Source organism: Phaenicophaeus curvirostris, chromosome 16 (genome assembly GCF_032191515.1).
Source record: "Phaenicophaeus curvirostris isolate KB17595 chromosome 16, BPBGC_Pcur_1.0, whole genome shotgun sequence".
NCBI lineage: Eukaryota > Metazoa > Chordata > Aves > Cuculiformes > Cuculidae > Phaenicophaeus > Phaenicophaeus curvirostris.
In genome coordinates, this window is record NC_091407.1 from 4,288,966 (window position 1) to 4,497,500 (window position 208,535).

Sequence of the window (208,535 nt, forward strand, 5' to 3'; positions counted from 1 at the left end):
CCCAATCCTCACATGTCCCCATCCCCAGGTGTTCCTGATCCCCACATGTCCCCCCATCCCCAGGTGTCTCCACAGCCCTAGGGTTTCCCCATCTCCTGGTGTCCCCAATCCCCAGGTGTCTCCATCCCTAGGGCGTCCTCATCCCTAGCATGTCCCCATACCCAGGGTGTCCCCAACCCCCACGTGTCCCTGGCTTGGGCCCATTCCCAAGTGTCCCCAACCCCAGGTGTCCTCATCCCTAGCTTGTCCCCAACCCCAGGTGTCCCCATCCCCCAAGTGTCCCCATCTCCCAGATGCTCCTACCAACAGATGTCCCCATCCTCCAGGTGTCCCCACCCCCAGGTGTCCCTTCACAGGTTTAATTTGGGGTGCCTGTGACTGGCCTCGCTGCTGTGAGCTGATGATGTCTGGAAACTTGTTCCCACACTAAGCAAAGGTGTGATCCCACACATGGCCCTTCTGAGCTGCTGCATCCAGACCCTCGCGTTCTTCAACCTACACGTCACTACTACTAACCTGGAGCAGAGCACTGACTTCTGTAATAACATCCACTGAGTAAAACCAGCTCTAGCATGGTATCTTAGTCCTAATCCTCCAAATCCAAGCTATATTCAAGCTTATCAGCGTCAACACTTACAGGATCAGAGCTCTACCTAAGCTCAAGTTAGGTTAGGTTTTCATTTGCACTTCAATCACAACACAGCCCCAGTCCTCTGGCTTTCCAGCCAAAGCACTTACTGAATTCTTCATGCAATAGCCAGGATGCTGCACGACTTGATGAACCCTCCCAGGGTAGGGGCTGGGAGGAGGTAGGGGGCTGGTTTTAAAGCCTCTGTTTAGCTTTCCATTAAGACTTACTGATTTTCTTAATTTTCTGTTCTCCTGGTTGCTAGGCAATCCGTGTCTCTCTCTCCTGCATGCTGGAAGCCAGGGCTGCAGACAGAAATTTATATCTTGTAATAAAATCAAATATAACAAAGCCTGTTGTCAATGATGAGAAGGGAGTGTTTCATACAGGACAGGCAGAGCAGGGGAACAGGGCCAGCAAGGGCTGATCAACAGTGATCCTCAGCATTTAAATCCCATTAGAATTTCTACTCCAAACTTCACATCAGGAAAGAAACAGCCCACGCGGGTAGAGGGGACGTGGAGAGAGAGGGAGAGAAGTTGGAACTAAATCAGCCAGAATTGAAGATAAACTTGTGCTCAGTGAAAAATCGAAGGCTTGATTCAATCTCATGTATACTAGGCTATCTCAAGCCTCAAGCTCTTCCAGGGGAGGCTTCGGCTGAACATTAGGAAAAAAATTTTCACAGAAAGGGTCATTGGGCACTGGCAGAGGCTGCCCAGGGAGGGGGTTGAGTCACCTTCCCTGGAGGGGTTTAAGGGATGGTTGGACTCGATGATCTGATGGGTCTTTTCCAACCTGGTGATTCTATGATTCTATCTCCATAGATCTACTCCTGATTTATTCGAGGTTAACAGGTGGGATATTGCTCCAGTGTCAGCACGGTTGATCCAGGACAGGCAGCAAGGCTCTCCTGATGGACCTAGCCTCCTGAGAATCGTGACTCCTGGTGTAGAGCTGGGACAGGTTCAGAGTTTACCGTCCTACATAGGATAAAGGGTGAAGGTTGCCCCAGCAGGGCTGGCGGAGGCTCCCAGGTGGTTGGCAGGCGTTGCTGCTCAGGCTTGGCCATGTTAGACTGTTCCCTGTGCCCATAGGAGCTGATACCTCATCAGAGATTTTCTCCACGTGTTGGCTGCGGGTATGACCTGCCAGGAAACACTTAATGAATTTGCTCCTACTTGTCACAAAGTCTCTGGCCAAACTCTATGGAGACCGATTGTCACTGTCAATACCCCACCCTCATCCAGATGCTTTCTGTCTCTTCTCAGTGACTTGTTAAGTCTGGTATAAATTTATAAACATACATATATAGATACTTACATATTTATGTGTAAATCTGTGTGTGTTTGTACACACGCACACTTTTAACTTAGTCTTTTCTACATCGCAAGGTTGTTGCCTTAGAAACGGACATTATTAATGTGATCTCCTGAGGTGCAAAGCACAGGGGCAGCAAGGGCAGCCTCTGGAAATGCCAGACTCTGAGGTCAGGGCACAGGATGCTCAGAAATTCCTGGAAACCTTTTAATCATCTTTGTGGTGACGCATTGAAAATGCGCAGACATCACTATACCTTCTCTTTGCCCCTCCATATTAGCTCCTTTCACCTGGACTGCCTTGTTCTGTTATGAAAAGCTGTTTACACTGTTTTTTAGTTAATTTAGCAGCCTCAGCCCTGAAATGGCCAAATCAATGTCACAATCACGCAAACGAAAGGGCGTTAAACTCGACCCTTTGTGTGAACCGAGAGAACATTGACGGTGTAACATGGAGAAACGTTACAGATTTCTGCATGAACAGCAAACCCTAACTGAAATATCAATAATTCATGCCACTGCAACTGCATTCAAGCAAAACTCTCTGGAGCAGTAGCTATGCCAGGCTGGATCCTTAGGCTTTCTCAGCACTATAGAGAAGGCAGCTCTTGCTGCTGGAGGTTTGTGTGAACGAGCCATACCACTGGCCACTCACACCCATGCTAAAGCATCTGCTTTCCGCTGCAATATGGTTTCCTGTTCAAAAGAAAAAAAAAAAAAGAAGAAAGAAACTGAAATCCTAGAGGTTGTTCTTTGAGAAATTATATAACTTATTTTCTGGGTTATTCAGTTAAATCAAGAGTAGCTACAGCAGGGAGGGAGAAATGCCACAGAGCAGAGAGCTCAGACCAGGGCAATTAAAAACTCTTGAACTGAAAATCCAATACTAATGCCAACTTTCTCAATTTTCTTTATGGACCTATGGGATTTTTCTCCTGTAGAAGAGAAAAAGGCACACTCACTGCATCTGCGTGGTTAGGATGTGTTTATCAAGTTGAAAAGGATGATGCAAGAGACAATTATGCAAGGGTACACAAATAAGAGACTGAAGTCCTATGCCTGCAAAGCTGCTCTGCACCTGCACTGACCCGCAAAGAAGAAAAGGTGTCATGCAGCTCTAAAAGTGCCTCACTGTGGAGTAATTTGCAAATCAGGCTTTCATTACATTTGCATAGTGGTTAATTCTGCTGCAAAGCCCAGTGTTACCAGTGTGAAAAAAAGGGGATTCCTTTACTTCCATCATTTGACAGCTGTGCAGGTAACATCACACAAAAGGTCCTCTGCAGGAGTGGGGAAATGGGGCAAGTGAGGACAAGGAGGTGGTGCAGAGCAAAATCTCTCTGACTTAAACACAATTTTTTTTTCAGGCTTCTGCAACACTCTGGAGCTGAGAACTTCTCTCTCACAGCCACAAAAAGGAAAGTAGCTCAAACCACTTTTCTGAGCCTGCCCACCACGTGCTCAGGACATCCTTTCTGTTTCTTCGCCTGCGCTCTGGCCGGGCTCAGTGCAGCTGGTGTGGGAATCGATATATGGTCACACAGGCTGCTTAGTCACTCTGACAGGGTGCTTGGGAGCCAAGAGACATCCCAGTGAGTGAGGGAGCAATTGCTAGCCTGAAAATATTGGATATTTGTATGTCTGCAGCAGTCCCATTGCTGCTGCACCAAACACATTTTATGTGATGTAAAATATGACGTGGAGGGGGGAGCTGGGCCAATTGGCTCCATGGCAGCTACCATGCACTTGATTGGAGCTATGCTGATTTCTTACAGCCTAACGATAGACTCTTTTCTGCTCTTAGAGAAGATGGAATTAGACCACTGAAGTCAATAATTCACCTATGCCAGTGTTAGACCACTGCTTTTAGCATTATTCCTGATTGATACTAATTAAAAGACTTGGGTCTGGGGAAGATCTATATGGAGAAAGCCACGTATACGTGAAGACATTCATGTGTCAGGGTACCAGCTTCTCCAAGAAAAGTCAAAGAGATTATTCAGACCAGGCCATCATCAATTCAGCCTGAGTCAGAGACAGCAGCAGGACAGGTTCGAGGCACAAACCGCAGGGCGAGCACTTATCATGGAAATTGCTTTTGCTCAATTCCAATAATTTAATCTCATCTTGGCTCAAATAGTCATCCTTCCAGGAACAGCTTGAAGACATTTGAGTGGGAGATTGGACTGCATGATGTCTCATTGCAGGGTGGAGATGAAAGCAGCCCAGCCAACTGCTGCCTCCTCTAGGGGTCCTAGGAATTGGTGGCTTCTCTGGTCAGGGGCTCCGCACAAACAAGATCATGGAGACGCTACAGGCACGGGCATAGGACAGACAGCAAGGGGCTAAAGCCTAGCACATCTCTTCTGGTTTGGAAGTCTCTGCAGCAAAGCCCACATCCCTCAGAAGGAAGACAAACCATTTTAAAACGGACACAGAGAAGAAGAGTAAAAAAGGTGCAGTTATAGGTCCCAGCAGTTGGTTTCGTATCACGGGCTGCTGCCCTCAGCTGCTGGTCTGGTTCAGACATCTGAGACTACATCACTTTCAGTAACATTGCTCAGCTCTGATTTGAATAAAGCATTAGATAGCAACAAAGCTGTGGGTTTTCTCTAGAAAGAGATTAGAAATGATGGCCTGAAGGAAGATACTGAGCAGCTGGGGATGGTAATTGAGCCTCCCCCAATTAACTTGGTCCACAGAAAGTTGAGGACCATGTCCTACCTTTCCTCTGGCTGCTGCTGGGATTGTTCGGATGTCACTGCATGCCTCCTAAAAGCTCCCACAATGTCAAGATACAGAGCATGCTGCTCACTGATTTGTTTATTTCAATATGCTTTGCCAAAGAAAAATCAGCAAAGAATTAATTAACAGCAATTATTTCTAGCAACAACAGAGTAGCCCTGCTCCAAAAGCCATGACAACAACATCACAAGACCCCTGTGGCCTAAAAGCCTTTATAAACAGGTGCAAAAATAAACAATTTTATAGCAGGCTATAAAAAGAGCCCAAGCCAGGTTGGGGAATGGCGAGGGAACAGCCATTTCAGTGGCTGAGTTGAAGCAGCCACCCAGGTGCCTATTGTGAAGGAGCTTTAATAAACAAACCAGTGCAAGAGCACCAACCTGAGTCAAAGAACCAGCAGGAACAGGTTATTGCTGCAATAGAGGGTTTACTATAGCCGTCACTCTGTGTTATTAGGGCTGCTAAAGTGATTTACTGTCTAAGTCAGTCCAACTGATTGGAGCTGCAATGTAAAGCACTAGCCAGCTCGGGTTTCAGTGATAAACCTCACCTCCTCCTGCCCATTACTTGCTAAAGTAAGCTGAAATAAAGCCATCAATCCAGACATCTCTCTGCTCTTTCCAGGTGGCACCACCACACCTACAAGCATCCTGCTGCTCATGCTGAAAGGATGGAGGTACACGTTACATCCACACTCCTTTTTCACCCACCTGGTTCTTTTTCAGCAGCCAGTATACTCAGCATTTCTGTTCCTTTGACCTGAACTCATACATCTCCTATTGCCAAATCCCTGTAGTGACTTTGTTCTGGTCTGTCCCATTTATACTGGTGTCTGTGCACAGAGTCAACATCTGGTTTGTGGCATCGGCGGTGCTCTCCCATACAGACACCTGCCTGGCACGGGGCTGCACGGTCCCAGTACACATATACCTCTAGAACAGGCACAAATTTGAATGCATAGAGAGAGTGACACAGGTTTTTGCTGCCTTAGCAACTGCTCTGAGCATGCACACACACGCCAGAGATGTGCCAAACAACAGGCACACCCTGGAACGCGTGTTCCGTACGGGCTGGGTCACAGCAATGGGTGGTGAAGATCAGGGGTTAAAGACAGGCTCCTAAATCCATGAGTCGAAGTCAGCACGGTGTGACTCCCACTAAAGAGCAAAAGCTAAGGGAGGCAAGTGCTGTGATGAAAGCAATCAGCCTCATTATCCCCCTGGGATTTCCTGTTGTTACTTATTCATTGGTATTTGCTTGGACATGGAAGCTCATTTATCACTGGTGGTTTCTCCTGCTTGGTTGGCCATCCTGATATACCAGCAATTTTCTCAGAACTGATTTGGTCCACAGGTTCTGTGCAATTCCTGAGTGGCAGTGGGATATTTTTTCCCATTTGGATCTGCCTGCCTAAAAACTGACTTTCTCAGTGTGGTGGAATCCTTTTGACCACCCAGCAAGGCACGCTACCATGGGGCTGTCAGAGCAACCCAGAGAGAAAAGCAGCAGATGGCTCCTCTAAGCAGGCTGCAGCACACAGCATCACATCAAATCCTCAGGACAATCCTGATGTCCCAGATTCTGTAGTGCTACCATTCTCCTGCCTTATCCACCAAGGTGCCTCCAAACCCTGCTGAAACCCAGAAAATTACAGAGAAATGTAAATTGAGCAAACAAAACTGGAACCGACTCCCTTGCAGTGCACCTCCTCCATGTGACTGCCTTCCCACATGCAATCCACGATTAGCATCTTCACAAGCAAGATCAGAAGCAGGTGTGTGAGCAAGTTCTTGCTGAGCAGAGCTTGCCAGCAGTGAGGAAACCTGAAATCCTCCAGCTCCAGGAGCTGTCAGTTTGCTCCTAGAAGGTTACTAAAATAGTTAAAGGACTCAGTTGCCCAAAGGAGCTGCAGAAGCAGCCCCCAGTAACTGCTTTTTAAAGCCATTAAGATGAAGTAAAAAGCCTGTGTCATCCTGAGTAGTCTCCTTGATTTTCTGTAAGGACCTGAACAGAACAGCATCCACAGTTCTGGGTGGTTTAAGGTATTACTCATTGCCAGGACACACAGCGGGACACACCGACAGATGGACCACAACAGCCCTTCCCCTCCAGTGGGAGCTGGGAAAAGACTTAAGCCTGCATGGGAGCTGGGAAGAGGCTGCTGGGTGCAGAAAGCTACGCAGCCCACTGGAGGGGGGGGAAAGTGTGGGACAGTAAGGGTTTGATGCACCTGAGCTGTTTTACACCTTCAGAGATAACCAGGTTCTTTGTTGGGCTATATGGTAAATACCAGGCTTGTCTGGTGTGTTTTTCACCCAGCCAAGCCCAGCAGGAATCAGCAAGCACAAGATTGATGCACCTGCTAATGGAAGTCCCAAGATCTCCTGGAATAATAGGAATAAACAATCCAACGGGGAAATAGTTTGTGCAGGGCTAGACAGCAAGCACAATGACCAGAACCTCTAGGAAGAGCCATAAAAACCCGTCCCTGCATCATCATCAATCCCAGGAAACACAAAATGCATCAAGGTCTCTCAAGTCCTCTACACACAGACATTGGACTTCTAGGTGACTTTCTACGAAGCTCCTATTTTGAGCAGCGATCAATTATGCATTTCAAGCCATATGGCACCTTAATTCCAGAAGGAAGGCATTTTGTCTTGAAATCTGTAAGCTAGAAAATCTGCTGCGTCCTGACGGAAATGCAGCACTGCTAACTATTCACAGAAGCAGAATCATTAAGAAAAAGAAAAGAGAATCAGGGTAAGATTAATCAGAGATCCAATTTCCATTTAAATACTCTGGAAGGGGAAATAGACCCCTGCATGTGCCTTTACAAATAGTCTTTTCATAACTAACATGAGTTAGAGCTTTGACTTTTGTGGGAAACCTGGTACAAGATGCAACATTCCCAATTTAGCACAAGGATCTCTTCCAGAAGGGATCTCCTCCAGGCAGAAAAGTGAAGTCCTCTGGGGTCACTGGATATGCTACCAGAAATGACCACACTTTTGCATACTAGCATAAGCATCATTCCCTTTCCAGGAAACACAGATGAGAAATGTAGAAACATACTGCTCTCCAGTGGAACCAGAACACCCAAGGCACTTTTCAGAGCCTGCAGCAACAAGCAATGCCACAGATGCTTTTCGTATAGGAAGGAGGATGCTCCTTCTCTCATACTCCGGTTTAGTTCCAACAGCTTAGTGGAAATGGCATTGCCTCCCAGTGCTCTCCAGGCCTGCTTGGACTGAGATAACAATGGGATGAAAATCAAGGTGCTGGGACCCATCTAGCTCCCTCTCACTGTTAGTGCTGGTTAAGCCGAACCTGCAGAAGTGGCAGTTAAGAGAAAGCTATTTTGATTGCTGCCACAAAGAGCAATTAATCACCAGCAAAGGCCAGCAACTCTGTGGTGTCCAAAGGAAACCAAGTCGGTGACTACTCACCGTCCCACCTGCAAGGACTTCTGTGGCCTTGAAGCAGGCAGGACAAATTGGGGAGAATGCTTTGGAAGAGGACCAAGCTTGAAATGCACATTGCCTGCCTGCCTGTAACTGTGCACACCCCCAAACATCCACTTTACGAATGCTGACAGATGCGACCCTTCTGCTACACCAAGTATCCCACTTTCAGGTGACAAGCTTTCCTTAGCATAGAGTTATGGGCTCACTGTGCTCCTACAAAGTACTTTGTACCCTGATCCACTTCGAGCACAAGCACAGGAGGCTCTCATTGTATTTTCTATGAAAGAATGCCTGGAGCTTTGGAAATGCTTATTAAACCCTTTCTTCCTTGTTCTGCAGGTCATTGCGGTTGCTTAGAGAGATACACCTAGAGCTCAAGGTCTCCCAGGAAGACATAACATCGGTTGGCTTGCAGCAATATTCTCTCTGTAAATAACCGCAGTGATCAAGGTTAAACTCTTAGTGGTTGAATGGATTCTAATCTGAACAAAGAAAGGTGGAATGTGTGGGCAAGGCTCTCCTAAGTGCCAACACGCAAAGATTTGCTGACCTGGAGCCTCTGGGGACTCCCTGGGACAGGATCCCAAGCAGCAGGGAGCCTAGCACGATGGTATGACCCCCTAACTTATTGGTATCTATCATTGTGTTAACAGCTTACATAGATCTTCATTCCAACACAGTCAATGCTTCCTCCTGCTTCGGGCTACCCCTTCCACACCTGTAAAATTACAGCCAGGCAGGCAGTTTGTACACCAACCCCAGCCAAAGAGTTTCACAACTGTTTGCACTTCAGCTCCCAGGGTCTGTCAGCAGGTGGTGCTTCATGGCAGCACTAGGTGGGCCACTCACTCAAAAAATAATTCACTTGTGCAGGACTTACCTTGCTCCCGGTGCCACGGGCAGCAAAGACGCCCATCAACTCCCAACAGCTCCATAAAGGAATTGGTGCCTTCGACAAACCACCCTCCCCATAGCACACATGCTTCAGTGCAGCCTTTCCAGAATACAGCTTTTCCCAACTTTTCAGGCTTCTGGAAAGGCTCCCTCTTGGTATGGAAACAGGAAAGATAACTAAAACTTGCAGCTTTCCTTTGGCTTATACACTGCTACCATTTTAAAGAAGCATTAACCAGGATTCCACAGGCAAGGTTAATATAAAAAGGCTTATATGGAGAGGCTTTAATTAATGAACTTTATGTTGGTGGGAATAAATCAAGAGCATTCTGGGACTTATCCCAGATGACTCTGGTGTTGCAGGGACTTGTCCCAAAGAGCAAGTTGGGGAATTGTTTGATCCCAGGCTCGGCATTGATTAATGGATTGTTTGCATTTGTATTAGAAGACCTCAATCAAGATCAACTGATGGCCCTCTCCAGCTCTGAGCTCACATTACAGCTCCACTCAATGTACTCTCTTCCCTGGCTACCGCCTTGCAGCCAGAAAATATGTGCCTCTGCCACTTCCCCTAGTGAGAATCCTATTAGGATGGCAATTATTACTTCTGCAGTGATTTTGTGAAGGATGAAGAATGCTCTGCCCATTTTGGTGGCACAGCAGCACAGGCAGTCTGCTTCAGAATGCCACAAATTTTTTTGAAACTGCTTTTTCTCCCACTATCCCTCCTGCAGCAAGTCCAAACTTGGGGCCTCAGTCACTCTAAACAAAACCAGAGTCCACATTGGCCTCTCCCTCAGTGTATAATTACAGACAGTTCATTTAAACAGCAACTATCTCTCCAGCTCAGCAGTCAAAATTCAACCACTCCAGACCTCAAAAACGTAACGTCTGTTACTCTGTAACCTGGAGGACAGAATTGGTGCCAACTGTCTCATGAAGAAACATGCACTTAATTCATGAAGTAATTGTTTGGCCAGTGACAGGGCAGAGTAACATCCCAAAGATGGAAATACCACTGAAAACAGCCTGGATCACTCTACCACCACTTGTGGCTTCTTTCACACCTACCAGGGATTCACATCACCTCGCAATATTCAGGGAGCACAGAAGCATGAAATTTGATTTCTTTCTTCTGAAGATGTTGGAGATTATTTTAATAATTCTTACTCAGTATCACTCAAAGAAAGTTCTTGTTCAATGGTTTAACATAAAGCCTTTTAATATCTGTTTCAGCAATAAAATCTCTGCTTTCTCTTCTATAAATATACTAATCTCACCAAAGGATATAATTTAAACAGTAGAATGAGGAAGAATAAAAATATGCAGCAGCAAGCAAACATACTTTTCAAACAGGGACTTGCTCTGAACTATCTGCAGTCTGTTCAACCAGATTAGAGCCAGGCAACAATTTAAATCTAGCTCCAACAATCAATATGAAGATCAGAAAATGTTCTTTTAACCTTTCCTGGATCTCTCTGCGAACAGATGTGCAGCAGAAAGAGGCAGAAGCCAAAGGAATGACAGCAGACAGCAGGTAAGGTGAGACGCATCAAAACAGAGGACATAAACCCAAGGAGAATGTGTAGAACTGCCCTGGCAAGCTGTGTGTATCAATCTGTGCAGGCCCTGACCCTAAAGCTTGCAGTCTGAGAGCCAGAGACACAGACAAATGATTCGCTGGGTTTAAAACAGAAAGAAAAAAAAAAAGCACCAGCAAGGGGGACAGGGCAGGAAGTAAAGTGGAAAATAGAAAAATACACCCAGAAGAGTTACAAACTTATTGTCTGCTTAAAAGAAATATGTAAGGGGTTAATAGGCCAGATTATTTTGGCTCAAACTCAATACTAATTAAGACAGACTCCTTCGTGTTAGTATACGCGAGAAATGGCACTAGCTCTGATAATTCATGGTAAGTTCTACAAACACCAGTCAGAGACCTTAATGACACACTCAGACCTCACTGCACATCTGCCATACAGCCAGCTGCACCACCTTCTCAGTGCACAGGTTGCAGCCGCGTGTTTTGGAATAAAATACTCACATTTTTTAGGCAGCTCAATCTTGCTCTACCCTGTTTTTCAACAAAACACATGTGTTTTTAAAAGAATAAAATTGTCCAAACACATTTATATGTACATTTCACTCTTAATTACAAGACAAGTAATTACCATTCCTGTATCCACACCGATTTCACCATAAAGATATTAAAAAAAACATATGGCACCTCTGCTTGGAGAAATGAATATATTCATGAAGAAAGATGCCCTTAAATGACAAAATAAAGTTAGGTGAACACTGTTGGCATGGTAAAAAAAAAAAAAAAGAATCACTACCTGACTGGTGTTTGGAACTAGAGACACTCTCCGAACAATGATGAAAGTTTAAAGACTGAAAGGAAACCCCACCTCAGCATCCAAGTGTCTTCTATAGGAGGGTGAGAGATCACCCCAAAGATGGGGATTAATACCAGCATTTAATAAAAAATGACCTGCAAGTACCACAGCAGCTTTATTTCTCCCTGATAAGTCGTTGCCTTAAGCAGAGTAGTAATGACCGCATAAGATGAATCTATAGACCAAGATCTACTTCACTGCTCTTCCAGAGGCAGGGAGAACACTTCAGGCACTAATTTTCCCTGGGAGAAAATACGTTCCTATGGATCTTCAAGAGCAGGCTAGAGAAATTAGAAGAAAAAAGTTAACAAATACTTGAGAAAAGCAGGGAAAGGCAGTATTTTTGTTAATTTGAAAAAAAAAAAAAATCTTATTTTAGGAAGATCAAAGTTTAGAAAAAGCTTCCTTCAGGAAACACTTGCCATTGCAATACAAACAGAATGTACAATAGGTACTACATCAGTTAGTCTTTCCATACATGAGGAATGAAGTTGTCTGTCTTCATTACAACTTTTCAGGCTTTCCTTCTGATTTCTCATCTATCAGATCTTTAAATCCCAACTTTTCCAGTGGTTCGTTAGCCATAAGTTGCCTAAGTTAAAAACAACAAAACAACAAAAAAACAGGATGTGAAATACAGTCTATAACCAAGAGAACGGCAACATTTTCAATTTCATTTAGTATTATTTACTCTAAAGAAATCCAAGACATGCATTCAGAGTGACTGCCACTTGACAAAGTTTTTGGGGAAAGCAAGATCTAGGTTTAAAAGACATTTTCCAATTAAATATGGGGTTTTTTTTGAAATTGAATATCAAATAAGCATTTCCTCAGAAAATGACCTGGATTCGCAGTTATCTTTCATTAACAGACAGCCTAAGAGCTGCCTAAAATTCTACCTGAGCCATTTACCAGATTTCTAAGTAAATGTGGTTTAGAGCAGCACTCGTGCTGCCACTATACTTTGCTGTAGTGATGTTCAAACAGTTTTTGATTAGCAGCCTTCTCACCAGCCCATGCAGTGTATGCAAGCGTCCTTGTGTTTAAGTGCACTTAATAACACTTTCTGTGCATTTCCCAATGAGCTCCCTGACTCACCACTGAACAAAAATGAATGGAAGCAACCCTAGAAGATCAACCACCAACACTTTTTTCACTTGAATCGAGGAACAAGTTAAAACTTTTAACCCGTAATCACAGGTGGGAAAAAAAGTAAAGCTTTGCATTGAGAAAGATGGTTCTGCACAGTGGAAGCTGGCCAAGTCTCGCCCTTGTACTTGACAGAATCATAGAATTGTTTAAAACTGGCTGGATAGCCAGGCCCACAGAGCTGCAGTGAATGGAGTTCAATCCAGCTGGTGGCCAGTCTAAGTTTTGCTGCAGCTGGTTTGTATGTTTAATTATCTTGTCATATATCTTGCACATGACCGATGGAGATTACTCCCTCCTGTCACCCAGGCCTGATAAAGGATGCTTGCTTTCTAAAACTCCAAAACGAGTCTTAAAAGTTTCTTTTGCCAGCATTTTCCGTATCAGAAGCTGCACAGGACACGTGAAGCTGGCGAAGGGGCTGGAGAGCAAGTCATATGAGGAATGGCTGAGGGAGCTGGGGGTGTTTAGCCTGGAGAAGAGGAGGCTGAGGGGAGACCTCATTGCTCTCTACAACTACCTGAAAGGAGGCTGTGGAGAGGAGGGAGGTGGGCTCTTCTCCCAAGTGACAGGGGACAGGACGAGAGGGAATGGCCTCAAGCTCCACCAGGGGAAGTTCAGACTGGATATCAGGAAAAAAATTTTCACAGAGAGGGTCATGGGGCACTCGCAGAGGCTGCGCAGGGAGGGGGTTGAGTCCCCATCCCTGGAGGGGTTTATAAGACAGGTAGAAGAGGAGCTGACAGACGTGGTTTAGCGGCAGATGGGAATGGTTGGAGTGGATGATCCTTCCCAACCTAGTGACTCTATGACCTGCTCCCCGCGGGGTCCCGTCCCTCCCCGCCCCACTCGCCTCTCCATGCGGCACTCCAGGTAGGCCATGGCGCTCGGCCGGCAGGCTCCGCTCTCGTAACCGCTGTGGCGGAGGCACTCCATGAACCGCTCCTTGAAGGCGCTGCACTCCCCTGCAAGAGAGAGCGGGGCCGCGCTACCGCCGGGCTCGGCCGGCGGCCCCGGGCCCGAGGAAGGCAGGCGGGGCGGCCCGCGGGCCCGCACCGAAGTGATCCAGCGGGAAGGCGCCCTTGTCCGGCGGCCGCGGCTTGAAGCTCTTGCTGCCGAAGTTCATAGCGGTGGACATGGCGGGGCCGGGATGGCCCGGGCGATGGGACAGGCCGGGATGGGCCCCGCTCCGCACCGGCCGCCGCGGACAACGCCGAGCGCCGAGCCCGGAGCGAGCGCCGAGCGCATCGAGCGCGGCACGTGACCGCCGGCGCAAGGGGCGGGACCGCGTCGACGCCGCAGAGTGACGTCACTGCCGCTGGGCCCGGCCCCCAGCGCGTCGCCGTGGAGACGCCGACGCCGCCCGCCATCTTGGCCCGGGGTGGAGGGGGCGGAGGGGGCTGTTCCTCCGGGTTCCGGGGTCCGTCCGTCTCTTGTGGAATAAACCGTTTTCTGCTCCCCAAAAACCTTGTTGTTTTCCTAATTCACCAAATCACAGCATCACTGAACGGTTTGGGTTGGAAGGAAGGGATGAATTAGCTTAAGCAATCATAGAATCATAGAATAATCAGGTTGGAAGAGACCCACTGGATCATCGAGTCCAACCATTCCTATCAAACACTAACCCATGCCCCTCAGCGCCTTGTCCACCCATCCCTTAAACCCCTCCAGGGAAGGTGACTCAACCCCCTCCCTGGGCAGCCTCTGCCAGGGACCAATGACCCTTTCTGTGAAAAATTTTTTCCTAATGTCCAGCCTGAACCTCCCCTGGTGGAGCTTGAGGCCATTCCCTCTCGTCCTGTCCCCTGTCACTTGGGAGAAGAGCCCAGCTCCCTCCTCTCCACACCCTCCTCTCAGGTAGTTATAGAGAGCAATGAGGATAAGAATAATAAGAGTAATAAGAATGAAATCTTGGCCAGCTTGCAGTTAGAAAGAATAGGGCTATAACAGAAGTTGAGATTGTTTACTAGCTGAAACAAGGAACAAATCAAGTAAAGGTCCTTGCCCATGGCAGGGAGGTTGGAACTGGATGGTCTTTAAGGTCCCTTCCAATCCAAACTATTCTATGATTCTGTTGAAAGGACAAAGGACAGACCTGAGCTCACCAGGAGGACACAGTGAGGGAGAAAATCCAGCCAAATTTTGGAAGAGCCACCCCTGTGCAGCTGCAGTGACACAGCCTCCACCATCACCCACTCATGGTGGCAGCGATGTGATGGCTCATCCCTCATTAGTCCTCATGGTTTAGCACTGTGCACAAACCTGATGGGCAGCACTGAGTTATTTTATGCCTCCTACAAGCAGTGGATGAGCAGATGGCTTCCCACTCTGCCAATGAAGCCAGTGAAACCAAGCAGTATTTGGCAGACGCTTGGGAAATGGTGAACTTCTGGATCCTCAAGACAGATAACCAAGGCAAACACCCCTTTTGCCCGCAGGTTTACCGCATACTCTCTGCAAAGGCTCTGATCCCATCCTGAAGGGAGTATAAGAAATGGTGTTAATCTAACCCACCCAAGCGTTAACTGTAGGCTATGCTGTTGGAGCCTTCTTGCTTCTCTGCCTGTACCTGCAATTGGTTTAAGATGGTCTTTCATCTGTTTAATGTTGTTTTTCTTTTAATTAAATGACTGAGATAAGTAAAAAAAATTTGAGGCTGGGAAAAAAAAGAAACAGCTGCAATTTTTAAGGACAGCCATTATGGAAATATTACCTGCAGCCCCATTTAAAGTGCATTTTGTTTATGCTTTGATTGCTTTCTTATTAGAGTTTGAAATTGTAAATGGAAAATTACACCATGTTCTATTACATAAGCAATTAGTTTACACAGCCTGAAATAAAGGTTTTATTTATTATTATGTTTTCAGGGCTGTGAACAATAGATGTTTTTATTATACGTTAAATAGCACTTTTCCACTTGACTTCGTTATAACACCTAATAGTAAAAGGGAGATACTCCTCTTTCATAAATACATGCAGGAAACTGGCTCCCAGATCTCAGAGGACTGAGCAGCAGAGAAGAAGCTTTGGTTTATCTGGACAAATTTAACTGAAGCATCAAGGCACTCGATTTTAGCAAGTGGCCCATATTATGTTCCTTAGTTTCTGGCACAGTGATTGTCTTGCTGATTCCCCATGTGATGAAGGAAGAAATCAAAGGAAAAAGTATACAGGGATCTCACAGTGGAATTATTCCCAGACAGCAACAATGCTATACAAAGGATATAGCAACTTGCTGTATCATACTACATCCACATGTTCTGATTATCTATTAATTAATTAATTCAGTGTCTTTCTTTGGAGTCTTAAATTTTGTAGTTGCCCAAATTCAGGTCAAGTATAGTAGCAAGTTTTTGGCTATGCTTACTTAATGTTTTTATTGCAAATATCAATTGTGTCTTCTAGAGTTTCCTTTAAAGGGATAGTTTGTCTTAGACTCTAATACACGTGCTTTAGCAGTTTAGTATGTGTTTTTCCCAAGGAGATCAAATGAAACCCCCGTTAGATAATCAGCGTGAAGAAAAAAAATCTCATTTGCAGATTAAGCCAATCAGTTCCAAAAGAATTCAATAAAAACAGTGCCACAAAGAACAGTGCCACGAACAGAGAATTGAATGGTTTTCATATATTATCTTTCAAAGAAGTGAGAGGATCTCATGGCACCAGGGAAATCTGAAACAGCTGTTTTAGTAAAAAGGTGCCCGTTGTACAACAGAAATCAGATAATTGGTAAAGCATTCGGTGTTTTACAGAATCTCTAGTCTGGAATCCTTTCCAAAAATTAGGCTGAAATTAGAAGGCTCCTCAAATGAAGGAAAATCTTGGATCTTCCCCTTTCAAGTTACGCAGCTTGATAAATTAAAAAAACCCACCTTTGCTTGATTAAGAGCTGTTAGTCATTAATTACGGAGTAACATAACATTTAAAAATACTCGTTTACAGCGTTGTCAGTTCACACTGAAAACTTATTCCACTACTTGTGCTTATCTGTCAGTTATACAAATGTGCCTTCAGAAGGAGTTTTTCCATGCTAAGGATTACTTTTGGAAGCACTAAACTGAATAATACACCAGAGCAGAACCTTTACTCCTTTTTATGGGCAGGGTAAAGTTTAGGACTTTCACCATTTTCTCTTTCTCACCATGCTGGATCTTTTAAGACCCTAGTGATCCAAACCATCAGGTAGTTAATTTGGAAATAATTTATTGACAAGCTGCGAAAGGCTTTGAGTAAAATATGAGGGGATTTTGTAGCTTGACTTGAGATAACTGCAAGAAATTAATCAGTTGAACAAGACCAAGCACATTCACATGCTGGAATTTGTGCCCTTGAGACTGCTGTTCCCAGCCCAGGCACAGAACACACCTCAGAGAAACATCCTTCCAGGATCACTCATTCCTACGCCTCACCCTCGCGCAGCAAGCTCGCCGCCAGCTCTTACATAAGGTGTCTTGCTACATCACTGCCACGGGCTGTTATAAACCATTTTTCTACCTTTTAATTCAGGTTCCTAGACAAGCAAAAATGCAGAATATTGCCAGAATAGTCTGGAGGACGGGGATTTCTGTTGTGGATGATTAATGAAATATTATTTTTTTGCACTTACAGGGAAATCATAGTTTCATGCCAGTAAGGTCAGGGCCTTAATATGTTATGTGCTTTACAGAGATGTACAGAATGATAGCTCATTTTCTGTCATGACTGAGCCAAAGCCTCAGCAAATTAGAGGGGAATGTTGTAGAAATAGCAACACTGCACTGAAAGCAAAACTTTTTCTTATGTTGCTAGTTGCAGTTCTGGTGTATCTAAATCCACATCTCTCTGCATCAAGATGGGGGGTCCAAAAGTAAGATGTTGGAACACTGGTTCTGTAGATACCTACCAACTAATCGCCCTTTGTTATATGCCTCAAATTACCCTTGGATTAATATAATTTTGGCTTGAGATAGACAAGATACAGACCCAGAAACAAAAGATTCCTGGAGCTATGTTGTAGCATTTGATCTATTCAATTGCATTTTGAAAATAAATTCTTCATAACCTGACCTTCCCAATACCAACTTCACAGGTCAGGCTGCCTTGGCTTGTGGATGTTAAGTGCAGTGCTCGGAAGATCATGGTTCTGGCTACAGTCACAATGGATTTTCTGCTAATATTTTTATAGAGATACATATTATGAAGTATATTATGAGCACCAAATCCCAGAATCTCCCATGTATTTTGTCACTGAGTGGGACTCATGAAGGAATGATTTCTATTCAGCCTAAGAACAAGGCTTTTAAAAGCAACAACTTTCCTGAGAATGGTTCCTTGCTGAAAGGGATAAATGCTTAACATGAGTGGGAAATACTGTCCGCTTAGGCTCTGCACGGTGACAATGCACTAATCCCATGCACAGATTTTTTTATTTTCTTCTTCCAGAGACCAGACCCATTGTATACAATCCTTCAGCTCAGAGTACGGGAAAAAACCAAGAATCTTTAATTAAAAATACACAATAAAATAATGCTTTTTAAAAGCTTCAGGACTTTTTCAGAGTAGATGGGCAATACACACTGGTTTGAAAGATAAATGAAATAAATTCAGTACAAGTTATTTGTATCAGAATGAGCATAGTGAACACTCGAGATATTGTTCACTACTCTGTAGTGATCCTATAGAAACAACAATTTGCAGGATGGGAAGAAGCAGGTGTAATCCAATAAAACAATATAGCAATTATGAAAAATGGAAAGAGATTAAAGTCGGAAGGCTTTAGATTTCTTTTTGCATTGGCATTTGTCAAGGTGAGCAAAATCCATTAGCAAGGAGCAACCTGAGTTTTAACACATCTGAGTCTTTAAAAATGTTAATGTTTAATAGGGTGTGCTCATGCTTTATATATCCCTGATAACAATGAACGGGCTGATAGGCATCTCTTGAGGTTGTAAATCAGTTGCAGAGCCTTGCAAGGCACACAAGCTCTTAGTGTTCACTCTCATGGTTTATTATGTTATCAGAACTCATTGACTGAATTATGGCCTTATAACAGCTCTTTCTCTGCATTATCCTACTGTTACTGTGGCGTTATTAACCTATGTCCCATTAGCAGATTATGTGTCCTTCTCCAGATGAGCACACAGGAGTTAGATGACTCTGTGGCTGTTTAATGTACAAGCTCATTTTCTAGGAGGAACCGATTATTTCCCTGAGCTATGCCCACAAAGTCTGCTTACCTGAAGAAGGCTGGTAGAAGGACAAAGACACATGAGTAGGAGAAACATTTTCTCCCTCGTCCTGTGAACAGAAACAGGAAAATTCCCTCCACTAGTACCCAACTGCACCCATGTAGGAATTTTTCCTCACTCTTACTGTATCCTATAAAGTCTCAAGAGACCCTGTGGTCACAACATTGCTCAGAGAAGAATGTGGAAGAGCAGGATATTCTTGGAAATGTCTAAGAGGCTGCAGACCAAGTCCTTCATAGTTGTGCATCAAATCTTGAGGTGGACATGATCATCCATTGCCCTCCATTTTTTGCCTCTTCTGCACAGGGTAATTCCTGTCCCCCTGTGAAAAACTCTGCTCCTGAGGACAAACCTTGGAGCACAGGCAGATGTCCAGACACCTTTTTCATGTCAGTCTCGTTACAGTTCATTGATTCCCCTGGCCTTTAGCTAATGTACTTTTATTGTTATTAATAAATAATCATCATTTTTCCACCAGTGGAGCCTACACCCGGGAGCCTTGGAGGATTCTAGCAAAAATATTATTAAAACTAAAGGTTTCTAAAGGGTTGAACAGCAGCACAGCTCAGAAAACTGACAGAATCTGCAGCTGGGGAGCAAAACATCCAGCGTGAGAATATGCGACAGGGCATCAAATTGGCTCCTTCCCCCAGAGCCACCATTTAATACTGTGGCCCCTTGTTCATGATCACTTCTGCTTTGTTCTCATCCCCCAAGGATGCAAAGGGTGCAGGTGGCTCTTGGGGAGCTGTTACCCAGGCACGCGGGCTCTTGCAGGACCCTGCCCTGGCATGGCCCATGACTCACTGCACCTGGAGTGCCGAAGCCGCTGCTCTGTGCTCCTCCTGGCAGGCACCCGCTCTGCAATAGCTGCCCAGGCAGCATCCATCCTCTGTCTTCTGCCTGTCCAGCTGCAGAGCCTGACCCTGGCTCCTCCCAGGTTACAAAGATACAGGATCTCTTTCCCAATCTAGGCAGAAGCATTGCCTAGAGGCAATGGTTTCTCCTAGTGGATTCCATGTGTCTGCTCATAAACAGGCAGGAGAGATGGGAAGGAGTCATCAACAAACTTAGAAACAGAGATGAACATCCAGGCACACAATTCTCTGGACAGTGAACTGCAAAATAGTGAGTCAAGTGGTTTCAGGGGCATTTTGGCAATGCTGGTAGAGGATTTTGGGGACAAAAATCAATAACAGCATCAGCAATGAAAACACTGTGTTGCTTAAGGAGGTGGTTTTAAAGGGGTAGCAGGAAAGCAAAGAGAATCAGAGCTGTCACCTGCAAGTGGACCTACTCCTGTCTGCAGTCCTGAATTAGCACATCTTCATGCCACCACCATTCCAGCTCCTCCTTGGTCAGCCTTGTCTTCCCTGAGGACTTCCTCACCAGGTGCACCTTAGGCCATGTGCTGGTGTGGGCTTTCCCTCCTTTGTCCTGCTTCCTCCATTGCATCACTAGTGGTCCAGCTGAGGCCAATGACCCGGTGCTGTCCCTTAATTCTGCCCCTGAAATCACACAGACAGTCCATTACACAGATTTTCACTGGGAAACAAACACCTTGCCCCAGTGTTGTAGATGAAATAGGAGCTCTAGCTTAAGCTAATCCAGGTTCCAGAATAAAATAGGGTGCTTTATATAGCAGGAAAATCTGGTCTAAATGGAAGTAAACAAGACCTCAGAATCTTTTTGTCTATGTAAAGCCAGAAGGTGTGTTTAAGCAGTAACAGAATGGCTATAAAAGGGATGCCAAGATGCTTATACCACACTTTGATGTGGACATGGCCATACAGAGTTTGCTGCAGTACGTGGGGTTTAGCTCACTGCTTTATTTGTCAGCAGGGTTGGTCACACTCCTTTGCTTTTGCACCAGCTTGAAGAAGTCTGTTTGCAATTTGCCTCCTGGGCCACGACCTCTTCCTGTGATTGGAAACTTGAATGTGGTGGACCTGAAAAAGCCCTTCCAGTCGCTGACAGAGGTAGGGTCTGAGCGAGCAGGCAGAAGGAAAACATACAGTTCCTGAAGTGAGAAATGCAACTAGGGAAATGGGGATGTGATTGTATTTGCATTGTGTAGAGGGCAGAAATGATTACAGGTATGCTTGAGGGTGCCAGCCTGGAAAAGCAACTATTTTTCACGGTACTGGGCGGTTTTATGATACAAATGTGACATGAAGGCACCAGACTAATTTCCTATAATCTGCCAAGCAGCTTGTTTTAGGCTTTCAGGCTTGCCATATCCAATACTTGTGTTGCTGAGAAAAAATATGGTTGATGCCAAGAAGTACTAATGCAAAGAAATGACCAAAGGAAGGGTGGGAGGCAGCTGTGATTCCCCGCCCCTGGCTGGAGGAAAGAAGCGGTGTTAATGTTATCTCCCAAGACGTAAGACCAGCGTTTGATGAAAACAAATTCAATTTGTCTGCTGTAAAACAGGAGCTGCTTCTAATCTGAAATTGAATTTTTGGTATGCATCTAATGCATAGCACGTGGTAACCCCGACACATCGGAAACAAGAAGACATTTGGAGCGGATGGCTTGCAGTATGATTAAACAAAGTCTAAAATATCCGAGTGAATGATTGGATTGTCAAAGCCACCCTTCTGTGTAAAAGATGATTCACGTTTAATTTGCTGGAAAAGCCTAGAGCTCCTGTGACATTATCTACAAGAACATGCTTCTTAGTGGGATTCAAGTTTCTGGTGGCCAGCAAATAATTTTGTGATGACTGCAACACTACCCACCTTGCCATAATTAGAGACAAGTGCTGTCCTGAATGAAAGAGTTATTGTCTAGCTTTGTTTTGGTAGTGTTTGTGGCTTTAGCCTCAAAGATGTGTGCACGCCCGCTTGCCTCAGGTCAACAGCATTCAAATAAACAGGCCTGCCTGCTACCACATTTTCTAGCCAGCCTCCAAATGGTATTGCTATGCTGGCCTGTTACTGCAGAACTCCGCAGGAATGAAAAGGCATTTTATTGACTTCTCCTCTGATAGGAGTGGTGATAGCAGACACCTTGTTGTGCAAACAGGGTGCAAGCAGAGATGCTGGCAATTGATAGCTCTTGCTCATTAGTTACATTACAGCAGCACCTGGAGATTTCAGGCAGGGTTGGGAGGGTCCTTTTGGACTAGAAACTACCTAGGATGGCTACTTCTAGCGTCTAGGTCCAGGTCTGGTTTTGAATGAATGTATTTATTCACCTTGATAGCTCTCCAAGATATATGGCAATGTCTTCACTGTGCATTTTGGACCCAAGAAAGCTGTGGTACTGTCTGGATACGAGACCATCAAGGATGCCCTTTTAAATCATGCTGAAGAGTTTGGCGAGAGAGCAGAAATACCCATTTTTAGGAAAATGACACAAGGAAATGGTAAGTGAACTTTTGGCTGGTTAATTTTTGAACTTTGTCTGTTATATTCCCACAACAGAGTGTCATCCTCTTACAGATTGTTGTTTTTCTGTATAATACTGCGCTGAGCAGATTGCATATCAGTGTTTCAGAAGGTCTTACAAACGTCTAACCATGGGTAACTTAAGGATGTTATACCTTTATTTTAGGCATAGCATTCAGCCATGGAGAGCTATGGAAAACTATGAGAAGATTCACCTTGTCTACACTGCGAGATTTTGGAATGGGGAAGAGAACCATTGAGTTCCGAATCCTGGAGGAAGTGAATTCCCTCATTAAATACTTTGAATCCCATCACGGTGAGTGCCAAGAATTTCATCCAGAGACAGAAAATGTGTCTAGCAGAACAATAAAGATTAATGGAAGTTTAACACTAAATGGTATCTCATGGTTAAAGTTCAGCATGTGCTGAAGTAGGTTATTGAACTGAGACCTTAGAACATTGACACCCAGTTCCCTGCTCTGTGTTCTGGGTGGTGAATGAGTTTTTGACTGTGGGAGCTCAGGACTAAATTTCCATAGGAAACCAGGCTGAAATGGGCATAATCACATTGTCATGTGTTTTCATTTCTTGAAATACAGGGAAGCCATTTGATACAAAGATGATACTCAACAATGCTGTATCCAACGTCATCTGCTCTATATTGTTTGGAGAGAGGTTTGAATATGATGATCCTGTATTTCTAAATTTGCTGAAGCTGTTAAATGAAAATGTCAAGCTGTTGGGCTCCCCTATGGTGCTGGTAAGAACTTGATTTTATGTTTTAGCTGCTGGTTTTTTAGGGGATATCCTTGTTGCCCTTGTTTGTCTTCCTGGCCTCCTACATCTTGCTTCTCGAGGTGCAAACAAGAATATTATCAGCCAGCCTGTACTAAACACAGTATCCTCTGTATCCTCAGTGTACAGATTCCCAGGCCCCTGGGCTTAGTGACTTTGTTAGTAAAAGAAAAAAACTAGAAGTCTTTACAAAAGGAACCATTTTACCCCATTTGAAGAGCAGAAGCACAATATGTCTCTCACATCAGAGATCAGCCCTGAAATGCCATCACAAGTCTTCCTTCTTGTATTACACCTTCAGTAACTCTTAGTTCTGCCTCTCCTAGAACTGTATTTGACAAACTTCTTTTTCTTTTATTTTGGCCACTGAAACTCAATCTTAGCAAACTAAAAGCTGACATAAGCCCATTCCTTCCTGACATAAAGCTGCTGCTTTGAATGCCAGTGGAGTCATCTTTCTGAGGTGTAACTCCAGACTCACTAAACCCAAAAAGCACCACCCAAGCACAGGTCAGAGTTACACACTGTGTACTAGGCGTTCTCTTAGGACGAGACAGGTGTTTGTTTAATTGTCTGGCAGGGCAGACAATTCAGGGGGTGTCCTTGAAGATGTGCACAGCTCTCATGGGATGATGGGGGTGAGAAACCTCCTTTCTCCTGAGAGCATGTGTGTCTGACACACTGCAAAGCTGTGTTCAGTCTGGCTCCTAGGAGCAGTATAGTTGGGTTAGCTCGGTGCTGTGCCTAAGCTAATTGGCTTGGAAAGCACCATGTTGACACAGCAACGTTGCCTGTCTGCGGAAGTGGACAGTTCAAGTCCCTCCTGCTGCCATAGGATGTGACACCCCTGAGGCTTTTCCCTGGAATAAGTACAATGCTCACATTCCTGTTTTTTATATCTGAGACCCTCTGTCCCACCACTTACACAGCTGGAAGCCCTGAAAGAAGATTAGGCTGATGAGTCTCTCAAAAGTCATGGCAAGGACTCATGCAGAGGTGTAACAGAGAGTACACTCTATTTCTGCAGCAATTCAAAGCTGAGCGGACTGTACAAGAAAATGTGAGGGAATTACAGCCTGAAATGTCAGGGCATGGGATAAGGGACCAGCAGTGTGAATTGAGATACCAGTATGTGTTCCAAATGCCAATTAACAGCAAGACTTCTCTTGCTTCACAGTTATATAATTTCTACCCATCCCTTGGATTTCTCTCTGGAGCTTCCAAGACTGTGCTACAAAACGTCAGTGAACTGAATGCTTTTCTCCAGAAGCTCTTCCAGGAACACAAAGAAGAGTTTAATGAAAATAACTTAACAGGCTTTGTTGATGCCTATCTGATGAAGCAACAACAGGTACTTTAAAGCTAAGTCTCAGAGTCTTCCTGTTCTCTTAGCTCTGACTTACTATTGGGACTCACCATTTGTCAGGGACTGAGAGTGAGTGTAAACACATTTCAGTGAGTGAGTGGAACAATTTCAGTGAGCAGAATATATCAAAGATCATACTCACAGTGAGCTGTGCTGTACTCGCTCCATAGCTCCACTGAAACTGCTGGTTAAAGGGATGTAGTTGTCAAGATGTCCCACGTGGGTGAAATAAGTTACCACACAGCATATGCAAGGAGGAGATCATCCCAAACCTTCCTGCAAGAAAAGCACAGTAATAAACTTCAGGGCAGTAACTAAATTCCAGCTAACCTAATATCTGGACCTGGGAATTGCGTATATGCTCAGGACCAGACAAATTCCATACAGCATAGGCCCTAATGCTAAAATAATCAACGTTTAGTGTCCCAGAGCATGTAAAGTCACCAAAAAGCTAAAATGCAAATAAAAATGTTGCAACACAGTCACACACCGGTATCACTTGCTGTAAAACTTATGGCCATTATCTGTATGTTTTGAAGGAGTCCAAGAAACCCCACACTATGTTTGATAATGGAAACCTGTTGTTTTCAACCCTGGACCTCTTTGCTGCTGGAGCTGAGACTACTTCTACAACCGTGCGCTGGGGTCTTCTTTTGATGATGAAATACCCAGAAATTCAGAGTAAGGCTGAGAAGTCCTCTTGTACAATATACTGTTGCATGCTTAAGGCTTTGGTTGTGGAAAGGAGTAGAACTCATTCAGTGTTGTCTAATTATTCTGAGTACTCTGAGAGAGATAACAACCGTTGACTTTACAATGGAATTTTATTCAGGTGGGTTGCAATAAACCAGCCCAGCCAAGTGGGAGAGGCTAAGGGCCAGTCTACAGTTAGATTGGATTTTTGTTCTCCTGCAGGCTGTGGGCTTACATCACTAAAGGTCTGCTCAGGAGCTGATTCTGATCTGGTTTCTGTTGAAGACTATGGGGTAATAAAGGTGTGCGATCAGAATCAGGCATGGGGTGTACTGTAGTGACTCCATTCAAGCTTCCTTGACTCAACAACAAACCTGAAAGAACCACACCCTTACTTGCCCACTTCTTCACTTCCCAAATACCCCTCAAAGTTTTCTCTTTTCTTTCTCTTGGCCAAACTGGAGGCCATTTTAGCTACAAGATAAGAGCTTCTTTATCCTTTCCTCTCTCCAAGGAAAGATTCAGGATGAAATGAACCATGCCATTGAACCAGGAGAGCTGCCTAAGTTGGAGGACCGGAAAAAAATGCCTTATACAGATGCAGTGATACACGAAATACAGAGGTTTGCCAATATTGTCCCAATGGGTGTATCACGATCAACTCCTACTGATGTAAATTTCCGAGGCTATGTGATTCCTAAGGTGAGTTTTGAGGCTAGCAGCTTACACTGCACAGATTCCTTACAGTTTTGTTGAAAGCAGATAAGAAAAAAAGTATAAAAATCTAAATGGCTTAATCTATCACATGATTCTTTGTCTTGGATCCAGGACAGCTGTTATAAACATGCACTGGACTGTAGTCTGTTACAGCTGTTTGAATCCAGAATAACCAGAGAGTTTAATTAAATCACACTCATTTGAATCTGTTATGCCAAATGTAGAACCGCTACTTCAGCATCTATCTATGAAGATCCAAAAGAAGGGAATATTTTGTGGCCCCAAAAGAAAGCAGCAGCTACTAGTGACAGGCAGAGCCACAGAGGGACAGGGACGCTTCCCCCAGTTCTGTTTGTCGTGGCTTGGTCTTTTTTGCCTCTTCACATTAGAAAAAAGAGAGCAACCTGGCTCAACTAGGAATGTGATCTACTCCAAACATCTCCTGTGAGTTTCTTTGGTCCATTACAGGGTACAGAGATTATTCCACTGCTGACCTCTGCTCTGAATGACAAGTTGCACTGGAAAACCCCAGACCAGTTCAACCCTTCTCACTTCCTGGATGCTGATGGGAACTTCATTAAACGAGAGGCATTTATTCCATTCTCCATAGGTGAGGGGTAATGTGTGTACCACCTGATGCTAGGCTAATGACACAGTTCCCACTAATTGAGGAAAGCATGAATGTCAGGGACACAGAATATAGGATAAGGGATTTCTGGTCATTGTCCTGTCTACCATTGCTGTAGATAACCATCTCTTCCTTGGAAGATCTGAGACACTGGTTTACCCATAGTCACTGAACGGTCTTGCACACCTACAGGCTTTCTCTTGTTTAAGCCCAAATCAGTAGCACCTTTAATCTACAGTGAAAAGGAGGGAAGGAAAAATTTCCTACCTTAGCAGCTTGCTCCTACAGACTGTACATCCAGCTTAGAAGGTCTCAGACATCAACACAAACAGTTACGGTGCTCATCATTTACTTCTCTTCTGCTTGTTTTCAGGACGAAGGGCATGCATTGGAGAAGGACTGGCCAGAATGGAGCTCTTCCTTTTCTTTGCAGGCTTGCTCCGCAAATTTGTTTTCCACCCCCCTCCAGGAGTGGATAAGTCAGACCTAGATCTCACTGCTGATGTTGGCTTTACCTTGAGCCCCATGCCTCACCTGGTTTGTGCTGCGCCCTACGAATGATCAAACAAAATAGAGTTAGTGTAGTAAACTCTTCAAGCTTGAAAATGAGTCTAGTGTCGGCTGAAAAACTGTCTGCACCTAAGCTTTAGGGGAAGGAATACCCTTGGCACTGCTCTTTTTCCCTCATCCACGTCATTCTTTAAAATGGCTCTTGCATTGTCTGTATCACGCAAACCCTTCAGTCACCCCTAAGTGCTGTGCTCAGAAACAGTGCGATTCATTCCTGGCACAGCACATCAGAGATACAGTTTTCAGTGCTGTTTGAAAGGATGAAATGTCTTCAAGCCTTCTCTAAGGATGTAACCCATCAGAGGCTCTTCCCTGAGAGCCTCCATGGGGAATTTCTCAGCCTGAAGTCCAAGCTCTATAGCAGAGCTGATTAGCAATGGCCCAGATGGAGACAACAGACACTTAACGGATCTAGAAATCTCCCCAAGATGGTTGTTCAGCTGAGCCTCAGACTGAGCTTCCATTGTGCAATACAATCTGCCTTATCTTTATTACAGAGTCCCAGACACGAGGGTGTAACATGGGCTGATGCCAAGAGCCAGGCAGGGGACAGTTATCAGAAAACATCTGAGTGGTTTGGGAAGTAGGTTGATTCCAACTCCCACTAGGCACTTTATGCTGAGGAGCCTATTTATTTAGCACTTTTCTGCTTCTGCTAAGAAACACGTTTCTACCATTCCCTCACCTTTTCTCGTTTTGTGCTGGCTTTGGCACTCCAACCCCTTACTGGGCCAGCTTAGATCCCTAAACTGATAGAAAATGACCAAACACAAACCTGAAAGTGAATAGTTTCATCATCATGGCTAAAACTGGACATAAGCCCGGGGCAGTGTAAGGGGGATGCAGCCTGGGCATCAGAGAGCTGAGAGAGGCTCAGTCCCCTTCTCCACTTGCACCTTAGAAGCCGTAGTTGCTCTCTAGATCTTCTCTACCATCCACAGAGAGAGAGGCGGGCTCCTTGGATGGTTCAACTGCCATAAGGTTTGAATTGCTCCCTCTCTGCATTGACTGCAGGGTGAATCATCATCCCCAGGCTGCTAATTCAAACTTCAGTCTTGTGTATCAGGTGTGTCGGGATGAATAGGGACAACATTTTCCATTTGACTGAAAATGGGGTTTAAACTCTTTAGACAAGGTTGGTATCTTCAGCTGTACACCAGAAACACAGCCCCTGGCATTTCAAGTTGTCTTCCTCTCCAGATTCCTTAGGTCAGGGATAGGCAGCAAGGTCTCCAGGCAGAGTAACACATCAGCCTGCACTGCTGAGCAAATATCACTGCCACAGGCTCTCACAGAAGTTGTATGTGCTCAGTATACAGCAGGAGCAGGACCATTGCAATAAGAACTGCAAGCAAAATTTTGGTGCTTGCAGACATGCTTTGGCCACTTAGGTAGGAACTGAAGTTACAAATTCAGAGGTGATAACGCTCACGTTCTACCAGAATTGATCCTGTATCACTATCAAGTCTAATTGGATTTTGAACATAGTCACTGTGAAAATAGATGCAAAACTGGTAATAGAGTCTGGAAGGAGAAGCAAGTTAGAACTCATGACCAAGTCACTCACCGGTACCATTAACTTGTCATATAGGGGTCTTTGTAGAAAACTGGTGACACCCCAGAGACTGCGGCTAAAGCAGCTCTTTGATTACTACAATTAATGACTTATTTCATGTGACAGCCATTAGGAGTAGGAACAACGAGCTGTACCTGCAAGGCTACACCCATGGAGAGAAGCGTGTATGTGTGTGAAATCTGAATGGTGGCAGAGAAACAACAGAAGAGGCTTCTTCTGGTGCAGTGAAACAGGTACAAAACAAGATACAGGTTAGGGAGCAGTGAGTCACTGAAGATGTTTTTGTCTTGGTTTGAAGGCAGGAAAGGCAGGATGAAAAGAGGAAAGGGAGAAACAGAAAGTTACAGAGACTGAGGGGGCAGTTATGGTAAATCTATAACATAAAACTACAGCTGCTGTCTTCTAAAGCAGATCTGTGCTACAAATGGAAGGAAAGGAAGGAAGAAGAGAACATGAAGGGGTGACAAAGTTGGGCAGTCAAGACTAGTAGGGCGGTTTGGTCAGGACACTGACTCTTTACACTGACTTTACTTCATGCACCTAAAGGCAGCATGCTAATAGCTGTACTGCACCTTCTACTTGCACATGCCTTGTACCACAGGGCCAGCTCCAGCTTCTGGCTACATCTCAAGGAGTCTGCTTGACAAGCTATGTACAAGAAAGCTTTCGCTGCTACATTTTCTTACATCTGTTTTGCTGTTGCTGTACTTGCAGTCTAATTACTAGAAACCTAATAAATAAATATTTTACTCTGTTGCTGTTGATCTATCTGGTGCTGCAGGATGAAGTTGATTTGGAGTCAAACTGATAAAGTTGGACTGCACCGCCTTTAACACACCCACACGAGAGAGGTGAGCTCAGGGATCCCTCGGCAATGTGCAGCCAGAACATGTTTAACAATAAAAAGAGTGAGCAATACTCATAGATATGAACAGCTTAAAGGAAATGATTGAATTTGTAACTCCACAAAATCACGACTGAAAAGGTCTTTTTAATACTTAAATAATTGTCCCCTTCAAAAGGATCTCCTATCAAAATCATATGCACAGTTCATGTGTTGATGCAGTTTAATTATATACGAAACCTGGGACCTTGGAGCTTTGTTACCAAGTCTCCACATGGAATTGTATCCTTGCTGACTTACAGGAACAATTTCAGAACTCATTATTTGATGAATTAAGGAGTCCTTACAGATTCCTGAAGTGCTTAAGACATCACGCAAGGCTTTTTCTTGCATTGGTCCCAGGGAAACAGACAAGCAGTTGAGATGGTATTATGCTCTGGATACCACACTCCCAACAGGATATACTGACTTCAGGAGATTTTGGGACATGAGGGAAGAAAAATGAGGATGGAGAAGGAAAAACACTTCATGTGCAACCTCATTGTATTTGTTTGCTGTGAAGGGGAGATGGAGAAGTAGGAAGAGTAAGGCCATGCAATGTCCAGAGAAGACGAGTCATCTACTTCCATCAATCTTTTCTCATCACAGAGGCATAATGGAAAATTAAAGTAAATGGCAGTAAGTTTAAGCTAATAAAAGGAAACAGACTTTTATGCGTGCTACAGCCTTTCGACACTGGAGAAAGGATGCAATTCCAGTTACTTCAACATAAAAACTAGACTCTAGACAAGATCAAGAAAAAATATTTTCTTGGCTGGGTAATACATTAACTTACAGTGCCCTTGGAGTTCCTGTTGTGCCTGGATCTGGCTGCTATCTGGGACATGGCTCTAGACAACTCTCTGATGTGGCCTCCTACAGCAATTCCTGTAGCTCTTGTCCTCGCTTAAAAGGAACTCATCACAGTAAAAGCCATCAGGAATTGTCTGAGGCTGCAGGCCTAGATGCACTGCTGGTCGAAAATGGGACTGGCAGGGAAGGCACAGAGATTTGGAGGGATTTAAGCTAATTTAGAGGAAGCAGGAGTCTTGCTTTACTTGCTTCTCCCCAGGCTGTCTGATGGGCAGCACAGCAGCTGCGCTTAGGGGTCGGTGGACGATGCCACCAGCGGGTTTGCACACAGTGGAGTGCCATGTGGGCAGGAGGGGCCGAGGACAACCCGGCTGCGAGCACCCTAAGGGGCCCCAGGAATGCACCCGGAGCGGTCTCAGTGCCTGGCAGGTGTTTTGTGCTCGGCTCTGTGTGCTCAGGCAGGGCAGCACGTAGCAGCTCCAGAGCAAAACACGTACCAGACACATTATTGAGACAGGAATTTCTTGTCATCGCAAGAGCTTGACTTCCCTTTGTCACTTTAATGCATTGCGCTCAGAACCTGGTTTAAAAAAACCCAACGCACTCCCTCCGACCCCCGTCCCAGCCCTGGCTTTTCAGAAATAATTTGTCTCTTTCTTGAAAGGCCTTTTTATGATTTCAGCGGCTCCCAGGGCAAGGATGAAATACCAGGAGATCCGCAGCAACACGTAACTTCTGCACTACAGGGTGCTGCCGGTCAAACAAAACCCTGCAGGAACAAACATTTTGCATGGGGTGCAGAGCATGTGCCATTGCAAGTTCTCATCGCCATGCCCACGTTCTGCACCTTGTGCCAGCCCTCCTCCTTCTTGCCTGTCTTTACAACCTCTGCCTCTTTGCTCACTTGGCCAGGCAGGGTTGAGTCATCCTAGGCATGCTCTGGGGGAAACCGTTGCCTCCAGCCCATTTCTTGGAAACTAATAAAAAACTAATCCCCAAAATGTTGCAACACACTTGCTTCTTCTGCTTCTGGTTGGCTGTCGGGCTGTAACATCTCCACACCACGCAGGCAGCTCCGGCGCGCGACCAAGCAGCCGTTTCCTTTGGGACTGTGGAACCACAGCTCTGCCCTTCTCCACATTAGGTTCATTTACTTCCCCACCTCCTCTGCATTTGCAAGGCTGAAGACCCATATTTGCTGAGTAATAGCCTTTATATGGTCTAACCTTTGGTTAAATGTACCTTCAGCCTTGTGTTTCCTGATCATGTAGACAGATCTTTCTTGCCTGAACATCGTATTCCATTGTTTGTTTGTTCCCAATATCCTCCTGAGAGCCACTATTCAACCAGGTAAATCTCAATTCCTCCTGTACAGAATTTAAACGTTTATGAGAGATGCAAGCTCCAGGTGTTTCATATCTTTGACTTAAAATAATTCTGTTCTCCTCTCTCCTTTCCCAGCCTGCCACGTCAGCTGGCTTCATTAACTTCATTAACTTCTTCCCTCTGTCTCTTAGAAGCTGCTCTTGCAAAATGAAGAATTGTCCCAGAAGTTTCAAATCTAATTTTGTCTTTCCATTCCACTCATGAATCCAGTCATGATCACTTGATCCAGGCTAATTTTCCATGACTAGCTATTACATGTCCTCTACTTCAGACACAAAGTCTGAAATCACATCCCTTCTGGGCAGTTCAGAGCTGACTTTATGAAGAGGTTTATGGGCTGCAACCCCCAGGGATACACGGGCTTTGCCATTATTAACAACCTTTGATCTCCACTTGACATCAAGAAAGCTAAAATCTCCCATAACAATAGTATTCTTCTCTCTAGTAACACTGAGAACTCAAACCCTACCCAAATCTGAATATGGAGGTTTCTAGTAGGATTAAAAAAACCCAACCTCTTAATTTCCCCGTGTCAGCAGAGTGTTTGAGGGTCATAGTACTACTAAGAAAGGACTTTGCGGTCTCAGGGGGAGGCGGAGGTTATAGAGGAATGCCAAGCACCTTTTCCCATGTATATGTTCTTGCACACACATGCATGGGTTTGTAATTTGAAACTCTCTTTACTTCTGGACAGGCTTTGCAAACTGCTTAGACCACATTCTCTGAGGTGTTTAAAGAGGGTGGAGTATGCAGTATTTATTTAGGTACTCTACAAACCTTAATAAGAATCGAGTGCTTGTAGCAATCGCAGAGAGCAAACAGAAAGCCAGCTGGCAGAAACTGAATAGTGCCACTGCATTTTTATTGCTCCTAACTCCCCAAAAACCAGATTATTACTAAAAAAATGTCTTTTTTAATTTCATTTATCTCTGATCCTACATTAATTTGTCTGCTCTGTGCAGCAGTGTTACTAGCTGTGCTCTATTTTTCAACTGGCTATAAAAAATCAGCTTTTAAATTTCCTCCTGGTCCAACTCCTCTTCCGATCATTGGTAACCTGCACTTGGTGGATCTTAGAAGGCAAGATAAAACAATAATGAAGGTAGGACAAAAACCCCCAAACCCAGACCCTCGTGCATTTTAAAGCTGCCTGGGATGTATCAGTGAGAACTTTTTTGTCTTTTTTAATTCAAACTGAATTGTAAAGGTGTACAAATTGCTTTATAATATTTTCTCTAGGCTTCTTCTAGCCAATGTCTCTGTTGATGTAGTGTCATTTATGAGCGATCAACTATTATAAAAAGACAGCTGGGTGATACGGGATTTCTTCATGTAATTGTGATGATGTACATGAAGTATATAATGCTTGTGGGATTTTAAATATTAATTTGACAGCTCGGACACCTAGAAATCTTTTTAAACAGTTAGGACATAACTAAAATGAATGAATGAAAATGCTTCCATCCTTTCCACTACAGAGAGCTGGTAAGGGGAATTCAACAACGCAGTGACCTAAAAACTGCCTCAGAGAGGGCCAAATCCAGATGCTCTATTGCAAAACATCCACTTCCCTCTTGACAAATTTGATACGTGTTAAAATCTAGACAGCAGTACAAGAAAGGGATAGAAAAGTTGCACTAAGGAACCAGAATGAATAGCCTGAAAGCTCTTCTATTAACCTGTAATTAAGACAACTTACCCTGCTTATGGTGGTAAACTGTTCTTCAGTGCAAGACGAGGCTGGCACAGCCCAGGGTGTGTGGGTCAGGCTGCTGAGTGCTCCCTCCTCGCCTCAGCAGACAGCACCCTTGGGGATCAACCCGCGCCAGGGTCAGGGAGAGAGAGTGAGCAAACAGACAGTGGCAGTTCATGACCAGGAGTCGCTGCAGCTCCTGTAACACTGGTGCTCGGCAAACACTGGTGCGTCTCTGGGAGCAGCCAAGCGGTGGCTTCAGTGCTGCCGGGGGTGAGGCTCCCAGCACCTGGGGTTGTTATGGGCAATAGCAGGACTGGGGTCAGTTTACCCAGTGGGGCTGGGCAGATGCTGCTGCAGCCTCTGAATGGCGGGTTGGAATTATCTCTGCATGCTTTTATCACCTGCGAGGCTCTATTTGGTATTACCTGTGTTTTCTTTTACTTTGGGATCACTCCAGAGGGGTTATCCCTCCATCTCACCCCATAGAGAGCAAAAAACGGTGACTGCATTGAGCCACAGGCACCACTACTTGTTGGCTGGGCACCCTGATGGGGTGTGGGGGGATCTCCCCTCTCTTCTTTGAAAGCCGCCAGCGGACCTGGCACGGGCAGAGGCTGCGCGCATACACCATGTGTTTGCTTAGGCAGAAGATTTGGACTGTGGCTCCCTGTCCAGCTCCAGCCAGGTCTGAGAAGCAGGGCATGGAGTTACAACTTGTGGTCAACCAGGGCAAACTAAACGCCTGACATGGGGCAAACAGCTCCTCTGGTGTAGCAGCAGGGATGGAGTAATTCTTGGTATGAGAGGAGCATCATACCAAAGCTTTCCTCTGTGATAGCACCATTATTTGCACTAAAGTGTTTTCTCTGTTTCTGTCTCTCTCTGGTGTGCCGCTTATATTGCCATTTGAGATCCAGCCTTTAACTGTAGGTGTTTTGGTTGTTCTTCATTTATTTTCCCCTTAACAGCAAAACCAGATTAGTTATGCACTAAGGGGGGCGGGGGCTTTTTCATGTCAAGAAGCCTAAAATCCATATGATGCTAGTCAGGCATCCATACAAAACGCCTTGTGCTTCAATGTGATGAGCTCCAGCTCACAGGCACCATTCTACACGTAGCAGCTCTGCAGCCATTCCTGACAGGGCACCAGGATGTAATGTTTCCTTTCAGAAAGCAACGGGCACTTTCCTCCCTTTCTGACCATCACAGCTCGCCTCTCTTTCAGCTTGCGGAAAAATACGGCCCCATCTTCACCCTCCACTTTGGGTTCCAGAAAGTTGTGGTCCTGACCGGGTACGAAGTTGTGCGGGACGCGCTTGTGAACTACACAGAGGAGTTTGTAGACAGACCATCCATCCCAATATTTGACCAAATTCAGAACGGAAACGGTACTAGAGCAATGAGCGGGGGCGGGTGGGAGGGACGACGCCGTCGCTTGGTGCCAGCCTCACTGCGCACCCCCGGAGCCCAGCTTTTAAACATCCCCCTTGGACCCTGCTGAAGCCAAGCTGACAGAAAATATTTGGTTTTCCTCACTTGCATGCAATGCCTCCTGGCTTTTCATCATTTTTGCTAAAGCACTTGCAGCCGATCCATATCCTAAATGTTTGAGGGTGAGGAGTGGGATTTTTAAAGGCACCACGGTAATTCTGGGGTTAATTTCCGTAAGATGCCTATGAGAGTGGCTGGCCAATGCTAACAACTTTACAAACCTTCCCCACGGTTTCAAGCGACTTTGGACTAACTGTTTTGGCTGTTTGGAGCTGTAGAGTTTTTCCCTTTTTCCCACTGCCAGGTGCTACAATTCTGGGCATCGCCAGTCCCCAGCTCCTTTCCCCCTCAAGAGGCTCTTGGGTGGATCAATGTGAAACAAGTGCAGGCAGAAGCATAAGCTCAAGTTGGAAATTCACCCCCACAAACAACCGCATAGTTTTTCCAAGGCAACTCTCCATCCCATAGTATTTCAGAAGACTTTTGGCTTCGTTTTTCCATCCTCTGCTTCAGCCTAGGCTTTAGCTTTGAGCATCCAAAAGGGCGGCTTTATATGCTGGTCACAGGCTGAAGTTGTGATTACAATTAGAAATTAAATTACCCAGCCATAATATCAATAGATTAATTTATCGCTACATAAGGAAAAGGAACAGATGACGAGAAAAGCATTTTTCTGAGCTAATTGACATGTAAAATACCCATGCAAGAGACTGTCAGTATTACACTATAAGTCCTTTCACACCTACCTTATCATCCCAAGTCTGAGCCACTTAGAGGTGACCCAAAGCTGTAATTTCACAGGGTCTGTTAAGTAACAAGGGTCACAAATTTTCCCAGGAAATGTTTTTTTCTTCAGAAAACACCAATCTGTTGACTCCAAAGCTGTATGCAAAAAAAAAAAAAAAAAAAAAGAATTATCCAGATGAAACTGCATGAATTAAAGAACCATCAAAATGTACTTTAGAAATTTGCTTTGACACTTTTAAAGCAAGAAGTTTTGCTTTCCAAATTAAAACTACACTGCTTTAAAACAGTGTTTACTCTAGAAAAAGCAAATACATTTAAAAACCTTGCAGCTACGATGAACATGCCAAGTGCTGGAATCCAGCTCTTAATTGACAACCTGAGATAGTCTTTGGATTATTGACACGCTCTGATGGGATAAAATACCCATCTCTGCTTTGTGGTGTTAGTGATCATCAAGGAATGAGCTCAGTAACCTCTGCAAAATCACAGTATCTCAATAAAACAAACAGTTCAATACTCACCAGGGTTATGAAGACTGAATTATCCCATCCCACATAGGTAAAATATCCTATGACTGGAATAGGACAAAGGCAGAAGCTTCAAAGATACAAGCTTTTTGCTTGAGGCTTTAGACTTGCAACCAAACTGGGTCAGAAAGATTGCATGATTGACTTAGACCCACATCTCTCCCCAGCTCTGCAGTCAACCAAAGCTGGACTGAAAGCTATACACGTTTATCTTGCACTTGGGAGAGGGCTGGGGCAAACTGCCATGGGTGGGAGCTTGTTTGTCCCAAACTACAGGCTCAGTGAGACTGGGAAAACGGAGCTGAGAGGACACAGGGATGGGGCACACAGCAATGGGAAACCCTTATCCCCAAACCCGTGGGAAACTAGGCAGCAGAAACACTTGTGGAGATCCCTCCTCTTTCATTTTATTTCATGTGATGGGGCTCCTCTGTGCATGAGCCCAGCGGCGATTTCTCACGGCTCCTCAGGTTTGTTCTTCTCTATTGGGGAGCTATGGAGAACAACTCGGAGATTCACTGTATCCAGCATGCGCAACCTCGGCATGGGGAAAAAAATGATAGAAGGGAGAATTTTTGAGGAGCTTCACTTCCTTATTGAGATGATCAAATCCTTCAAAGGTGAGCTGGAGACCGTCACGATGCTGCACAGCCTCATATGCATCACTGCTGCTGCACCATCCAGTTAACATTTCCATCCTCCTCCCATGGTAGGGGAACCTTTTAAACTGACATCCTTCAACTGCGCTCCAATCAACATCACCTTCATCATGCTGTTCGGGGACAGGTTTGACTATAAGGACCCAACATTTCTCACTCTCTTAAGACTCATAGATGAAGTCATGATTCTTCTGGGATCTCCATATTTGAATGTAAGTAACCTGTCCCACAGATTAACCTTTTTTTTTTTACATTTGTGAGCCACACAAACCCTAGGATTTAGTTCAGCAGCGTTCAAATGAAAATCCCTGGGATGCTAAGGTATTACTGTTACCATACAGAACTCACCTGATATGTCGTGCATACAGAAGAAACTATTCAGTATGTTGATACTTCTGCAGACTTAATGTTTCTCTGTTTTTTTTTTAATTCCTCACTAGTATTTCAATTTTTACCCATTCCTTGGATTTCTTTTCAAAACCCACAAGATCATGCTTGGGAAAATAGAAGATGTGCGTGCCATTTTAAGGCAATACATGAAGGCGAGCAGAGAGGATATCAATGAGAACAGTGTGAGGAGCTACATTGATGCACTGATATTCAAGCAACAAGAGGTATTCAACTGCTTAGTTCTGTCTGTTTGCAGTGTCTCCTCTGAATTTTCTAGCTAAAACAGTTGCTGAGTCTTGATTTCAGTCATGTAATGTAAACCTGTTGAAATCAATGCTGCTATTCTAGTGGTATGAAAATCAGAGTCCAGTCTCTTACAGTTGGTGTAATTGACAGCAGGGATTTTTCTATCAAAATTAAGATAGGAAAGCCACTGCCTCAGTCCGCTCCTGAAACAGCAGCACTAATAATGTGAGATCAGCTGCATGTTCCTAGTAGAAAATGCATGAATTCACATGAAAGCTGACTCTGCCTTTCTTTTTACAACAACAAATCAATTAATCATTGATAGTGTTGCTCCAAGATGAATGATACACTTAACGTACTTGAATGATAAATCACCTGTACAAGTCCAAGCCCTGCCTGCATCTTACTTTAGTAGAGACTTTGCAGTTTCACACATCAGTTGATTTCATTCAACACAAAATATTTGGACTCTGAGTTCTTTTTCTTTCTAACTGGATCTGTGCCAACCTTAGGCACTAAGTATTCTACCCAGCTAAGTGAAGGAAGGGTCAGTACAGTCCCAAAGCCCAGCAGAAATGGTCTGAAAGGTCCTTTTGAGCATCACTGAGGATCCAATCCTGCCCTCGGGCAAGGAGGAGGCCCTTAGAGCTGGGATTAGTTGAATCTCCTTCTGCACAAGGAAGAGACCAGGCTTTTTCCAAATCTATGAGTCTGAGTCCATGAACTCCAAACCTTCCATGTTTGGTGAATGCTGTGCATTCAAGATCAGGTCTATGATATCAACCAGTTCACAAACACAAGATCATAGTCAACAGTGTCATATGTCACGCAGGATTTCCCAAGCTTGCTGAATACTGGCAGTTTCAGGACCTTTCTTCCCACTTGTTCTTTTCAAGGAGAAGAACAAGAAAGACAGCCTCTTCCATGATGATAACTTAATAGCATCCCTACTCGACCTGGTCATGGCGGGAACAGAAACCTTAGCCACAACACTCCAATGGGCCATCCTGTTGATGATGAAATACCCGGAGATTCAAAGTAAGCTCCTTTCATCTAACCTTCCTCTTTGGCAAAGTTGATACGAGGAGGGGAGAGTCCTGGCCTCAGATCCACAGAAACTCTTTTGCCTTAAGAGCTGAATCCCATCTGTTTATTATTATGAACTCCTGGTATAATTAGATGCTGATGAAAGTCACAATAAAATAGTCCCTGTGCCTTACTGGGAGAGAGGATGAATGGAGAGCAAAGTGTGATGCTGGGGAACAACCTATCTGCGTACTAGAAATAGAGCAGGAAAATACGGGTTGGTGCTTTAAGAATCCCCTTCCCTCAGACCCTGGGAAAATATACTTTTCCCAAAACCAATCTGAGGAAGGAACTGGCTTCCTTGCTGGGATCCAACTGTGTTTGTCCCTTCCAGAAAAGGTGCAGGAGGAGATTGGGAGAACTGTCAAAGCTGGAAGCTGGGCCACATACGAGGATCGGAAGAACATGCCATTTACAAACGCAGTGCTACACGAAGTGCAGAGGTTTATCACCCTCCTGCCCCACGTCCCCCGCTGCACGGCTGTTGATACCCACTTCAGGGGCTACTTCCTTCCCAAGGTAGGCAACTGCTCCATCCCAGGAACACACTATCTCATTTTTGCCAGCGCCATGAAAGACTTTAGAGGGAATTACAGGACTGAAGCCCAAATTAAAGCATCCAAAATCACCCCCAAAGAGTTTCTTCCTCTCCAGTGACTGCCGAGTCCACAGAGGCTGGTTCTGTAGGACTCAATCCAGTACCTCTCATGCTCAGGACTTCCTCACTGCACAAGTGACCCTGGTTTACCTCCTTTATGCCATCTGCACCATGTAGCATCTGCCAGGGAATTACAGGATCTGGCCCTCTGCTTGAGGTTTTCACAGCACCATGTGGGGATTGGCTTCAATCCTTGGCACTGCTGGGAAAATCTCACTGACTTCTCTCTCTACTGGCTGATGGGATAAAACCCTCAGGGTCTCCACCAACCCCACATGGAGCAAATATCCTGGGACACTAAAGTATATTCCAAAAAAAAGAACCAAACCAGAGCATTTCTGTGATCTTCTCGTATACTTTTCTTCCAGGGTATAATTGTAATCCCGTCACTCACCTCAGTGCTGCTGGACAAGACACAATGGGAAACACCACATCAGTTTAACCCCAACCACTTCCTTGATGCTGAAGGGAATTTTGTAAAGAGAGACGCTTTCCTACCCTTCTCCACAGGTAACTAAAGGGCTAGTCTGCACAGAGCTGGGTCTACAGCAGGACCATTTTATTGCAATATACACTAATTGGGTCTTTGTGATTAAGTACTGCCCTGAACTCAGTCAATAAACAACCAGGTAACCGAATGGAGTCAATTATGCCACATCCAGGGAAAAGGCTGCTCTCTGAGCACACCTCTCCCACCTTCTGGCTTGGTTCCCAAAGATTCAACAAGAGAGAAGACAGAGAGATATATTGCATTCAAAAGAAGGTAGGAAAATGCCTCAAAGCTCTCAGGAGTAGATGGATAGCCAGACAGGAGAGGTGGGGCTGCCAGCATAGCTAAGCACGGGGCTTTGTGAGCTCTCCTAGAAGTGAGGGTACAATCCTGGGAAATGCTGAGGAGATGGGAGGGTGCATCATATATGCATAATAACCCTGAAACATGGCTAGGAGTTGCTACTGCAGGTAGCTGTGTGACAAGAGACCAGGCAGACACACCGTGCCGGTGTGACTGGGGCAGTTACCTTTAGCAATTTGGCCTTCTCTGCTCCCAAATGCTCCGGTGCATTTCAAGGTTTCACTACTGCTTCCATTGCAACACCTCAAATGCCAATGTGTCCCATGGCGAACATTCTACTTTGATCTTTCCATCAAGTAAACACAATATTTTCATCTGCAGGGCGAAGGAACTGCATTGGAGAAAGCCTCGCCAAGATGGAGCTGTTTGTCTTCTTCGTAGGGTTGCTGCAGACGTTCACTTTTCAACCCCAGCCTGGAGTTTCAGAGGCTGACTTGGACCTTACCGTCCCCCAAACAACTTTCACGTTAAGGCCTCAGCCTCAAGCAACCTGTGCTATCCCGCGTGAATAAAAACAGCCTTGCTGAAGAGCAATCCAGCAACTGGGGAAGCTGCTTGGATATAACTTAACCATCCTAGGACTTGCCACCTCCCATCCTACCACATCACGCTCTTTCACCCCAGAATTGCACTGTGGGTCACACATATGAGCCGTCTGTAGGTGCCTTCCAAACTTTTCCAGGCTCCCTCATTATCCATAACTTCTAGTAATCCTACCAGGCTAGGCAGCCAAATCAAACACAGAGTGAAACACCAGATCAATTAATGTCGTTGGAGGATGAAGTTACTTCTGCCTTAGAACCGTGTTCTAAAAAAGGCCCCAGAGCCTGCAAAGCTGTTTAGATAAGCAAGTGCTGTTACCACCAAGTTCAACACTTCTTCCCAGCCTGAATGAAACAAGATCTACATTTCATAGTTGGCAGTCTGAATCATAAAGCCACATGAGAGTTGTACCAGTAACTGATCATGAAAGACTCAATGATACAGAAAAATAAACCAGGCTCATTTCTAGTTTTATGCATCGCTGTCTTTCCTGACCTTGTTAACTAGGAACAAACACCGTTCCTCTCTTCAGACCTCCTGGGTAACGTTAAGAGCCAACATCAGCAGTTAATCTAGGATTTGGGGGAGTCTGGCCATTGGAACCAGCCATGCAATTTCCTTGCAGATGGTGTCTTATTTCACAGTGCTTGTATTACATGCACACATCCAAAGAGAATTGGGATCAGGGATTAGACGAGACCTAGGTTTGGTTGTTTTCCTTTCTTCTGTAGCTTTATCTGGCTGGTTTCCCTGTCTGTAGCACTCTTATCTGCCATCATATTCCGCAATCTTATTCCAGTTGATGGGCTGACAATTTTTCATTCACTTATCTGCCTGCAAATTGTCGCTTGTCCATATGCATTTTGTTATCATGTGCTTTATCAAATTGTTTCCCCTTTCATGGGAACCCAATAAAGTTTTAATCCCATGTCTTCATTATATTTTATATGCCCACCACCCAACTTTGCATTACACAGCAATGCAAATGCCCTGAAAGGCGGATCCTGAGCTCAGAACGGTAATGAATATTTTAAGCTTTACTTATGTCTCAGGGGTGAGTGGTTCTGCATACCTTTATCCTACTAAATAACAGCTCAACAGGAGGCCCTCCGTATCTGCAGAGTGGTTTCTCCAGGGCAAAGAGCTTTCTCTTTGTGCTCAGCTATGGGCTACCAGTCAGTCCTGAGGACAGCCTTGTTTTTTCACTTTCATGTCTTCAACCCTCGGTTGCAGAGAGGCTGAATGGAAGGTTTCCACCACAGCTTCACTGATGCTGGTGCTGTCCCACCAAAAAAAAACCAAAAACCCCTTACCTTTAGAGAGGCCAGGGCTGTTCCTGCTTTAGTTTCCTCTAAAAGTAACATGAGCTAAAAAGACAGATCATAGAACCATAGAATCATAGAATAACCAGGTTGGAAGAGACCCACCGGATCACTGAGTCCAACCATTCCTATCAAACGCTAAACCATGCCCCTTAGCACCTCATCCACCCGTGCTTTAAACACCTCCAGGGAAGGTGACTCAACCCCCTCCCTGGGCAGCCTGTTCCAGTGCCCAATGACCCTTTCTGTGAAGAATTTTTTCCTAATGTCCAGCCTAAACCTCCCCTGGCGGAGCTTGAGGCCATAATATAGATAGATATAATCTATCATAATATAGATAGGGCAACAACCTCATGTTCCTTGGAACAAAACAGGGCTGGGTTCAAATCTGCATGAATTCACTGATGGATCCCCAGCCCTGACCTCTTACCATGGGCTCTCAGGGTCTTGACCTTGAGGGAGAGAGGTGGATCCCTTTCTACGCTGCGTAGCAGCTTTCAGAACCTGCTCTATTTGGACATCCCCTCCCGCACTGGCACAGCCCAGCAGGCACAGCAGAGCTGGCAGCAGCGCACAGAAATCCAACAGACCGTGCAATACCTGCGGCTCAACAAGAGCCACAAGCTACCAGGTGCGAACAGCCACGGGAAACAGGTTTCTTTGATTCCTTTGAGAAGCGCATTCTACTTGTGCCTGTGTTAGCAGACGGATGGAAGCACATTAAATTAGACAGCTGAATAGATCTCCACAAAAGAAACTGCCTGCCTCCCATATATTTGTTCAGCCAAACAATGGCAGAACATTGATTACGGCTCAGCTACATATTTATCTAGCAGAAAACATTGGCTCTCAGGGGTGGAAATGCCATTTGCACATTCCTCAGTGGCCCTGAGGGTCTCCCCTCTAGCTGCAAAACATGTTTGTGCCTTGCAACACGCTGGCCTGAATTGAAAGCAAACATCTTGGGGCAGGACAGGTGGCTTGTTTTTTGAATTAAGATCTGAACAAATCCAACTCACGCTTGGGTGTGTGGCTCGTGCCACGTGCAGCTGGGCAGGGCAGCATGTCCTGTAGCCCAGACTGGCACTTCATGATGCTGGGACCAGAGGATTCTGCGTTCAGAGGGCGATGATGAGGTTCAAGGACTGCAAAGTTTTGTAAAACGAGACCAGCCTTGTATCAGCAGATACTGGACAGAGCAAGAAGCGTTGTGCAGAATTTAATTTCTATTTTCTTATTGCCACGAGATGGCACCACGATTCCTCCAACAGCCCAGCCCTGCAGTCCCTACTGGGTCCTTACAGCTCAGGGCTGTGTGAAAAGGACCCTGCTGAGCCCTGGGGCTTTCTGCACCCTTTCCAACTGCATTCACCTGCAAGCAAGGCCAGCAGCAAGGTCATACACACTCTTAACCATCAACCTGGAAGAATCAAGTATGCAAGGAACAGAAGTCCTCTCCTCCTCATCCTCTCCTCCTCATCCTACAGCAGACAAGGAGCAAAGGGGCTCAAACATTTTGTAGGACGATGGCTTAACCCACCTCCCATTTCAGTCCTTTCAGCTCCTCCACTCAGCGTTTCAGACCAAGGAGGAAGGCAGCTGCTGTAAGAGAATCCTGCTACCTTCTCTGATGACCTATCAGATGGGTCTCCATCTCTAGCCATTTCAGAGGAAGAAGAGAAGAGATGGGAACGTGAGGAAAATGGAGAGCCCTGACAAATCTCACAGAAAGCTGGGAGGAGTAAGGAAAGGGAATATGAACGGGTTTTCTGTCACTTTACCTGGACCTGCCCAGATTCTGTGCTGCTTAAGGAAAGAGCATTTTAGAAGCATCTTTGCAATGTTTGCATGCTTGCTTATCTGAACACAGTGCTCTGAAAAGAAGTTGTACTTACGTAGCTGAGCTACTTTTGTCAAAATGTAGGAGGGGGAGTGTATTCACTTGTCTGGGGAGACCCTGTACCCAGAAAGGGCCAAAGACTCACAAGGATCTGTGCTAAGGTTCCTCAGAGCAAGGAGAAACTAATAAATCCAAGGTTTGTCTTCTGGGATTCAAAACCAGAAGTCTCAATAGTTCCAGAAGAGCATCCATCAGACACAGAAAAAGCAGGTATCTGGGAATGATTTATCCCATGTGCAGCAGGGAATGAGAAAAGAGCAGGGATTAAGCAATGATCAACATATGTATTTAATTTTGCTCTCCAATATTGCTTCTTGAGAAGCATTGCTCCCCCAGAAGCTCAGAACTAGAATAACTTTCTTATGTTGTATACCTGATGTGCAAAGCAGTGTCTGTCCTGTCATTTTCAGCCATGCATCTGGCTGGAATTTTCCAGGTAAACTTACCCACCAGCCCTCCTTTGCTTATTAGAAAAATATTTGTTCAACAGTTATTTTTATCACGTAGCCACTACTTGCAAGGCTTTGAGTGAGAAGGCTACTTCTGTCTCCTGCACAGAGATCTGTTTTCTCCTTGGTGTGTCTGCTAGTCTCTGCACAAAACATTTATGTGGATTTTTTCTCAGTTCAGAGCCTTATTAGCGTAGCACAGCACAGGCACACTGTGGATGGGGTCTCATGGTGAATCCAACCTCCGCGGTTATGTCCAGCTCAGATTCTTTGACCCCAGGTGGAGGCTTAAAAGTAAATTTCTGGATCAAGCCTGTGAAGAAGATGAAGAGCTCCATCGTGGCAAGACTTTCTCCGATGCAGTTTCTTCGCCCTGTAATACCAAGAGCGTGGCTAGTGGTGGAGTGATTGGGTAAGTGGCAACTCAATCCAACACCTCCTCCTTCCTACGTGGTAGCAATAGCTACCAATGAGTGACAGTACAGGCCTCAGAAATGCAAAATAGCGGGGTGTGATATTCATCACCCATCACTGTTGGCTTTCTACAGGCATTTGAACAGGGCTGTTTCACCCTGAGCCTGCAAAGAATTGGTCTGGGACACGCTATAAACCATCCTTCTCGAGGCAGAGGGAAGGTTAAACTGTTGCTTGAAGGTATTAAGTATTTTGTAGATCCTGGTGGTGTTTTTAAAAGACGGGACCCAATGTGCTTCCCACTGTTGTCTGAGGGGCTGTTTGCAAATCATCAAAACTCAGGGTGGGTATTTCAAAACTATCCCCACCACTGATACCTGTGCTGTTCATGGCAGAGCCTCAGATCCTACTACTTGGCTAATATCTTCTGAGAAGCTCAGTGCCCTGTGTAGGATTTCATTACCCGTGGAGAAGGGCAGGAATGCTTTCTTCTTCACAAAGTTCCCATCTGCGTCAAGGAAATGGTTGGGGTTGAACTCATCTGGTGTCTCCCATTGTGTTTTATCCAGCAGCACAGAGGAGAGCAGAGGAATCACTGTTGTTCCCTGCAGCACAAACATGCTTCGCTTTAGCGTGTGGACGTAGCAAGTTTCTGCCTTTGCCCATTCAGCCACGTAACTGTTTCTCCCTCTGGGTTGTTCTAGAAGCAAAGTTTTGCCTCTGAAGAACTAATTTCTGGGCTTGTTCATGACTATGTGACCCTTCGTGTGGGTACCCAGTTCACTGGAATTATGACTAATATGTGATTAAACAACAATGGTTGTTGGCTGTTCCCTAATTATGAAGCAGAAGAAAGACACGGGCCAGGCATCCTTCCTGCCCAGCTGCTCTCTGCTTGCCTCAAGCAGGCAATGAGAAAATGTCGTAATACTTCAGGGCTGGAGCTGCTCTACAGGGCAAGAGAGTGAAGAGAACAAGGAACAGTCTGCAGATCACAAAGACTGAATTATGGGAAATGGGAGGTTGAGTGCATAACCCTGAAGTCACACTGACATCGGTCTGGACTCTGAGGAGATGGGGAATTTGGGAACTGGTCCTTCCCTACCAAAAGCCCCGTGATTTAAGCTCCTTCACTCCTTGTGCCATTGTGCTCACTGGCGTACGGCATCCCCTCTTCCTCTGGAGAGCAGCACGTACCTTGGGGATGAAGTAGCCTTTAAAGTGGGTATCAGCAGAGGTGCACCGGGGAACGTGTGGCAGGAGAGTGACAAATCTCTGCACCTCATGGATCACCGCATTGGTAAACGGCATTTTTTTCCGGTCCTCGAATGTAGGCAAGCAGCCAGGGCCGAGAACTTGCTCAATCTCTGCGTGTACCTTTTCTGCAGAGCAAAGGAAAGGCATGAAATGAGTTTCCGTTAATGGTAAACCACCTCAAATCCCAGCCTGTAATGGCAGTTGGTTGGACCACCCCAAGGCAAGAGGCAAGAACAAATTTTATAGAATCATAGAATCACTAAGTTGGAAAGGACCCACGGATCATCGAGTCCAACCATTCCCATCAATCACTAAACCATGCCCCTCAGCACCTCATCCACCTGTCTTTTAAACACCTCCAGGGAAGGTGACTCAACCACCTCCCTGGGCAGCCTCTTCAGTGCCCAATGACCCTTTCCTTGAAATATTTTTGTCCTAAGTAGCAATGTATAACGCTTGGAATGAGGTAGATAGGCTCCAGGTGCTCAGATTTTGGATGCATGTGAGTCTACAACGAAGCTTTTACAGGTGAGAAGCACTTATGAAGTCACTGCAGAGTACTGGAGTACCCTACGTAAGAGAAGCAAAACTGTAAAGGCATCTTACTTTGAACATCAGGGTACTTCATCAGCAGAAGGATGGCCCACTGCAATGTTGTAGACGTTGTCTCAGTGCCAGCCATGAGCAGGTCAAGTGCAGAGGCCAATACGTTTGCATCATTAAAAAGTGTATTGCTTTTATTTTGCTCCTTCAGGGAAGTTAAAGGAAAGAAACCACTGCTGTTAGCATGGAGAGACAGAACTAGGACAGCTAACATAGTCTTCAGAGACATTCCAGTGTGAATTACAGGTGCAGAGGTGCACTGCATCGACATTTTAGTATAGAAATGCTTCAGTTTTCAGCAAAAATATTTTTACACTTGAGATTTCCCTCCCCTTCCTCCCTAATGAACTAATTGGACACGTTCATTGATTTTACAACATCACATGGCATTTATCTGCCTTAGGTAGTCATTATCTGGACTTCCATCCCCTAACTGTGGTTCCTAAGGAGCTGGAAAATCGATGAGAGATGCAGGACCACACCTTCTCAAGCCAGGGACCTGGGATTTGTGTGTTAGAAAAATGACTTTCTCTCTACCTCTCTCTCTCCAGCAAGGAAGGGACTGTAGCTGACACCTGAGGACAAGTTTTAGACTTGGGATACCTTCTAGATAATTATTTCTTGCTTTTCCTTCTGTATGCAGTATTTAACATATTAAAATAGGAGGTTGTTTATGCAAAATTTAGATATTTTCATATATACCATAACAGAGCACATTCATTACACAAGCAACATGGACAATATAAAAGATACCACACTAGGAATTGTAATTTTTTTAAAATACCTCTTGTTTGAATACCAATGCATCGATGTAGCTCTTCAGGTTGTTTCCCTTAATACTTTCTTTGCTTTCCTTGATGCACTTCTTTAAGATCACACACACCTCTTCTACTTTTTTCAGTATCATCTTGTGAGGTTTGAGGAGAAATCCAAGGAATGGGTAGAAATTAAATAACTAAAAACAAAAAAAGGAAAAAAATAGATAGAAAAAAAAATAAACTCCCCATTACCCAGTAAAACTTCAGCATCATAATGGAGAAATCATTTCAACGAGGAACCAAATGAAACATGATTGAAGCCTCTGTTTTTTTGGTAACTACAAAAATTTAGTGTATAAAAATGCTTCTTCTTACTAAAAATTCTCTACACAAATGAATGGGGCCTATCAGACTTGTCTAGACAGAGCCTATAAACATGAATTAAAAAAAAATACAATTAAGGGAACGTGACAGTAAACTCATGAAACAATTAAATTACATTTGTAAAGAGGTAATAAAGCAAAAATACAAAGCATTACGCATTACAAATACAAAACTCCAAATGTTTAGCAAGTCAAAACACTTATTTTTTTAAATTGTTAGATCATAATCTTTAACTTTCACATGAATTATAAATCAATTACACTCAGCTCTCTACACTGTATTTTATGTGCAGGGGGTTACTTATACCATTTTTCAATGTTATAAACAAACTGCCTGCAGAATAAGATTCACAAAACTTGCTTTTATTACATGGTTTTCACTTTTGCTGTTTTCTGCAAAAACTAAACCTGCCGTAGAGATTAAAAGAAAAGTGATGTTGGACCATTTTAAATGAAACTACTCTAAATAGTTCTCCTTTGGGGAATAAGTTCATCAGCATCTTTTTTCTTTTTTTTTTTCTTTAAACAAGTTTTGGTTGTTTGCTTCCATATTACCTTAAGTAACTAATACTCTATTCCTCGTGATGGAGGATTAAGTTCTGAAAAACTCTTGGCTCAGATGAGAGACCCTTAGTTGGAAACCTCTTTTTATGCAGCTTGGATGAGCAGGTATTGATTTAATGCCATGACAGGAGGTATGAGAGGTCCATATATCAAGTCTGCAGCTCTGTACTTTGTATTACTACCCTGTAACTTCACTAGTTTCTTCATCTGTAGCAAGAGATCCAAACCTCATAACCCCCAAATAGACCTACAATTGAGACACACTCCAAGAATATCTTCCTGCAGTTATCGTGAAACACCGAAGACAGAAGGTTGCCCAGATCCCAGTTCAATACTAGGGTCTGTTCCCTCATGAGACACTACAACTTGCCATAAATTGTGCAGTTTGCTAAATAAAGTGACTAAAAATTATAACATAAATGTCAGCATCTGTAACACTTCTGTGGATTTCCACTGACGTTCCTGGACACTGCCCATCCCAAGTCCCACACTGCTGGAAGCCTCAGTTATTGCACTTTCTGGCTGCAGAAGAATCAAACAAATCCCTTCTGCCAGCACAGTCACATCAGCATCTCAGCCCGGTGCCACCACGTGATGTTGGGCCTCCTTCACAGGAGAATTTCATGAAGGAGGAAAAACCTGAATGAAAATTCTTATCCATGCCTGTGGCAGGGGGGTTGGATTATCTGATCTTTAATGGTCTTTAATATTATGTTTTAGTAACCAATTTTCCAAACCCATCCAGCAATAGTGAATAGGGTTGACTGACCCACTCTGATGAGATATGAGAGAACATCAGCACAGAGAGGAACTTACATGCAAGAACGGAGAGCCAAGAAGATGCATAACTTCATCTATGAGTCTTAACAGAGTGAGAAATGTTGGGTCTTCATAATCAAACCTGTTCCCAAAGAGAATAGCGAAGGTGATGTTGGTGGGAGCCATATTCAAAAATCGTAATTGGAAAGGTCCACCTAGAAATGAACAAAATAAGAACTGTATTGGTCATTTCTGAATCAACCCAGAGGTCTTCACAGTGGCTTCATAAAGTAGCATGAAACACCCAATGCTGTCTTCAGCTCACCTTTGAAAGATTTGATCAACTCAATGAGAAACTGAAGCTCCTCAAGCATCCTTTCTTCTCCAAGATGCTTCCCCATGCCGAGATCCCGCATGGTGGCTAGGGTGAACTGCCGTGTCCTCTTCCAGAGCTCTTGAGAAGAAAAGAACACACCTACGGAGGGATTGTATGCTCCGTTTGCTGAGGCAATATGGGAATTTCTAAGAAACACCAAAAGCACAACCAGGGAAGCGCAGGTACTTTGCATGGGAGAGGACTGGGGACCTATGACTTAGAAAAGCAGCACTCCAGGTAGGTTAAGAAAGGCAGAAGGCAATATTTTAAACAGCGTGGTGCTATTCACACCAAAGCTCTGGGTTTGGCTTGTTTATAGCATTGTCTCCTTGTGGCCATACTCAGTAAAAAGCTCCATGCATGGTATTTGTCTCAAGTTGACTTGTTTCTCCTTAGAAAAATTACCCAGCTGCTTTAGGGAGCAAAGCTTGGAGCAGATAACACCGCTCCATCCCTGTCATGAACAGGACAAATGATCATAGAATCATAGAATCATAGAATAACCAGGTTGGAAGAGACCCACCGGATCATCGAGTCCAACCATTCCTATCAAACACTAACCCATGTCCCTTAGCACCCCGTCCACCCGTGCCTTAAACCCCTCCAGGGAAGGGGACTCAACCCCCTCCCTGGGCAGCCTCTGCCAGGGACCAATGACCCTTTCTGTGAAGAATTTTTTCCTAATGTCCAGAATGATTTCACTGAACAACTGGCATTTTAGAGGATGAACTCTATACTGTGCAGGGGAACAAGGAGTGGTGGCAGGAGGCACCGTTGCTTACGGCCGGGGAACACCTCGCAGCTGGATAACCCACCAGCCAAAAAAAGTGCTCAGCCAAGAAGGCACAGAGGTACTTGGCTACAATTCAGAAGTCCTCCTTTCCCAGGAGGACTTACAGGGCTGAACATAGTCTACATCTTCATACAGTAGTATGAAAAAAAGGCAGCGTAGTGTACCCTTCCTCACACTGGGCCTCATTCTTAAAAACAAGATTAACTCCCCATACGCATACTCCATATGCATGATATACACATATTAGGTCATCAGATCTTTTCCTTTTAGCCCTGGATTATTCTCTTCATTGTTTTTCAATGTTGAGACTCGGGCAATGTATTACTTTTTAACATGCAATTCAGAAACATGCCAAAAATCTGTTTACAGAAGTCATGGTTTGAGGTACAAACAGCCTGTGTTATTGCACTCTTGCCAATTCTTGCAGCCTTTGTCATGAGTCATGCGTGATCCATGCTTTGTCTGAACTCCCAGTAACTGCAGAAAAGAGATTGCATAAGGACCTCAGCCTTCATGTTGTGAAAAATAATTTCCTTCCCTCTGCGCTGCAAAAAACCGCCCTTGAAATGTGACTTGAGTGCCACTAAAAGCAAAAAAAAATCTGATAAGGCAAATAAGATCATTCTGGAAGCATTTTTCTTTAGAAAACAAACAAATGTCCCCAAGCCCCACAAAATGTAGCCCTCGGCAATAAGGATGCAGCTCAAGACTCTTAAATATCATTGCGATTGAAACAACACATTTGAGAAATAGCGTAACAAGCACATCCTTATCTTTTCAACCCGTCAGTACCGTTTCCGTGTTGGATGTGGTAGAATATGGGTATAGCTGGTCTGTCTGAAAACACATCCGAGTTCAGAAGGGCATCCTTTACTGCCTCGTAGCCAGTCAGCACCACTGCCTTCTGAAAACCCAAATGGATGGTGAACAGGGGGCCGTATTTCTCTGAAATCTAGGAAGAGAGAGAAATCACAGCATCGAGGTCATCAGTGGAAGCAGTTTGTCCTGCTGGAGTGGCTCAAGAGGTGTCTTTCCTCCTCCTTTCCTCCTCCGTGGCCAGAAGGGGTGGAGATATGTCAGAGAGAAGGCCCTGAGATGCTTGGTCTTGCCAGAAGCAGGAATGACAATCCAAATAGTTTCCCACCTCCCAAGCTCAGGGTGTTGAGCCCGCTATGAGCTGCCTGGTGCAGGAGGATGAAACACTCCAACTGTGACTCCAACAAAGAGTTTTGTCTTGTGTAAGTAAAAGTAATTCGCTCTTTCAGATGATTTCTCCTGAATCTCCTCTGCAGGCTATGCTATATTAATTCCTGTTCTCATGAAAATACGGCAACCTAAATAAGAAATTCAGGCCATTCTGGCAACCACAAGTAAGTTTCAGTGTGAGTGCGCAGACACTCAAATATTTTCTTTAAAATTTCACAACACAAGGAAGATGCCAAAATTTAGGGCCACCAGTCTGATCTGATGCGGATACTCAGTTTTCAATGTGTGAGTAGTTCTCATGTAAGCACTGCTCATATTTAACATTACCCTCTGTGGAGTTGGGATTTAACAGTTTCCTTGGTCATCCTGAAACCTTCAAAACATCACAGTTTTTAAAAAATACATTTGGCATTGAAAATCATCTCAGAACTGTCACCAGAGGAGAATTTTGGATAGATACATGCTGACATTCAACACCATAGAAACAAAGAACCCTTATTCTCACCTTCATTAGTGACTTGTCTTGTCTTCTGAGGTCCAGCAAATGCAGGTTGCCAATAATCGGAAGAGGAAAAGGACCAGGAGGCAAATTTAAAGCTGATTGCTTAAAAACTTTTAAAGCATAGAGTGCAGCTGATAAAAGGAACGCACACACCCCACAGATGAAGAGGGGTGTGAAGCCAACCATATTTTGATGGAGCTTGCCCTTCTAGAAAGCCACTGAGACATCTTTTTTAGAATGCTCACATCATTGCTTTATATTTATTCAGAGTAAATGACGTGAGAGTTTTTACTGCACTTTGAACAATCTTCTCTTCCACCCCCAGTTCTCCACAAAATCTGGAATTAATGCCTGCAAACAGCAAAGTCCATGGACATCTTGGTGCAGGCTTGCAAGCTCCATGCCAAGAGCAGAGGGCATTTCCAAAGCCTTGCTCAGGTCCTTCTCCCTGCAATAGTTTCCCAGTGCCTGGGAGTCCTGTATCTGCTTTTTTATTAGGCATTGATCACAAAATTTTTCTTTAGATTTCCACAGCTGGTGGACAGCTTCTTCTTTCACCTTCTTGTGTCGCTGCAGTGAAGCGTTTTCTTCCAGCGAAGGGAAAGACTGGGACTCCAAAGTCATAATGCAGTCTCATGTCTCCCTCTTTCATGAGTGGATCTTTTAGTGAGGGACATTTCTTCCTATTCCCTGTACAGCGTTAACTGGTACCACTTTCACTCTATACACAACCAAAGCGATATAAAAATCATATCTTGGAGAACTGGATTATTGAATCAATGTGAATCTGGAAGGCTTTACGAAAGACCTGAAGTTCCCACTGATTTCTGGCAGCATCTAACAGAGTGAGACCTGTCAAAGAGATTAGTGGAAACACACATCACTTGCAGTGATCCTACAAATAGGAAAAGAGCATTTGACCTCTTTCTTTTTAGTCCTTTTAGATCACAAGGATTTTGTACAGCTCCGTGCTGTGATATGACAAGGTATCAGCCTTGAGGATGCTTTGAGATTGATTCCAAGGTGCAGCAAGGTTCACGCTTTCACTGGACACAACACACATGAAGACTTGGACTTTCTCATCCATCTCAGACCACAGACGGACTGGAGAGGACGTGACCTCAGCCCATACCCAGTCCTCTCTCAAACCGCGCACCACCCTGGAACCATCCATCCCTCCATCCCAAACCCACTCGTGTTACAGAGAACAGCATCTGTGGTAAAAGCAGGAGACTGGGAGTCTGGTTATGTTCGCTTGTGTCCTTGCTTGGACAATGACTTGTCTATGTGGCTTTGAGGAGTGCCCCGGGATGGCCCTAGAGTGTGTGTTAGGGCTGGGCTGTGAATGTAGCCCTTGTGCCAGGAGCCCTGCTCCCCTAGGGCTGCCTCAGCTCCTACCCTTTCACCAGAGTCATTTCTGGGAGGTCTTTTAGGCTCCCTGCAGAAAGGAGCTAAGAGGGACACGGCGTAGGAACAGCATCACCTCATATCAAAAGCGAGAGGCAGAGAGATGTCACTCTGACACCAAATATGTCAAATATTTCTGATTCCCAAAGAGAAGGGAGCAATCAGCCTGCACATCCAGCCCTCTGCCCTCAGCCTGCCCAGGGCAGGAAGGGTTACTCATTACCTGCCGGGTGAAGCAACCCATGAAAGAGGCAAAGCTGGGCAAAGATAACAGCAACTTAAATGGCCCACAAACACATTTTCACCTAAGAGATTCAAGTTAAAAATTAAAACAAAAATCAATCTTTATCTAGGAGTAAATGATCTCTGAAAAGAACTCTAAATCTCCCCAGTCGGGGCAGGGTCGTGTCACAAGTCACAGGAGAAATTACAGAAAGGGAAACACAGAAAAGCCCTTCTACAGAGTGCCCTGGGACTGAAGCACCTATGGATTTGTTGTTAGGAAAGAAATTCATTCCTTGGCTATGTATAATTACTGGAGGTTGATCTCTTCCAAATCCTCCTGGACAAAGAGCCAGCATTTTTCAGGTGGATAAATCTGTCCTCCCAAGCATCATGTCATTCACCAGCACGTACAGCGATACTCCTCTCTCTTCTCATGAAGGGTTCAGCTCCTGCAACTCTCTTTTCTCTCTGAAAAAAACTCTGCTCTGCTCCCTGATGGTACCCGTGGGCAGCCCTGCTCTGCCTGCTCGGCATTTACCTGCTCAGAAAGCTCTGCACATCTGAGCGTCTACCTGGGTGGCAAAGTCACATCGCTGTCCCCAGTGCTGTGGGAGCAGCCACCTCTGCTGCCCATATTGCCCCGTACCAGCTTGGGACACATCTTTATGCAACTGCTGCCTTCCTGGCATCAACAGAGCCTGAGGCCAGCAGTTCTTCCAAAGCAAACATGAAATCACGGGCAGGCAAAGCCTCCCAACTCCACAGTCCCGTATCGCTACACACCAAATAAAAACCACCCTTGCCAAGATGAAACGGTCAGGTCTCCAGGCTGCATTTTTCAGGTTGCAGCATTGAAAACAGTCTTCCCTCTCTGCACGAGTGGGCTTTTCCTCCCTATCCCCACGCAGTCCCTTCAAGCAAGCCCTGGAGTGCCAGGGGAGCCGTGGGACCAGCCGCAGGACTCGCAGGGAGGGCAGATCAGCCAGGAGGGAGCCAGCAGCCCTCCAGCATGGGTGGCCTCAGCAGCACTTTCTGTGCTCCGCAGCCACAGCTTAGAGGCTGCCATAGGAAAAAGTAAGCCCTTCTCCATTTATTTTTCTTGCAAACTGTTTTAAATGTTGCCCTGAACAGCCCTTTGAAGCAGCACGAGCTGCCTCGGACCTTTCTCTTCAGCTAATTAACACGTGCCGACAGCCGTGACAGCCTGGCGCAGCGAAGCCAGGGCAGCCCCAAGCAAGCTCTGGCCCAAAACCCATCGCCCAAACCCTTCTGTGCCTTGCACAGCCAAAATGCTGTTGACCCTGAAAGCAGCAAGTGCCTTTAAGTCATTAATCCATGCGTGAGCTTTGCCTTCCAGTTTGGAGCTGCCTATCGTGAACTTGTGCCTCATAACAGACCTCAGGGGCACCAGCTCTTACTGGGTTTGGAGAGGTTTGGGGTTTTCTGTACAGAGCTGCAAGCCAGGGATTTGTCAGAGGAAGGTTAAAGTGCTCAAATGGTGTTAAGTGGAATACAAGCTTCTCAGATCTGTGTAGACTGGCTCTTAAAAAGCCCCATCATATTTCTGCTGCACTCTCAGCTCCTGGGGTCCATCACTCACTTCAGGGATGCTGGCTGTTCTTCATCGGCAGCACTTTACCCTTCACTTGAACGTGCAGTGCACTCCCAGCAAAGGAATTCCCATTATCCCTGGTTTATAGAAGGAAAATCCAAATGGAAAAGCGAGAGAACTAGTTCAAAGGCCATATGAGACAGTGATAGAAATAAGAGCAGAATCACAGTCATCGCTAATGGGCAAACCAAAAAGGGCAACACAGTAACCGTGCCCCTAGCAGACAGTAAAATTATTCAATCTATCACAATTCAGATATTTTATCACCCATGGAGCACTTGAAATATGACTTGCAGTTGCAAAATCCCGCCTGTGGTTTCCAACCTGTAATCTCAGAAGTGGCAGCTCTGAGAAACAAGCTCATCTCCATTCGGTTAAGGGCTGTTTTAAATGAACCCAGACCCTCCTGGAAGCATTTTAGGGATTTGCAAATTGTGGGGTTTGGAAATGCTAACAGTGCCCTGCATCTCCAGCCAAAGGGGGAATCACTCTCCTTTTGAGGTTACAGATTAATATTTAATCCAACCTGTAATTTTAAGTTAAAATGTAGCAGTGTTATCTGAGCAGGTTAACAGCATGGACAGTTATCAACCTGCAGTAAGTGACCCACTTTGAAGGAGCATTACAGCACTAGCCAGCTTCATTTCCCTCTCGGTAGTGATTCTTCAGGAACCAGGCAATAAATCCTTACAGGTTTGCTCCATAACCCGTTAGCCAGTAAAAGTCTAGTTAGGTCAGAAACATATGGTCTTGAACTAGTAAAAAATTCATCACTGGTGGGTACAATGTTATTAACCTCACAAAATGTGGATGTATTTCAGAAGCTGCTGGCCGAGCACTGGAAATTGTGGCACCTTCAGTCTTCATCAGTGAAACTTTTGCTCTCCTAAGCCAGCAAAATAGGAAAAGGCAACAGTTTTTCTTATAAAATTGCTTTATCCTTGTTATTCTATCAACTATGAGGGCGAAGATGACACAAAGGGTATTTTCTGAACAGTTTCCCCAGTCACTGAAACTGTCTTAGAGCTCCAACGCCTCAGGGAAACAGGCGATGATGGCAAGTGAAGTTAGAAATAGTCAGCGCACCTCATGCACTGCAGCTTCCTAACTATGATAACGTAAATCTCCTTGATAAGTATAATCATCTAAATTGCTGTGAAGTGTTTATCAGTATTCTCCTTTTTATAAAGAAGAGTACACTGCAATCTCAAAAAATATCGCAAGAAGAAATTTCAAGGTCTTTATCTCAGCTCTTGACAAACTTCCCAGCCAAAGCTGAGCACATTTATGCAGGTTAGCTGGGTGGTTATCCCATAGCTGTGACCCACGGGGTGTCAGTCCTACATCACCACCATTTCCCCACTCTCTGGGCAGGTGAACAACCCACAGGTATCACCACTTGGTTCCAGAGCCAACTTACTGCTGAGCAGTCCTTGCACAGCATCAAGGATGTTTCTGCTCCTCCAGCGCCCCAGCAGCGAGTGCTGGGGGTGCACAAGGGGCTGGTAGGGGACACAGCTGGGACAGCTGACCCCAACTGACCAGAGGGATGTTCCACACCACAGGGCATCATGCTCAGCATATAAAGCTGGGGGAAAAGGAGAAAAGGGGGGGGGACATTAGGAGCGATGGCATTTGTCTTCCCAAGTAACTTCCCTACTCCTCCTGGCCACAATATTTCTGATACAAACCAGCTACACCTTATACCCTACTCATACAAAGCCATGTGCAAGAACGGTATGAATTTAACCCTAACTGGAAGAATTTAACCATAATTTGCAGCGTTGTGGCCCTGTAATGAGCACAGGGAAGCATCTTTAAAAGGAGATCGCTTTCTAACTGCTTCTTAAAAAAACCTTCAGCATGTACTGTCTTTGGCACGACTCGGCTGCATTTCTAAATCCAGATTTTCCCATGAAGTTTACTCTGACTGTTAGGTTGGGTTGCATCCACATGCTATTTTTATTTTTTTGATCATCAAGCCTGTTTACAGCATAGAGGAACAATATGGGAACAGAAATAAAGCTGGGATAAACCCAAAGGAATGAGACATTAATGGTATTGCCAGCATCTCTGGCTTGAAGAGCAGGAGGCCCTGCAGCTGTGCAGCACCTCAGCGAGACTCAATTCACTACTCCCTTCTGGTTATGCATTTCAAACCTCAGTTGCGTTTGATTTACCCGTCACCTGCAAGCTTAATAGCAAACAGTTAAAATGCCTGCATGTCCTTAAGCTGCCAGCTTCATATCTGCAGTATGTTAGAAGAGAGAATATTTTGTACAATACGAAGGCTGAGGGAATAACTGTGACAACAGTATCACTTTTGGCTTGCTTAAATACAGTAATCAAAGTATTTTGCAGCGTCGTCTACAGCTACTGAATACTTTTCTGTCTCAAAATAGACACAAGCCTACTCCCACCTTCTGCCATGAGCTTTTTGGTCACTCTGAGGTTTGGTGGTTCAGTCCAGTTTCCTTTGCTGTATTCAGGGAACGCAGCCCATCTGGTTCCTGAGGTTTTGATCCAAGCGCTACCAGTTTATTCTGTGAAGCACAGAGTCGAAAGGACACAAAATATTAGCAGAGAAGGTCTGAAAAAGGAAATATTTTCTATATTTGCATTTACATTTTTAATATAGCCATGTTGTCTAGAGGCCACATTTGGGGAATGGAAACCAGGAGCCTGGTTTCTATTTTCAGCACAGCCACTGATTGCTCTGTGTTGCTGGCAAATCTTTTAATCTCTTTCCTTCTGTTTTTTCCCTTCTGTAATAAAGGGATGATCAGACCTCCCCAGCTATGCCTTGTGTGGCAGCATCCTCTGATGAAACATGGCAAGGACAAAACATTAATAATCATTCCATATAGAAAAGTCAAGGAGTCACAGGTATGTAAGTACAGTTTAGCTATTCGGTGCTCCTTTATGTATGCACCATGCCTTGAAGTTAATAGAAGTTATATATTAATATGGAATGGAAAAGTAGGCCCTTCAGGGCACAAAAATAACCATATCCAGAGCACCACTGAATAAATCCAGTATCAGGGTGAAATCCCTCCGAATACTGAACAAATTGAAAAGCAAGGAGATATTAAAGAGGAAAAACAAAGTCATTCAGCCCTCCTCCCAGCTGGCATCCAACTCCCCTCAATGTCAGGTACTGAGAGGGGACACTACAAGGGATCCCACAAACAGTCAAGTGTTCCCAGTCCTCCATTTCTTTACTACTTTGGCACCTCTACCCCTTTGCCAGATCTTCTCAGCCCCCTGCCTGCTTTATGCCGACCACTGCACCTCTGGCCAGATGTTTCTCTCTCCTCACACCCACTGTCCCCATCACTCGTGTGAATGCTCTGCCCATGAACCATCTCTGACGCTGCTGTCAGGGCCAGGGGCTGATCAGAGCCCTGCTGTTCCCTACCACGTAAGCCACATTTGCTCATTTTATTGACATGAGAAGCAGCACTGGCAGATTTTGGGGAGGATTTGAAGCATCTTGGTGATGAGCAGCCTGCAGCAGAGATGTTCCTGCTGGACCGCAGGAGGGTGTGTGCTTAGAGCCTTATGTATCCTCCTGTCTATTCCTTCAGTCCAGTTATTAAAATAATTTTAAAAAAAAACCCCAATGTTGCATCATGCTGTGTGACAGTCAAGTTCCTTATTCCTTGCACAGCCTCTTGGATCACTCCGAAATAACATGCATATGCTTTGGGGGCAGAGACTAGCATTTATTTTAAGAGGTGCTTTAGGATCAAGACATTCACCACTAGCTCGTCACATTTGCTATTCAGGATTATTGGACCACAAGTGACCTTTCAGATTCTTAAGACTTGGATTACGAAGGGCTTTATATACTAAGCCTAATGACTTGAATTATAGCCTTAGCATCCTGACAATCAGAACAGGACCATAAGCATTTTATTTTCTTCTATCCAACAAAACAGCTTGGGCTGGATTTTGAATCTATTTCAAGGGTATGTCAAGCCAGGGGCCATTATAATGATCTAGTTGAATTGCAAGAAAGATAAGATGACCTAGGTAAAGGTCACATCTGAAGGAAATGGCAGGATTTTCTAGATAAGCCTGCCGAGACATCTGTTTTCCTTCCTCTGAGATAATTATTTTATCATTTCCAAATATTAAAAAAATCACTCTGAAATGCTACAGCACATTTTAATCTGTGGGGGTTCAGTAGCAGGATGTGGTATTTTGTCATTCCCAAATCTCTGTAGCAAAAAGTTTTGTGGGACCAATCACTATCTTTCAGTAACTGGCTGAACTGGAAAATACCTTTCAGCTCTCAAGAAAATACAAGGATCAGTGATTTATATGGCATCAAGGCATGCATGCTGTAGTTGCCGTTCTCAATCAGCATTTACACCGTTCAATGTTGCTGTGAAATTTCCTTCCCATCTCAAATATCTGCAGCTTGCATTGTCCATCACCCGCTTCCAGTTGCCCTTTGCCAGGACTGAGTCCACAGAGCATCCTCCAGAGCATTCCTGCAGACAATTCAAAACACCAGCGGCTTGCGGCTGTAGAGCGGGTCAAAAGTTTAATTTGACCATTAAAACAATTTTGTGAGCTACACAAGACTCGCAATCGCAGCCACGATGCAAATAAAAGGTGACTGATACCTTCTGCTGGCTGGAGCGCTGGTCGATTAACGAGGAAGAGGAACATCAGAAAAAGCGTGCAAGATGTGCTGCTTGCAGAAGGACCGTATTTGTCACATTCCCTTCATTCTTCTCTTGGAGTAGGAACTTTCTGTATCACTCATGCAGGAAACAGCATAAACCAAGCTCACCTGCCACGCTTTCAGCCTCTAACAGGACCTCCTCAAAAAGAAACCCAAACAAAAGTGAACTGGGATGCTCTGTCTGCTCTGCATTAAAGGGTAACTCAACAAGAGGCAGCATTTTCTCATTAAACAATGTCAAAGATACACTCTTGATCTCCCTGCGGTCAATTTTTTCCCCTCTCTTTGTCCAAAGACAGCTGAAATAATAAAAATAAAACTTAGAAAACAAAGGGGGAACTCCTGGGTTTTTTTAGAGAGCCAATGAATATTTTCTAGGGCTGAACCAATCTCTGGAAATAATTCTCAAGTTCACTGTAGGCTCCTTTCCACAGACTGTGTTCTACAGTTGGCAGTCCTGACTGCTCACAAAAAAAAAATAAAAATATTACAATATAATAAAGCCCAGAGAGCTATTTTATGCCATGCAGCTGCACAGGTGATAATTTCAACATCATAGACTAAGAATCCAAAAGAACCCAGATAGCTATAACTGGCCTGTTTTGAAATAGAAATTAACTTCTGCATTTCTTAACCTTGATGAGCTGTTTTCCTCCTCTTCTTTGCTAATTCACTCAGTGGAACTTTCCTGTTTATCGGTTAAAGTAGGTTATAATCTGCTCAGGAGCTTGTACAGGAAGGAAAGGAGGATGCTGGTGCAATATTCATAATGCAACTGCCTGTTCATTGCAGATTTTCCATCTCTGACATAAAACAGTGCATTAAAAATATTGGAAGTAGAAATATCTAAAGGTTTTTCTTCTTTTTTGATAATAAAAATATCTGACTATAGACTGAGTTCTGATTGAAGTGTGTGCTCTGTACAAATTATGAGACCGTAATTTCTTCGAGCATGTCTCAGCATGACCCTGACTTCACCATGTTTACTCTTCAAACTGCTGTAGCTGCCTCTACAATGGGTGATGGTCTCATTAGCAACTCAGTAATTTGGCCACTAAGTGATCATTTATATGAAGGAACAGCCTAGAGAGCAATCCTCCTGAAGGCGATCCTGTCTGGAAACTTGAATTAAGGAGCAAAGGGAGGTAAATGCATGGTCTGAAAGCACAGACACACATCTCCCTACCCAAACAAGAGGCAGATGCGTTATCAGAGCACTGATAACCTTTTCTTTGAAGGTTCCTTTTAGTCATCTAAGGCAGTTTAAAAAGTGCTTAAATAATCTTTGCCGTCTCCCCAGTTTCTAAGAGCCACATGCAGTCTGGGGTGATGCTCAGACTGGCATCGCTACACGTCCAGGGGTAAGGTCTGAATTTGCTTGGTGGGCCATCTGCCCAAGGAGGAGCTGATGGGGATGGAAATCCAGAGCTATCTTGGGAAGTAATTTGGGATGAATTTTAAGGATAATTCAGTTCTTAAAGACTACGATACATCAAGGCTTTTAAATCCCAAATGTCTTCTGCTATCCCAGCACCACAAAGCAGTTTTGCACAAACGACTGATAGTGGAAGCAGATTGTTGGGTGCAGAGAGAGGGTGCGGGTAGAGCCAAGGGGCTAGAGGGGAAGCGTGCTGATGAACGCTCCTGCTTACAACAGGCACTGGAAGCCCCAAAAAATGTTTAAGGGTTTCCCAGTTACAGCTGTACTGACCTGAGAGGCTCCATCGGCTCCAGAGAGATGATGGGTACAGGCAGAGCTGTGCAGTCAGATCGGAAAGAATTATCACCTTCTGCAGTCCTCGCAGCTGCCACAGAAACAGGAGAATTCTGCTTGGGCACGGGCTGCAGATTCATCACAGTGTCCCATGTTGAGCGTGGTCAGGATGCTAAGGCAGGAGGATTCTAAGGAAAACTTGAACATTACTATTATCCCTGATTAATTCCTTAACTGAAATCAAAGCAGGCGTTTCCTTCCTGGGACTGGAAATGAGTTGCAGGCAGGCAAGGTGGGGTGAAAACCGTTTGTACTTCTGGGGTGCGTTTCAATTTCCTCCACAATAACTTCAACGGCTTCTCCACGATGCGTTTTATTGCACTAAGCAGCAGAACGTGGCTAAGGGGTTGCAGGAATTCATGGCGTGCTCTGAAACGTCACCGGTGCAGCAAACAGGTTTGATGCTGCCCAGAGCGTGCTTAGACACTGGAATTTCACCCAGACTTCACCTGTTTAACACCAGTAGCTTGGACATGGGGTGCTGCTTACAATCCGCCCTGGTATTTTCAGCTGTGAGCACTAACCACAAGTAAGAATTCAGAGAAGTTCCATATTTATTCTTTCCGGCATATCATAGCGCCCCATTAAACAAAGACAAGATTTCCTTCTGTAACAGGGATGCTATTTGTTATTTTTAACCTTCTGGCAGCCAGGACTTGTGCCAGGTGGCAGTTTGCCTTAACCAGGCAGCTTCAGGAGGCTGCATTCCTGCCTGCCATCCTTGCCCTCTTGTATATTTGATGCCCATACATGGATTCTTGGCCGTCTGGCGCCGTGTCTATCTGCAAGGATATATTTCTGACAGCTCACGGAAATACCTCTCCTATTTAACAAGGTAAATCAGGGTGCTGGTCAGTCATTTCCAATATCCTGCAAGAGCTTCTGCATCTAATAAAAGGTACCATCTTGAAATCCATCAGGTCTGTTTACACGTATCTATGCTACCAGAGAAACATTATCGCTGTAGCTTCGTCTTTCAATATATCAAAATAGCTTTTAAACAGTTTGTTTAGTCAAATTCAGCCCACAGAAAGCTGCAACTCTCAGCAGCCTGAGACTGAAACAGGGTAGCAAGGCTGAGGAAGGCATTAAGCTGTGGGCTGAGCATCCTGAGCAGCTGAGATCCCGCAGCCTCGCGTCTCCAAGTGCTCCGCAGAAAAACGCCGCTGCTCACTTGGCAAATTCCGTAAGCAGCATCCCTATTCTGGATTCAGGCAATTTCATGGAGCTTAAGAAAGCCTGGCTGATACAAAGGATGCTGCCAAAGCCTGTTGTACCTCTAGATCAGTACAGAGCAACAGGCAGTGTCAACATCCTCCTCTGAGCTCAAAACAGCAAACTTATTTTCCACAGTGCCGTAGCGAGGTCTAGATATTTATAAGCAAATGAGCATGACGGCTCCTGTGCCCCATGGCTTACAAATTTATAAAACACATGTGGGATTGTGAGGAGAACAGATGTAAGTTGTCACAGCAAAAGGCTACGTGATATTTCAATTAGCAGCAAATCTCCTTTAAAAAATGTGAATAATTAAATCTAATAGGAAATGCAATTCCACCTTCCTGTGCACAGAAGGGTAACTGGCAACAAACTCTAGCTATGTGCTCAGATAATTTGGGGGTTTTTGGCTTGCTTGTTTCTAACACAACCCCCTTCATTCAGTCTCCAGGCTAGAGGCACAGAGAGGCAGACTTTGAATCCTTCCGGCCATTTATATGCAAGTGGCATTTCTGGACCTTTAAGTATTTGAATTTGAAACTTATTTAACTTCCTTACGTAGGTGTTTTCGTGGGTTTTGTTGGGGAATGCCAGAAATTTTCTGCATGTAGAGGCGGGGGGAAAATATCAATAAGAGCAACTGTATGAGCATTCTGTTTGTAACCGAAGGGCCCCCTTTCTCAACAGCACAAGCTTCTTATTCAGCTTTGCTTTGAAAAAGAAAGATAAACCACTATTTCGCTTTACCCTTCCCCCACCATTTACTCATTAGCTTTACTTAGTTTAGTATTTCTTGCTCCTTGTAGGGAATAAAAATCCTATTTAAAAAACATAAATATTTTTGACCATATTAAGTTGTTCACTATGTATGTTCTTATGAAGAATTTAAAATAGAATGTAATTATAAATCACTACTAAAATGAACTTGTCCTGCATAGGCAAGGACATTTAATTGTGTCCTTGTATGACTGGAATCACTGTAAACAACTAATATTCCTATTTGCAGGGACAGAAATAACTAGCTCATTCAGCTGTACAGAAAGGAAGACATAAAAGGAAACCAAAGGCTAAACCAGAATAAGCCACTGGAAAGTTTTATGTCAACAAAAGCTGATTTAAATTAAGTAACATCAATTTAGTATTTTGACTGTAAATGAATCAGAACTTTAAAACATGTTTTCAAGGGAACATTTGTGATGAAACATCTATGACTAGTTCCTATACCAAATGAACAGGAAAGTTCCTACTTACTCCTGTGCAGGAACAAATCCACACAGCAATGTCATTTCTCTACCCTCAGTACTTACGTTGTAGACCTAAAGTTTGAAAATTTGAATAGCAACAAAACTGCAACAAAGACTTATCACTTATATACGATGGAAAATACAGAAGTGATGACATTATTAGAGGCTGCATCACACTACACGTGGATGAAGGAGTAAAATTAAAATCACATAATTTCCATTCTTATGTTTTCTAATTTTCTGAGTGCTTGACTTTGCAACTTAAATCTCATTTACGATAGTTTTTCTGACACTGATTTGCAGAAATTCTAGTAGATCTAAACATTCATAACTTTGCCTTATTTGGTGGCAAAAGTTAAAAAAAAACCCAACGAAACAAAAAAAACCCTCCAAGCTCAAACCAACAAGGTGCATTTCTAAGCTATTTGAAATGATGGGAGACAAGTCAAGAGTCACCTTGCTTTAAAAGTCAACAGAAACACAGGAGAGCTGTTCTCCAGTGAGAAGAAATAAGGAAATTAACTACACATTCAACAACCACGTTATACTCCTTCCAAATAAGAACAAAGAATTCATTTACCCAGTAACTTTAAAATGGTGATAACAAATTAAAATTGTGGACAGACAGCAGAGAACCAAGAAGATATACGACCCACAGCAAGGATCAGCCAAATTAAAGGGAACTTTTTACAATGTCAAATTTTGAGTAATTAGTACTTCCATCAGAGGCACAGTTCCAGCTTTAAGCAATTCTAAGTAATTAACATTCCTTTATTTTGCCTAGAAGACCTGACTTCAGCACTCTCTTAGGATACAAATTCTTCTAGCCAGAGCTACACAATACAGATTAACTCAACTAGAAGACAATTAGGGTAGGCAGATGAAGATGCAATTTGTCAGTCTGTACACACTGTTACTTCCAGCCTTGGATGAAATGTTTGTTAACGCAGCAGACTGATTTAAATAGAGGCAGAGACACGATTTCGTCCTATTTGTTTCCATATGACTGCCTAAGCTACAAGCAACGTTGAAATACGAAAATTCTGTGTGACCAAATGATAAAACAAAGTGAATGAAGTGCCAGATTGCATCTCCCTGTACAGCTTTGACCAGCTACAGGAAATCAATAACTGATTATACACTTAATAATTTAAAATATATCATTTAAAATACATGATGGAGGAAATCTTGCTATACTTACTCATCACACAATGTAAATCCCTAGATTAAAATGCCAAGCTGAGCAGGACGCAGAAGCTGGCGTGGTGGCTAGCACATGGAAAAGTCAGAATTTGATTGCCAGAGATGTTATCGCACTGGTACGCTGTGTTGGGTGAGCTGTCTGGGTCCTCACAATCTTGTTTTTACAATAAGCCTAACAATACATATCTTTAAAACTGTGTGTGATTTTTGTGATGGCTGTTTTGAAGACAACTTGTTTGCCAACCAGCTGAAGATTCTTTAAGAAGCAAAGCAAAAAAGTTAAATGCAATCAAGCATGCTTTCCTATTTGCACTACAGCATCAAGTATAAGGCAACACTTAAAATTCTTCATACCAAGCTTTGAAACCCACGTAGCATAGAGTAACAACACAAAGCAGAAGTCACACAAGCCTTTTACTCAGTTTCCAGACACCACTGACCATTGCACAGTACTAACCAAGAGACATGTGGCAGAAAACACTGTACTTCACTTTCTCTGTCAAACACAACTGCAAAAAAAATAAATCACCTTAGTTCTTAGTTTCTGAATTTTCCATAAATGCAAGAAGAGGAGGCCAGAGACTAGCCCTTCACCCAGGAATTGGTAGCACTAAAGGGAAAGTTGGAACTGCAAGTGAGGAAGAAGCAAGCAGAGCAGGACCTCACTCACAGCTATTACTGGTGAGAGGCCCTAGCTGTTCTTTTCAAAAGTTATTGTTCATGTGGACTCCAGATTGCAGGCCTCATGCTTTTAATATTAATTGATATAAAAAGAAATATGGTATTCCTGATCTACAAAGCCTCCCTTGTCCCAGATGTGCCAACATTTGCGTATGGCTAGAGCCAAGGTACCAGGAAAAGCAAACCTTGCCAACTCTGTCAAAATCATCCATGGTTCACATCTTTTTGCCCAGACGTTAACTTTACAATCCTTTTTACAAGTCTCTTCCAAAACACGGCTGCAATGTGCTTTTCAGCTACGAGGTATTTTAAGTGCACAGCGAGGACCTACGTTTCTGTCTGAACGAGAAATCAAAAGTGGCACTTTTCACAGGTCTAAGGGAGAACACAAAGTCTTCTGCAACACCTAAAATGCAATCATAAAGTCACAAAAAAACATTGAAAACTTCACCACTAAGAAATTTTTTTTTTTCCTGATGGAAATAAAAAAGTATCAGCTTCTGCTTGGAGTAGTTTTTCTCAGCTCCATAGTCTCAGACATGAATATAAGGTCTAAAGCCTTTTATTAGTTCACTTCAGTATCTTTTCTTTTTGTTACAGACCCTTTCTACCAACCTTTGCCCTGGAAGCTTCGTTTTATACAGCTTTGGGCCTCAGAAAAGCTTTGAAACTGCACGCATCCTCTGTAGCCCCCATCCAACAGTGACCCCAAGGTACAGGAGCAGCACTTGAGCTGCTGCTGAACCAACAGCTCAGTGGAGAGGCTGCTGCTGTGTTAAACTCCATCACAGTAATTGTGTTAGAGCAGGTCATGCTGGTCTCTAGTGGCTTTTGGCTGAAAACATCATCTTCAAGAAGTCAGAAAGCGTAAGTTATTTGTTACTAGTAATACATTTCATATTTTTGAAGATTTGTAGTAATCCATGACTGAGAAGGCTGCCAAATCCATTCAAATGCTTCTTATTGAAAAATTAGGTCTGCATATCCATAGATCCTCCCCTCCTTCACCCCCTCAAATTAAACCCAAGATTCTCAAAGACAGCCAATCTTCTAAAACACTACACATTCCATATAGTTGTCATTAATAAAGTATGAATTGTATGGAAGTATGTTTGCAGAAACATTAAAGAATCAGGTCGAGAACACTGTCTGCACACAAGTGTTATTAAATAAGCCAATCATCCAACTCTTGAGTAATGAATGTCCTTGTTTTTTGCTTGGAAGCCTCATTTTCAGCACGTTCACAGGAGACAAACGTGCCATGTCAAAGCAAATGAACACAAATTAACTCTTTGGACACCAATTACAAGAGAAAGATGAAAATGCAACATTGGCAGGCTGGATACAAAATGTTGCAGCACAGCACTTCTCATTGTAGGGTAAGTTTAGGTACAGCCAGATGATTTCACTACATATGGTCAAAGGATTTGATCTGTTCCCATCTGCGTGTGCATTATCTGAATATCTAAACAATTGCCATAGAGCATTTGAAAACTTTACAATATAAAAGGAAAACTAACAAAGCTGATCGTATCTCCAGATCACTGTGTGAAGCACTAATAAGCAACTGTGTTATACAACTCATGTTCAACAGACTGAAAATGATTTTTCCCAAATCCAAATGACATACTTCCAAAGCTGAAAGTGATAGATTACAGCTGGCTGAGCAAGGACTGTACTGTAGGCTCATTTTAAAAGCTGCCACTGCAAAAGACCCTCCAGGCTTTTTGTTGGTTCCTCTGCTCTTCTTATTAAAAACTGCAACGCGCTTCTTATTTAACAGTAATTACAGAGGGAAGTGGAGAAAAATTAACAAGAAAGAGAGGTTCATTTTTCTAAAGATATGCAGTAAGATTACTCTTAATAGCATGTCTATGGACCAAATACTTTATTTTTACTTCATCACCTCAACACATGATAAATACTTGCAATTGGAAACAACTATGAGAATAAAATCTGAAAATTTATTAGGATTCTTACAAGAAAACATGTCTTTACAACTAATTTATAATCTCTGTATATGGCATCCTATTCTTCTCTCCACCAGACAACCATTAAGACATAAAAATACTCTCAGGACAGCAGCTGCAGAACTTGTCGTATGCGCTCGCACTTCTCCAACAGGTTTGGATCTTCTGCATCGGAACCATCAAATTCCTTCATAAAAGCTTCAGCTTTCTGCACAGTTATGTCTCGTGCATTGCCTTGAAGCCCTTGCAGATAATCCAGTAAAATTGTGAAATACTTATCTGGAACCTTTAAAGAAAAAAAAAACAAGGAAGAAAAAAACCCTGTTTTATTTTTGTCTCCTTCAATGCTCATTCACAGTCATGTCATACCATCACCTTAAGGACAATCAGGAGAACTGCATGGGCTTTTCTGTTCGCCAGTGCCCACCTCTGAGTGGAAGCATTTCTTGCCAAGGTTCCAGCTTGGCAGTTTGAGCTGCCTGGTTCCATGGACCATGGGGAGAGGACTGTCATGTGCTCAGATGGGCAAAGCAGCTGAGAGGAAATTCTAAGCAGATGTGGAAATGCTGATCAGCAATGGCAAACACACCCTGACAGCGAGCTCAAGGACGCGAGGGTTGTTGGTAGAAAAAATAACACTAGCCAAATCCTACTTTTGGAAACGTGTAGGCAAACCTTACTAAATTCAGTGAGAAACGCATTCATACGTCCGAGGAAAGAATTTTGCTGGAATTACCCTCACCCCTATCCAAAATTAGCTGTTTGCGAAGATGAGATACCACCCACCATCAAGCACTTTGACAGGATGATCATACAAAGGAACAGAATTAAATTTGAAAAACAAATTGAATTCAGACATATGGAAATAATTTTAAATCATTCTGACTAAAACCGATAGGGTCTACTAACATCTAAAATTAAAAGCAGTTTAGTCATCTACAGTTGCATTACCTTCATTTCACTCCCTTTCTAATTAACTAGTCATAGTTAATACTAATCATAATTTTAGCTTATCTGGTACAACACACAATTTAAATTATCATTACATTAAATATTCTTGGCAATAACCTAGCAAAGACTTCTGAATTATTTATTCAGCATTTCAAATCCATGTATTTGCAAAAGTATTAGGTGAACAGATCTACACTGGAGCGTATCTTAACTCTACACTGTGTATCAGTGGAGCAGTTTTCAGCCAATAAGAGAATATTTTTGCTGTGAATAAGAGATGTTAAAATGACCTAATTCTACAAATATTTTTCTCCATGTTTAACTTGACACATATAACTTTAAAAGGCATACTCAACATGAGTCTAGTTAAACACATGCGTAAGTATTTAAAGGACTGGAGACTAATTATTCAAGGGCTGTTTCAATTCTGTTGAGTATCAACATTTCAGAGACGACAGAGCTTCAACAGATACTTAATTTACAACTTATTTCTTCATCGACATTTGGCAGAGTAACTTTGATCACTAAAAACTTCTATCACTCCAAAAGAAGAGGAAGAAAGAATATTCCAACACTGCCTTCATCAATCAGGGATATTACAAAGTAATAAATCAAAACTAAAGTCTGCATCCAGCCTCATAACTTATATGCTATGGAAAACCATCTAATTCTTCACACAAACACTCTGGCCTTAAAGAAACAATACAGATAAAAAAAATATTAATTTTACAGTGACTAACACTGAAATAGATGATACATGAAGTGTTGCTATAATATATGAATCAAACACATTTAAACATAAGGGAAATGTCTATATTTTTGAAATCATTTTACTCACAGTAAACTAGTACCAATAACAGACAAAACCATTCAGACACAAACAATTCAAGCATGATAATGTTCCTTTAATGCAGATGCTCAGCACCTGGCTTTTAAAGCTCAGTAGCATTTCTATGTTTCAAACCTTAGCCAAATTATCTACATAATTTACGCCTTTTTTACTCAGATCTCATACTACAGTCATACCTCACTGTGGAATTATAGTTATTATTGTATTATTTAAGCAAAGTGCTTGAAGGGGTAATGAAAAGCCCGCTCTAAACTTAGAAATACTAACTGTGCAGCCAGGCATACGGCTGCCTGAAGCCTAGAAAACATTTAACATGTGGCCCTAAGGTTAAATGCTCAAGTGTTCAAAAAGTCTCATTTTTTTCTTTAAGACAGCTTTTAGGTTTATTTCAGTAAGAGCTTACCACACAGCATCACGTAGGGAAGATAATACCCTATTTCCTCCTAACTTACACCTCCACCAGAGCCATAGCAAAGCTGGGAACACAGAGAGTGACAGCGAAAAGTTAATGAAATCCAAATTTTAATTCTTCAAATACAGTAGTATAAGAGCTGGAATTTCAGGGTCTCTTGGAGAGGCTTTAGAGCTGGAATTTCAGGGTCTCTTGGAGAGGCTTTACAAGAAGGATCTTCTAAGATCAGCTTTTGGACTGGATTCAAATGGGATATCGTGATCTCCTACCACGGCTCTGGCAAGTGGAAGTGATGCTTATGGGATTTCATTACTATTCTTTTGTTAAACTGTTCCGACGTTCTTCTTGTTTCTTTTTCTCTCTCCCACACTAACCTTGCTTCTGTTCTAACCAGCTAATATGCACCACAGCTGAGGGAGGAAACACTACAAACTAGTAGCAGGAAAAGAACAGTTGCCACTTTTAAATTATAGCGTGTAACTCGAGAGTTTTCAGACGTTTTAGACTTGCAGATGCTCCCATATTTTGCAAAACAAATACAGACACATCTGCACAGAGAACCTCAGCTTTCTGCTGCCCAGAGGGCTCTCCTCAGTCACTCTCTGAGGAAGGTGCAGAAACCCCTGTGGGGCCCTGCGGTGCGGGAGCTGGAGGCACTGATAGAGTCACTTGCTAAAAATGCTGTGCCAGATGACAAAGATCAACAAATGATCTAGTGTTTGTTTTATACTGGATCCTAAAGAAGTATATACACTGTAGATATACAGGCTGGGCTTGGAAGCCGTCAGCCAGCCACCAGATGGATTTTGAAGAGAATTAAAATACCCCTTATGTTGCAAAGGGCTTTAAAACCTCAGCTTATTTCTTACAGAAAAAAGATCTATCAGTGCAGGAACTCAATTCACTCCTTTGCATGGCTTTCAGTAGGCATCCAAGTGACACCATGAGATTCTAGATGCGGCTTAGGAAGGAAAGAAATTCATGTCGCCTTTTGTACTTCAGTCACGCTTGGATATCCAATAGATTTTGTCCTGTAATGGTCAGGAAGTTGTATCTGGGTATAAACAACAATATTCAGAAGAAGCTGACCTGCCCTCCCTACAGTCCTGATGCAGAAAGAGACTTCATCATACATTTAATTACAACCACTTAGGCAGTTCTACTGACTTTACTGAATCTGGATGCAGATGTTAATCATTACCTCAAGCTCATACTCAATGCATCTCTGATTATTAAGCTATAAAATATGTGAATTTAAATAAAACATACTACTTGCATCAGATTTTTAAAAATAGGAAGTTTCATTTCAGTGCTGAGCAATAAAGAGTTAAGCTGTATTTTGCTACATAAAACAAAAGCTACTTAGAGTTAATGATTTCCCAATATATTTCAACACAAAACCCAAAGAAAAAGGTAAAAAAATATAAACATAATTCTGCCTGTAAGCCAATTTCTAGGTAGCTTTAAAGAGCACACATTGATTTTGAAAGATTGAGAAAAACTTTTAAAGGAGAAACTTGAAAATACACGACAGTGCAAACAACCTAGATACCTATAATAAAACTTGTATTCTGCAATTGATCTTTTTTAAAAAGTATTACACTGTGTGAACATATTTGTCTTTGTGAAACTCTGCTTTTAATTATCTGGTTCTCTACAAGTATTTTTAATCACGAAGGTAACACCCTATGTCAGGTGATCGGCTTAAGAGCTGCTGAGTAATTTGGGTCAGGAAGATTGGTATGCTGAAATGTTGAAGTACACACAAAAAAATCAGCAAAAGCTAACTGAGTGTTAACTAAAAGAATCAAAAAGTCAGGCACCATGCAAGTGGCCAGATATTTGTTCTGTTACACAACAAAACGAATGACCTGAAACCACCATTTGATACAACGATGCTCAGATGCTTACTGGAAATTCAATCTATGTTGTTTTCTATGTTATGAAAAAAATGGATTTCAGTAACGATGCAAGCCCAGCTTCTGGTTGTACTTTATGCCTTTTGTGATCAACATCAGGCTTCAATTATATTTTAATGAGAAGGTTATTTTAACATCTTGACAATATGGCTGTACATCTTATATGGAGCCAGAGATATCTGAAGCCATGAGAACTGTGGTTTACAGTACTGGGTCCCACATTCAGAAATTAAAATTGAAGATATGACTCAAATTCTCAGTAAGCCCCAGATTTATATAAAACATGAATCTGCACTATTTATGCTTCACATATATCAAGTATTAAAATCTAGCATACTCTAGAGAATGATCACCAAGCAAATAAAGAGATCAACTCCAAGTAATTAAAATTATTGCAAATTTTGATTGAAAACAAAATAATTTCTATTTAAGTTATTACAAATATTAGAAAAACGAATGGATAGTACTAGCAACTTTGGTTAATAAAGAATAGCTACAAGTAATGTATAAGACGATATCATCTTTGTTCTGATAAAAAGCAGGGTTAAAAAAAAGCAGGGTTAACACAAACCTTCTCTTTATCATACATGTGCAAAAGAAGCCAGGTTTGTCTTGTCTTTTGAAACTTCCATTCTTCTGGGTTTTCAGACCAGCTGTAGTAAATAAAAAAAAATAAAACAATTGCTTAAATGATATACTGTGTGATCAAAATATTCATCATACATAAAATATTTCCTACAATTACTCCAAGTGACTTTGTGTGCATGATATGGATCTTCATGACATTGTGTGAAACAGATACTACCTCACGTTTTGTACGAGTGGCAAAAAGGAACACGGGGGCAGCTACCTGGCTTCTGTGCAAAAAGTCAAAAGATTCTAGGAAGACATTACAGCCAAGAATGTGATAAGTTTTTATCAGAAAACACTGATTCCTCGAAGTTAAAAATCAAATCCCACTCCTCAGCTTTGGCCAGTCCTTTATGAGAGGTTATTGTCCTCATTTGATCCATGACAACTAAGCGCACCGAGTCCTTATCCAGAGAATTCGGAGGGGTGGAGTGGACAAGGAATAAAGTTTGCATTTCAGAAAGTTGATATTTCACAATAAACTAAAATTCATATGAAATTAAGCAGCCTGTGAAGGACTGGAAGGAAGGACTCATGCTACAACAGCCACCTCAACAGTTGCTGAAGCCCATCACAAATGACTGCTCTACAGCCAAGAAAGTTCATTTTTCAGGAGCATATGTTTTAAGGCCAAACATGTGACTTAAATATTGATGTTTACGGGACAGAGAATGCTTTTTATGTCTTGCTTTCCCCAGAAATTCTGATTCCAATACTTAGCTCAAAACTTCAGGCTGTTTCAATACTGTTAAAGGTGAGCAGATTAAAAAATCATTACTATCTCCAAATGTTCTTTGACTTATTAACAAACACATTATAAATATGTAAAATTTTAGCTGAGTCAAACCAGAACATTTATGTACATCTACAACATGATTTTAAAGCTGGTATATTGTGTTTCAGATGAAGAAAGACACATTTATTTCTATAAACAAATAAGCAACCTAGCAAATATCACTATAAAATGAAGACAGCGTTTTAAAAGCTTGTGCTTGAAAACTAGCATCTTAACATATACAAAATTTGTTAGGATACGGAAATATCATTTAAAGATCCAGAAGAAAATATATGAGGAGAAAATTTTTACACTTATTTGATCTTTCTCTAAAGAAAAACAAGTTTCCAGAGGGTAGCATGCAAGAGGTCTTTAATGTTCCAGCTTGTTTTACACAGCAACATAGAGCTCAGAAAAGCCAGCTGGGTATGAGAATTAGTATTGTTTAAACACTGTCAAGTCTAATAAAGCAAAAGAGTCCTCATATTCGGTGAATGCTGCACCAGCAAATACATTGCTTGGTCAATTCACTGAAATAGAATAAAAACAAGTTCACAAATTTGTACAGAAGAATTTCATGGAAGCTTCTGCAGAGAACCCAAAAGGAAAAAACAAACGTTGTCTTGACTTTCAAATGCAGGATAAAGAAAAAGCAGCAACAACTCTTCAGGGTTCTCACTAGCTAAATTCAATAAAAATGTCTGCAACCAACATATAAGCTAAAAATAAGACAAATAACAATAGACCAGGAAGGTCAGAGAAAACACTAATAACATCATAGATTACATGCTCAAAATTGAATCCACAAATGAATGGATTTAGAAGTCTCCTGTGGGCAACGCCAATAAAGAGGCAAAAGTTTCCAGAACAAATACTGCACAACAGCAGGAGCCTAAAAGCTGACAACCAGAAGTTATAGAATCAAATTTTAAAATATTATTGTGGGAAAACCACCCTTCTTCCATCAATGTCTGTTGGAACTACAACCTGTGCTGCAAGGAGCCAAGAGGGAATGAAGCAAAAAGGGCTTTTCTTGCGGATGCGCTTTGTGGGGACAAGCTACTTGCTCATCGGCACCCAATTTCTATTTGCCAGACACACACAGTAGCTCCCAACCAAGAAATGAGAACTTCTGCACAAAATTAATTAATTTCCATTAGTCCTTCAAAAAATAAGACAATAATGGTGCCTGTTGCTAAACGAAGGCCGTTCTTCTATGAAGTTCATCCTTCTGAGCAATTGCATGGAAGATGTTACAGGAAATTATGTTTATTTGCACAGCACAAAGAAGAAAGTAAGTTTAGAATTCTTTTTTTATGTTAAAAAAGCCTGGAAACAGTTACAATGTTTGCAAGGTGACAGGAACAAGCTGAATGACAGATTCATGACCACATCCTGGGAAAACAGTCCCTCCTCTAAGGAAAACTTTTAACACATTTTAACACTTATTTCTTTAAACTATACCATGTATTTATACATTTGTGTTCATATTCATTGGTTAGACAGACCACATAGGACTGTTCCTCACACTTTCACCTGAGAACCGTTAGGCATTAATTGGAAAATTCTGCCCAATTTCACTAATCTCCTATAAAGCTATAGAATGTTAAAATATCTTTATTACCTAGTTGATAAACAACAGAGACCAACAAACGAGTGCACTATAAGGTTAATTGGTCTTATTAGCCCATTACCAAAACCATATGCTCTCTTCTACACATTAAGGCATCTAAGATACCACACCGACTTTCACTCTAGTGAATTCTCTTGTAGAAACAAACAAAAGTTTCAGCTAGTCTTCCTGAAAGGTTTCACTCTATATACACCACAATAATTAATAAAACCAACAAATACTTTAACGTAATCAAATGCAGAAACTACGTTTGAGCCCATTATAGCACCAGAGCCTCACAAAGTGTTTCTATTGGTTTGCAGTCTGTCCTGTTAGAATCAAATGCTAAATGTGTCCAGTAAAACAGCAGCATTTTCCTGAACAGACTATGGGGTATTCACATTTTCACAAAAAATGCTCTTAAAGTTTTCAACTGGAACTCTACCTGTAGTTGCATCAATTCCTATTTCTCCTCCTTCAGGAAAATGGACCCTCTCTTGACCTTAATTCCTATCAAACTGTAAGCAAAACACTCACGATAATGGATTCATAATCTTTAAGACAGACAATGTGACAGTTGCTCCCTGTAATTGGATGCCCTCAACAGTTATTAAAACAAAACTTTTCCCAGATTCCTACGATGGCTTTTTTCCTACACCTACGAGCTTTCAAAGCTATGGAAAGTATCACTCCATGACAAAGTGAGAGGGGTATCTCCTTTTTTCAGAATGATGTAATAAGTACATTTTTAGAAATGCTCAACTTTTAAACTACAAAAGTTAAAGCTTTGTAACATGAGAGGTCTCATTTTGCTGTTTATATGCAGATAAGCCCCCTTGACATACTACAGCAGTAGAAACGGCTTTTCTTTTGACTGATTAAATATACAGACTAAGACCAAATACATTAGGGTTTAAAAAAAACCTTTCCATAGACAATCACAACCTCTTTCACAGTTTGAATTAATTTGGTAGACTTTAAAAGTATCTATGTCCAGATCTAATATAAACTATGGAATCGGATGGAAAATATACATGTGTAAAACATGTATTTTTTCAGTATGCCTCAGGCTAATTTTCAATATACTGTACAAACACTAATTGCTTTCTTTAGAGAGTTAATGTTTTAATCTTTCTTATGATCTCTAGCTCATTGAAAAAATACATTGGTTGACTTAAGTTAAAGAGAACATTTATGTTTGTGCAAATGATCTTCCTAAACAGCTTTGAAATTGAAGATACAGAGGAAATCAATCAAACAAATCAAGCAGCTTATGGAATTTTACATTTGGGCTTTTGGTTTTTAGCATGAGAGCCTCACGTTCAAAAGCTGCCTAAGATTCTCACTGGTCTTATCTCATGAATTACTTTTAGTCTCTATGTGAAAGTAATCTCACAGAAATCTGTTCCCCAAACATGGGTATTTGGGCAGCATAAGCAGGTGAACAGAAGACAACTGGTAGCGTGCAGGGCAGAGCACTCCCTGGGATGTCCTAGTAGAAAGAGAGGGGGCAGGGAAAGTAGTCAAATTGCTTCCAGAAACACAGTAAGAGAAAAAACATCATTGTTACAAATTGGATTCAGGAAGACAACACAATGCATCTGCTCAGGCTACTGGCCAGGACAAAACACGACGAAGCCGTCGAACTTATTAAACAATCTATGTGCAGAAAAGCACTGTGCTGAGAACCAACCACTTTACTCACTCAACTTGAGAAGAATTTTGGGTAGAAGTCTCGAGAAAGCAGCCAGAGAGACAGACAGACACGACTGCCGATAACCTTCCAGAAGATGAAAGCACTGCTGCCTGCCAAATGCAAGGACACCTAGACATCCCTTCATCTACTGCTTCAATTTTGTGCCGTTGACAGCCCAGCATACCTTGGATACACCTTCCAGCCTGGATATCTATCCAAGGTAAAGCAGATTGCCACTAAATTTAGATTTCTCCAGCATACAGCCCAGGCTTAGTATCAGGGGATTAATTTGAAAGGTTCCTCCACCTCTGTGGCCAGAGCGCAGCTTCCTCTTGCTCTCTTGTGATTTACTCAAGGACCCTTATGTCTTACTCTCTCAGGCTTCACTGAATCCCAAAAGGAGGGAGAGAGCGATGGATCTGGTCCATTACACCACATTCAAGGCTACACTGAAAAGATCTACTGAAAACATTAAGCCTACTACAATGCTCTACAAAAATCGTCACATTCTTCCTACTTTATTTATCTAGGTACTCTTCTGTATTGACAGACTCAATCATTCATCATCCTGTGGCTTATCTTTAAGAATCACCTATGTTCATCTACGTGCTCCTCAAGGAAGGGTGAATAGAAGTTAGAGCCCATGATTAAGCCCTGCAGGAATCAAGTTAAGAGCATTATTCCCCAAGCACTCTGTGTACAGCTCAAAAGGCACCATTTCTGCATTCACTGCCGCATCCGTAAATACGGATAACAGGTGCTTCCTCAATAAAGAAGAGGAACCATACTCTAAGAAGTTCCCTCAAAGATATTTAAAGCCTTGCTGACACACTGGACCCTCAGGTGATTAGCTGTAATATTTCACAATGCTACACACACAACAGCAGTGACTTTAAAATACCATGCACTTACGTTTAAGGCAGCTCACTGACTTTCCAAGGCCCAGATTTGGAAACTCGGAACGTTGTTTGCAGGTCAATTCAGCAGTGAGTGTAATGCCACATATGGCCCACGGCTGAGCACGGGAACCCAGCACCCCGGAGAGGCTCCCTGGAACCGCTGGCAGCAGCGTGGACGGAGCAGAAATCTGACATAAGCTCACTCTCGTGGGAGAAAAGCCATTTTATGGATGGAGGCTTTATATGGATATATAAAAAAATATATGGATATGGATGGAGGTTTTATATATGCCCTATAGAGCATATGGTGAAGCTGGAATAATAACTTCTTGTCCAGTTATAACACATACAGTTATTTAAAGGGAAATGTAAAAGTGTTTATTTTTATTGGGGGTATTCAGAATGTCTTCCATTTCTCTCAGGAGCATTTAAAACAAATTTACTTTTTAAAAGATTCTTAATGTCTGCTTTGTCAACCCCTGCGTGCCCAGAAAGCTGCCTTGCAGGACTCTTCAGTGCTCAGTGCAAGATAAGAGGAAATATTTAAAGTGCGTGCGACGCTGATTTTCCTCATCTGGAAAAAATATCCAAAGTTTAAATTCTAAATATATTTTCAAAGACTTGACCGAAATGACAATAGTTAAAATCTTATACACACTGATCTGTGGCAGGACTCAAGATAGAGACATAGAGAGAGTCACAGCCTCTAATTTGAACTGTGTTTTTCTTGTGTTATGGATGATTCTGTTTATCTCCCAACTACAATTCCTGGAGAAAGTTAATATGTTTATATAATATTCTCAAATCCAGTTTGAAAGCTAATTAAATTATGACTCAGATAAAAGTTTTCCTTATTTTCCTGGAAGAAAAGAAAAGACACTAATGGAGTTCTTTTGCCAGAAGAAAACTTTTTAAAATTGTCAACAGATTTTTAGAAACAGTGCCACATTTTTGGTTGAAAATCCTGGCACCATTTCTCAATCTGTGGTTTAAAACCAATTTTTAATATATTCTTACATCTGGTTCAGACGCAGCTTAATGACTAAAGACTTGTGAAAAGGCGAGGGGAGGAAGTTTTTTTATTGTTGTTCTTTTTTTTTTTTAATGCAGGAATCACACATGCAGGATAAAATAAATGTACTTTTTAGTGTCCCATTTTTGTCTGATGTCCAGTATAAGAACAGATTGTATCAGATTGATTCTGCACAGCCAACTACCCAGGTCACAGAATTTTCTTAGTAATTATTTATAAAGCAAAAGGAAAGGGCTTTTGTGCCTCAAAGCAAAGCTTTGATTAAATCTGCAAAAACAGTTTATCACAGCATATCTTTTATTATACGTACCTTTTATCACTTGCCATTATTTATAACATTCCATACTATGTTTGCATCCTGAAGCTTTAGCCAAGCTACAAATCCCCTTCCTTCCCACTACAGGCACTGTTCAAACACCACATGAGATGTGCTCTTGAAGAGCTTAGAGTATAAACAAGTGTGACAAATGCTAAAGGGGAAAGGAAAGTTGACCCAGATAATTGCAACAATGCCTCAAAATCATAGAGCAGGTTATCAGTAGAGCTCATATCTCTTATATACGAGACAGTAAAGTATCTTACTGTGATTCAACTTAGCAACTTTTCATGGACACCAACCTACCTGGAAATGCCAAGAGCATTGCTCTGGGAAAAAAAACCTTCACTATTTTTAGTTTAAATTCTTTTTCTATTACAGTCATTTAGTTTCTGGTATTAGCCTACCTGCAGCAAAATTGCATTTTGATCTGAAAATATATATATATCACTAATAATACGTTGAGAACTTTCTGTTGTTTTCAGTAATAACAAATAGGTCAGCAGTAGGCTTGAAAGCCTACTATATAATAATATTAAAATATTATTTAAACTAAATGTGCTTTTTATTTTACATACATTCATAAAAGGAAGACAAAGTGGGAGTTGAATTATGACAGAAGAAGACTGAAAAATAGAATTTGAGCCCTTCGCAGTCCATCTGTTCTGCTCCTGCAAGGAATATGCAACTAAGTGCTATCCCAATGCTGTGCTGAAGTCCCATCTCCTCTCCAGATGTTCATCTTTTCTTGCACCTAATTCTGGTCACACTGGTGCCCAAACCAGAAATAAGGGGAAGAGAAAATGAAAACAACTGTTATGCCTCCCTCCCATGAAGAACATCCTGGGGGGTACGAGAAGATAAAGAAGGCCCCTTAGTCACTATGAAAATCATGTAAGAAGCCAGCTGCAAGTCAACTTATTTTCAAAAGTTGGCAAGAATCCATTTATATAAACGCTTTCTGATGATCAGACGAGGGATATGCTACCAGACCCAGATAAAACAAATAAGATCACTTCTCTTATGCCTTACCATTTGACCACATGTCCAACTATGGCACGGAATACTCCTGCCAAGGTATGGATTCAAGCTGAGTTGCAACCAGTAGCTAATTTTCATTGCTTTTTTTTTAAATTTTAAACCAGCTTTTAAAACTTTTAAAGGTCTTCCAAGCATCTCAAAGAAGAAAAGAATAATAGAAGAGATTAAACAATTAAGAATAAATGCAAAAGTTAATTTCTGAAATTAACCATTGCATTTTAAAAGGATTTTAAGAGTATGTAGATTGAAATCAGGCTGAAATCACTGTTTTTGACTCTGTAATTCCATGTTGTTGGAAGAAGACTAGGTTCTAGGGTGGTTCTTAGCTAGAGCAAACAACCACTGGATTCTACTGCTCACCAGAATAAGCAATGCAAGTCCTTTCAAGCTAGATCTATGAGATTCAATTCTATTATTCAGTGTCACAAAACTGCACCAGCAGCACCAAGTCATGAGGATACAGCCAGTGGAGCATTAATGTAACCTAATCTTGCTCTGGGTGTCAATTCAAAAAAATTCTAGACTTTCAGCAGTGCTGGGCTATACCGACACTAGCCACTCGTAGAATATTTCAGTCTTAATGAAAGAATTATACAAGCTACAAAAAGTTCCTAGGAAAAGGCAAATATTTACTAACGTAATAAAAAAAGTCTGTATAATTTCAAGGCCTATCTCAAAGCTAGCAATGATAGAAGAATCCAACTTTCAGCTTTTAATAAGAAAACAGCAGAAATGTATGAAAGTGTCATGGTTGTCTGCATAGCAATGTTGAAAGAAAATGCTGGAAGAGACATTAACATCACATGAAAACTTATCAGTGAAAGCTGGGCCTCTGATCAGCAACACTGCTGAAAACTTGCTGCTTTTTCATAACCAGATGTTTTTAATTTCACGTCAGGTTGGGTGTTTCTGTACTGTTTCTATCTTCATAAAGACCTAATGGACTTCTACAGCCAACAGGATCACAAGTGCTCTTCCGCAGCTCCAAACTCCAGAGTAACATTTGTCTATAATATGAAAAAGCAATGCTCTCTCATTACGCTAATGAGATGTCCATGTGCCAAACGGCTGCCTGCACATCCTTCCTTCTTTTCTAGATCTCAGAATCCAGGACACCAAGCCCCAGTTGCAGGAAGCCTGACTTGCCTTCTTTTCTCCATACAAGATTCAAATCCTGCTCCTGCTGACTTCCCAACAGGGCTTCCCTGCACCTTGAGGAACAGGAGCTGCTTAAACCATGAAGCATGGTCTCAGTGACCTTAAGGGGCACAGGAGGTGCAACCTACCCTCTGCAATCCGGATGATGGCCAGGCTGGGTGCCAGCAGCATCTATGAAGAAGTATCTTCCATGTCCTCTCCTTGCTTGACAAGCAGAGTTACTGACACTGATGAACCGGCTCTTGGTCCCACCTGATGTTCTGTCCAGGGGCTCTGGCTGAAGCCTCCAGGAAAGGAAAAATCTCTCCCTCAAAGGGAAATTGAACCTTGAGCCTATGCTGTAGGACTGGCCCCTCAGCACTTCTACGGTGCAGGTCTGTTCTGGTGAGGATATTCTGTGGACAAATGGAAGATGTCCTGGATTGCCGAATTCTTCCCTAGCCCCTTTACTTACCGACTACTCTTAGGACAGTAATTAAAAACAGATAATTATCTATTTGGATGCCAACCCTAGATGCACTGTTATAGAAATTACATCTGCAGGCTTTGTTGTCATTAATGAAAACCAAGTATCTTTATTGCTGGCTAATTAGACGTAGCTCATCTGTGTTACAGGAAGCCCTGCACAGCCATCTTCAAATAACCCATCACCGAGACTGCTTTCACAGAGCATCTGAGAGGACACTGCATTTGGGGTTCTTCTGGACCAACAGCAAAAACATATACAGAAGCTTTCAAAGAAATGATCCATCAACCATCTTTGCCATTTTTTACATCCTAATTTGGACATCCCATGGCTGCATCCATCAGGAAGCACGGCAGAGGCAGAAGAGAGCGAGTTGCAGACCTCTGGCTATTTCAATCTCCTATGTTGTCACACTACAGTGCGATTTACTCTTGTTTTTACAAAAAAAAAAAAAGGACAAGCCAATGAAAACATCAAGATCAACCTAAAAGTGTACAGCAGTTGACAGCTCACTCTCTTTTTCTTGATTCAGCTGATCTCTCACTGCATAATAAAATCTGCCAGAGCACTACTGTATTCAGGACAGACTCAGATGCTCCTCTTCTAATACCCTGTGATGTGCATTGCGCTACTAAGATTTTAAGTAATCTATGCTTAGAGAACTAATCTGCCAATTACTCCTTCCTGCAGATGGCTCTCATTCCAATTCAATTTTATTCATATCAAACTAATTACTAATACCTTTTTGCGCATCATCATATTAATAAATGTGCGAAGCATGAGACGAGTTTTATTAAGGAGCCAGCTTTATTATTTAAAAAATATTGCTTGTTATTCTAACTCTGCCTGGAAAGCCGTGATGGCTCCCTGCAGCTAATTGATTAATAATCATTGCTAACTGTGTTTTAAATTTCAGTTTGGCTTTGGCTGACAAGACTAAAGGATTCCCTAGAGCTACAAAACTACTCTCCACCATTTTGAGTATTTGGGCATTGGAGGAAAGAGCTCTGCTCCGTACTCTTTGAAAAAACCCTCACAGCAAATAGCATCCTACACAAATAAAGCGAATAATCCCTGCAATCTGCTTTTACTTTAAAAACATCAGCAGTTACTTTGTTGTACTACCTATATGGTAAATGGGCAATTTAAATTATTCTGGTTTTATTTGACCTGATAAAAGTTTTCCTGGAGAAAAATGGAAAAAGTCAAAGTGACTGTGCAAAGTTTTGAGCCCTGACCACATCTGTGAGCAATGGAAGGTCAGCAATGTCTAGGTACTGTCAGGATACAGTCCTGAAGCAGACTGGCCTGTTATTAGACACTTCTGCTTATGAAACTCCCTAATATATCTTAAAAGGTTTCTAAAACTCATTTTCGATGAAATAATATATTAAAGCTGCTTAATTATTTAATTAGATGCAACCTCTTTTGTATAATACTATGGACAGATGGAAGCTGGACCTCAATGAGAAACATCTAATGACTACATTTAATAAACTGTTAAGAAAATTCATTTATACTGCATTTTATTTTACTGGAAATTAGAGTCATTAAGAAAGGATGCATTAAATTTTGTTAACTAGGTTTGGAAATAAAGATGTTATTTTACAGGAAGGAGAATTAGGCAAAGGAACCTTAACTATTTTTACCCCAATGCTTATGGACCTAGCACACGTAATCTACTTATGGACCTAGCACACGTAATCTAGTTTTCTGCATCTAAGGAATCTTTTTACAATACAACTGTTAATTACTGCTAATACAATTTATAGGTGTGAAAACAGATGTGAAAATTTATGACTAATCTTAAAAATCCTACTGAAAAAAATTCTAGATAAATAAAACCAAACTAAACTTTGAAAAAAAATCAGTTCGCCAAGAATGCATGGGAAGCCTTCTCAGGCACGTGAGAACTATTGATTTGAAGAGGCACCACTCTCATTTGATACAAGACCATACGCAAGAGAAAAATCTTACCTATGTGACTGAGAATGAAAGTGCTATCACGTCCACCTGGCTAACATGGGAGTTTTTGTTCCTACTTTTATCAGCAGCAATAACGTGGAATAAAGCTGCTCTGTACTGCAGCAGCGTTGCTGTGAACAACCACAACTTCAAGGAGACCTCAACCACGGAAACTGAAACCTCTCCCAGACTAGCTAGAAGGGTTTGGAATACCAATCCATAGATCACGTGCCCTCCCAGAGATTCGTATAGATACTAATGGCTTTTAGGAATGTCTTGAGACACCACTACAGAACAAAATCCGTGCAAGCTCCTCTTTCAAAACAAGGTATTGAGAAAAAACCTACAGGTCTGTTAAGACCAGTTGTTGGTACAGGGCCAAAAAAAACAGAGCCTGGGCTCAGATGAGAATAAAGTTATGTCTAGTTTCCCTCGTGTCACTTGCTTGAAAGGAGACCTTTGGATAGTACAAGGACTCTGGTGAGTCACAAACCTCACCATTGTTTAATTTAACCATTTGAAAAATAAGGTAATATGATAATTTCTCAAAAGCTGTCATAACAGGAGTGAATAAATTAGTGTCAAAATATTTTTCACTTATTTCGTGAAAATACAGTCATGATATGCTATCAGAAAAGGTATTATGGAAAAGCAAATTACCATTACTATGACAGGGAGAAGATACATAAAATATTTTTTAAAAAACAAAAATCCCTTTAAAGATGGGGATGCGTAGTCAATAACATACTTTTCAGCTGATCCTGTAAATGATAATGTCAGATGAAAGGATTTGTGAATTCATGTTAATGATGCTATTAAATACAGTATTTCCCTATGAGAATGTTTGAACCAAATGCCCAAGTAAATATTTTGACAGCTTTGTTTCACACTGAAAAAATGGTAGAAGCACAAAAAGACAGAAGGCTTCAAAGTAAATTACTCTGCAGCTTTTACTGAAATATGCTTTGAGATGTGTACTTGTGACCTTCCATAAAATTAATTCAAAGATTTAGAAAGACAAATTATTTGATTTGGAGCCTTAAAGCAGGATTAGAGTTTCCTAATCCATTTCTCCCTTTTTGTTAAATTTAGTGACCATTTATGGTTATGGAAATTACAAGAAGAAATCTCATTCCTCTGCCATAAACTAAATAGGATGATGAACAGATTTAGAAAGATGGAACAGCTACTGACTCTAACCAAGAAAAGATTAGCATGGACATGAGCTTCCCTTGCTTCCTCCTCATAAGTCATAATTAGCGCTAAGCAAAGTGGTAAGAATGCTACTCACAGAAAGGAGTTCATCCAGAAAAATATTAATAGCTAAACTGTAAGAGGTTTGGGTCAAAGTAGTCTTAGGCTGGCTGCTTTTCCAAAGCTCAGTTGAATGAGTTACATCATAAGCATTTATTAATTTAGCTGGAAAATCACGCAACCACTGATGTTTCTGAAACTTCCCACTTCTGAACGAGTTGAAAATATCACAGAAATATCTGTAACATCTGAGAACTTCCACATAACCAAGCCTAGAAGTCTTGGAACCCGACATTTCAGAATCTTCAAAGCAATCACCTGTTTTGTCTCTAGAAACTAGAGTTGCTTACCCAGCAAGCAAGAAGTGGTAAAATACATCTAAAACTATTTGTAAGTACTGACAGTCTTCACAACTTGATACACCATAATGGAGAGGACTTGCTAGACATGACAGAAATTATATATAAAAAAAAAGTAATTCTGTCCCTCTGGAGCATTTCCAGGGTAGTATTACAGATGCCCAGAATATATTACTACAGTTCACTCTCTTCCCAGAAATTCTTTGTAAAAACAGCTGAGATTGGCTCTGGTCTACTTAAAGTTGGTTTTTGTTCTTACTTTTGGTTGCTATTTTTAGAATTACATAGTAAACAATACTATTATTTGTCTGCATTAGCTTTAACTATCAAGTTTATCTTCAGTAACAGGTAAAGCAGCCTCAGTGCCCGCTCTGTTGCTGGAAGTGGTATAACTTATAAACCAGCCTTGTGCAGTGCCTGAGCTCGTTTGCCAAGAGCCATGACTTCTTAATTCAGGTTCATCTGGGTGTTAACCTGGTTATTCAGCTTCCAGACCTGAGTATTTGTACACAGCACTGAGCCATGCCAGCACCTTCCTATGTTCAGTGCTGGTGCAGGCATCTCTTTTATCATTTGCATTGCAAAGCTAGACTCACGTGGAAGAGCTGCACGCCAGAACTGTTGCCTTCCTTTTTTTATTTGTGAGCCTCCTTCAGGCAAAGCCTGGATCACTCAGCTTTGATTGCTGTAATATTTGTAGGTGGAAAAAGAGACAAGATATACGTAAGAAACCTGCATAAACTCAATAAATTAAAAGATGCTAACGCACTTCTTGCAGAGCAGTGGAATTGTTGTATTAAAACCATAAAAAGCAGCTAGCCCACCAAGAAGTTAATAAAGGTTTAAAAGCAGTTCCTGCTTTTAAAGCACAATACATCCTGTGGATGTCATGCAGCGGTTAGAAAAACACTGGCAGGGCTCCAACACAGTTCTGCGTATCACTTGCCACCAAGACACAGAAAAGTGAATCCAGAAGTCAACGAGCATATCAGAGGGACTGAAAATCATCAAGTCGGGCTGCCGTCAGACGTCTTGATCAAACAGGCAAAAGCTGCATGGTGCTATTACCCAGAGTGTAATGTGACATTCACAGAGTCCTAAATGTATAGTTTGAATAATCAGATGATAATGAGAACGCTAACATCTGGAAATGTATATCATAAATCCAGCTCTGAAATGGCAGGGGATCTGACTTGCTGTAGCCAGGCTGAAGTAGGATGAGAAGCGCTGTCCCTTTTACAGTCAGTAAAAAAAAATAGTTATAGCTGTAACTGGCATGTGTGGGTCAACACTGCCATTAACATAAAGCTGAATAATAGCTTGAGGGGAGGAAAAAAAAGAAAAGGTTTTTAGTGTGCAGCAAATTAAATGTGAAATTGCAGTGAGCTATGGCTCAAAGATGAATCCAACGTTGTTGCCCATAAACCAAGCCCAGAATGACAAGGAACAGGAAGGAACCATAAACTCTCGGTGCCTTCTGTGTGAAGTTGGAATGCAGCTCCAGTAAAACAGCATGTTTGCTTCCAAGTTTCACATTTGCAGAACGATCACAAACACAGAAGTTCAAAGAAGAGCAATAGAGCACATCAGTGCCTGGAAAGACCAGCAAAAGATGAAGGATTACGGATGTGCTGCTTCACCAAACCAGCAGTGAGACGAAGAAAACCGATAAAGCCGTATGAAGGATGTGAACACCTGGACAGGGAGAAGTTATTTACAAAATGTGGGGCAATGCAACGATTTAGAAAACCTTCCTCAATAACAGGTCCAACACAGCAGGACAATTTTTCTGCTTCATATATGTTAAGAGCAAACCTTGCCTTCTACAGGAGATAATCTGCTTGACCACATTACAGAATAGCCCTAAGCAGCACCAAATCTGTAAAGTGAATCTGTCCTCTCCATCTACCCCTCCCCCCCAAGAACAACTGCAGGCGTACTGGCAGCCTAAAAATAGGTAAGGTGTGGGCATTGCAACAGAGCACTTTGTAGAGGTTCTGAGTAATGCCGGGGCTGCTAGGGAACTGCAAACAAACCAACGTGACTTCATCAGATGCCATAGGGTACTGAAGTTACACAAGGGAGTGCAGGATAATGATAAGGTAACTCCACTTAATGATACGAGACTCCTTTTCTCTGCCATCAACAGAGACAGTGGCTTCCTTTAAAGTGAGGAAGCTCTGTGCAACTATCAGCATCGGCTCGCAAATGCTCGGTTTTACAGATGTGCTGATTGAGGTCAAGGACAGGAATCTCACCTAGAGGCAGGTCAGGCCCTGGTAGAAATGAAAAGTTAAGCAAGATATAAAGTCAGAGAAGTGCTAAACCAAATCCACTGATCTCTAGAGTATTAGGAAAACTGCAAGCCTTTGAAATCAGATAGTAGCAAGTGCCTGCCCAAGTTCACATAAAACATAGCCACAAAACAACGCCAAATGCAAATTTACCCTCTGACTCTCTGGATTCATGAGGCTTCTTATGGAACTAATGCATGTGACAAAATGACTGAAAGCATGTATAAACAGATTCATTACATCCATAGTTAATGCTTGCCCCAGAACCTTTAAAAAATACCCCTATGCATATTAAAGCAAAACTAGCCTCCATCACTATTCCACTAACATTTGAGGAAAAGCTTTGAAGACACCTTTAAGCCCCAAGCCATTGAAGGTCCCAAATGTGTTAGGATGAATGGTTTTGTGATTTCCTGAAGGGCCACCTTCATTTCACCTGTTTGGCAGCATTCTTCAACGTTGCTGCCTTCTTTACTGCCCAGGACAAGCTTCCACTGGTTCCTTCAAAAGTCAGAAACTTCCTAGATGCTAACACTGTATGAACACTAAGCTATCTATTAACGCCCTTCTCCAGGTGGCCTCTGCTCCAGAAGGAGTAAATATCAACTGATATACTTTATATATAAACCATATACAAACAAATAAACACATTAAAAAAATATACAGATGCTTACAGCAACACCCCTGGGCATTCTGTGTTCTTTGAAAGGAAGAACAATGTTTCAGCTTAACATCTCCCATGCTTGGCACTGTATGTAACAAAGTTTGACTGAGGACTGGGATCTGTTTCCATTCTGCAAACACAGCAGATAAACAACAGCCCTGGGTCATACACTGCTTTCAGCAGTATTGCCACTGCACTCAGCAAAAACCACCTTGTGTTCTGCAGAGTCAGATTATTTCCCCTTCAGTAGGAAATTCAGTGTCTCCATTTGTGTTTCTGTGCCTTTCCTTTGTGTTATTCTTATGAGCATCTTTTTCTCTTTAAAGAGGTCTCTGACATTGTCTGAATCTCATTTAAACTTAAATTAGGGATAAGGAAAGTAAGATTGATAATGAAAACTGAAAAGACAGTGTCTTGAGAGACATTCTGGTGACATATATTCCTAGTATGACATAAATTATTTTAGAAATAAAAGAAGTTTACTCAAGCAGCTTATGTTTTAAATTTTAACATGATAAATAATATTGCAAGGTTTAGGTAGTTCATGGCAATATCCAGATAATGGCATTATCTATTACTTCTACTTCAGATGATACCAGTCTTGTAATTCCACAGACTTTTAGTGACATCTTTCAGATCTCTGTCTATTCCTTTGATGGGTGGTACAGAAAACCATGTGTGCATATCCATAAAGAAATGAACATTCTAAGACAAGCACAAGAACAGAAATGTTTCTAGGACAGAGCGGCTTGCCAAGACAAACAAGTTCTGCTAACATTTTAACATGACAGAAGGTCAGTTAGGTTATAATTAAGTCTAATTACCATTCTCATGAATTGCAACATCTTTTCACTTGAAGGCACTTAATGCTTAGAAAAAGATAATTTTTTATTTTATAGTTTCCAAGAATCAAAGCAATGAGACATTCTAATCTTGACTTAAACCTGAATCAACACTTGCTATCATAAAGAAAAAAAGCTCTGTCATCATTAAAAGGAAGAGATTTGTGCAGTTTGTTCAACCACTAATACGTCCTCACTCCTGCTCTTCCCTACTCCTCTGCAGTAATTTTACAGGGTTTTTTCTCTTATGTTCAGTAACATCCAGGTTTCTTCTTCATTATTGCATATTTTCTTTTTTCCTTCTCCTAGTTTTATAACCTTCTGCTTCTTTTTTTTTTTTTTTTTGCTTTAACAGCCTATTTTTAATCCTCTATGTGTTTTCAGGTCTTCCTCTCTCCCTCCCCAGCAAGCCTTAAGAATCCAACAGTAGCAGACTTTCTCCTGTTTCTCCAGGCATATTGTGATTAGACAGAACTATGTTGGGAAACGTAGTGAAGAATCCTAGTGAAGAATCCCACAAACCAGAAAAAATTATTCTGCACCCTAGGGGAAATACTAACTTTTAAAATACGTATGACCTACAAAATAAAGTTTAATTTTCCCTTGCATGTCAAAAGCCTAGATGTGTAACAAAAAAAGAAATCTTTTATTAAGTGCTTTTTAAAATTATCAAATTTTCACTAGAAAAAAAATCAGTGTTTTCCTGTCATAGGCAAAGGACTCGTATGGCGTGCTCTCATACTGCGAACAGTCTCTGAATAAATAAAAATGACAGCTTTAGTTATCACATGGTACTTCAAGTTCCACTCGTCCTACAGGAGATTCCAATTAGAGAATTAAGATGCCACTTCACTTAGCAAACTCTATGTCATGCGAGGCTTTTATTGTAGGTGGGGCAAAACATAAATCTACCCTTTTGTTTACTTCCAATTATATTAATCTCACATCTATAAGATTATCTTATCCTCCCACATATTCATGCCTGTAGCCCAACAAAAATACTTAGACTGAAATCCTTGATCCACTGAAGTTGCTGGAGTTTTACAATGAACTTGAAGAGCTTGGTTTCCCTTCCACAGCTAATATATTACTTTTGCGATGACTTTAAATAAATGTCTTCCTTTTTCCAGTCTTGGTCGGTTGAAAAAAAATTCTGAGGTGTAAAAGGATTAAGCTGTTCTTCTGTAAATTATAACAGCGTAAGACAGTCCTGGGACATTTGGGCCTTAAGAGCTGCCTACGGTTGTGTTTGCTTGGCAGTTCAGCTCTTATGGCTATTCCTGTTAAATCTACAAAATCCAAATTGGCTGTTACTGAAATATCCCTCACAACCTATTGCCATACATATAGACCTTGGACTCTGTGTATTACAAGGCTAAACAACATCGAGGTTTACTATTTCAAGCTAATTTGGTACAGGTTAAGCAAAACTCTAGAGTCAAGTTAGTTCAAATACAGTTTCATATTCTCTCACCCAACGAGGCAAAAATCCATTCAGATGACAGTGGAATATCAACCAAAAACCCACAGCTTGTTCCTTTGGTTTCTAAATCTGAAATCCATTATCTAGAGATCCACCGCTTACTAGCACACATACCAGAGTACAGTCTGAGCAGATGGTTCAAAGCTAACTGTCAATCCCTTTGCAGTTCAAAACAGCAGGGAACTATTCCAGCTGTTTTCCAGATCAAGAATATTATTGTCATTTTGCTATCGCTGCATGCTGAGGGTTATGTAACAAAAATGCACATCCCTCTGCCTGGAATGCAATTAATTTCCTCCCTCTCCATTGAGAGCAGTAAGTAACAACTCAGACAGTCTGGATGCTTCAGTTTTCAGCATGGACAGACCGGCAACCCTGGAATTATTCCACCGGTAACCCACTATTTGTTCACGCCAGTCTTCTGGAGGTCTTACAGGCAGGGTATATTTTGCAGTTTTGAAAAAAATACTCACCGTAGTCCTGCTGATACATGACCTCTTACTGTCTGTAGGGTCTGCTTTGCTCTAGTTTTTTAGTTTAACCATAGGCTTTGCTTCATGTTGGAATTTTAAGTATTCTAAATAAGTGCACTAACTAGATGAAGTAATTGCTTCCCATCTGAAATCAGGCACTGTACTTACTGTATACTTAGGTATGCGAAAATAAGGCATTGTACGCTATAAACTTTAAATTAGTGGCATAATCCCATCTTAATTTACAAATATCCACAAACCATGCAGGTGATTAAATTCAGACTCCATAATGCTTAACCACTTCATGCACTTTGCTTAGAGCAGTGCAGTCAAGAAACAAACCTAATTTCCTCAACGCAATCTTTTCTACAATGTGCCTTTCATCTCCCTAAGTGCAGCTAACCCAATGATATTTGTATATCAATTATAAGATCTTCAGGATGGGAGCTGTCTTTCTATAAAATGTTTGCACCATTCTTACTATCTCTCAGTTGTTCCTGTGATATAAATACCATGGGGCGATCAACGGTATGCAAGGGTGTCAACCAAGATGAAACATTAACTCAGAACTTAACCACAGCAATTTCCTTTAATGTGTTATTACTTGGTTCAGCTTGCTGTGGATTTCTGGCACAGTTTACAGCTTACTTCTGTAGGGATTACCTGCAGTGGTTTTACTATTCTTACCTGGTTAAATAGGCCAGAGCCAGCTCAGATCCTGACTGCTTCTTGGGCTCCACCTTTTTAATAGAGATTCCAGCTTCCCTCATCAGCTGTCTCTCCTTCTTCTTACGCTCTTTTTTTAATTTTCTTTCCAGTTTCCTCCTTTCCTCTGAGCTAAGTTCTTCCTCTTCTTTTGCTGCCTGAAATAACATTTAAATCAAGTGTTTATATTTCTGTAGGGAAGTGGACACAACATGCATGAATGCAATTGAAGGGCACGGGAAACAGTTAAAATGAGACGCTTCCAGCTTCATAATTTTACTGTTCACTCTACTACCATCACTTCTCTGCTCAATTCACAGATCTGTAAGTACTGCATTTGCAGAAATCTCTAGAACTGCCCTCCACAGATGTTTATACTGTTCTTTTTGTTGGCATTCAGGCAAAGGATGGTTGAACAAGGCAATACCTGAACACAATCTTATCTGCCAAAAAGACCTGCTGAGAACTAAACAGTTGTTCAACAGCAATTCACGTATCATCTAAGTTTACTCTGATTCATCTTTTCAACTTTCTGTTTTCAAAGACCAAGAAAGGGCAAGAAAGCAGAATTTAGAATAATGCATTCTTTGTTTAAACTATTCTTTAGCTACTTCTATGCAAAAGCCAGCATTCACGTGGAAGCACGTGTAAAAAAGCAGCATAAGTTGCATTTGTAGAGAAGACATTTTATATCTCATGCTGAGAATAAAACAATATTTACGGTGAAGTTGGGTACGTAATTGCTATTCAGGAAACAACGATTTCATTTGAAAAGCCACCCTGGTACTTACTAAAATAACAATCCAGCCACACAAAGCCCAGGAAAACACTGAGGGTGGTCATTTATAAAGTGTTTGTAAAAGATTACTACAGCAGCTGTCCAACAGACGACATGCTATAGTTAATCTTCTTTTAAAAATAATGTAATGAATTTGTTTACTTTTCTGTGAGCCATGAAGCTTTCAAATAAAGTGACTGTGGCACATCATTAGAGCTGGTCTGATAAAGAGGCCTCTGCTTTTTCATACTTACAGTAAATGCATATCTCTGTACCTTCCCTTCCCCCCACATTCCTCGCATTATCAAAAAGCTTTTTATCCCTCTCCCCAACCGCTCCATTAAAAACAAAACAAGTTGCTCCCTCCCTGTAGGTCCCAACGTAAATACCGAGCCCTAACAACATTTGTTTCCAGCACCGCAATTGATGCACCGTGAGCCTTCTGAAACAAGAGCATTGTTCTCCCTGCAGTGCTGGCACCGTCCCGGGCGTCGAAGAGCCAGGATTTACAGCTGGAGGTACCTTCTTCTAGCACACAACACCATCCAAGGAGAATCAGACTCATCAGGCTTCTGTCTGGGTCTCCCAGCACACGTCCTGCAACAGCACTCACAAATTTACAGCTGAAACTACTTTTCTAGTTGCAGCTATACTTTTACCCATCCATGTCAACCTGATTAATCTAGTAGCACATACCACAGTCTGCCCTTGACTGTTTTTTAATTTGAAAGCCTCATGTTTTATGTTGCATCATAAAATACCTACATTTGGTGGTATATTCTCCACGGAAGCTGAAGGGAGCTTTAATCATAGAATCATAGAATAACCAGGTTGGAAGAGACCCACCGGATCATCGAGTCCAACCATTCCTATCAAACACTAAACCTAATGCAATTTTAAAAAACCCAACATAAACAAACCCTATCTTCCTTAAAACCTGGGGCTTGAAAGAAAACAAACCCCAACGTTCCACTGGAATTTAAAACCTAGCTGTATTTATTTGAAGTTGGACGATCTCTGTTATGTTACTCTACTGATGCATCTCTCCTTTCTTTAAATCAACAGCCTCATTTTTTAATTCTGCTTTCCCTGTGCCATTAGTGTGACTGTCTTTCTGAAAGATGCCTCCAAAGTTTGTGAGCCATTCAGACTAAGAATTTTGCTATGCCATTATTTAAATTGAAAAAACCTAGCAAACAGGACTGCATTGTTTTGAGGTCATAAATATTCCATGTTGCCTCCTTCTATATTTATAAAGTGACATCACAATTTGTAGTGCTACAATTTAGGCTTAACTACAACATTGTGAAATCCATATTTGAGCATGCGAGACACTTGTTTATTGATGTGATAAATTTAAACCACATGCATACAGAAAAACACAACACTTGCTTATTTGCAAAGCCTGCTGAGAGCTACCACACCACCTTGGATCACGGGCTCATTAGATCTCAATCTAAACAAGGTCAGGCTAGGTCAGTACACTTGAATGAATGACATTCAGAGGAGAGCTGGGGGGTTTTCATGATTAAGGAGGTGGGAGTCTTCCACTTGGATACTTTCCAGAAGGCCTGAAAAGGCGCTAAAAAGGATATTGCCACTGGATGCCATATTTTGAATGTCAGACATACCCCCAAATCTTTAGCACGCTTATAAAAACCCACGTAATCTTGCAAGGCTATAGAAGATGCGAGCTCAGACATCGTCAAGTTAAATTCCCAGAGTTCCTTTCACACCACGTCCCTCTGCCAGTCCCTAAATAGTCTAAGACATCTCATTCTAAATATCTGGAGCCTTCAGCAGTGACAGTTTTAGGTACCAGTCCAAGTTTTCTACTATTCTTTGTATTCTGGAAGTACAGCACAAAACGTTTCGTAAGTGTTCTTTAGAAATTAGTTTATCCATCATAAAAGGGGAGTCATCTCAAACTGAAGCATTTAACAGCATAAAGCAAGCCTGCTAAGCAATTAGGAACTGAGAAAAATAACAACAAATTAAACTGGAAAAGGCAGAAAGAGGTATTCAGGGCAGGATTTCTTGAAGATACCTGATCCTTTTTTTCTGCAGCAAGAGTGGCAAAACCAAACTAGTGTAGGTTTTCAGAGACTGCATCTGCATAAAAGCTGATACTGCCAGGGGACGATGGGCTGTGATAGCTGGGAAACCAGTACCAAGATGGTATTAACAACACACTAGTTGTACTGTGTTGCAGCAGAGCAGTAAGTACATTCTTTAATCTGTTTCAAGATTTTTAGTCCCTACATTTGCATCCCCAGTTGTCTGCTACTGGCACAGAATAAGGTCACTTATTACAAATTTGCCTTTGGGACTCACCTGTGTAGGTTTGAACTTTCCACCTGTTCAGGGATTCGGCTTTGCTGCCAAACCTATAGCAGTAACCACAGTCATAGAATCATAGAATCATATCATAGAATAATCAGGTTGGAAGAGACCCACCGGATCATCGAGTCCAACCGTTCCTATCAAGCCACAACACCAAATTTACTCTTTATTAATATCACTGAATCAATTTCTATCCTTTTCCATCAACACAGCAACACACGTGTGCACATCGGTAAAGCAAGCAACGTCAAAAATTCAGAGGAATCTCTTATAACTTGACTAACAGTGACAAACGTATAAAGAGGGCATCAAAATTTTGAACTCCAAAGAGAAAGATGAGGAAATGGGTGACATGGTTTGTTTCACCTTGTATCACCTTGTTTATTCATTAAGTTCATGTTTTTTCATAATATAGAGAAATGTCGAAAGGGGCTTTGTACACTGACCAAGGACTGATGAGGAGCTACCCAAACATGCCTCATGCGTGATATCAGCATGCTAAACGTTCTGTTCCTTTCTCACACAATACATATCAACCCAGATAAATAACTGGCCATCTGCCAGTATAAAAACAAAACGCAGAATCTTTAAGCACAGTTCAAAACCAACAAAGAAGAAAGGCTGGCAAACCCTCAGATGCAAGGTTCATAAAAGAAAGATTGACAAATGATTTACTATCTGAGGCTTGCCAAAGAACTGTGCTGCAACTACAGCTACAGAATTTGCATAAAATAGTTCATGGTCATATTGAATTTAAATAACTATTTTCTGTCATGTAGTGCACTATGAAAAGAAGTAGCATGACCAAAGAGGGCATGTGAAATTTCATTACCATGCAGAAAGCAAGTTTTAAATCAACAGTAACATTCGTAGCAGTATACCTCCTTGCATCATGTCTGCAGCACTTACAGAAGTAATGGGGGGAGGTTTATTTAAATATTGTTCACAGAAAAAACCCTAAATCTTTTAATAAAAGATACATGTTTAAAAATCTCAACTCCTCTCATCAAAAACACTGAGAATAACATCCAATAAGTTGATTTGGAATGGTTTCTGTAGATGCAACCAGGGCAGAAAAGCCTCAAACAAGTTCTGAAGGAAGCCAGATTTAAATAAGAACAAGCTTTTCATCTCTCTGATCCAGGAAAGGATTCTTTTTGTGTTCGTGTAAATGTATTTTTTTTAAAAAGGCGTCCTTGTGTACACAGCTATATCTCACAAGCAAAGCGATCAAGTGGCACCCTAAATTTGTTGCCCTAGTTTAAAATAGATGCACCCTTATTAGCTTGAAACCTGACTTAATTTACAATTATGGAATCTTTACATGTTTAAGATTTATAATCAGTTCTGGAAAGCACATAAAATGTCATCATTAGGAACTGCTGAATAAGAAGTAATTAAACAATTTACTAAATTAAATGAAAGCATTTATAGGCACACAGAACAATATGATTCACAGAACCTAGTCTGCTGAATTCTGCATTATAGACTGTTTGCATCTATAAAATACATACTCTAGCAGATCAAGTTCTAAAGGCATAAACTCATACCATATTTTATTTCTCATTTTTCTCCACCAGTATCACGGTCCTGAATACAACAGAAATATTTAAGACACCACCACGTCTGCAGGCTTGGGGAATGTCGTTTTGCTTCACTTGCAACTCCAGCGCTGCCAGGAATTTTCACATATTTGTCAAAGGATTTTGCTTACTCTCTTACCCTTAATTAAACCATGCTAACCAATCAGAAGAAGAAGGAATTAAAAAAAGAAAAAAGAAGGAAACCCCTTGGAAATCATTTGTATCCACATCCCTGTGGCTTATCCCTTTTAACTCCTCCCTAAAAACACACCAAGGAATTTTAATAGAAGGAGCACGAGGCTGTCGCAGCACTCGGCGCTTTCATCGCCACCGAAGTCGTCCCCTTTAGGGATGGCTGGCAATTTCTCCCAAAGTTTAAAAAGGGTTTGGGCTGCGAGAGGAGACAGAAGCAGAGCGTAGGCTGTTTTGAAATCCTTGCTGGAGAATTAAAAAAAAATATATAAAAAAAATAAAAAACAAGCCAACCCCAAACCACGAGCTCGATCTCCTCCAATGAAAGAGGTACCACAGGGTGTAGGCAGGTTGCCAGGCGAGCTCGGCAGCGTGACCACACTGCATTGAGTTTCTTTAATGAAAGCCAGGAAAGAACACATTACACAGTGTTTCTTCTGAGAGCCAGCTAGCCTCCAGTGATTGAAATCAATAAAAACAGTCGGCAAGGGGCCCAGTGGGGGAAGAGAGAAATCTCCACTACAGCATTCAGTTTGCTTTCCACTTTCTCCCTCCCCCACTAAAGTTAAACTCCGAAGATCACCAAGACGAGCTACTTCGCTTCCAGCCCCGGGAAGACGCTGGTGGGGATTTAAAGGAAGCGAGCGCTTTCCTTCACCTCCTTTTGCCTTCGTTCTCCCCCCCAGCATGAAGGAAATGGAAGGCTTGTTTGGAATCTGAATCCTGCCTGGACAAACTTCATCGGACAAGTGCATCGTTCTGCGTTCCAGGAAAGGGATGGATTTTACGGTCAGAGAACGCTAAAAAGGTGAGCGGGGAAAGAAAAAGCAGGAATCTGATTCACCCAGAGCTCACGTCCAGGCTAGGATGTCCGTCACGGCAGAGGGGACCTCCGGGGCTGCAGGAAGGACCGTGAGCAAGTGCCTGAGATCGGCACGATCCGCATCGTAAAGCAGCTGGAACATTAGGGAACACGTGACCAACACGCCGACGACCCAGGTAAGCAGAACCCACTTCTAGCAATTCTCTGCACCGCGCCTGAAACCTCCTCGCCGCAGCCCCCTGAACTGCCCCGCGTCCCCCCTCGTTAACCTCGGGTGAGTTAGCACTAAGCTTGTCCTGCCTGTAAATGGTGTTGGGTCACTAATCCTCACTAAACTATAAAATCCATACAAAAGCCCTTTGTTTACCATTTTTTTTGCGCTGAATTTGCTGGTTGACAAGGTAGGACGGGGCTATTGCATAACCCTGGCCCCTCCAGAAGGAGCTCGGGAGTAAGAAAACACGACTGACCCCGCACGCTGGAGCTGACTCTGATCTGAGAGAGTGCCAGTAATGAATTTCTAATATGGTCCATATTTATCTATTGTATTTATGTATTTTAATCACCATAGCAGCCACATACAGTACATACTTGCACCGAGTTCCATGTGCTGCTCTGTACCATGAATTCCAGCAATGTGCATGCGAGGAGGGGGGGGCCGGACACGATTGTTTTGTTGAAAAGAACTTTGCAATTACTTGTTAAAGGGGATTTCTGGCACAGGTTTACCCAGCACATCTAAGTCCTGCCATTACCCTAACATATGCAGTTATTATACAGATACCCCTATGAAAATGGGAAAGACAGACCCTAGCTTTAGATCACAATGTCCTTCTCAGGTTTTTTAGCCAATTTCAGATGATTTATCTACATTTCAGTGAGACACCAAGGGTGACATCAAAGCCTGCCTTTTGCAAGGCAAGCAAAACCAATGATAGCTTCATCTCTATTCCAGCACCGGCAGGAATTCACTGGGACAGACAATAAATAGGTGCCTACAGAGCAAAAGCAACCACGCTTGCCCCCTCTGTGCCCCATCTTTAGATGTTGACAGCAACACACACGCTCCCTGCCAGAGCGAACTAGGGAAGGATTGGATGCCTCCGCTTTCACTTAGGACCCCCCAAGGGGATGTGTCAGCATCTCATTATCCCAGACCTGCAGGGTACAAACACAGTCTGGATGACTCCAAGGGCAGAGAGAAGAGGCTGCCTAGCATCTGCTCCAGCTCAGCACCACCAGACTGAATGCAAGAATTCAGTACAGCAAGTGCATACTTATTTCTGCAGGTGCAAATGTTGCTCTTTCTTTGGCAAATGCACCCTATTAAGCGTGATTTTATTATTTTTCTCATCACATGGAAGTGGAAATAGCCCATACACTTAAAGAGAGAACACACTGGAGAACACCCCCGTGACTAAAAGTAAGGGACTATTACTTCTGGGTATATTTAAGCATTTTTAAAGCATGAACTGTTCTGATCAAGCTAGGAAAATAACTCAGCCTATATTTAAATAGTAATAAGTGTTTCCACCAGTTCTGTCCATCCAGTTTTGGACTCTTCGTACAGAACAGATGCAAAATGATAGCTGAAGATTAAAGAACAATAATTTACAATAAAAACAAGCAGAGTTGTGATTCATAATCAAAGATGGCTCTGTCTGAGGTTTTTGGGCATATCCACAGACCCAAGATTCACCTCATTTTCCAGTTTTCAAAATCTGTTCCATGTTTTGCCTCCCCCCTGCACAGATCCTTTGCAGAAATGACAGCACCTTCACAGCTCAGGAATCACAGCAATCACGCCCACACCAACCGACAAGCCTGTTTTGCACCGCTCTTGGAGCTAAATTTATCCTTAATGCAGAAGAACTCAGTGAAGTCTTTACTTAAAACTTCAAACAAGGAAAGTTTAGGTGAGACTTAGGCAATGCATTTGTACCCACATTCTCAAGCTCAAATGATCTTTCTCCTCATTATTCTCAGAAAATATAAATATCATCTCTAAAGCAGGATATTTTTGTTCATAGTGATGTATTTTTCAGAAGCTAAGTGGTACAAGTTTCCAAAAATTTACTGTTAATGGAATGTGTTCTTTTTTTCTGTATTGTGTGTTAGAAAATAAATGATGTGTTTTCTTATTCAGAAAACATTTTGACCAACTACAGATTTTCTAGCAGTCACGCCGCAAGGCCAGGCTTGTCAAAGCTTTTCAGTCATGCCAATGTCATTAAAGCAGATTCCCTGAACAGTGACCCAGTCCTTCCGACTCTTCCTTTAGAGTATGGAGATCTGGAAGAATCCCATGTTGCTTTGCTGAGCTGGATACAACAAAATAGAACCAATGGGAATCTATTTCTCACATTTCTACGAGCCTTTATAATCTGGTATCATCAGCAGTAATTTATACACAACAGCGAATCACATCTTCACCACAGTCACGAGCTCCCATTAGTTCATGCCAAGTGTCCTTAGAGCAATGTCTTGGCAAAAGGCTTTTTAAAAACAGTTTATAAGGTTTTGTAACAGTCAGCAAAGCAGACAAAACGCTTTTCAAGGTGGAAGGACAAACATTTTGTTTTACTCTCACCTGTCTAAATCTTTATAATGGGAAAGATCTGTGATTCTACAAAATAAGTTGAATGGCTATTCAAAAAATGTAGAAATTCAACAATAGAAGGGCCAATATCAGGGTCTGCTGAACACCTGGATAGGCCATCTGGGGCGAAACATAACACTGGTGTCTGCACTGGTGGAAAAAGAGCGCTGCCACCCCTTTCAAATAAACATGATCTGACACTTCCTGAATACTGTAAAGCTTCAAGGCATCTCCTTTCTTATTTACATCAGTGGTTCATGTTCACAGTACTGAATTCATTCAGCTGAGTGTATTTAGTTTGCTCAGTCTCAAACTGGCAGCTTTTCTGTAACGTGCCCATTCTGACTCAAAACCAGAATGTAATTAAACAAACAATTGGAGAAGGTACATTTTTGCCCATCTATGGGAAAGATTAGTGAAGCAGAAGACTAAATTGTAAATGCAAAATAATGGGTTATCAAACCCTGGGAAAGGCAGCTGTCCTCGTGATTCAAACAAAAATCCTTACATTTTACTGAAGACGAAAATTTTTCTTAAAAAAATCCCCATCGAAGCCCCTAGAAACCTCACACCTCTTTACCAACGAGGTGTCATTAGCTTCAGCTCCAGAGTCCAACAGGATGTGTAGCTAGAAGGACTTAATGTCCTCGTACATATCCTCTACTTTCAAACTCTCTTACGTTCTCCATTCAATTAGAAGAATAGTACCTCAACAAATTCCTATTAATTAATTTCTCATTTAACAAAATGACTGTCACTGTACTTATCTCTGCTGAGATAGTTCTTTAAAAAATAGTTAACTATTCCAGAATGTATTTCATACACCCAGCGTTCACCTGCACGGGCCCATGTTTGCAGGATCGTGCAATTTTCAATTTGTGATGAAGACCCAAAAGGAGACACTCAAGAAAATAGAGTAGGCAGACACATTTTAGTGTTCATCTCATAATTCAACAGCCCCAAAATAGACACTCACAGCAACATCCACAACATAAGCAGCCCCTTAACTGTCCTGCATATTCATACCACAGCAACTGAGAATAAGGATGTCAATAGCTTCTACTCATGTCTTGCCATTTGATTATATTTACAGTAACAATAATGGTTGAGGAGATAAAGAACTGTGCCCTAAGTTTGGTTATGAAAAGAGAGACATCTTAACACAAAATAAGGAATGGATGTGATGGATATTAGAGATTTTTGCGTTTGACTATGTCCTGGGATAACCAGAGAAGGGTGACAAACTGTGACAATTACTTCCTGTGAAACGATTATTCTTGTAAATATATATGATTTCCATTAGACCTTTGAACACATGTATGCCAAATCTGAATCTTTTTAAAGAAACAAGTAGTATAAAGCCTTACTAGTATCTCATGCATAGTTCAGTTTCCACTAAACAATCTGGTTTTAGAAGTTCTGCTAGAGGAGAAAGGTCAAGGAATACTGATTCCAATCACAGTCACGAATCACACAATCTAGCTTTCCTCCAGGTCTGCTTGCTGCTCTCCTAGTCACAGTGATCAAGTGCAAGTACTGCTGTCTCATTAAGCAGAACTGGTAGGAAGACGTAAATTGAATATATTATTTGTCAGTTTGAAATGGTCTCCTGGAAGCCCTTAAAAAAATCCCATCTGTAATTTCAGCGTTTTGAAAGTCTTCAAAACTAAAGTGTAATCCATTCCCAAATTCTATTTATTTAGGAACGCTTTACATGCTTTCTGTTCTTGTGAGCTCCCTGATAACTATATGTCTACAATACTCACTCTTAAGCTCTCCAAATTTATCACAGTCCTGGAACACTGAAGTGACATCTGTTTTTTATAGCGTCAGGTGTGCCCTCATTACGCTTTTGTGAGGCAGAGCAGAAAATTGAAAAACAATTGTGATTTAAGACCCTAAATTAAAACCTGTTGACTATTTAGTAAAAAAGCTCCATAAAATCTCTTTGCATTTCAATAGACCACACTGAAGAATATCATTGTAAAAGCAGCACAAAACAAGGTGTTGGTGGTGTTTGCGGTGTTTGCTTCTTATGGAATTAAGTCATCTAGCAAGTTATCCTAAAATAAAAGTGTATTAATCCACATTTCAATAATAAGTACCCTAGACATATTTATAGCATAAATACTACAATTTATGTGGATTGAATTTATAAAACATTTTAGTTTCAAAATAACGCTTTGCATGCAGAAGTTATATTTTACATCTTTGATGAAACAAGCATAAACACAACAGAAAATGGCAGTGGCCCACATAATTCTGAAGTTAATTATAAGACAGAATTGATAATTATAGACATAATAACATCTGAAATACATGAAAGCATGGATCAACCCACTAACAGGAAGATTAAATTTATCACATACCTGCTCTGATATCATGTAATTTTGCAGGGATCAAAAGAAAGGAAAGTTTTAAGGCAGGAACAGCAAGCAACTTCTTCTGGGCACACAGGACAGCACAGCAAAAAGTACTGGACATGGTCACTAGAAAGCGTAGACTGTCAAAGGTAAATGTTTGAGTTGTTAGCGAAAGAAGAGTCAACATTTCCGCAGCACATATGGGGTAATGGCTAGAGTGGGAATAGACTGCAAAGCTTTGGAAGTGAAGTAGCTTATGCTTACAGAAAAAAAAGGAGAGAAAAGGAAGAGAATAATTGCAAGTGGAAGGGCCACCTCAAGGGAAATTGTTGTCTTCAAGAATTTTGTTTTAAAAATTAAACTAGTTTGGAGTAAAGCCAAGATGTCAGAATGTCTTTTCTGAATGGCTGCAGAGAAGCTTCACATTCCTTTTTACTTGTGAACAAAACAACATACTTGAAAACAGAAAAATCAAACTAAGATAAAAATTAATATCAAATAAATATTCTACCTTAACACAAGACATTCTAGTACTATGAATGTGAAATGAGAAAGTAAATATCATACTCCTCTGTTGAAGAATAAAAGTCAAGATGTTTCCTAAAACATTTAAAATACAATTGCAATCTCCAAAAAAAAAAAAAAAATCATGCTTGATAAAGATTTTCTCCTTTTTTTACTTTACTTTTTTAAACTTTCTTTAGAAATTAGTACCTTCCCCTGGAATACTGGGAGTTAAAATCATCCTAGAAGGTCATAAGGTAGAAATGGAGAGATGTCCACTTGCCAGAGGTGCAGGTGGCATGGTTACTGAAATGTGAAGTCAAGGAGAACAGAGAATACTCGAAAAGTCAGAGAAGCCAGGGATGTCAATACCTAGTTTTCTGTCCACACAGTGAACACAAAAGTCTGTACTTCCTGCAAGGATTCTTCCAGATTCCCTGAATGAACTCTTCATTTACTTAACGCTTTCACAAAATCTGCCATTGATACTTAAAACCTTCTATTAAATGACTCAAAAAATTCAAAGCAGTTTTGAAGCACTGACTTATCTCCCACTGCACATGACCAACCAGGCATCCAGTAACAATAAGAGCTGTAAATTTACAATAAATTCCAACTTTCAAGTTATAAACAGCAACATGATTCATACTTTTCCTGGCTTTGAAAATGTTTACAACATACTTTTTTTTTGTACCTCTACACCCAGCTCTTGCTATGATTAGACTTGTGATACAACTGGAAATGAAAGATAATAATCTGATTCATCAAGCGCTCCTGACAGCTTCCACGTCAGGAACTGTGGTGCATGTTGGCAGTTTTAAGGCAAACTTTGCAACTTGCCCACAGTAACATGAATTTAAACCAACTGTGGAACTGCTCAGGTTAATAATCCCTAAATTTCAGGCATGTGTTCAGCACAACAACTGATCACAGAACTCCATCTTCTCCTTTCATATGGTACGTATTCATTTTTGCATTCATAAAATAAAAAATGCCCATAGCCCCTAAGGCCTCCAGCTGGACAAACATTCCCAAACTATTTGGTTTGTATACATTTGTGCACATCAGCCATTCTGCACGTTTGTGCGTTTGTCCTACTTAGCCACAATTAGCATGACCCACTGCGGCAAACAGAGCCAACGGGCATCGCTTCCCGCATCCCACCCCGCACCCTCACGTGGAACCTCCAGCTCAGCAAATACAGCAGCAAAGCCTAAAGCCTCATTGTGCTTGGCAAAACATAGAGGAGAAAGAGACTTCTCCAGCAAGGTAGAAACACTGCTCCAAGATCAATGACAAGAAGAACCTTAAAGAGTCAGCCACGATGCTGCTCCATCCCCAGCTCCTCTCTCCTTCTATGGTTGGACTCGATGATCTGGTGGGTCTCTTCCAACCTGGTTATTCTATGATTCTAGGTTTGTCACAGTAACATTTACATAATTTGATTAAGTACTTGATACCTTAAATCCACCACACCTTATGAATAGCAGGAATAGAAAATCTGAACTAAATAGATGAAACCACCTGAGCATCACTAGAGTTTTCCACACACAGAACCACAGGAAGGCCACGAAAGGTGACCCTGGTGCAGAATGAAGACAGACCTGGCCCCGCAGCTTCCACACGATGTAAAGCTGAGGAGTCCTGCAGGAGAGAAACACAGCGAGCAGAACTCTCAAGTTTTGTAATGCAGTTTGCATAACATCTTTCAACTCCCAGCTGGTGCTTATTTAAGGGATTCTGAGAGTTCAGAGAGGTACCAGACTGTGTTTTAACTACTGTAATTGACATAAGTTACAGATCTGGTCTATGCTTTCTAATGTTCAGATGTATGATTCAACTGTCGTTGCAGTCTGGCCTTCCAAATTTCATGTGTTTTTAAGTATCAGCAGAGGCTTCTACTACTAAACTGCTAGGCAAGGCTTGGCCAAGGGTGAGATGTTGTGGTTATCAAGTCTTACACATTCATTTATCTAATGACTAATCCAAAATGCAATTTCATCATTCTTTGAAGATTCTTGCTGCTCTAAAAAATGCAACAGAAATTATTCTAATGACTATGCCAAAGAAGAAGGGTGATATATACTGGAGAATTCAAATGGCATGCAAAATGGAGAGAAAAATCTAAACTCTGCATACATGATGCCCTCATTGGCAAAATGTTCTGAAGTTGACTGTATGAAATCACACAGCAATTGCTGCTGAGAAAAATCAGCAACCTTTAACTCCAGCAAACAAAAGGAGTTGCTTTAAGTAAGCTTAATGAATAGAAAAATATATCAGGGTTTTTTGTTGTTGTTCTTCCAGCTTTGTTTTTCTACATTCTTGGATATATACACATAATAATTCAGTTCATCCTGACAAATACTCTATAACCAACTATCAATCACATCAACTTTTTATATGTTGAGAGAAGTCAGACGCTGAGTGATAAAACAAGTTCAGTCAGAGGGCATATGTTAAGCAGCTGTGAGTCCATTTAAGCTGTCTATATGCCTAAAAGCTTAATGTCATTACACAGAGCTCTAAATTCTTCGTTTCTCGCCTTATGCTAGAATATCCACATTATATATGATAGAAATTATTAACTTACTGGAAGAAACATAGCCACACAGTGACTGCAGCAGCATAAACAATATGCTTATAAATTAGATGTAGTGTATTTTGCTTACAGTGAAAGATTACACAATCAAATAAGTTCTGTTTAGGCTCTAAAGAAATCTTTACTTATGAATAAAAGAATCTCAGGTAATAGTTTCAGGAACAATTTAAACCTGCCTGAGTTAGTACTGCTGCCAAAAGACACACTTTCCATTTTTTCCCACCTCTTCCTCGGGTTTGCACAAGTGTTTGTACAGTCCTGTAAATTCATTTGATTTAAAATTACCTCTCTAACCCCCCCCCCCCCAAAAAAAAGGTTAGTTTAAAACCAGATCAGTTCCTTAATTGATTCACTGTGAATATTTCTGTCAGCAAAAAGAGGAGGTGATAGGAAGGTGGAAGCAAGTGGCTGTGCAGCTTGTGTGATCCCAGTCTTTGCAGCCTCTGGCTGAAGACACCATTCCTTAAAATAAATACAAGTGTAAAATACGTAATGCAATAAATATAAGCATAAAATATGTAATGTTGCTAAGTGAATCCTACCTTTTAAGTACACGGATGATGAACTTCAGCTTGCCAACTCTCGAATTATCACTAACCTTTCGGTATTTGCTGCCTTTTAGGAGTTCCATGCATTGCATGGTTTGGGGCTTTCAATTATGTCCTTTTAATTTCAAAATGACAGTAGAGGCCTAGAAAAGGCAAGAAACATAATTTTTGCTCCTGAGGGCCTGAGCTCAGGCCATTCCCATGAAGCATTAGGGTAGTTAGTCACCAAGAGTCTGGTTCTATTATCTAGACAACATCTCCAACGCCTTCAGACAGAAGCTGCAAAAAAAAAGCCAAAGGAGACAGCAGGGAGTGGGAAACATTTTAGTAAAAAGGAACAAGAAACTGAAGGAAGTCAGAAGAATTACATTTATATGCAGAATGGAAGAGAAGGAGAACTGAAAGTGCCAAGCGCGGGAGTAAGTGCACGGGAAAGCAGGAAGGAGGACCCTGTGCGACCAACGGCGTAGCACAAGGAGCAAAGCAAGCTCGACCGACGTGCTAAACCTCGTGAAACACCACAATGGGAGAGTGCAATGGTAGAAAGGGAAACAGAGGCAAGAGTAAACATGTGAGAAAAGCAGAGGTCATAAACAACTTGAACACATAAGTAATGACTGGAATAGCGATTGCTCTTCTAGGTTTAGAGATGGTCAGAAGGAAAAATGGCATCTCTGCAAACAAAGCACAGGACAGAAATGCCTCCAAACAGAGAAAGGCTCTCCCTGGTCGCTGCTTAGACAGGGATGCTTAACCTTGACTACATAATCTGAGATGTCATCCAGAAGGCAACTGACTATTTCTCAGCTAAGCCAACCAGAAAGCAAACAATGAGGTGGTATTTTTAAATGTATGATTTTCAATTTGTGATTTAGCCCAAGACTACACATAGAGTATGCTTCACATTTTTATTATTCAAAATGTGTCAGGCAAAAAACCAGCCTATTAGGAATCCGAGAAACCCATTCTCCTTCTACACAAAGGATGAGCATTTGCAATAGGACCATAACAACATGAACCAAATACCTTCACTAGGTACACTGGATAATTCTGAAAATATGTTTCTCTTGCAGCCACAAGTAAATTTTAAAAAATCAATAGATAACGAGTATAGCGATTTATAAATTTTTGTAACGTACAGAACTCACATCTTCACAATACTGGAAGTATTAGTGTGAAAAAGAAGTCCCTCTCTGTTCTTTGTCTTCTTAGATGATCTATTTGTTCAATCATCTTCTCCCTTCAGATGATGTTCCCTGGCTGCTAGAACTGTTATTCCTTGAATCACAGTGTTTAACTGCTCAGCATATAAACTGACTTCCTGCCCATCAAAAACTCTGAAGCACAGCCAGGAAACGACCAGCCAGGGAAATAGATACACTCCAATCAGGTCTTCTAGCCTTTTCAAGTCATAACTACAGTGAGAAGATGGTGGTCAGCTTCGTGCACTTTAAAACAACCAAGAAAATCCCCTTCACTTACTCCCCTTACCACCCATCAGTGGTCAATCAACACATCAGAAGCAATTTTTTTGCTTTTGTTGCAAAAATGTATGGGTTTGCTTGCTAATTCTGGCATGGGTAATGGTAGCAGCAAATTCTTAAACTGCTCCAGGAGCTTAACAGATGCTGACCCAGTTCAAAATAAATTTTCATTTTGATTATTTAGCTAATTAAATAAACATATGCTACCATCTAATAATAACCCATACCTGTAACTTTATTAAGCTATCTAATCTAATGCAGAAAATAAGTTATCTTCACATACTACACATGCAAATATAGGACAAGATGTGCCCAAGGCAGCTGAGGAGAACAACACGCGTTGTGCCTCCCTCTGTCCTACCCTTTCCCCTTGGAGTTGTATCAGGTCTGAAGATATCATTCAGTTCAACAATTACTCAAAGCAAGCCGCTGTACCCTTTTAAAGGTTAAATTCCAGCAACCTTTTAAAAAGGCTCGTGACTACGTAAACAGAACACATAAAATTCACTAAAGTTTGTAACCTCCCAGTGGATCACGCTGTGATAGCTACAAAACCAGCAGGACAGGGGAGAGCGATCATAACTATCAACTGACAAGTGGAAATCTTGTTGCAAAAACTTCAATTTGGGCTGCTTTTAACTCTTAGTCAAAGAAAACATGCAAAAATATTTTTTACATGCCTGTATGTCTATGAGTACGCTCATGTTATCAGCTACCTTGTAGAAAAAATTAGACTAAAAATGCAGAAAACCGCACTTTTTAATGCGAAGGCAGACAACAGTAAGAATTATCAAAGTTGCAAAGATGTCTGTCTGACTAATTTTCATCAGAAGGGTCTTTTATTTTGACCAACGTACTTGGGGTCATTGGTACAGAAGTAATGACACAGAGAAGTGTTCAGGTACAAAATGTCTAATGCTTCAAATATTAGGTTAATTTGTTTTCTAAACCTGAACCAATATTTGATCAGTCAAACAAATATTTGAAATGCATCTGGCTACTTATGTATTTATAAAGAGAACAGATTTATTTAAAAATACTTCTTCCCCTTCGGCCACCACAGAACAAAATCTAGATTGAGCTTGCAAGATAATAAGGTTTTTTTACCTGGATTCAAATTTTACCCTTCCTAACAGATTATTGCTGTAAGGACACTGGTGGAAATGGAGAATACTTCAGGAAATCATAGAATCATAGAATAACCAGGTTGGAAGAGACCCTCCGGAGAACAGATACCTTGTAAGAACTGATACAGCCAAACACCCTTCATCTACTACTTACATAAGCAGAGCTAGCTTAGGTACCTTTTTACCCTTGAACTGGGTATTAAGCATACGCTGGATTTTGTGATGCTTTCTGCTGTAAAAGTAACATCTGGAGGAATCATGATGTCTTCCAGTCATGTCCATACATAAAATCTGTCCTTTCATTTCAAAGAAATGCTCAGCCTTTATTTTCCTTTTAATCCTTTCCATGCCCATCTACAATATATTTTACACACATTTCAGGGTGTCTCTACCTGTGCTGCTGGCTTCATGTCCATATCCAGCAGAGCAGGGACCACTGAGGGTGGGAGGTTCTCCATGGTTAGGACCTGGAACACAGCTCCCAGTACATGATGTAGCACAAGGCTTCTTGGTGTCTCTCATTAAGAGCAGTACTGTTTGGTTTTGGGAGCATCAACTATCACCACACTGGTTGACTTGATGCTAGCGTTTTGCATGATGTCTGCATCATCTGGGAAGCTCTTGGTATGAGATGTCAGTAGGATCACTAGCTTAGGCTTTCCACTTTTGTCAGCTGAAGGAAGAGACCTCTCTCCAGTCACTCAAGACCAGTGCTTCTTCCCTCTCAGCCTCTGAGCGAAGTAAATTGAGGAGGAGGAAGAAGTAAAAATACATGTAGGAAAAACTAGTCGTCATAATTCAGTTTTGAATGCTCATACAGCTTACATGGCTGACAAAAAGTCACTCCCAGTTGTGAGTAATTATGAACTGTAACTCAACAAATAAAAAGTGTTTGTAGGCAAAACCGCAATCAGATCTTCCCTTGCAGTCTGTAAAACTGTCTAGTAAGGTCTGAACTTCTATGTTTGCTCACATTATACCTGAAGGCATCTCAGTTTAAATGGTTTCCTCCTTCCTTCCTGATTAAAGATAACATATGGAACCAGAAAGAATGAGTCTCTGCAGAGCTGTGGAATCACCGCACGTTCAGCACTGAGCCACTACAGAACTCTCTAACAGGAACGTTATTGAAATGCTGTTATCTAATGCAGATACCAAACTAAACTAAACTTGCTGTGCTGTGCTTAAAAACTTCAACAAATGAAACAAAAGAATTCATGCCCTCTACTAAGAGGTTCTCTGAAGGGCACTTGCACCCTGAGAGCCAGCTTATCACATACTGTTCCAGTCTGCAAGTTCAGAAAGGAAAGGAAACATTAGCATTTTTCTGCTTTATGAAAGAAAGGGAAAACAAAAATCTTTGAATACAACTCTTTCTCAGCACAGGATTCATTCTACCAAGTCACCACAAATGCAGCATCTAGACCAATCCAGCTACCAGTGAGGGCACGGGAGGAGGACACGTATTCAGTTTACTTTGATAGAGAAGCTGGCTGGAACTACTTGTATGAACTCATAACATACTGTGAGCACGGTGCTATTGCAGAAGTGCTTGAAATAAAAGCTGACAACAAAGATTCCTGTTATTTTGCTTGATTCAATCCTCCCGCCATTTACACTGAAAGATTTGTCTTCATTCATAGAACGAAAAGCACTATGTAGAGTAAGTTAACACAAGAAAAGCATGTCACAAGAAAAAACTCTTAATTTCATTTAATTTAAAAGGAGACAGAAGTGGGCTGATATGATATACTATCATGGCTCTGCTTTGTTTATCAACAAAATACCATGTACTACTGCCTGTAATTCAATTTTAGGAGTATATTATCTAGCAGTTTTATAATCAAGTCCAACTTTACTACTGGAGATTACAAACTTGGACAAGTATAACATTCAACATTATCAAATGGGAGGCATCAGAGTTATGATTTCTAGGCACAATTAGTAATTGGATTGGAAGGCGAAGTTCAAGAAAACAGTAATACTCTTGTGTATTAACAGAGGGCCTGTTCTGCTTCGTAGTGCACTACCCAAGGCCATTTCCTTCCTTAATATTAAAATTCTAATCAGCCTTCATTTCATCTACAGGAATTTATGACCTCGTCCAAGTTCTGTGTACAGCTTTGGAAACAAACAGAGCTGGAATATGAGACCCAGCATGTTACAAATTCTTAATTCAACTATAAAAATCTGTACATGCACAAGTGGAGAATGTTTAGAACATGCTGAGTTCCACACTGTGCAGCACAGTGAATTATTGCTATGAGCACTGCAAACGTCTTACTCGCTAAATACAACTGTATTAATTGCAGATTTGATGTTAAGATCCTAGATGTCAAACACCGAGGAAGCTGGGCTGACTGTGGATGAAATGAAAATTGATAACTATAAACACAAAAAGGAATTCTTTACAGATTTCTCTCCAGCAGGGCTTTCCAGACAGCGGGGCACTCACTATGAGCAACATGCCTGTTTTTTCTAAGGGGCTTGTAAGCACTGCCAGAAAACCTGAGCACATTCTCCTAAGTGCTGCTACTGTTAAAGTCAGTGCCTTTAGCAGAGGCTGTGTTTGAGGACTTAATCACAGAATCACCAGGTTGGAAGAGACCCACCGGATCATCGAGTCCAACCATTCCTATCAAACACTAACCCATGTCCCTTAGCCCCTCGTCCACCCGTGCCTTAAACCCCTCCAGGGAAGGGGACTCAACCCCCTCCCTAGGCAGCCTCTGCCAGTGCCCAATGATCCTTTCTGTGAAGAATTTTTTCCTAATGTCCAGCCTAAACCTCCCCTGGCGGAGCTTGAGGCCATAATTGATGAATACCGAAATATGAGCTGTTGCTTCTAAACCCAGAAAACAGTTAACTCACTGAATCTTTAGCTGGCTTTTCTTCCACTCCCAAAGAGACACTTCTTACTTGAGTAGTGTATCTCAAATTTAAGTGAACAGCAAAGAAAAGGAAGTCTGGAAAACAGAACAAAAGCACATTCGCTCTGCAAGGTAAATCAAGGACATGGCTAGAAGGGCAGAATTATAAATCTAAATGCTTAAATCTCCAAACAAAATATTGAAACATCAAGCTCAGACTTCAAAGAGTAATAACAAAACCTGAAGATGACACATCTGAAGGTATGTGTCTAGTCTTCATGCCTCCACACAGCTCGAGAGCAGGTATTTATGTCAAAACAAATGGGTGGGTTGCCGAGAACCAACAAAGAGCACCAACCACTCCACTTCCTCCTCATTGCAAAATCCCATTCTTTTCTATCATAACAACGTGTTTGACCCACCTCCAGCTTCATCATCCACGAGCACTACAGTGCTCACGGTCCTTTCTTCTACCTCCCTTGCATCCTTAGCTCTAGTAATGCCCATCCCTGATCAAAGACACAAAGATCACTCTCTCCTCGCCAGCGAGCCAGGACACACACACGTTCCCTTCTTGGCAGCTGCCTGGCCAGCAACAGTGCCAATTTGGCCCAACATCCCCATCTGCCAGGTCAGAGAAAGCACTCTTCGAGCTATAAGCTCTGCAGGTCTGTCTTGAAGAGACACGAGAAATGTTAAGCCTTATGTGTGCATACATCAGATCAGCCTACAAGGCTGGGACATCACACAAAATATAAAATGAGATGGGCTAAATCTTATGGAGCATATACAACTTCCAGCAACCATCACCAAAAAAGAATGGATGGTGAAGTACAATAAATTGCTCCACCACTGCTAAGAAATTCAGCTGATGTCCTTGGGCCACAGCACTGCTTTCAGACACCAAAACCAGCTTTTAATCTGGAATAGTTGTGCTGGTTTACACCAAACTCAGAACCACTACACTACATTATCCTGGGTGAGAAAGGAAACAGAAGGAGGAAGAAAAACATAACTCAGCCCATGCAGTTTGGCAGCAAGCAGAATTGCCTAAATCCATCAAATAAAACTGCATCTTAATCACAAGGCTATTTTCACTGTTGGAAGGCAACTTCCTCAATACCTTTCCACTCCAAAAGATAGGCTTGACAATCAGAAGCAACTCTGCAGACACCCTGAGACTGATCTGCCTGCATGTTATCTGATAGAAAATCTTGCAGCATCCTGTACACGCTGTGCTAGCAAGTGCTGCTGGGGCTACTTAAGATTTCAGAGGGCAGAAGCAGTTCACTGATTGAAAGTTTGCTCTAAAACTTTGGGGAAGTATCCCAGCCCTCAATTTTTCTGTTTAGTCTCTCTGAGCATTTATAAATAAATAAATAAGAAAATTTACAAAACAGAAGTGAAAGTAAAGAATGTCATTAGATTATGAAGCTTATAAACTTAATTGCAAAGGATTTCTACAAATTAAAGCTTGTAAATACATCTTCATTTCTGGAATGAGAAATGACAAAAAACTCATAGGGCACACTGACAATTTAGAGTGACTTTCAGTGATGGGGTAAACATGCAGATCCTCTGGGGTGACTTGATTTCTTTTTTTCTGCTATTTCTCACTTGTTTTAATAAAAGGGGTTCGTGGTTTTGTTTTTAAAACAGGCTACAGCCATGGCAAAGACTGCTTTTTCATGTTTGATTTAAACTTACATTTTTAAAGCATGCCATCAAACACCTTCAGAAAGGATGTGGCATGGCATTTATTCTGCCCACTTACTCTGGATTAAGTTACTCTTAAAAAAATAATTTAAAAAACTCAACAAATAATCCCCTGCTCATCTGATAAGCACGTAAACGTCGATAGGAGACCAGATGCCAAAAAGAACAGGTAGTTGAGAGGAGCAGACACACTGTGCAGATGAACCTAGAACTGAAAACTTTACTGCCGTGTTAAACTTGTTTTGTCAGAGAAACTAAGATTTTTATAACACAACAAGTTACATGCAAAGGCACTAAACCCTGACACTAATACCTGCAGGGACCCTTTTTTTGTGGAGAACAGCCACACATGGCTACAACACAGTAGCGAAGGCAGCAAGTGTTAAAAATAGCACCTGAGTGGCTACATATCTCAGTCGTGCACATCAGTGTGTACTGTAATCTAGCATAAAAATATTAACTGAGAAGCAGATTGAGTTAGGCTTGTCAGCCCTAATATTTTCCGGTGATTTGAACAAGGTCAGAGAATGAGATAAGGATCTTCACAAATCCAGTTGGCTTTACTTCAAATCCAAAAGCTCGTTTCTAAGCTGCACAAGGACAGGAGCCCACATAAAATCAAGTTTTGAATGCAAAGCCAACCCAGTTCTGCTCATCATCCTCCATCCTAAAACCTGTCTGCAACAAATTTTTTGGGCACTCGCTGTCCCTCACTGAAATACTGTACAACATGCAATTATTTGTCTAAGATAATACTTCTCCATCAGAGCTACTCTCATCTTAGGGGCAATCTATCATATTTTATTTTAAGAAAAAACATTTTTGTATTTTATTTAAGTTCATGCTAATGAAGTACTTTCATTGGCACTCATGAGTTAAAAATTACTTCAGCTTTCTTTGCATTTTTTTTCTTTTTATATCAAGTTGGCAAGTACTCCCACTGTACCAGTGCAAATCAGCTTAATTTGCTTAGAAGCTAAAACTTGGAGCGAACAACAGTATTTTCAAAACAAATACATCAAGTTAAAGCGAGGGCGGTTGTGGTTCATCTGAAGCATATGGCTGCAGATTTAAAATCTAAGCTGAGGAAACAGAGGTTATGACACCCTGCAGCTGGGACAAGTACTGTAGTGTTAAATCAAGACCACTTGGCCCGTTCAGGCAGTTGCTTGTGTGGAAGTGAAAGAACCCATGAGAGTATCAAAAAAAAAAAAAATTAAAAAAAAAAAAAAGCAGGGTTTTGGTGTCCCAGCCAAACCCCTTTCCTTCGCTACCAGGGACTAAGTTTCTTTAGAGCAAATGACTGTGGAAAGTTGCTGCTAAGCAGTTGCTACTGATTTATTTACATCCAGTCACACAGAACAGGAATTAAACACTTTGCAAAATACATAGGCAAGTTAATTACAAAAGGTCCTTCCATGCTATGCAGATGCCAAGTGACTGAGCTTGCCACTCAGTAGGTTGGTTTGCCGACACACGACTTGTGTGAGTTGATTCACCATAAGATACTTTCATCACCACAGATACTTTTATCAACCCAAAGACAGGTACAGTTGGCCAGGCAAAGTACCTGAGAGCTTTAGGACGACAGCAGGGCTCAGGCAGTAGCAGGGGCATAGGCAGATTTAAGTTTTCATTCAGTCTGGGAAGCTCAGGTCAGAAAAAGGATCAGGTCTGGAAATGCTGCTTTCCAGTCTCCTGTTCAGTGCATTTTAAGATTTATTTATTCATTCAGTAAGCATTGATAAAAGGAGTTAATGTTTTCATTTATAACAGAGGAAAAAGGTTTGTTTTCTAAATGTTGTGAGGTGGCTGAAGTAGAGGGGTCATTCACAGCCTCCCCGCACACCAGAATAACTGTGCCTGTAGCCTGGTTGGGATTTTTTTTGAAGTAGGGAGGAAGCATGAAACAGCAGTGCTGATTGGAGTCTTTGACTATCTGGATGCCAATGTCATGCTGTGTAAACATGTGGATCCATTAGACAATTGTTGGAAACAGGGAATTCTAAATTTGATCTAGTGATAGGACTCACGCTGTTTGGCAAAAAAAAAAAAAAAGTGTGGGGTTGCGAAACCACACAAGGAAAACTTTTCAGACTTGTTAAAAAAACGTACAATGTGAACAATGATATATTGGACAGCCCACAGATCTCAGCCTCTGGAGTAACAGACAGAAAACAAGACCTGAACTCTTTGCTCTCAAACTGTTAAGTCAGCTTATGAAAGGTATTCCAGCCTGAAAGGATAAAAACATTTTCATAGAGAAAAATTTATATTCACACGCAGAATACAAAAGATTTTCCTCACTAGATGACAATTTGCAACAATGATTTATACCTTCTTCCACATCTCTGGTGCACGCTACTGCCTGAACAAATCAATTCCAGTGAAGCCTGAGCTCTACGGCAGCGATGCTGGCCCGGGAAGGGAGTGGTAGTTAACTGCCTTCCTTTGGTTTGTGCTGGCAACACAACCGTTTATACTTTATAGTACTTAATGGTCTAAAACAAATGCTGAAATTAACCCCTTCATTAGCTGTACAGCAGCTGCTGCTCATCTCTTGCATTTTTCTTAATTATAGCACTGCAGAAGTTTATACTGTGATTTAGCATTATATAAGATTAATACTATATACATTTATTAAAATATAAAACACAGGTCTCATTAATAAAATTATAAATTACAAGACATTTGAAAATGTACTCCCTTCTTTAAGCTATCTAGAAATACTATGCTCATTCTGTCCATGCTATGATTTCATTTCAAACTGATTAACTAGCTTTTTATTTCACTCAAGCTGCTTACATTAAAAGACAGAAACCACTGGGTTAAGCTCCCAGCAAAACTGCAAACCCACTTTAAGGTTGTCACTACAGAACTTGTTATTCATCTCCACAGGCTTATAGATGCGAAAAGCAGTGTGTATAGCTCAGCACTTCAGTTATGATTCATGTTGTGATTTAATCATTCGTGAAACAATGTTTACTACATAAAAGAAAATGCCCTTCAACAACAAGGATCAGAAAGCAAGAAAATCAAATCAATCCAGAAGAGCTACTGAGTCACTGAGGAAGAAGGCAATGAGATACACATTACCTTTGTGAATCCAGAGAAGGTCATAGAAGCTGCTTTTTGGTGACTGCTGCATGACCACTGTGGGCAGAACATTCCTCCAACCCATCCCTAAGAGCTCCGTGAGCAGGAGACAGTGGTCCTTGTAATGCAGGTCTCAGTATTGCACCTTTTTGTGCATATCAAGAAGTTTGTGGAAGTTAGTCAGCTAAATTAGACAACAATTCGCATGCTTAATTCTAGTCATACCCATACATGCATGGATATAAGGTCGCAAGCCACAAATAAGGCACTGCATTAGTCAGGAGAATCCATCTCCTATAGCCTGTCCCCACACAGCTGGAGCTCCAGGAGCTCCAGAACATATTACAGCTGTTCCACAGGTGGGACATCAGCAATGAGACATATCAACCAGCCCTTTTCACATCCATCAATTTATTTCAATCCGCCTTCCCACCTAACACAGAGGAAAAGAGTTCTCCATATCCATTTTCTGCTCTAATGCATGGTCTTATTGGGTCCTGGAACACAACTTTGATTTTCATGGAAATATAAACAGGAGATCCACTGCTTCTTTGCATGAATTTCTGGCACGCTCATTTTTGTGTTAGAGCAGAGAGGCAAGCCCCTACAGCGCGGCTTTAAGACCACTGGAGTTGGTGTCAGGCAATTTCCACCTGTGTCACACATCACAAAGACACATTAGCCATGGAAATCCCTTTTCTCTTAGGAACAAGACCACATAATAACAACAGTTTGTGCTTCTATTTACTGTTCTCCATCAAATTATGAAGCTAGAATTACAAGCAAAATACTGGTTGCACTGTTTATTTTTCTTGGGTCCTGAAACACCAGCCACAATGGGAAACAGAGGAGAAGGAGAAGCCAAGCAGAGCAGGGGAGCTGGGAGCTCTGACTGTAACTCCTGGTATTGAAGACCAGAACCAGCGCTAACAGTAGAGAAAAGGCAAGGAAGAAAAACGTGCACCAGCAAGAAATCAGATCTTTCACAGATTGTTATTGCACCTCTCAATAAACTTTAATATAAAAAGAATGAAGTGGCACGGGCTGCTATCCTAAACCATTTCTTCCCAAATACAGTATTCTGCTTACCTCAAAATTCAGTCATAATTAAGTACCTCTGAACTAGTTAATCTTTACTTTTAGGAGAAAACTCATCTATTTTGAAAAGCTATCTTGCTCTCCAAGTATTACTGTTCCATCACTTATATAAGGTAAAACACTTAAACCTCTTTAACCTACATATATATAGTTGCTTTATTTTTTTACTGCAAGACATAGGGATATTAGTGCTTTACTTAATTTTTCTTCTCCTTTAGATAAGTTACAACTGCATATTGAAATACTGGTTATAAATTTTGAGAGGTCAAGATATATTACACTTTTTATATTTTAATAAAATATACTTGTTCTCTGTATTTTTTCTCCAGTGTGCAAAGGAGCAAATAAATACCCAGTAACCAAGGGGAATTAGTGTAACACAGTATGCCAAACCACTAGTTTTACAATAACAAACCAAGCCAACATTTATCATAGTATCATGTTACATGACAAATATTTTGGTATCGGGACTGTTATGTGTCAGTTTTAACCCACCAAGCACGACATTTTCAATGAGAAGGAAGTTACGTTTCTATTTTTAGATCAATCTACAGCTTTTGTTCAAGATCCTCAGTTCACCTCACAAATGTAAATAAAACCACTACCACCACCGTGATACATTCATTCTATCAATTTCTCAGCCAAAATCAAGTCAGTACCCACAGCAATTCAACACCAAACTTCACAACAATGAAGTCACAGATTTTCTAGCCACTACATGAAAACATTGTGTATTGTAAATGCTACACATGGTACAGTGCGATGTAAGAAAAAAAAAAGTTATCTGTATTTATCAAAATCAGTTAAATTTTCATTTCTTTCAACCACCTATAAAAAAAATGTTTCACCTTTTTTTCTTTTCTTTTTCTCCCAGTGGCTCAATCTCAGACTGACGTTCTCCTGGGCTGCAACTCATGTAAGTACAGCTATAGCAATATAGCACGACTGTTATTGTACATGTTTATTTTAGCAATGTACAACAGTGAAAGTATTTAACAAATTTGGGACTTCTAGACCTGCTATTAACTTCTGTGAAAAGGTACTGGAAAGATTTACTGAGTCCCTACTGAAGGGTTAGCAAAGGCAAGCAATATTTACTCCCAGATCATCCTCTTCCCAAAGGAGGATACCAAAGCAGCTACTTAAGTAGTCTCAAAAGAAGGTCCATCCAACTTACTACATCTTTATAATTTGCGAAATCTGGACTTCATGGAAGTGTCCCATGATCTTGAGGCACTGCAGGGCTCCTTGCCAGCCAGAGGAACCTCCGGCACCCAGAGGAGATGCAGAAACAGACAGAAGGAACATCAACACTTAAAAGGTTTAACTGGCATTATTTCTGCAACCTGCCTGCCAATCCATATGAAGAAGGAATCGAAGCTGTAATGGTCTCCCTGCCACCTCTACCACCAGGGCATCATGACAGTTTAAACTGCCTCGAAGTCCACATCAATGATTTTCAGACATCGACATGGACTGATCAGAGAGAGGGAGAAAGGCAAAGCCAACACTACTCAATCACGTAGGGCTAACTGCAGGAAAGACCTTCAAGAAAGCCAAACAGATTAATAGGAGACACAAAACTTGGTTTTCTCTCACTGCCTAGCACCATTCATCTGAGCACTGATGCTGTAAATGCCATCAGCACTTCGAGGGCGTTATTTGTGTGCATCCTGAAGAATTTGCTGGAGTGCCAAGGCTGACATCTGCGCAGAGTTGGGGGGGAATAGGTGAGGTGTTCACCCTCGTTAAATTAATGAACAAAGCACAAGAGGCCAGGAATTATTTCATGTTAATTTCATGTTAATACCAGCTCTGCCAGTACGGAGTGCCGCGCTGTTGCTCTCAGCAAGTCACTTCATCTTTCTCATTTTCTCCTTTATATAATGTATGTCACTTTTTTGTGCCCAGAGCCCATCTCCCCAGAGTTTAACTCCCAGTTTAATATTCTAGTCATAAAAGCACTACCTCCCTTTTACTTTGATAAAGTACAGTCGGTATCAATAGGTAACACTTTTTTAAAACTTATTTCCAACTATTGTGAAACAGGAGCTGGATGTTTATGGAGCGGTTATTTTTTATGTCAGTTTACCACAGGGCCTCTTTAGCCACAAGCTTACAGCCAGAGGCCCCGAGGCATTTTTGGGAATGGAAACTTTTTGAGTTCAGCTCTTAACAAATTTCCAGCCTGCAGTATGTTTTTCATTAGTCTACATGGTGTTATAATAAATGATGCACTTCCTCTTTCATTTTATGATTTTTTTTTTAACATGCAGCAATTTTTCTGTGTCTGTTCTCTATTATTTTCAATATACTGACCCACACTAATCTTAGAGACTCTGTATAAAGACAGGAAGGATATATTGAGTAAGATACCAGCTACATACAGCAAGGCAAGCTTCTAGTTTAAATTCTTCACAAAAGGCTGATGGCAAACCCGTTACACATATGCAGTCCAAGGACAGCCATCCTTTTAGGTGCCATTGTCAAAAAAATTAAGTCCCTTACCCCAAAACCGTAGGCGTAGGTTGGAACCTACAGTTGGGAGAGAGCTTGAGGTTCTCCAACATGTTACATCTGATTGTGAGCGTAGCAAAGGTGAGACCAGACATACTGTTATGCTGGAAGTTTTTATAGATGCCACCAGTGGGTAGAGATAACTGAAACTACGGATCTGCAAAAACTGAAGAGGCTCCTCTTCTTTCTTCTTTTTCTCTTCAACAGTTAAAATCAATGCTTATTATCACTTACTGCCATTTACCACCCCCAGCTGCAAAAAGAAAAGATAATAATATTGTCTATACATTTGTCTTGAGAACACTGCAAAGGTATTTTCGAGGTGGAAAGCTGAGAAATTTGAGAAAGCAAATATGAATTCACATAAATGAATATTAATTAAATTAAGATCAGTCTTTAATTTTTAAACATAGTATCCCAGCAAAATTCACAGTTGGGAAAAATACAGAAAGTGCATCTCTTTCTATAGGGTATCTACAGCTGGAAATGCAAACAGTATTCCCTCTGCTGACCTTCCAAGGAAGAGCAACGCTCCACTGTACATATTTACCTATTTTAAATATGTTTTATATGTGGTCGATAGACACACCTTTTAAGATAGCTGCCTTTTTATATTTTTACTCTATACATAATTTTTAATAAGACACTATTCCCATTAGCTGACAGCATCAGGAAAACTAGGCTGTATCAACAAGAAGGGATTCCAGTCAAACATCATCAAGTCTAGCATACTGTTTTTCATTTACAAATCTTTGATTTCTAAATGAATGTCAGTTCAAAGTACACATTAAACACAGATACTTTCTGCTTATGTATGTAGAGATTGTTAGAGATTAAGCCACTTTTAATTAAAGACTTAAGCAGGTGTCAGTTCATGATACTCTTTGAATTTGGTTTAAACAGATACACATTCCATGATTACCCAGCAGTGCACTTCAAATACAAGCAAAATCAAAGAGATCTTCCTAAACAAAGTGAAGGAAAGCTGCTTTGTCGGATGGTTTGAAGTTTGGTACTACTCATCCGTCATATAGGGAACACTGTATATTTAGTTGGAAAAAAGGATTCTAAAACACTTAAAAAAATAAACAAAAGCACTGCAGACAGCCCTACGAGACAGAACCTCCAGGTCACACCAGGCTTACTCATTTCAGTGGGGTTTTGTTCTGCCTCTATATATGCATCTAACTATCCAAAGTTAATTTGCAGTATCCAGGCCTAAAATTGATAATTTAAAAGCATTCTGGGCTCAAATAACCAGAGCTTTCAACAGTAATTTTTCTCTCAGTATCATACTTGAGAGTGACAGCAATATGAAAAATGTCCTGTTTCGCGATTACTCAAAGGTTCTTTATTTTCTTTTTTTAAAAGTGGCGTAGTGGGCAGCTGGGAGGGTGCCCAACACAGACAGGGAGGCAAAGAGAGCAATTACCAAAACGAAGAATGCTGACCAGGTGGAGCTGTCACCCCCAGGAACAAAGTACCAGCCTGCATCTCGGATGATAGTTAACGGAAGCTACAGCATGATGGCAAAGGCAAAGTTTAAAAATAGCATAGGATGATTAGCACGAAATCATAATTCTTGGGGCTTCAATTGATCCTAAAGACAAGATTAAGCACTCTTGTAAATATCAGGTTTCCGTTTGCAGGTACTTTTTTCTACTTCTTTAGTATTAACTATGTAAATATTGCATACAGAGAAATCATAACAAATAGTAGAAACCAAGAACTGTTAATTGCATCAGTAATAGATAGAAAATCTGGAGTAACCACAAGCATTTAAATCTCAAACACACACCAGTGCGACCAAGAGGCTCCTGAATTTTGTCAGGTTACTGTCTGGAGACAGTGTGAGGAATCTCCCTTAGTCAGGAAGGAAGAACTATTAAAGCCAGGTAAGGTTTTCAGCAGCTGCGATAGGCACAGGTTATGAAGTGGCTCCTCGCACGGCTGCTCCACCTCAATGTTATTTGCTGGGAGCAGGTTATGTAACTGACACAAAAGAAAATGAACCACTGCTTGGGTTGTTTTCCTCTGCAGGCTCTGGGCTGCCAGGAGGAACTGAGAATTCAAAAGCTGCTTCCCTTCTGTTGCTCTTTTGGGTGTTTCTCTTTGAAGTGGCACCCTAAGTGGCTGCTCATTCACCAGTTTTATAGGTAGTCTTTAAAGTAATACGTTCCACCCTTTAAGCTGAAGTACAGAAACATACAATTAATTAAAGCAAGTTAATGGCATTATAACTTCAGCCTTTTATTTCCACTTGACGTCAGACTCTAAGATGTAATCGCAGGATTTCATACACTGGAGAAAACGCTGAATTTTATAGACTGATCTGATAAGGTTCATGTGACATATGAACAATCAAAGAAAATAATTTAGCTACCATTTAAAGGAAAAAATAATTCTAAAACCTAGAAACAAATAGTCCCACTCCACAATGGCTATACCTCTCTGCAGTGTCATTGTGCTGTATTTAACTGATGGTTTAATTCTTTGTTCTGACATGCTTTTATTTTTAATCACTTCACCCACCCCCCCCCAAAGAAGAGTAAGCCTAAAATTAAATTCTGTATGCAATTATTACAAAGTAGACTGGATAGGGAAACTTTGGTTGTTAACAGACAAATGGATCGCTTACCTGCCAGATGGCTGCAGTGCAACCAAAAATGCATCTAATGCTGCTTACAATAATAGTGGCCAAACTCCACATTACTCTTTTCCAAATCTTTTCCTGGTGTGGAATGCTTGTAAACCATCCTCTTGCACTGCTGCCAAACTCCAGGAATGCTCACCAAGACAGTTTTAGTCCTTAACTAAAATAATATCCCCACATAATTAAGAAATATTACAGAGAAAAAAATTCAGTGAATCCGTCCTAATGCAATGGCTCTCTCTCATTTCCACATAGCGTGTATGTTGTTTATTTTCATTCTTTGAGCACAGGATTTTATAGCCATAATTATCTCATTTTCTCATAGTACAAAAAGTCCAATTTTTATTCATTGAGGTCAACATTCTTGTTGCCTTCTTCCTCTGTTTTTTTTCTTCCCTTGATTTACCATCAACAAAAAAAAATACAATAGATTATGTTATCAGAATAACCTGCTGGGATAGATATTTACTAATAAATTGTATTTTCAAATGAACATAGTAAAATGGACAGCTAGAGAAAATAAAATTTAACTCCATTTCCACTTTCCATATGCTTTAAAAGAAATAGTTGTTCAACTTCATCTTAAAATATTTTTGTGCAGGGATTTTACCCAAATCCTGGAAGGCTTCAAGAAGTAAAGTTCAGTCAAGGAAATTTTAAAAGCGAGGAGCACTTCATGGTCAGCAGGCTAGGAAATCCTGCTAGCCAGCCCCAGTCTTAAGCATGCAACCTTGCTGCTTTACATCTTCTTAAAGGGCTGACCCAATTATTTATTAAGGACAACAGTAAGGTCATGGACTTTCTCCTTTCTCATGAACCTCCACTTCTGTGTCTCCTGTGCTAAGGAATGAGCTGTAGTGCCTTCACCCTGACCTACAGTCTTCATAAAATACATCCTGAGGGTTAAATTCCTTCCTCCATCCCCGCCACCTGAGGTCTGCAGAGGAAAGAGCTGCTGAAAGCCTGGTAACAGGAAAAGGTCAGCAGCAGTGTATTATATCTGTATGTTTGGATTAGCCGACAGTAGCTAAATAAACTGATTTAATGTCTAATGACATTTTCAAACAATAGCTAATAAAATTATCCAAAGTATGCAGAGACAAAAGACACACACAGATGCACCAGAATACATCTCTAATACATCCACACAAGCAGTGACCTAACAGTGAATTTCAGTTCAGCCACTCAAACTACAGGTCAAATATAAAGGAGTCCAAGTTAAAAAAAAAAATACTGAGTGGAAGAGACACAAATACTCCTGCCTTGCCCATTATTATCAAGGTCTTTTCAAAATAAATAAATAAAAGGCATGCTACCGAAGCAAATCACAAGCTCTGAATGCCTTTGGAAAGCCTCTCTGAATTCGCTGGGTTAGCAGGTCTGAGGGATTTTTAGCTAAAACCACAAGAAGATCCTGAGTCATGTCAGCAGAGGAAGGAGCTGTGATGAATCCAGATGCTATCACTCCTCTCGCAGCTTGTTTGCCCCTCTGCTGGAGGTTCCCACTCCTGTCACAATGGAGCTGGCTCAAGGAAAATACTGCACCTGTCTCAGCAACTTGAGCTCCCTGTAAAAGGACGCACCTTCGCAGTCTGGTTTGGAAATGTAGCTGGGAGAGCGCAGACACACACATCCCTCTGCTGCAGCCGCTCACCCTCGGCAGGAGGGAGGCTGTGTTGTCCTGTTGGGCCACAGTGCATCCAACTACCACAGCAAGTTTCACCAGAGCTCGTTTGTGAACAGCCCTTAGGGAAAGCCAGTTGAATCGCTTAAACCAGAGAGGTTGGTTCTGGAGAATGAATGTATGATTAATGGGGTTGCAGCACTCGTACAATTGCGGTTGCCTTTGTAAAGTTTTCCATCAAAGCTCTTACAACCCAAAATATCATAGCTGATTAAAAAATGAAAGGGACTAAAAGTTGTGCTCATATGAAATGCAGTTCTAAAGCAACTCATCTAAAATTTGCAAATAAGTCGTGCTTACTTCAGCTGACCTACACATTCAATTCCAATTTTCTTTAAATAATTACCAAGGCATTTTCAGATTTGTTATGACCAAATACGAACTTGCTGAATGCACACACCGAGATAGAACACAAATAAACAATCCTGAATGATTCCCATCAATATTATATCTTACCTCTAGGCTTAAAACACCAGCACTGACAAATATGAAACGTCAGTGGGGACTGGCTGCATTCTGCATGAAGAACATGATCTTTGCCCGCACCACAGTCTCTTCATCACATACCACCAACTGTTTGCATTCCTCTGGAGGCATCAGCATTTCAGCTTAAGACAAAAGTATACTGAGGAATATTTCCAATAATCCTTTTCTATGGATAATTATTCTTTACAGACAATTTTGACAAGGGTATGAAGGGCCCAAATGTATACCCACTAATTCACTAATACCATAGTGATGCTTAAACAAAACCACTTCAGCTCATAAAAGTAATATTCTGGCAACCACAGTCCTAAATAACTACTTTCACTTCAACCTTGTGATTTGTTTAATCCATCTGAATCACCAACTCTACCTAAGTCTAAGTTACTGCATAGAACACTCCTAAAAAATGAAGTTTTTGAAGTTATTATATTGCCAAATCTCAATGGAGCTTCTTAATTTTTGTTTTATTTAGCTCCCGTATGTAAAAATATTACTGGAATTGTCTTATCAATTCATATCAGATGTAGCAGCATCAGAAACATCAGCACCTCAAAGACACGGTGATTTCATCATCTGAACCACTACAAATTATTCTATAAACAAAAACCTGCACTACGCAAATACAACTTTCGTATTAACAAGATGAGTTGTAATTATGAAGTTTAGGACTGTGCATTAACTTCATGGAACCATCAGCAATGAGAACTGTATTGGGGGAAGACTGACAGGGAACTGCTGTATTTAATTCAGCATATTAATCAAGCCAATAGCAGCAGTATATGTCATCTGAAAATTAAGCATGTGAGCTCATAGGACGAGCAGCTGAGTGAACTGTGATTCTTTAGCCTGGAGAAGAGGAGGCTGAGGGGAGACTGTATTGTTCTACAACCTGAAAGAAGGGTGTAGTGAGGTGGGTGCTGGTGGTGAAGCACTGGAAGAGGCTGTCCAGGGAAGTGGTGGAGTCACCATCCCTGCAGGTGTTCAAAAAACATGCAGATGTGGCACTTTGGGACATGGTATAGCATGCACGGTTGGACTTGCTGATCATCTTAGAGGTCTTTTCCAACTTTAATGATTCTATGAGTCTATGAGACCCCCCCGAGGCTTCTGTGATCCCTGGTGCTTGTGGCAGTAACGTACGTGTGCCACGCTCATACGGGACAGCTCAGCTCAACTTCTACTACGTGCACAGAAAAATTACCTGCCTTATGTTTAAAGGTGGTTTAAGTCTGGGGTAACTTTCCTGGAAGGTTGCAGAAGGGGCTTTGCTGTCTCCGAGGCTGGTATTTGCTTAATTTGCAGTAAGGCCGAGTTAAAAAAATGAGTCATTGAAGTAAACCTTAGACATCCTTGTTCACCATTTCATTCTGCTGTCTGTCAAGGAGCAAGTCTGAGCACCCAGCTCCACAGGTCTGCCCCAAGACACACCTGGGCCAGTTCTACCAGTATGGGTGTTGTTAAAATGTTGACCTTTTTGGTCAGAGCGCAGCAGCCACCTCTGCCCCGCAACTACCCCAGGTTCCTCCAGACGATCAGTGACAACAGATAGTTAAACAGCATAATTGCATAGGGGATTATATATCCTTAGAGTCAAATAAGCCTCCGGGAAGGTGTGCTACACCAACCCAGCCAGGAGGTTTAAAAACTGTTAGGTTGTGGGCTCTGCAAACTAAAATAAATGATGAACTGGCAGGGCCTGTAACAGCAAGCAGTTGCCTCTATAAAACCAGGAGAGCAGCAGACTCAAAGGAGCCACATTATTACCCTCTGCTCTCCCTAGAGACTGAAGGAGCACTATTCCATCTCCCAATCTCTGCATTTTTCTCCTGCAGAAAGCCCATACACTAAGGTTTATGAGGTCTGAATCTCAAAAGCAAAGCACACTTCACCTGAAATTCTATGCCCAACTGTCACTGATATTTTATCAAATGTAAATCAACACAGTTTTGGGGTTTTGCTCTGTGTTTCAAAATACAAACCATACATAACGGCTTAACCAAAGGAGTGATGAGCATTAAATATTACAAACCATAAAAATGGCAAAACCGTAATCCTGGGCTGCCCCACATTATCTCCTCATAGAAATACTACTGTTAAGTAAGCAAGCACTTCTTTAATCTCAGCAATGTGACTAGTCTCCAACAATAGAGTATTTAAAGGAAAATATTAATGTGGGACTTACAAAGAGAGCTGCTATGTTATAAAGATGGTAGGGACTTGGCTTTTCTTTAATATAAACAATAAAAGCATAGTTAAAAGGAACAAAAAAAAAATAACTGAAGTAGGCAGATACTTACATCCTAAATATTGGCAATCAAAAAGTTCTCAGGTGTTGACCTTAGACTCTGTCTTGGAGCTCTGTTGTGAAGTTTTAGCTTATAAGATACCATAACAGTAACAATAAACAAAGAAGATACACGTGCTACATACATGCCTAACATGAATGACAAGTTCTTCATTCATTTTAGGGGTCAGCTCCTTTTTGGTTGATAAATAAGAACATATAGCACACTTTCTGCTTTGGGAAGGAAGGAAAACCCATAAATTAATTCTTCATTACAGTTTAAGGCGGCAAATTATTTAAGGACTATTTGTATTCAAGCTAAGTACACAGAATCATGATATTACATGCTTTTTATTCAAATGGAAAGAATTTACATTTACCTACCACCTCATTAAAGTAAGATGATACAGTAGTAGCATTCTCCTTACATGTTATTATTTTCTTTTAATTAAAACGTTCTTTTGGAATGCTTAAAATAATTCTGAGGTTTGCAGTGAAGTATTTTTTAAACCATACATTGGCTTTTTCAGGTCTAATGTTGGTTACTGTCTAAACTCTCCAGAGGCCAAATGGATGTTACAGGCTTCTGCTAAATAGCATTGTTTTTCAAAGGTGAGAAGGGATATGACTCCCGACAAACACAGCAGTGATGAGTATCTCTAAAGAAAATCAAATTTTACTAATGTAACGTTTTTGGCTTATTTTGCTCTGGGTTTATTAGTGTGTTAACACGCACAGCTTTGCAGAGTAGCTACTCCTAAGGTAAAAATTCTTGTCTCTTACCAGAAAAGCTCTCCCGCTTGGATGCAACCACTATTTGTCTCACTTAACTACACCAAAAGGCTGAACCGCTCTCAAACCACAGTAATGTCCTTTCAGTTTGTCCTTTCCAAAAAAACAGAAAGACCCCAGGCCCCCTCTTTCTCAGTCGTGAGTGCAGGACACAGACTAGCCCCTTTCAGCAGGATCAGGCCCCTGTTTTTGCAAGAGCCCTCAGCGCCAATACAAGCGTGCAGCTGAAGCTTAAAGGATTATGTGTATGTATGTGCAGGGGAAGTCACATGTATACACAGAGTTCGGTGTCACCACCCCGGGGAGCGCAGCGTCAGCGGTCCTGTCCTAGGCTCTCCCCTTGTTTACTCCCACGAGAGCAACGAGACGCTGGAGGTTCTGCTGAGCTCCCTTTGAAAAGGGGTTTGGCGTGATGGGCAAAATGTTTCTGCCAGCCAGCAAGGAAGAACAAGACGGTGCCTACCAGGTGAGATTTTGAGAAGTTCACCTTTTAGATTGCTTTGGGGTTGGCTGGTAAACAATTTAGATGAATGCATACAAGCCTTGGATCAGTGAACATGAGTAATGCCATCGCTAGAAACCAACGCTCAGATTTTAGATAACAGTACTTCAGGAAAAATATCATTGTTGAAATTTGTTATGCTGCTACTTTTAGCTGGTTGTCGAAAAGAAAACTACAGTAGCCTTTTTCTTATGCGTATAAATTTTTGTGCACATTAGGCTGGATTTTTAATTTATTGTTTCTTTATGCACGATGTGCTTTTAATGCTTTTATTAGTTGCTCTGAATATATAAGATTTCAATTTCTCTGTGTATTAAATCTAGCTGTGTAACAGTATAGCAGAAGCACAGCAGAGGAATTGATCAAAAGTTAATCTAATTAGTCCTTAATAAGGCAACAAAGTTATCAATGAAAGTGAGATACCTATGAATCTTCAGTTCATACTGTAACAACAACAACAAACAGCAAACCATACTGTGAAATATTACTGCAAAGGCTCTAAAAGACACAGCAGTGACTAATTAACTAATTAATCACAGTTATGCTGCATTTTCATTTATATTATAAAAGGAGGTAAGCCAAAGGCAAACTTCAAAGCACCAAAAGTTTCCTGACTGCTTTCAGCAGAAGCTTTGAATAAGCAGAATGACTGCTGTCCTTTTTAGCCACCATAAGCATTTTTAACTATGCTAATCACCAGGCTATTTGCAAATCTGTTCTCTACTGTACTTAGCAGAAGACCTACTTTCCTTTAGGGTTCTGTCAGCTGAACTTTGTCCTTTCTATATAAATGATAAAGCAGTGTAGAAAGGCAGCACCCTATTTCTCATGCCAGCATTGCATCCTTCACATATTTGATTGGCCCCATCATTTAAGTCAACGCAGCATCCCATGGATTTCAACAGAAGTTGGGCTGATTCTGAACTGATGAAAAAGTTAATCAAATGTCTGAACAAAGTGATTCATGCGAACATCTATGTTTTTGATCTGCATATCAGAATGATTCATTTGAGCTTCTGCGTGAAGGGCCTGAACATCAGATAAGAGTTTATCAGAATATTCTGCATATTTTCCACAACAGCTAAAATGTGTAAGGCTCATTTGAGTGAAGATAGGCTAGTAGTCTCCAGTGACCTCCCTACAAACTGTGGTTTAATGTTGGTATGCACCCTGTGTCTGTGTGGGCTGTGTAAAAACAACCACTTATCAATCGTTACTAAGAAACTGGCTCAGTGACATTCTAATTACTCCTGAGGCTTCTACCCATTTGTGCAGGAGGAAGCAGATTATAAATTTATTTTATACATCAAGGCTCTGTACAGCTCCTGCAGTACTAAAATCTGCTGCAGAAGTCTTGTGTTGCGCAATATTTTAAAAAATGTCTGAATATATAGAGGACAAATAAACCTTTAAAAGAAACCTGTTCAAATTACGAAATCCCAACAACAGTAATTGCTGAATGGCATGTGAATTGATACACTGCAATTAGTAAGCACTAGTATTTATTTCAGTGTCGCTTATCTGGCTGTAGTCCCAGGAAATCCTAACCCTGGCTTCCTGCAATACCACAGATCAGACAGAGCGTGAGTAACAGGTGGCTACAGGTAGTACACACAGGTGTAACTTCACAGATGTTTTTGTGATGGGAGACTTTAGGTTTAGAAAGTTCTGGTTTACAGAGGTCCCAGACTCCTTTGCATTTTCCTTCCCCCAAAATTACTTCTTTTTTTATTTTTTTCCCCCCTTGGAAACATTTGCCCAGCCTTCAACTAGGCCAGAAAAAACAGTATCTGTTAAGAATAACTAAGAAAGCATCCCTGTCCACACACCTGTGATCTATGGAAAAGGACTCAAATCAAATCATCAAATACTGAAACCTGTTAAACACTTTGCAAGCATCCTGGAACAGAAAGTGCTAACAGTTATTAGTGACTTCTTCAGGTCAGTCCATACATATGGATGCAATGGGGAGTCTTGTAAGAAATCATGATTATTGGTAAAATATTTGATGGATATGGGGTAAAAAAACCTGTCACTGATAAAGTGGAGTGGGGAGCAGCACATGAAAAGCACTAGAAAGACAAAACAGAACCCAGTCATGTCAGTATGATGCCTCTGAATTAGTACCAAGTCCCTGGTAAGTGAAAATTCCTATTCCAAATCTTAAAATCTATTAATAGCCATACTTAGATCAGCGTTAACATTATAGTAGCCCTCCCAAAACGTTCAAGTAAAATACCTCATTCAGACATTATAAATGGAATAGTAATAATGCAATCAGTAAATGCACAAGTTTATCTAAGAGGCAGATAGAAAACGGTATTTCCTTCACCAAGCAACAGAAATAGCCACAGGAGTGACAAGAACAAGAGGTCTTGGCCTTTTTCTGACAATTATCAGAAAGATATCTGTTTATCTCCAACAGATGTGACAGATTCTTAAGTAATTTCAGCCTTAGTGCAACTCTGCAGAGGGCCAATTTCCCCCTTCAAACTCCCAACACAAACCAGCTTCGTACTCATTCTTACAAATGTTATTTAAGCAAGAACTACGTCAATATTTTTGCATTTACTGGAAACCTGGTCCCTGCAGCCTGAGCTGTTTCACAAGAGTTTCCTACACAGCCAACACGATGTCGTGTTGATAAGTCACCGGGTCAGCTTTCACTGATGTTTCTAATAGGAAATTGCATTATATTATAGTTTCCAGGAAAACCACCATCTGTGCCTCCTGTCAGCCTCTGCAACTGGCAGCAAAATATCTGTGGGGAATGTTTTCATACTGCCAAATTTCAGCAGTGTTCCCTGTCACAAGTTCTAAGCACGGGTGAAGCTAACAAACAGCGGGTTAAGATAAGAGCTGTTGTTTCCATCCTGCCAATTCACGGGGCCAACTCATTTACAGAGTAATTCCAGCAGAGCCGGTGCGCCTTCCATGCTCTGTCCCTGTGATAAATTCAGTCTGCAATACCTAGAATGAAGATCATTTGCAAAAAATTTGGTTGGCAGGAATCGGTCATCTTTACTGGAGCGACACTGAGTTACATGGACCAGAAGCATAATGTTCAGTTCATATATATATTCCCTGCCTAGCTCTTGAGCAACTCCAAAATGCTGGAAATAGCGAGTTCTAGATATCTGCTATCTCACAAGAGGTGCAAATGTTCTGTTTGCACCTACGATCTGAAGAAAGAAATTAGCTAAACAAACATTTACCATAAAATTGTACTGTTATTTTATATTTTCTCAAAACACATTGGCAGAAAATATAACATTTATCTCCAGATTCCAATGATTTTTTACACAGAAAAAATAATGTATGTGTTTCATAAATATTATTTTCCCCTAGTCTTAACTGGCTTGTTCTTCAGTTGAAGGTCTGCGAGCACTAGCAGGAAAACCCCCTACAGTTAAATATTGACGATTATCACAGAAGAAAGATACTTGAATGATATTGCCCAACTAATGTATTCCAATCTTTATGACAGAAAAACAAGCTCAAATACTTTTAATAAAACTAGTGGGACAAAGTCTATCTACTATGTACATCTACTAAGTCCCAGCTATTCTAAACATCAACATCACTATACTACGAACACTTTCTGAAGGTCCACGTAAACTCAGTAGATCTAACAGATTAACTGTTTCACATTAAAAGAAACTGCAACATACATCTGGTTTTACATTTAATGAAAATACTTGCTACAGTTAATGGGCTTGTGTGCTCTCCAAGAAACTGAAATTGTAACATTTTAATTATGTCTTTTGGTTTCTGTGGCTCACCAGTTATAAGCACAGTGGAAATTCTGCCACAGGTTAAATTTTTTCAAAGACTTTTTCACCAATGCAGTTAAAAAATTATATATATATATATAAAAAATTATTTTTTTTAAATAGAGATAGAGACTTTCAATCACAGAATGGCTTGGGTAGGAAGGGACTTTAAAGACCATCCAGTTCCAAACCCCCTGACATGGGCAGGGACACCTCCCACTAGAAGGTGGATATCATCTTGATACAGGACTTTATTAAAGTTTGTAGCCACTTAGTTTTAAAGTAGGATAGCAGCATTAAATTCAGCCTCCAAGTGCTCTGATAACACAGCCCAGAAACTGCAGTAGTGCTAACTGGCTGTTTGTATTCAACACTCTGAACAGCACCACATATACCCTGCTAATGCTTAAAAGCTGTCACTTCTTCTATTCCAATTAGTCAAATTTATAAAATCCAGAGCTCAGAACATCTCACAAAGCCTATTTTCTAATACTACACTCATTCTAATTATTGCTTTTATTTAATACACCACAAGTTACTAGAAATGAATATGAATACTAGGAAAATTACAGGGAATTTTGTTCTTAAGAAAAGTACTGCTTAGTGGGTATTTGGGCAGCTCAAAATTGTATCTCATTCAGAAAGCCAAGCAGCCAAGGTTTGTAACTGAATCCAGGTAACTGCTGCTCCATCTTTAGAACTGCACAAGAACAAGATACTTCACTTTTTGCAGTAAAGAAATCTTAAGCCACAACATGTTTATGATGTATTAAAAGCTGCACCGTTCGCTCTATGGTGAATAAAAAAGATATGTCAGGTTTTCCACGCAGAGGCTCTTTTGCAATTCAGTGATAAAGCTTAGTCAGGAAGAGGTGGAACAGGAGAGAGGTTACACTCATCTGATACTGGGTCACTGAGACCAGTTAACAAAACATGATTTAGTTCATAGAGTTAACCCATGCAGAGCCCCCAGTGCAGCTGTTCCTGAGCAGCTGTGAGAAAGGCAAAGCCATCAGCCACCTGACTCCTGCAGAGGCTCCATTCCTAACACACACAAAAAGGGATTTATCTGGAGTGGCAGATGTGCGTGGCAGATCACATCTGTGCCTGAATATGGGACTCCTTCCACACAAATCTTTAGGGGTCGTAACGCTGGACTGTCTCCCCTCCCCACAACTTACTGTCCCCGTTTTGCAGGAATTTAATCTCTTCTACCCCATGGTACTTGGTTATTACAACCTTCCAGGCACAGCCACTGTTTAACAGATAGAAAAGTCTCTTAGAAACACCTTTTGGCAGTTTTTATTATAGTTTCCAATGTAGGTGGTCTTTTCCTGTCCTCCTTTATTGGAGTATACTACTTGTTCTCATAAGCTTTAAGCTGCTTAAAAACTGAGAGGGGAAAAAGAGAAAAGAAAGCAAATATAGTTATCCATTTCTGATGGATACATACGGTTGTGAGCAATCTATGAACTCTGAAGACAGAAGTTCTTCACTTCTAACCTAATATACTGAAGAGGCACATCTTGAAAAAGGCGTTGCCATAACCTAAAATCCTGTTTTCCTCTCTTTCTTCTAAACCAAAGCAGCATCTGAACTCACTTGTTGTTGATGCTCACCGAGCTGTGACAGCAGTTTGCAGACTTACTTCTCACATGGCCTTACACAAACTCAGATTCCCAAAGAGATGAACAATCTAAATAGAAACAAAGTGTGTGGCTGACACGGTTAATAGTTTTATGTTATAGGGAGTCATATATATTTATATAATAATCATGATCGTTGAAACAAAAGGTTAAAACGGAAAAAAAATCACCTATTTAGTAGGTTGCCAAGAAGCCAGGGGCCATAAGAAGATTATCATGGCACAAGCGGGACCTGAATGACCAGGGAGCTGCTATGCAAGGTGATTTACCACAAAGATGGTGCTTACAGAATGAAAGAATAACCAGTGACAGTGGCTGCCAACATTTGTGGAACAATTCAAAAGGTCACCCAACAAGTGAGAGAAGGGCCCATGGAAAGGGGCTGAGTTTTGAAGTGCTCTGAAGACAGCATATTTTCAGAATTACTGGAAAAGCAGCAAGTGAGCTATCTGAAAGCATGATCAAAGTAAAATGGGAAGACTGGTTTCAGAAGCATGAGTATCTCCGTAGTCATTCCACGTGTGCCACATTTTTGAGAATTCAGTTTTTATTGTTGACTCAACACATCTAAGAACAGCCTGAGAGGTCCCATGGGAAAGTAACAGAGAAGTAAGACGTAAGAAAGCACCATACTTGGAAACCCTGTGATAAGACTGATATGACACCACGTATGTGTCACAGGAGCAAATGATGATGGGAGGTGCAGCATTAACTGCAACAGAGTCACGAGGGAGACAGGAAAACGAGGGCCAAGCAGATGTGAAAAACAAGGGTATTTAAGAAAAAAAAAAAAACCAAACCAAACAGGGAAATGTACATAAGCATTTATGTCTGGACAGAAGGAACGCTTAAAGAATAACATGGGTCAAAGGGAAGGCAATAAGCTATAAACCTGGAAACGGCTGCAGAGCACTCAAACTGTGCAGAATTAAAAGCAGGAGTGGGCAATAGCTGGATAGTATGGGGCAAAGGTCTTTTTGAAAAAAACTGTTACACTGCTACTCAAGCAAGTTCATAGTGCAAAAGGAACAGGTTTATAAAGCCAAAAACTGAGCCTAACGATGAGGGTGAAATTAGTCAGACCTGGTGGCTGGACACCTGCTCTTCCCATGAATTCACTTGCCAGAGGTGGCAAACTCCTTGCTCTGTGTTCCCTCTCGCAGGACCAGGGACAGACAGCACTACTATAAAAAGAAAAAACAACCCCTCTTCCAACTTACTTACTCTTGCTTTTTTATTTGTACTTTTTTTAAGCACTGCACTGAATTAACTACATTACAAAATGCAACCGGTATAAACTATAAACATACCGCCCGCCAAACTGGTCAATGATTGCACCACAAAGACACAAATTATAGGTTTGGAAGGGGCCTGTTTTTCAGCAGCACCCAGTATCAAGCAGGATTTTCTTCTCCACTAATGCTAAAAGTATTTTATCTCAGCTCTATCATTACGTTATAAGGAGCAGCAACTCAGCAGGCAAGTGTACTCTGAAACCTACTTGCCTGCACTGCTGCATTTTTTTCCCCTCACATCTAACCTGGGTGATCAAGTTTTACTTTAGTGTGTATCCAGCCAACAAGTCTTCTCTTAATCCCTATGGTGTATATATATAAACTAGTAAGCCTAAATAAATGTCATGTTACGCAGACTGAGAGGTAAAAGCATTGTGACACTTCATTCTCTTGCACGTGAGAGTTCAGTGTTCCCCTCGAGGCACGACTAACTACAAGTGAGCTATTTTCCAGAAATACCAATAATCCATTATTTTAAGAATTAACCCACAAGTAATATTTAGCATGACACCTTCAGAAAGAGCCTTTTCCAACTCAGATAAGCAGCTGACAGTCTCCTAAGTCATGGTTTATGCATACAGGCAACACTTCTGGCAAGGCTTTTCAGTATGCTCAGCCCTGATGTGAAGCAAACCTGTGCCACCCAGCCAAGCTCTTCATAGCACTCAGCCTTTCCCTATGCAGTACCCCTGGGTTTCAGCGTCTGTAGGAATTAAGAGATCCTGTGGGAACTCTAGAAGACCTGACAAAGGTAGACTTTTAAGCCTGTTTAGAGACTTAATCTCATTGGCAACAGCTTTATTAGCCATGTATGGCTTGTAATGATATCACAGCTCGTGAAAACACATATTCAGAGGTCAGATAATCTAGATAAGAGCTATTTCACGTACAGATGTTAAGTAAGCAAGAATACAAATCATTTATCGTCTAAACAAAAAAATCTGCAGAACGAGTGCTACAGCTGGATAAAGGTTTGTGGTTTTTTAAGTCAAGTAAAATAAGAGCATAGAATGGTCATGCTTGGAACTGTTAAACAACCTGTTCTGCAACATAGTGCAGCATTGAGTAAAAAAAAAAAAGTCTCAAATTTGACTAGTGATGGATTCTGAAATATAACCAAGCAGCACTTCATTCTTTTTCCTCATTAATTAATGTTCATTTTATACATCTTTTCTAAAGTAATCTTTGCTATTAGAGGCTCTTAACTTTCTGCGCAGTGTTGGAAGAAGTCCTTCTTAAGTACTTCATGCAAATTTTTATCTAAATAAAACCACCTCCAACTTTTGACATGTAAAGAAATTGGCTTTCAGCCAAGTATCAGAATTCTGAAGGTACTTCTGTACTCATACTCTTCCTGCTTTGCTGTTTCCCCAGTGAACTTACAATGATGAAAGTCCTTCTACAGTTTCGAGGCAGCAAGACTTGATGCCAGTTTGTAGCACAGCATTATCCACATATCCGTCTGTGGACTACGCATCAAATCGGAACACAAGAATGTTCCACCATTTGAGAGTTGCAGTGGTTTTACAATATTCATAATGCATTGTTGAATACAAACCACGAAACACAGACCTTGCCTAAAAAACCCAAACTGCAGTCAGACATAGAAACTCACCGCAAATTAAGTAACCATTTTCAGCATTTCTCTGTATTCCATAAACACTTGCTTAATTTTTAATTAAAAGGTTGGTCATTGGTGTGTATTTGCTATGGAATAAAGCCTCAGAATCTCCAAATATCATAGAATCATAGAATAGTTTGGGTTGGAAGGGACCTTAAAGATCATCCAGTTCCACCCCCTGCCATGGGCAGGGACACCTCCCACAGGATCAGGCTGCCCAAGCCCCATCCAACCTGGCCTTGAACATCTCCAGGGATGGGGCAGCCACAGCCTCCCTGGGCAACCTGGGCCAGAGCCTCCCCACTGTCACAGTGAAGAAATTCCTCGTTATGTCCAGTCTAAGTCTGCCCCTCTCCAGTTTATACCCATTGCCCCCAGTCCTATCACCACAAGCCTTTGAACAGCCCCTCCCCAGCTTTCTGGTAGCCCCTTCAGGTACTGGAAGGTCGCTCTAAGGTCTCCTCAGAGCCTTCTCTTCTCCAGGCTGAACAATCCCAACTCTCTCAGCCTGTCCTCTATGGGAGGTGCTCCAGCCCTCGGATCGTCCTCGTAGCCTCCTTTGGACCTGTTCCAACAGCTCCATATCCTTCTTATGTTGAGGATTCCAGAACTGAACACAATACTCCAGATGAAGTCTCATGAGAGAGAAGCAGAATCCCCTCCTTCTCCCTGCTGGCCACGCTCCTTTCAGTGCAGCCCAGGACACGGTTGGTTTATGGGCTGCAAGAGCTCATTGACATCCAGTAATTGTGAGTGACACGCAAATACTCAAGTACCATCATCTTTTCAACTTTTCGAAAGAGGAAATGGAATAGAATCCATAATGCCATCACAAAAATGAGGCCTCTGTCATAATACCTTTCCACAACACCAAAACCATTTCCAAATTCAAACCTGATGCTTGCTTCTCTCCGCCCGGCACAGCCACCCGTGTGCTCCATACAGCGGTGATTCCTAAATGCTGCGCGTTTAGGATGCACGGACTATAAAAGTGAGACCTCAAAGCTAAACATGCTCATCCCAGGTTAAAAACAAAACTTTCTGGAGTGATTGAGACTAGCCACAAGGAAGAATTTCTTCACCACGAGTGGTGAGGCCCTGGCACAAGTTGTCCAGAGAAGCTGTGGCTGCCCCATCCCTCGAGGTATTCAAGGCCAGGTTGGATGGGGCTTTGAGGTGCTTCTCCAGTGTGACGTCCCCATGGCAGGGGGTGGACTGGATGATCTTTAAGGCCTCTTCCAACCCAAAATATTCTATGGTCTAGGAGCATTAGAGAACATGCTTCTAGGACACAGCTGGACAAGGATGCTCTCGCCTTGTCCAGCTGTCCTGTGTGAGTTAGAGCATCCTTGTCCAGCAGCATTCAGAGCAGCATCCTTCATCTGCTGCTTAGAGACCTGGCGAGAAGGAACTGTGGGGGTCCGGAGCAGCCTCTCCGCTGTCCCCAGAGAGCACAGGTGACAATCCCAGAAGGGCCCCGGCCTTCTCCAGCAGCCCTGGGTCCCTCTCTGCAGCCGGGAGGCTGAGGCAGAGCCCGTGAGGCCTGGAAGGCGGCTGTCACCAGGGGGAGGGCGGAGCTCGCCAGCCGAGCAGGAGAAACTCGCGAGGGACTCTCAGGGGCGGTAAACGGCGCGTCCTCATGCACCGGGAGCCGGCCCGAGCCCCGCCGAGCCGCCGCAACGGGGACCCCAACGGGGACCCCAGCGCCGCGGGGAGCAGCGGGGGCGCCCTCCGCCCAGGTAGGTTCCGGCCTTGCTTAAGGTTAGCGGTGGGCAGGAGGAGCTGCCGGCCGTGTCCTGCGGGAAAGCAGAGCGGCGTCTTTAACCGCGATTAGAGGACGGACAGGGAAAAAGAAAAAAGAAAAAAAAAGAAAGAAAAAAGGAAGAAAGAAAAAAAAGGAAAAAAAGAAAGAAAGAAAGAAAGGAAAAAAAAGAAAGAAAGAAAGGAAAACAGAAAGAAAGAAAGGAAAACAGAAAGAAAAGAAGAAGGAAAAAGGAAAAAAGAAAGGAAGGAAAAAAGAAAGAAAAGAAGGAAAAAGGAAAAAAGAAAGGAAGGAAAAAAGAAAGGAAGGAAAAAAGAAAGGAAGGAAAAAAGAAAGGAAGGAAAAAAGAAAGGAAGGAAAAAAGAAAGGAAGGAAAAAAGGAAAAAGAAAGAAAAGAAGGAAAAAAGAAGGAAAAAGAAAAAAGAAAGAGAAAGAAAAAAAGAAGAGAGAAAGAAGAGAGAGGAAGAAGAGAGAGGAAGAAGAGAGAGGAAGAAGAGAGAGGAAGAAGAGAGAGGAAGAAGAGAGAGGAAGAAGAGAGAGGAAGAAGAGAGAGGAAGAAGAGAGAGGAAGAAGAGAGAGGAAGAAGAGAGAGGAAGAAGAGAGAGGAAGAAGAGAGAGGAAGGAAGAGAGAGGAAGAAGAGAGAGGAAGAAGAGAGAGGAAGAAGAGAGAGGAAGAAGAGAGAGGAAGAAGAGAGAGGAAGAAGAGAGAGGAAGAAGAGAGAGGAAGAAGAGAGAGAGAAGAGAGAGAGGAAGAAGAGAGAGGAAGAAGAGAGAGGAAGAAGAGAGAGAAGAAGAGAGAGGAAGAAGAGAGAGGAAGAAGAGAGAGGAAGAAGAGAGAGGAAGAAGAGAGAGGAGAAGAGAGATGAGAGGAAGAAGAGAGAGGAAGAAGAGAGAGGAAGAAGAGAGAGAAAGAGAGAGAGAGAAAGAAGAGAGAGAAAGAAGAGAGAGAAGAGAGAGAGAGAAGAGAGAGAGAGAAGAGAGAGAGAGAAGAGAGAGAGAGAAGAGAGAGAGAGAAGAGAGAGAGAGAGAGAGAGAGAAAGAAGAGAGAGAAAGAAGAGAGAGAAAGAAGAGAGAGAAAGAAGAAGAGAGAAAGAAGAGAGAGAAAGAAGAGAGAGAAAGAAGAGAGAGAAAGAAGAGAGAGAAAGAAGAGAGAGAAAGAAGAGAGAGAAAGAAGAGAGAGAAAAAAGAGAGAGAAAAAAGAGAAGAGAAAAAAGAGAGAGAAAAAAGAGAGAGAAAAAAGAGAGAGAAAAAAGAGAGAGAAAAAAGAGAGAGAAAGCAGGGGGTGGGGGGTGGTGAAACACTGTGAAAACCTTCACACTTGTGAAACCAGGCATCCCCCGTCTCGATAAAATATAAATCATGGTAGCAAAGACTGTTGATCTGCGACTGGAGAGAGAGGCAGGTAACCCGTGGCTGCTGTAATTCAGTCTGGAGTAACCAAAGCTGCGTGCTTAAGGATAAACCTGTATAATGGAATTAAGTGGTTGAATCCATTCCTGTGCTCAGTCACCCCTGCACCTGCTCTAACGCTGATAACTGCAATATCTGGTTCCCAGGCTGCTGCTTGGGTTGAAAAGATATTTGCAATATCTGGTCCTAGTCTGCTGGTCCTAGTCTGCTGGTCCTAGTCTGCTGGTCCTAGTCTGCTGGTCCTAGTCTGCTGGTCCTAGTCTGCTGGTCCTAGTCTGCTGGTCCTAGTCTGCTGGTCCTAGTCTGCTGGTCCTAGTCTGCTGGTCCTAGTCTGCTGGTCCTAGTCTGCTGGTCCTAGTCTGCTGGTCCTAGTCTGCTGGTCCTAGTCTGCTGGTCCTAGTCTGCTGGTCCTAGTCTGCTGGTCCTAGTCTGCTGGTCCTAGTCTGCTGGTCCTAGTCTGCTGGTCCTAGTCTGCTGCTTGGGTTGAATCAAGTCGCAACAGCTCCATGAGATGTAACTTTGGTTGCCTTCAACTCTGCAAAACAGCTTTTCTTGAAGGAAAAACAACTTTCTTAAAAACTTAAAACAACAGATGCTTCCTGAAAAATAAACTGGGTTGTTTTCGGTGCTCAAAAATAGTATGAGGATTGAAAGACAAAGTAAAGATATCACACTTCATGCTCATACGCACTAAGATCTAAAGCTAAAGATCTGAGAAAACAAACAAAAACAAGTTTTCCACCACGTTAAAGAAAGCTTTGAAAACAACAGAACCACATCTTGTGCTGCTGCCACAGAAGCCTGAGGAAATCCAACGTATGATGGTAGAATTTGTTTGCCCAGCTAAAATGACTATTTCTAGCCTGATACCTGGCACGGGCTACAGTCTTGAGAAAAGAAAAAGAAAAAAACAAACAAAAAAACCCAAACAAAGCAAAAAAGCATGCACATAAACTGTAATGGAAAATAAAAAAATGGGAACAAGTGCTGTACTATGGCTGAGGTGTCCGAGGATTAGCACTGGAGAGATGCAACCACGTTATCTTCCTATGTTTACAAAGAACATACTGTGTAATTTAGCCATTTGGTTCACGGAGGATAGCATGCTGTCTAGTAGCATTCATTTTATTGTGCAATGTTTATTGTGGATTTGATTAAATCTTGTTCTCTGTCTGGAAGGAATGCAGGTACGTGTACTTCTCCTTTCCTATAGGTGCTAAAAGGAAAGCAAACAAACCAAGGCTGAGTATCGACAGTATCAGGGCGCACGTGACACGGGGAGTCACCTGCTGCAGAAATTCTACACCGTCCCAGAAATGGGCTGGCAGGAATAACAACCGTGATTTTAAGGCTATGGATGTTTTTGTGTTGTACTTTAGAGATTATTTCTTATTTTTGCATTTTAGAAAGAGACTTTTCATGATTCCTTGAAGTTCACTGATTTCAGTTAAAGTGTTCTCTCTTTACTGATGACAAAGCAAAGATAGCTGGGTAACGACTACTGATACGAGAATACTATTTAGAGAACTGAAGCTATTTTGAGAGGAACTGATAGCTAATTCTTGCCTTTTCAGAAAGTCAGGCTGTCCTGATATTGGTTTCCCTAGACTACAGAGGTCCATTGTTTTCTTCAGAACTAAATGATTATAGGTTGAAAGCCTGAATACAAAGTCACCCAAAACCCCTTCACCTCATTTCCCAGTTTCCTCTAGTCTGTGTGTTAGTTTTATCAGTGATGCAGTGTACCTCCACCACACTGCCTTGGATGTGCCTCCTAAGAAACTATCTTCTCAAGAGAAGACTTATTTAACACACGAGAGAACTCTTATTTTCCATCTTATTACTAAGATTTGAGCTTTAGCTGTATCTTTCAACTCTTCAGCAACCACCCTTATATTTTATGAGCTATATAAAAGGTACTGGTTAATAATTTAAAAAACATTGTACTAACCTTCATGTATATTATATCGGTACTTATTTTAAAAGATACACAGTATATTACTTACTTCTGTTGAGTATCCTGTATCAACTCATTTGCCACTAATTTCATTTAAGTTAAAACTTAAGAACATTTACGAGTCTCATTAAATTTTGAATCACCGATGACTTTATTCTAGTCTAACAAGATTAAAAACCCCTTAAATTGATCAGTCATGTGAAGCATATAATCTCTATCTTTCAAATGTTTTCTTCATACTACATTGCATTTCACTTACAGTAAAATATTTAAACAGTCCTTTCACTCTTTCTCTCTCTACAGAAAAGCTGGTAACCAGCAGAGAATACAAAAGCTAAAATCACTATGTGGAGCTGTGAAACCATAAACAACAGTACGGAGAACAGCAAGGACCAGCATCTCTGCCATGACTTCCACCTCGTGCTTTCCATCTTTTCCCTACTCTACCTCATCATATGTTTCCCGATTGGCCTTTGCTACAACGGCTTGCTGGTCCTAGTTAATCTCTATAACAAAGCTACTATGACTATGCCAGATGTTTACTTTGTCAACATGGCCATTGCTGGTCTCATCATCAACGCGCTGGCGCCCATGTACCTTCTAGGTCTGGCCAATACAAAATGGGCCATCTGGAATTCCAACAATGAAGTTTATATCACCTTACTTATTTTATTCAATGTCTCGTCTTTAGTTACCATGTACTCTACAACATTACTCAGTCTGGACTACTACATTGAACGTGCTCTACCTAGAACTTACATGTCCAGTGTGTACAACACCAAACACGTTTGTGGATTCATATGGGGTGGTGCCATGCTAACAAGTTTTTCATCTCTCCTGTTCTACGTCTGCAATCACGTATCCACTAAAATAATTGAATGTTCTAAGATGCAGAACAAAGAAGCGGCAGATGCCATTATGGTTTTTATCGGGTATGTTGTACCAGCTATCGCTGTACTGTATGCACTTATATTAATCTTGCGAATACGCAAAGAAGCAACGCCACTGGATCAAGACACTGGACGATTAGATCCATCGGTGCACAGGCTTTTGATTGCCACAGTCTGTACACAGTTCACGTTATGGACACCCTACTATGTTATCCTCTTGGTAAGCACATTTACTAAGGCACAAGGAAGAATTGCAGATGAAAATTACAGTCGAATATTGCATTTTACCAAGATTTTATCAAAGTTCTTGGCATTCTCAAGCAGCTTTGTAATGCCCTTGCTCTACAGATATATTAACAAAAACTTTCCCAACAAATTACGACGTCTGCTTAAAAAGATACACTGTGGGAATCAAGGGTGTTCACATGAACGCACAGTAGTACAGCAAGTTATGACATAGGTATGAAAAAAACCCTCTGGTGCTCTGTTACTGCATACCAGAACTGGGACTGCATCGTGCTGTGTTGGCACTCAGAGTCATGAATACGAGAGTCCCAACTGAGAGGCTAGAAGGAGCTTTCCATTTCAGTTAAATAAAACAGTCTTAATTTTCAAGTAGTTAATTGTTTGCTGAAATCTTGTGGGACTCCGGCCTATGTGCTGTAAAACCTGTGACATCTGATACTTTCAATGCACTGAATGGGTTACAAAGCATAAACTGTCTTCATCGCTCTAATATTGCTGTCTGAAGAAATCACTAAGACAAAGGTATTACCTTATTTTCTGTACAAAGAAGTGCTATCCTCGATGAAGTAAATAGCATTTTTCAATGAAGACAATATAGATGATCTTTACTAAAGATCGTATTATCCAGTTACACATGTCCAAGTAGTAAATGTTGATTATAAATTAAATTATTTAATTCCTTTCTCCATCACTGAATCCCCTCTAAAAGAAGCCTAATTTACCATTTGCAGTAATTGTTTTCTCGCACAAGCTAACCTAAGTTTTAATGTTTATGGTAAAGTGATTTTTTTCTAGATGTAACAATTAACAAAAATGTGTTTTATTTTTCCAGTGCCTTATTTGCATCCTAAAACATTTCAAGAATTCAGAAATATTTCTTAACTAATTCTAAGAGAACTGAGAGGTATTTGTTCTGCATATTAAATGAAGGACACATTTAATTAGTAGAGAGCGTCTGGCTAAGTGTTATGGTCCACATATGTTCATGTAACAAGAGTAATTATCTTAAAAATAAATATGTTTATGATTAACATTTTGTATTTCAAGGGATATGTTTGCAACAAATAAATTAATATCTCTTTAATCTAGGGCATCACTGTAGGTTTGGAAACCATACAAAATCCTTGAATACAGTTAAGATTGTAAAATATAGGGATCCTGGTCAGCATCAGCTTTTTGCTGATTTCTCAGAAATGGAGTGCCTCCCAGTGTGACTCTTGAATACAAAATACATGTATAGTTTCTGGGGATGAAGAAGTCCAATCCAGATTGACAAATTTTACTGAGTATGTGAAATACATAAGAAACACAAATATGCTGTAGGAAGCAAGTGAACAGTTAACCACAACAGCAAACTATGAAATGTTGACCCAGGAACTACCTGCTGCTATGTGGCTGTCGTATTATTAATGATAGATGGAGGGGAAGAAGTTGAAGTGATTCTCCCACTGGCTTTGGGGCTGCAAAACGTCTTTGTCACCCACCCTACAACACAGTGAAATCATTTTGTTGCTCAGCCTGTTACAATACGACTCAAAACATGGAGCAAAACCAGAACTTAACATTCTCCATCGCTTAAAAAGCACAGTCCTGATTTGTCAGCATAGAAACATGCTTATGTTCTAAGTGCAAAGCATGTGAGAACAGCCTTTTAAAATCTTTTCTCCAATAGTATTCAAGTAATTCCTTCTCATAGCCATCTTTTCTTATCTTCTTCATATATAGGCATCTCTAAGTTATCAACACCCTGGTGGGAGACTCTCCATTAATCTTTACTTTAACAGCTTTTCATATACATATTTTTAACCGTTAAACTCTATACAGTAAATCACCTATTTCTATGGTGTCTTCTCCACACAAAAACTATCCAGCACAACTACCTCAATTGACTTGGATTAAACCCATGGTAAGGAATGAAGCCTTTCTTTATCATTGTGTCCGATTCACTAAGTTATAGTGCTTCTATGCTGACATCATACTGGCTGCTTTGGTAAACCATTCAGTTGCTTGGTTTGTTTTTTCTTCCCTGCTTTAACTTGATGTTTTCTATGAATTTTTCCACATCTGGAGCATTTAAGTTCACTTCCACACAGAAGTACCAAGGAAAGAAATCTTTCCTTACAACTGTCAAGCAAATGGGCTCTTCTTCCCATCTGAGGAAAATCAGGTTTCCTGACACACCACGTTAAATCTCCCATGCAAAATCTGGTAAAGAAATCCATCCCATTATGAAGGAAAAAAAATCCAGCAGGGAGGAACTGGCTTACCTGGCGTTAAAAGAGGCTTCCAGAACTGCTGGAGGTTTCCACACTGCCAGGACAGCGTGGCTGAACAGCCAGCATTAAGTGCAATTTTAACTTTATGTTGCTTCTTTACTTCGTTGCCCGCTTCTCCCACGACATCTTCCTGTCTGCCTCTCACAGGACTGTCACATTTATTTCTGTTCCTTCCTTTCCATGCTAAATTCCTCATTTCAGATCATGGCTCTTATCATTTTTCCGTGTCTTTTTGTCTCATCTTTTCCACTTCTCTGTGCCATTCATTTATTTTTCATTTTGCGCCTTTGTTTTCATCCGTGCTTGGTCCTGTACGCTTGGTACCATTCGCTACTCATATTTACTTCATTAGACAGACTCCTTTACAATGATCCAAGTCTTATTCAATGATTTGACATTACAAATGGATTTATGTAGCAAAACTGAAGCTGCTCTTTAAGAGATGGAGAAAGAACAAGTTTTTATCTAATTTACCCTTGAAATCTCAATTTTTTTTCCTAATCTTTTTTATTGCAGCAGAGTTAACCTTTCTAACCTACTAGATGAGATAGCAATGATATAGACAAACAGCTGTCATAATTTTAATGGATGAGACTGATATCCCCTCAACTTTTTTTTAACTAATATTTTGAAATTTTAGTTATCTCAAAGACCCTGTGCCATGGAGCTGCCTGACAGCTCTTCTCTTACAGAATTTCTGAACATAATTGCAGAACCCTCACACTTAAAAAGCAGTATCCCAAAATGTGAGAATATTGCAGTATTTATATAAAGAAGAGTAGATGAGAAAGTGCAGTAAAATACTTAAGGAAATACAATTTATCATAAATACGGAAGAACATTTATGGACAAATCTTTAATACACTAAGTTCTCAAAACTGGGGCCTTTCCATTTCAAATACCTGAAGGTTTATTATGACTGTAAATAGGGGCTTATCTATTTCACATTTAAATAAATATGAATGAAATACTGTATATATGCAAGATAAAAATCAACCTACTGATGTAAAAAGAATTTATTAAATTATTTCTTAAAGTGTACCGTTTAAATGTAAACCTCTGACCAGCAAGGTGTACTGTATGTTTCCGTATGTATATACTGTATACGAGAGAGTAAGCACTAGTTAAGTGCCATTATTAACAGTGGTATTTTCTCACAAAATTAAACTTGATATTTGAGTTCATCTATGGCTTATATCCCTCTCGCTGAACCACCGTCACATCAAATCAATGAACTAACAAAAACGTTGCACTCTGCTTCTGCTTGGGTTGTGAACATCACTAGCTCAGGGCAGGTCGTTGTTGACTAACATGGTAGAGGTCCTAGTTTCAGAAGTTCCCATTTGAGAATCAGATTGAGTTGCTCTCTGAAGACAATTTCAGTTAATGAAAAAAAAGTGATCAACCGCTAGAAAATTCCCATTTCTACTAAAATAAAGGATCATGGCCTCCAATATTATGTCAAAAATACATAGCAATGGACTTTCTGCAAAGCTTCAAAAAGGAACTACTGACTCATAATAAATTCTCAATAAAGTGCGTTAAAGTATATTTGGTCAGTAAGATGCGTGGGGTGTTTTTTGGCCTGTGTTGCTTCCCCAAATCAAAATGTAATGAATTGTATGGCTTGGATGTCAAATCAGTCACGTTAAATTATCAGATTTTTCCAGACCATAATTTTGACATCATTAAAATCTCATTACTCATCAGTGTAAAGTTAGCTGAGAATGAAAACAACAAGGCACGCTCCCCACAATGTTTTTCAGCATAACAAATCATGAAACTGATGGGATTTGCTGGCACAAATGAGATCTCGGAAATCAGCTCCCTGCAGAAATCCTGTTGTATCCATAAGACAACCACCCATGCGTTTGGCATCCCAAGGAAAATTTAGCTTTAAGAATAAAATGCACCTGAACACATTTATTGCGTTAACCACGGCAAATAACCACAAAGTTCCGTCACTATGGATCAGTTAGTTTACCCCACATATACGAAAATATTTTCCATATTTTGTGCTATGGATCAGTGCATATGGAAACCTCATCAATCCTCGATCATTAGAAATGAAAGAACTACAAAGCTGAGACCTTTGCATGAGCTTTACTGCAGTGAGACCGGTCTGGTAAGAGAAAACAAAAGCAGAATCTAGCCAGATGCTGCTCCCAGTTCTGCTCTTAGCTGAGGTCTTGGATAAGTACTGACTTTCACCTAAGTTCCTGCAGCTGTAAAGTGCTCAATGTACTGATGAATCTGAAACATGCTCAGAGATTATTTTCTACAGTTTCTTTGTAAGCGAAATCTTGTGTACTTTTAACTATCTCATGCAATACTTTTTCCAAGTGAAAGCAAGCTAAACATACAAACTCAGCAGTGCAGACTGCCATGGCAACAAATCTGAAGTGTGAACTGTTTGCTCTATTGTATTTCCTTTACCTTTCCATTATATATCAAAACACTTCAACATATGCCAAATACATTATTTTCCCATCAAGAGAGAAGAGGATTTATCATCTACTATGTCATCCTACTTTATTTCCATGAAGTCCTTTCCTTACCTTGGAAGTCCATTTCCTTATATTCTTTCCTTCTAAAGGACTGGCACTTTTAATTACATTCATAATTATTCACAGCTCAGAGCAGGTAGAATTGTACTATTAGAAATCATGACAGCAAAAGATTTTTACAACATTAGACTCTTATCAGAGCATTAATGAATTAAATATACAAATGTATTTTGAAAAAGCACACTTCCAACCAATAGTTCTTTAAAATAAACAAAATTTATAACCAGAAAGAGAATCCATATTATGCAGTTTAAAAGTACTTGATGCCCTATATGAAAGCATAAATAAGCAGCAGCATAAATACTCTCAACTCTGAGACCTGGAGAGAAGACTAATAACAAAACAAAGAGAAATAGATTTACAATTAGAGAGATCTTGCCGGAACGGTACCTGCAAGCATACTGCCCAAAAGTAGGAATAGTTCTGTTATAGAAACGCAGACAAAGCTCAATTCTGCATAAAGTTAACCTTCAAAAAATTAGAACTAATCTCCTAAATGTGTTTTATCACAGATCTCACTGATCTTGATAGTTCTGCTCATCACTTGTATGTTAGCTTATACCTTAACAACAGAAAAAAAAATTTAAAAGCCTAATTTTAGCAACAGCAATTGCAAATTTAAGCTAAAATTTATCTTGAAGCTAGTAGAATTTCCACAACTGTTTCTTAACTCATCTCCAAAACCTTTAGAAGATCATTTCAAAATGAATTCTGGTAGTAGGTTATCAAAGCTGTTTTAGAAACTCCATCTGGTGGTCAGTAGTAAAATACTCTTGCAGTTCCCCAAAGCATTAAGACCAGTAAAATTCATTAAAGGATTCGAGTTAATCATTGGCGTGGGGAATCTATCCTGGTTTTTTGTTAAACACATATTTGTACTTGCTGGTCCTGACTGCAAGCAGTAAGGGTATTACTGCAAGTATTTGTAAGGAGAAGCAAGATTAACCATAACTTCTACAAGGAGCTGCTGTGAGGATGAGGCAGGTAAGACAAAGTTTTCTTGCAAGAAGCAAATGTCAGCAATGGTTAACTTTGGGTTTGAATCCAACAGAAGGATATTTAACCAGGCTATTAGGTCTGATTATTCACAAAAAAAAGAAATATTTATTTTAAAGGCATATGTTTCTTGTATTGTTTTATGAAACATCTGGTCCTAGTCAGTGTGGTTGACAAGATGCTCGAAGATCAAAGGAAGTGCCATTCCCGTTCAGCTCCAGAGCATTGTAATTCTTTCCAATTAAGTTATGGTTTCACTAGTTCACAATGAAATAGATTTCATACTGAATTAATACAGAAGTTTCTGAAATTTCTCAGGCCAGCCTGCGTGCAATTAAATACTCATTCTAGCACCTGCAGTGCTATGGAGAAACCAGCTCTATTGTAAAACTTGCCATTAGAAAAAGCTTTTTTTTACCCCACCCTTTAATGGTAATTATTTGGAAATATGGGCAGTTTCAGAGCTCCCACAGCTGAGTTAGGTAGATGATCTACCCATACGGAGGAATTTATTTTGTGATTGACAGAAACATTACTGTACAGTAATAATAATAAAATATTGTTTATAAAATACTTCACATGACAAACAATGCCCAAATAAGCCAATATAAAATCACTAATACTGAATCATGCGCAAGCAGCCCTGAGATGTGAAGGCAGCAATCACACAGCAAAGAGCACGGCTGTCCTATAATAAAAGGAAGAAATGCTGATTTACCACCAGCCTCTGAGGCACAGGTAATTATTAATACCACGCTGCTTATGAATACGCATCTCCAACTTGTGCTTTTTTAACCCCATCCAAGTAGGGAGTTCCAAAGAAGAGGCAGTAAGACTCAAATTTTACAAATTCACATAGCTCCATATACTTCATAAATCAGTGTAAACATCTGAATTCCACTGGGGGAAAGGAAAAAAAAACAACAAAACACCAAACCAAACATCCAGGGAATATAATAAAGACTTGAGAAGTTTTTAATTTTAAAATTCACCCACTAACAAAATTCCTTTAACTTTCTGCAAGCTGTAAATTCCTATGTTTGTGTGCAACTTCCCTGCTTGCCTTCCCTCCCACTTTTTTCCTTTTCCTATGTGTCCAAGGCCTGATAGAAAAGCCTTAGAATAGATGTCTTCAAACTTTTTCTAGAATCTTGAACTACTGCATCAATACAGGCAGTCTTAAAGTGCTAAAATGCCACCAAAAAAAAAAAGATTCCAATTTTCAAACTCAGTCTTTGAACAGTGTCAAAGCAACCTTAGACTAACTCTGTGGCTGATACCACACACAAGTTGGGTTTTTTTGTTACATAACACCACTAGGGGAAAAATTAATATGAACATACATGATAGTTTATAAAAATAGCTTTGAAAATATTGTAGACAATTTCACAATTCAAAATGCCAGTAACACAGTGATTGTTTTTCATCATAATGCACCGGGAAACAGGCAATAAGAGTCATTTAATGTTCCAAAACAATCCTGTCATGCTACACAGGGACAGTTTTCTTTAAAATGTTACATCAAAAAGGCAAGAAAAGATGCGTTAATCAAGAGCAGAGGCCAACAGCGTAGTCTAAAACCAGACTTCGGGTTCCTCATGCAGGATTAGCCCCCTAACAATAACCATCACCCTAGAGCAATCCAGTCTAATCCTTACACTCACTGCAGCCGTTGGTCTCTGCCCTCAATGACTCTGGCTATTGGATGCTGCACCAAGCAAGCAAGAGCTCTACTGCTCAACCAAGTATTGTGACTCTGCTGAACAACTGATCGTGATGATTCATAGAATCATAGAATCACCAGGTTGGAAAAGACCCATCGGATTCATAAGGACAGTGCGCAAGACAGAATCACCATTGCCATTAAAAGTATTTACTGGATGGATCTGAATTAAGCCAGATAATGAGATGATGAACAATAAGAGGTGTTAAAAACAAACGAGTTTTACCTGCTACAGCACACAGTAGGTGGCTAGTGGGAGCATATGTGTTACTAGCTGGTCCTTAAATACTGTCAGAGCCTCTCACAATTACTTAACTTCTGTAACATTAACCTTTCCTGCCTCCATCATGTCCAGAACATCATTATCATACATCATCTGTACTAATACATGCTAATCACCAAGAAATCATGAATCCTTAAATCATTAATAAAAAGAATAGTAAAATTATGTAGCATCCCAAACACATTTAACCACCCCTTTTTGCAGTTTTATGAAACATTTATACAACTAAACTAAACCGTTTGCCACTGTTCTCATATGACTTACACCCTGTGATCATTTAAGCAAATTAAATAAACTGGTTTATTGTTTAAGGAAAGACACAGCTGGTCACACAACAGCAATATCTTGCTTTTCTTTTAGTAGGGCGTTAACTGTGACAATAACAGCACAGTGAGCTGCTGCCAAAACCACACCACATCGCTGCTTAGGGGCCTCAGACCAAGTTTTATCTATTTCCGTAGATGAGGTAGAACTGCAGCTATCAAAAAGGTCATCAGCAAGGTCTAAATAGAATGAAGAATAAGGAGTTGGGAAACCTTGACTTTCTAACCTCTGTTTCTCCTTTGGCCTTCAATTTATTCCATAAACTTAGAAGAATAAATTTCTCAGTAGCCAAATTTCTCCACTTGTAAAATGGGGATTTGTTCTGATGTTATTCTCTCAATCTATGTACACATTCTGAAATTGTAATGTGCTATTCACTCCTGACTCAAAGTATGATAAATGTTCTTGCCCCCTAAATACCAATCAATAGGTTTAATATGAAGGTTTTAATGAAGGTTTAATACAGATTTCAGTCAAAGTATGAAATAATGTTTGCAAATATGAACATAATTTAAGACAAGACCTTGCTCTTATATTTTTTTTTCTTTTTAAAGATGGGAGGCATAAGAAAAAGCTTTTCTTCTTTTTGCATCTCTCATTCTATTTATGTTCTATGTTCTATTATGCTTCCTTGGAGCTCTGCATTACAACTTGCATTGTCAGAAAAGTGGTTCCTGAATAACAGGAAATGTAGTCCTCACACTGCTGTGTTAGGACTTATCTTCACTCGGGTTACTCCCTGCTCACCGATTGCTAATTAACTCAGAATAATTTAAATCTTTCTAAAGAGTGGTTTGAATATGCCTTAGACTTTTGGCGCAGCTATTGAGTTGCCTTTATTTCACTAATAACCACAAAGGGCACAGCCAGATATCCTTGTGTACATCCACCCAAGGCAACTTCAAAAAAAAAATATACAAACCCCAGGTGTGTGCTGGTGGCCCTCAGCCAAGAAATAATTTTTCTCCCTCCCCCCCAGCAGATCCAGGTTATCAATCACGTGCCTATTTTGACCATTTCAGTGGAAAATACAACAACAAACTGATGCCACAGCTATGTGACGTTGCTTCGTGTGCACACGTCATCCACTCTGGAAGCTCAAAACTCAAGTTAGTATCTTCTAGTTGAGGACCAAGTACTTTCCAAACTTTTCTGGGAATTGCAAACACAATCATTTGACTATGCTTACATAGTTTATTGTCATCACTGCACCACCCTAAATCCTAGAAAGAATGATGTGACACTTCTAATTTGTATCTTTCATGGAAAAGAAACAGCTAAATAGAATCACCTAACTTGCACACAATGACAATTCGTATATTTTCTTTACCATTCTTAACTATGATAAACTTATACCAACAAAATTAACCTAGATTTGGGTTAACCTCAAAAGGAAAGGCTATATACACAACACCCAGTACACCGGCAGCTTTATCCAAGCCTTTACATAACAATTCAGAAGAATTACTGTGAATGAAAGGGAAACAATCTACTCCATCCAACAAAGTCCTATGCAAGGTTGATCAAAATCAAAGTCAGTATGGTAATTACAGCAGCCTAAATAACATGTGCAAGCTCATTGGAAACCACATTTCACAGAGCCACTGCACTCCTGAAGAGCTCTTTTAGAGCACAGCTACTTCACAAAAAACATGAACCTTAATCCAAAACTGTAACATCGCTGGGCTACAGCAGCATGCCAAAACCCTGCACACACGTACCTCTAGTTTCAAAGAAGTATTTGGAGCAGTAGTACAAACCTTTGGATGAAAACATAGACCTAGTGCTGAAATATTTTCTCCAGGTAACCTACAACTCAGATTTTGGAATTTTATTTGAAATTTTGACTCACACACATCTGTTTCATTTCATTTCTTTGAAGCGTTTTGGCTCTTCGCACGTGTTTTTCGATAAAGGTTGTTAAAACACAACAAGATACCATGAAAACAGAGAGCGCTGATCAAACACTGGTCACAAATTACCTTCTCAACCTATGAAAGCTACTGTGGATTGTTAAAAGATTACAATGTTCTTTCCCATGTGCTGGTATGAGAAAACATGACAATATCAATGCATTCAAGACAGCATGGGGGCACGCACTAAAAAAATCGTGAGCCAACCCTTTCCTGCTCATTTCTATCTGAGGCTTTAAGAGCACTATGAAACATAGCCACTAAGAAGACTGATGCTAAGCATCAGCAAAAACATACAGCAGACTCAAAATCCTGTCTTTTAACACCTCATGGCCATTGCAGAGCATCTGAAAAAATAATCTACTGTATGTGCACAACAGTGGGAGTGTTCCAAGAGCTGGGACCTGCAGAAAAGTAGAAATACATCCTTTTTTTAAGATGAGATCTTAATAATTTTGAGAGGCACTACTTCTGTGTCTTGTTTTGTCTTGTTAAGCAAGAGGCCTTGCTTGGTATTTATTCAGCAGGCTTTTCCTTTTCTAGACATCCAGCACTTAAAAGGCACACCACAAAAAAAAATAAAAAGAAGACATTGCAAAAGCTGTCCAACACATGTAGGATGATTTCATGAACAGAAAAATACTCCACTGGATGGCCTCACATACTCAGAAATGGCTGGGACAAACACTGCTTTTCATTTCTAAAATATCTCGCTGCAGAGGATAATTTGAACTTTAAAATCACATGATAAAACCATAGGTTTGCTAAACATGCAGCGTGTACGGTTTGAATGACTTAAGCCAAGTTCCTGTTTCCTCCACAGAACTGTGGGGTTTTTTTTCGTGAGCAAGCGTCTAGATTTTTCATCGTGATGTACGGCAGCTAAAGAAGTTACTGTAATATATACACCCTGCTTTTTACATAAATAGAAAGGACTATATTCTCCAAACTATAATTAATTTCATCTGACTATTCACAGCAAAAGTTTCAGCCACTTGTATCTGTGGAGGATTTTCTTAAAAGGTAAGTGCTTTATATTACTTTGGATATACGTTTGATTCATCAGAAGAGGCTCAAACTGTGAAGCCAAGGTTATAATTTAATGTTTTTAGTTTTCCTTTCTTTAACAAGATTTAAGCTATGCAAAGTAAAATCCTGTATCTGGGAAACATCCGTAGAAAGCTGAAATTTATAAAGCTGAGCATTAAATAGAGTTAATGTGAAGACTGTTTTCCAGTAAGTACTTAACTGCCATGGAACTGATGATAGCTAGATGATGAAATACCGTTCAGTGGTCTGGACAAAAGACTCCAATCGTTGCCCAAGAGCAGTCTCTTAAAGGGGGACATTGTTGGATAATCCTGACCACCCTGCAGCAATTGTATAGGACAGGAAACACGTCAGCAATGCTGCGTGGGGACTATGTTCAGAGAGTGCTGATTCATTTATATCGTGGAAAACTGAAAATAAAAGCTTCTGGTTTCTAAGAAACCGATGAATTTTCAGAAGTTAAGGGTAGGATTTCTTAAATCCTTACAACCCGAAATACTTGCCCAACTGTAGGAATTTTGATATTACAAGAAAAATTAATAGGGTGTTTTACATTTCAGTCTTTCATACGCTGTAACCTGTCCCCATATTTCAACTTGGCAGACTTAGTAAAAGCAGGAAGAACAGATTCTTGTACACACTAACACCACCCTACCAGCCCCAAATTATATGCAGCGGTTTCACGGGTCGATGCAGGACGTGCCCACCAAGAGCTGAGTTTCACAAGGACTATTATGTGCATTGCTTTACGACTGGATGAAGGAATATTTTCCTTCTAAAAGCTGGTGACAGAATGCAGAAAGACTGCCCTGTCAGACCTTTTATAGAGGCAGAGTTCTGGCTGCCGTGGAGAAACTCCCCATTTTAGGTGTTCCTCTTTCTAGACTTTAAATAAACAGAAGTTTCCGTGAAACCAAGCTCTGCGTTTGCAAGTCAGCCATCCAAGTGGGGATGGGGGATGAAAAACAATGAAATCTTGGAGGTTAGGTCCTCTTGATACTGAAAGTATTCTTTTGGCAACTTGCTATTTTTAAACTGCCTTCTGAACACTGTGCTCATTTGCTCAGCTCCATCTGTTGGAAGTGAAGGATAACGTACCTGCTGTGCTTCAGAAAGTAAAAATCACAACGTATTTGCCTTAACAGCTGACACAACACATGCGAGTGACGATCGATTAAAACAAGGCGAGAGGGAGCAGACGTAAAGAAGGAACAAAACTGTTTAGTAGACATGGTGATGTTGGGCTGATGGTTGGACTTGATGATCTAGGAGGTCTTTTACAACCGTCTTTTACAACCTTAATTATCTTGTGAAGATACTGGAGTATGGCAATGCAGGGAGAAATAATGCAAGTAGTATATTGCAAGTTTACCTCATGAATTGATCTTGGAAGAAACAGGAATAGGCCTGGCTTCTTCAAATACAAGAGCTCTTACACACTATATGTTACTCTTGGCTACCAGTGAGTAAATAGAAATAACAAAGTCAGTTTACATCATAGCATATATAATTAATTTGGGTCTCAAGGTGTTTGCACTCTGAGCTAAGAGATTCCACTGAAATAGTACGACTCAGCCCCTCACCAAGCAGAGCATAAAGATTACACACATTTTTGAAATAAAATTTATGTCCCTGCAATCAATCCAAGAATCAAACAAGAACTCAGAGAACACTGAATTTTTCTCACAGCAGAGGAAAATGACATAATAAATTCTTTTTTTTTTTTTTTTTTATGATGGAAACTCAAGCATTTGGAAAAAAAAAAGGTGTCAACTGCATGGAGATTCTGAAATAAAAGATGTGAGAAAAACTACCCTCTGGTGCTCTGCTGCCCCCATGGAATATAACTTTTTATTTTAAATTAAATTAGTATTATCAAAAGTGTAAGTTCTTGCAAATACGTTCATCTTACTACAGCAGAAGTTGTGAGCTCCTTCATCCCATTATTATTCTAAGCATACATTTACTTTAGTGCAAGAAATGAACTTAACACTTTGGGAATGTTTTAAAAGCGCAAAGGCTTACTGTTACCAGGAGCTGCTTTATGTGATAGATGAGCACCTTACAGTCATAAGACTCTCTAAAACTATCCATTCTGATGTAAACAAATGCATAGGGAGGCTATGCCATCTGGGACCATACTCAATCCATCAGCTGCAAAGGAGTCAGACTTTGCTGATGGGGTCCAATTTATAATCTCAGCTAGAAAACCCTAATGCAGCATCTCCATGAGGTGATGAGCAATACATCTTACAGTGTTGTATGTCTTCCAATTTCACTGAAATAGTTATGAAGAGACAAAATATTGAAAAAAAAATTAGATTGTGGGATAATGTCGTTAGTCAGAAATACATATCGAGGCGCAACCATGTTAAAAAGAACGTACGCTTGTCAGCTTGCATGAAGCATCAGGCATATTTGTTTGCAGCCACCTGCACAGAAGCCTTTCCTACCACAATCTGAACTCAAAATTGCCATTTGCTTTCTCTCAAATACTTAGGGAGAAAACAGAACCAAAAAAAAAACCCCACCAAAACCAGTGTGACATTATTATGGCGTGTGTTTTTTTTTCTAAAAGCAGAATGAAAACTTGTAGGAATAAGGGGTGTAGGGGCAACAGGAATGTCTATAGCATCAACTTTAATCCTATTTGCCAAAGCAAAAATATTTCCGCATAAGCTCCAAACTGCTAGCAGATATTTCATCCTTCTGTGATGGACACTTCATTGGATTCAAGCATCATGCTCACAATGACTAACCATAGCAAAGCTGCCAACAGGTTGTTGGTTTGCTAAAATTCCATTGGGTAATCCTAAACTGATTTTCTGGAAATTCCCTTTAAAATAGTACACCCAGAAATTTTTTCGTACTTTAGTACAAACTTGAGTTCTTCTTAGTGTTTCAAATTAGAAATCAGCTGAACAGAAACAAAAGCTCTACTGCAAGAATTTAACATGCATTTCCTCAATTAACATGACAACACCACCTACCATCTTTGAAAAGACTTTTACTCCATTTTTAAGATTGGTCATATTTAACAATCTATTTTTAAGCTTCTGAGTTATACTGACCCTTAACCTGCTTCAGAGACTGCCACCAGTTCTGTCCATCAATACTTCCCTACTTGGTGTACTCCAGCTCAGAGGCTGGAATGTATTATATAAGATTATATACATACTTAACCAAAACCACTTTAAGAAGTCAACTTTTCCAATTAAAAACAGTATTAAAATTCCAAGTTTGAGGAGTGATTAGAAATATTGGATATATGGAGTAGCATCAGAGGTAACAACCCTAAATTAACTGTCAAACAGTATTAACATACTGACTTATCCAAAATGAACACTGCTTTAAAACATTAACGCGTCTTTAGGAACTTGTCCTGATTTAAAGTTGCTTTCACTTTAAGACCTAACACCACTAGAATTCCTTTACAGAAAATTTATTATATACGAATAACTACATCACTCTTGTTACTAATACAGGGTACAAAAACTTCCATAAGGAGAACTCCACTGTCTTGGCTTTGCCTGAGGAACTGTCTAGATACATTGCCTCTGCAGACCAGCTTTGCATACTGTGGAACAAAGTAAAAACACCAAACTAATATAAAAGTGAAATCCTTGTGAATAAAGGATTGTTTTTTTCCTTCAGAAAACACTCTACACTGTAAAAATGCCTGTATGTTTAATTTTTTCCAGTACTAAGGACCATGCTTAATCAGACATTCAAAATTCATTTGGAATAGTGAGTTTATTATCTTACATTTAGAAATATTTATCCTTTGTAACTAAAAAAAAAAAAGCGTATTGTTTTCTGCATCAATCAGTAGAAGACACACAGAATTTTTCTTTCAGAAATTAAGTTAATTACGCTTTTAGGTGGTCTGTAGAATTTATATATCCATATCTGTACCTATTACACTTGGTTTTTCATGAGTACATATTATCTTCTCCTACAAAGCCTTCTGGCTTAAAGAAGGATCCTCCAAGCATTTATTTCTGTGGTAGCAGAGTTATTACACAAACATATCACAGAGCCATTAAAGCTAACAGCCTAACTGTATTACTCAAAATACCCTGTTTTCAGGAATTTATAACTTGGCTGTAAAAAAAGTTCCTTGCTAAGACTTTGTCAATATGGTTATAATGCACCCGTAACCATTTTCTCAAATTCAAGCATTCAGAAAAGTTTTATTTTGTTGCTGTTGCATAAAACGTCAAACATCTAAAAAATTAAAGTGACAGCATTATTAATGCATAAAGATGTTTTAGTATGAAAAGTTTGTTCATAACAGATCGTAAACATTCACATTCATTTTAATACGGGCTCCTAAGAACAGACTGCAGTTATGAAAGGTCTCCTTTCGTAACAGAACAAGAACTAAAACAAAGGAAGGAATGTGCCTCTTGCTTCAGTGTGATTATCTCTGCATTTTCCTCAGTATGCGGTGTGAGCCCTGCCACTGTCAGCTGGGTTCAAATTATACAAAATTCTGACCCTCGTGACAAGTACAGTGAAGTTATTTTGTGGCTGTAGCTGCAACCCACACACTGGAGCTGCCCCGCATGCAGCCTTATCCTTTTTCGGCAAGACGGTGAGGAAAAACAGCTCCATCTAATCCCAGAGCCAACTCCTTCCTCACCCAGCCAAATGGCCAATTCTCCCACTTATTCTACAGCAACACAAGTGACTGAATCCTGGCTGCAAAGCTGAGCTGCAGTAAAGTCCTGGCTGAACCAAGGAAAAGAGGGTGGGGAGAGCCACAACCAGATGAAAAAAATAAAAAAGGCAGATTTCTCTGGCTAAAAATACACAAGTTAGCTTGAAATTAGCATAGGAACATAAAACGCACCAAAAAAATTACTACATTTATTCTGAACAAATGGTTCATACTCCTGACCGCACATAGTATTTAACACACAAATTAGAGACATCACAAACTATATTTAAAACCTGTTTCACCCTTCCTGTTCCATTTCAGTTCCAAACACCACTGAACAGAAGAAAAGCACAGTCTGGAAGGGAGAATGACGTCTCACAACATGACGTGGATCAGCTACCCAAGCAAGAACTTGGCTTTCACCTCTCCAGAAGAAATTGAAGCCTTCATAGCTTCTCAGAACATCATATCAAGAGTCATGCACTGCTACATTGCCTTTTTTGTACCAACAGGATTAATAGCTGGCATATGTATCTTGATAATTTTCATAAAGAATTATTTGCAGTACAAAGTCATGGAAAACTTAGACCTACTACTGCTGCACTTCACCATCAGCAATATTATAATGATTTTTTTATCATTCACTGTTATTCCTAGACCCGACTATTTAAAAGCAACGCACCTTGCGTGTAACGTACTGTCATTTTTTTTCAATTTTGGCTATTTCAATTCTCAGTATGTTTTGATTTTGATGCTTCTCATACTGTTACTCAAGCGATTTCCACCAAGGACTGCTCTCGGCAAAGCAATCCAAAGACCCGCCTTGTGTGCTGGATTTGTACTTACATATTCCTTCTGTTTGTCACTGACTGAGGCAGTGCTGGTTGGCACAGGGAACTATCACTTGGAAACAGACTGCCAGTTAGATCCATTGTTTGCATGGCCTGAATACGAGATCGTTAAATTCACCTTTGGATTTGGAATCCCATCATTTCTTCAGATAGTCTGTTTTATTTTTCTCTTCGCTAAAGCAGCACCTGCGGAAGCACCAGCCTTACAACAGCACATTCGTACTTACCCTGCTGCATATATTATCAGCATAACAACATTTATATGCCATCTATTTTATAATGTTATGATTCTCTTCAGGACAACATTCAAATTACAGAAGAGCATTGGAACTACAAAGAATGAGCTTGTGATGAATATTGCAGAAATCGTGTTGTTCTGCGAGAGCTGTGCTAGTTTGGTATTTATACTTTGTTTTCATAAGCCATGCAAGGATGAAATACTTAAAGTCATACAGAACTGCCGACGGCAAAACGCTGCCAGCAATCACCTTGAAATACCAGTAACAACTACGACCCGTGAAAGTGGGTCTCAGTAGAACTTGCTGTTATGAAGAACTGTTCATCCACTTTACTTTTTAATTTGTTTGTGGGTTTTGGCTTGGTTTTTCACTTCTTCAAAAAAGGGTAATTGTTCCTTCTTTAAAACCTAAGCCTGGGCTATGTTACAGTTAGCATTACTGGAAGAAAATAAGATATTTAGTTCTAGTATTTGCAATGATCTATGAGAAAACATGTAGGGTCGACAGTTGTTCGATGTTTTTTTTCAGATATTTTTATATATACACACACATATTTAAATCACCTGTTTTCTGCAAGCGTTACTTCAAAGCCAAGCAGAAACTAAAGTATCGTTGCCATAGAAGTGTGCTTTTGTAATAATATCAATGCCTGCAGAAAGCAACTTTGAACAAAGATAGAAAACTACAGCCAAAGTGTTTTCTCAGGTGTGCTTCCCTCTTTTCACTTCTTACCCTACAAGCTACTTATTTTTCTAACATCGGTAAATTCCAGTAGCAGCAGCAGTGAAGTATGGCTTAAGAATCCATTGTAATCCTGAAACAGTACATGATATTGTAAGGCTACGGTAACACTTCTTTATATTATATATATACACACACACACAAACAGTATTTTTTCCCTTTTTCCATTTTGTTCTTATACTTTTGTTGGAACTCTTAAGGTTTCTCTGAGAGTTTTTGTGCCAAAAAAAAAAAAATCAAATTAATAATCAAAATGCTGATCCATAGAGGAAAGCCTCAGATCCATTGTGAGGCACTGAACTGGAAAGATCAACGGAATGGCTAATTAAAACTTTGTACAAGAGCGGAAGCTTTTTGTTAATGTACACTTGGCTTCAACTTTGCATTAAGACTTACAGCAATTATTGATTTAAGCCGTTCTCGAGGAGTTCATTCAGAAGTATGAAGTCGTGTGCCTTGGAGGAGTCCCATTCAATAATATACTAACTGGGAAAAAAAAAAAAAATTAGAAAGGCCAGCCCAGAACACTACAACTGAGGCGTGTTATTAAAAAGACAGGCAAAAGCAGACTCTTGGTTCCAAACTGAAATCACGGCTCTGCTGGAGACAGGATAGGAGCATTACATATTTAGACAAGAATTCATAGGTATACGGTGCAAAAATGGGAAAAAAAATCTGAATCAGAGAACAGAACAGCTGTGTTATAGGAGTTCAGATGTAGCCTTGCAGAATCAGTAGCCAACGCAGGCTGAGATGCAGGTGCAAAGTTTTAGAAGCTTGCTTTGAGCACTTTGTTGCTGTAATTGAATTAGGCCAGGAGCCACCTGATATATTTGGCTTCTGTTTCAGCATTTCCTCTCACAGGGGTGGAGAGAGCAGAAACAGAGAAGGCACAAAACCATACTAGGTCTTGCACAAAGACACAGACTTAGATTGCAAAGTTATAAAAATACCAATGTGCGATGAAGGCTCAAGTGACACGAAGCGTTGAGGAAAGCCCCTTTGATGCTTAAATATGTGCCTTTGCATGACAGCTGGATGCTAGGAGAATGATAGATTTGTTTGCAGCTGTATGAATCATAGAATAACCAGGTTGGAAGAGACCCACCGGATCATCGAGTCCAACCGTTCCCATCAAACACTAAACCATATCCCTCAGTGCCTCGTCCACCCGTGCCTTAAACACCTCCAGAGAAGGTGACTCAACCACCTCCCTGGGCAGCCTGTTCCAGTGCCCAATGACCCTTTCTGTAAAGAATTTTTTTCTAATGTCCAGCCTGAACCTCCCCTGGCGGAGCTTGAGGCCATAAATGCTTTGGAAGGTCTTCCTGGTGGGGTCTAGATTTGCACAAGAAGCTGGCCCCTCTCAGCTTAAGTCAGAGAAAAGTGGGCTGTGATCAATCAATAGAAAAATTTTCTGCAGAACAATAGCTAAGTGCCTAAATGGAAGAATAAAGGGCATTTGTCCAGTAATAACGCAGTGTACAGATCTATTAGCTAGACGCATGGACCTAGCCTTAGACATCCAAGTCCTGAAATGCACAGACCTTGACTGTATCACGCATAAAGCAAGGTAGTCTCATTAAAATGACCTTAAGGACCAACATTTCTGCAAGATGTAAAAATCAACTGGTAAGATGTCTGTTGTATTATGTCACCCTGTTTTTCTGTTCAGTTTTGTTCTGCTGCCAGCATGAACAGATGGATAATTAAAGAACATCACATTTAAACAGACCATTATAGAACCTGGTTAGATAGGAATTACGTAGATAAGAATCATCTCTTTGAATACAAGAGCTAATTTTATACTTGTGAAAGGGTTTCTCAGCTGGCATCCGGGGTTTTGTTTTGCACCTGAGAACAGGCAGATTAAACAACATGGACTGAAGATCAGCCTGCAGAAAAAAGCTTGAAGAGATGAGTAGTAAGAGCTGTTCGCCAATGAAAAAGCTGACAGACTGACTGAAATGAGTATGTCAGAAGATGCAAGCTGTTTATCCCAATTCAGACAGAATATCACAGTTTCAGCTGTGCCATAGATGTAGTAGATTATTTTCTACTATAGGAATTAAGCATGAAGGATTCTACTTCATTCCCAGCTTCCATATATTTTATATTTGACAATGAAAGAATAAATATTGTGTTGTTTCTGAGTCCTGAGTTACTGTTAATGGTGCCTAAAAGAAAAACCTAGTCGGTAAATGTTGACTCTAGTTAATGTTAGCTGAGGCCTGAAAACTGGTCTTAATGGTGAGTGAACACAACAATGCCCGTGTAAGGAGCCTAGTGGTTCAACGTGGGTGGAATTATGCTTCATGATACTCTCGGAAAGCTACACGGCTAAAGCAGAACCATACTACTGTGTGTAAGTCTGAATACTCCTGGGTGTAGCTTCTGGATGCCATCTGAGATGCGAGTGAACATAGTCAGGTCTCTTCCTTGTCCATGGCTGCTGTTATGGGGAAAAAAACCCAGTATTTTCTGAATGGCTGGTTGTATTATCATAAGGAAATTGTTATGTACAATGAAAAGACTTTGTAAATGAATAGAAGACAGCGTTAAACAGGAGAGAACTTGAAAAAAATGCAGAACAAGAATTCAAGTAGTTATGAATATAACTTATAGCAACACAGAAATTGTTAAATCATTCTTGATAAAGTTACTCAGACCTTAGATTAAAATTCAGGACAATGAACATGCAGTCCAAGAGAAAAATCTACTTGCATCCAGACAGAATATGAAGACAAACATCCCTATATACAGTAGGGGGAGGAACAGAAACGGTGCCCAAAGGGCATTCTATGAGTGTGAGATGAGGGAGAAGAGAATAGCTTTGGCTAAGATTAAAAGTAATAATTTTGAAACTATTAATAATTTGAAGTGTATTTTTAAGAACAAAATAAAACCTCCCCTGCTCAGAGATTCCCCTCCCCAACCCCCCAGCAACAGCTTTGTTGAACACTTAATTCTTCCAGGCTTCACCTAGTTTTGAACAGTATGTTCCAGAAGAAACAGAGCTCATATTTTTATAGGCATGCTGTCAAAATTAACTACAGGGTTATAGTGGAAAACTCAAAGAAGAACCTTTTGCTTCTATACTGGTAATAATTGTATCTTTCTAAGACTTTGGCCTGCTTTGGAAAAAGGTCTTCATTCAGTAAAACAAGAGAAACAAGCAGGCTGCTAAAATTTAAGCATGAAATTCTGAGTTGATAACATATTTTGCAAAAGAACTCGAAGGACTCAGCTGGCTTAAATTTTATCTGATTCCACTGCAAAACAACATGCAAGCTAAAGAGAGACTGGATTTGCATGCTTGAATTATAACTCGAGCTGCTACACCCCTACATGTTTACTAAACCTGGTCTTAGTTACACACTAATTCCAAACTCAGAGACCTTAAAAGGGCTCCAGCATCATTTATCTTGATTTTGAGGTAGTTGCAGAAGATTTTGTGTAGGATGAAAACTCAAGCAGTTCCGCCAAACTAAGTACTTTACATAATGTTTACACCAAATACACGGCACGACAAATCGATTCACCCATTGGCTGGAACGAAAGAACACGTTTCACTTCATGGTACAAGTGTCCACCAACCAACTGCCAGACTCGACTCCTGGAGTAAAAAATGACTGAGGCTTTGTAAATTTTATTTTTAAATCACATTTGAACACAGCCTCAAGTTCTATGATGAATCATCTTGGACTATATAACGTTTTGTGGTCCAATTTTGTAAAATGTTTCTATTATGCCCCAAAAGTTTTGCAATATGCACTAAGAAAAATCAAAAGTTTTTTTTTTTACCAGAGTATTTTGAATGGGTACAGGTGTTGTCCCTGCAAAAGAAAAGGCTGAACTTTTAATTTTTTTTTTTTTGTAAGCAAAATACATTCTCAGAATTATTGGCAACTGAAAAGCCTAAACACAAAATACTCCATCCAAGTTTTCTGCAGACAGAACACAATTAATTCTAACTCAAACTTAAGCATGATTATTTGCACGCAAGGGAAACTTACTGAGGCTGGCCAGGATGAAGCATGAGGAGGCTCGAGAACAGGGTAATGGGTGCAGACAGATGTCCTTCAGTGGCTGAAAAAGATCAATCAGCATCCATGCTAACAAAAGGATGAGAGAATTTGGAGGAAGAGCTCAATCCACGTGCAAAACTTCATAAACATTACAACAGCATCTGTATTTCCCCTGGAGATAATGTCAATAGATATTCTTATACAAATCTTACTTCTTATGCATGTGGTTAGATTACACTATAAGCATTCCAATGCAATTTTAATTTATGCTTTTTTCCCTTTCCATGCAATACAGCACACAATGTTTTTTCAGCTTTATCTAGCCCTGATCTAATTTCTCCTGGACCCAATAGCTTCATACCAAAGTACTTCCACACTTCCAAGAGAATCCAACAGCTCTTACATCCTAGAGGGCATATCCTGCTTATCATCCTGCTGGAGAGGCTGCCATATCACGGTGGCTCGGGAGCTGTGACACACCAGACCTCTTGCATCGTTCTCTCCTATCCTCACACCTTCCACTTGCAACACGAGATGGGGCACATACATTGAAGTCTGCTAAATTACATACAATATCTTCTATTATACCCCACTTTAAGCCTCACTCCACTTCAAGCATCTTGGTGCACCAAAATATGTCATAGACAATTACACCAGTGTTCCTTAAAGACTCTATACGTTAAACAGGCTTATTGAAATCTATAGATTCAATAAGTTTTTAGAGGTTGACTACTACAGATAATAAGAAAACTTTGAATGCTGGATGATGGAGCACTGACTTATGAACACCATCATGCCAGTTGTTTTCATGCATGTTCTTAGAAATAATCAAGATAGGGTACAACAGGCAGGACTGTAATACTTACTACTAGATCAGTGAGGCACTCCCTATAAAGTCCTGTGGAATATCAGCAATTGACAGGAAAAGAGAAAAAGTACAATGCTCAGCTGCTGATAAAATTAGTTTTAAGCATTTTATGGAATATGGAAGCAATGAACAGTGAGATTATGCAGTAAAAATAATTCAACTGCATAAACAAGAGCCTGAAGATATTGTCTGTTTTCATCTGTTTTAAGAAACTGGATTCTGAGAATTCACATGACCATCTCATAAAATATTTAGTGAAATACAGAACTCACTAAATACAATATAATAATACTAGATTTGGCCTCTTATGCTTCATAGCCCTAACAGCAGGAAAAACAGCTACTTCAGGGGTCTTTCAAAACATAATTTCCAAACCATTCTGGAAGCATTGCGAAGTGACATATTTCTTATCATCAATTCAAACAAGCAAATTGGCACTCGTAACAGAATTATGCATTTTAATAGCAAACCAGCTGATATTCATAGCTAGAAAAACAAGAAGAGACAGACCAGCTGATACTAAACCCAAGCCCCCCATAATTACAAACAACTGACACCCAGGAGCTAACACAATGCATAAAGGAAAGTAAAAAAATCCTTCTTGCCCTTACAAGATCAGTGGAAGGTCTGAGGACAGTGTTTCATACAGCACTACCTCATGATCAACAAACAACAACAAAGACTCTTTATAACCCTGTTCCTTAGGACAGCAAAAAATTAAGACCTTCAAAGCCAGTATCACAAGATTTGTCTAAATTACAATTATTACAATCCTATAACGCAATCACATTTGTACACTTCTCAAAGCATAACACTTGAGGACACTCTCTGTCCTCGTAACTCTGTGGAATAGCAGTCCATAAACCCATTCCACGCACCGTGGAAGCCTTCTCTTCAGAAAATCATTACCAGCACTAATTTGCACAAACTTTCTTTTAAGCTAAATAATTTTTTTCCAAAACTATTCATGAAGAGTCATCGTGTAAGAACATCTTCAAAAACATTTTTACTGACGCTGCTAAAATTCTGTGTTCTTATGCACAGCACATTAAAAAAAATTTTTAAAAAATCAGCAAATAATTTATATGCCTCAATGGCAGTGCAATGCAATGCATCTTCTACTCCCAAAACTGCATGTGTAAGAAACTTTGCTTTGCTACAGATGAGCTCTTTCATAAGCTAGAAATATTTTACCCTGTTAAGAGTTGTAATACGTCCCTTATAGGGGCATCTTAATTGTTTACTCCCTACTTCTAGAACTGTAACATTGGTTTCTTGAAAGCCTAAATGCTGAGAACCAATTCATCTTACTGCAGTAGCAACAGAACGCTGCATCAATATTCAGCACGTCCATCAATGGCACTTCATACTGAGGTATCCAATCAATATAATCATAAAAAGCTACTTACACAAATAAAATATTTCTCTTTTATGAGAAAGAAGGGTTTAACTTTCTTTCCATTCTCAGAATTCTGGCGACCAGTAGGTGGTGTTTCTGGAAATGTCAAGTAGTTTTTCCCCCCCTACAGATGAGATGCAAAACTCCACCTGCAACACTGGTGACAGACTCCACAAGCTCTGCAAAATAAGCTTATTTTATCCATGTGATTGAGCTGAGCAGTTCTAAGAAGTGTGAAGATGACACCGTATACCTGAGAATGTAAATACAAACAGGCAAAATGGGATCAACTTGAAGGTAGGAAAACTGAAATTTATATTATCAGTTTAGCAAATGACCCTTGTCAGCTGCTAGATTTCTCTCAATCAAATATTTCTCCTTAGATTGTCCAGACGCATTAAAAAACCACCACATATAAGAGTAATTATTGCTTTATATCTATGTAAAATATGTTTAGTTACAATTTGCAAATAAATCTCTTGATTATTGATCAGCTGAGATGTAGATTTGAATGGCTTATATAATTAAAAAAAATACTAGGGGCTGAAAAGGGGGCAAAATGAACATTAGGAAAAAACCACTGACAAATATGAGAGAAAATATACTCCACTACTTCCAGTAAAAAAGAAACCAGCAGAAACAGGGTTAATTCTAGCCTTATAAGGCTGTTCAGCAGCACTTCAACTGCACACAAATTAGAACAACCCTGGGAATCTATAAAGCTTGTTTTATTGCCAAGGACATGCAGCAAGAGCAGCATTTTGCTGTTGTAAACTATGCCTTATTTAAGACGTTTTAAAACAGAACGGACTTTTATATGATTTTTTTACAGCTGAATCGTCAACAGGTGGCATTCCCAGCAGCTTTGCACACCTAAATACAAGTTTTTACTGGCACGGCAGCTGAAGTTGATGCATCCATTAAGCGTGTGCCCGAGCAAGAACCAGCCTTCTGTTGTCTGGAGGAAAATCAGCTCTGGAAAAATGGAATTAAGGTAAAATAAAGTGTTTCACAGTAGATGGTTACCTGTAATGCTTGTAGTTGCTTGGCTTTTGGTGGCCTTTCAGATGCAATTTAAAATCTGACCGCAGCCTGACCTTTTAAAAGCAATTGCTTAGACTGTTAACTTATCTTTTATTGTATTTAAAACAGTTTTATTGCCGTATTTGAAAATAAGAGGTTGTTACATAAGAGAGAACACTTCATGTCTGACTTCCATAACTGCTTGAAACAAACACCAAACCTTCTTCAAATAAATATAATTCCGAGTGGATATTTTAGCATAAAGATTTACATTAGGAAAATGCTTCAAAGCATTGCAAGAGCTACTGTGTAAATACACCCATTGCATTAAGAAATAAAAGCTTTAGAGCAGATCTATTTATTTCAGTATTTGTTAGCTCCTTCTGATGACTTGAATACATTTAAGCAAACTCCAAGCTGTATTTCTGACTGAAAATACCCTAACACTCCTACTCCACTCGTGGTCTACTCCTTTTTCTCCCTGAGACTGTACATCAGCAGGATTTAAGTCATTAAAATGTAGAAAAATGCTATAATTTCACTAGTAAACAATTTAATTTTTAATTATCTTTTAGCATAATTTACATGAAGGTTTGGTAGCAAGGCAAAGATTAAAGCAATTCACAATGTGTATAGTTGAACACAAAATACCCTGGGTTACCATTTTCTTGCTGGTTTATTTGTTTGGGGTGTCTTTTGTTTGTTTCTTTTAAATAAAGTTCCAACAATGTTTCAAGTCCATAGCATTCAACTTTTATAAATAAACAAATCCAATAACTGATACTTTCCATTCCTATCCAGAAGTCAGTGCAGGATAATTAAACACAAAGAAAAGCAAAATGAGAATAATATTGGTGGCAATCAATATGCTGCTCGTATTATCTTCATTTCTAAAATTTGCCTTTTCCTTTCCACTGAGAGCAGAAATAATCAGCTGCTTTTCATCTCCCTTGCCTTCTCAGACACTTACAAGCTGATGATGAAATATATATGTATGTATACATAAAAGTAAAGTTTTGCTTTGGTATACTAAACTCACTCACCTAATATTCTGTATTTCTATCGTTTCCAACACTGAATCCCTGAATGGTACACAAGATTTTAACAGATCTGTCCTCACAATATACGATCATCTAGAATAATTTGACATTCTTTTAACTAAACCTCTGTATATATATACACAAACATGATGTTTCCTGTAGGAAACAGCAGCTTTATGTTAAGTTTGCAGAAGGGTATGGTACATGCTACAATGCCAGACTGAGATTAATAATTTTCCATTTGCAAATTGCAGGTCCAAGGATGTTCATTGATTAATAAAAGAAAACAAATGGAGCTAAGAATCTACTGCCTTCCAACCTGCATGAAGAAACACTGTTAATGAAAAGCTTTTCTTAAAGAGGTCCAAGTACCATAATGGTAAAAAGATCACTACATGATCTTAAGGCATATAGGAACTGCAAATTCTCTCATTTGCAATGTATATAGTGCCCTGTAAAAAAAAAAAAAAAAAAAAGGAAATAAGAAATACACTATTTGTACTGCTATGTCTCAGTCAATGTTAAGTCTGATTTGATTTCTAAAGAAATTTTTATTCCCTATACAAAAGTGTATGTCTTCTTCCATTCCTACCAAAATGCTTACTGTGAACTTAGTTAACAACAATCAAAAAGAGGATTTTTTTGTCATTATCACCAAGCTGTGAGCATTATTATTTTTCTGCAGATATTTTAATCATGGAAACTTATTCTGCCTCAATATCACCTGTTATATGTAACAGCACAACTTTTAACCTAAACGGATCACATCTGTGTAATGAAAGCCTGTCTTCTAGATTAGCTGATAAATCAGAACACCAACAATATGTTATTGGTCTTTTCTTATCATGTCTTTACACAATATTTCTTTTTCCTATTGGTTTTGTAGGAAACATTCTGATACTGGTTGTCAACATAAGCTTTCGTGAAAAAATGACTATTCCAGATCTGTACTTCATAAATCTTGCAGTCGCTGATCTCATTTTAGTCGCCGATTCTCTCATTGAGGTTTTTAATCTTGACGAAAAATATTACGATATCACTATTATTTGTACCTTTATGTCTCTGTTCCTTCAGATCAACATGTATAGCAGTATTTTCTTTCTGACGTGGATGAGCTTTGACAGATACATAGCACTGGCCAAAGTAATGAGGTCCAACATATTTCGCACTATGCAACATGCTAGATTAAGCTGTGGGCTCATATGGATGGCGTCTATTTCTGCAGCACTAGTTCCATTTACAGCCGTGCATTTACAACACACCGGAGAGGTCTATTTTTGCTTTGCAGATGTAAAAGAAATCCAGTGGCTAGAAATAACCTTGGGGTTTATTATCCCCTTTGTGATCATCGGTCTTTGTTACTCATTAATTGTTCGAGTTCTTATAAAAGCACACAAGCATAGGAGTCTTCGCCTGCGGCGACAAAAGGCTCTTCGAATGATTGTTGTTGTTGTCTTGGTTTTTTTTATCTGCTGGCTACCTGAAAATGTCTTCATTAGCGTTCAACTTCTTCAAAAGAAAAGCGAGTCTGGCTCTTCAAGCAGCCCATCCTTCAGACATGATTATCCTTTAACAGGACACATTGTGAACCTAGCAGCTTTTTCCAATAGCTGTTTGAACCCCTTAATTTACAGTTTTCTAGGGGAAACCTTCCGAGACAAACTGCGACTGTATATTGAACAGAAAACAAAAATGTCAACGCTGCATCGCTTTTGTCAGGCTGCCTTAACGTCTGTCATTCCTGACAGTAATGAGCAATCAGAAGTCTGATTTAGTAGTAGTTGTATAAAACATATAACTGTGAAGTTGTGTAAATAGTGAACAAACTGCTTGCTACTAACAGGAAAAAAAAAAAGTATATTTGTGTGTGTATATATATATATTGTATTGCTCTACTGAGTATATTCAAAATGTTTTTATGACAAGACTTTAATGTAGAAGAATATGTTTTAGTCAGATTTATATTTAATTATGAATGGGATTATTAAAAGCTGAGCACTGAGGAGCTTTACTTTGTATTATAAATGTAAGAATGACAAAATAGAAGAAAATTTTATCAAGTTAGGAAGACTCTAGATGTAACCTGATTATCAGAGATGCTACTTTACTGGTGTATATGAGGCAATTCCACTGAAATGATGAATCTGCTGTAACAGGAGGGAAAAATCATTACAACATATTGATGTGGATATGCAGAAAATATCGATTTCTTTCATTCAAATGTTAAGATAAATGACCTTGCTTAGAAGAACTACATAGTACTATTGTCACTGCATTCTAGCATGTCTTCCACGATTAACTTTTTAAAAATCTTAATACAATCTAGCACAGTGGTGACTTTTTTTCTCAAAAATGTAATCTACTGCCTACATCAGTACTTGATCAAAACTGAAATAATCTGTAACTATATTGCGCCTCTCAAAAAAAACTCCACAGAAGCAAAGTGTAATGCTTCATTCTGCCTTTTAAGGATTGTCTGAGACAATCTTTCCCAGGAAAGATGGAATTGGGCCTTTTCTCAAAGCCACCAGTGCGCGCGCACATACATTCACATCTGCCTTCAGACTGAAATGCAAGTTGCACGAGAACTCTTTATGTTTATCACGCCTATTCTGGTTGCCAGAACAAGATGCTGTGGCTTTTTTAAAGTCACATTCTGCAAAAAAGTATAAAAATTGCTTATGAAAATGACAGAAGCCTCAGTTTTTAGAAAGGAAGGCTTTATGGAATGGGGAGCATGATCAGCACTTAGTACACTGCCCATCCCACCTCTAGAAACTAGGACCTTTCTAGATTTTAAGGCACACGTTCGTTGCTTTGCTCATTTGAAGATTAATTATACTAAAAAAAACCCAAATGTCAGCATTGAAAACAATAGTTTTTAATGTACTGGAAAATAATTGGGTTTTAAATCTGATTGATGCTTAGCAAGGGTACTACTGGACTTGTTCAGAGGAAGATTTATAGTTCTTAGAGATTAGTGTGCAAGATCATCAAAACATCACTTGGTGCATCTCTGAAGCGAACAAACTAATTTTACCTCTGTGCTCATTGACTTAAGCACCAGAACTCTACAGAGTAAGGTGCTTTGTCCTATTTTCAAATGTCACCTATGAATTAATTAGCACGTCAGTGGATTTTAAAGGATTTTTAAACACGGACATTTCAAACAATGACTGAAGTTACTAAGCAATAAAGGAAACAGTGAAAACAATAATTCCAGTCATATTTCTCACGAAATATTTAGAGTTTCCTAGTGGAAGCTTCGGCCACAAAAGACTTGACCTATAAACAGAAAGGCCACAAGACGATGGCTGAATTTGAAATAGATAGCTGGATATTCCTCCAACTGAAGCAGGAACTGCAGGGCGGAGCTTGTGGCAACTGCTGCCTTTAACTGGTAATCACAGTCCAAAGAAAAATGTCATTTAGTCACATCTTCCCTGTAGAACACCAAATACATCTTTCAAGAAGGAAGTGAGCATTGCTGTTGCCCTTCTCTGCAGAACAGTTGCTAAATAATACTTAACAAGAAAATCTCACACCATTGCGCTACATCATTCATAGCCCTTTTTCCTCATTATTTCCACTTTTTTAATTAGCCATGATTACTCATATCCTATTGACTGCCAACGTACATTAATCACACCTTGAAAGGCAGCTATTTCAGACAGCACAGAACTGAAGGAATAGATAAGTCTCTTGGCAATGCAATTATAAAGTAAGACACGTCTTCTGAGATTACAGATAGATTTGTGTAATCTCAACACTTGCTATGAATAAATAACTCTTTTGGGGTGACAGGAATACATTTCCCCAGCCATTGTTGTTGCTTAATCTGTTTTTATAGGAGTAAAGTCCTTTACGCTCCTCACTTCCAATACAGAAATCTGGTTTTTGGTCAAGGCTATGGCAGAAGCCCTTTTATCACTGCTGTACATAACAAATCGAGGAAGTGTCTTTGCTCAGAAGCTTGTAATAATAAACCCACAGTAATAGCAAACGTCTCCTCATACATACTATGGAACAGTTTGTTTCTTCATGATCATATTGAGTAATGTCCTGGTAATGTCTAAAAAAGATCATATTACTATAGTATGAAGAAAACAGTATTTACTCAACCTGAAACAACCTATTGCATGTTTAAAACCACATAACAAATCCAACAACCCGATGACTCTCATACTGTTGTTATTTTGGTACAAGCGGATGAACTGTGCCTGAAATGACTTCAGTTAAAGTATGTGGTATGTTTAAATTCAAAGTACTCTCCCAGGTGAAAAATGGCACACCGATTCCTAAAATTTTTTTTTTTTTTTAAACAGTAACTATGTACAAAGTAATATTTACAGAAACGCTGTACAACTTTCATGTGTCTCTGCAGCCCATTGTCTTGTGATAACTGGTTTCCATGGCTTATCCATGTACCAAGAAGAGCTGTGCTTTATGTAGTTTTCTTTAAAATTAAAGAGCATGATCTTCACTAAGTAAAACGTTTTCTGGAATGTAGGGGAAACGAGCCTAAGAATTCTGATACAACTTTTTCATTTAACTTTTCTCTCTGGTCTCTCACAAATGGTTTAATTTAAGGAAAGGATTCCATATACCTTTTTAAAAAGCTGGACTGATGACAACTACAAGATTCAAAACCCCATTGATCACAGATGCTTACAATCCTTGCTCTAATAGCCTACATCAAGTCTCCAGTCAAGAAGGGTCTTGTATTAGGAAAAGTACACAGGGATACAAAAACTAAAAATAAAAAAAAACCCTGAAACTATTAACTACTTTTGAAATACCTTAACACAAAAATGTCTTGAATCCACAGATTATTACTGAATGTCTAGAAACAAAATAAAACCTAACAGCACAAACTAGCAACAGTCTGAACCTGATGTGACTGAAAGCCCTGTCCTCCCTCAGCCATGTAAAAAGATACTGGAAAAATAGTTATCCGAGACCATTTTGACTTGTTAAGAGATGGTGCAACTTTGCATCCTCTTAACAGGATGAGAGGAGACATCTCTCCTAGGGGAGAGACAATAAATACTGTCTGTGGAGGCACAACACATCCATATCTACAAAAAAGTCAGTCTGAATATGAAGTTTGATTAACTGAGGAAAAGCATTACATGATGTTAGGGCATGTGACAGGGAATTTGAATCAACGAGTCAGGTGATCCCTGATTCTGTGTAAGACTGACATAATACAGGCAAAACACAAGAAAAGGCACCCCTCCCTTCCCCTTTTAGCTCCACAAAAATTCAGAATATTAGCATTCAGAATATGCAATCCGCCAATTCCAAAAGACACATACTCTATAAAATAAGATTTTAAAAAAACAAAAATCAGAATTCTTAAAACATGATTTCCTTCAATATTGTTTCTTTCACATGACAAAGGTGCAGTATATATTCCCCAGTGTAATCTGGAATTTATATTATTAATAGGAAAGGCATCTGGCACAGAAAATCCATTCTACTAAACTTACAAACAGGCGAGCTTTAAAGAAAAAAAAAAACTCAGCAAAAAGTTTTAATAAGAAAATGCTTTTAGAATTTCAGACTAAGTACCCGTGTTTTAAACAGAATTCACTGGCTGTACAGTGCAGGCTCTAATCTTTTTTCCAGCCATCAAGTTACGTTAGAAGCTAACTGAATTTTTCCCCATGTAGGGATTTGGCTGTATTCTGTCAGCTGTTTAATAAGATTGCAGACGGGAAAAGGTTGTCCAGACAATTTTAAATGGTTAGGATTGTCACAGAAAAATCTGTTAAAAAGTGGTTTACCGTAAGCAAAAGAATGTCAAGTTCAACCCTGATTATCATTTAATTCCATTTGAACTTGTTTCTGCATAAGTAGGAAAAACAAGCGAGTGTATGAAGAAAGCAGGTTTGCATTTTGATAGCTATTCATGAAGGTGAACCAATGAATTAATTTGATTTTGATTGAAACACCAAAGATAAGGGTATGATTTTAATTTAAGGGACAGCATCCTTCACTTCCACTCAAAGTTCTACTTTACCCATTCAGACAACCAGACAAATATTTAAAACTTTCATCAGAGAGGAACATAGGGACAAATTAATTGTTTGTTTCAATCAATTGAATTTGCAATCTATCTTTGCAACAGAAGTTTATGCTTACATTACCAATTCCATCTACAGCAGTCGATTGGTATACAGTTAGACCCAGCCATTTGTCTTTCAGAGACTGTTTACATTAAGAAATCACTATTATTATTATTATTATTATATTCTGCTTAATAAATGTCACAAATAAACCATTTCCACCTTGAAACAGCACTCTATCTTTTTTTATGCTACATCAGCAACAGCAGATTATAGAGAACAAGTAATTTTTAAGCCATGCATACAGACCATCTTTTCTGTACACTTTTAAGCTCTGCTGTCGGGAGGTACGTTGTGGTACATGCCCTGTGCTATGTTTTAGAGAGACATGCTGGATCTGAAAATCTGAATACCCTCAATATTTATAATTTAGGTGTCCTTTCTTCAACGGTATTGTCCAAACTATTTATTCCATACTGACACAATACACTGAACTTTAAGCCCTGGTCTTCTGACTACCTTTTAGACTTCTATTCCATCATATGGCAGCATGACATAGCCAAAAGCCAAGAATAAACAGCTACACACTGTGCCAGCCACCCAAGAGGACAACAAAACAGAAATGCCTTCTCAGGACTTGAGACAGTGCATAAACTCATTACTTTCAACTCAGTCTCTTAGATGCTACTTCAGTTATTTTACATACGTCCAGTGAATTCCACTGCAAAAGGTAGTTTGAGTCTCAGTAACTGGTGTGGTTAGAATGGCTTTTGAAGTTTTTCAACTCCAATGATAAACCATAATCAGGTTTACAACCGAGCTTCTCAAGTCGTTCAATCTGCTACAGGTATATAGACAACTTTAAGTTCTACATTGGCAAATTACTGAATCGTTCACCACCAAAAAGGAAACCCTAACTTTTTAACTATATCTACTCTAAACAGACATTTAATGCAGCAGGGTAAGCCTTTCGAAAGCAGCAAGTTTGCTTACAAGTCCCAACTCGCTTGACCTGCAAGGAAAATCGCCAACAAGGCTTAAGTTCTTTTCAGATCACATGGAATGTGTTTTCTGGAAGGACTTCAGAAAAACCGTCAAAAAAGACATACTAGAGAAACAGGAAAAATATTAGAATATTGTTAAATTATCCTTAGAAACTGGAGCTAAGGCTATTTTTACAGAAAGAGCTCAGTGGCAGAATTGCCTGATGTTGGTGGAGATAAATTCGTTTTCTGCCTCAGCAGCAGAAACATTTCCTTTCCCGGGGAATTGCCTCAATAGAAACAATAATATCAAGACAAATAAGATTTTCTTCTTTTCATGCCCTCTCTATCCAGAGAAAAGAGAAACAGCCTTTGCCTGCCTATAAGAAACCTTTTCACTCCTATGTTCCAGTACTTAGTTATGAGTGAAGCACACACAGCAAATGAGAGAGAAACCAAGGAAAGACCTCACTGAAATGATGTGATGATATTCCAAACATCCATTCAATGACTGTGTAGCAAGACAGGAAGAAGATACAGATAGTGATGCCTGTGGAAACTTAATTTATAAGCTTGCTTGGCTTTCAGATACGAAGTCACAAGAATTACTTCGAATCTTAAAAGCTTAATACTCTTTGAACACTAAGAAACACAACGTTATTTTCTTACTATAAAAAGATGCCTGATGATGCATGACACTGTTGGAAGCATCATGCGATCAGGAGGACAGCCTTGTTGCTGGAACTGCTGCTAAAGTTGACATCAGATCACACAGAACTGACCTGCATGCTCAGCCCATAACAAGGGGTTCACGAGGATGCACAGAAAACTGTCCTTCGTCCCCTGCGAGATTTGTGCTTTTCTTGATACTGAGTGAGTCCTTTTCGGTCTTGGCTGTAAGATTTACTTACAAGACATATAGGATCAGGACAGTCAATCGTTCCTATTGGAAACCCAAACCAGACTGTGACTTAATCTAGAGAAATCTTTACAAAGATAAAATGTTTCAAACTAAGCACAATAAACTTTTACTATGAAAACAAACAAACCCCCACAAGTTTACTAACAACTCCTTTAGAAATACCACAACGCTACAGGCTCACATCTAAGAACAGCCATGAAAGATGAGACTTTAAAAATAAAATAGGAAAAATCTGCCTATACTAAGGTAACTAGAAAAAAAAGGAACCAGCCAACGAGGTACACAAAGGCTCCAAAGTATACTGAGTCCACAAAAAGGCCATGACCTATTTCAATGAACTTTGTGTTACAGTTTAGTATATCAGTCTGTAACCACCCAGTCACTGCTATTTACCCACTTGTAAAATAACTCCCATTTATGATTCAGTACATAATGTAAAGGTAGGATAGTTATTAAAAGCATGTATTTTCCCTGCATACTTAAGACTTTCTATTCTTTTATCTAACCTCTCTACTCCTTTTTAAGCAATGCAGCTCTAAATATTTAATACATTCTCTGAACAGTTTTGACATGTTTCAAACCATAAGATGGTAGGAACAGAGCTTTGTCTTCCCTTGTGTATATATGCTGTTTGCAAAAGCCTGGTTTACAGATGCTAATTATTATGATAATGCTGAGAAATTTAATAAAACATTGGTTGATGATCTTCTGCTTGATGTCCTACAGAAGTCTTGTGAGATTCAATTAGAAATAGGTAAATGCATTCAAAGACAGAGTCTGGTTCTTTATGCAAGAGGTTCCCCTGTCAAATACCCTCATGCTTGTATCCTTGTTATTCCAGGCAGCTCCTGAGAGTTAAAAGATTAATGTTCTATTCTAATTACCTGTTGGATGTAACAGACAAGCATTTTACAAGTATTTCTAAATCTGTGTGGCTTTGATCTAATATTCAAAAGCCATTTTATCTATGCTGTAATTTATTAATTAACATACTTAAATATACTCTAATCTTTTGTGTGGTTCATGGCACTGCATCTAAACTCAAAAGGTATTCAGGAGGAAGACACTTCTGGTGAAATAATTCTTGTTTCTTGTTCATACTGTGAAAGCAGCTGTCCTCCCCCTTTTATCTGCTCAAAAATATTGTGGGTTTTTTTTATTTTTAAATCCATTCTGTCAACACACAATACTTTGTATTTTATGAAAATCCTTAAACCAGAGTCCCATGTTGTTTAAAAAAGCATTCTGTCAGGCACAGAGAAAACTGCTGCTTTTCAGAATAAACATATTTTAAATACCCAAATCTGTGCCATTTTAGGGGTTTTGAACAAATTAACATTAACAAAATAGTGCCAAGAGCAATAAAAAGGAAGTAACAAATCCACAAGAATCAGGCTTACATTAATACATTATAACTGTTCAGGCTTCCAAGTTTCAAGCCCCATCAAGAACAGCTGCCTTCAAATGCCCATTTCTCTGCTCATTATCCTATATCAGACTGTAGCAAACATTTATCCTTTCAAGCTTACAACTTGATTTCTTGCAGAGCGGAACGCGTTTTGTGAATTCAAACATGTAATGGGAATTTTTTTTATTTTGAAATGAATTTATACAGATTTTGAGGTTTTGTGCCAAGTTTTATACGTTCAGCAATTTGGGCCTTTTCCCTCAGTTTTCATTTCTGATGCTGCTCTCTATGATGAGTTAAAAGTCATTAACACAGAACCAGAGGAAAATCAGAATTGGCAATGGGTAAAAAACCAGTGTTCTTACTGGACTGGAGCTGGGTGGCACGTAGGCAAGTAGACCTGTGCTCCTTACTTTAACAACTGCTCGGAGATCATTACTCAACAAATTCAGCCCACAGTTGGGAATCCTGTGCTGAATTTCCATTTTGTGAAGATACTTGCAGCTAAGTAATGAAATAAGGATTTAATACGCCAAACCTAACAAGAACTGTCAAGGAAGGTCTCACCACTAAGTAGACTGGGAGCTGTGAGGAAACGTCAAGTACGTGCCTCAAGAAGAGATGGAAGAACTTCTCTTGATAGCAAAGAGGGTACAGTTGAGTCTCGCCACCAAACTCTTCGTCACTTTAACACCCTGGCTATACTAGTAAAAATAAGAAATTAATTCTGAATATATACAGATTAAGGCAAATACCCAGAATTAGCATGAAACTCTTGCTGGTTAATATGTAAGGAAGAACGCACAATCCTTTTAAACAAAACTAAGAAATGCACCACATATTGTTTATACCAAACACAGTTGGGGACATGAGCCTTTCGCCTGGGAAAACCATCTTCAAAGTAGCAACTGTTTTCCCAGCTGTGAATACTCTTTCCTGGGAAATCTTTTCCTACCATTACAAAAATAATTTTCAAAGGAATGTAAAATTATTCAGCCTAATCTATGCATATCCATATTTCAGACACTATTTTGTACCTTTTTAAACTCACTTGTTTACCAAAGGCCTGCTATTTGCTATAAACACTACACGGTGACACAATCAAATTTACCTCTTTTAAAATGCATTGTTAATTTAATAAAATAATTTAAAGCAACTCTATCAATATTCTGATGGAAAAAGTATTAGCAGGAAACAAACATTTCAGTCCCGTAAGCAACTGCTCTCAAAGTTTGGGTGTTTTTTCTTTTCTTTTTCCCAATTTGAGAAATATTGAATAAATGACAAAGCCGACAAACCAAGTAAGGTGCACACAGCAAGTCACAAATGCCAGATGGGTTTATAGATTTGTAATTTTTCAGCTATCAAAAGGCCATCGCACAGCAAGGCAATAAGCAGCCAGTGGGCCAAACTTGTCTCTGTGAAAGTAAAACATGAATGAACATTCAACTGAACGGCAGCCCAAAGAAAAACAGGCCAAATATTTCAATTACAGACTGGCCAAAACCAACAGCCTAGAAAGAGCACACTAATATCCATACTGACATTTAACTTCTCCATCTTGAGAATTAGCCATCGCTCCCTCTGTATCACCAGAAAACCACAAACTGCTGATGTATCCTTACATCGAGGCGTGGGGGGAAACAAAGGGATGGGGGGGAAGATGAAAGATTATGTCATCTTCTCTTCATAACATGGACAAAACTCTATTTGCATATTAGAGATACTTGTAAAACGATCAAAAAAAAACCCAGTACAAGACAAGCTTTTTATTTTAGGACGTTATGCTTAATAACATTAACTTTTTGGAATTTGTTTTCCTTTTTTCCCCCCAATATGCAAGACTGATTTTCTACATTTTTCTTAAAACATAAGTTAATAAGCCCAGATAACACTAATGCATACGACAGACAATTAAGCTAGTACAGCAAAACTGGAACTGCAAAGCAAACACGTTTTTAAATATATTTTTAATGTATATAAGATACATCTAATATTGGTAGCCTGATAATCAGAAGAGAATCCTGCAGCTTCACACTAAGTTGTAACTTGATGACGTTATTACAGATAATACAAAACAAGTTATTTTGATGGTTACAAGATAAGTTCCCTGTTAATTAAAAAAAAATAAATTAAGGGAACAATAAAGGATTACTGCGTTTGTTTGCAAATCATCTACAGCTCATTATTTCAACAACAGGCTTTGGTATGAATTAGTGGGTTGTCAAATAAATAAATACACTTTCCAATGACAGCTTTACAGTATCCGCTTGACAGGTTTTGTAGCATTAATGTCTGGTTTGCATTCATTAACCATTCGAATTACTACCCCAGTTACCTGATACAAGCAGCATTAGAGATAGTATCAATGTAGCATTCCTAGCTATTCCACCAAGCTCATGCCATAATGTTTACCTCCACAGCTTTTACATAATTGTACGGGGTTGTCCACCACTGCAAGCAAACAGTGATTTTGAAGAATAATTTTTTGTGGTTTGCTTTATTGTACTACTAGCTTAATAACTCCTTATTGGCCTTTATGATAATCACCAAAAAGCTGAACAGAACAATGCTTTTCCTCCTAATTTTGCCATTTTCCATTTAGTAAACAGATCTTAATGTTTGGGCACCTGCACCCTAGCCCTCTGATGAAAGAAACACCATGAGCTACTTGTTTGTTTGCCATTGTTTGTACTTTCTGTATGGAATCTCAAAAATCAAATTCCTTTCCCACTGATTTTGCCTTTATCTGGGGAAAATGTTGATTCTTCCTCCCCCAAGCATTTGCAGTGCTGAAGAGAACAAGGAGCACACAAGGAAACACTCGCTGATGATAGAAGCATTACCTAAAGTACCCTTCAACCACAAACAACAGGATTGGATTTATAAAGACTGATTGCCTCTTAGTCACTGCAATTTTCCTTAAAGTTACAATGTTTACTAGACTAAATTGGGAAGGAACACGAAATTAATATTGTTTTCTAACGATTATGAATTTTTGAGTCTTGCCTAATAGATGTCCAGCTCTAGATGAATTACTGTTCTGTAGGAAGCCTGCAGCTCTGCAAACAGCACTGGAGAAAGATCTACCCTTAAATCACAAGGTCAAAAGATCTTTTGATACTGTAAGGTCATTCTGGGTAGAACTCAAATAGCCTTCATAAATAAAGGAACCACAACATGTTGTTCCCTACATACAGTGTTGTAAGTGTCCATACCGCTGTTCTGATAAACTCCGTGGCACTAAGTCAGCTGTAATTTTGCAGGGTGAAGAAATCCATGAACAGAAGCAAGACATGAGTCATTGCAAACAAGCACTTCTAATGCTTCTCTTATTTCAAGATGACACGTTAACAATATTGTATTTTTTTTCAGATAACTGAAACAAAATTAATTTGTCTCAGATGAGGTCTGTCAGAAAGTTTTTATCTAAGAAGCCAATATTTAACTTAAGACCACCAGTCTGGATGGCACATGTTAAATCTCTTCTCTTTATGCCTATGTTATGTGACAACTCAAAAGACTGATATCCAACCATGGGGAGTTTTAACATACGAGTATATAAATAAACTATAAAATCATTAAAAAGCAAGTAAACTAGTGTCCAAGCATTTGGGAAAAAAAAAATCAATATTTAAAACATGGGGTTTATTGCCAAGTATCTAAATAAAACAGTAACACTATGAAAATCTGTCAGACAAAACATGAGGCTGAATTAAGTTTAAAAACTTGAACTGCTCAGCTGCACTAAAGATGTGTCATTTAGAGCTGTGTGGTTCTAAGATCATTCATGAAAACATTTATATTGGTCTTGCTTATTAGTTCGTTGCTGTTCAGTGTAAACAGAATAAATTGAATAGATTAAAATCAATAAAACATCAAGATTACTCTGAAAGGTCAAGTTGTTCCTAAAAAAACTGTTTTAGTCTTAGGCTGCTAAGAATTTCTGAAACAAATTTCACGAAGGAATGATCAATGTGCACTAAATCCATTCACTTAAGACACATTTCAACTTGTCTGCCTGCAGCTCTGTAACAAAATCAATTAGAGATTTACATTTTTCCACTCTGCAGACTCAAACTGCTGTACTAGAAGAGAAAAAAAAGTAAATAACAGGGAAGTGACTTAATGAACCAGTGTAACCTGTCTGCATCTAAAGCAATGTGGTATATAGCTATCTTTTGACTTCTTTCCATCATATATTGAACTCCTTAGGAGAAACTGGAGTCTACCCATCCTTACTTAAAGAATACCAAAGAAGTTTTATTTAAGTCAGATACTGCCTTAAAAGTCAATCACAGCTGATGAGAATCCAGTCATCGTGACTCAGGAACTGATGCAAGTCTGTCCAGGTCCCAGCTTATTTTAAAGTTACAGAAATAAAATTAAAGGAAACATCGCTGCAGTAGAAACACTCCCAGCAGTTGCCTTAATTTTTGGTTTGAATTCATTAGGAACCATCCTGACTGAGCACATCACTGCAGCCTCAGAGTTCTTCCTGATCTTCCTGTACACACGAAGAATTTTACCTCGTTTTCTACTATATTTTCCACACTGACAAGGTTGGATGACCAAAAGCTTTTTAAAGCGTAACTGCCACTGTGACTTAGCCAAGTGCTGTACACAAAGCTGGGAGTGCACATGCTGAGTAACAATCAAACTGCTAAACAGCCTACGTCCATTAACCATTTCTGAAGTGAAGTTGTTTAAGATCTGCCTAACACTTTTCATTCTCGACAGACATTTCAAGCAAAAAAAAAAGTGGTCAACTAACTTACGCTTTCTTACTATCGACAGCGACAGTTTATAAAGCTGATGCCAAAAAATGGCTTGTCATAGACCTTACATGGTATTCCCTAAACCTAACACTATATACATATTTAAGGCACGCACTGAAATCAACTTTCACAATTCTAAGAGCTGTTGTGCCTAGTGGCATTCCCTAATAATATTAAGGATTCCTTTTCCCATTTAATATTTGCTCTTCCTTTCACAGTTCTACAGTCAGCATATGACCAACAAAATCAGTATAATTTGGGGGTTCTAAGAGTTTATCACTTGACATCACATGTTCCAAAAAGGCCCCACTTGCCAGGATTTTGAAGCCCACTGTGGATTTTTTCCACTTCTACGTGAAATTATACAGGTAGCCACAGGCAATAATGTTTTAATTTTGGACATTTTGATTTCACACTGTTTTGTTCATGGAACTTCTTTCCACTCAAGGTGCATTACAATACTGTAAATCTAAAGTCTATAACACACAACCTACAAAGGAAAGGGGAAACATTCCCTCTTACTAAGCTATAAATACTAGATGTTCTATTTTTGCTGTGATGTAGAAAAAAATGCAATCTTTCCCCACCTTACTGAGAAACATTCTGATGAGTTGAAATGTACAAGAGTTTACAGACCTCTGAACAGCTACTGCCAACAGGTTGGCTTTTCTTATATTATGCTTCACGAGCTCAAAAAGTAATAGCTAGAGAAGCTTATGGATGCAAAAGCTCTCAAAAAATATTTTTTCCAATAAGCTTGCATAAAGTCTAATAACAAAATAAGAAGTACCACAAACAATGTCTACTTATCTCATGATAAACAGAACAAGCAGCTTTTATGTGTATTTTATGTTAGGTCAGTAAAAAAGTGTCTTTATAACCATGACTTAACATCACCTCAAGAATTCCTGAGAAAAACGTCTTTGCCTTTCTTTCTCCACTTCAACAGTACCAAACCACTTCATATTTCTGTGATCCATATTCTACAGTAAATACTCAGAACAGAATTAAATCGCCCTGTTTACACATCATTTCCATCACAAAAAAACGTTCCAACTCAAGGTTTCCTCTTAAATACCATCCTGATATTATTAATTTCATTCTCATAAAATTCATAAAATGTGTAGTAATACAAAGAGACTGCTGACACCTTCTGGCCACTTGAGATTCTCTCTGAAAATCAAGAGGATTCCCAAGAAAACATCTTAAGTCTTTTTCTAACCACTCAGGATCACATGAAGGCTTAAGCTATGCCTGTATTGCCATATGACAGTTGCTTAAAGCCATTGGTTCACCTTTCACCCACATCCTCTCACCCATTCTTTGACAGAAGCATCCTGAACAAAAGAGAGATCACGTACTCCAACCAACACAACCATACCTAGATCCAGCTTATTTTCTCCTTTTAACTTTCACTCTAGGTATATTGCATCCAAGGTATCATTGCAATTGTATCAAATAGTGCATTCTGATTCAGTAAGCAATTCGGTACTCAATCTCTAAGCTGTCACATCAGAGGTAACAATGCATCCACATTTTATTGAATTAAACAGTGAAAACTGCGAGGACTTACCTGCAGATTTTGTTTCTTTTTCTTTGGTTCACTTTCTGCTTCCAGCTCTGCCTTCTGGACCACATGTTGCTTTGGCTTCTTTCTTTTTTCTGCCTTCTTTTCTTTTTTTTCCACCTTCTTTCCTTTTTTTTCCAGATTCTTTTTTGGCATTCTCAAATGGAACTATTCTGTAATAGAAACCACCAAACTGCAGTTAGAAGGTTTTTTTATACTAAGTGTCAGTTTCATGTAGAGACAGTTTTATAATAATTACACCAGACAAGAAATATTTATGACTCCTTAACTACAAAATGTATGTCTGCACTGAATTTTGCTCCATTTTGGAGAATCTTCATCACCTTTCCATCAAGAATACGTTCTAGTTATGCTACTGTAGGTCATTCTCCTGTAGAAAACTGACAGTCTGTTGTCCTCTTGACCCCAAAGCTCCACTGATCCTCCTGGTAGCAACCCCTGTACCTGATGCTGTGCTTTCTGCAGGTTATGACACACAACATTTAACTGTTTGATTAATTATCTACCTTGGATAATGACAATCAGGCTTCTCTCTTCTCAAAATACACTGATAGGACTGCTTGCATCTCATTCATACAGGTGTGTGCATACACACACACACCACGAGCAAAAACCAAGCCACCCTGATTACTAAACAGACAGTTTTAAACTACCAGTTCTGTTTAAAACACAAGTTTTCCTGTTTTCATAGAGATTAGCGGGGGAAAACCCCTACACTGAAAGAATTCTGTCTCACATGTTTTCTCTCTCATTTTACACTGACGAGGTGTAAGGTGAGGGCAGGAGCTGCAGAAAACCTGGTTCCGACACCAGGTGCAGGTGTAACTGCTTTGATCTCCGAGGGAAAGTCTTAAGAGAAACATTTATTCACTGGTAAAACACTGAAAAGGACAAAGTCTTCAAAACAAAGACAATACTATTTTTATTTGACAACTCAGCACTGAATGGTTGGACTCGATGATCCGGTGGGTCTCTTCCAACCTGGTTATTCTATGATTCTATGAATCAGATGCCCTTCTAAAAATAGCATACCAGCTTACAAAAGCAGTGGGTATATTTACTAGTCTTAAAGAACCGCATAAGTCCTCAAAGAAGAGTTTTGGGTCTTTTAAGTTATCCAATCACATCTGGCGACTCCCTTCAGGTGATCTCCTGACCTAAACCAGCTACATCTTACAAAACAACTAACCATACCAATAAATTCTTGCAACGCTAAGAGAGTGTTTATTCTCTCAGGTTATTCATCCATGTCTGGAGACTGTTTGCATATTATTTCTTGCTACAAGACATACTTATAATGTCAAGATAATTAAACATATAAACCAGCTACAGCAAAACTTATCAATTAATTCTCACAACCTGATTTTAGCGGCTTCTGACAGCTGCCCTGATACCCCCCCACCTGCGTACCAGCACAAACCCATGGCTCGGGCACAAATCATAGAATCACTAGGTTGGAAAAGACCCATTGGATCATCGAGTCCAACCATTCCTATCAATCACTAACCCATGTCCCTCAGCACCTCATCCACCTGTCCCTTAAACACCTCCAGGGAAGGGGACTCAACCCCCTCCCTGGGCAGCCTCTGCCAGTGCCCAATGACCCTTTCTGTGATTTTTTTTTTCCTGATGTAAAGCCTGAACCTCCCCTGGTGGAGCTTGAGGCCATTGCCCCTTGTCCTGTCCCTTGGGAGAGGAGCCCAGCTCCCTCCTCTCCACAACCTCCTCTCAGGTAGTTGCAGAGAGCAATGAGGTCTCCCCTCAGCCTCCTCTTCTCCAGGCTAAACACCCCCAGCTCTCTCAGCCGCTCCCCGTAAGCCTCGTTCTCCAGCAAATCTCCCAAGGTGGGCGCGCTGGCTGAGCCCCCCTGCCCGGGGGGGTGCGGGAGCCCCCTCAGCGCGCCCCAGGTCCCTGCCCGGCGCCTAGCGGAGCCCCCCGGGCTGGGGGGGGTACGGAGCACGCACCTCTCGGTCCCGCCTCCTCCGGACATTTAAGCGAGCGCCGGGCTCGGCGCCGCAGCCCGCCCCGTCGCTGCTATTGGCTGCGGGGAGAGAGCGGAGGCGCCCGGCGGGTCCCGGCGCTGCCAATCGCCAGCCCCGCGCGGGCCCGGCGCGCACGTGGAACGCGTGTGCGGAGAGCCGGGGCCGGCGCGCCGCGTGTGATGTCATCGCTCTGCGCCGGGCCCCGCCCCCCGCGGCCCCGCCCCCGAAACCGGGAAAGGCTGGGGGGGGGGCAGGGCCGGGACCCATCGGCACCGGGACAAGGAGCCGCCTGGGCCCGGCTGAGCGAGGGTCCATCTGCGCCCTGACGGGGACACGCAGGGCCGGGCCGGGCAGGGTCCATCGGCACCCGCACCGCAAGAAGGGTGTTGAGGCTCTGGAGCGAGTCCAGAGAAGAGCAACAAAGCTGGTGAGGGGGCTGGAGAACAGGCCTTATGAGGAGCGGCTGAGAGAGCTGGGGGTGTTTAGCCTGGAGAAGAGGAGGCTGAGGGGAGACCTCATTGCTCTCTACAACTACCTGAAAGGAGGGTGTGGAGAGGAGGGAGCTGGGCTCTTCTCCCAAGGGACAGGGGACAGGACGAGAGGGAATGGCCTCAAGCTGCCCAGGGGAGGTTCAGACTGGACATCAGAAAGAAATTTTTCACAGAAAGGGTCGTGGGGCACTGGCAGAGGCTGCGCAGGGAGGGGGTTGAGTCCCCTTCCCTGGAGGGGTTTAAAAGACGGGTAGGCAAGGTGCTGGAGGACATGGTTTAGTGTTTGATAGGAATGGTTGGACTCGGTGATCCAATGGGTCTTTTCCAACCTGGTGATTCTACGATTCTATGACAGGGATCCACTCACACTCTGACAAGGATCCAGTGCCTGGCAGTGCCCACCAGCCTTCTCCAGGAAGGACGCCCACCCCGATGCTCCCCACACGAGCCAGGTGCTGCTGGCCATGGCAAGCCAGCCTATCCGCCCATGGGTGCCACACTAGCTGCTAATGCAGGGAAGCACATGATGGTGATTCCTTTCAGCCAGCATATCCTAAAGGCTCTGTGTCTGAGACAGCGTTCACTGTTGTGCTGATCAAGTTTCAGGGAATGTGCCAGGAAGAGGCAAATGCTACAATTGGTGTGGATAAGAAAACATCTCTAAGGACAACGTTTCCAGGGAACAAATTGGTTTCCGTGTTTTCATCTTCTATAAATACCATGTGCACAAACATTTCCATTTCCCCGTCACCAAAACCAAACACATAGCTAGAGCATTTTTTTTTCACGGTGACCTGAAATAAGGGGTTGTTTGCAGTTGCTTGGATCCCTGTAGCAGCTCAGATGCTGGCTAGAGTAGCAGAGGCTGGTGACAAGAGCTCCCTGTACTGCTACGCACTCATGGAAAGAGGTAAACCTCTGCCTCGTTCTCCTGCCCAAGCCAGGATCACATCTGGTCTTCCTCACTTTCTATCTCCTCCTCACACCATGGGTGCCAGTCCTGCCCCCCACTCATCACTTAGCTGGACAGAGCCTTTTAGCTCTGGTTTATGTCCTCGCACCATGGGCAGTATCTGCTGCTGCTTTCCACAAGAAACCCTTCCAGTGAGGCACACGGCATCCTCTGGGAAGGTATGGCCAGTTATTTATATATAAAAAGTCTACAGAATCCCTATTACTGTAGGAATGCACAAAGGTTGAGTTACAGTGTTAAGAGTACACAGGGAAAAGTCAGTAAGCAGTGGCATCTAAAATTAGAGCTGTAATTTAAGCATTTCTTCCAATGTGAATAGGGAAAGTATGTTTTCTCTGTTTAAACTTCCTAAACTGCTTTACTACGTATCCTAGTGTGACATCCTGTGGTTAAACACAGCATTACAGATACTGACAAATCACAATTTTGCCCACACAATTGCATAAGATTAGACCATATGGAATTAGCAGCGGTAACTCGTACCTCACAGCTTTCCATATAGCTTTGATCATTCCCCAAATACCTGTTCTGGATAAGAAAAAAAATACACCGTAGGCCAAACATGAATAGAATAGCACACATTTGTCTGCGTGTTTGCCAGAAATTACATTATCTCTGCCCTTTCTGACAAAAGGCCTGCAACTCAGTATGTTGATTGTTTCCAAGCTGCACTTGTGGAGAACCATAAATCTACATTTCCTCTTTGGTCAGCATTTGTACTCTAAAGATTAAGCCTCTTCGAAGAGAGACAAGAGCCACACCCCAGTCTTTGCCCAACTGCAGTACACCTCAAGGTTGTATAAAACATAGGCATTAACTGCACTTATGCTTACATCTCTCACATTATTAAGGATTATTTTTCCCAGGTCAAGGAACACAGTGTTCGCTGCTATGCAAACCGCTCATCCTCCCACCTCAGCAGAACAGCATTGGGCGCTCGTAGCTGCAGGTGATAAAGGGGACTGCAATTACCCTTCAGTTAGTGCTATGCCAACACTCCAGCCCACCAGCCCCAGTGTGCAGGGGAACGGCTCCAATGACACCTGAAATTGAGGTCTTGACCTCCTGACATCATCAGTAAGCCTTGGCATTTGTCTCACAATTAGTTGGATGAGAGGTCTACGTAGATCCCAGATGGGGAATTAGCATTTTTCATTAACGGCACATTTCTATTTCATCAGCCTACAATATTTCAGGCCTCAAGCTAAGCAGCTGGATATTCATGCAGTTTTAAAGAGCCCAGATAGCTGATCAAGATAATAGACAGAGCATATCTGTTATGTCTTCACTTGTTTAAGCTTTCCAGGAAGAGAGCAAGAATAGCCTCCCCAGACAATGCTGTATTCTGGCCTCATTCTCATTACAGGGGATACAAATAGTTAATGCTACTTGCTCTGACTTTTTACCCCAACTGCTAAAAAAATATACATGCAAGTATTTCTATAGTATCTATGGGGTAATAAATTATGAGGAATTACACTGTACAAGCCTCTGAGCATTAGCTTTCAGTGAATTAGTTAGAGAGGGCCTAGAAAAACTAGGTGTGGTTTTATAAATAAAATACTTCTAGTGACATTCAGAAACCAAGAGGCAGCTTACGTAAAACTGGCTTCATGTTGCTGCATGCTGTTTGTCAAGCAGAATGCTGCATTGCATGCCACTTCATTTCCAAAAGGATTGAGATATATGACATTGAGACTTTCACCCTCAGAAACTCATAGTTCAGACTTGCTTGACCTAAGCGCAGCTGGCTTTGTTTCGATACTAATTTTAGTCTCCTTCCTACCACCATTCCCCAGTTTCCATCTCCAAGTATTTTTCATAGTATTACAGCTCTTATTCCAAAGATAGGAACAAATAAATAGGAACAAATAAAGTTGGCTTGGAAAGTGTGAGTTTATTGAATGCATAAAGTGTTATCATACAAAAATAACTTAATTAAATAGAAAATTTTAAAGGGCTGTTGACAAGATTCATTCTAAAGTAGACAGAGGTTTGAGCCAGATGTGAAGAGCCTCTACTATCTGCATCTGAAAGACATAAAAACGCATTGTAAGAGTTCAGGGAAGGGCTTGTGCCATTTTAAGCCAGATGCTTGTTGTGCTTTCCCCTGCATTCCGCTTACGTGGCATCTTCCCAGAACTTGACCAAGCCCCACACCGAGCAGGTGGCAGACAAGCCTGCTGTTACAAGTTTGATGCCCTAATGCTTGTGTCTATATGGCTATTTTAATCACTGCAGTTCAGGGAAGTAAAGACTCACTTGTACTGTCAGAACCTCTCTACTGCTTTCCCAACACCGACCAAAGGTCAACTACTGCCTCTAGAGCAGTTAGAGGTATGACAGTGGCACTCCTACACCATGTTGACACAAGACTATTTTTACACAATCTTGTTTGTCCTTTCTCCTTTACAGCTTATACCTGTTGTGCTGCAAGCTCCCATTAGATGGCACTCCAATTGCTCCCGTGGACTTGAAGGTGGTCTCAGCGGCTCTCATGAGAGCTGCATATCTACAAAGAAATACAACCAAGCTCAGCACTTCTTATGCACGCTGCCAGTGATTTCACTCTTTGCATTTGTCACTCAAGTCCTAGAGTCCTATTGCACAGAACAAGGAAGGTACGTCTGCCTGCAAGAGACAGTATTTTATTAAAACTAACTTTGAGTTTTACTTGGCAAGGCATTGATTTTGTTCTCCGTTACTTCAAGGTGCTGAAAAAGCTTTAGTATTCTAGTATTTAGATCCAGACTCCAAAGGGTACATGGGATGGCAAGTGTCTGTCCACACATAGAGGAGACCAACAGTCAAGCTAACAAGATAGGTAAGCGTGGAAGAATTATAGGAAGGCATCTGACAAGAAGCTTTTAACTTGGCTCAGACTTCCAGAAACTAGGCCCAGAATACAGAGAGGAAATAGTGGCTATTTTATTTATGTGACCAGGATTTTACAGAATTCCCCATTTCTCTCAGCTCCCCGCCAACCCCCGACAGCAGCTCTGAAATTTCAGCTTGAGCTTCAAGTGTCATAAAAACCACTTACCCTGCCTTGGAGGTGGAGTGGCTGCTCCCTTTACAGTCATGATCCAGAGGATGCCTGTGTTTTATGCAGAAGTTGCCACCACACTGTTCACAAACCACCTTCATCATCTCTTTCTTTTTGCAGCCTGGCTTTAAGCACTTGTTTGTGAAGATCTAAGTAACAGAAGGCATAAAGTTAGCAATGCTTTCTTGATTTCTGCGATCAGGTTCCGAAGTAATGACCAAGCTGAAGCACCAATTCTCAGGTGCCCTTACAATTAAGGTGAAACAGAAAAACCTTCCACACATTCTGCTGTCAGAAGACCTAACTTCACAAGCATTAGGCAGGTAGTTTGGACTTCAGCAGTGATCTCCTTACCCTCTGCTTCTGCTGTGCTGGATTGTATTTGCAGTCCTTATCCATGTGGGCTCCAACCACAATATCTGGTATCTCCCCCTTCTCTACTGGGATAGGCGTGTTACAAAGTGGACACACTGGAACCTTCACATTCTAGGAACAGAGAAAACAGATCAGAAGTCCACGTCTACTGTCTTTCTGTCCTTTCCCTTCTCCTACCCATGGGTGACAGAAGTGGATTCACAAGTGGTTTAATGTTCTACTCATTTACTAATGCTCTTAAAGATACACTTCACAAAGGTAACTGCAAACCATTATCCAAAAGTATAATCAGGCATGTTTTGCCAAATCAGTTTGTAGCAACACACTTTGTAAGTTGACTTTAAATATGCTTCTAGGCTTTCTGGAATTACAGCCTTTGAACACCTCAAAGGCTGCATGGGCCAGAAATCAATGTTTATCCCCATTTATTCTACTACATATACCTTCTGCATCTTCATGTTTGCTGTTCTTCATCTTAAAGGATGCAGTTGCATAAAGTTTTAAGCCACAACGCTTTATTTAAAATCTAAATCACGCCTCTCCAGGAAAACACAGTGTAAGTGAAGGAGCCTGGAGCCTAGCAGTATTGAACTCTGAAACACATTTCTAAATACTTGAAATTCAGCTGTATCATCCCACCCACCTTTACTGAAACCACAGGTGAAGTTTCAGAGCGGCCTTTATACATGACTAGGCAGTTCTGCAGGGTGAGCTACTGACTCATACAGAGGAACTTACTTTCTTGTAGGCAGAGCTACACTCGTGGTCATCGTAACGGATGTGATCTTTACAGAAGAGTTGCCCACACGCATCGCATTTCAGAGGAAGGAAGTCTGGGAGAAGAGTAAAAAGGAAAACAGATTCTCATGGAGCAGAGCCAACAGCTGTAAGAGTATCGCAAAAAACTGCAAACCAATTGTAAAACAGATCATAGAATCATAGAATAACCAGGTTGGAAGAGACCCACTGGATCATCGAGTCCAACCATTCCTATCAAACACTAAACCATGTCCCTCAGCACCTCGTCCACCCATGCCTTAAACACCTCCAGGGAAGGAGACTCAACCCCCTCCCTGGGCAGCCTGTTCCAGTGCCCAATGACCCTTTCTGTGAAGAATTTTTTCCTAATGTTCAGCCTAAACCTCCCCTGGTGCAGCTTGAGGCCATTCCCTCTCGTCCTGTCCCCTGTCCCTTGGGAGAAGAGCCCAGCTCCCTCCTCTCCACAACCTCCTTTCAGGTAGTTGCAGAGAGCAATGAGGTCTCCCCTCAGCCTCCTCTTCTCCGGGCTAATCAATTTTGTCCCATCACACTCCAGTTATGCCTAGAGAAAGTATGTCATTCTTCACAAATAAAGCTACAAAAGAGCTGTAAGCTTTCTCTCTTTTCATGCTGTTTCAGATTAACACAAGCCACAAACTCAGGAGCTCCTCAAACACAGAAACACTTCACGAGGCATCAGTTAAGAGCCAAGAGCTGACATACCAATCTAAAGCCGAGACTCAAAGACATTTCTGTCCTTTAAAAACACCCCTTCACAATTTAAGAGCCTACAGGACCCAAACACCCCGACCTGACCCACCAATGGCTCTGTTGCTCGGGAGAGAGAGCACGAAGCAGCCCCGCTCCCCTCCAGCGCCCGCCCAGCCCGAGCCGCGAGGCCGCCCCTGGGGTCCCGCTGCTCACCCAGCTGCCTGCAGGCTCGCTCCGAGCAGTGTTCGCCCAGCCCCGGGAGCTCCATGCCGGCCGGACGGCGAGATCCTCCTCCCGGCACGATCCCCGCTGCTCCCGGGCCAGCGCGGCCCCGGCGGCGCCTTTATGCGCGTCGCGCTGAGTCAGCCGAGCCCCGCGCTGAGTCACGGCGGGAGCAGCCAATCAGCGCCCCCCCGCCAGGGGTGGGCAGGGAGCAGAGAGCCAGAGGCACAAGGGTGGGAAGGGCCTCTTGCATCATTTACTCCAATCGTTCCCATCTGCTACTAAACCACGGCCCTGAGCACCTCGCCTACCTGTCTTATAAACCCCTCCAGCGATGGGGACTCAACCCCCTCCCCGGGCAGCCTCTGCCAGTGCCCAATGACCCTTTCTGTGAAAATTTTTTTTCCGGATAATCCAGTCTGAACCTCCCCTGGTGGAGCTTGAAGCCATTCCCCTTGCCCTGTCTCCCCTTGGGAGAAGAGCCCAGCTCCCTCCTCTCCACAACCTCCTTTCAGGTAGTTGTAGAGAGCAATGAGGTCTCTCCTCAGCCTCCTCTTCTCCAGGCTAAACACCCCCAGCTCTCTCAGCCGCTCCTCATAAGGCCTGTTCTCCAGCCCCCTCACCAGCTTCGTTGCTCCTCTCTGGACTCGCTCCAGAGCCTCAACATCCTTCTTGTGGTGAGGGGCCCAGAACTGAACACAGGATTCGAGGAGCAGTCTCACCAGTGCCGAGTCCAGAGGGAGAAGAACCTCCCTGGACCTGCTGGTCACACCGTTTCTGATCCAAGCCAAGATGCCGTTGGCCTTCTTGGCCACCTGGGCCACTGCTGGCTCATGTTCAGTCACTGTCAACCAACACCCCCAGGTCCCTCTCCTCCAGGCAGCTCTCCAGCCAGACTTCTCCTAGTCTGTAGCTGCACAGGGTTGTCATTTGGCCTTGTTAAACCTCATGCCGTTGGTCTCAGCCCAGCGGTCCAGCCTGTTCGGATCCCTTTGGAGCCTCCCGACCCTCCAGCAGATCCATAATTCCACCAGAGGAGCTGGGGCAGTGACCTCCCCGGGAAGGCCCAAGAAGTGGTGGGGTGAGCTTAGCAGAGAAGCAGAGGCTGGTGTCCTCTCGATGCTGCCCCACAGGCTGTAGAGCTGCTGCCAAAGAGATTGTGGGTCTTGGTGGGAAAGGGAGGAGTTTGCGTGTGGATAACAACAGAAATGGCTCTGCGCAGATTAGATGCTCTTAAGGAAGACTGTAAATCCCAAGTCTAGAAACCCACGGAGTGAAGGCAGCCGTCTTAATAGAAGTGAGGATTAGAAATTAGCCGAGGTCTTTAGTGATATTTTTAGAAGGTTGCTTCTGACAGGTTAGGCTGCTGAGAACCAGAGGAAAGTGTCGAACCCCGTATTACTCTGGAAAGGATCACACCGTGCGGCGTGCGATTAGAGGCTGGCTCGCCTAGCGACAAGGGGGATAGGTGGGTGAGAACCGATTCGGGGAGGAATTAGCAAGGGAAATTGCTTGAGAAGCAGAATTTGATTAGGGGCAGCCAACGTGGATTTCTGAGAGGAGGGCTAAGTGTAGCTAACTTGCTGAAGTCTGGGGGAGGCATCGCTCCCGTCAGCCCCGCAGCACATGGGTTTTATATAACGTGATCTGCAAAGGGAAGGCCTGGCCTTTGCCACCAGAGTGGTGACACTGGATGGGATGGATGGGGTTCACCTCCCTCTCTTGTCTCTGCACAGTTTCTCTGCCTCCTCCTTTCCACCCCCACCCCCCCCACCCCATCCCTTTAGCTGATTTGAGGAGGATGAGTGCTATTGCTTCCTCCTCTGTCCTATGGTTCTACTCTTTGTCCTTCCCTTCCTACTTGGGATTGCCTCTTGGTGGCTTTGCGGGGCTTCAACTCCCCCATCCACCCCATCTCACCAGCACAATCTGCCTCAGGACCGACATTGCCTTGTGTGCCCCCAAGTCCTCCAAGCACCATCTGGAATACAGATAAGTCTCCCATCCCCAGGGTCCCCAGCGTCACCCATGGTCCTCCTCCACCAGCCAGGAGCATCCTGCTTGCTGCTGAGCTGCGGAGCCACTGCTGCAGCATTAACGTTTGGGTGACTCCAGCTCACATTTGCCTCCTCCAGGTCTCTGAACTCCAATCCCATCGTCCAGCTTTTCGGCTCATAATTTCATACCAGGCTCTTAAAAATGAATTTTATTTTTATTGCAATGACCCTGTGGTGGTGCTGGATCCCTCTGCGGAGGAGACGTGACATCTCCATTACAGAGCTCAGAGAAGTGTCTTAAAGAGACCACACACAAAGGAACCGAATGGTACCTATTTTTATGAGGTTTATTACAGGAGGGGAAGTAAAGCAGCCCGATCTCCCCACAGGATACTCAGTTAACAGCAGCAGACAGAGAGGAGAAATCTGTGGAGGCGGATCAGTTTTCCAAGAATATTAGCTACTGCTGCTCTAAAATTAGAGTCTAGGGAGAGCAGACAGGTTGACATAATTGAAAGGGCTGTCTTATGGGATGACATAGTTAAACGAGACCGTGATCAGCTTTAGAGTGACAGCTCAGCGACTTCTTCTAATCCCCAAAGGAGCGCCGAGTTGCGAAGCTGTGATTTAACTGGTCCTGGATCTTATCTTGTGATGATGTCAATGTTATTAGAACCCATTTCTGAAGAGATGCCTCCAAAATCACCCTACATGACCTGGCTGGTTTCACAGGCACGATCCTCCTGCAGCTTCACCCTGCACAGCCCATAGTTGACACAAACGCTCCTCTGCTGCCCTTCTTACACACTCGATCCTGTCCCCGCGGGCTGGGCTACAGGGGCAGACCCAGAAACAGGATTAAGAATCTCATTTCAGGATGGAGCTGAAAAATGTCCTTGAGCTGCCCATTTTATTCGACATAATTCAATATCAAACACAAACTAACAAAGTCAGAGCTGAAATATAATAGCAGGAACCCCATAAAAGAGTAACCTAATCTGTAAGATAAATAGACAACACTTTAGCCGGGGGAGAGAGCAAATAAAAGAGAAATATGAGCGGAGCCGTTCTCAATTCATAAGTAACTTTAAAGAGAAATAATGAAGATGAGTTCTCCAACTTCTAATGTCCTAAGGTTCTACTTAACCAAAAAAAGGGGCATTTTTAATGTTTTCCTCATACACTCTCACAAACTGGATCCCCCCACATCATTCCCTCACAAGCAGACGCCCATCAGAAGTGGAAGAGATTCAGAGGGGCCATCCTGCAATTCCTGATGGGCCAGGAGATGTCAGGGATGGGGCTTTTCTGAGCCCTGGTGCTGGTGGAGCCTCTCAGTCACCTTTGGTGGCCACATCCTACTGCCTTGTTTTGGGTGCAAAACTCAGAGCACCCACTGTCTTCATGGCAGCATTCGCCTGACTTTTATTATTTTGATTTTTTTAGCTTTTTTTTTAGTGCCTGTTTTAATTTCAAAGGCCAGGATTTTCCAAGCAGCCTAGTTAATGCATTTAGGCACCTAAATCCCATGGAGTTTCAAGGGTGTTTCAACCCTTGGGATCCTTGGCAAATCCTTGCTGAGTGCCCAAGGGCTCCTCGCCGCTGCCGCGTTTGCACAGACACCATCAGAGCAGCGTGGGCTCACTTCTTCGACAGAAGAGTCTCTTGTTTAAAACCCCCTTCCTAAAAGAGAAGCAAACTGGAAAGGGCCTCCTCTGATGGATAATTTGTGGTGACACATACCAGTACAAGGATATTAAATTCTCTCCTTGGGTTATTCTGAAAAAAAGCTTTGTTTTGTAGACTGAACTTCTTCAATTAAAGAGACCAAGTGTTCCTAATCTTCAGCTCCTGGACTTCCAGGGGAAACTTCAGATTTGATGTTTTAGGTGTAAACCTTGGCACACCTCCCACTGCCCCAATACCTGCTGTGTCTCTAAACCCAAGGAGCATCCTTTTAGAAAGAAGCAGCTTTTCCTTCTTCAGTGTCGCTGTGGAGGGGGAACAAAAAATCAGCAGAACCAAGCCATTTGCTTTGGTTTTGGGGACTGTCCCAACCCAAAAGGAAGGAGCAGGGACGGCAGCCGAGCTGGTGGTGGGACAGATGCAGAGGACACGTGGCTCCAAAAGTGCTGCCTCAAAGGGTGGGAATCATTGCAATAGCCTTTGTAACAGTAGTGGAAAAATAAATCCCTTATCAGGTGATTTCTGGTCACAGATCAAACACTGATGTCTTATAATGTCAGCTGCCGATACCTGGCAGAAAGCAGATTAGGGTTGTCTGTGACAGCCTTCCCTGGGATAACAACTGTCTTTTTGTCGGATCCATACTGCAAATGCCACTACAGGACCCCGTCCGTGGATTTCCTAGGCACTACCACGATGCCATCAACTGGCAAGGGAAGGTAGACCCCGAATCCTCCTCTTTTATGGCATTGGTGGTTTCAAATTAAAGCATTTCACTGAAAACTGAGGCTCTGTCCTTGAGCGCTTCAGCTGATGATGATTTCACAGTGATGCCAAACCTCAGCATTGTCTTTATTTTCCTCTTCTTTGTGTAGACAACAGGGAGATCTTTCTTTCCCGTTTTATAGCCCTAAAAATAAAGCTGACCCTTTCCAAGTGGGGTTTGGTTTATGCTGGAGGCACAGAACAAGACCAAACCCCTTTCTGGTGTGGATGAGTGGGTCTCCTGTGGGTCAGCAGGGGAGGGTGGTCAGGGGAGTCCTGGTAGGGTTGGGAGATAGATCCAGTGGGGGAATAGCTGAGCAGAGGATCCTTTAACGCGTGGATCCACAGTGGGGTGACAGCCCTAAAGAAATCACCTCCAAAAGCGATGGCTATGAGATAGACGGCAAGAGTTTGGGTGATACCCCCCTCTGCAGCTGCTACTTGGACTAGGGGATGGGACAATAGTTTTATCAATTGCCCTTGTTTTCTGGAGAGTCATCCCGCACCCATCAGTCCCACCACCCGTTTACTGGTGACTTTCGCTAGTCCGTGGTGCAGCCACATCCTTGGAGGCATCAGGCAGTCCTGGGAGGTGGTAGAGCACCCACAGGGAGATGCTCCTTGTGGAAAGATGTCCATCCCACGAGGACGAGGACGCGTGACACTCAGAGCCGCGTGCCACGAGGTGGCACCATGTCACTGCTAACCCACACAGCAGGGTCACCTCTGCAGCCAAAAGGACCTTCTGCAGGACCCTGCTCACCTGGCAGCCCCGTCGTTAAAATCCTCCCACGGAGATGGGTTTTTTAAAAAAGAAATATCATAGAATCATAGAATCACCAGGTTGGAAAGACCCATCGGATCATCGAGTCCAACCATTCCTATCAAATACTAAACCATGCCCCGCAGCCCTCCCTTCCCAGCCAAGGGAGGAGGTGGTGCCACTGCCCTGGCCCATGGAGCATCCTCCCAGCAGGACCACTTACCTGTGAGAGCCTCCTGCATCTCCTGCAGCAACCAGCTCACCCTGCAGCCGAGATGCCATCTCCCACTGGTTACACCTCACCTCAGGGAGGGTCCTGGGCTCCTGTCCCTGCTGTCACAGTGGTTTGTTGGCACTGGGAGACACAACAGTGTGTCAGTGGTGGTTGTGCCTGGCTGGTGTGTGCTGACCTGCTGGCACACGTTGGCTGTGCCCTCACCTGCATGAAGGAGATCTTGTTTCTCCTATACAGCTTGACCATGTCAAGGTAGGGAGGATTCAGGTGAGCCTCTACCCCTCATGAACTTCATGCCTTGGCACATTCAGATCACCTCCATCTTGCAAGCACCAGTACAGAACTGAAACGCAGTGAGTGACAGTCCCCAACCCAAAGAACTTGCCCAGCACCTGGTCAGTGCCTTGATTAGGCTCCTGAGCTCCTGATTGATGAGTTTCCACAGCCTAACGCAGTCCTTGGGTTCCTTCAGCAAAGCCCTGCAGCTTAATCCCCTGTCCTGCTCGGGGGATTCAGCCCCAGGACCAGCCTGTCCCCACCACGCTGCCCTGAGCTCTGCTGACTGTGGGACTGACTGCTCAGACCGGAGACAAGGTGACTGCTGCACCCAAATCTTCCCTAGTGAAGGAAACAGGAGTACGACCCAAAGGATCCTATTAGCCCGATGGAGGAGAGCTTCTGCATAATAAGCTGAGGAATCTCCAAGTAGCTCCTTCTGCTCTTGCTTTAGAGCATGGAGCACCCAGCCAAAAAAGATGTGCGTGTCCCTCTCAAGAGGAAATGGAGGGAGCTGCTCAATGAGAGCTCCTGCATCGGTTCGCAGTCCCTGGCAGCGCGTTCAGCGCTGGAATAGAGTGGTAAAATACCTACATTATTCCTGACACAACGCTTTGCGGCTGAAAAATACATTTGCCAATTCAATTTATTCAAACCAGTTCCTTGGGAAGACAGCAAAGCAAATCCAGGTGGCAATTACCGAATTCAGACTCTGCCCTGGACTTGGGGAAACAAAAGGGAAAGATATGAGAGAAATAGCAAGTTCTGTTGGAAATCCCACAGCCACAGAATCCTAAGAGCTTTTAATCGCGTGCTTGCTGGTACCCAGCTGAAAACCCCCCTGTGTCATTGGGCAAGAACTGAGAGCAGCCTCCGCAATCTCTCTGCTGTAGCACTTAGCACTTGGAAATATCTTTGCTTAGAGAAATCACACGCTTTCTTGTTCTCTTTTGAAAGCAAAGCAGTATTTTGGGCTCCTTTTGCAGTGACATGTAATTGAGGAACAGGAACATTCAATAGTTACCAAGACTGAGAGCATTGCAAGTGCTAACCATGCTGCAGACAGACAGGGTGGAGGATGCCTACAAGCTTAGATGAACTCGTTCAAAATTTTGTTAGACACCTTCAGCCTTGTGCTGGGTCTCATCCAATCCCAGACCCTCTTTCACAGGACATCAGCATGGATATAAGCCCACAGCCCAGTGCTGGTCCCTGTGCCCAGGACGCAGCTCCACCACCAGACTCCTGGATGGCTGGAGGGAGAGAAAAACCTGCTGGGAACCTCTGTTTTGGCTCTGGATGTGCAAGAAGAAAACTTCTGTTGCAGAAGCACAGCTATGGAAGCTTTCCTCTTACTGCAGCCTGCTGCTCCCGCAGCATCAGCTTCCCCTACCCCGTTCACAGCCATGGGGTGAGCCCCACAGACGGTGCTTCACCTCCCCATCCCTCCCAGCAAGCCCTAGCGTGGCTGTAGCTCCTCTCCCAGCAAAGCACTTACACCAGGGATGAATTTGGCCCTAGATGTAGAATTAGGTTAAGCCAAAAGGTGGCAGCATCTTATTCAGTATCGATTTTGCATGAATATTTCTCCTATTAGCCATTTTTCTTTCTAATCATAGAATATAAGTTTGTGAATTACAGAGAGGGAGAGGAAATGTATTGCAACCTCCGGCAAATTGATATTTTTGCAGCAACTGTGAACTTTTTCTGATGGCAGATAATTGAAGGGAGCGAGTGTCAGATAAAATTCATAAAGATTTGGACCTATCAGAATAAGACAAATGATATTTAATGTTCAGGGCTGTAAAGTAATTACCCTGGACTCCATAATAAATACACAGACACGGTAAATAGATTTGGCTGACCAGGTGCCTTTGAGGAGATGCTGTGCAGGGCCTCGTGGCAGCCCAGGGATGGAGAGGGGACGGTCTCCTCAGTACAGAGTGATGTCTCAGGTTGGTGTCACCCCCAGAAAGGCCCTTCCTCAGGGGAAGAAAGGAGCTGCCTCCCATGCCTGCAGCAGAGCCCTGCAGCCCCAATACCTGATGCTGATGGCACAGCCAGGCAGTAATTATCACCCACAGCCCCTCTACATTTCCAAAAAAAGCCTTTGGGTACCCAGCTTCATCCATACCTCTCAGCAGTGATCAGCTCATGCAGGTTCTCCAGCAAACCCAGTCTCCTGTTCTCACTCTCCAGCCATCAGCCATCACAGTACATTGATCTCTTCCCCTGTGCACCTGAGAGAGCAGCTGGCAGCTCACAGAGAGGAGGCTGACCCTCTCCTTAGGGTGGTTACTGCCCTTTACCAGCATGGACAACCCAAGCAGAGCTCCATGCCACTGCCATGGGACAGCAGCACACCTCCCACTTCACAGGGATGTTGTGGAGAGTCTATGACACTCAAACCCAGTAGGTACCAGCCCCCACCTAGCTGCAACTCCATTCCCGTCAGGTAGGAAAGGTCAGGAGATCCTTCTTTTACCCCGAGGAACCACCTTATCTTCCCTTTTATAGCACTGCCTCAATCAGCCCGGTGATGGACCCTTCACCTGCCAGGTCATCTTCATTGCATGTGGCATCTCGCTGTGCTTCTAGGCACATCTGGACCTCACAAAAACACCCCAAACCAGCAACTAAACCCATAAAGGCTGTTGGTGCCCCACCCCACTTTTCGGTGCAAGGCATGTGCAGTGCTAAAATGCTTTCAGTGCAGATATCCAGCATCGGAGGCTGTTTGGCAAGCGCATCCCAGCTATCCTGTGACTCGAATACGTGCCAAGCTGGGAGGTCCCAACCTATCCCTTCTTCAGGGCTCCTCAAACACCGTTTCTGAGCAGCTGCTGGGAAAACATAAGCAAACAACAGGCCTGGTTCCGGCTCTGCCATCAGTCCTCCTACTGCTAAGGCACCTATGTCCCTTTGAAGAAGTTGCTTAGAAATTCAGCAGCAATTATGCAAGCTTCAGTATTAAAAAATGCACGTGGATCTGAAAGCAAATATGAAGCTGCTGCTGTAACGCTAGCTTTAAGCTGTCTACAGTCCCTAGAAATTCTCAGTGGGATATTTGAGAAGGATGTATATGTGTTGACAACATTAAATGATCCATGGCTCAAGGACAGAATTGAAACCATACATCTACTTCGTACAGGCACTGATCACTGGGAGAGTGTTTTTCTTAAACTAACCACGGAAGGCCAGGCACCTCATCCTCCCCAGAAACGCAGGGATGGCTTGAGCAACAGAAGGTGCACACACGCTTGTACCACATCCTGGTGTGTAACAGAGCCCCAGTGAAAAGGGAGAGACACATGGACACCATCAGCAGGAAAAATGTTATTGTGGCTGCACTATCTTTGAGGGAAATTGAGCATGTCACTTGGGCACATCGCCTTCTTCTCACCACCTCCCAAAGAGGCAGCGCCGCTAACACACATCCCTGCAACATCTGGCGAGAGGACAGGGAGGGGCAGGATGCTGCGAGATTCCTTGGGGTGAAAACGTGGCTATTTTGCATTATGCACCCCCGAGCTCTGCCTCTGGTGCCCGTGTGCCTTGGTGCCACCCGTGGCACTTCAGCAAACTGTGGGAGCTGCCAGCTTGCTCCTGAAAGCTGTAGCCTTTGCTGTATGTGAAATTCCCAAGGACAAGGCAAAAGTGGCAGACAACAAGGAGAATTAGGTGGTTCCCCAAGGAACAGGAGAAGATTGTATCATTGCCCATTTCCATGGGGTGATTAGGCAGTATTTGATGCTGGGAGGATGATTTCTGTTAGACTGTTTTGCGAGCGTTAGCCCAGCTGTTAACAGGAGGTGGTGGGAAAGTCATGTTTCCCCTGATGCAATAAAGCCAGATTCCTTGAGGCCACAGCCTCCCTACACCCAAATCCAGACCTGCCGTGGAAGGCATGGAACGCTGCCCCAAGGAAGATCTCTCCTTGCACTCCCTCCCAGTGCTGGTTGCTGCTTCTTGCCGCTTCGCAGTGCACGGCTCGGTGCTACCAGGGGAAACATCCCACCCCGGCACTCCTGTTACTCCAACCCAGTTTCCATCATTTCAACTATTACTAAACTAAAGGGTATTTCTTTGCTCCCTCGTTTACGCTGAATGTTTATTTAATAGGCTGGCCAGCTTCAATTAGGTCTGTGATTACTCACAGATGACAGCTCCAGCATAACAATGTTTACTCTCAAACTCTATCTCCAAGTCTAACCTGTGATATATTTAAGGAGAAGGTATAAAACTATTAATGTTAAAATAGCTCTGCCTATGAGAGTGAAGTTTATTTTTAACCCCAAACAGCTGGCAACTGGGTAAAAATGTGCCAGGGATATCAGCCCCCTTCACCCGGAGATTTAGTTATCCTGGTCAAAACCTCACGTGGTTGAATTCTCCAGATGTCTTTGTGCTATTGCTGACACGTGGAACTCCTTCCTACAGGATCAGTATTGTCTAAAATACAATTTGACAGCTCTGAGGGCATTTTCTGCTGTGTTTGGATGAAACCCCTGGATGATGCACCACGGCTGGTGGCTGAAAGTGAAATGCAGTGTCTTTGGGTCAGATGCATCCCTAAGTGCTCAGGGTGTGCTCAGGAGGACATGTCACAAAAGGAATATCCAAAGCCATCACCTTGATGTGGTTTTACTTCTCAGGAAAATGTCAGTGGGAGTTCTTGGTCTTGCTGGCTCTGAAAATGGCTTTTTTAGAGCTCCGAGGGTGAGCGCTGCAGTGCTGGGAACCAGAGAGAGGTGGCTTGGGGTGGCTCATGGAAAGAGTCCTGCCTCTCTTGTACTATCGCATAGCGAGACCAGCTTCCATACGTCCCTGCAGGTTAATCAGCTGCTTGGAGTCTAATTAGTGCCAAATACTCTTATCAAGGAGACAAGGCTGGGTGTGAAGCCAGGCTTGTCATTGGCTGGACTCACCAGCCAGCACATCCTTCTCCTGCCCAGGACGCAGCCTGGTCTTTCCCTGAGCCCTGCAGATCCCAGTCTGGTCATCGCCCTGGAGAGGGAATTGAAAATGAAGGTTGAGGAGAGATAGGAAACTTCCTGGCTTTAATTCACTGAACTCTTTTGTTTCAACCACATTTAATATCTTAGAAATTACGAGTCGCAGGGACCTGGGTGAGCCGAAGGAGAAGGCGTGATCTGTGAGGCCAATTAAGAGGCCGATGGCACATAGTGAAACGGGAGCCCCGTGGGGGAGGCCAAGGTTACATAAATAAGTGTGTGAAGGAGCTGCACTGAATCTGCAGATACTCAGCCACTCGTGGTGCCCCTCTGAATCTGGGAAAATTAAATATAAATAATAAATGCTTAACCACACAGCAAATAAATACAATGAGGCACCTTTAAAAATTATACTAATAAACAGCAAGCTGTTGTCCTTCTGCCCAGGGTGGCTGAGCATCTTCTGCATATGAGAGACAGAGAATATAACAGAGGGGCTGTGTTTGAGGAGCTCTGCTTATCTTCACCCCCAATCTGCCATCCTAGTGATGAGCCCCAGGACAGCACGGAATAAAACACCCGGCAAAACTGGAGATAAAATAGTGCCAAGCTCACCCCGTGAATGTCAGGGCCTCTGCCCGAGTGATCCCAATAGTCTTCTTCTGGAAATTTGGAAGCAGGATCAGGGCTAGGGTCTCAGAGGAGAAGCCCAGAGGCTCCTTGTGGTGATACAAATGTTCAACGTGAGCTGCGAGGTCCCCAGAACTGCTCTGTGAGTACTCAGTTTACAATAAGAGCTCTGCTTCTCGGCTTCCCTGTTTTACTGCTTCCTTGGAAGAAGGGGAAAAACCGAAATGGAGGTATAAAAAATAAAGGGGTCATTTATAGTTAAGCACATTAGGATGGGAACGAGAGAATAAAGCGGTGAGAATGGCTCAGCCGGGAGTCTTCGGGGACTTGTTCTCTGGTACTGGCATGTTCTTTACCAGGTCACTTGAGCCTTTTGTGCTCTGCTGCAGAGCTCAGGCCTGGGTTATCTGTCACCGGGCTGGCTGTGGTGGGCTTCAAACGAGCCTCTAACTGTCCCCAGACCCTGGCTTCTCCCACTTGTGCCAGGAGTTACCATTTATGGGTGACTTTTATAAGCGGTCGAAGCAACTGGTCCAAATCCAAACGGTGCTGGGCAGCGCAGCAGAGAGCACGGAATTAAATGCCTATCGAGTCCTTTTCCTATGATGTAATTTCATTTCTCCTCAAATTCTGCAGGGAAGGAGCAGGGCAAAAGGCCTTCCTTGCTGTGATTATACGTTCCCAGGCAGTCTAATTATAGTCTTCAGCTTCTTAAAACGCTTGCGCAATAAACCCACCGAGAGCCGCCATCCCACTGTAGTTATCAGTTTCTTTTCTTCCCAGCCCCTGGGGTTTGGTTCCACATTTCCTGCAGGTCAGTGGAGCCAGGCTCTCCGTGGGGCTCTGCTGCCTTTCACCAGGGAACTCGTGCTGGGGCTAAACACGTCCCTCGAGCTGGGCTGGCTCAGTGGCAGCTGACACTGGTGCTTGGGGTTCTTTAGACCCGTGGTCTCTCACCACCTCTGGTTTGGGTAAAACCCCGCGCTGAGCTCCCATGTCTCATGGGTCTCTAAGAGCTTCACGTTCCCACTTCTGAGCAACCACAGCCTGTTCTTAGCAAAACCGAAGCCCTGGGCAAGCCACCACATGTAGGACACATCTGATTCTGGTGAAAAATGTAGTACCAGCTCAGCGCTGGTTTTGACACTTGAGAACAGACACAAGTATTCCCCAGCCTTTACATCCTTTCTCTGATTTAACTCACGGCTTCATTAGACTAATTTGTTTCCAGGTTGGAGGATGAATAATGAGCCTCAGCCTGCGGATGCACAATTAAGTTTTGATAGTGGATGTTTTTATCTAATCTTGTTTTCATTGTTATCCTCAGTACCTGAATGACAAGTTAGAGATTTAGGGCTGCAGGTTTGCTTTTGCATTAAACCCTGGGCACTCTGTCACCTCCCAGGACAGTGCCCAACAGTGGCACCATGGGTGTTGTTTCAGTCAGGTTTAGCCATTAGGGATGTTAAAGGGGAGAGAAATAGTTAATAACAAAAAGTTTTTTCCTCTGCCACGGTCAATACAACATTCCCCACGCGGTCCCTCGCCTGAGCGGGTCTGTACACTGATAACCCCTCCCCAGTGAGGAGGCGCATCCCAAAGGCAAGGGCCACCTGGAGCATCTTGGTGGGTCCCACCATCCTGCTGCTTTTCTTGATGTGGTATCCAAACTCCATCTGGATTTTTTTGGTTCCCTCAGATGTAGTTGGCTTTGTCTCTACGATTAAAATACACACCTTCAAATTCCCCTGATTGTCCCCCATCCCCAGCGAGTGCCTCCTCAGCATTACATGGCCATGAAGGTCTCTGTGCCCCGGGTCTCTTTTGCCAGTGATTTTCTCCAGCCTTCCTGTTGTTGTTCTTTTCAGCTCTGCAGGGTTTCCATCAGGCTTTTCCGCTGATCTTTTTGGCCTTTCACTGCTCCTACCACTGTCGCTAGGGTTCTCTGTAATTCCCTGTCTACGGGGGTGGTTTTAGGGATAAGAAACTAGAGCAATTGCTTGAGACCTAGAGATGCTCTCCAGGCTAGGTGGGGAGCAGAGCACATCTCGCAGCCTCCACTCCTGCTCTGGGTTGGAGATGAAGCGCTGCGGTGGCAGGCGAGGAGCCCAAGCAGGTACTTAGGACAAATGTTAATAGCGTCATTGTTTATACTGTAGGATTGGAAAGGGTCTCCTGGGTCATCTGGGGCATTGCCCTTCAGTAACTCAGTCCGTGCTCAAGCCATCCCAAGGGTATTTTTAGTCGATTCATGAATCCTTATAGGAATTCAGCCCGGCGACCTCCGTCAGCAAACGATTCTTTTGCCTAATTGACTTCACTTTCTGCATGCCCTGTTTTAACACTGCCTTTAAAGTTTGAGGCTTTTTCTTCCTCTCGCAGTGTCACCCACTGCTCAATTGCAGTGGCTTTTTTTTTCCTATTCCTACTTCTTTTATCTATGTTAAAGTTGCCTCTGCAGCGCTTGCAGACAAAGCCCCCTCGCCTGCAGGGCTCCACCAGGAGATGTGGATGGACTAGACAAGGGGACAAGGGCGTGAGATGACACAAAGGGTCACCTCTACTCACATAAAGCTCCAGCAGCAGAGCTGGGAACAGTCACAGGGGCAGGTTCTCTCTTGGCTCCCATCACACTGGCTGCAGCCGAGCAGCTGCTTGGAGGGTCCTTGTTTTCCTTGATGTCTTCAACTTTGACTATCAAAATAACAACAGACAGTGAAGGGAAAGAGAATTAAACAGTGGGATTTGCTACCAATTTCTCCTCATTTGTTACTATTCTAGGTAGATCCACTGTTCCGTGCCACACCATCACTGTATTATTATTTGCAACAGAGCCAATTTTAAGTTTTTTTTTTTTTGAAACAAGGTTGTTGGAAAGGCAATAAAGACACAAGTCAAGGGGCTGCTGCCAACATGCATCCCTTAGTGGAAGAGGCTGCATTCCTACACTCACTCTCGCTGCCCGGGGTCACTGTCCCTGCAGACCTGCCTGCTGTTAGCTTGTGTGGTTGGTCCCTAATCAGCTTCATCAGTGAGATGAAGTTAAATATGAAGCTTTTGGTAATCTGCCTTGATCCCTTCAGCGTGTCATGGAGCATCCTCAGCAGCACACACACAGGGGTGTCACCTCCAGCATGGGGTAGCATAGGGCAGTAGCACTTCTGCTGGCATCAGCCCCTCATTGACCTGTTTTCTATCCATTTTCCTTTCCATTTTCCCCAGTTTTGGTGAAAGGAGAAGGTGGGCAACAACTCACACACCTTCCTGTGATGCATGACTTGGACTGAGCTGTGAACTTAGCAGAGGATTTACTCTGGGAACACCTTTCTGTAGCAAGAGGCGAGGAAGGAAGACGTCTGGAGCAGGGAACGTGAGGTAGCTGGTCAGATTGGAGCTTGAATGACCTACATGAATCCTTGGGAGCAGCCAGGCAGAATTTCTTTTAAATCAACTATGTAGAAGTGCAAGCTTCAGAAGACAATTTCCTTTTCCCCAGGAGTATTACATTTAAGAGAAAAAAATAACTGTAAAATGAAGATGGTCTGATTTGATGAAGTCAGCAGAGCTGTAGGCAGGACGACGATGCTCTCCACATCAGCCTCCAATTCAGCATCAGAGCCAGCTGGTAAATATTTGCTGCTTCTAGTGATCAGCTGAAAGGTTCCTCCATTCCCACAACAGTATTATCTTTGCAAATTACTTTTATTCTAGTGAAAAGCAAAAACTTAAATCCTGACTGGTTTTAATTGAAAACAAATTAAAAAATAACACAGAAGGATTGTAAAATAACAAAATTGTGTGGACTGTAGTTTAAATAAGCACTTTCTAATTTTCGGATAGCTTAAAAATTCCGCCAAGTGTGCGTTACCACGGAATCAAGTGCATCTTCTGCTTGGCAAACTGGTCATACCAAGTGGGTTCACAGGGCAGAGGTGAGCACATCTTAACCCTTTCTTCTTCTCCAAGAGAAACTTTGCCTTACCCCATGATGCTGCTGTGAGTTGGGGAGGGTGGGGATGGGACTAGGCATGCCAA

At 41.5% G+C, this 208,535-nt stretch overlaps 8 protein-coding genes and 2 long non-coding RNA genes across 21 annotated transcripts; 5 read left to right on the top strand and 5 right to left on the bottom strand.

Annotated features, from left to right (window-relative positions):
• Window positions 1-10,257: 10,257 nt before the first annotated feature.
• COX19 (cytochrome c oxidase assembly factor COX19) lies at window positions 10,258-13,843 on the bottom strand. 3 transcript variants are annotated; one of them, XR_011338611.1, is made up of 4 exons: window positions 13,655-13,843; window positions 13,452-13,563; window positions 11,896-12,041; window positions 10,258-11,730 (listed from the first exon to the last, which is right to left on the bottom strand). XR_011338611.1 is itself a non-coding variant. In XM_069870493.1 (4 exons), exons 1-3 carry the CDS (start codon window positions 13,734-13,736, stop codon window positions 11,954-11,956), a joined length of 282 nt encoding a protein of 93 aa, XP_069726594.1. In that variant the 5' UTR covers window positions 13,737-13,843; the 3' UTR covers window positions 10,258-11,730; window positions 11,928-11,953. The 3 variants fall into 3 exon arrangements, 2 of the variants coding, with proteins under 2 accessions (XP_069726594.1, XP_069726593.1); XM_069870493.1 differs by having other exon boundaries at window positions 11,928-12,041; XM_069870492.1 differs by having other exon boundaries at window positions 10,258-12,041; window positions 13,655-13,842.
• Window positions 13,844-13,993: 150 nt separating this feature from the next.
• Window positions 13,994-33,891, bottom strand: LOC138727799 (uncharacterized). The gene is made up of 6 exons (XR_011338616.1): window positions 33,347-33,891; window positions 30,245-30,437; window positions 26,687-26,970; window positions 24,524-24,657; window positions 20,107-20,333; window positions 13,994-14,077 (listed from the first exon to the last, which is right to left on the bottom strand). It is a non-coding gene; the product is annotated as an uncharacterized lncRNA (long non-coding RNA).
• On the top strand, window positions 20,560-27,788 carry LOC138727798 (cytochrome P450 2K4-like). The gene is made up of 9 exons (XM_069870584.1): window positions 20,560-20,804; window positions 22,036-22,198; window positions 22,387-22,536; window positions 22,820-22,980; window positions 24,193-24,366; window positions 24,921-25,062; window positions 25,589-25,776; window positions 26,260-26,401; window positions 26,793-27,788. Exons 1-9 carry the CDS (start codon window positions 20,580-20,582, stop codon window positions 26,978-26,980), a joined length of 1,533 nt encoding a protein of 510 aa, XP_069726685.1. The 5' UTR covers window positions 20,560-20,579; the 3' UTR covers window positions 26,981-27,788.
• Window positions 32,402-40,650, top strand: LOC138727797 (cytochrome P450 2W1-like). The gene is made up of 9 exons (XM_069870583.1): window positions 32,402-32,749; window positions 34,569-34,731; window positions 36,579-36,728; window positions 36,822-36,979; window positions 37,208-37,381; window positions 38,300-38,441; window positions 38,824-39,008; window positions 39,516-39,657; window positions 40,322-40,650. Exons 1-9 carry the CDS (start codon window positions 32,552-32,554, stop codon window positions 40,510-40,512), a joined length of 1,503 nt encoding a protein of 500 aa, XP_069726684.1. The 5' UTR covers window positions 32,402-32,551; the 3' UTR covers window positions 40,513-40,650.
• A 3,388-nt stretch (window positions 40,651-44,038) lies between these two features.
• On the bottom strand, window positions 44,039-52,153 carry CYP2W1 (cytochrome P450 family 2 subfamily W member 1). Its single transcript, XM_069869830.1, has 9 exons — window positions 51,833-52,153; window positions 50,914-51,073; window positions 49,278-49,427; window positions 49,010-49,167; window positions 47,273-47,443; window positions 46,492-46,633; window positions 45,826-46,010; window positions 45,092-45,233; window positions 44,039-44,587 (listed from the first exon to the last, which is right to left on the bottom strand). Exons 1-9 carry the CDS (start codon window positions 52,013-52,015, stop codon window positions 44,403-44,405), a joined length of 1,476 nt encoding a protein of 491 aa, XP_069725931.1. The 5' UTR covers window positions 52,016-52,153; the 3' UTR covers window positions 44,039-44,402.
• A 15,678-nt stretch (window positions 52,154-67,831) lies between these two features.
• C16H7orf50 (chromosome 16 C7orf50 homolog) lies at window positions 67,832-186,749 on the bottom strand. 7 transcript variants are annotated; one of them, XM_069870475.1, is made up of 5 exons: window positions 186,599-186,749; window positions 184,620-184,786; window positions 91,639-91,814; window positions 72,563-72,644; window positions 67,832-68,145 (listed from the first exon to the last, which is right to left on the bottom strand). In XM_069870475.1, the coding sequence occupies exons 2-5, from the start codon at window positions 184,767-184,769 to the stop codon at window positions 67,963-67,965; spliced, it is 591 nt and encodes a 196-aa protein (XP_069726576.1). In that variant the 5' UTR covers window positions 184,770-184,786; window positions 186,599-186,749; the 3' UTR covers window positions 67,832-67,962. The 7 variants fall into 7 exon arrangements, with proteins under 7 accessions (XP_069726576.1, XP_069726577.1, XP_069726578.1 ...); XM_069870476.1 differs by lacking the exon at window positions 186,599-186,749 and adding an exon at window positions 186,424-186,577; XM_069870477.1 differs by lacking the exon at window positions 186,599-186,749 and adding an exon at window positions 185,141-185,229.
• Window positions 96,921-143,411, top strand: GPR146 (G protein-coupled receptor 146). Of its 2 annotated transcripts, XM_069870466.1 has the most exons (3): window positions 96,921-97,551; window positions 118,257-118,298; window positions 142,068-143,411. In XM_069870466.1, exon 3 carries the CDS (start codon window positions 142,110-142,112, stop codon window positions 143,112-143,114), a length of 1,005 nt encoding a protein of 334 aa, XP_069726567.1. In that variant the 5' UTR covers window positions 96,921-97,551; window positions 118,257-118,298; window positions 142,068-142,109; the 3' UTR covers window positions 143,115-143,411. The 2 variants fall into 2 exon arrangements, with proteins under 2 accessions (XP_069726567.1, XP_069726568.1); XM_069870467.1 differs by lacking the exons at window positions 96,921-97,551; window positions 118,257-118,298 and adding an exon at window positions 128,080-128,264.
• LOC138727469 (uncharacterized) lies at window positions 166,969-169,570 on the top strand. The gene is made up of 3 exons (XR_011338560.1): window positions 166,969-167,118; window positions 167,669-167,815; window positions 169,139-169,570. It is a non-coding gene; the product is annotated as an uncharacterized lncRNA (long non-coding RNA).
• GPER1 (G protein-coupled estrogen receptor 1) lies at window positions 169,581-171,732 on the top strand. Its single transcript, XM_069869902.1, has one exon. It carries the CDS (start codon window positions 169,581-169,583, stop codon window positions 170,652-170,654), a length of 1,074 nt encoding a protein of 357 aa, XP_069726003.1. The 3' UTR covers window positions 170,655-171,732.
• A 3,208-nt stretch (window positions 186,750-189,957) lies between the features above and the next one.
• ZFAND2A (zinc finger AN1-type containing 2A) lies at window positions 189,958-193,304 on the bottom strand. Of its 3 annotated transcripts, XM_069869755.1 has the most exons (6): window positions 193,185-193,303; window positions 192,240-192,334; window positions 191,481-191,612; window positions 191,124-191,275; window positions 190,503-190,592; window positions 189,958-190,110 (listed from the first exon to the last, which is right to left on the bottom strand). In XM_069869755.1, the coding sequence occupies exons 1-6, from the start codon at window positions 193,237-193,239 to the stop codon at window positions 190,101-190,103; spliced, it is 534 nt and encodes a 177-aa protein (XP_069725856.1). In that variant the 5' UTR covers window positions 193,240-193,303; the 3' UTR covers window positions 189,958-190,100. The 3 variants fall into 3 exon arrangements, with proteins under 3 accessions (XP_069725856.1, XP_069725858.1, XP_069725859.1); XM_069869757.1 differs by lacking the exon at window positions 190,503-190,592 and having other exon boundaries at window positions 193,185-193,304; XM_069869758.1 differs by lacking the exons at window positions 189,958-190,110; window positions 190,503-190,592 and having other exon boundaries at window positions 191,120-191,275.
• Window positions 193,305-208,535: the final 15,231 nt, after the last annotated feature.

Coding starts and splice junctions, on each gene's coding strand:
- GPR146 (XM_069870466.1), top strand. CDS start 142,110: ATGTGGAGCTGTGAAACCATAAACAACAGTACGGAGAACAGCAAGGAC.
- LOC138727797 (XM_069870583.1), top strand. CDS start 32,552: ATGTCTTTTTTAATTTCATTTATCTCTGATCCTACATTAATTTGTCTG. Junction 36,980..37,207: donor TGGGATCTCCATATTTGAAT/GTAAGTAACCTG, acceptor ATTCCTCACTAG/TATTTCAATTTTTACCCATT. Junction 39,009..39,515: donor GGGGCTACTTCCTTCCCAAG/GTAGGCAACTGC, acceptor CTTTTCTTCCAG/GGTATAATTGTAATCCCGTC.
- CYP2W1 (XM_069869830.1), bottom strand. CDS start 52,015: ATGGTTGGCTTCACACCCCTCTTCATCTGTGGGGTGTGTGCGTTCCTT. Junction 47,444..49,009: donor TTGGCTCTCCGTTCTTGCAT/GTAAGTTCCTCT, acceptor TTTTGTTTTTAG/TTATTTAATTTCTACCCATT. Junction 46,011..46,491: donor GAAGTACCCTGATGTTCAAA/GTAAGATGCCTT, acceptor TTTGCTCTGCAG/AAAAGGTACACGCAGAGATT.
- ZFAND2A (XM_069869755.1), bottom strand. CDS start 193,239: ATGGAGCTCCCGGGGCTGGGCGAACACTGCTCGGAGCGAGCCTGCAGG. Junction 191,613..192,239: donor GTAGCTCTGCCTACAAGAAA/GTAAGTTCCTCT, acceptor CTCTGTTCCTAG/AATGTGAAGGTTCCAGTGTG. Junction 190,593..191,123: donor CACTCCACCTCCAAGGCAGG/GTAAGTGGTTTT, acceptor ATTTCTTTGTAG/ATATGCAGCTCTCATGAGAG.
- LOC138727798 (XM_069870584.1), top strand. CDS start 20,580: ATGCTTATACCACACTTTGATGTGGACATGGCCATACAGAGTTTGCTG. Junction 20,805..22,035: donor CCTTCCAGTCGCTGACAGAG/GTAGGGTCTGAG, acceptor TCACCTTGATAG/CTCTCCAAGATATATGGCAA. Junction 22,981..24,192: donor TGGGCTCCCCTATGGTGCTG/GTAAGAACTTGA, acceptor CTTGCTTCACAG/TTATATAATTTCTACCCATC.
- COX19 (XM_069870493.1), bottom strand. CDS start 13,736: ATGTCCACCGCTATGAACTTCGGCAGCAAGAGCTTCAAGCCGCGGCCG. Junction 13,564..13,654: donor CTTCCCGCTGGATCACTTCG/GTGCGGGCCCGC, acceptor TCTCTCTTGCAG/GGGAGTGCAGCGCCTTCAAG. Junction 12,042..13,451: donor CTGGAGTGCCGCATGGAGAG/GCGAGTGGGGCG, acceptor TTTTTAACTTAG/GCAACTTATGGCTAACGAAC.
- GPER1 (XM_069869902.1), top strand. CDS start 169,581: ATGGAAACTTATTCTGCCTCAATATCACCTGTTATATGTAACAGCACA.
- C16H7orf50 (XM_069870475.1), bottom strand. CDS start 184,769: ATGCCAAAAAAGAATCTGGAAAAAAAAGGAAAGAAGGTGGAAAAAAAA. Junction 72,645..91,638: donor GCTCTGGCCTATTTAACCAG/GTAAGAATAGTA, acceptor TATTTACTACAG/CTGGTCTGAAAACCCAGAAG. Junction 68,146..72,562: donor ACATGTATGATAAAGAGAAG/GTTTGTGTTAAC, acceptor TTTTCTTTAAAG/GTTCCAGATAAGTATTTCAC.